The sequence below is a fragment of the Styela clava genome, chromosome 5 (genome assembly GCF_964204865.1).
Source record: "Styela clava chromosome 5, kaStyClav1.hap1.2, whole genome shotgun sequence".
Lineage (NCBI taxonomy): Eukaryota > Metazoa > Chordata > Ascidiacea > Stolidobranchia > Styelidae > Styela > Styela clava.
The window spans coordinates 8,789,202-9,077,559 of NC_135254.1; the positions used below are offsets into that span (position 1 = coordinate 8,789,202).

At 35.2% G+C, this 288,358-nt stretch overlaps 11 protein-coding genes and 11 long non-coding RNA genes across 25 annotated transcripts in view; 12 read left to right on the forward strand and 10 right to left on the reverse strand.

The window, feature by feature from the left end:
- Positions 1-678: 678 nt before the first annotated feature.
- On the reverse strand, positions 679-1,875 carry LOC144422690 (uncharacterized). Its single transcript, XR_013475322.1, has 3 exons — positions 1,745-1,875; positions 1,406-1,451; positions 679-870 (listed from the first exon to the last, which is right to left on the reverse strand). It is a non-coding gene; the product is annotated as an uncharacterized LOC144422690 (long non-coding RNA).
- Positions 1,876-15,173: 13,298 nt separating this feature from the next.
- Positions 15,174-17,077, forward strand: LOC120344780 (uncharacterized). Its single transcript, XR_005569788.2, has 3 exons — positions 15,174-16,458; positions 16,773-16,818; positions 16,956-17,077. It is a non-coding gene; the product is annotated as an uncharacterized LOC120344780 (long non-coding RNA).
- A 4,587-nt stretch (positions 17,078-21,664) lies between these two features.
- LOC144422787 (uncharacterized) lies at positions 21,665-22,409 on the forward strand. Its single transcript, XR_013475390.1, has 3 exons — positions 21,665-21,793; positions 22,100-22,145; positions 22,291-22,409. It is a non-coding gene; the product is annotated as an uncharacterized LOC144422787 (long non-coding RNA).
- A 35,385-nt stretch (positions 22,410-57,794) lies between these two features.
- Positions 57,795-60,815, forward strand: LOC120344779 (uncharacterized). Its single transcript, XR_005569787.2, has 5 exons — positions 57,795-57,920; positions 58,358-58,481; positions 58,721-58,774; positions 60,398-60,443; positions 60,551-60,815. It is a non-coding gene; the product is annotated as an uncharacterized LOC120344779 (long non-coding RNA).
- Positions 60,816-68,989: 8,174 nt separating this feature from the next.
- LOC120344966 (uncharacterized) lies at positions 68,990-70,010 on the forward strand. Its single transcript, XR_005569800.2, has 3 exons — positions 68,990-69,120; positions 69,478-69,514; positions 69,743-70,010. It is a non-coding gene; the product is annotated as an uncharacterized LOC120344966 (long non-coding RNA).
- A 2,318-nt stretch (positions 70,011-72,328) lies between these two features.
- Positions 72,329-74,050, reverse strand: LOC120344775 (uncharacterized). 2 transcript variants are annotated; one of them, XR_005569783.2, is made up of 4 exons: positions 73,919-74,050; positions 73,438-73,566; positions 73,099-73,144; positions 72,329-72,549 (listed from the first exon to the last, which is right to left on the reverse strand). It is a non-coding gene; the product is annotated as an uncharacterized LOC120344775 (long non-coding RNA). The 2 variants fall into 2 exon arrangements; XR_013475425.1 differs by lacking the exon at positions 73,919-74,050 and adding an exon at positions 73,827-73,846.
- An 11,249-nt stretch (positions 74,051-85,299) lies between these two features.
- LOC144422930 (uncharacterized) lies at positions 85,300-86,525 on the forward strand. Its single transcript, XR_013475454.1, has 3 exons — positions 85,300-85,890; positions 86,200-86,245; positions 86,391-86,525. It is a non-coding gene; the product is annotated as an uncharacterized LOC144422930 (long non-coding RNA).
- LOC144422929 (putative N-acetyltransferase camello) lies at positions 86,253-88,952 on the reverse strand. The gene is made up of 3 exons (XM_078112964.1): positions 88,620-88,952; positions 87,847-88,058; positions 86,253-87,511 (listed from the first exon to the last, which is right to left on the reverse strand). Exons 1-3 carry the CDS (start codon positions 88,690-88,692, stop codon positions 87,263-87,265), a joined length of 534 nt encoding a protein of 177 aa, XP_077969090.1. The 5' UTR covers positions 88,693-88,952; the 3' UTR covers positions 86,253-87,262.
- Positions 88,953-98,507: 9,555 nt separating this feature from the next.
- Positions 98,508-99,609, forward strand: LOC144423043 (uncharacterized). The gene is made up of 3 exons (XR_013475531.1): positions 98,508-98,834; positions 99,144-99,189; positions 99,336-99,609. It is a non-coding gene; the product is annotated as an uncharacterized LOC144423043 (long non-coding RNA).
- Positions 99,610-100,075: 466 nt separating this feature from the next.
- Positions 100,076-101,621, reverse strand: LOC144423042 (N-acetyltransferase 8-like). The gene is made up of 3 exons (XM_078113208.1): positions 101,483-101,621; positions 100,711-100,922; positions 100,076-100,376 (listed from the first exon to the last, which is right to left on the reverse strand). Exons 2-3 carry the CDS (start codon positions 100,897-100,899, stop codon positions 100,131-100,133), a joined length of 435 nt encoding a protein of 144 aa, XP_077969334.1. The 5' UTR covers positions 100,900-100,922; positions 101,483-101,621; the 3' UTR covers positions 100,076-100,130.
- A 4,224-nt stretch (positions 101,622-105,845) lies between these two features.
- On the reverse strand, positions 105,846-106,744 carry LOC144422731 (uncharacterized). Its single transcript, XR_013475349.1, has 3 exons — positions 106,598-106,744; positions 106,350-106,395; positions 105,846-106,111 (listed from the first exon to the last, which is right to left on the reverse strand). It is a non-coding gene; the product is annotated as an uncharacterized LOC144422731 (long non-coding RNA).
- Positions 106,745-112,075: 5,331 nt separating this feature from the next.
- On the reverse strand, positions 112,076-113,451 carry LOC120345201 (uncharacterized). The gene is made up of 4 exons (XR_013475386.1): positions 113,304-113,451; positions 112,633-112,793; positions 112,309-112,354; positions 112,076-112,143 (listed from the first exon to the last, which is right to left on the reverse strand). It is a non-coding gene; the product is annotated as an uncharacterized LOC120345201 (long non-coding RNA).
- A 13,416-nt stretch (positions 113,452-126,867) lies between these two features.
- On the forward strand, positions 126,868-128,515 carry LOC120345103 (dual specificity protein phosphatase 12-like). The gene is made up of 2 exons (XM_039414496.2): positions 126,868-126,933; positions 127,349-128,515. Exon 2 carries the CDS (start codon positions 127,352-127,354, stop codon positions 128,240-128,242), a length of 891 nt encoding a protein of 296 aa, XP_039270430.2. The 5' UTR covers positions 126,868-126,933; positions 127,349-127,351; the 3' UTR covers positions 128,243-128,515.
- Positions 128,516-129,086: 571 nt separating this feature from the next.
- On the reverse strand, positions 129,087-132,965 carry LOC120345104 (DNA damage-regulated autophagy modulator protein 2-like). Its single transcript, XM_039414497.2, has 4 exons — positions 132,636-132,965; positions 131,923-132,077; positions 131,313-131,554; positions 129,087-130,424 (listed from the first exon to the last, which is right to left on the reverse strand). Exons 1-4 carry the CDS (start codon positions 132,835-132,837, stop codon positions 130,220-130,222), a joined length of 804 nt encoding a protein of 267 aa, XP_039270431.2. The 5' UTR covers positions 132,838-132,965; the 3' UTR covers positions 129,087-130,219.
- On the reverse strand, positions 132,896-135,200 carry LOC120345102 (folliculin-like). The gene has a single exon (XM_039414494.2). The coding sequence runs from the start codon at positions 135,103-135,105 to the stop codon at positions 133,627-133,629; it is 1,479 nt and encodes a 492-aa protein (XP_039270428.2). The 5' UTR covers positions 135,106-135,200; the 3' UTR covers positions 132,896-133,626.
- A 1,803-nt stretch (positions 135,201-137,003) lies between these two features.
- On the reverse strand, positions 137,004-140,611 carry LOC120345100 (astacin-like). Its single transcript, XM_039414492.2, has 9 exons — positions 140,468-140,611; positions 140,101-140,271; positions 139,852-140,016; positions 139,364-139,521; positions 138,883-139,018; positions 138,080-138,237; positions 137,880-137,937; positions 137,578-137,754; positions 137,004-137,243 (listed from the first exon to the last, which is right to left on the reverse strand). Exons 1-9 carry the CDS (start codon positions 140,478-140,480, stop codon positions 137,131-137,133), a joined length of 1,149 nt encoding a protein of 382 aa, XP_039270426.2. The 5' UTR covers positions 140,481-140,611; the 3' UTR covers positions 137,004-137,130.
- A 227-nt stretch (positions 140,612-140,838) lies between these two features.
- On the forward strand, positions 140,839-147,097 carry LOC120345101 (hatching enzyme 1.2-like). The gene is made up of 7 exons (XM_078112931.1): positions 140,839-141,184; positions 141,573-141,737; positions 142,107-142,267; positions 142,936-143,071; positions 143,795-143,955; positions 146,263-146,317; positions 146,821-147,097. Exons 1-7 carry the CDS (start codon positions 141,175-141,177, stop codon positions 147,009-147,011), a joined length of 879 nt encoding a protein of 292 aa, XP_077969057.1. The 5' UTR covers positions 140,839-141,174; the 3' UTR covers positions 147,012-147,097.
- Positions 147,098-152,490: 5,393 nt separating this feature from the next.
- Positions 152,491-164,820, forward strand: LOC120344034 (high affinity copper uptake protein 1-like). Its single transcript, XM_039413115.2, has 3 exons — positions 152,491-152,770; positions 159,996-160,252; positions 161,509-164,820. Exons 1-3 carry the CDS (start codon positions 152,642-152,644, stop codon positions 161,708-161,710), a joined length of 588 nt encoding a protein of 195 aa, XP_039269049.2. The 5' UTR covers positions 152,491-152,641; the 3' UTR covers positions 161,711-164,820.
- A 34,502-nt stretch (positions 164,821-199,322) lies between these two features.
- On the reverse strand, positions 199,323-201,316 carry LOC144422848 (uncharacterized). Its single transcript, XM_078112732.1, has 2 exons — positions 199,462-201,316; positions 199,323-199,360 (listed from the first exon to the last, which is right to left on the reverse strand). Exons 1-2 carry the CDS (start codon positions 201,314-201,316, stop codon positions 199,323-199,325), a joined length of 1,893 nt encoding a protein of 630 aa, XP_077968858.1.
- Positions 201,317-219,552: 18,236 nt separating this feature from the next.
- LOC120344249 (centriolin-like) lies at positions 219,553-266,694 on the forward strand. Of its 2 annotated transcripts, XM_078112566.1 has the most exons (50): positions 219,553-219,889; positions 220,233-220,333; positions 221,025-221,158; positions 221,492-221,622; positions 222,075-222,216; positions 222,551-222,737; positions 223,648-223,709; positions 224,122-224,253; positions 225,449-225,553; positions 226,282-226,395; positions 227,042-227,099; positions 228,336-228,511; positions 229,086-229,214; positions 229,612-229,765; positions 230,165-230,268; positions 230,830-230,949; positions 231,923-232,057; positions 234,119-234,252; positions 234,825-234,978; positions 235,770-235,989; positions 236,312-236,400; positions 236,739-236,870; positions 237,494-237,600; positions 238,352-238,496; positions 241,078-241,209; positions 241,626-241,745; positions 242,190-242,275; positions 242,802-242,947; positions 252,279-252,430; positions 252,846-252,968; positions 253,329-253,441; positions 253,712-253,904; positions 254,495-254,591; positions 254,973-255,082; positions 255,685-255,831; positions 256,508-256,630; positions 257,054-257,197; positions 257,831-257,922; positions 258,408-258,606; positions 258,830-258,976; positions 259,444-259,572; positions 260,381-260,482; positions 260,926-261,114; positions 261,458-261,627; positions 262,219-262,420; positions 262,810-262,973; positions 263,541-263,736; positions 264,004-264,168; positions 264,668-264,763; positions 265,077-266,694. In XM_078112566.1, the coding sequence occupies exons 1-50, from the start codon at positions 219,714-219,716 to the stop codon at positions 265,197-265,199; spliced, it is 6,801 nt and encodes a 2,266-aa protein (XP_077968692.1). In that variant the 5' UTR covers positions 219,553-219,713; the 3' UTR covers positions 265,200-266,694. The 2 variants fall into 2 exon arrangements, with proteins under 2 accessions (XP_077968692.1, XP_077968693.1); XM_078112567.1 differs by lacking the exon at positions 231,923-232,057.
- Positions 266,695-268,965: 2,271 nt separating this feature from the next.
- Positions 268,966-273,589, forward strand: LOC120344251 (uncharacterized). 2 transcript variants are annotated; one of them, XR_013475378.1, is made up of 3 exons: positions 268,966-269,069; positions 269,385-269,476; positions 272,788-273,589. It is a non-coding gene; the product is annotated as an uncharacterized LOC120344251 (long non-coding RNA). The 2 variants fall into 2 exon arrangements; XR_013475377.1 differs by having other exon boundaries at positions 268,968-269,073.
- Positions 273,590-280,184: 6,595 nt separating this feature from the next.
- The window catches only part of LOC120344243 (serine/threonine-protein kinase 4-like), a 14,986-nt gene continuing 6,812 nt past the window's right edge, over positions 280,185-288,358 (forward strand). The window contains exons 1-8 of the mRNA XM_039413359.2: positions 280,185-280,357; positions 280,800-280,960; positions 281,375-281,494; positions 282,262-282,417; positions 283,125-283,271; positions 284,752-284,852; positions 285,661-285,782; positions 287,007-287,085. Coding sequence (XP_039269293.1) covers positions 280,217-280,357; positions 280,800-280,960; positions 281,375-281,494; positions 282,262-282,417; positions 283,125-283,271; positions 284,752-284,852; positions 285,661-285,782; positions 287,007-287,085 — 1,027 coding nt within the window. The 5' untranslated portion in view covers positions 280,185-280,216. The remainder of the gene's footprint in view (positions 280,358-280,799; positions 280,961-281,374; positions 281,495-282,261; positions 282,418-283,124; positions 283,272-284,751; positions 284,853-285,660; positions 285,783-287,006; positions 287,086-288,358) is intronic.

A 288,358-nucleotide genomic window follows, 5' to 3' on the forward strand; every position in this document is an offset into this window, starting at 1 on the left:
TATTATGCTTGAGTATATTCTCCGTTCAACAAACAAAAGCGCCAAACAATCTATGGCCAAGTTTGTGGTATAAAATACATATAACTAGATAGCTGACAGCTGAATTACCAGCTGAACGTATTAATGTTTACTTCAACTAGTGTCTGTTTGTTCCTTGTCAGCAAGCACTTTCAAAACTATTTCGCGTTCCACGAGTTCTAAATATCAGGAGATAAATTTATACTATATTGACATCAGGAAACCAAAATTTACTGCAATTTGAATGAGAATCATGAATGATTAATTAAATATTACGAAATTATCAACAATGAGTTTCGTCAAAAGCATTTTTACATTAAATTTCTAAGAATATGGTTTTGTCCAAGTCTTTATCAAATTATTGTTTTTTCTCCAGATTATTAACTACGTTTGTCAGAATAGGTTTAAATTAATTAATTCAACTAAATACAACAAAAGGCGGCTTTAGTGTAGTTAAAAGTATCCCACGTTAAAAATCATATAGTAAACGTTCCCATCGGTACGACTTACATGAATGCCTCATAATTATCCCCTGATAAATTTTCAAGTTTTAATTTTTGACTTTTTAAAATATATGTTGTACTTGATGTTTCCTTAATCAGATGTTTGCAGTATATTTATTTAAATTAAAAAAAGTCCTGGTCACTTTCACGAGGTCCAAATTAGTATTAAGAAAACAACAAACATTCAGATTTTATCATAGTAAATTGTTTTATAAAACGTACACAAAGACTGGCCCAAAGTCTTTTTTCAATTATTCACGATAACAACAATAATAAAACACATCGCTGAATTATTAGTTAGATGGCACAAAATGATGAACGAAGACAAGCGAAGTTATTCGAGGTTTACCTGAATTTAAGAAATAGGTATATTAGTTGTGGCATATAATTGTAATAGATAAAATTTCAACATAATTTTTTTTATGAATACGTTTCTAATTCGATTCTAGACGAATAGATGACTTGGAGATCTTAATTACATTGGCGTTCTTGATTTCCCTTCCCGGGTCTAAAGTCTATGCTCATCAACTCATCTTGAATGTACTATTATTGACGGAAGGAGCGTAGCCATAAATTTTCAAATGGGTAGGGGGTTTTAAAATTTACAAGTTAAACCATAACAGCTAGCGGGTCCAGAAAACGTGGGTTCAAGTGTCATTAGAGTCATTTTCGCATTCCTATCGGGGAAAGGAGGGTCTCTCCTGAGTTCGCCCCTGATGGGCGGGCAGTGCCAGCCCGAACGATTTTTGGGTCGGTTTATCAATAGTATTCCATACTTCGATCAATGACTCCTTTTGAAATGGAAAAAATAAATTAAAAGAAATCGCAAATGTACTTTGAAAATACTTAAATGTAATGAATGAAACAATTTCTTGAATACTTACTCTTCGTCAAAATTGTCAGAGCTGAGCAAAACATCTCTATCGACAACTAAAAGAAAAGATAATGAATTAATTTTGAAAGGATCAGTGTTTGTGTTGTCGCATATTTTAAACAACTCTTATCAGTACTCAATGTTGTCAGTATAATAAATATAAAAACATCCAAATTGCAAGAAACAACGCTTTACCTTGTGAAGTTGAAATTGCTTGTAAACGTTGGTAAAGCATAGGACGCAATTGTGTAAATTATGCAGTTGAAACACACAAATTCCTAATCATTTAAATAAATTTTAATAAAAATAAATTAGCATTCCACAAAGTTTAGTAATATGCATTACTTACAGCTTGGTGGAAGTCTTGCATTGACTTGCAGGAAGGAGAGAAAAATAACAAACAGAAGCCTAATCATGAATTGAAAGAAATTTGTATTTTTCATTGTTGGATATTTGTCTATTTTAAAGTTGTCTTTTTCTGAAAAAAAAAAAAAATGTCTGTCAATTCTGATTGTAGGGATTTCGTCAATTTAATATTAAGTGCTCTATTGGATTGCATGAAATACAGTCTCTTATTTTGCAAAATTGCACAAAATAGAAACAAAGTATTTGAAATAAGTTACGAAAACAACGCAAGCGGTGATATATTTCACACAAAAGAATATTTCGTAAAACCCTCAGTCCACTTTTTCACTGGCGACGTTGTGTAATTTTACTAAAAGTTTAGAATTTTTACCAAATTTAAAATGTGTTATGTTGGCCTAAGTTCACCGAGTTCTAATTCAAATATTTATCAAAAATCCACCCCTTGCGGATTTCAAGCTTGACCTGAATCAACTGCCCCAACACTTTAAGACTTTGAATCGAACGACGATACACTTCCTCATTAAAACTTCCAAACTTAGCGATATATGCACTACAACTCTTTTCAGTTTTACAGCCTTATAAAAGCACTCGACATGTAGTTATCAATTTTATTTTCTGCAGGAAGCCTTTAACGGCTGCAGAAATATTTATACCGAAAAAATTAATGTGTTATGGAAATGGAATGAAGCAATTGCATTCGGACGTTCTTTGCATAATTCTCTTCGCAGGATTGTTTCCTATAACGAGACTTGTGGGCAATCGAATATTAACGCCGAATTGAATACATTATTAATCAACGCGAACACGGATCAGTGATTTCGAAAGATTTATCGCACACTCAAGGTAAATTATACCGTCATAAAGAAAAAGGGCATTATTTTAAAAATAAAATCAACACTTTTTAATCTATATTTTCCTTATAATACACCAATTTTTTTAGAATCGCATATTGTTATATGCTTGGATGCATGTTGTTTTCAGTATACACAGCAGGTGTATGTGCTATGTACAAGTAGCCATTCCTCGGTGAAGAGTTATTATATTCGGGCATGTTTAAATCTGATATTATATAATGTCAGAAAATTTCAATTAACACCACAAGGAATTTGTTCAGAAGCGTCTGAGTTGTGCAATTCACTACCGCTTGGCCCTTCGTAACGCGATGGCCTAATTTTCTGGTTAAGTTAACTCTCACTGCAGTCGATAAATGACACTGACTGAAATTGATTTATTAATACAGGCTACAACCTTATTCTATTGCAGGATGGTATGTCTGTGAAAAGTCGAGGCAAGAAATACAATCTAGTGATCAGACAAAACCGTAACTTAGAAACCAAATTGTTTTTGACATCCATTTGTAGAACATAACTACAGGCACTATTATATCTCTGGCGCATTAATCGCGCCATGATGAACAGTAGCCTTTAAATTTTTCACCTTCCATTTTACAGCTCAAATCAGACTTTGTGATACTTTGTACGATTTGATCTGCATGCAGAAAACAATACAGTATACAATTCATACAGTAAGAAACAATTCCATAATTTGGATTTAGAAGAAGTCGCCTTTTCGAATCTTTTCTTTTGCAACATAGAAAGGGAATTGATGGGAGTTAAATTTAAAATTTAATCATATCCCTTGTTAACTAACATTTGTCTTTTTGTTGGAAATTTTACTATCTGTACTTTAATGCACTGTCTTCCCCCATAATTTAATGTGAACTATCCCATTCATCTTTTGACACTACAACAATCGCACATTCGCATTTTTTTCACTTTTGAATAAGCAATTTTTAACGAACAACATTGAAAATACTTTTGTTGTTATCAGTATAATTGCTTTAATTGATGTTTTCTAATTTTAGGGTTTACGATATATTCATTGACGTAAAAATTTAAGCAGAGTAGAATGATAAAAGTTTTGTTAATATAAGGATGGAATATTTTAAGCATAATTAGCTTGTCTAAGTCTACAATCGCGGTTAGAATTAAGCAAGGGGCCAGCAAATCTCAGACTTTTAAGAGCAGAAAGTTATATGAGAGATCTTCATTATAAAATACGATTTACGATCCGAGCAATATCGCGCGCATGCCTGCCTCGTCTGGTAATCTTGTTGCTTGCGGGTGGATTTATGATAATTCTCGCTGCTTCATGATTTTAACTAGGTTGTTATGATTATTTGTAAAAACTGAAACACATTTAGTTAATTTCCGCGTCAGTTTTCAATATATCCAAAACTATGAAATAGAAAATATAACATCTTATACAGTAACTTGTTTATTGTCCCGTATTTAACAAAACCCTCATTACAAACACCATGGGAGATTTTCGTATTCGTGCATCAGCAACGAAGGACAGACAGTTCGCATACAAACTTATTGCTGATTCTTTGTTTGAACGTGGTTTTACAGCCATTAGGTCTTCGCTATTTAACAGTTGGAAGCTACAGGTTGGTGAAAAATCCAAAATAAATGTATTTGATAGCTCTAAATGCACTATGAAGAATTTTGATTTTTAATTCCCACAAAAGCACAAAATGAAATTATTTTAATGAGTTATTGTTTAAATGAGTGCGATGAGTTGGGTTCGCAAGATCAACTTACTAGAATACTTACCGGTATACACAAACACAATAAATCTTAGGAATTCTTGAGCCAAAATAGCTTTGTAAATGTCCTTCTTCAGTTTGTACCCAAATTATACCCAATATCTTACAATTAAATATTTAACAAATTCATTATACCACAATTTTGGAAGTTCTGGTGAAATTTACTCTGTATTAAACAATGACTAACAATAACATGCATATGCAAATGGCTTTCACCATTTCAGCGATGGGTATTTATTGTCGCATTTCTCACTTTTTGGATGATTGATAAAAATTGTTTATTGACTTTTGTTGTAGTTTGGTTTCTTGAAATATAGGTACTAATAGGTGAGTCAAGGACTGACATATGTGATTATACTATAATATGTTTTTCTTTTATTATTAACACTGATATTTTTCCGTGTTCTCTTCAAATGTAAACTTGAAATATTCAAAAGCCGTTTGCTAAAAGATATGACTCTAAGACAAAATGCTCTCGATGATAATGATATGAAATGCAGCTGCACAACTGCACTGTGCAAGTACGGTTGCAAACGTTTTGATGCCTATTTTGAGAATGCTTTTCGCATTGGCGTTTTCAAACCGTTTTGCGTTTTACCTCCATGTTAATTTGAAATATTCAACTGCTTGCTATTTTAAAATGACCATCAGCCAGTTTTAGCTTAGATTTTTTGGTCCAAGTTTTGATTGTTGCAACCAAACTCCTCGGACAAATGATCTTGGAGATGTTCGATTTGATACCTAAATTCCAAAAACACTAGAAACTGACAATTAGTCAACAAAAGCAGGAAACGAGCTAATATTTATTCAAATGTTTTTAGGAATATATTCGTTTCGGAAATATTTAGGACAATATATACCGAAAGATTTAAAAAAGGAAATGGCGGAGGAAACAAAATATATAGGTTTCTGGATTGCTGAAAGGCGAGAGAAACGAGATTGGAAAATAGTTGGATGTATAACACCTTATCAATTACCTGATTCGGTGTTGTCATACTTTCCGGATTGCAAGTCTCCTGCTGTATCAAGATGGCGCACAACCTGAACATGGTATGTGTAACAGGTTAGGGTTCAGGCTTGGTGCACTTACTTCGGGAGCGCCATATAGTCAATTATCGGTTATCAGCTATTGCATAACTTTTAAAACATTTTAAAACATGGTCTACTATGTTACAATAATAAAATGCGAAAGAGTGTAAGTATAGTGAAACTAAGTCAAATATCAAGAATAAAAACAATAAGCATACAAAATTTATGTTGTACTTGTGCGACTTGGCATTAATTTTCCTGGCTTTCTAATTGCACTTTGAGCAAGTATTTCAGCGATTTTGTTATTAAATTAACTTTACTACACAAAGTGAATTCTAATTTTTCCCTTTCCGGAGAATGTACGTTTCGAATCAAGACGCCGTGGGGTTGTTTATAAACTAATGTTGCATGCAATCAAGCAAGCTTCTAATATTGGATACAAAGAAATATTTATTGCTATCAACGACGTAAGAGTTGAAGCCAATAATCTCTACGAAAAGCAAGGTTTTAAAATTGTAGTTGTAAAGCCGTGGCCTAATTTGTTTAGATTTCCGAAAGTCACTTCTATCATGATGAAAAAGGTTTTTGCTAAAAATCGACACGTTTAATAGCACAAAGTGACCTGAAAAACAGAACCCTGGTCGTTGAAACATTTTCTAACTTTAGTGTAAAGCGTCAATATTGAGAGGTACCTGTTTTGGGCAAATCATATAAGTCCACGAAATCCAACATTCTTGCTGTTGCCGCTGTGCAAACCCGGTATTTCGAAATAAACAACAAACTTGCAAAAATCAATAACCCATGTCCAAGCAGCTTCCGGGGATTTAATTTTGCCAACGACTGGTTAATTGATATTTTAAACGGAAATTCATTTCCTTGAAAACCATAGTCGTAATTTCAGCCGGCGCAAATGGGACGTATGAAACATTTCGGTGGTCGGATAAGGCACGCGGGTCGTTATTTGCCCAACCCTGGGGTAGAGAGTTATTCGATGAGGTTCGAGTATGAAGGCTAAATGCGAGTGTTGAGACAATGGGTTCAGTATATGTATGAAAATATCTTGACTTTGAGTAACAGCAGCCTGAGCAGCTTATACAAAAAGTTATCGGAAACAGATTCAAGACAATCGATTTTTTTTTTTAAATTATTTTCTTATTTTTCATAAAACTTCAATTTGCTTGCTTTCTCCAAAATTCTCGGAGCTTGGTCGTTGATTGGTCTAAAATGAAAATAAAATTTTGAAATTTTTCTGGATCAACGTTCGCTCCACATCATAAGCGTATGTGTATATGTTATCACTCTAAGAAATGTTCGGTAAATTTTACCGTCATTTTGGGGGTGAAAAATTAAAAAATTAGGTCGGTAGACTGATTCACCGACAAATGTCGGTAATAATCACCGACATTGGAGGCGTGGCGTTAGTCAATGTTGCTATATTTCAAACGCGTAATTAATCACGCGCGTTTTTTGTTGCTTTACTCCTTAATTTGTCCGTTTGATTTGACATTTGACGAATTCCAGACTTTTGTACTTCCATATTTGGTCGGCCGACAGTTATATCTTGGTCGCTTTTTTATTACTGCAGTACTGCGTTGGCAGTATTTCTGTAAGGCAAAGCATCTTGGATTCAATAATGTCAGTGTAGGTGTCGTGTTGTTTAATGCTGGTTATCAATGTATTGTTCAGTGTGATTATGGCAGTATGGGGCAGTCGGGAAGTAGGGTAAGATCTACCGTACCAATTACTGAATTAATATATATATATATATATATATGAATACATACTGGCTATAACAGTACAGCAGTGTACGGTACTGGTATAAGGTTGATTGGACTAGCAGCTTACATCAGTACATCCGCAGATCCATGTTACTTAACACAGCCAGTGCTTGATTCGTATTTCCGAATCTGAGTTTTTTTTGTCAGTAGACTGGCAAATGATAGAATGGCAACGCAATATCTGAATATGCCCTCTTTACACAGTTACAGCTCTAGACTTTGAAATGTTAGCATCTAATTACTGAATCAAGATAAACCGTCAAATCATCAACTACAGAAAACACATGAACATGCAGACAGGGGAAGAGGTGACGTTTCTCTACACCCAGAAACCGTGGCTTGAAGAATATGGCATTAAAATAAACAGGTATCAATTGATTATATACTCATATCATTATATACTGATTCAGTGATAGAAAATCATCTACAGACAGACAGATTTGTATTTGATTATGATATTTTAAATTATTGATTCTAGGACTATTTCAGAACAGTTTCATTTGAAAAAGAGCAATTTTAGGCAATTCACATTTAAATGTCATAAAAACACTAGATTTCCTTTTAACTTATGACACTATAAATAGAAAATTTATCAAAACATAATTTATCTATCTTATTCTGCATATTTACCAAAACCAACTCTGTAAATTTGGTTGAATTTCTCTTTTGAATAAGACCGAATTTGAACATAGTCTATTACATATAATAAAGTTTGGGGAATGAATACATTCTTTTTTAACAGTGTTTTCTCTTTAGAAACTGAAGAATCTGATTATGCAGGCGTGAACAAATTGTCTGCCCCAACTCTGAACTGTGAAAAATTCAATGTCTAAGGCTTCATAATATTTGAGATTCTTACTAACATGTTATTTCAAGGGGGAAGTATTTGAGGTTAGTTATAATGGTAATTTCAAATTGTTAAAAGAGAAACTTTGTCATCTGCTCTGACAATAAAGTATTAGGAATGTAATTTTCATTATTTAGGGACTTTTAAATATTTTATTCCATTTGAATACTATTTTAGGTACCTCTTCCATCTGATTTACAAAGTTTGGTAATACTGGAAAAGTCTGTATTGATTGATTGCCCACAGAATTTTTGTCCTTGAACTCCAAGAGGAAAAGAATATATGAAAGTTTATAGGAAGGTTGAATATTGTAATGAATGCTAGTACTTGCAATTAAAGAATTTCAGATATTTCCAACTTGCAAAAGAATTAGATTGATTGATTGAATACTACAAAATGTTAAATCTTATTCGAAAATTAGGTACTATTTTTAAATTTTGGAGTTGTTTGGGTAAAACATTTTGTACATTCCATTTCAGATAACTTGGAGTTATGGAGAAGAAAATACCAAGAGTTCGTAAAAGCAGATGGATAATGCAATACAATCAGCATGGGCAACACTAACCCGGAAAGACTCCCCCTCTGCCATAGACTATTCTCTCACAAAGGCTGTCTATAGAGAATTGTTTAAAGTGATTATGTGAACGGATACCCTGCGAGCATAAATTTCTTCAACGAGAAGTTTCTGTCTACCTCGCATTTCTAACTTTTCACTATACAATTTCTCATTTTTCTAAGTTTTATCATTCATTTCACGTTCACTTTTATTTTTTGAATAAACCTTGTTTCATACGATAGTCTGTGATTTTTACTGATCATATCCTGTAAAATGTAATGCCAGGATATTTACGGTAATTTTTACCGGGTTCTGAATGTAAATTCACCGAATTTGTAATGTAAATTTACAGGCTAGCGTCGGTAAATATTACTACGCATTGCCGGTGAAAATTACCGTAAAGAAATTGTGAGAATTACTAGGGAAATCCTGTAAAATTCACAGGTGATCAACAGCGATTTTACCGAAAATTCTTGTGATATTTACCTTAAAATCGCATCAAAATTTCACAACTACATTCCATAAATATGTAATGCCAGGCGATTGGCGGTAAATATTTCTTAGAGTGTATATATAATAATTAAACAAAATACAAAAAGTGCAATGATATGAATTCTGAAGTTGATATTGTTGAAGTTGGTAATAAAATGAACACAATTATGTAAATTATGCTGTTGAAATATGAAATATTTTTAAAAATAAAAATATAATAAAATTTCACAAGTTCAATACGTACCGCCTGGTGCACCAGGAAGATCAATCGCATTGACTTGCATAAAGAATTTACACATTATGAACAGAAGTCCAATCATATGGAAAAAGAAAGTTGTGTTTTTCATTGTTGAACTTTTATCAATTGTAAAAATTGACTTTTTCTGAAACAAAAAGTTATTTCAAGAAAAAAATACAGAATGAAAAAATTATTAGTACTGACAGTTTGTCACCCCTAATTGTAATGAATCCGTCTCAGTAACATAAATAGCAACGGCTCCATCCATCCAATATTTTGAAGTTTTAATCTCCAATTTATTCTTTTCAAGTTGAAAATTTTTGGAAACCATTGTTATATACATCAGATTTATCAGTAGATAAGAGCGAACTTTCTGTTTTTAAAATTCTGGGTAACAACATGCTCAGTCTGTTTAGGTATTCTGCCAATAAAAGGCTTTAGCATTGGTCTTGAAAAAACATTTGGAACATTTTACAAATTCTCGTCTAGTCAGGACGATTACTTTTATCGTATTATATTTTATTCTGGATAACAAATACTATGTTGATATCTCACCCAAAGGTTTTGGTATTCGTAGAAATGCAGGCGGCAGGTTCCGAAATGCTAGGCGTCTTCTGAATGATAGAAACTATCCTATATTCCAGCATTATATATAGTTTGAAGGTTTAGATAACTTATTCAATGTAGTAAAATCTCCTCGCATTTTTAAGTAGTCAATCCACAAAAAGCTGTTGAAGGGTAGGAAATTGAACAGTATTTCCAGTTATATTTCCAAATCTTTCTTATCGCATTCTAATTTCTTTCGAAATAAAAACATGCTATCGGATCACGCTTTCGTATGAAAATTTGTTTTCGTTTTGTTTCTTCCATCTGTCAATGTCAAATCAAATTGCAGGCGAAGTTAAGTATGGAATGTACATGAATGTATAAAAACTCAACATAAAATCATCTATGAATTTAGTGCGGTTGGGCAAGATACAATAAGACTCACAACTAGGAACTAATTTAAATATGTTATGTCATTTCGTGCATGAGCCATAAATGGTTTAATTTTGAGTTTTCTATATTCGTGTACATCCCACACCTAATTTCGGCTAAAAGTTGATTTGAATTTGACAGGTGGAGAAAACAAAACAAATCTGAATGTCAGATAAAAACGTGATCAACAAGAATGCTATAATATGAGAATACAACCTGAATTACTGCTCAGTATTTTTTCGGTTTCGCAAATGCTATAAAACCGAACAAAAACAGAACGTACAATAAATACAAAATAAAAAATGTGATCTTAGAATTCGTGATTTTGACACTTCTTCCAAAAGTTGATAAATTTTCTTTTCTTTGACCATATAACAGTATTGCAATAAATCAAACCTAAACCAGTCACATCCGCTTCTTGAAAGTACGCATTTACTCATATGCATTAAAAAATGAAACTTTACCGCAATCACAGAGGAAATTATAATTTGTACTTTCCGCTTTCCAATCAATATCGATTGCTAGACTGATAACAACACAATTTTTTTTTAAGATTATTCGTTGAAAATAGCTTATTCAAAAGTGAGAAAAAACTTTGTGATTGTACGAATTTGAAGGCGACTGCCGTATTAATTAATGGGTGAATAGGATATTTCCCGTTAAAGATATGAAAAGACATTGGAAGCAATGCATTACATAAAATACAACAATGTATTACAAATTATGTTATTACACACAAATTTTACAGCATTTCAGTCGTGACATTTCATCACATCAAGACTGTCAAATATAGCTAGCTTGATTCGCGCTGCAAAAAGAAAAATCTAAAATTTATAACATATTGTTCATTATGGTGATTGCTTTAGTTATATTTTACACATGTCAAAATCAATTCGGTTTCTACGTTGCGGTTTCGTCTAACCAAAGGTTCGGAGCTTGTAATAATAAAACAATTTCCAGTCATCGTCATTTATGGACTGCGACGAGACTTGACCGAAAAATTGAGAATGGCCAGCGCGTTACGGAGAGCCAAATGGTAGTGAATTGCACAGCTCTTCTTCGCTTTTGAAGAAATACATTGTGACGTCAATTGAAAATTTTTGACATTATGTCGAAATTAATTAACAAATATCTTGTATCTGTATGACCCTTTAGATTTAGAACGATTCAATGTTTTACTTCAACTAGTGTCTGTCAGATTTTTATACGCAAACACTTCCAAGACTATTTCTAGTTTTACGAGTCATCGATACAACGAGAATTTCTGCTTATACAAATTTTGTAAAGCTTAGAGAAAAATGCCAATCTCAAATCTGCATAGAAATCTTTTTTATCTGTGCTGAATTATTTTAATATCTTGATATAATGTATAGTCAATGTCATTGAAAACATTCCATATACTGGTATTTTTCAGCGACTAAGTTTTTTATTGCTTCTATAGGCAATGTATCATTAATATAAGTTCACTACGGAAAAAAAGATGTCAACTATACGCAATTTATTGCAGTTCATGTTTGGCAAGGAATATTTTATCTAGAAGTTTTTCTCATCACATGAAACATATTTACACCTGAATGAAATCGTCGCGATTTCATTTTGCCTGAACTTTTTATGTTTTACTTTGGTCTATCACAGTCAAAAGCAATTCCGAGTAACGAACTTACGAATTTTTTTTAAATTAATTGACATTCAGGAAGATATCCAATCCAATCCAAAGACATACAATACACTGTCTTGCTGATGCAGATGTATTCCCCCCATTTCTCTCGTTTTTTTATTGCTTGTATATAATATGACGAAATAAATGAATATTTGATTTGCTAAATACTGTAGAATTGTTTATTGTTACATATTGGCCATGATCTTTTAACTCTAAAATGAATTTGTTTGACTGATTTTTTTTTATAAATTGAATGATTCCAATATATTCATTGGAACAAAAAAAACTGGTCAGCCTCTTTTGCTATCTCATTTTTTCAAACACCGTTGGATTATAATTAGAAAAGCAACAGATGTTTGTCTTCATCACACATTTATTGCTATGTATTATGAAAATTTGAATTCTTTACTCAATTATATTTGATAACAACCATTAGATTGTATATAACATATTACAAGTTAGATGAGACAATATAATTCACGAAGACAGTGACGAAAATTGAAGTTTTATCTAAATTTGAAAAAAAGTCATATTAGGAGTGAAGAATAATTGTGTTATAATTAAACCTTCAATTCTGAAAACAATTCGATCTATTAATTTGATTATTAGTTCTAATTACAGGTGAGCAAAGCCACATGTTGAAACGTAGATGTAACCCGTTGACATCACAGTTAGTACATTTTACTTTCCAAATTCATCACCTGCTCACCGGGGTGGTATAATTATGGGCAGGTAGAGCCGAACAAGAACAAAAGTGTACTTTTATAATGACAAAACTTAATGAAGGTCAAAAAGTTTTTATACGCTTACTTTTCACCAAAATCGTCAGAGCTGAGTGAAATTTCTCCATCATCTACTAAAAAAAAAAGTTTTTTTTTGAAAAGGCTCAAAGTTCGCTTCATAATTAGAGCATATGTAAAAAAAATAAATAAAATAAAAAGTGCAGGAAAAAAAACTTTAACTTGTGATTTGGATACTGCTTCTACAAGATTTGACACATTTATGTGATTTATGCAGGTAGTTGAAACACATAGCAATATTATCTTCAGATATATTTAGGAAACAAAAAAAAAGAATATCACGAAATTTCATTCGCATTACGTACCTGGTGGGTCCATGGCGATCGATCGCAATGACTTGTGTAAAGAACTGAAACATGCTGAACAGAATCGTGAGAAGAATGAAATTTGTATTTGCCATTCTTGATATTTGGTTATGGACTGTGAAAATTGGCCTTTTTTTGAACAAAGAATCATTTTTTAGAAAAGAATAAATCTTGTTATAAATATATTGACTGAAGGCTTCTTCGAACCTGAATTACTGCTCAGTATTTTTTCGGTTTCGCAAATGCTATAAAACCGAACAAAAACAGAACGTACAATAAATACAAAATAAAAAATGTGATCTTAGAATTCGTGATTTTGACACTTCTTCCAAAAGTTGATAAATTTTCTTTTCTTTGACCATATAACAGTATTGCAATAAATCAAACCTAAACTAGTCACATCCGCTTCTTGAAAGTACGCATTTACTCATATGCATTAAAAAATGTTATATTTAGGAAACAAAAAAAAAAAAATATCACGAAATTTCATTCGCATTACGTACCTGGTGGGTCCATGGCGATCGATCGCAATGACTTGTGTAAAGAACTGAAACATGCTGAACAGAATCGTGAGAAGAATGAAATTTGTATTTGCCATTCTTGATATTTGATTATGGACTGTGAAAATTGGCCTTTTTTTGAACAAAGAATCATTTTTTACAAAAGAATAAATCTTGTTATAAATATATTGACTGAAGGCTTCTTCAAATATTTGTGAGAATTTCATCTAGATATTATTATGTACCTTAATAGCTTGCATGGAGATCAATACAAGAAATTTATTAAAAAATGTTGGTTAAGGTGCTTAGCATAGGAAACAACTGAAGTGGGTATATATGACACACGGAAATATATCTTGAAAAAATACCTAGTTTACATTTTTAGGTTACTTAAACTTTGTGTGTTTGGATATTCTGCCAATAAAAAGTTTTAGCATTGGTCTTGAAAAAATATTTGAAACGTTTTACAAATTTTCGTCTAGTAAAGACAATTACTTTAATCTTATTATATTTTATTCTGGATAACAAATACTATGTTGACTATGCATTTTGAAGTAGTCAATCATATGAAGCTGATAAAGGATATGAAATTCAACAGTATTTCCAGTTATGGTTCCAAATTTTTCTAATCACATTCTTCATCCTTTCGAAATGGAAGTATGTCCTTGGATCACGCTGATTTGTGCAATTCATCGCCATTAAGCCGTTTCCGTAGCGCGTTGGTTTTCCAGTTTAATTTGGTCGGAAATATCAATCACAAATATAATTGATAACGCTGCTGACGCTTTTGAGTTCTCGGAGGCTCCGAGGAGAATTGAATAGGATCGGAGTAGAGAGTTTTATGAGGTTTAAGTTTGAAAGCTTAAAGGCAGGGACTTGACGATGGATTTGAAAAAATAAATCTTAGAGTGTTGAGACAGTGGGTTCAGGATAGGTTTGTAAATATTTGACTTTAAGTAACAGCAACTCGAGCAGCTTATACAGCAAGTTATCGGAGACAGATTTAGTACAACTGTTTTTTCTTCAAATTAAATTTATATTTTGAGTAAAATCCAATTTACAATAAAAAGAAAACCAAACAATGGCAAATAAAAATCTCTTTCTTCTTATGACTGGGTTTCTGTTCGTTATATTTCTAATCATCATGCAATACGATGCGCAAATGAAACCGCCTGCTGCAGGCTGTACGTAATGCATGTTAAACTTTGTCCAATGCTTTGTGTATATTCGGATGTTTTCCATAGATTTGAATGTTTTCTGTTTAAACAATATCATTCGTAGGTACAATGGATTGATAAAATTTAAAAAAAATCACGAGTATAAATTTTCATCTTTTTATATTTGCTTTACTAGTAACGCAGATTACTGATGAATGTTGTTTAATTTATCCGGCGCTTATTATACAAACAAACATTAACCCCGTTTAAAAAAAATAAAACTCGTTTTATCTAATTTTAGTTGTTGATGGAGACATTTGAAATCTAACGATTTTGGCTAGAAGTAAGTATATGAAAAGTTTGGTATTTTTTACGTTCAAACAATTGATTCTTATCATTTTATTCACAGTACCTTGATGATATAGCTTAAAACGTCATAGTTAAAGGCATTATTCACCCATATTATTACTACATAGGTGATCTAGAGGAAATGGGTTTTGAAACCGAGATGTCTTACCTTCCACGCCAAGATTGCAAAGATAAATGTTTTCACTGATGAGACATCTGTTCAGCTTCTCCCAGAAGAGCTGCTTGTATTTATTGTCATTCATCACCTTTCAACCGTTTCCAGTGCGGACTTTTTCCGGTTCAAGTCTTTAAGTTTCATTGCAGTCGATAAATGCCAACGACTGGAAATATAACTGATAGCTCTCCTGCATATCTTGTGTTTCTCAATCGTTATATATGTAAGGGTAAAGAATTCACCTAAATATAAGTTCGAAAGCTCGAAAGCTGAGTGAGAGATGCGATAATAAATTCGAAAGTATTGAAGTCAAGTCAAATTTGATTTTTTTTAAATCTGAATCTTGATGCTATCGATAATTCGATAATAAGGTTGCCGAGAGTGGTGGTCAGGTTTAAAGGTCAAATAGGAAGAATGCGCTTATTTTTTCAAAGAACTTGTAATCTCAAAAATAGCTAAATAAAATTGTCACGGCTTTTTGATTAGCAAATTATATCGTCATGTCGCTGTATAAATTTTGCGACCTAGCTCAAAATACTTTGATGAAGAGCGTCGCGATGGCCTAGCAGTGAAAGCGCAAGACTTGACCGCGGAATAAATTGTGACGCATTCAGTCAATCAAGCTTTAAATATGGGATTCAAAGAAATATATTTTGTTACCAGCGACGTAAGAGTTGAAACAATTAATTTCACGGTTAATAGCACGGTTTCAAAATTGTAGTTGAAAAGTCGTGGCCTAATTTGTTTAAGTTCTCGAAAATCAGCTATATCCTAAAGAAACAGGTTTTTGCTAAAAATTGACACGTATAATGGCACAAGTGATGACATCACAGATTAAAAATTTCGGGCTCAAATCCCTTCTCCTCCACCTTACCCAGAGTAGAATAAATTGGGTAAGCAATGCAGACCTGGAAAAATTCCGGTTTTTCTAAATAAATAGTAGATTCTTACACATCCTTAGATATTAGTGGATCAACATTTATTGCAACGACATTACTTTGGATATATGTACAGACATTTGTGGAAACTTGCAGTTATAATATTTATTTAATAAACTGATAATTTTGTTATAAATTAAAATTTAAAAGATCTCTACTTAAAATCAATAGTTTGTTCAACAATGGCTAGTACTTATTACTTTTATTCTGTGATTGCACTGATGCTTTTTACATTCATCTTCTTTGTGCAAGTTGAAGCGAAACTTGCAAGACACCCCCCACAAGGCTGTAAGTACCATGTATTATATTGTCCATTAAACATATATATTTATTCTATTCCATATTTTTAGAATTCTTAAATATTTTTTTTTGAACTACGTAAATACATACGCCTGTTCAACCCACGTGCTGTTAATGCTTGTAAATAATTTTTTTGTTTATTCTAAATATTCTGAAGCTTTTATAAAATCTTCAACATCATATATATATATATAACTAACTGGCGTTTAATTTCTCTATTTTGATGATTCACTCCTAACACGGGGAAATTACTGATACAATTTTCTTTGACGATTAAACTTCAAAACATATTTTTATTTTAGTATCTGATGCAGATAATTTGCTCAGCTCCGACTCAATTCACGGATAGTACGTATCTACGATTTTTTGTGTTTACATATTTAGTTAATACAATAAAAATAGCATTAGTATATTCATAATGAAACTGTAAAATTTTGCTTATCACAATTATTTGTCACCAGTAACATAAATATTTTTAATTTCAGGTAAAGCTCAATTTTCCTCATGTTTTATTTTCATTCATTGTGCTATGTCATAGAGCTAATGAATTGGCAGAATATTCTATATGAGATATAACTTTTATTTTCATGATAATTGAAAACATGAACTATATTAAGTGATTCAAGAGTCTTGCTGCACACTAACACAAATATATTTCTGTAACGTTTCGTCTGACCAAGGTCATACTTCTTCAGACATACATAGTTCAACATAGAAGAAGGATGAGTAGTTAGTCTCGCAGAAACCAAAACGAAACGTTACAGAAATATATTTGTGTTAGTGTGCAGCAAGACTCTTGAATCACTTAAGATTGTTATCTCTACTCTTGCTACAGCATCCTTGCAATTTATGCATACGGATCCATCGGCACAAAAACATAGAAGAAGGATAAGTAGTTAGTCTCGCAGAAACCAAATAATGAACTATGTTTATGACAAATTTTTGAAATGCGTTGCCAATAAACCCTGATTCTTACAATATTACAGGGCGGAATAAATCTATTTTGAATATTTAACTTTATTCTGGCTTTAAATTATTGTTGGTTTTCATGTTTGAAAGCAAATATATACAATAAATGTTAACGTTTTTTGCTTTTTTCAATGGTATTCCAGTAGTATGCGGAAAAAAGGCGATATTACCGAATATTTCCTTGATCAGAAATGGCATAATATGACACTGACAAGAAATTTTCTAAATTTAATAAACATAATTTCAATTAACATATTAGTTTCTAAAAATCAGACAACACAAACCTATGTGAGCGTGACAGCTTGTTTCCAATATATTCATTGGAAGAAAAAAAAACTGGTCACTTCTGGTATCTCATCTTTTCCAACACCGTTGGATCATAATCAGAGAAGCAACAGACGTTTCTCTTCATCACACATTTATTGCTATGTATTATGAAAATTTGAATTCTTTATTCAATTATATTTGATAACAACCATTAGATTGTATATAACATATTACTAGTTAGATGAGACAACATAATTCACGAAGACAGTGACGAAAATTGAAGTTTTATCTAAATTTAAAAAGTCACATTAGGAGTGAAAAATAATTGTGACAAGTGAAATTTCAATTCTTTGATCCATTCCATCTATTAATTTGATTCTTAGTTCTAATTACAACTAAGCTAACCCCGATGTTGAAACGTTGATGTAACCCGTTGACATCACAGTTAGTACATTTTACTTTCAAAATTCATCACCTGCTCACCCGGGGTGTTATAATCATGGTCAGGTAGAGCCGAACAAGAACAAAATTGTACTTTAATAATACCAAAACTTTATAAATGTCAAAAAGTTTTTATACGCTTACTTTTCACCAAATCGTCAGAGCTGAGTGAAATTTCTCCATCACCATTTAAAAAAAAAGATTTTTTTTGAAAAGGCTCAAAGTTCGCTCCATAATTAGGGCATATGTAAGAAGAATAAATGAATATAAAAAGTGCAGGAAAAAAAAAGCTTGAACTTGTGAATTAGATACTGCGTCTGCAAGATTTGACACAATGATGTGAATTAAGCAGGTAGTTGAAACACATAGCAATATTATCTTTCAGATATATTTAGAAAACAAGAAAAAGAATATCGCGAAATTTAATTCGCATTACGTAGAGCCTGGTGGTTCATGGCGATCACTCGCAATGACTTGTATAAAGAACTGAAACATGCTGAACAGAAGTCCAATCTTGAAAAGAATAAAATTTGTATTTGCCATTCTTGATATTTGGTTATTGACTGTGAAAGCTTTTTTTTCTGAATAAAGAATCATTTTTTACAAAAAAATAAATCTTGTTATAAATATATTGACAGAACGTTTTTTCGAATATTTGTGAGAATTTCAACTGGGTATTATTATGTACCTTATTATCTTGCATGGAGATCAATACAAGAAATTTATGTATTGATAAATTTTGGTTCGGTTGCTAGACATAGGAAACATCTAAAATTGTTATATATGACACACGGAAATATATCTTGAAAATATTCTTAGTTTACATTTTTAGGTTACATAAGCTTCGCGTGTTTAACCAATACAAGGTTTTAGCTTTAGTCTTGAAAAAATATTTGAAACGTTTTACAAATTTTCGTCTAGTAAAGCCAATTACTTCAATACTAATATATTTTGTTCTGGATAACAAATACTATGCTCACTTATGGTTTCTGGTATTTGTAGAAATGTAGGCTGCAGGTTCCAAAAAAATAGGCGTTCTCTGAATGATAGAAATAATATTATATTCCAGTATTATATATAGTTTTTGGGTTCAGATAACTCAATTATTGTGGTAAAATTCCCTCGCATTTTAAAGTAGTCAATCATATAAAGCTGATAAAGGATATGAAATTCAACAGTATTTCCAGTTATATTTCAAAATTTTTCTAAGCACATGCTTTATCCTTTCGAAATGGAAGTATGTCCTTGGATCACGCTGATTTGTGCAATTCGTCGCCATTAAGCCGTTTCCGTAGCGCGTTGGTTTTCCGGTTTAATTTGGTCGGAAATATCAATCACAAATATAATCGATAACGCTTTTGAGTTCCCGGGGGCTCCGAGGAGAAGTGAATAGGATTGAAGTAGAGAGTTTTATGAGGTTTAAGTTTGAAAGCTTAAAGGCAGAAACTTGACGATGAATTTGAAAAAATAAATCTTAAAGTGTTGAGACAGTGGGTTCAGGATAGGTTTGTAAATATTTGACTTTAAGTAACAACAACTCGAGCAGCTTATACAACAAGTTATCGGAGACAGATTTAGTACAACTGTTTTTTCTTCAAATTAAAGTTATATTTTGAGTGACGTTCAATTTACAATAAAAAGAAAACCTAACAATGGCAAATAAAAATCTCTTTCTTCTCATGACTGGGTTTCTGTTCGTTATATTTCTAATCATCATGCAAGACAATGCGCAAAGGGAATCGCCTGCTGCAGGCTGTACGTAATGGGTGTTACACTTTGTCAAATGCTTTGTGTATATTCGAATGTTTTCTGAAGATTTAAATGTTTTCTGTTTAAAAAATAACAATCCTTGGTAAAATAGGTTGATCAAATTAAAAAAAAATCATGAGTATAACTTTTCATCTTTCTATATTTGCTTTACTAGTAACACAGATTACTGAAGTTTGTTGTTTAATTTATCCAGCGCTTATTATCCAAACAAACATTGACCACTTTTAAAAATATTTAAAACTCGTTTTATCTATGTTTAGTTGTTGATAGAGACATTTGAAACCTGACGATTTTGGCTAGAAGTAAGTATATGGAAAGTTTGTTACTTTTTACGTTCAAAAAATTGATTCTTATCATTTTATTCACAGTGCCTTGATGATATAGCCGAAAACGTCACAGTTAGGCATTATTCACTCATATTATTACTACATAGATGATCTGGAGGAAATGGGTTTTGAAACCGAGATGTCTTACCTTCCACGCCAAGATTGCAAAGATAAATGCTTTGTGATAAATGCTAAACTGATAGGACATCCGTTCAACTTCTCTCAGAAGTGCTGGTTGTATTGATTGTCATCCATCGCCTTTCAACCGTTTCCAGAGCGGACTTTTTCCGGATTAGGTCTTTAGGTTTCATTGCAGTAGATAAATTAAAGGACCGGAAAGATCCCCTGCAGATCTTGTATTTCTCAATTCTTATATATGTAAAGGTAGTGAATTCACTAAGATATAAGTTTGAAAGCTGAATGAAAGATGCGGTAATGAATTCGAAAGTCTTGAAGTCAAGTCATATTTGATTTTTTTAACCTGAACCTTGATGCTATCGATAATTCGATTATAAGGTTGCCGAGAGTGGTAGTCAGGTTTAAAAGGTCAAATAGGAAGAATGCGCTTATATTTTCTAGGAAGTTATAATTTCAAAAATAGATAAATGAAATTGTCACGGCTTTTTGGTGAGCAAATGATATCGTAATGTCGCTGTATAAATTTTGCGACCTTGCTCAAAATACTTTAATGAAGAGCGTTGCGATGGCCTAGCAGTGAAAGCGCAAGACTTAACCGCGGAATAAGTTGTGTTGCATTCAATCAATCAAGCTTCAAATATTAGATTCAAAAAATTATATTTTGATACCAGCGGCGTAGAGTTGAAACAATAAATCTCTACAAAAAAATAGCATGGTTTCAAAATTGTCGTTGAAAAGCCGTGGCCTAATTTGTTTAAGTTCCCGAAAGTTAGCTATATTCTATAATAAAAAAGGTGTTTGCTAAAAATTGACACGTAGAATGGCCCAAGTGATGACATCGCAGATTAAAAATTTTGGGCTCAAATCTCTTTTCCTCCACCTTACCCAGAGTAGAATAAATTGGGTAAGCAATGCCGACCTGAACAAATTCCGGTCCTTGTAATGTAAATAAGTAGTGGATTCTTACACATCCTTAGATATTAGTGGATCCTTGTACAGAGCTTTGTTTGGATCGAAAAGCACGTATGATATGAATGCCTCCATAGCGTCTCTGGAATTCTTTAAAACTTTACTAATGTTCCAGTTTTCTTGCTTATCTAGCAATTTAGGCAAATAATATTATATAATTTTGTAAAATTAACTGAGAACATAAAAATAACAACATTTATTGCAACGACATTACATTAGATATATATACAGACATTTGTGGAAACTTGCAGTTAAATATTTGTTTAATAAACTGAGCTTTTTTGTTATAAATTAAAATTTAAAAGATCTCTACTTAAAATCAATAGTTTGTTAAACAATGGCTAGTACATACTACTTTTATGCTGTGATTGCACTGATGCTTTTTACTTTGATATTCTCTGTGCAAGTTGAAGCGAAACTTGCAAGAAAGCCCCCACAAGGCTGTAAGTACCATGTATTATATTGTCCATTAAACTTATATATTCATTCTATTACATATTTTCAAAATTCTTAAATATTTTTGTTTAAACTACGTAAATACATACGTCTGCTCAAACTAAGTACTGTAAATGCTTGTATATAATTTTATTGTTTGTATTTAATATTCTGGAATTTTGGAAAATTTTCAACATCATAGATGTATAACTAGCTGGCGTTTAATTTCTCTATTTTGCGGATTCGCTCATAACACGGAACAATTACTGATACCATTTTCTTTGACGATTAAACTTTAAAACATATTTTTTTAGTATCTGATGCAGATGATTGGCACAGCTCCGTCTCAATTCACGGATAGTACGTATTTTTTGTTTTGTTTCTTTTAGTGTTTACATATTTAGTTGATACAATAAAAATAGCATTAGTATATACATAATAAAACTTTAAAACTTGTTTTATCACAAATATTTGTCACCAGTAAAATAAATATTTTTAATTGCAGGTAAACCTCGATTTTCGTCATGTTTTATCTTCATTCATCGTGCTATGAGTTAATAAATTAGCAGAATAATCTATATGAGATATAATGGGGGGAGGGGTCTGACAGATGTTTGGTCTAATATGGTACATTTGGAGCCCTTCATACGCTGGAGAAGCAATGAAATGTTGTTGTTTTTCATCTTATAACAGAAACATAGGAGTACAAAATGAGTTGCATGCAGGTGTATAGCATTTATTTTGTTAAAAAATCCTCGGGCTAATCACCTGTTGTAGACTTCCAGTGTGTAAAATAATTTATGAAATTTTGGCTGATCCACTGCGGTCTTTTGTCTCCAGATGTTTCAAAGGGAGTAGATTTCCGTTTTTAAGGTAGGCCCCGTTTGTAGTGCTGCTGCATACGCCAAGAAAGGTATTCTGCAGTTTGCAATACTTGGCAGTTGCCTCAAATTCAGACATTTCCAAAATCAATCTCAGCAACAGATGCAGGAAGAACCTAGAAAGAAAAATTTCCATAGTTTATCTGTTATTAATGACCTGAATAATGTTGGTAATTTTAGAAATAATAATCATGCTCCAAGTATTTAAATGCTCAATAGGAGATAGATCTAATAAAAAATACCATTAAATTAATATCTAAAACAATACTTTGGGCTATACCTGTGCTGAATATTTAACAGACATTTTTGTCAAGCTATGGAGTTAAACATGTTGGTCTGTTAGTTTACATGGCTGTTTCAAATGTTTTTTCAGACATATCTTCATAAATTCTCTCTGGATGTGTTTCCATGCCCAAACCACATCTGGTGATAGCAAATCATTCTTCAAAAGTGAGTTTCGAGCAGTCTGCAAAAATTTATATTTTAGTTACGATATTTTGAAATAAATTACCTACAACAATTGAACCTTGTCTACCATCTAAGCATGTATGTGTCCATATATAAAAGTATTACAGCCACTTTGACAATATATTATTTGAAACAAAAATGTGAATATCCCACAAAACAAATTTGAATTAATAAAATGTAACGGTTCCAGGAGAAATATTAATGCATTCAATAAATGTGGTGGATTTTGCAGTAGCAAAAGAATTATTGCTATTGATCACAAATCAATAATTTAAAAACACTCGACAAAACAATTCAAAATTTCTGGCACATCTAAAATTATAAATATATATGTATATGTTGAAGCCATGTTTAGATAATAGCAATAATAGGTATCCAATTTATGTGAAAAAAGTTATTAGTACCAGCCCGAATCAAGCAAAATGGATTATCATGACAAATGTAAAACACCTCTTATGTTGTAATATGCAGCTGGCGACTTCGTATACAATGACAAAATGAGTGTGGGAAATAATTATCAAGATCAGTAAAACTCCATCATAAAAAACTAATTAAACGAAGTTAAATTATGTGTGTTTAATTTATGTTTATCATACAGACGTCACAATTTCAGGGTGGTATCGCTCACCACATTTCTTTTTTTGCTGACAGTTTTAGTTGCTTCATCAAAAATTTTCATTGATATGGTGTAAGCTAATTCTGATTTTTGAGATAAAGCATCACCCATCAGTCAATTTATATTCTTGCTCACTGCTTTGATCACACAGCATAAATCCTCACACTGCAACTTTTTTATGATCCTTTCTTTCCTGAAAGTATACATATCTCTCATCAAAATTTACATTATTTGACAAATCATTACTGTATTGGGTACCTATATGAACTTTACAACTTACTCTTTTTTATGCTGAACAATCGTAGCAAAAAGCGGCTCTCTATTACATCTACTCATGGGAGCTTTAAAGTGAATTTAAAATCTTACTGTAATTGTGCTTTCGAGTGCTGGACCGGTCCTAGAGCCTTCCCACCCAGTTGATGGTTCTTCTATTTTGTTTTCTGATCTGCATTCTATCAGGGCCAGATAAAAATAACTGAGTAAAACTGCGGGTCGCGCTTCCATTCACACAAACTTTTGGTAATTGATGTTATGACAGGGGTTATCAGTGCCGGAATATAGCCGTGCCGATATCGGATCGGAACCGATATCGGCGATAAAAGCGGTATGGGTATATCTTTATTCTATGTATCTCAATTAAATATGTCCCAAATATGTCGTTTCTAACGTGTTGCCAACATTTTTTTCAAAACCACTAATTCTTTCAAAGAATGTAATTTTATTTAGTAACGAGATTTACCACCATTCGTATTACCTGACTTAACGCAGGTCACAAATAAACAATTAAAAATATACTGACATTTAAGAGATAAAAATCTAAAGGACGAATTTATTAATGAAAAACTACTTATATCGCCTTAATGGTAGTTAATGGCCCCTGTAGGGCGATTGAAAGCTTATCGAAAAATATGCTTTCGGAAGTCAAACTCGCTCACAAACTCTTGGAATTGTGAGAACAATTACCGTCGGTAATTCCTATGCAAGCGAATCCGTGTTTCCACTAATTCATTCAAGGTAACGCATTTTATTTGTTAACGAGAGCAACCACCGTTCGTATTACCTGAATAGGTCACAAAGTGGTCCATCATGTTTTTATCCGATTAATAAACATGTAAAAATATACTGACGTTTAGGAAACAAAAAATCTAAATGACGAATGAAAAACTGCTTATATCGCCTGAATGGTAGTCACTGCAGGGCTATCGGAAATCGATTAAAAAATACTTTTTTTCAAATGAAATTCGCTCGCAAACTCTTGGAATCATGAAAATAATGTCTGTGACATTATAAACGGGAATTTCTATATATGCGAATCCGTGATTTTTCTCGCATGACTTACGTATAAAAAGTTCCAGAAATACTGATACAAGTGCTACATCAGTAACGGTCAAAAGTACGCAACACCAGCCAATGATTATGGGACTTTAAAAGTAGATGCAGACACTCACACTCTTCTTTTCTAATGAAAACATAAATCTTCACTCATTTGTTGATAAATGGGTTCGTCAACCCAGCGGCATGGTTGTACAATGTATGAAAGCAATTGCTTTATAAACGCCGATCATATTGCGTCATCATGTTATCGAACCTGCTGTGTGGCTTCGCATCACAAGGAATATTAGGCGGGTTAAAAGTCTTGGCGAGCATGCATGTTCACTGAAAATGTGATTCAGCCTGAGTAGCTCTATGCGTCTGTTTGAATTTACGGCCAAATAATCAATGCATCAAACGTTTTTAAAATTGTTCTATAAAGTGTCGGCAATGAATGTAGTCGATTAAATCGTGTAATTTTGCAAAATTGCAGACTACCCTTGTATACGTAACTTTTTATGGATAATGATCTAGTTTTTCTAACGAGTTGCCAATGTTTTTTTCAAAACACTTATTTATTCAAATAATCTCGTTTTATTTGCTAACGAGAGAAACCACCGTTCGTATTACCTGACTAGGTCACAAAGTGATTCATCATTTGTTGCCAAAATTTTTTTTAAACACTTATTCATTCTAAGAATCTCATTTTATTTACTAACGATAGCAACCACTGTTCGTATTACCTGACTTAACGTAGGGCACAAAGTGATTGATCATGTATTTTTTACGATCAATAAACAATTAAAAATATACTGACATTTAGGAGACAAAAAATCTGAATGACAAATCTAGTATTGAAAAACTGCTTATATGGCCTGAACGGTAGTCACTGCAGGGCGATTGAAAGCCGATCGATAAATATGCTTTTAGAAGTAAAAATTCGCAAACTCTTGGAATTGTGGGAACAATTACCGTCGGTAATTCCTATGCAAGCGAATCCGTGTTTTCTCAAGTGACTTTCATAAAATTGAAATCCTAAAAAAGCACACAATATCAACCAAGGATCATAAGACTTAGAGGCCTACATAGAATAAATCTTTACGACCCACAATTTTCTTTTCTAATAAAAACATAAATTTTCACTCATTTGTTGAAAGAGGTTCGTCAACCCAGCGCCGTAGTTGCATAATGTATGAAAGCAATTGCTTTATACACGCCATATATTGTAGCATTTTAAAAATGATTTATTGCTCTAATTAGAAATTTATTGTAGTAATAATTTTCGTATGCTCAGAGAATGATTTTTATGCGCTTATGTCGGGCGTTTGGCTCTTGGATAGACATTCTTGTCATAGAAATTCTCTTGTGTACAATATATATGTATATATAAAATCCCATTTAAATGTTTTAATAAACAACAGACTTTCCGTGAAATAATATTTCTTGGTCGTCCAGGTTATCAGAAATAAAATTGATGATTGAATTCCATTATCCAAAAGCTTATCGCTGCGATTCAACCATCAGAGGATATGTTTCACAAATTGTTACTCAACGATATATTAAATTTACCTCGGAAAGTCTGCGCAGATTCTGAGCTGTTGCCTTCAGGTGCCCTGAGAAAAGGACATTTTGAGATTGAAATAGCGTACTGATTCATAAAGTACCGTTATTCAGTAGTTTACTTTTGTAGTGCTTGTACAAAGTAGAATAATAAATGGTAACTGTTATTATGGTAATAAATGAGGAACTTGGGAAATCCTGAGATAAATGATGCAATTATTAAAACCATAAAGACGATCATGCAAACGATTGATAAAATACCGCTCATTTCAAAGAGTGCTCTGAACAATACTAAAAAGAATGTAAACATTTTTAAAACAGATTTTGAAATTACATCCATGCAATTCATTCGAATCATTCGTTGTTTCTACATTATATAGACCAACAATCACAAAAACGCATTAAAGCAAAACTTTGTTGGTTTTGAACTATGAAAAGTGTAAAATCCACGAAAAAATCACCAATTTACGTGTTGAGTGTTTTTAATTGAACTGAATATGTGCTTGCTTAGTTTGATTAGGAGAGTGTGTGAAACAAATGAGCCAGCATGTAAAAAATTAAATATATTACATATATCAATAACGTGATGGAAAATAACAAAAATAGTGAAGTTGGCAGCCACTAGCAAAGTTTTCCTTTGATTCGGGTGATTTAGATCGGATAACTCGCATTACTTTTAGTCTTTGAATGAAAACAAATCAACTTTGCATTGAAATGAGATATGTTGGGTTGCAAACTGTCAAATTTTTATTTACATGGCATCATAAAATAAAACATGGATCAGATCATATGAAGACATATATTCTTGCCGTTCATGTTGCCACCTCACGATTAGACAATCTGCTTTGAGATCAATATACAAAATAAAAGTCGCTGTCAAGTTCAACTATGGGCCACATAACAGCTAAAACCGCACTTTCAATGTGATGGCTGGCCATATTCGACAGCCAATGAGTATGAATAAATCGTTCCTTTTAGTTCATTCCTTGCTTTCTACATTTTGTTGAATCAATATCTAAAATAATTTACTCTTAGATACGTTACCGAGTTCCCCGTAATAATAAAAAAAGGAGTTTTTATGGAATACGCATATATATATATATCAGAACATTAGGAGTGACGTTTACCAGACTTGACGTAATATCATTAGGAAATTTAAGCATATGATATGAGACGAAACTCAACTGCTCATTTCATGCTTCAAGCCAATTGACTTGATAAAGCAAATACGTGATTGGAAAATGTAAATTGATTTCTAGTACAACATCAAACATAGAGATGGTTTACCCAGCACCGAATATCGGCCTTTTCTAATTTTATCCTACAATAGTTTTGGGTGTGAAAACGTCTGAAAGTTACTCAGCTTCCATACTATGAGCATTCACAATATGTACCAGACGCAGTATGTGTTAATATTGCCAGGCTTGTTCATTGCACATATTTTTCTGCCCCATCCCATCTCATCCCATGGGATTTCCATTTGAGTACGATTCAATTTTTATTGAAATTTATGTTTAGCGCCTACTAAATAGGACTGACTACATGTACGAAGAAACATGCAAAACAACAAAATTTACTGACTTAGTTAACTTTTAACTTCTAACTATTATGTGTCCATCTGCCCATTCACGAAGTACATTGTTAATGCTGAATATCTTTTGCTCTTTATACCTAACAAAAGCGCTGTGCTCAAATATATGGACACGAAATACATAACGAGAGGTTTTACCACCATTTCACAAAAATCATACGGTATTTCGTGTCTTACATGTCCCATGGGAAATACAAATGTGTGCTGTCCCATCCCATGAGACTTTTCCCATAGAAAAGCATGATGTATTGCCCATGCTAGCACATGTTGAAATTCACGCAGCCTGTTAACGATATATATGAGCCATTATTAAATAAATATGTTTATGGCTCTTGTTGTGTTATAAAGAAGCATCGAATTACTACTGACGATAGAAAAATTGTGGTCTGATTGCCCTCCTTTGAAAAATGAAAATGCGATGCAGGCAAGGCCTGTGCGCACCCAGTTTGCCAACAACCGACGAAAGCGGTCAGAAAGAAATACGGAATGAAAAGGTGTTTTTTATATTCAAAATATATTCAAAAATTCCTGAGATGTTTACTTACCGAGATGTCCCACTGGTTCGACCTTTAATACCTTATGGTCCGAAAGTATTGTATTTACCGAAAGTATCTATCCTAATACCATATGCACCGTGAGTTTTGGTTACAGAATGTTTTTATAACAAATGGCTAACTCAACAATAAAGGTTTGATGAAGACAGTGCCCCAAAGTCGTAAGGAATAAGATATTATATATATTTGTTTCTTCGAAAAAAAACTAGGATACGAATAACGCATCCAAATCAATATTAATAGACAGACAGTTTATCCTTTCGTAACCAGCAGACTAGTCAGTCGGTCACAACGTTAACTGTATGTTTGTAATTCACAATCGGGCTGATTTAACAATGCATGCATCACGAGTAATGGTTGCCCAGAAATGGTCGAAATGAAATCTTGGCAGAATGCAATATATGTTTCTTATAACGCAGAAACGCTTTTCACACATGCCAGTTAAAATACATTGTTTATTAAATGATTGATTTTAGGAATAATTTAGGGCTGGGTGTTCCAAAATTGCGAGATTGTGAAGGACCGCAAAATTTTTTGAGGAGGTCTCGGGGGCCGCAATCGGAGAAAACCCAAAAGTAATCAAAATATCTTACTTTAAATTTAACAATGAGAATTTACTGTCTTAATCAGCCGTTCTAAATGCTTTTCTCGTGTTTGATTTTGTAATGTCGCTTCAAACTACATTCTTTCGTGATATTACTTGAAAGCACTCCAGGCACTGTGATTTACCGTTGTTGTGTGTAAGGAAATACGTTTCCTACCAGTTTTCCTCTGTCATCTTTCTTTTGATACACATTTTATGATAATTGTTTCATTTGACTATTTGTATAACTTGCAGCGTGAGTAGGCCTAGTGCCATCGTCAAAGAACATCCAAGTCCAACCAAGCAGCATGCAGCCCACGTGCCCTTTTATTTCGGGATTGAGCCATTAAAACAGTTCTGATTATCTTCGTGAACAATAAAACAAAGCTGCTAAACGCGCTGAAGAAGAACAACACCGTGCCATGTCACTGCATTTGTGAGAAAACACTTTGCCTTCGCTTGTTACATATCTGTTTTAAAACGCAGCCCAATTGGCCTAATGAGAACTGTAATCGAATCTTCATGGTTTATATACCGTAAGTTGAGAACGTCATAAATTAATTGGAAATTAATTGAAGATTTAGTATAAAAAATCTATAATTTAAATTATGTTTTCCCTTTTATATAATGAGCATGTGCATTTCATCTTTTTATTTCGTTTAGGAAAATTTGGGATTCAAATTGTTTTGCTGTACACATGTACACCCATACTTAAAATCGTATCAAGAACTTCTCCATTTTACACGGAGGGGCAATTTACTAAGGGCACATCGCTTCCGACGCCGTAGTACAGGGGTTCTGAACCTTTTTTTTGTCAAGTACCCTCGAGTCACCCAACAATCAATGCGAACCCCCGGTAATCAGACACCGAACAAAGTTGTGATATATTGAATAACAATTTGTTGCAACATCAGTTTAATGACCATATGTAACTAAATTAAATCGTCTTGTTGATATTATTGCCCTTGTCGTCTGCCTAACTAATGAATTCTAAATTTCCTCCCCCAAGTTTCAATAAGCATAATCCCTTCTCCAATGCTCGCAGCACGCTTTCTTTAGAGATTTCACCGTTTGTACGCAAAGCCTCGAATTTCACAATGTTGCATCCCAATCACAACAACGCTAGATCATGTAAAATCTACGTTTCAATTGGCGTCTAGTTTTCCTCAGATAATTAAGGACATTAAAAACAGCAACATACAAAAACTCGACTGTCATCCAAATACCCCTGGAAATCTTCTCGTGAACCCCTTGGGGTTCGCGAACCCCAGGTTGAGAACCCCTGCCGTAGTACATCAGATGACAATGAATAAATCTCAGTTTATTTATGTGTATATCGGAGTATCTGGCATAGCATGAAATTATAAATCACAATGATAACTACAAACTCTTGAATGGATGGAGTAATCTGATGGTAGACTGTTATCCTGACTTATCCAAAGCTTTCAAATAAAAGTATGTCAATCATTCGGTGCTGATAAACATCCTCGGGGAGTATTGTCCTAATGAGAGAGAAATCCTATTAAAATTGATCAACTATGGTTCATCAAAAATGTATCAGGAAGCAGGCGGGTATATATATTTTTAAATGCATTGTGAAATCAGAAGCTAGATTTTTCTTTGCGTAAACGAAAACTTGGATAACATATTTGGTTTGAAAGCCGTTAGTCAGCGAGATCTGAAGAATTTATACTGTTTCTGGATAAGTAGTGAATTAGAAAAACTATTTCTTACCACATTCTGACATTTTTATCGACTGCTTTAATTTATAACTTCTTTATATATTACTATTGATAATAAATAGAAAGATTGGGCAATGTGTTTCCACTTTCCTGTGACTCTGTTGGTTTGAAATCGTGTATGAAATGTTGCATACTCTGCTGAACGTTCTGGGTCATTCGAGGTATGCACCTAACTTATTTCCTGATAATTTTATTAAATTTAGAATCGCATTTCTCGTGCAATTGGTAGATCATTGGTCACAAATAACAGCACATATCCTAGATTGGTAACGTATCCAATTTTTGACCAAACAATTGTATAAAATTTTCAATTCCTTCAATGTAATGCATTTTTACAGGTGGAAATCGTGTTGGTTCTAACAACATTAATTCGGATGACGGCGGAAGTAAACTTCAGTTATGTTGTCGATTCATTATCAGCAACACTTGTCGTCTTGCTTCAGTTATACATGGAACCTTCAGGGCGGGCAGTAGAAAGTGGAATCTTTTGCCCAAAATGTTGAATTATTTCATAAATTTATATATTTGGAGCTAAATATATACTTTAAAACTTTTAACTCGAGATTTCGGAAGACACATGTTAGGTCCTATTCGATAGATCAGATAAATATAGTTTTGTGGTGTATACAGAATCACAATTAAACGCAATATATGACATAAGAAAACGAAAATAAATCTCAATTGAGCGATAGTGAATCCATGTCAGTGCTCGTCAACCGGGTGTATAGTACACCCCAGGGTGTATCAAAAATTTCAAGGGGTGTACCGTACCGAATGTTGTAGGTTACATACTAAATGATTATATACGAAATAAATACGCTAAAATACGCTACCTTGTTAACGGTACATTCATCGAGAAACTCTTGTCTTAAAAAAACTAAACTATAAAAGGGTCAGAAAAGTGATTTGCATATTTTTCTCAGTGATATCCTAAAAGTAGTTTATTTTGTTCGGTCTCATTTTAGAAATATTTGTGTTCTGAAATTTGTCGAAATAGAATAAATAACAGATGTAGGCAATCAAATAATGCACCAATTGAGGATTTTCAACAAGTCAGTACATAGGAATCCGCGCACTCCAAATAAAAACAATTAATTTACTGAACACTATCTAGTCAAATGTGGCCACGGAAAAAAGCATGGTGATTATAAATAGTTGGCGTTGGCTGGATCAACATTTAAAAGTTCTCAATTTTTTACTTCTATATTTGTTTGTCAGGTCCTTGTCTAGAATCACTTCCAAGGCTATTTTTAGTATCACGAGTTTGTTATACAATTCGAAGCTGTGTATATACATCACTCAAATGGCTGTAAATGCACATGGCATGAGCTCTATATGTATGACGCATGACGCATTATCTACAATTAAAAGTACTATGTCTTTAATATGTAATCTTTGTTCGATGTGACACAGCATGTGGGTGGCTTTTCTCCGTCTACTTAGTACAAATTATGCGGTTTACGGTGCATTTACAAATTGGTCATGTTTAATAAGTTGATCACATTCTTTAGCCATTTCATCGGAAGAGTTGAAACCAGGTGAGATAGCGTGAATCGGCCTCAATACAAATGTATCTACTATCTACGATTAATACATATACTGGTCATACTAGATGTTTAAGTGAATGGCAGACAGTATTTATTTTCATCGCTTATTTCAAAATTTCGAATGAGCTTTTTTCGCTTTTTCTTTTTGAAATACGTAAAGATACGTATGTGGCATGTGCCAAATGACGTATATATATGTTCGTGTCACGTAAAGTGTTAAAAGTAGTCTAGTAATCTAGTTGATCATGTTTTTTTCTGACAGGCGATACGATAAATTTGGAAATATAACTGGAAATATCAATAAAATTCATATCTCTAATCGGCTTAATTTATCTGATTGAATTACCTTAAAACGATAGGAGACTTTTTTACCACATGAAATATCTTTATCTGAATGTAGAAACTATATATATTGGACGAATATAGGATGATTTCTATCATTTGGTAGATGTCTAGAGCTTTGGAACTTGTCGCCCGCATTTCTACAAATACCAGGAACTTTGGGTGAGTTAGAAACAGCGCATTTGTTATCCAGAATAAAATCTAACAAGATTGAAGTAATTGCCTATATCAGACAATAGTCCGGAAAAATGTTTCAAATATATTTTTACGACCAATGGTAAAACGAACTATTGAGAAAATAACAAAGCAGACTAAAAATAGCGTAACCCGGACGTTGATGGACTACTATATATATATAATATAAATTTGATGTTCATGACAATTGTCATGAAAAATCGGCAATTTGAAAGTATTGCGTAATGATATATATGAATTCGATTGTAAAAATTTTATATATTGAATAGTAAGCACAATGCGCTGTGTCTTAATGCTACGTTGCATGTGAGCTAGTCTCCCATCAAGCCTCGTCTTGATCTAACAATATCCAATATGCAAGCTCAAGTTTCGTATTAATAGTAAATTGAGTGCGGATACATTGTTTCACATCTCATTGAGGTTCGCACAAAACAATACAATAGAAGAGGGTGGCAAATTGAAAAAGGTTGATAAAAAATAGTAAAACTGCATTCTGGATAGTAGAAGGACAAATATCTAGTAAAAATCTGTATTTAAAATCATATTTATTTCAAAATTGAATTTCTGTTTTCCAGGAAATTTCAATTTTACAATCAATAAAAGTTCAACAATGACAAATATAGACCTCTTGCTCTTTATGACTGGACTTCTGTTTATTATGTTTCTCTTCGTCACAGATGTCAATGCGCCACCACCCGCAGGCTGTACGTAATTCAACTTTGTGAAATATTTTGTATATTCAATTCCTTGCCAAAATTTGTAAAATATGAAAAATTATAAGTTGCAACTTCGCATATTTGTATTTTGTTCTTCTTTATAGTATGTATCTTCACTTCACTTCATGGTTTTACTGTTGATAAGTGTTTATTAATTTAGCCAGAAATTTATATATATATAACCAAAATTGTTATTCAAACCGTCAAAAACTTTTTTTATTTCATTTTTGTTGTTCATACAGATATTACGCTTAGCTCTGACGATTTTGACGGAGGGTAAGTATTTTTTTTGGTATATATAACGTTTGGATATTTAAATATTACAATTTTCTTCTTAATTGTAAAAAGAATCGGATTAGTAGTGAATTCAGGTAGAACTTAAAACGACTGAAAAAAATATTATTTGTCATAATGAACACATATATTTTTCCAATTACAGGTGAACCTCGACTTCTTTCATATTTCTTCATCCATCATGTTATGTCATCTAACAAATGAATTAGCATTATATATATATATGGCACTATATATCAGCAATATATTATTTACCAATTGTTGTTAATATATAAAATTGCAAACAAATAATATATTATGCCGATATTTTGAAGTAACGACGTTTAAAAAAAACTATTTCTCATAATAGTAAGCAGATATTTTATCTCATTCAAATTTTTCATTTTATTCAAGTTTCAGACTATTTTTGTTTTCATGTTACAAAGATAATATACAAGATAAAATAATGTTTTGTATTATCAAGTAGAAAGGGTTTTAGGAAGATGCGATTCAATAACACTGACCAGAAAAACATTTCCTAATTCAATAAATAAAATACAAATATTTAAGTTAAAAAATATAAAAAACAAATTTATTTAATCGTAACAGCTCAGAAGTTTGGTATAACTTACAGTTCATACATGATATTAAATGATATTTTTCGCCATGCTAAAATTATGCATTACGTGAGAAAATATAAATGTGGTGCAATGGGCATTATATGCATGGACACTAAGGAAAATATAATATATCAATATATTATACCTACCAATAGAAACAGTTCAATCAAGTTCAACTTATGATTTCTATATTAATTTACACAATGCACGGTTTTCGATGGCTTTGAAAACGTTGTGTGCTACGATGCCAATATATTTAAGATAAACGCTTGAGCCATCCTTTCACATGTGAATACAAACAATGATTTATTTAGTAGTGTACTCATAAAAGAAATGTCTTGAAACTTTATCAATCACAAGTGTTTGTCACAAATAGTATAACTTATAGTCCGGCAGAATCGGGCCTTAACATTGTTTTGGGACATAAAGTTTTTTTTATTGTTTAGATATAATGTATATGACATATATAATGATACCCAGGTGGGTGTGGAGTATATAATGTTGAGCCTTTTTTTTAAGTGGATTTGAAGTATTCGGTCCAAGATGCTGCACATCTTTAACCCTAACCTGGTAAACATACAATGTTCAGGTTGTGCATAATCTTGGTACGAATAATTGTTTCATAACTACATGGTTTAGTTTTGCATACATAGTAACATTGAAACTCCTTACAATGTCAGAAATTCAATTTTAGTAGAATAAATGGTAGTTTTATTTCACTAATACAAGACAAGATCCATCGACAGCATCTAGCCACTTCCTATTGCGCTCTTCAAACTACATTTGCGTTGCCGCGCGCATTTCGTTTTCCTAGTTTAAGCTTAGGGACTTGGGAAATATTTTATTAGTTGAAATGGATTGGAATATTTGACCTCGTCTTTCACTTCGAACAAGGCCATGTAAAACCATCCACCGATATCTGTAGATGTGTAACGTGTTTTATTTTGTAAGAACCGCAACTTTTCAGTGCTGCATTGACTTTAGCAAAATTAATATATCCTTGTGGAGATAGAAGGTATGCGTATGCGAAACCGAGATGTGCACCTGTTATGCCAACATAGTTGAGTCAAACGTTTTGAATACTAGTACATCACACACATTTTCCTGCGTGCTTCGGTTGTACGTAGTAACGCGCACATTTTTGCGCACATGCTTCAAATTCCACTTGATTATTGAGCTATAGGTTTTTGACGAGCTTTTATGTATGATTTCATTCCATAGAATTTGTATGCTGTTCTAAAGAATACTAGTTTCAGCTTTTTCATTCATTCAAACCGCATTTTGAAAGTGAGTTTTGTAATATTGCGTGTTGATTTCCAACATCCTTAAATCGGTGATGCCAGTAAATCTTTAATACAAAAAAGATCAGTAACATCTGCAATAAAAACAGCAGTACCCACTCAAATGACAGATGGGGGATGGATACTCTTAGTATCTGCTCCATCGCGTGCCTCTGACAGTCTTACCAGTTTACATAAGTGCCAATTGGTATCTAAGCTCAGCCAGAGACAAAAAGTTTCGAACTCCAGTTGGCGTGACGAAATGTTTTTAAATATATATTCTACAATAAGCTTATTAGATTGCATACTACTGAAAGTTCCGCATTATATGTCTTTTCTCATTGCCCTATTCCTTTACTGATATTCGATAATATGACGCTCATCTGACATAGTTCTTAAAGTGTGTAGATAGGTATAATCTTTTCCACGCTGTTCAGATGGGAATGCGCGAATATATATAAGTATTGCTAAAATTGGTTTGCAATGCGATGAAATCCCATCTCGGCATTTCTGCCTCTCGCAATTGCTGCGTAGACTTATCGGGGAAGTTCTGTGGCGTGGTTATCAAATGAAAAAAAAAACATGGGAGTATTTTTTCTACTTCTCTACTACTATCAAACCTTAACATTTTGTGAAAACTTTTTTCCATGCAACCTTTTTTTAAAACATCCCCAACAACCACAATTAATTCTGTTATTAAACTTCCGAAACAAACACATAAAATCATCAACAGATGCATATCACCAAGTAGATATTGCTGAATTTAACTTTATTTTACCATTTTTCATGTAGGGGAAAGTGGGGAAGGTTGGGACACTTTTTTTCTTTTTCCTATTTTGAGTCTTTTATTCTGCACATTCATATGACTTTGCGGGATTAATGCAGAGAGGGGTAAATGTAGTTTTTATTCAGCGACTAAGAAATTCCCTTGCGACACACATCTTACCACCAAAATGCTTTGAAAAACGTTTGTCAAGTGTTCCACTGTACCCCACTTGTGGGGCACATTCGGACAGACCCTGGGGCACAATGGGTCATTCTGTTAAAATTCAACGAAGTATGCCCTTAAAAATAAGCAATCAATCAGCATAATCGTCTAAAGAACAGGGAGACCTCAAATTTGAAGATTTAAGATTTTTAAAATCAATGTTCAACCGAAATATTTCAGATATTTTACCAAAAAATTCGCTTACAAATTAAATTATTTTCTGATCCGAATCTAAATCTGGAAATATTTTTGATTCTCGAATATATTTCATATTGGACCATATGTCGAAAGATACCATAATGTTACATAAAAATATAACGCTTCTCTAGGTCTCTAAGCACGTGTTGTATCAAACACTGTCGAATTGTGCCATGTAGGGCATGTCCCACTGAACCCCGGTCCATTGTTCCCCATAAGAACAAATATCTTCAGATCATCCCACGGCGAAATTCGGAAGGCACATCCACTCGACAACGTTATAAATATTTCACAGTGGACTGTAGCTGAAATATATCAGACGGTGGTTTGTCACGTTGAAGAGGCTAAGTTAGAAAAAAGAAAAAACTGGAACGGTGAAATTTTAGTTTCAACCTCTCAAAACCAATTTCACCTCATAGCTTGCGTCGCTCTACCCGTCCGCTGTCCGTTTGCGGGGACGTTGTAACTCACCGAAGGGCTGATCGAAACATCAAACCGCGGACCATATTCCGAATATAGTATTAGTGTGAGAGCTGATTTTTCACTGTGCCCCATGTCCCAACGTGCCCCACCTTCCCCTAATTCTTTTTGGTAAACCTGTTATCTATCGTAAATACAGCACATTTGACAATGTTGTAGTGTGACTTTTTTGGCCTCACATTTTTGATATTTGAGGTTAGAGCTCTTGGGGCTCTGTCAAACAAAGTTACATACAAAATATTGGTTGTAAATTGCAAAACATGATCATGTTGTTGGAATAACTTGGAATTTTACCACCCGTATATCATTCATTGTTGAAAATATTAATAAAATCATAAAATTTAAAAATCCGTTTTCGTAAAATTTTTGTTGTAGCTGATTTCCGACAGCATGACAACAGGCAAGAGAAGCACGGTCACCTCTTTTAGGTTATGACAGGGTTTCTTAAAAGGGGACCCCGTCCTCCTTGGAGACCGCTGATCGGTTATCTGGGAGCACGAACAAACATATGGAAATGCGAATATATAATAACAATGTATTTTTATAGAAGAGAAGAAGCAAAAGTGTTGAGAGTCTTTGGTAGTTTGAAAAGCATTGGCATGGAACAAATATAAGAATGGACTACATTCTTTCCCAGGGATATACTATAAAATGTAGCAATTTTTCATTCTTGTTCTCATGATATCAGTAGTGGATCAGGGTTCGCAGAACAGTATGTGAGCCGGTGGGCCCCGGTGGGTCCTGGTCCGGTGGGTCCTGGTCCGGTGGGTCCTGGTTCGGTGGGCCCTGGTCCGGTGTGTTCTGGTCCGGGGTCTAAATTCGGCACTCTGTAGTGGTCAATTAAGTTTATCGCTGTCTTGACCGATAAGCTTTCAGGGTAATGGAGTTTGAAATGAACGTGAGAGAAAGAATTTGTTTGCTCATCCTTTAATCTTTGAAACCGCTAAAGAGAAGATTTGCGATTGTTTGTACCTTGGTGTCACCGGTAATTAATTGGATGGCTGATAAAGCTTGTAATCATTCGCGTACGAAAGATTTTTGATTTATTGGTTAATAAGGATTAGAGTAAGTGGAAGGATTCAGATTGTTTTTTTATCAGAAGTAATTTGTCGTCAAGATTAACCGTAATTTTTCCGATGTCTGTTATAAGCAAACGAATCGCTTACTTACCTTGGGAGAAAAATTGCAAGTATTTGCGCTGCGCATTTGGGTTTTGAAAAACATAACTCGATAATTAAATCAATAGACATGTTGTCATTTGAATTCGAGAGATTTTACATTTTTGATTTGTAAAATGGATATAGACTTTTAACAAAGGAATAAAAAAATCGTGAGTGGAACTTCTGCGTTTTATGGTAGTATTATATTAACTGAATATGAAAATCTTTATACGGCCGTAATTTGCCAAATGTGAAGGATATACAATGGTCGGCAATGAGAGATTCAAATTATTTAATCGTTCTTACCACATGATCGCTGGAAATCACTGGGTTTCAGACATTTTAGCCATTAGACATTAGAATCGGTGTATTAGATTACTCTAATTTTTTTGATAGTCAATTATGACTGTTGTTTATCTGTATGAAAATCATCGTTTATATTTCAGCTTTTTGTTATCTATGTAGAATCAATACATTACTTTTTGATATTCGGGTATGGAATTTCTTCCAGTGTATATGGTATTTTCGGAGATAAAGATTGCTGATTTTTAAGAAGTTGTTTATGTTGGTATTTACAGAATGTTCGATAGTATGCTTATTATTGTTGCGGAATAGTGCGTCTTTATAATCGGAATGAAGGAATTTTGTCGTTTTAATTTCATCTTAATGGGTACGAGTTATATTGTTGAATTTTTTTTTTCAGGGTTTATAATCGTATGTTTATATCTTAATATATTTGCACAGAGATAATAGGAATTAGTGGATTTTTGACGTTTCTTACCGTGGTGTTTACATGGAGGTATTTTATCGTGTATGGTAAACATGTTGTTGCGTGTAATTCCAATGCGCTCAAAAATAACTTTATAAAATTTACCTGTATGGAGGTATTTCATCGTGTATGTTTAACGTTGTTGCGTAAAGTATACTGTACAGAGTTTTTGATGAATTTTTTAATTCTTTTAATTTTGCGAAGTTCTTTTTGCAAGCTGTGTATTTGAGTTTTACATTATTGCTGGTGCGCAACCGTAATTTTTCTGTAATTCCAATGCGCTTAAAAATACGTTTACAAAATGCACCTAGCGATGATTTGTTACTCTGTTATAGGGTCGAAAAATAGACTGTGATTCAAGTGTGTATGTTGAAAACACTAATTTTTATATTTGTGATATAGATCATAACAAAATTTACCAATTTTGTTTGACACAATAAGTAGATAGAATTATTTGTTTATTATGTTTCATGGTGTTTATACATTGAATGATTCATCAGCATTCAGTAAAATCAGGGTTGGACTTATTTACTTGGTATGTGTTTCATCGCATCGGAACATTATTGTGAAATTTTACTAAGCATCAAACATTGGGGTAAGAGTATTCCACACAATGCGATTGGTGCTAACTACAGATAAACGAAATCAGTTACGTTGTGTTGGTTTGCCGCGGAATTTGAAAAAAGTAGAGTAGAAAAGTAGAATAAGTTATTATAACAACGATTAACTTGAATGTTTTGCAGTGACATTAATTTATGTTTTTCAATGGCCTGATGAAATTTTATATTATTTCTCTTTTACTGCGGTGGGGTGATTTTTTTTTTGCCCGAAAACGTTCATTCAACACGAGAATTTCGTTAAATTGTACCCCGAAAAAGATGGATGCTCATCATGGTTTTAGTATTATGTTGAAGAGATTTAATTTAATGTGAATGTAAAAATCTTAAATTCATATTTTTACCCCCGTAAAGAAAAACTTGGTTCCTCATACAGCGTTCCCTCTTTTTTAGTTTATTATTTGTTCACTTAAAATAAAGGCTTCCACAAGAATTATTACAATTCGTAATATTCTTTAATTGTAAGTTAAAAATGAACATTGCATCTTACTTGAATCGGAGTTTAAAAGGAGAAAATTAATATTTGAATGATGAGACAATCGTAAAGGGAAAAATGTTATGTAGTAAAACGCTTTTTTGGACACGAAATAGACCTATGTATCGTTTTGTTATTAGGTTGTTGTTGTTGTTTGTTCCTCTTGGTGTTTGTATTTCTTCTTCTTGTAAAGAAACAAATCGACTTTCTCGTCAACTACTGTGTCAATAACTTTGTAATTTCCGTGATTGAAGATTGCTTTTGTTTCTTTAAAGCTATGACTTTTATTTATCTCTAAATTTTTTGTGAGATCTGATATTTCATTTAAAATGCGTTGTTTAATTTTCAATTACGGGAATACTTTTTATGACATCGTGGCGGCAGTCGACTGCGGCAGATTGCCTCTATACACGTTCTACGGCGTTTTGCACTTTGTGTCGATATATTTGAGCATTGCTCTCTTGTGTTAATTTATTTTCATGTTAATGACTTGCAAATTTTAAATGAGTATTTCTATTAAATGCATTATATATCAAGTAATTTTATGGTAACAGCTTATATTATTTAGTTGGAAATGTTGTTTTACATAGACCTTCGTGATGTATGTTATATTAGGGACCTGGAATATTAAGGGAATGTGAATTTCTGTATTGTAATGTGAATTATGATTATTTAGGAATCAATAATTTTTGTTTATGATGCTTCAAAAAACTATTGTAGGATTTCAAATTCTCTACTTGCAAATATAAAATATTAAATGTGTCTGATAATGTCTAGTTGAATTTCAGTCCAATTATTCAAATTACACAGCTGAGCGTTTACTGCCAGAATAAAATAATTGTAACAGTAACTGAATGACTGAGGTCATAGCAATGATAAGTGGGTAAAAAAAAATGGGTAAGAAGAATTCTCGTTAATGGATAATATCATTTCAAAGCTGAATTTTTAGATCGATAGATTTTGAAATCACGAGAATGTGAGATCAGTGCCCAACAAATAAAAACAGGAAAATTGGATACGCTTCGTTATTTTTCATGATATTGAGATTTATTAAAATTAGAATAAAAATATATTTTGACAAATAATTCATAATTAAATACGTACGACCGGTTGAATGAGGTCCTCTAGGTTCCGCATTAAGTTGCACAAAGAAGAGAGCTGTAATGATCATCAGTGCAATCACAAAATAAAAGAAATTTGTATTTGCCATTGTTGAACAAATAATTCACTTCACTTCTAACTGTAGAATTTTGCATTGGTAATATTGATATTGTTATATAATCTTTTGAATGACGTGTGAACAGTGGCGTATCTACGTAACATTACGCCTATGGCAAAGTTTAAAAATGCGACCCCCTTGATAGTTGGTTTGAATTTATAAAGACTGTTATTAAAATGAGATACTTGTGCTTTATTGTATGAGTAAAAATACGAGTTTCAGTTATTTTCAATTTGAAAATATTTTATGCAAACAATTTACGATTATAACGGTTCGCCATTTTTTCGCTCTGTTCAAACGGCGCCCATGGAACGAGCCATGGTTGCCACACCCTAGATACGCCACTGCGTGTGAACAATAAACAATCATCCTGTCAATATTTTCCCGAAATACCTGGCTGAGGGAAAAAATATGGATCATCAGGCAGAGCAAGTTTTCCATCTTATTGGAAGGTTACAACATCAAAATACGTTCCGCTTGACAGAGTATTTTCAGAAGTAAAATTTAACTTATCTCGCGATTTTTGAACCACTACTCTAGTCGTGCGTTTGATTGCCAGATATATAATAATCATAAACACAATTTTTAAATGGAACCTTGAAATAGTTGGCAATGTTAACCGCGTAAATAGGTCAGTAAAACTATTAATTGGCAAATTTGAAAAATGCAAGTAAATATTTCGGTACTTCCGAAGTATGTGAACCAAGATGGCGGACACCGGACCGTAGTATGTGTACCAAGTTAGGTTTACGCCATCATTTTATTCCATTTTCCTTAGTCTAGTCCTATTACGAGTTCGGGGACTAGACAAGCGACTCCCGTAGTATTCGTACCTGAAATTAAGGCATTGTATTTGATGTAAATCACGAGTTCACGACACGACAAATTGAAAACGGCCTGAAAGTGCAAACTACAAAGTCGTTGATCAAAACATAAATTACAAGTTAATATGGAAAATTGGTGTTCTATAGAAATATATAACCATATAGAAACGTCTACGATAGCTCTTAAATGCGTCATGATCAACATTGTTATCTGAGAGCAATATCGTTGCTATTGGTATGATTGTTTCGTTAACGAGCCTATAGTTGGGTATATACATGGATATATGATCCCAATCACCATTCGAATAGCTTCCTTTGTGGAAAGCATATTGAGCTGTAATTTGACAGCAGGTATAACAAATAGCTTCAGTTGTGATAGGTCGGTTACAAATTAGTTCTCATTTATCTTTATTCTTGTGTGACCTCAACATAGCATTTACCACGATCTCATTTGTACTCACTATTTTGCAATATTTAGACCGGAAATTCCACACACTGTCTAGAACAATCACGACCTATTGTTTTTCTTTAAATCGAGTTCGAAACCGAATAACACTTGCATTAAAAAAAAAGTATTCAGTGCAATTACTGTCAGCTTGAATCACTTTTTAAAAATTTTTTGCAAAATGTAAGTTTAAGTTACAACCCCATCTATCGGAGTTCACACGCAAAGCCTCCAGAATACGACTCTTGTCTGGCACTGCTTTTGGAGTGAATTACATTTTGCATAATTTGGTCGGCGCAATCAATGAAACTTTTGTTTCTACCCACTGGATTTAAGAGCAGATACGTCATGTCGCCATAACAAACAGATCTGTTATCCATTGAGGGCGTGATCGGAGTTAGCGGTGTTTGTTGTTTGGTTTGTGTTCTCTTGAGGTCGCTTATAGGAATGTGTAAGTTAAAGCCACGGATTGGTTCAAATGAAGTAGGTTTGACTATTAATATCGGGCTCCGAACGCCACTGTTTACGTGACCCTGATTATTATGCTATTCTTTCTCCCTTGGCTACTGTTTAAGGTGTGGCGTGTTCTCAGTGTATATTTTCAATCTGTGCATTTCTGCTGAATAATAATGCTTTTAAATCGCTTCATCATATTATCGAGCCTACTGTGTAACTTTGCAGCACACGGAATATTCGGCGGGTTTACAGTCTTGGCGAGCATACACGTTCACTGCAGATGTGATTCAGCCTGAGTAGCTTTATGCGTCTGTTTGCATTTACGCCCAAATATTCCAAAGCATCAGACGTTTTTTTAAATTGTTGTATAAAGTGTCGGCAATGAATGCAGTAGATTAAATCGTGTAATCGTGCAAAATTGCACACTACCATTTAACCTGTAAACGTGACTTTTTGGGAATAATGATCTAAGTCTGTTGTTTCTAACGAGTTGCCAACGTTTTTTTCAAAACACCTTTTCATTCAAATAATCTAATTTTATTTACTAACGAGAGTAACCACCGTTCGTATTACCTGACTAGGTCACAAAGTGATCCATCATTTGTTGCCAACATTTTTTCAAAACCACTAAATCATTCAAAGAATCTAATTTTATTTAGTAACGAGAGTAACCACAATCGTATTACCTGACTAGGTCACACAGTGATCCATCGTGTTTTTTCCGCTCAATAAACAATTAAAAATATACTGACATATAGGAGATAAATAAATGACAAATTCAGTAATGAAAAACTTATACATATCGCCTGAAAGGTAGTCACTGCAGGGCAATTGAAAGCCGATCGAATAATATATGCTTTTAGAAGTGTAACTCACTCACAAACTCTTGGAATCATGAGAACAATTGCCGTCGGTAATTCCTATGCAAGCGAATCCGTGTTTTCTCACATGTCTTTCATAAAATTGAAAGCATAAAAAAGCACACAATACCCACCAACATAAGATTTTGATGCAGACATAGACTAAATATTTATGACCCACACTCTTCTTTTCTAATGAAAACATAAATTTTCACTCATTTGTTGAAAGAGGTTCGTCAACCCAACGCCATAGTTGCACAATTTATGAAAGCAATTGCTTTATACACGCGATAATAAATTGTAGGATGTTAAAAATGATTTATTACGCATATTCGGCATGATTCGTATGCGAAGATATTGTGTGTAATTATATATATTTGTATAATTCGTTTATAGATTTCAATAAACAACACAGAGACTGGAAACAATTTTTTTTTAAATGATGATGTAGATAAGATCTATTACAAACTGTTAATACACACATTCTTTCTGGACGAGGTTTAGTACGAAGAGCTACTGAAAATATATTTCGACAGATCACCTGCTATTAGGAAATGGTATACATAGTGTGACGGTCCACAGTGTACGTGTGTATGTTGTGTATATATTTTTCATGTTTACGCCAGGTTTTGGTCAAACTTTGACAATAATATGCTCGCAGAGTGGTAAATAAAAGATATCATTTGCTACCTGGTAGGATCGATTGAAATATTTCGCATGAATTCTTGACTTGTCAATTTTAAACAATCTGTGAGGAATTACGTTAATTAAAGGCAACTCCGACGAATGGCTGTGACAGCCGTGTAAAAATTTAAGCCTAAAATTGGCTTCTCCATACTATTGTATGAACAATAAAGTCGGATATTATCAAAATCAAGGATCTAATTAATTTTTAACTAATGAAACAACTTAATCGGACCAAGTCTTAATTTTTGGGTAGCCAGGCAAGGATTTTATAGTTAATCTGGATCTGTAACTGCGAAAACTATTCTACCAATAACACATTCAAATTGGGAACATCAAACAGCGAGATGATTATTCGTTATTTGATTACTAAGGAATTCAACATAATATAAACCTGAAACCAATAATCTTAGTCTCATAATGGCGACATCTTCATCCATCAAATCCAAGCACCAAATACCAACTTCTGTCTTGGATGGCAAACAGGGAAGGCAATCACCATCTCCACCTCAAGATCCTCGCCGCGACACCCACGACCTAAGCTTTGTGTCAAGAATTCTTCCAATTATCCAGGAAGCAGTCATGAAAAGCATGGGTGAAAAGCTGCCAACTCTCATCGACAGTGTCATTACTGATAAATATGAACTCAACAGCAGCCGACAATGAAGAATCAGACATAAGTGAAAACTCCCCTCTCCACAATTTCCTCAATTCACTCTACGCTTCTATGGACTCCATCAAATCCGATCTCAAGCGAATTAGTGAAACTCTAACAAACCTCTCGACTCAATTGAATCATATCTCAAGTAGCCTGAAAGCTGTGGATGTGAGGTCCCAGAGAAACGAAAACAAAATTGCAGATTTGGGATCTGTTATCTCAAACTTAAGAAACGTTCTGTCGAGCACTTACATGCGTATTGAGGACCTGCAAAGAAGATCGAGACTTCTAAATCTTGAAATTCACGGCATACCCTACAAAAAAGAAGAAGATACTGATCAATTAGTAGTAGAGGTGTCGAAGCTTCTCAATTTCGAAATAGATAAAGAGGATATTTCAGCTTCACACCGAAAAACTTACAAGCCAGATAAGGTAAAATCTGCTTCGATAGTTGTTCGATTCCTCAGTCGAAGAATAAGGAATGAAATGCTAAAACATAGATCCAAACTAACTGCCGCTGCTAACACTACATCTATCCCCGACATCTCAAAATTGTTTATTGCTGAGAATCTGACGGATCAAAATCGTGACTTATTTTTCAAGGCTCGTAATCTGAAAAAGAAATATGAATATAATTCTCTATGGACTCATAAAGGACGAACGCTCATCAAGAAAAATGAAAAAGCTAAAACTCTTTCGATCATGGTTGAAGAAGACTTGGAAAAAATCAAGTAAGCGAAAAAACACCCGACAAAAACTCAAACTCGGCTTTTTTCTTTTGAATATTATATGTGTGACCAGACTTTATTTTTTGACTGTACCACCCCTTTCCCTTTGCTAAATGCATCAGATTTCGACTTTAATAATTTAACAACCTCATCCAATCACCTTGACCTATTTGAAGACCTATTTGATGATCCATGCAAAGTTATTGACAATGAAAACCTCGGTCATCTATCCCCGGATAAAGATGAACTATTTATAAGTCATATAAATGCACGCAGTATTCAAAAAAATATAGACAAATTGGTTGAATCTCATTGCTCTAGTTATCCCCATATTATAGGCCTCTCTGAAACATGGTAGCACTGTGAATCACCTATTGTTAATATAGATATTCCGTCATACAATTTCACTCATATTCCATCAACATCAAGGGCTGGTGGTGTTGGGGCGTACATAACATATGATGTGTCATTTAATCTTCGACCTGATTTAAATTTCAATATCCCTGATGCCGAAAACCTATGGCTAGAAATCAATAACGAATCACAGGGCCCACAAAAAATTACCTCATTGATTGTAGGTTTTATTCATCGACACCTCCTCTCTGATACCTCGGTATTCTCTTCAGCTCTTGGAACTATTCTTGACAATCTAACAACAACTAGAAGAACTTTTATAATTGCTGGAGACATCAACATCAACCTGTTAAATGTAAAAGATAAACAAGTTAACTCTAATATAAACATGCTACGCTCAAACTTAGCTATACCTTTGATCACTGTTCCCACCAGAGTGTCTCATTCATCAAGCACACTAATCGACCATATATACTCTAACAAGCTCGATCCGAATCCTTCAACAGTTGTTGTTACTACAGATGTAACTGACCATTATCCTATAATCTGCTTTGTGAAAGCTAAATTCAAAACATTCAAACATGAACCTATATATACTCGTGATACAAGAAATTTCATCCCAGCTAACTTTAGAATGGATGCATAGTTAACGATCAACTATTTTTTAAATTCGATAGATATCACCAAAAACAATTTTAATGCATTATTTAAACGTTTTATCAACATAATAAAACAACTTTCAGACAAGCATTCTCTATTTCGGAAAATGTCACGTAGAGAACTGAAAACAAAATCCAACCCCTGGATCACTAAAGGTATTTTAATATCCGTCCGACAAAAAAGAAGCTTGCGGATATCTCATTTTTGTAGTAGCGACCCCCAGAAAATTGCATTTTTTTAAAAATACAGCAACATTCTAACACGATTGAAAAAAAATCAAAGGTGCTGTACTACAACACACTTTTCACTCAAACCCGTGGTGATGTAAAAACAACTTGAAAGACCATTAGAAGAATTGTAAACACAAAAACTCAGAAACATAATACAACAATCTATGAATTAGAACTTTACAACAACATCTTGATCAAGGACAAATTAAAAATAGTTACTGAATTTAATAGGTACTTTTCTACAATAGGTCAAAACTTATCTTCGAACATTTGCCAGAACACAACTCCTTGCGAAACCTTCTTAATAAATTCTATTCGAGAATCAATTTTCCTCGAACCGGCATCCCTTTCCGAAATAACCAACATTCTGAATAACTTGAAATCTGGGAAAGCTGTTGGACCTGACAACATCCCACCTTTCTTCTTGAAAGTCATATATGATATTACTGCACTAGGTATACGAACCTTTTTCAATGCATCTATCGACTTTGGCAATTTACCTGATGTTCTAAAATGTGCTAAAGTAGTGCCCGTCTTCAAATCTGGAAACAAAAAGCACATATCAAATTATAGGCCTATCTCGGTTCTCCCAATAATTTCATCTGTGTTCGAAAGACTGTTAAATAGCCGGTTACTAAGTTTTATAGATAAACATAATATAATCAACAAATGTCAATTTGGATTTCAAAGTCATCATTCTACCAGTCATGCTATATTAGATTACACAACCAGTCTATATGACGCACTAGAGAACCACCAATACACTTGCTGCATTTTCCTTGATCTCAAAAAGGCCTTCAATACAGTTGATCACAGTCTACTAATAAAGAAACTGCAGCACTATGGTATCCGTGGCAACGCTAAATTGCTCCTAAAAAGCTTTTTAACGAATCGCTTGCAATTTGTCAAAATTGGTACAGCCGAATCATCATATTTACCCATAACATGTGGAGATCCGCAGGGTTCAAATCTAGCCCAATTGCTATTTTTTAACTTTTGTTAATGATTTACCAAATGCCTCTTCTCTTTTCACAAAACTGTTCGCTGACGATACAGCACTCTCAAAATCTTCCAAGTCTTTAGTGCAACTGAAACAAAAAGTTGATAATGAACTAAATAAGGTCGCAAACTGGATGGCCAGCAATAAATTGACCATAAAATAAACAAATCAAAATCTATTCTGATTTGTCCAACCACCACTGAGAACAATGCTCTGTTCAATGTCACCATAAATAGCAACTCACTAGAATTAGTCCGGTCATACAAATATTTGGGCATTACAATAGGCCGGGGGTGGGCACAATTTTTTAGTATAAGAGCCGCATGCTGCAAGTCAGAACTTTAAAAGAGCCGCAGAATTTGTGAATTTATTATTATTATCGAAATACCACGAACAGAAAAGAAATTCACACAAGAGTCTAATAACAATAAATAGATAAACAAGGCAACCCTGACAACTCTGTTTTCATCTCGTACTTTCATTTTTTTTTTTAATTTTGGACACATCGCACATTAACTTAGACCAGTGCTCTTCAACCGGGTATACGGTATACCCAAGTGTATACCAGAACATAGGTTGGGTATACAACTGATAAAGGGTATACGAAAGGTGTACAGCCTATAAAATATTCAATTGGATACAACAATGCAAACGCGGCGCACATGAAATGTAAAATGTAATTAACGCTAAGAACCGACGTGAGCACGTTGTTACATCACAAATTATATAGATAATACGGGCATGTGTCTGGGTTGGTGATTTCGGATGCCATGCACTTTGTTTGATTTACGTCAAACATTATTCCCGTCGACGCTAAGGCAGTCAGTCAAATTTATAACTTGTGGTCACTAGCCTATTAGATTGCATGATGATATTGCAGTACAATATGTGCTTAAAATTTATTGTTTATTTGAGCCAACCCAATAGGATCGGCCCGGTTATAAATGGCTAATCTGTGTCATAATTTGGAATTATGGCTGAATTAAATGTATTTTGGGGGGTCAATAGTATTTCATAGTGGTCTGCATGTGAACAAAACCAATTTCAAAACTCAAAATGTTTGAGTTTAAATTATCCATGTTCCATCCGAGTGTTCTCAATTACGGTGACGTCATCATATTTTTTTTATGTATAATTTTTATTTTGCAACAAGGTCAATTTTATTTGTATAAGTATTTCAAAGCTTAAAAATTAACAAAGAATCGGTTGTTAGTTGAAAACGAAGTATTTTGAACGCGCCAGCAACGTTCTCCGGCTCATAATAAACAAACAAAGATACTAGACAGCACGCGATCAAATGCTCTTCGATAAAACGAATATCACTTCACTTACAAATCCCACTTTTGTTTTATTTTGAAGGTGACGTAAAACTCGTCCAAAGGAAAACTCTTTCTCTCGCATATCAATCACGTGTTGACCACAGCGTTAAAAGTGAGAAACTTTTTCTCGAAAATTTTTGAAATTTCTCTCTTCTTACCGGCATATAGTCGGACGCATTTACGCTACGTAATTTGGGCGCGTTTTAGTGGAAATCAACAAAAATAAGCTTTTTAGGAACACATTAATGATGTCTTTGGTATTTTTGGTTGATGAAATATTAAAAAAATTATAGAGGGGTGTCAAAATGACCCAGGGATCACCCGAGATCATTAGGATTTATAATTATAAACATTGGTATTTGTAAGGTATACAAAGTTCTTGAAAAACTGTAAAAGGTATATATTGCGATAAAAAAGATTGAAGAACACTGACTTAGACTAACTAACCGCAATCAAGCTGCAATATCGCCGACGCATCAATAAACATTGACCATTGTGACGAAAGATTTGCTGACTCGACTGACTTAAATTCAACGCTACAGCGATTTTCATATTAAAACATAATTTGTCCTAATTATTGACGAAAACTTCTTTACGACTTTTAATAAATTAAAAGAGTTTACATTAAAGTTTTTCTCTTAGTTAAAATTTGGATAATAATTTATGTTAGCGAGAAGAGCCGCACAAAAAGTCTGGCGAGCCGCATGCGGCTCGTGAGCCGCGGTGTGCCCACCCCTGCAATAGACAATAAATTAAGATGGGACAAACATATTGACTTTTTTATAGCAAAACTTTCAAGAGCTGTAGGAATATTACTTCGAAATCATCTACCTAGGTGTACCCTAAGGCCTATGGCTGGAATATTTTGCCCTATTCCAATCATATGTCTAATATGGGATAACAGTTTGGGGATCGTGTCTCCAGAAGAGCCACAGCCGCAAAACTAAATCTTTACAAAACAAAGCAATCCAATTTTTGACAAATTCCGTACAGTCCCCGAACCTGGGCAAACTCTATAAACTATCCCATAACCTTAAATTTGATGATATCCACACATTTGAGATAGCCCAATTCACACATGATATGTTGCCTAGAGCTTTTCAGGTTTACTTCACGACTCAGTCATCAGTGCACGATCATAACACCAGATCAGCCAGTAGAGGTAAGTAAAGACCAAATGTGACAAGTAAGAAAGTTAAATGTCAAAAATTTCTTGAACGTTTACTTTTCACACATAAATAATTGTTAATATAAACTGGGATAAAGATTGGAATATATATATGCATCATATAAATAACCGAAAACAAGAATTGCTCAATGCTTAACAAGTCAATACCACCAATAAACCTTTTCAACTTTTAACCTTCAAAACTTCTGCTGGACTTTGGGGTTGTCGCCTTCAGGATGAATACCTCCTTCTAAACAAAAATGTGGAAAAAATATCGAATTTTTGTTAAAAATAAAAACGCAAAATGTAAACTGGAAGAAGTTTTTTAATTACAATAATTGTTTTTTTCAGTAATTAGGAAATACTTGGTAATCCCTCTCTAGACTATCTGTCTCTCCACACAACACTCGGGTCGTTAAGTTGAAATGAGCAAAAGCTTGGCATATAACTTTTAAGTGTCCAAATGCCGGTTCAAAGAGAAATAACGGCCACGCGTGGTCATCTTTAAGTGGAAACGCTATTGCTAGAAGAGGCGTGAACCAATATTTATTCACCGAAAGCTTCTTAACGGATTCACCGTTGCGGAAGCTATGCAAAGATGTGTCAATGCACTCGGTTCAGACGTGATGTACTCGTTTCAGGAAAACAATTTTTAGTGTGAAAATTCAGTAATTTCAAAAAATTTGAAAATTAGTAGCATCGCAGTACCTGTTGTTTCAATATAAATGAGCATATTCACAATTTTTTTTTATGAACACAAGAAGAATTAGACAACAAAATAATTGTTCATATATAGTCATTTTCAAACTGAAGTAAGAAATACCAATGTTGAGGGCGATTTATTTTTTATGCTCTCCATTACATCTTTGTTGTTACGCATTTCTTTTTTAATTACTAAATCAGGACTTTTTTCAGTGCAAGAATCAAAATTTATATTAAGGCTTTTGTAATTAACCTTTTACTTTTATGTCACAAATGTATATAAATAAATATATTAACAAATGAATATTAAGAAAGTTTGAAATGAAGTATAATCTTGCTGATAGTATCTCGTGATCCCGTATGTCTATATAACATAAATTTGATAGTCATCACTTACGCACTACTGATATAGAAGATGTAATTATCGAAATAATGAAAACAAACATCAGGATCTTCTGAAAGATTGATGAAATACGGACCATTTTGAAAAGTGTTTTGAAGAATAGAGAAATCCGAACGCTGTAAATAGAAAATTAGCAAAAAGAAAACAGAAATTATAAAAAATGTCCTGTAACTTAAATAATATTGATAGCGAAATAGTTTGTATTCGGTAATATCGGCAAATTTGTTTGGTATCTTTTTATCAATTCTATTAATGTATGAAAATATTGACAAAACATTTCTTTCAATTCAAAGAAAAAAAGATGTTTTAGAATTAATGTTTAGAAAATGATGAACCGAGGTGGCGTCAAAATTTTACAAAGTAACGCGGTTTCCAACTAGGATAATATGTATAGTGGAATGAAACGAAAATGTAGATTCGAACAACAAAATCAACTTTACCTTGCAATGGTCTTTTCAGGTGTGATAGGTCGGAAAGTGTCACTGATAAATTTCACAATTTCTCCCAGGTCGTATGTCAAATGAAATGTTTCGCTCCAACGTCTGCGTATATTATAGCCATGCTATTTCCGGATAAAAACGATTTCAATGAAACAAGGTTTATAAGTGTTACTGGCATTTTCACGGAACTCAACCGAACTAACGGTTCAAAACTCACACAGTTGTTTTTCATATCCAAATACCAGCTACTCAGGATTCAAGACTAAAAGATAAATATCGAGAAGAACTGCAAAACCAGAATGTTTTTGTCCTTTTAAAAATTTTGGTTTTCATTGTAATTTTGACAATATGTCTGAATTTTTTCACATAGCATCCGGATTCTTGATTTAAATCGCAAGAACACATGCTCCCGCCTAACGTTAAGGCAAATTTTTTTGAGATCAACAGTCTAGGGCTGGGAATTTCAGGGAAAACACTTTAACCGTTAACCGGGTAAAATCAACCGGTTAACCGGTTAACCGCCGCGTGACGTTTGACGTAATAATTTATAATTTCAGCTTGTTACGTCACAATGCTTATAAAGCAATTTTGCGTGTTCTTATCCCGGTATCGCTTATTAAAATTATTCACCAATCAAGATAGTTTAATGATTGCTTTGCTGCAAGAGATAAGCAGCGTGGTTCGGGCGTGTGGAAGTATTTTAGAAAACCTGATTCCGTTGTTAAACGTCATTTATGTGACAAATTATCAGTGTTGGATGTGCAAATTTTACTTCGAGATATATATCATATAAAGAAAAACGGCATCAACTGCTCACTTGTTGTATGACATTGAATATCCGATTTTGCAATGAAATCGTGAACAATATATTTCGAAATCGACCGAAAACAGATTCTGAATTCATCATTGTCAAATTTCCATAATCAGCAATCTTGGTACTTCCATTATTTTTCATATTTATTGAGTCCTTATCCACACAGTTAGTAATATTCTTTTGTATTTAATGCCACAAAAGATAAATTTGCGATGACGTAATCATATTTGAAAAAATTGTACGGTATGAAGATGATTTGTACCTGAGATGCCAGTTAACGGTTAAAATAAATCGTAACCGTTAACCATCTGAAATCGGTTAACCGATTAACCGGTTAACCATTCCCAGCCCTAATCAACACACAAAAGATGAATATTGGCCGCAGAGATCAGCGATGGGCCACGTAGCAAGGCACACTTTATTTTCAATATGTACGATCATTGGACAACTTTAATTTTTGAAACGGTTCGCAATTTTTCGACATTTAATTCAATTATGGCTTCTGCATTTAGTTGAATCGATATCTAAAAATAATTTACGACTAGAAAAATTGACTCGTATTGATTCAATGCATTTATTACGCATATACTCCAGAACAATAGATCTAGGTTTCTACTGCCTGACCTTGAATACAGTGAAAATTCCAAATTTATACGAACTGATATATTTCATGCAATCTATTTCACTGGATGAAGCAGACATGTTATTAAGAAAGGAAATTTAATTCTCACTAGTATGATACCATAGAGGTGATTATCCATTAAATGAATATTTGCTTAGATTAGACTATTTCCAACGATGTTAATGTAAGACATATTAGTAGTTACGTTGTACAATGATTTAAACCGATTGGCAGCAGTGGCTCAGCATTCCGCGCATTTTTTTGTTCCTTGCATTAGGAGCAATTCCTCGATATAGAATATGAACTTGTTTTTTTATTTTGTCTGGAATGCTTCACGTTTATACATTTCTGTTGTCGTCTAAGATTAAGGAGAAATATATGTATCCGATATAAAGTTCAACGATGGTCCAAGTGAAACATCGTACATACATTGATCGTGCTTTCATATGAAATATATTTTAGCTGTGCTGAAACCGCCCATGCCTGCCCCATGTTTAATTTGTCTTTCCACTTCACCATGTGTATAATCCATGATCGAATGAAAATCCTGAAAATAGCATTGAGTCCTCAACAATCGCGTTGCTCTAATGATAAGAGCAAAATTCGATTATTATGGTGATCTATGTACCGCGAGTGTATCCGCCAATACCTTATATTATTGTTTGCTAATCTTGCTTGTTGGCGCTGTGATTCAGTTTATTCAATGGTTTATTATTGCATCGCAATTAATTTTGTACGTGACATCAGTTCTGTTAACTTTGGATTTGTGTACGTTTGCACACATAGACATTTGCACCCATGGACATTTGAACCCGCGGAAATCGGAACCCGCGGAAATTGGAACTCATGTACATTTGCACCCGTTTATATTTACAGCCACAGCCATTGGCAACCACGTATATTTGCACAGATGAACATTTGCACCCTCGCACAATTGCACCCATTAACATTTTCACAGATAGATTTTTTTCAAAAGGTTGGGACAAGAAATTAAACAATCGCCTGAGAGTTTAACATGCCCCACACGGCATATTCGCACCTGCGTACACTTGCACCCGTGATCATTTACACCCATAGACATTGTTCTTCAAAATAAACGAGATTTTATTGCCATTGGCTACCGAGGGATGCGCATCCAAATGGTATTACTTGAATGGATGCGAACGCATTTCAAACCCATTCGCGATTTATTTGAATTTCAATCCATTAACTTAGTTTAAGCAAAATTTTAACAAAGTGAAAGACAGTTGTACACGTTGTAATTGTCAGAATGACAAATAACCAAAGACCACCTTAAACCTGATGATTGATTTATGATGAAACTGCATTTGCGGTATTTCGTTGAAAGAAAATGACCGACAAAGAAAAAGTGGATTAGAATTATAACTTGCAATGACTGTAAAAATCCTTGCAACCGTAATCAGGATTACACTCATAATTTGGAATCTGTTTTATTTCTAATATACCTATTTATAAATAAAAAAGTGAAATTTGTTTAAAAAATAAATATCTGCGAGTATGTGCGACGACATGAGTACAAACTTCTATGAGTTAAAATGCTAAAATATTACGTTGTTAAAAGAGTCTATGGGAGATGGGTGCAAATGTACGCGGGTGCAAATATACTTAAAAATTATATATGGGTGCTGCTAAAATCTGTGTTGAAAATGTGGAATATAGCACGCTCTAGCCATTTTTGAGACAATCGTTTTAGCCTAGAGTCTAGCAGGGAGTTAAACCGTGAATAATTTATATTATTGTTTGCTTATCTTGCTAGCTGGCGCTCAATGCTTCTTTAATTGCACCACAGATAATTTTAAAGTGACGTTAGCTGTTTTTGAGCGCTACATTGATGTACATTTGCCCCATGGACCTTTGCAGGCGCCTACATTCGCACCCATGAACATTTACAGCTACAGCTATTTGCAACCACGTACAATTGCGCCCATAAACCTTTTCAGGCATAGATGTTTGCACAAGGGTGGGACAAAAATAATTCATCTAATATAAGTTTAAAATGCGGAGGTTTTTTGTTTTAAACTGTATATTTGCACCTGCGTACATTTGTACCCGTTAACATTTACACCCATAGACACAATTTTTTAAAGTAAACAACGTTTCATTGGTATTGGTTGCCGAGTGACGGGCATCTTAATGGTATAACAGTGGAATGCATGCGAACGCATTGCAAACACATACGTGATTAACTTGAATTTCCATCCATTAACTCAGTTTACGCAAACTTTTGGACGGGGTGAAATACAGATGTTACAGTAGTACACGATGTAATTGTCAGAGGGCCAACCAAACACCAGACATCAACATAAGCTTGATGTACGATTTATGATGACTACCTTCGCGATACTTCGTTGAAAAAAAATGACCGACAACAACAAAGAGGAATATGATCATGACTGTAAAAACCTTGCAACCGTAACCTTAGACTTAAAATTTGTTATCGTTTTATTTTATTTTATTAGTATTTGCGAGTGGATGCGACGACATGGGTGCAACTTCTATGCGTTAAAATGTCTAAAATTCCACGTTGTTGCAAATGTACGTTCAAATTTTAAATGCGTACTAAAATCTGTGTTGCAAATGTAGCAATTAGCACGCTGCAGCCAGCCATTCTTGAGACAATCGTTCTTGAGTCTAGACAATCGGAAAGATAGTTTTCTACGTGATCTCGGAAGACAACCCAATTGCAAAAACGTGAAGCATTCCAGACGAAACAAAAATAAGATCATGCTTAATATGGCAGATTTGCTTTTTATGCAGTGAACAAAATGAAAAAATGCGCTTTGAAGGCGGAGTAAATTAAATTATTGTAGGATGAAATACGATAGAATTAGAAAAGGGCAAAATTCGGTGCTTGGGAAATCCCCTCTATGTTTGATGTTGCACTAGAGATAAATTTCCATTCCCTAATCATTTGCTTTGTCAAGTCAATGGCTTTATCATGAAATGTTCAGTGGAGTTTCGACTCATATCATATGTATAGATTTCCACATAATTTTACGTCAAGTCTGCTAAAAGCCACTCCTATAATGTTCTGATATATAAATATATTGCAAACTGATGAATTTTATCAGTACCGATGATTGGTGAATAAAATGAAGTAAATGCTTCATTCATATTCATTGGCTGGTGAATATCTCCATCCCTTTCAAATAAATTAAATTGCTCAAGGATATACCGGTATGTCTTCGTGTGATCTAATCCATGGAGGTGCTCTTAGAGTTGCTGTGAAAAAAAAAGACACTGTGTGAGGAGTAAAATGGTGGCCGAAAACTTGATAATCTGGTTTTGAAGTTTATTTATAATCTGGTTTTGAAGTTTATTTATAACCATTGAATATAAATTAAATAATTAATGTTTCTCTTTTGCAAGCATTCCTGAGCGGTAAAATGCCAAAGAAATGAACCATTTTTTCAATTGGATTGTTTTATCCGGAAACAGATTGACTATATTAGACTGGATTGTTGGAGTGAAACATTCCATTTCCAAACAGGCAACCTGGAAGAAGTTCTGAAGTCTAAAGGCGTCAGTTTGCAACCCAACAGATAAGAAAAGTCACTGCAAGGTAAATTTGATTTTTTTGGTTCAAAGACTCAGAGTACGGACAGTTACCCAATCTAAGTGACTTGGCAGAAAGACTTGGCGCTTGGAAATAACTTTGATGGGGGAAAACGGTTTAACGCCGATTAATGTGATAGAAAAATAAGGAATTCAATAGCTTGTTTCAGTGGTTCCGAACACTAAAATATTTTAGATCATGATTAAAATATCCCGATGCACTCCGGCAATCTTGAGGCCTGCAGACATAATTTTTTCATTTTTTATGAAATCATTAATTTAAACATTGGTTATCCCATGAAAATCGAAGAATAAGGCATGAACATATTCTGATTTTAGAAAAAAAACGAATGATTCAGCTAGATACACGTGCAGAAATATTTTTCAAAAATTTGTTGAAATAGTTTACATTTGTTTCATTGAACTCTAATATGTCCATTTTAGGTTTCCAATTTCTTCGTAGTTTCTGGAAAAATTTAAAAAATGAGCATCATTCCATCAATTCTGTGCAGGATCTCTATGATCGTCTTTATGGTTTTAATAACTGCATCGTTTATCTCCGGAGTTTGTAAGTTTTGCCTTTATTGCATACTCCATTACGTATTATAACATAACGTTGTAAAGATTTAGGAAATCCTGCTTCAATTTTTCGTTTCAAGTTTCGTAAATTTTGAATAAAATACAAATCTGAAGTCATCGTACACAGATGACAAGATATTTTACAAGTAGGAGTGAACTACAAAAATAAGAAAGATTATGAAATATTGAACTATTCTAATCTTTCTTGCGTTTATCAAACTTTTTCAGTTGGTCGTTTTAGTTCTGAAGGTGTCAGTCCAGAATCTGCGCAGACATTCCGAGGTAAATTATGAATATATATGACTCAATAGCAATTTTCGAAAACTGTATGAATCTATCCCAAATCAGGTTGCAGATATGCAGATAAATTGCGCCGGGAAAATACCTGCAATAAACCCTGATGCATTAACAACTTGGTATGCATCTGATTTATTTTACTAATTTTCTCTCAGAACATGCAGGCAACGTCAATGATCGAGAAATGTTATTTTATAGAAAATCCTAGTTCATTGGAATTAATTTACGGATTATTCATAAATATATATTATAAACTAGTCAATATGAAAATTTGTGTTATGTCGACTGGTAAACTTGTGGAATATCCATCTTAAAGTCATATACACAAAGTAATCGAACACAAATCGTGAGTATTGAGGCAATTTTGGCACTTAATGAACGAAATTCATGCAAGAAAACACGGTTAAAACATGATTAATGACTTCGCATGATTTTTAAAAGACAATAATTTTTATTCGGCTTTTATTTGCATTTATTCTTTTTTCACATTTCTGTAGCCGTTAATTTGAATGTATATAACTTGGTTTTTCAATGGATATTATATACGGTATTTCGTCATTTAAGTAAGACATATTAGTAGTTACGTCCTAGAAAGATTCTAAATTTGAAAACAGTTAGAAATTACTCCTCTTTTGAGACATTTTTTTTTTTCATTTTGTTCATTGCAATATGAACAATTTCTCAATATTGAACATGAACTTTTTTATTTATTTTGTCTGGAATGCTTCGCGTTTTTACATTTGTGTTGTCTTCCAGGATCGAGTAGGAGAAATATATGCATCCGATATAAAGTTCACAATGGTCCAAGTAAAACATTGTACATAAATTACTTGTGCTTTTACATTATTTATGTATATTTTAGTCGAACTAGATTTGCCCACGTTCCCCCATTTGCCCATGTTCACGTCAAATTTGTCTGTCTACTTCGTAATGTGTATAATCCAACTTCGAAAAAATATCTTGAAAAGAGCATTGCGTCATCAAACAATAAAGTTGCTGCTAATGATGCGAGCAAAATTCGAGTATTTGAGTGATCTATGTATCGGAAGCGTAACGGCCAATAATTACTTATCGATCTTAAGATCGGTAAGTATGTTGAGAGATATTTGTCTGTTTGTTTGTTAGATGAACGCTATATCTCACGAAGGCGATGTTTAATCTGCTCCAAATTTTGCATGTGCATTCATCATATCTCGGACCAGAACCTATGAATTTTGGATAAATTTTGTTGTATATTTAGCGAGTTATTAATTAATTAGTGATGGGACACGGGTGTACCTATAGAATCATGAATAGAAACCGCAGTTTCGATCGATAAGTCTTCGGTCTCCGACCGATATTCTCGTTTATATTATTGTTCGCTTATCTTGGTATTTGGTGATATGCTACAGTTTATTCAATGGCTTATTATTGCACCACAATTGGATTTGGACGTAACGTTAGTTTCATTAACTTTGCATTCGAGTACATTTGCACCCGTGAACATTTACACCGACAGACACTATTCTTTAAAGTAAACGAAGTTATATTGACATCCTAATGGTATAATTTATAAATCTATATGCTATGTTAATCTTGCTTGTGTTTATCAAAATGTCTTTTTCTCAGAGAGAGTACTGCACCCTGGAGGTGGGAGCCCAGAATCTGTGCATAGGTAAATTCTATATAACGTTCAGTAACAATACGTGAAACAAAATCTAATGGTGGCATCACAGCGAGAAGCCTCTGGATGATTGAATTCAATTATAAATTTTATTACAGAAAACTTCAATGATCAAGAAATATTATCTTATGAAAAGACTTAGTTCCAGTGCCGGTTTTAAATATAACATATAGACGGATTCAATATATACATAGAACACAAGATATTTTAAGGATTTATAATATGGCAATGAGTTGAAGAATGCCTATCCAAATGCTTTACACACGACATCAGCGCATACAAATCATCCTGAGCATGCGGAAAATATTACTACAATACATTTGTAATCAAAGCAATAAATTAATTTAAATAATGCTACGATTTATTATTGCGTGTATAAAGCAGTTGCTTTCGTAGATTATGCAGTTAGGTCGCTGGGATGGCAAACCTTTTTCAATGAATGAGTGACAAATTTATATTTTTACTCAAAAGTAGGGTGTGGGTCGTAAATATTTAGTCTATGTATGCATCTATTTTGCAAGTCTAATAATCCTTGGTTGGTATTGTGTGATTTTAATCGTCAATAATGTAGGACTTGTATCAGGACGATTTATAAAAGTCATGCGACAAAACACCAATTAGCATGCATAGTAATTACCGACGGCAATTGTTCTCAATTGTTTCCAAGAGAGTTTCACATATTTTTGATTAGCTTTCAATCGCCAAGCAGTCTCTACCATTCAGGCAATATAAGTAGTTTGTAATTGCTAGATTTGTCATTTATATTTTTCGTCTCCTAAATGTCAGTACATTTTTAATTGTTTATTGATCGAAAAAAAAACATGATGGATCACTTTGTGACCTAGTCAGGTAATACGAATGGTGGTAACTGTCGTCAGTAAATAAAATTAGATTCTTCGAATGAATTAGTGTTTCGGAAAAATGTTGGGAACAAATGATGGATCACTTTGTGGCCTAGTCAGGTAATACGTACGGTAGGTATTCTCAAATGCATGATTGCCTCCAGGTAAATTCATGTTGATAATAAACGAAGCACAACTCTAACACCGGTTGTGCTCCATTTATTATCAACAGGTGGTTATTCTCGTTAGTAAATATAATAAGATTAGTTCAATGAATGAGTGTTTTGAAAAAAATGTTGGCAACAAAGGATGGATCACTTTGTGACCTAGTCAGGTTATACGAACGGTGGTTATTCTCGTTAGTAAATAAAATGAGATAATTTGAATAAATGAGTGTTTTGAAAAAAACGTTGGCAACTCGTTAGAAACAACAGATTTAGATAATTATTCATAAAAAGTCACGTTTACAGGTTAAAGGGTAGTGTGCAATTTTGCACGATTACACGATTTAATCTACTGCATTCATTGCCGACACTTTATAAAACAATTTTAAAAAACGTTTGATGCATTGGAATATTTGAGCGTAATTTCCAACAGACGCATAGAGCTACTCAGGCTGAATCACATCTGCAGTGAACGTGTATGCTCGCCAAGACTGTAAACCCGCCGAATATTCCGTGTGCTGCGAAGTTACACAGTAGGCTCGATAATATGATGACGCGATTTAAAAGCTTTATTATTCAGCAGAAATGCACAGATTGAAAATACAGACTGAGAACACGCCACACCTTAATCCGTAGTCAGACAAAGGATAGAGAATAGCATGATAATCAGGGTCACGTAAACAGTGGCGTTCGGAGCCTGATATTAATAGTCAAACCTACTTCATTTGAACCAATCCGTGGCTTTAACTTACACATTCCTATAAGCGACCTCAAGAGAGCATAAACAAAACAACAAACACCGCTAACTCCGATCAAGTCCTTAATGGATAACAGCTCTGGTTGTTATGGCGACATGACGTATCTGCCCTTAAATCTAGTGGGAATGAACAAAACGTTTTTTTGATTGCGCTGTACCAAATTATGCAAACTGTAATTCATTCTAAGAGCAATGCTAGACAAGAGTCGTATTCGTGAGGCTTTGCTTTTTAACTTCTATAGATGGGGTTGTAACTTAATTTTATATTCGACAAAATGTTATTAAAAAGTGATTCAAGCTGACAGTAATTGCACTGATGTTGTTCTTCTTAATGTAAGTTTATTTCGGTTTCGAACTCGGTTTAAAAAAGAACAATAGGTCGTGATTGTTGCAAATAGTGTGTGGAATTTCCGGTCTAAATATTGCAAAATCGTGAGTACAAATAATGTCGTGGTAAATGCTATGTTGAGGTCACACAAAAAAAAAGATAAATGAGAACTAATTTGTAACCGACCTATCACAACTGAAGCTATTTGATATACCTGCTGTCAAATTACAGCTCAATATGCCTTCCACAAAGGAAGCTATTCGAATGGTGATTGGGATCATATATCCATGTATATACCCAACTATAGGCACGATAACGAAAAAATCATACCAATAGCAACGATATTGCTCTAAGATAACAATGTTGATCATGACGCACTTAAGAGCTATCGTAGACGTTTCTATATGGTTCAAAGAGAACACCAATTCTTCATATTAACTTGTTATTTATGTATTGATCAACGAATTTGTAGGTTGCACTTTCAGGCCGTTTTCAATTTGTTCCTTCAAAACAGCTTTTAGTTAGACCATGCTCCGAACTTGAGATACGGAAATTGCATATTGTTGTAACTTTGTCTCAGACAATGATATACACCCGAAATAGTAATAACATCCTTGTAACATCTGTCACAAACAAAAATTAGAAAAAAGGCTCATCCCGTCGTTCATAGTGTGACGGTGTATGGATACTCATTGACTTACCAATTTACCTTTTCAATTAGATTTATTTTGATTTAATGTATAATAATCATAAGTATACGTATGTTGCAAAAAGTCATTTGGCATTTCACGGCAAATGACGCCGTTTTCCAAAAGTTTTATTCGAGGAACGTCGTGCTTTGTGACATAATTTATGAACTTATGAATTATATTGAAACTTACCTAATAAACACGTGAGCCAATGATTAGGGTCGATTGTTGAATATGTAACATTTGGACTATATAACTAGCTTAATCGTGGATAGATTTTAGTCGTTGCCTCGGAGATACTACTATTGCGCAGAAATCATGAAAGAATTGCCTTGCACTGATGCAACATATTATGTATAATTTCACGCGTAGATAGCGTTAAATAAAACAATTTCAGGCTTTCAGATTATATTACTTATTACGATTTTCGTGTTTTGTAGCCTACATAATTTTTTTGTCTCACGTCTCACGATTTATATAAGTTAGAATTAAATGTTGAAAATTCGCATGAATGGAATTATACTTCCACTTAGATTTTCGAACTTCAAGTTTGGTGGAACCTAAACGTATTGTTTTAGCCTTTGCCCGAGTGGCTTTGTGTGTGTGTGTGGTATGAAAGTATATGGCGCTTTAAACAATTTAAGTCTTTTGCGCCAGACAATTTAAATCAAACTTTGTATATGCCTATAATACTCTCTTGGTAGATTTCACAAAATCAACAAGAGCAGAGAAAATGCTAGGGTCGCGTAAGATAGCTTTGAGTTGAAAATCAATGCCATAATCGCGGCATTTCATCTTTAGTATGCGTCTTTCATTTCTATATGCACGACAGTTCATTAGAAAATGTTCTACTGTCTCTGGAACATTACAGAAAGCGCAAAGTCCATTATTATGGCATCCTATTTTATGGAGGTGCTTATTCAAACGGCAACGTATACCGTCTGCAGTCGAAATAAAATTTTGTTCATCATCGTGGTGATCAAGTGGAATTCTTGATGCTGTCCTCAACTGAGGGAAAAATTGTCTTGTAATGAAGCTCTTGGTCACTGTGTATATAATGTTGATCCCATTTATTAGCGCAGAATTGTTTGAATTTGTGATTTGACTTCGTTTTGTGATTGGGATAATCTTTTGTCCACATCAACTTTCGCCGCTGATACCTTTGCTATTTTGTCGGCGACTTCGTTACCCGGAATGCCAACATGTCCTAGAGCCCATAGTAGTGTGATTTTGCATCCTTGTAGTCCGGCAGATAAGGGGACCTTTTTGGCCCAAGTTTGATTTCAGACATAAAGTTTTTTATATTTGTGATTATTCATATTGGGGTCATTGCCCATCATTTCTACATGGGTGTGGAGTTTGCAGCCTTGAGCACTTTTTTTACGGCTCGATATTTGTATTAGTGTTTTTTGTCAAACCTGTGCATCATGATGACGCACAACCTGAACCATAACCTGTAACAATACTATGTTCAGGTTGTGCGCAATCTTGGTGCACAAACTACGCAAGCACCAAATTTACTAAGAAATAAAATCAATAACTTTTAGGTATTTGTTGAGCCCAGCTATGGAAATACTGTCGAAACATACGCGTAAAATAAAGAGTACTATTTCAAAATACCCGTTTTTTGTTGCAATTAACAATACAAGCCTGCTAATGCAGTCGCCAGTGGTTCAAGAGGATATACACCCGGTAGAGAACAGTCAATTATTTGTTAGCGAGAATTGTCATGCAGCGGGATGATCACGACGACGGAGTGAAAGATAATGATATCACGAGAACAAGAATGAGAAAATTGCTTCATTTTGTAGTATATCCCTGGGAAAGAATGTAGTTCATTCTTATGTTCCATGCCAATGCTTTTCAAACTACCAAAGACTCTCAACACTTTTGCTTCTTCTCTTCTATAAAAATACATTGTTATTATATATTCGCATTTCCATCTGTTTGTTCGTGCTCCCAGATAACCGATCAGCGGCCTCCAAGGAGGACGGGGTCCCCTTCTAAGAAACCCTGTCATAAACTAAAAGAGGCAACCGTGCTTCTCTTGCATGTTGTCATGCTGTCCCTGGAATTCAGCTACAACAAAAATTTCACGAAAACGGATTTTTAAATTTTATGATTTTATTAATATTCTCAACAATGAATGATATACGGGTGGTAAAATGCCAATTTATTCCAACAACATGATCATGTTTTGCAATTTACAACCAATATTTTGTATGTAACTTTGTTTGACAGAGCCCCAAGAGCTCTAACTACAAATATCAAAAATGTGAGGCCAAAATAGTCACACTACAACATTGTCAAATGTGCTGTATTTACGATAGATAACAGGTTTACCAAAACGAATTACATGAAAAAATGTAAAATAAAGATCAATTCAGCAATATCTACTTGGTGATATGCATCTGTTGACGATTTTATGTGTTTGTTTGGGAAGTTTAATAACAGAATTAATTGTGGTTGTTGGGGATGTTTTAAAAAAGGTTGCATGGAAAAAAGTTTTCACAAAATGTCAAGGTTTGATAGTAGTAGAGAAGTAGAAAAAATACTCCCATGATTGTTTTTTTCATTTGATAACCGCGCCACAGAACTTCCCCGATAAGTATACGCAATTGCGAGAGGCAGAAATGCCAAGATGGGATTTCATCGCATTACAAACCAATATTAGCAATTCTTATATATATTCGCGCATTCCCATCTGAACAGCGTGGAAAAGATTATACCCATCTACACACTTTAAGAACTATGTCGGATGAGCGTCATATTATCGAATATCAGTAAAGGAATAGTGCAATGGGAAAAGACATATAAGGCGGAACTCTCAGTAGTATGCAATCAAATAATCTTATTGTAGAATGTATATTTAAATACATTTCGTCACGCCAACTGCAGTCCGAAACTTTTTGTCTCTGGCTGAGCTTAGATACCAATTGGCACTCATGTCAACTGGTAAGACTGTAAGAGGCACGCGAAGGAGCAGATACTAAGAGTATCCATCCCCAGCTGTCATTTGAGTGGGTACTGCTGTTTTTATTGCAGATGGTACTGATCTTTTTGTATTAAAGATTTACTGGCATCTCCGATTTACGGATGTTGGAAACCAACACGCAATATTACAAAACTTACTTTCAACACGCGGTTTGAATGAGTGAAAAAGCTGAAACTAGTATTCTTTAGAACAGCATACAAATTCTATGGAATGAAATCATACACAAAAGCTCGTCAAAAACCTATAGCTCAATAATCAAGTGGAATTTGATGCATGTGCGCAAAAATGTGCGCGTTACTACGTACAACTGAAGCACGCAGGAAAATGTTTGTGATGTACTAGTATTCAAAACGTTTGACGCAACTATGTTGGCATAACAGGTGCACATCTCGGTTTCGCATACGCATACCTTCTATCTTCACAAGGATATATTAATTTTGCCAAAGTCAATGCAGCACTGAAAGGTTGCGGTTCTTCCAAAAGAAAACACGTTACACATCTTTAGATACCAGTGGATGGTTTTACATGGCCTTGTTCAGAGTGAAAGACGAGGTCAAATATTCCAATCCAATTCAACTAATAAAATATTTCCCAAGTCCCTAAGCTTAAACTAGGAAAACGAAATGCGCGCGGCAACGCAAATGTAGTTTGAAGAGCGCAATAGAAAGTGGCTAGATGGTGTCGATGGATCTTGGCTTGTATTAGTGAAATAAACTACCATTTATTCTACTAAAATTGAATTTCTAACATTGTAAGGAAATTCAATGTTACTATGTATGCAAAACTAAACCATGTAGTTATGAAATTATTGTTTTTAACAAAAAGGCGCTCCTGAAGTATTCGTGCCAAGATGGCGCTCAACCTGAACATTGTATGTTTACCAGGTTAGGATTCAGGATGTGCGTCATCATGGACCGAATACTTAAATCCACTTAAAGAAAATTGCTCAACATTATATACTCCACACCCACCTGGGTATCATTATATATGTCATATACATTATATCTAAGCAATAAAAAAAACTTTATGTCCCAAAACAATGTTAAGGCCCGATTCTGCCGGACTATTGATCCTGTAACTCAAAAAGACAAGTCTGAATATTTGAAGATATATTACTAATTTGATCCAAGTCATTATTTATAGCGTGTATGGCAGACATACAATCCGTTATGATAAGTATATTTCCTTTATAGTTATTTTTTGATCATGTAAGGGCACTATATATTGCAAAAACTTCGCAATCAAACGAGGAACAGTCTTTGTCTAGCCTAAAACCTATACGAGAATTATTATATGGAACATAAACCGCAGCATCGCATTTGTCATCAATCTTTGATCCATCCGTATAGACATGCACGTGTGATTGATAAGATTCATTCATATAATCTAAACTTATAGCCTTTGTTCGGTCGGGCGTATACCAAGAAAAAATTATATTCGATAATGCATCGTCAATATTAATTTTGTCAAAATACCATGGAGAATTTCTTCGGGTTTAATAATACTAATATCCAATTTGTCAATATCGAAAGTCCTTGCAATTATACCAAATGTACGAAATGTTGGAGAGTTGGGATATATCTCATGCCATGAGTGTTCGATGGCTTCGTGGCAAGGATGGTCAACAAATGTTAGCAGTTTAGCCTTATATAAAAGGCTACTCATCATGCCACCGGCAGCGATGCGTAGACATTGAGATTGGATAATTTCGATTTTTCTTATGGCATTTATTGCAATTCTGTGTGTGTGTGCTTTGTATATATTGACATTAAACGCGACGCAAAATTTAATGTAAGTTAGGTCACTGGTATCTTTTGCAACATCTGCCAATTTGATCATTCGTAAGAAAATATGAGGTAGAACAGTAACTAGCTTGAATTTTTGTGCGTCAATATATATTAGAGGCAAGTTGATAATTCCATTAGTTGCAGGGAAATATGTGGCAAATCTTGAACTCGTGATTTACACCAAATACAATAAGCGCAAGTTCGGTATTCACATTGCAACAACAGCATGGATATGGCTGCAAATTGAATAATGTCTTTGATGGTATCAAGAAGTGTATTCCCTATTTGGCCTGCGCACAAAAATTTACTTGCGTTTTCCAAATTAGCCAAGTCCTATATTTCCAACAAGTTAATACAGTTTTACTCACCCATTTTTCGTCTTGTTCACAAGGATAAGATTGCCAACTGTTTCAAGGTTCATCAAAAAAAATTGTGTTTATGAATATTACATACCTGACAATCAAACGCACAACTAGACAGTGGCTCAAAAATCATGAAAAAAATTAATTTTCACTTCCGAAAATACTCGGTTAAGAGGAACATATTCTGATGTTTCTAAAGATTTCTAACCTTTCAATATTATATAAACTTGCGCGACCTTATATGCCGGTTTTTCGACGCTCCCGTAGTATGTGCACCAAGATGGCGGACACTGGAACTTAGTATGTGTACCAGGTTTGGATTAGGCCATCATTTTATTCTAATTTTCCGAGTTAGGAGTTTGGAGATTAGCTGAATGACTCACGTAGTATTAGTACCTGAAATTATGGCCTAACCCTAACCTGGTACACATACTACGTTCACGTGTCCGCCATCTTGGTTCACATACTACGGGAGTACCAGTTGTTCTCACTCACTCACTTCGCTCACTCACTCAGTGATTTTAGGAAAATATTTATAGAAAGATTTTTTATTTTTCACACGTCATTCAAAATATTATATTACAATATTAATATTTACAATGCGGCATTCTACAGTGAAGTGAATTATTTGTTCAACAATGGCAAATACAAATTTCTTTTATTTTGTGATTGCACTGATGATCATTACAGCTTTCTTCTTCGTGCAAGTCAATGCGGAACCTAGAGGACCTCATTCAAACGGCCGTACGTATATAATGATGAATTATTTGTTAAAAATATATTTTTATTCTAATATTAATATATCTCCAGTGTGTACGCCTTAAATATTTTTTCTGAATTCCTGCAAATTAAAACATAGTTTGCAAATTTTATTATTTATTTTCAATATCTGACATTTTTACAAAATAATCAACATCATGAAAAATACCGCAGCGTATCCAATTTTCCTGTTTTCAATTTGTTGGACTGATTTCACGTTCTCGTGATTTATGATCTATTGATCTAATAACTCAGCTTTGAAATAATTTTATCCATTAATTAGTAAATAAAATAGATACAGATTCTGTTAAATATTCACCACAAACTTCTGTTTTTATTTAGTTCTCGATGAAGCTAACGGATACAATTTTGATGGAGAGTAAGTTCATAATAAGTTTATATTATATTTTTATTATTTTCAACGTTTGATTACTCCTAAAAATTAAAATATTTGTAAGCAGTTACATAGCATTTTTTTTTAGATCTTTTCAACTTTGATTTTCTTCGGACGTCTTCATGCCTTATAATAAGTCATGTAATCAGTTCTCATAAAATACTGAAGCGAATATATCTCATTTATATTAATCAACCCTTTTTTTCATTTCAGATTGGATTCAAATTAGAATATATTCTCATGTTCTAGAAGGCCTATAAAAGTCAAAGACAACTTTTCTTTATGTAATGCCATTTCTATGTTATTATGGCTTTCTTCATATATATCATCCTGCATATTCACACGCAATCTACGAATGTTAGCAGTATGTTATTGTTTGTGTAATATCGATTGTTATCACACGTCATTCAAAAAATGTTAGTTTTCTTGTCATGTAACAAAAAATATGTATGATAACGGAAAACGCTATTTTCAATACTAATTTTATGGTATTTGGTAGAATACGACCACGTGGAACAATCCAGCTTTTTCCGACAAGGAATATAACGCAAATTCAGGAAATTAATCTATTTGAGCGTGACAGCTATTCAGAAGTATATACAAGATAAGAACTGTATTTGATGTACACATTTGTTTCACCTTATTATAAATAGAAAATAAAAATATCACTGCGAGAACATATAAATGAGGTGCGATGGGCACATTTGCCATCATCTGAAATATCATGAACTATGGCAGCGGTTCCCAAACTTTTGCGGCGCCAAATTACCATGGCGCACTTACACGAGAACAAAATGCTGCTTAAAAATAAAAAAAACTGGATTGTTAATGTGTAATTTATGTCTCTTATAGTGGGTAAACCTGTTGCATAAGGAATAAGAGTAAAAGGTTAATTCTTCTTTCTCATTTCTGCCTGATTTTTCCTCGAAATGCTAAATAAATTACCTATGTTCGCTAAACTAGGTTCACCAGATAAACAGTAGCTAACTGTAAACGGGTAAACTGTAGCTATTGCAGAAAGTCGTGTCTCTATTCTTAGGTAACAATAGACGAACAAGTACAAGTACACCAAAAATATAAAAGTTCAATATTTCATTGATAAAAAATGATAATATATCCGTCCCTAACAGCGACTGGCAACAATGCTTTTGCAGCCTTTACCCCATAGCAACACAATTGATCTTTTCATTTCTGTCAACTTGGGTTAATTCAGCGGTTCTCTTTCGGAGGTGCATCAATTTAAGGGGTCATTTGAATGTTTTTGGGGATACGAGAACTAGATGCTACTATGCATTCCAATTTGCTCCCTCAAATAATGATCTTTGGAAAACAAGATGTTGTAAATTTAAATCACCTACTATATAACATAGAATGACACTCACTGGAGCAAGATGAATTTACTGCGGTCTAAATCATTCGATCATTCTTTCAGAGTGGTATTCCCCTCGCAAAGTTTCCTGAACTCGTGAAATATTTTGCTGTATCGTTGTACACTCTGAAGTATATGTTTGCGAATGCATATTTGCACATACGATTTTTTTTTAATTGCCTCATTTTTTAGACTTGTGGAATTATAAAAATGAAAGAAACAGAAAGCTTCTTTTTAATGCAGATATTTATTGTATATATATGGCCCAGAGGGTTGAGTGTTTATGCACGAGTGCTAACTGTCAAAAAAAAAATTAAACAAGCGAAAATTTGCAGGCGATTACCAAAGCGTCAATAGTTGCTATGAGACACTCAACCACCTGATAAAGAAAGATGACAAAAGCTTTAAAACTATCACCTCTTCGACCCCTTTACTGCAACCCTGTTTACTCTTCTGAGCCTTCGGAAGCTCAAAAGCTGTGGTGGAGTTATCAATTATATTTTCGATCGCTAGCGTCATCGGCTACACTGTGACTTTAGCCGGAAAAATTCAACGCCGTATGGTAATGGTTAGTGGTATTGAATTTCTCGATTCATCCCCTACTAGAAACAACAAAAAAATATCGAATAAATCAGAAACATTGGACACAAAATAACGTCAGGGAATTTTGTATTCTGATAGGAAGAAAAATAACATTATAGTATTTTCTAACAGAACTTTTTTTTATAGTATATATATCCTCTTAAACATTGATTCTCAACATTGCATAGATTTTATTATGCTTGAGTATATTCTCCGTTCAACAAACAAAAGCGCCAAACAATCTATGGCCAAGTTTGTGGTACAAAATACATATAACTAGATAGCTGACAGCTGAATTACCAGCTGAACGTATTAATGTTTACTTCAACTAGTGTCTGTTTGTTCCTTGTCAGCAAGCACTTTCAAAACTATTTCGCGTTCCACGAGTTCTAAATATCAGGAGATCAATTTATACTATATTGACATCAGGAAACCAAAATTTACTGCTTTTTGGATGAGAACCATGAATGATTAATTAAATGTTACGAAATTATCAACAATGAGTTTCGTCAAAAGCATTTTTACATTAAATTTCTAAGAATATGGTTTTGTCCAAGTCTTTATCAAATTATTGTTTTTTCTCCAGATTATTAACTACGTTTGTCAGAATAGGTTTAAATTAATTAATTCAACTAAATACAACAAAAGGCGGCTTTAGTGTAGTTAAAAGTATCCCACGTTAAAATTCATATAGTAAACGTTCCCATCGGTACGACTTACATGAATGCCTCATAATTATCCCCTGATAAATTTTCAAGTTTTAATTTTTGACTCTAAAATATATGTTCTACTTGATGTTTCCTTAATCAGATGTTTGCAGTATATTCATTGAATTAAAAAAGTCCTGGTCACTTTCACGAGGTCCAAATATCATTGCCAATTAGTATTAAGAAAACAACAAACATTCATATTTATCATAGTAAATTGTTTTATAAAACGTACACAAAGACTGGCCCAAAGTCTTTTTTCAATTATACACGATAACAACAATTATAAAACACATCACTGAATTATTAGTTAAATGGCACAAAATGATGAACGAAGACAAGCAAAGTTATTCGAGGTTTACCTGAATTTAAAAAATAAGTATATTAGTTGTGGCATATTTATTGTAATAGATAAAATTTCAACATAATTTTTTTTATGAATACGCTTCTAATTCGATTCTCATTTTAAATTCTAGACGAATAGATGACTTGGAGATCCAAATTACATTGGCGTTCTTGATTTCCCTTCTCGGGTCTAAAGTTTATGCTCATCAACTCATCTTGAATGTACTATTATTGGCGGAAGGAGCTTAGCCACAAATTTTCAAATGGGTAGGGGGTTTTAAAATTTACAAGTTAAACCATAACAGCTAGCGGGTCCAGAAAACGTGGGTTCAAGTGTCATGAGAGTCATTTTCACATTCCTATCGGGGAAAGGAGGATCTCTTCTGGGTTCGCCCCTGATGGGCGGGCAGTGCCAGGCCGAACAATTTTTGGGTCGGTTTATCAATAGTATTCAATACTTCGATCAATGACTCCTTTTGAAATGGAAAAAATAAATTAAAAGAAATCGCAAATGTACTTTGAAAATACTTAAATGTAATAAATGAAACAATTTCTTGAATACTTACTCTTCGTCAAAATTGTCAGAGCTGAGCAAAACATCTCTATCGACAACTAAAAGAAAAGATAATGAATTAATTTTGAAAGAATCAGTGTTCGTGTTGTCGCATATTTTAAACAAACCTTTTCAGTACTCAATGTTGTCAGTATAATAAATATAAAAACATCCAAATTGCAAGAAACAACGCTTTACCTTGTGAAGTTGAAATTGCTTGTAAACGTTGGTAAAGCATAGGACGCAATTGTGTAAATTATGCAGTTGAAACACACAAATTCCTAATCATTTAAATAAATTTTAATAAAAAGAAATTAGCATTCCACAAAGTTTAGTAATATGCATTACTTACAGCCTGGTGGAAGTCTTGCATTGACTTGCAGGAAGGAGAGAAAAATAACAAACAGAAGCCTAATCATGAATTGAAAGAAATTTGTATTTTTCATTGTTGGATATTTGTCTATTTTAAAGTTGTCTTTTTCTGAAAAAAAAAAAAAATTTCTCTGTCAATTCTGATTGTAGGGATTTCGTCAATTTATTATTAAGTGCTCTATTGGATTGCATGAAATACAGGCTCTTATTTTGCAAAATTGCACAAAATAGAAACAAAGTATTTGAAATAAGTTACGAAAACAACGCAAGCGGTGATATATTTCACACAAAAGAATATTTCGTAAAACTTTCAGTCCACTATTTCACTGGCGACGTTGTGTAATTTTACTAAAAGTTTAGAATTTTTACCAAAGGTAAAATGTGTTATGTTGGCCTAAGTTCACCGAGTTCTAATTCAAAAATTTATCAAAAATCCACCCCTTGCGGATTTCAAGCTTGACCTGAATCAACTGCCCCAACACTTTAAGACTTTGAATCAAACGACGATACACTTCCTCATTAAAACTTCCAAACTTAGCGATATATGCACTACAACTCTTTTCAGTTTTCCAGCCTTATAAAAGCACTCGACATGTAGTTATCAATTTTTTTTTCTGCAGGAAGCCTTTAACGGCTGCAGGAAGATTTATTCCGAAAAAATTAATGTGTTATGGAAATGGAATGAAGCAATTGCATTCGGACGTTCTTTGCATAATTCTCTTCGCAGGATTGTTTCCTATAACGAGACTTGTGGGCAATCGAATATTAATGCCGAATTGAATACAGTATTAATCAACGCGAACACGGATCAGTGATTTCGAAAGATTTATCGCACACTCAAGGTAAAGTATACCGTCATGAAGTAAAAGGGCATTATTTAAAAAAAAATCAACACTTTTTATTCTATATTTTCCCTATAATACACCAATTTTTTTAGAATCGCATATTGTTATATGCTTGGATGCATGTTGTTTTCAGTATACACAGCAGCTGTATGTGCTATGTACAAGTAGCCATTCCTCGGTGAAGCGGTGTTATATTCGGGCATGATTAAATCTGATATCATATAATGTCAGAAAATTTCAATTAACATCACAATGGATTTGTTCAGAAGCGTCTGAGTTGTGCAATTCACTACCGCTTGGCCCTTCGTAACGCGATGGCCTAATTTTCTGGTTAAGTTAACTCTCACTGCAGTCGATAAATGACACTGACTGAAATTGATTTATTAATACAGGCTACAACCTTATTCTATTGCTGGATGGTATGTCTGTGAAAAGTCGAGGCAAGAAATACAATCTAGTGATCAGACAAAACCGTAACTTAGAAACCAAATTGTTTTTGACATCCATTTATAGAACATAACTAAAGGCACTATTATATCTCTGGCGCATTATTCGCGCCATGATGAACAGTATAGCCTTTAAATTTTTTATCTTCCATTTTACAGCTCAAATCAGACTTTGTGATACTTTGTACGATTTGATCTGCATGCAGAAAACAATACAGTATACAATTCATACAGTAAGAAACAATTCCATAATTTGGATTTAGAAGAAGTCGCCTTTTCGAATCTTTTCTTTTGCAACATAGAAAGGGAATTGATGGGAGTTAAATTTAAAATTTAATCATATCCCTTGTTAATAACTAACATTTGTCTTTTTGTTGGAAATTTTACTATCTGTACTTTAATGCACTGTCTTCTCCCATAATTTAATGTGAACTATCCCATTCATCTTTTGACACTACAACAATCGCACATTCGCATTTTTTTCACTTTTGAATAAGCAATTTTTAACGAACAACATTGAAAATACTTTTGTTGTTATCAGTATAATTGCTTTAATTGATGTTTTCTAATTTTAGGGTTTACGATATATTCATTGACGTAAAAATTTAAGCAGAGTAGAATGATAAAAGTTTTTTTAATATAAGGATGGAATATTTTAAGCATAATTAGCTTGTCTAAGTCTACAATCGCGGTTAGAATTAAGCAAGGGGCTAGCAAATCTCAGACTTTTAAGAGCAGAAAGTTATATGAGAGATCTTCATTATAAAATACGATTTACGATCCGAGCAATATCGCGCGCATGCCTGCCTCGTCTCGTAATCTTGTTGCTTGCGGGTGGATTTATGATAACTCTCGCTGCTTCATGATTTTAACTAGGTTGTTATGATTATTTGTAAAAACTGAAACACATTTAGTTAATTTCCGCGTCAGTTTTCAATATATCCAAAACTATGAAATAGAAAATATAACATCTTATACAGTAACTTGTTTATTGTCCCGTATTTAACAAAACCCCTATTACAAACACCATGGGAGATTTTCGTATTCGTGCATCAGCAACGAAGGACAGACAGTTCGTATACAAACTTATTGCTGATTCTTTGTTTGAACGTGGTTTTACAGCCATTAGGTCTTCGCTATTCAACAGTTGGAAGCTACAGGTTGGTGAAAAATCCAAAATAAATGTATTTGATGGCTCTAAATGCACTATGAAGAATTTTGATTTTTAATTCCCACAAAAGCACAAAATAAAATTTCTTTAATGAGTTATTGTTTAAATGAGTGCGATGAGTTGGGTTCGCAAGATCAACTTACTAGAATACTTATACACAAACACAATAAATCTTGGGAATTCTTGAGCCAAAATAGCTTTGTAAATGTCCTTCTTCAGTTTGTACCCAATATCTTAAAATTAAATACTTAACAAATTCATTATACCACAATTTTGGAAGTTTTGGTGAAAATTACTCTGTATTAAACAATGACTGATTAAACAAAAACATGCATATGCAAATGGCTTTTACCATTTCAGCGATGGGTATTTATTGTCGCATTTCTCACTTTTTGGATGATTGATAAAAATTGTTTATTGATTTTTGTTGTAGTTTGGTCTCTTGAAACTGCTATATTGATACTGATAGCTGAGTCAAGGACTGACATATGTGATTATACTATAATATGTTTTTCTTTTATAATTAACATTGATATTTTTCCGTGTTCTCTTCAAATGTAAACTTGAAATATTCAAAAGCCGTTTGCTAAAAGATATGACTCTAAGACAAAATGCTCTCGATGATAATGATATGAAACGCAGCTGCACAACTGCACTGTGCAAGTACGGTTGCAAACGTTTTGATGCCTATTTTGAGAATGCTTTTCGCATTAGCGTTTTCAAACCGTTTTACGTTTTACCTCCATGTTTATTTGAAATATTCAACTGCTTGCTATTTGAAAATGGCCATTAGCCAGTTTTAGCTTAGATTTTATGGTCCAAGTTTTGATTGTTGCAACCAATTTGATACCTAAATCCAAAAACACTAGAAACTGACAATTAGTCAACAAAAGCAGGAAACGAGCTAATATTTATTCAAATGTTTTTAGGAATATATTCGTTTCGGAAATATTTAGGACAATATATACCGAAAGATTTAAAAAAGGAAATGGGGGAGGAAACAAAATATATAGGTTTCTGGATTGCTGAAAGGCGAGAGAAACGAGATTGAAAAATAGTTGGATGTATAACACCTTATCAATTACCTGATTCGGTGTTGTCATACTTTCCGGATTGCAAGTCTCCTTCTGTATCAAAATGGCGCACAACCTGAACATGGTATGTGTAACAGGTTAGGGTTCAGGCTTGGTGCACTTACTTCGGGAGCGCCATATAGTCAATTATCGGTTATCAGCTATTGCATAACTTTTAAAACATTTTAAAACATGGTCTACTATGTTACAAATAATAAAATGCGAAAGAGTGTAAGTATAGTGAAACTAAGTCAAATATCCCAAGCATACAAAATTTATGTTGTACTTGTGCGACTTGGCATTAATTTTCCTGACTTTCTAATTGCACTTTGAGCAAGTATTTCAGCGATTTTGTTATTAAATTAACTTCACTACACAAAGTGAATTCTAATTTTTCCCTTTTCGGAAATGTACGTTTCGAATCAAGACGCCGTGGGATTGGTTATAAACTAATGTTGCATGCAATCAATCAAGCTTCTGATATTGGATACAAAGAAATATTTATTGCTATCAACGACGTAAGAGTTGAAGCCAATAATCTCTACGAAAAGCAACGTTTTAAAATTGTAGTTGGAAAGCCGTGGCCTAATTTGTTTAGAATTCCAAAATTCACTTCTATCATGATGAAAAAGGTTTTTGCTAAAAATCGACACGTTTAATAGCACAAATTGACCTGAAAAACAGAACCCTGGTCGTTGAAACATTTTCTAACTTTGGTGTAAAGCGTCAATTGTGAGAGGTACCTGTTTTGGGCAAATCATATAAGTCCACGAAATCCAACATTCTTGCTGTTGCTGCTGTGCAAACCCGGTATTTCGAAATAAACAACAAACTAGCAAAAATCAATAACCCATGTCCAAGCAGCTTACGGGGATTTAATTTTGCCAACGACTGGTTAATCCATTGATATTTTAAACGGAAATTTATATCCTTGAAAACCATAGTCGTAATTTCAGCCGGCTCAAATGGGACGTATGGAACATTTCGGTGGTCGGATCAGGCACGCGGGTCGTTATTTGCCCAACCCTGGGGTAGAGAGTTATTCGATGAGGTTCGAGTATGAAAGCCTAATGGGAGTGTTGAGACAATGGGTTCAGTATATGTTTGAAAATATCTTGACTTTGAGTAACAGCAGCCTGAGCAGCTTATACAACAAGTTATCGGAAACAGATTCAAGACAATCGTTTTTTTTTAATTATTTTTTATTTTTCATAAAACTTCAATTTACTTGCTTTTCTCCAAAATTCTCGGAGCTTGGTCGTTGATTGTCTAAAATAAAATAAAAAGTTTTGAAATTTTTCTGGATCAACGTTCGTTCCACATCATAAGCGTATGTGTATATGTTATATATAATAATTAAACAAAATACAAAAAGTGCAATGCTATAAATTCTGAAGTTGATATTGTTGAAGTTGGTAATAAAATGAACACAATTATGTAAATTAAGAAATATAAAATATTTTCAAATATATTTAAAAAAACAAAAATTTCACAAGTCCAATACGTACCGCCTGGTGCACCAGGTAGATCAATCGCATTGACTTGCATAAAGAATTTACACATAATGAACAGAAGTCCAATCATATGAAAAAAGAAAGTTGTGTTTTTCACTGTTGAACTTTTATCAATTGTAAAAATTGACTTTTTCTGAAAAAAAAAAGTTATTTCAAGAAAAAAATACAGAATGAAGAAATCATTAGTACTGACAGTTTGTCACCCCTAATTGTAATAAATCCGTCTCAGTAACATATCTAGCAACGGCTCCATCCATTCAATATTTCGAAGTTTCACTCTCCAATTCATTCTATTCATTACTCAATTACGCAGTATTTTCAAGTTGAAAATTATTGGAAACTATTGTTATATACATCAGATTTATCAGTATAGATAAGAGCAAACTTTCTGTTTTTCAAAATTCTGAGTAACAGCATGCTCAGTCTGTTTAGGTATTTTGCCAATAAAAGGTTTTAGCATTGGTCTTGAAAAAACATTTCGAACATTTTACAAATTTTGGTCTAGTAAAGACAAGACTTTTATCGTAATATATTTTATTCTGGATAACAAATACAATGTTGATATCTCACCTAAAGTTTCTGGTATTCGTAGAAATGCAGGCGGCAAGTTCCGAAAATCTAGGCGAATGATAGAAATAATCCTATATTCCAGCATTATATATAGTTTGAAGGTTTAGATAACTTATTTAATGTAGTAAAATCTCCTCGCATTTTGAAGTAGTCAATCACATAAAGCTGTTGAAGGGTAGGAAATTGAACAGTATTTCCAGTTATAATTTCAAATTTTTCTTATCGCATACTAATTTCTTTCGAAATAAAAACATGCTATCGGATCACGCTTTCGTATGAAATTTTGTTTTCGTTTTGTTTCTTCCATCTGTCAATGTCAAATCAAATTGCAGGCGAAATTAAGTATGGAATGTACATGAATGTTAAAAATTCAACATAAAATCATCTATGAATTTAGTGCGGTTGGGCAAGATACAATAAGACTCACAACTAGGACCTAATTTAAATATGTTATGTCATTTCGTGCATGAGCCATAAATGGCTTAATTTTGAGTTTTCTATATTCGTGTTCATCCCACACTTAATTTCGGCTAAACGTTGATTTGAATTTGACAGGTGGAGAAAACAAAACAAATCTGAATGTCAGTTAAAAACGTGATCAACAAGACTGCTTTAAAACGAAAATATTATCGAATGCAAAGGAAAAATATGAGAATACAACCTGAATTACTGCTCAGTATTTTTTCGGTTTCGCAAATGCTATAAAACCGAACAAAAACAGAACGTACAATAAATATAAAGTAAAACATGTGATCTTAGAATTCGTAATTTTGACACTTCTTCCAAAAGTTGATGAATTTTCTTTTCTTTGACTATATAACAGTATTGCAATTAATCAAACCTAAACTATTCACATCCGCTTCTTGAAAGTACGCATATACTTATATGCATAAAAAAATGAAACTAACCTTACCGCAATCACAGAGGAAATTATAATTTGTACTTTCCGTTTTCCAATCAATATCGATTGCCAGACTGATAACAACACAATTTTTTTTAAGATTATTCGTTGAAAATAGCTTATCTAAAAGTGAGAAAAAAATTTGTGATTGTACGAATTTGAAGACGACTGCCGTATTAATGGGTGAATATGATATTTCCCGTTAAAGATGAGAAAAGACATTGGAAGCAATGCATTACATACAATACAACAATATATTACAAATTATGCAAACATCACACACAAATTTTACAGCATTTCAGTCGTGACATTTCATCACATCACGACTGCCAAATATAGCTATCTTGATTCGTGCTGCAAAAAAAAATCTAAAATTTATAAGATATTGTTCATTATGGTGATTGCTTTAGTTATATTTTACACATGTCAAAATCAATTCGGTTTCTACGTTGCGGTTTTGTCTAACCAAAGGTTCGGAGCTTGTAATGATAAAACAATTTCCAGTCATCGTCATTTATCGACTGCGATGAGACTTAACAGAAAAATTAACAATGGCCAGCGCGTTACGGAGGGTCAACTGGTAGTGAATTGCACAGCTCTTCTTCGCTTTTGAAGAAATACATTGTGACGTCAATTGAAAAATTATGACATTATGTCAAAATTAATTAACAAATATCTTGTATCTGTATGACCCTCTAGAACGATTCAATGTTTTACTTCAACTAGTGTCTGTCAGATTCTTGTACGTAATCACATCCAAGTCTATTTCTAGTTTCACGATTCATCGACACAACGAGAAGATCTGCTTATACAAGTTTTGTAAAGTGTAGAGAAAAAGCCCAATCTCAAATGTGCATAGAAATCTTTTTTATCTGGGCTGAATTGTTTTAATATCTTAATATAACGTACAGTCAATGCTATTGAAAACATTCAATATACTGGTATTTCTCAGCAACTAAGTTTTTTATTGCTTCTATAGGCAATGCATTATGAATATAGGTTCATTACGGAAAAAAATGTCAATTATACGCATTTTATTGCAGTTCATGTTTGGCAAGGCATATTGTATTAACAAGTTTTTCTCATCACATGAAACATAATTAAACCTGAATGAAATCCTCGCGATTTCACTTTGCCTGAACTTTTTATGTTTTACTTTGGTCTATCAGAGTCAAAAGCAACTCCAAGTTACGAACTTACGAATTTTATTTAAATAGGATCGGCCTGGTTATAAATGGCTAATCTGTGTCATAATTTGGAATTATGGCCAAATTAAATGTATTTTGGCGGGTCAATAGTATTTCATAGTGGTCTGCATGTGAACAAAACCAATTTCAAAACTCAAAATGTTTGAGTTTGAATTATCCATGCTTGATTCGAGTGTTCTTAATTACGATGAAGTCATCATATTTTTTTATGTATAATTTTTATTTTGCAACAAGGTCAATTTTATTGGTATGAGTATTTTAAACCCTAAAAATTAACAAATAATCTGTTGTTAGTTGAAAACGAAGTATTTTGAACGCGCGAGCAACGTCCTCCGGCTCATAATAAACAAACGAAGATACCAGACAGCGCGCGATCAAATGCTCTTCGATAAAACGAATATCACTTCACTTACAAATCCCACTATTGTTTTATTTTGAAGGTGACGTAAAGCTCTTCTGAAAGAGAACTTTTTCTCTCGCATATCAATCACGTGTCGATCACAGCGTTAAAAGTGAGGAACTTTTTCTCGAAATTTTTTGAAATTTCTCTCTTCTTACCGGCGTACGGCCGTACACATTTGCGCTACGTCATTCGGGCGCGTTTTTGTGGAAAGCGACGATAATAAGCTTTTTAAGGACACATTAATGATGTTTTTGGCATTTTTGGCATTTGGTGAAATATTAAAAAAATTATGGAGGGGTGTCAAAATGACCCAGGAACACCCGGGGTTAATTTACATTCAAAAAGATATCCAATCCAATCCAAAGACATACGATCCAATGACTTGCTGATGTAGATGTATTTCCCCCATTTTTTTCGTTGGGTTTGTTTATTGCTTGTATGTAATATGCCGAAAGAAATGAATATTTGATTTGCTAAATACTGAAGAATTGTTTATTGTTACATATTGGCGATGCTTTTTTTTATAAATTCAATGGTTCCAATATATTAATTGGAATATAAGAAAAATGGTCAGCCTCTACTAGTATCTCATCTTTTTCAACACCGTTGAATTATAATTAGAAAAGCAACAGTCATATTAGGAGTGAAGAATAATTGTGTAATACGTAAAACTTCAATTCTGCAAACAATTCGATCTATTAATTCGATTCTTAGTTCTAATTACAGGTGAGCGAACCCAGATGTTGAAACGTTGATTTAACCCGTTGACATCACAGTTAGTACATTTTACTTCCCAAATTCATCACCTGCTCACCCGGGGTGGTATAATTATGAGCAGGTAGAGCCGAAAAAGAACAAAAGTGTACTAAAGTCAACTAAAAAAAAAGATTTTTTTTGAAAAGACTCAAAGTTCGCTTCATAATTAAAGCATATGTAAGAAGAATAAATGAATATAAAAAGTTCAAGAAAAAAAACTTTAACTTGTGAATTGGATACTGCTTCTACAAGATTTGACACATTGATGTGATTTATGCAGGTAGTTAAAACACATAGCATTATTATCTTCAAATATATTTTAAGAAACAAAAAAAAAGAATATCACGAAATTTCATTCGCATTACGTACAGCCTGTTGGTCCATGGCGATCGATCGCAATGACTTGTGTAAAAAACTGAAACATGCTGAACAGAATCGTGAGAAGAATGAAATTTGTATTTGCCAATCTTGATATTTGGTTATTGACTGTGAAAATTGGCCTTTTCCTGAACAAAGAATCATTTTTTACGAAAAAATAAATCTTGTTAGAAATATATTGACTGAAGGTTTCTTCGAATATTTGTGAGAACTTCAAGTGGATATTATCATGTACCCTATTAGCTTGCATGGAGATCAATACAAGAAATTTATTTATTGAAAAATTTTGGTTCAGTTGCTAGCATTAGGAAACAACTAAAGTGGTTATATATGGAATATTCTTAGTTTTTAGGTTTTTAAACTTCGTGTGTGTTAAACAATAAAAGGTTTTAGCATTGGTCTTGAAAAAACATTTGAAACATTTTACAAATTTTCGTCTAGTAAAGACAATTACTTCAATCCTGATATATTTTATCCTGGATAACAAATACTATGTTCATATCTCACTTAAAGTTTCTGGTATTTGTAGAAATGCAGGCTGCAGATTCCGAAAATCTAGGCGACTTATGAATGATAGAAATAATATTATATTCCAGCATTATATATAGCTTTGAGATTCAGATAACTCAATTAATGAGGTAAAATACCCTCGCATTTTGAGGTAGTCAATCTCATAAAGCTGATAAAGGATATGAAATTTAACAGTATTTCCAGTTATAGTTTCAAATTTTTCTAATCGCATTCTTTATCCTTTCGAAATGAAGGTATGTGCTTGGATTACACTGATTTGTGCAATTCGTCGCCATTAAGCTGTTTCCGTAACGCGTTGGTTTTCCGGTTTAATTTAGTCGTAAATATCAATCACAAATATAATTGATAACGCTGTTGACGCTTTTGAGTTCCTGGAGGCTCCGAGGAGAAGTGAATAGGGTCGAAGTAGAGAGTTTTTTGAGGTTTAAGTTTGAAAGATTAAAAGCAGGGACTTGACGATGGATTTGAAAAAATAAATCTTAAAGTGTTGAGACAGTGGGTTCAGGATAAGTTTGTAAATATTTGACTTTAAGTAACAACTCGAGCAGCTTATACAACACGTTATCAGAGACAGATTTAGTACAATCGTTTTTTCTTCAAATTAAATTATATTTTTCAGTAAAATTCAATTTACAAGAAAAAGAAAAACTAACAATGGCAAATAAAAATCTCTTTCTTCTTATGACTGGATTTCTGTTTGTTATATTTCTAATCATCATGCAAGACAATGCGCAAAGAAAAACCGCCTGCTGCAGGCAGTACGTAGTGGATGTTGGACTTTGTCAAATGCTGTGTGTATATTCGAATGTTTTCTCTAGATTTAAATGTTTTCTGTTTAAACAATATCATTCGTAAGCGCAATATCTTGATAACATTTTGAAAAAATCATACCTTTTCATCTCTTTATACTTTTTTCACTAGTAACACAGGTGCTGGATGTTGTTTAATTTATCCAGCGCTTATTATTCAAACAAACGTTGATCACTTTGAAAAAAAATTAAAACTCGTTTTATCTAATTTTAGTTGTTGATAGAGACATTTGAAATCTACCGATTTTGGCTAGAAGTAAGTATATGAAAAGTTTGTTATTTATTACGTTCAAACAATTGATTCTTATCATTTTATTCACAGTACCTTGATGATATAGCCTGAAACGTCATAGTTAGGCATTATTCACCCATATTATTACTACATAGGTGATCTGGAGAAAATGGGTTTTGAAACCGAGATGTCTTACCTTCCACGCCAAGATTGCAAAGATAAATGCTTTAATTGATATGACATCCGTTCAGCTTCTCTCAGAGGTGCTGCTTGTATTGATTGTCATCCATTACCTTTCAACCGTTTCCAGAGCGGACTTTTTCCGGTTTAAATCTTCAAGTTTCATTGCAGTCGATAAATCAAACGACCGGAAAGATCTCCTGCAGATCTTGTATTTTTCAATCCTTATATATGTAAAGGTAGTGAATTCACTGAGATATAGGTTCGAAAGCTGAATGAGAGATGCGGTAATGAATTCGAAAGTCTGGAAGACAAGTCAAATTTTATTTTTCCAACCTGAACCTCGATGCTATCGATAATAAGGTTGCCGAGAGTGGAAGTCAGGTTTAAAGGTCAAATAGGAAGAATGCGCTTGTTTTTTCAGAAGAAGTTGTAATCTCAAAAAACAGATAAATAAAATTGTTAGAGCCTTTTGATGAGCAAATCATATCGTAATGTCGCTGTATAAATTTGGCGATCTAGTTCAAAATACTTTGATGAAGAGCGTCTATGGCCTAGCGGTGAAAGGGCGAGACTTATTCGCAGATTGAATTGATGTTGCATGCAATCAATCAAGCTTCAAATATGGGATTCAAAAAAATATATTTTGATACCAGCGACGTAAGAGTTGAAAAAATTATTCTCTACAAATAGCACGGTTTCAAAATTGTTGTTGAAAAGCCGTAGCCTAATTTGTTTAAGATCTCAAAGGTCAGCTATATCCTAATGAAAAGGTTTTTGCTAAAAATCGACACGTATAATGGCACAAGTGATGACATCGCAGATTAAAAATTTCGGGCTCAAATCCCTCCTCCTCCACCCCACCCAGAGTATAATAAATTGGGTAAGTAATGCCGACCTGGAAAAATTCCGGTTCTTGTGAATAAATAGTAGATTCCTTACACATCCTTAGATATTAGTGGATCCTTGTACAGGGCTTTGTTTGGATCGAAAATCACATATGGTATACAATGCCTCCATGGCGACTCTGACTGACTTTGGGACTTTACTAATGTTTCAGATTCCCTGCTATCCACTGGATAGTATCCAGCCATTTGGGCAAAAAATAATTGTATAATTTTGTAAAATTAACTTCGCCTATTACTTGAGAACATGCAAATAACATCATTTATTGCAACGAAAATTTTATAGATAGATACACAGACATTTGTGGTAACTTGCAGTTATAATATTTGTTTAATAAACTGATGTTTTTGTTATAAATTTAAATTTAAGAGAAACTTTACATAAAATCAATAGTTTGTTCAACAATGGCTAGTACTTATCACCTGTATGCTGTGATTGCACTGATGCTTTTTACATTTATCTTCTTTGTGCAAGTTGACGCGAAACTTACAAGACTACCCAAACAAAGCTGTAAGGAACCATGTATTATATTGTCTGTTGAACATATATATTTATTCTAATACATACTTTTAGAATTCCTAAAAAAATTGTTTAATTACGTAAATACATATGTCTGTTCAAACTACGTGCTGTAAATGCTTGTGAATAATTTTATTGTTTATTCCTAATATTCTGAAGCTTTTATAAAATCTCCAACATCATATATATACGACTGACTAGCGTTTAATTTCTCTATTTTGCGGATTCACTCATAACACGGAAAAATTACTGATACCATTTTCATTGACGATTAAACTTTAACACATGTTTTTATTTTAGTATCTGATTCAGATAATTGGCTCAGCTCCGACTCAATTCACGGATAGTACGTATTTTTTGTTTTGTATTTTTCAGTGTTTACATATTTAGTTGATACAATAAAAATAGCATTAGTATATACATAATGAAACTATAAAACTTTTTTTATCACAATTATTTGTCACCAGTAACATAAAGATTTTTAATTTCAGGTAAACCTCGATTTTCTTCATGTTTTATCTTCATTCATCGTGCTAATAAAATTAAGTTAATAAATTAGCAGAATATTCTATATGAGATATAATTTGCATTGTCATTATAATTGCAAACATGAACTATATTTAGACAATTTTGTAAAATGCGTTGCAAATAAACTTTCATTCTTACAATATTACAGGGCGGAATAAATCTATTTTGAATATTTAACTTCATCCTGGCTTCAGATTATTGTTTGAAAGCAAATATATACAATTAATGTGAACGTTTCTTGCTTTTTTATTGTTATTCTAGTAGTATGCGGACAAAAAACGCGATAATACTGAATATTTCCTCCATTACCGGAAATCCCATAATATGACGCTGACAAAAAATTTTCAAAATTTAATAAACATATTTTCAATTAACATACTAGTTTCAAAAAATCAGATAACACAAACCTATTTGAGCGTGACAGCTGCTTAAAAGTTGTCATACCAAAAATAAGCAATACATAATATCAATATGAAAAAGAAAAGATTTAGTTACAATGGGCACTACATGCATTGACACTCATAACATATAAATTGTCTACATACTATATTGGTCAACTACAACAGTTTAATTAATAAGATTACAGTTTTGATTTCACTAATATGATTTCATATCCTACTCGCAAATTGAAATTTGATATAGAACATTTCGGTATTGTTAAATTCGTTTTCACCAATTATACAACAAAAAACAGAAAGCAATAATTTTTTAATTACTTTGACAAAAATAAATAAGATTTATTCAATGCTTGCATTTCTGTTTGTAAATGATTTTACCCCAATTTAATTTAGGACGCTTTGCTTGTTTTTTGGGTCACCTTGTACTATTAAACCTGTCAATTTTCAGAAAGGATCTTTTTCATTAGTATATAGTTGACTTTTGGAAACCTAAACAAATTAGGCCACGGCTTTTCAACCACAATTTTAAAACCGTTCTTTTTATACAGATTTATTGCTTCAACTCTAACGTCGCTGGTATCAAGAAATATTTCTTTGAATCCCATATTTAAAGCTTGATTGATTGCATGCAACATCAGTTCACTACCAATTCCACGACGTCTTGCATGATTCGCAACGTACATTCTCTGAAAATGAAAAAATTAGAATTCACATTGTGTAGTAAAGTTAAGTTAATAACGAAGTAGCTGACTTACTTGCGCAAAGTGCGAATGGAAGGTCAGGAAAATTTATACCGAGTCGCACAAGCATGAATAAGTACAACATAAATTTCGTATGCTTGGGATATTTGACTCATTTTTGCTAGGCTTGAACCTCCCCCTTTTTCATCTTAACATAGAAGGCAGTGTTTTAAAATTGCAAAATATGGATGATATCCAAAATTGACTAAAACTAAGACTGATTATGGAATGAGTTGTTTATACCAAGTTCTTTATCTTTTTTTGTCTAAATTCACACTCACTTCCAAAGATACTGCAGAAGACTTGCAATCCGGAAAGTATGACAAGATTGAATCAGGTAAATGATAAAGTGCGATACATCCAGCTATTTTCCAATCTCGTTTTTCTTGCATTTCAGCAACCCAGAATCCTATATAGTCTGCTTTGCATCCAATTTCCTTTTTTAAATCTTCTGGTAAATATCGCCTCATATATTTCCGAAACGAATATATTCCTGAAAGCATAACGGTATATATTAGATAGTTTCTTCCTTTGTTGACTATTTGACAGTTTTCAGTTGTGTTTCTGATTTGGATTTAGGTACAAATCTGAATTTAGGTACCATTTAAACATCTCAATGGTAATTTGTCTTGCGAGGATTTTCAGGAGTTTCAGTTTAGTTGCAACAATCAAAACTTGACTGGAACTAGCTAATAGCGAGCTTAAAAAACAAGCAGTTAAATATTTTAAATTAAATGAAGGTAAGGGATAAACCAGTTTGAAAGCGCTATCACGAAAGAGCACTCTTAAAATAATAATAAACCTAAAATTGTTGCAACTGTAGTACAAGAAGATGTTTCCTGCGGCCAAGGGTCTGGGAAACATCTTTCAATTCCACAGTTTTGCAGCTGGGTTAAGCTAATTTTTATCATCCAGAGCAATTTATATTTGAGTCATATCTTTTAGCAAACGGCTTTTGACTATTTCAAGTTTACATTTGGAGAGAACAGCGAGAAAAATAAATGTTACTAAAATAGAAACATATCAAAGTATAATCACATAGTCCTCGACTCACCTATTAGTATCAATATAGCAGTTTCAAAAGACCAAACTACAACAAAAGTCAATAAACTGTTTTTATCAATCATCCAAGAAGTGAGAAATGCAACAATAGATATCCATCCCTGAAGTTAAAACATTTTAAGTGCGTATGCATGTGTTTTTTAGTAATTGCTTATTACAGATTTTTTTTTGTGGCACTGTACATTCATTCATAAAGCTATTTTTGATGCTGTTTGCTCAAGAATACGGTCAGGATTATACCAACCATACAAGAATATTTGAAAAATATTTTGTCCATGTATAAGTATTCCAGTAAGTTGATCTTGCCATCGGACCTGTTTATTGCAATTGTAGTTCTCTCTAAAATAAATTCACTTGGCGATTTTGTAGGAATGATAGTCTAAATTCTTGATAGTGTATTTAAAAATATCAGATACATTTAACTATATTTTCCACCAACTTGTAGCTTCCAACTGCCAAAAAGCGAAGACCTACTGGCTGTACATCCACGATTAAACATAGAATCAACAATAAGTTTGTATATGAATTGTCTGTCCTCCGTCAGTAATGCACGAATACGGAAATCTACCATGACGTTACAGGTGTTTTGTTAGATTTGGTTACTTAATTAAGTGACTGAAAGAATACCACGTATTTATATATAGTGTAGGGACCAACTGGTTGGATGAATTATGTAAATAGACGGAAATTTTTGAAGTAAGTGGTCCGTTCTATGCTTGGTAGATACTTCTTGCAATATAGCCTATATTAGTATTCCTAATTAACACATTCAGGCGATGTTAAAATCGTGAATCGTATTCTATCGTGAAAATCTCTGTTATAACTTTCCACTCTTAGAAGTTTGTTAGCGTCCTGCACAGTTGTAACCCTGCTCGTAGACAAGCTGCTTATAATGCTTCAAATACTCTCTCTAAATATATATTGACAAATCCTTGCCATTTTACCATGCTTACATAGCGACATGTAAAATGCAGTTTGACATAAAGAACGGGCGTTAATCATTAACCAATACAAAGTCAAACACAAATGTAGTATAGAGCTCAAAATGATCAAATGGGGATTACTATTTTTGAGAATTTCGTTCATATTTGATGGTGAATCAAATCGTAGTTAGACTGTGACAATTTGATAATATATTAACTGAGAAATAAATAAAATATGAATTAAGGAATAAAATATAAATTAAGGAATAAAAAAGAGTAGGCATCGGTAGTATATGACAACAAATATATAAGTCAGAAGATATCCATCCATCATAGTATACAAACTAAGTAAGTCCAGCGGTTCGTTGAAAACGGTGAACGTCATGAATCGATCTCAGATTTGGCAGAAGCTACACGAAATATTTGTTATGAAATAACTTCCTTGTGACTAATTTAAGATGTTCCCAACTTCGCCAAACCACCAGATCGTCACCGCGCAACCCCAACGAGGGGCACATTTTTTAAAATTTAGATGACTTCATCGCACACAAATAAAAATCCTTTATAACCCTCAGAAATCATTGAAATAGAGAAAAATACAATCTTTAATTACTAAAAATTTCAAAGCAATTGGTCCAGTGTTTAATGAAAGAGGCGATTTTTTATGTCAACGATAATGACATTGAGAAGAATTTCACTTGAAAGTGAAAACTTATTCCATAGAGCCCACGGATGTTTTTAAAACAATCTTTAACCACTGAAAGTAAATCCATAGGTAAAGAGAAAACGATTTCACAATAATACCTCAACTGCAAAACACGCAAAATTTCGTGTCCAATAAATAAATAGGACAAATAAAAACAGGTCATAATATGTCGCGAGTCATGTACAAACGACACGGTGGTATCTGTAAATAAGATCAACTGAACATGGTAAACAATTTCAAAAAAATCAAATAAAAACGGAATCTCATATAACTTTCCATGTTAAAATATATTACATGCTTTTTGTATTTAATAACAATAAATATGTATATATATATATATCGATATTCCCTAATCCGGGGTACTAATCAGAAATACAAATTATAAGAAGATATATTCTTTAATAAAACTTTGGTCCCGAACCTGCATATTAAGACCCGGCAATATTTGACGGGATATTTTCTCCCGTAATGAACTCATGCAAGTACAACTTAAATGAACTTCCACTAATATTTAAAGTTATAATAATACAAAACATTTCTGACATCCGCAAAAGTCGAATCACAATATTTATAGTTATCTAAATGTATTGAAAATCAATTGTTATCTTAATGGAGATTTCAGATTTACGTGAACGTTTATAAATAATACGCAAATATGCAGTGTAAGTAGAATGTGCTTGATAATTTTTGGCCAATATCTCTTAAGCCTTCCCACATTGATAAACGTTTCATATACAATCTGACAAAACTTTAATCCCATCGTAATTCGTAAGTTAATAATATCTACTTGGAATAATCTTGGAAGCCACTATAAAAAATAAAAATAAATTCAGAATTTTGATAAATGGACCTTCTATAGATACAGCCATTGTACATATACATCCATCCTTGCGATACAGTCATTCAGTAGATAGACCCATACTGCAAGTACATCCATTCTGCAGATACAGCTATTCTAAAGATACTGCCATTTTGCAGATATAGTCATTCTGCCTATAAAGCTTTTCTACAGATACATCCATCTGCATGTACAGTGAATTTGCAGTTGCATCCATTCTGCAGATACAGTCACTCTTCAGATACTGTCAATATGCAGATACAATCGTTATGCAGAAACAACCCTTCTGCAGAGACAGCCACTCTGCAGGTAGAGCCATTTTACAAATATAGCCATTTTACAGATACAGACATTCTATCAACACAGCCATTCCGTATGTAGAGCCACTGTGCAAATACAGCCATTTTGTAGATACAGCTATTGTGCAGATATAGCCATTCTGCAGATACAGCCAATTCTTCAAATACCGCAATCTTCAGGTACACCAATCTGCAAATACAGCCATCCTGCAGTTAAGGACATTTGCAGGTGTAGCCATTCTGCAGATATAGGTATTTATACAGCTGCAGTCATTTTGCAGGTACATCGATTCTTCAGATTCATTCATTCTGTCTGTACAAACCTATGTCTTACGTTTAATATCAACGCGTAGACGTTTGTTCTCTCGTTCTCTCGTATGACGCTTCTACGTTGTAAGTTTGTACTTTATTTTCTCGTAGTTTCAATCGTTACTTTATTCATTATATTCAATTCGTATGTATTGCTTCACTTGCACAGTACATAAACCTGAGTTGACTTGTATGGTGGCCCATCGTTGTCACGCTTAAAATTGAAAAAAATAAAATAAAAAACTTAAAATAAAAAAATAATTGTGAAAAAGCATTTAAATAAAATAAAAATAAAATGCAAAAAAAAAATTAAAAATAAAAACGAAAATAAAATAAAATTATAAAAAAATTATGAAAAAAAAACGTGAATAAAAAAAAAATACGAATGTTGACAACGATGGGCCGCCTCGTGGCCCATCGTTGTCACGCGTTTTTATTTTGAGAAAATTTGCTACGGCTTGGGACCAACGTTGTCATGCATAATTCTACTCGCACAAACGGTGTTCCCTGGGTTTGTCATTGACATGGTGGTCGATATAATATATTTTGAAATATCGCAGACATCGATCCAAAGTACTCAAGCCCTAACCATATCGCGCATTGTCTCTTCTTAGGAAATTAAGCATTCCTTGTCTTTTTAATCCGTCTTGAACGTATCTCTTCACCGCAGCTTCCAACTGCTCATCATGTTTCTACTCGTCAGACATTTTTAGATATGATCTCAAATGTATCGATATATCTGTAAGTCTTTTAAATAAACAATCAACATGTTATTAAAGTAGTATATTCACTCTTGATATGAAACCATTGGGCCTTGGACGTTGCCATAATATTCAAGCCTGTTTGTTGTCTACTAAAGATTATCACATCAGACATGCAGACATTTAACACAAGAGTGAGTTTGTTGGGTAATTTGAATATTGATGTTCGAACATTCAACTATTACGGTACTTGAATTTATTTAGTCTCGCGCACGGTAGGTAGTCTATCTGTCTATAACAACATCTAACTTATAATTTATATATCCACAAAAATTTATTTTGAAGTTAGGTTTAAGGAGCATCATTATCAGCAAAAAAGTTTGACGCGCCATTGGCTGTACCCTCATGACAATTACAATAACCGGTACCATGCTGGTAATTAATATTACGCACAACCTGTAACTGGCTGCGATCAATCCATCCCTCGATTCACTATATTCTACTAGCTAGACTATCCGTATCTCCCATTCGTTTCTTGATTGATTGCATGGGTACAGGTACTGTCAGACGGTACCGGTATCGCGAGAGTGCCCGGCCAGCTGAGCAGCATTCTCCAATTCAATTACCTTCTACACGTGAAAACAAATTTCCCGTATTTTCGTACTCAATTCTATATTCTCTTATCATTATTATAAATATATTACTTCTAGTTGAACTTGTAGCATGGACAATTTATGAATTTATAGAACATTTTCGTTTTGAATTTATTGAATATTGCTCAATAAAATCAGTAGTGAGTTAGAAAACCAGGAAACACCGTTTGTGCGCGTAGGATTATGCATGACAACGTTGGTCCCAAGCCGAAGCAAATTTTCTCAAAAATAAAACCGCGTGACAATGATGGGCCACGAGGCGGCCCATCGTTGTCAACCTTTGTATATTTTTTTAAACACGTTTTTTTTTTTTTTTTTTATAATTTAGTTTTTATTTTATTTTCGTTTTTATTTTAAATTTTTTTTTTCTCATGTTTTTTTCACAACTATTTTTTTTATTTTACTTTTATTTTAATTTTTCATTTTTTTTTTTCAATTTTAAGCGTGACAACGATGGGCCACCATAGACTTGTATCTGAACACTTGTAATACACAATTGCACCGTTAAAGCGTTGTTGATATTTCCGACGGTTCTATTACATTTGTACATTTACAACATACGTACATTTGAACCCGTAATTTCAACCCAAGACAATTGCACCTGCATATTATTGAACCTATGGACATTTGTACCTACGTATATTTGAACTATACTAACACTAACCCGTGAATTTTAGCACCCGCATATAGATTGAACCCGCGGAGGTACGGATGCAAATGTATGGGTTCAAATGTACGTGGGTTCAAATGTGCTGTCACCATTTTCGACTGTTTTATGTTGTATATTGGGACAACAGAAAAGCTGAGTATTTTGCCAGTATTTTAAAGACAGTTCAATAGTTGTTTAGCGAGGAAGACGGTCATTACTATTACTCTCGATCGCCGTCGCCTTTAAACCCCGCTACGTTACAAAATGTATTGACCAATGGGAACAGTGCAATCAAATATGATTGCAGTGTCCAATTGAGTAATATGAAACCTCATATTTTCGGGTTTATACTTGATATAGGAAAAGAAAAATTAAAATATACTTGAATAAAGATGTATAATGCGCCATTAATTCTCATGGCGATTACAAGAATCTTGTTTGTTTTGTCAACCGCATCACCTAGTGGCGGTTTACTACTTCAGACATTCGACGGAGAGCGCTTACATTGTCGCCGCGATGTTCGCTTACTCCTGAATGAGGGAAGAGAAATTTTGAATTTATCTTGTTAGCTACTTATCGCTGAATGATTTTGAAATTCATTTTTTTAGGGTTTTGTTTTTTATTGTTATCGGCTTTAAACAATTTTCAATTTTACGACGTAATCGAAATGAATGTGTAAATTAGAATCCTTGCGAGGAAATGGCGGCGATGTCCACCACGCAACCGTGCAAAAGGTGTCGCAGCAATAAGTGACCCATGCATAAGATAAACCATGTCATAGAGCTAATGAATGGGCAGAATATTCTATATGAGATATAATTTTTATTTTCATTATAATTGAAAACATGAACTATATTTATGACAAATTTTTGAAATGCGTTGCCAATAAACCCTTATTCTTACAATATTAAAGGGCGGAATAAATCTATTTTGAATAGTTAACTTTATTCTGGCTTTAGATTATTGTTCGTTTTCATGTTTGAAATCAAATGTATACAATAAATGTTAATGTTTCTTGCTTGTTTTTCAATGGTATTCCAGTAGTATGCGGAAAAAGGGCGATAATACCGAATATTTCCTTCACAAGAAATGCCATAATATGACACTGACAAGAAATTTTCTAAATTTAATAAACATATTTTCAATTAACATATTAGTTTCGAAAAATCAGATAACACAAACTTATGTGAGCGTGACAGCTTGTTTCCAATATATTCATTGGAAGAAAAAAAAACTGGTCACTTCTGGATATCTCATCTTTTCGAACACCTTTGGATCATAATCAGAGAAGCAACAGACGTTTCTCTTCATCACACATTTATTGCTATGTATTATGAAAATTTGAATTCGTTATTCAATTATATTTGATAACAACTATTAGATTGTATATAACATATTACTAGTTAGATGAGACAATGACAATATAATTCACAAAGACAGTGACGAAAATTGAAGTTTTATCTAAATTTAAAAAGTCATATTAGGAGTGAAAAATAATTGTGACAAGTGAAATTTCAATTCTTTGATCAATTCGATCTATTAATTTGATTCTTAGTTCTAATTACAACTGAGCTAACCCAGATGTTGAAACGTTGATGTAACCCGTTGACATCACAGTTAGTACATTTTACTTTTAAAATTCATCACCTACTCACCTGGGGTGTTATAATCATGGTCAGGTAGAGCCGAACAAGAAAGAAATTGTACTTTTTAAAAAGAATTTTTTTTGAAAAGGCTCAAAGTTCGCTCCATAATTAGGGCATATGTAAGAAGAATAAATGAATATAATAAGTGCAAGAAAAAAACTTTAACTTGTGAATTGGATACTGCTTCTACAAGATTTTACTCAATGATGTGATTCAAGCAAGTAGTTGAAACACATAGCAATATTATCTTTCAGATATATTTAGGAAACAAAATAAAAAATATCACGAAATTTCATTCGCATTACGTACAGCCTGGTGGTCCATGGCGATCGATCGCAATGACTTGTGTAAAGAACTGAAACATGCTGAACAGAATCGTGAGAAGAATGAAATTTGTATTTGCCAATCTTGATATTTGGTTATTGACTGTGAAAATTGGCCTTTTCCTGAACAAAGAATCATTTTTTACGAAAAAATAAATCTTGTTAGAAATATATTGACTGAAGGTTTCTTCGAATATTTGTGAGAACTTCAAGTGGATATTATCATGTACCCTATTAGCTTGCATGGAGATCAATACAAGAAATTTATTTATTGAAAAATTTTGGTTCAGTTGCTAGCATTAGGAAACAACTAAAGTGGTTATATATGGAATATTCTTAGTTTTTAGGTTTTTAAACCTCGTGTGTGTTAAACAATAAAAGGTTTTAGCATTGGTCTTGAAAAAACATTTGAAACATTTTACAAATTTTCGTCTAGTAAAGACAATTACTTCAATCCTGATATATTTTATCCTGGATAACAAATACTATGTTCATATCTCACTTAAAGTTTCTGGTATTTGTAGAAATGCAGGCTGCAGATTCCGAAAATCTAGGCGACTTATGAATGATAGAAATAATATTATATTCCAGCATTATATATAGCTTTGAGATTCAGATAACTCAATTAATGGGGTAAAATACCCTCGCATTTCGAAGTAGTCAATCTCATAAAGCTGATAAAGGATATGAAATTCAACAGTATTTCCAGTTATAGTTTCAAATTTTTCTCATCGCATTCTTTATCCTTTCGAAATGAAGGTATGTGCTTGGATTACACTGATTTGTGCAATTCGTCGCCATTAAGCTGTTTCCGTAACGCGTTGGTTTTCCGGTTTAATTTAGTCGTAAATATCAATCACAAATATAATTGATAACGCTGTTGACGCTTTTGAGTTCCTGGAGGCTCCGAGGAGAAGTGAATAGGGTCGAAGTAGAGAGTTTTTTGAGGTTTAAGTTTGAAAGATTAAAAGCAGGAACTTGACGATGGATTTGAAAAAATAAATCTTAAAGTGTTGAGACAGTGGGTTCAGGATAAGTTTGTAAATATTTGACTTTAAGTAACAACTCGAGCAGCTTATACAACACGTTATCAGAGACAGATTTAGTACAATCGTTTTTTCTTCAAATTAAATTATATTTTTCAGTAAAATTCAATTTACAAGAAAAAGAAAAACTAACAATGGCAAATAAAAATCTCTTTCTTCTTATGACTGGATTTCTGTTTGTTATATTTCTAATCATCATGCAAGACAATGCGCAAAGAAAAACCGCCTGCTGCAGGCAGTACGTAGTGGATGTTAAACTTTGTCAAATGCTGTGTGTATATTCGAATGTTTTCTCTCGATTTAAATGTTTTCTGTTTAAACAATATCATTCGTAAGCGCAATATCTTGATAACATTTTGAAAAAATCATACCTTTTCATCTCTTTATACTTTTTTCACTAGTAACACAGGTGCTGGATGTTGTTTAATTTATCCAGCGCTTATTATTCAAACAAACATTGATCACTTTGAAAAAAATTTAAAACTCGTTTTATCTAATTTTAGTTGTTGATAGAGACATTTGAAATCTACCGATTTTGGCTAGAAGTAAGTATATGAAAAGTTTGTTATTTATTACGTTCAAACAATTGATTCTTATCATTTTATTCACAGTACCTTGATGATATAGCCTGAAACGTCATAGTTAGGCATTATTCACCCATATTATTACTACATAGGTGATCTGGAGAAAATGGGTTTTGAAACCGAGATGTCTTACCTTCCACGCCAAGATTGCAAAGATAAATGCTTTAATTGATATGACATCCGTTCAGCTTCTCTCAGAGGTGCTGCTTGTATTGATTGTCATCCATTACCTTTCAACCGTTTCCAGAGCGGACTTTTTCCGGTTTCAATCTTCAAGTTTCATTGCAGTCGATAAATCAAACGACTGGAAAGATCTCCTGCAGATCTTGTATTTTTCAATCCTTATATATGTAAAGGTAGTGAATTCACTGAGATATAGGTTCGAAAGCTGAATGAGAGATGCGGTAATGAATTCGAAAGTCTGGAAGACAAGTCAAATTTTATTTTTCTAACCTGAACCTCGATGCTATCGATAAGGTTGCCGAGAGTGGAAGTCAGGTTTAAAGGTCAAATAGGAAGAATGCGCTTGTTTTTTCAGAAGAAGTTGTAATCTCAAAAAACAGATAAATAAAATTGTTAGAGCCTTTTGATGAGCAAATCATATCGTAATGTCGCTGTATAAATTTGGCGATCTAGTTCAAAATACTTTGATGAAGAGCGTCTATGGCCTAGCGGTGAAAGGGCGAGACTTACTCGCAGATTGAATTGATGTTGCATGCAATCAATCAAGCTTCAAATATGGGATTCAAAAAAATATATTTTGATACCAGCGACGTAAGAGTTGAAACAATTAATCTCTACAACTAGCACGGTTTCAAAATTGTTGTTGAAAAGCCGTAGCCTAATTTGTTTAAGATCTCAAAGGTCAGCTATATCCTAATGAAAAGGTTTTTGCTAAAAATCGACACGTATAATGGCACAAGTGATGACATCGCAGATTAAAAATTTCGGGCTCAAATCCCTCCTCCTCCACCCCACCCAGAGTATAATAAATTGGGTAAGTAATGCCGACCTGGAAAAATTCCGGTTCTTGTTAATAAATAGTAGATTCCTTACACATCCTTAGATATTAGTGGATCCTTGTACAGGGCTTTGTTTGGATCGAAAATCACATATGGTATACAATGCCTCCATGGCGACTCTGACTGACTTTGGGACTTTACTAATGTTTCAGATTCCCTGCTATCCACTGGATAGTATCCAGCCATTTGGGCAAAAAATAATTGTATAATTTTGTAAAATTAACTTCGCCTATTACTTGAGAACATGCAAATAACATCATTTATTGCAACGAAAATTTTATAGATAGATACACAGACATTTGTGGTAACTTGCAGTTATAATATTTGTTTAATAAACTGATGTTTTTGTTATAAATTTAAATTTACGAGAAACTTTACATAAAATCAATAGTTTGTTCAACAATGGCTAGTACTTATCACCTGTATGCTGTGATTGCACTGATGCTTTTTACATTTATCTTCTTTGTGCAAGTTGACGCGAAACTTACAAGACTACCCCAACAAGGCTGTAAGGAACCATGTATTATATTGTCTGTTGAACATATATATTTATTCTAATACATACTTTTAGAATTCCTAAAAAATTTGTTTAATTACGTAAATACATACGTCTGTTCAAACTACGTGCTGTAAATGCTTGTGAATAATTTTATTGTTTATTCTTAATATTCTGAAGCTTTTATAAAATCTCCAACATCATATATATACGACTGACTAGCGTTTAATTTCTCTATTTTGCGGATTCACTCATAACACGGAAAAATTACTGATACCATTTTCATTGACGATTAAACTTTAACACATGTTTTTATTTTAGTATCTGATTCAGATAATTGGCTCAGCTCCGACTCAATTCACGGATAGTACGTATTTTTTGTTTTGTTTATTTTAGTGTTTACATATTTAGTTGATACAATAAAAATAGCATTAGTATATACATAATAAAACTATAAAACTTTGCTTGTCACAATTATTTGTCACCAGTAACATAAATATTTCTTAATTTCAGGTAAACCTCGATTTTCTTCATGTTTTATCTTCATTCATCGTGCTATGAGCTAATAAATCAGCAGAATATTCTATATGAGATATAATTTGCATTGTCATTATAATTGCAAACATGAACTATATTTAAGACAATTTTTTAAAATGCGTTGCAAATAAACTTTCATTCTTACAATATGACAGGGCGGAATAAATCCATTTTGAATATTTAACTTCATTCTGGCTTCAGATTATTGTTTGTTTCATGTTTGAAAGCAAATATATACAATTAATGTGAACATTTCTTGCTTTTTTATTGTTATTCCAGTGATATGCGGACAAAATTTTCCAAATTTAATAAACATATTTTCAATTAACATACTATTTTCGAAAAATCAGATAACACGAACCTATTTGAGCGTGACAGCTGCTTAAAAGTTTTAACATAATCATACCAAAAATAGGCAATACATAATATCAATATGAAAAAAAAAATTAGTTACAATGGGCACTACATGCATTGACACTCATAACATATAAATGTCTACATACTATATTGGTCAACTACAACAGTTTAATTAATAAGATTACAGTTTTGATTTCACTAATATGATTTCATATCCTACTCGCAAATTGAAATTTGATATAGAACATTTCAGTATTGTTAAATTCGTTTTCACCAATTATACAACAAAAAACAGAATGCAATAATTTTTTAATTACTTTGACAAAAATAAATAAGATTTATTCAATGCTTGCATTTCTGTTTGTAAATGATTTTACCCCAATTTAATTTAGGACGCTTTGCTTGTTGTTTGGGTCACTGTGTAAGGACCTTTTTCATTAGTATATAGTTGACTTTCGGAAACCTAAACAAATTAGGCCACGGCTTTTCAACCACAATTTCAAAACCGTTCTTTTTATATAGATTTATTGCTTCAACTTTTACGTCGCTGGTATCAAGAAATATTTCTTTGAATCCCATATTTGAAGCTTGATTGATTGCATGCAACATTAGTTCACTACCAATGCCACGGCGTCTTGCATGATTCGCAACATACATTCTCTGAAAATGAAAAAATTAGAATCCACATTGTGTAGTAAAGTTAATTTAATAACGAAGTAGCTGACTTACTTGCGCAAAGTGCGAATGGAAAGTCAGGAAAATTTTTACCGAGTCGCACAAGCATGAATAAGTACAACATAAATTTCGTATTCTCGGGATATTTGAATCCGTTTTGCTAGGCTTGAACCCTCCCCCTTTTTCATCTTAACATAGTAGACAGTGTTTTAAAATTGCAAAATGTAGATAATATCCAAAATTGACTAAAACTAAGACTGATGATGGAATGTGCTGTTTACAAGTTCTTTATCTTTTTTTTGTCTAAATTCACACTCACTTCCAAAGATACAGCATAAGACTTGCAATCCGGAAAGTATGACAAGATTGAATCAGGTAAATGATAAAGAGCGATACATCCAACTATTTTCCAATCTCGTTTTTCTTGCCTTTCAGCAACCCAGAATCCTATATAGTCTGATTTGCATCCAATTTCCTTTTTTAAATCTTCTGGTAAATATCGCCTCATATATTTCCGAAACGAATATATTCCTAAAAACATAACGGTATATATTAGGTAGTTTCTTCCTTTGTTGACTGTTTGACAGTTTTTAGTTGTGTTTCTGATTTTGGATTTAGATGCAAATCGGAATTCAGTTACCATTCAAACACCTCAATGGTCATTTGTCTTGCGAGGATTTTCAGGAGTTTTCAGTTTAGTTGCAATAATCCAAACTTGATCCAAAAAATCTAGGCTGGAACTAGCTAATAGCGAGTTTAAATAGCAAGCAGTTAAATGTTTTAAATTAAATGAAGGTAAGGGATAAACCAGTTTGAAAGCGGTAACGCGAAAGAGCACTCTTAAAATAGTAAAAAACTAAAATTGTTGCAACTGTAGTACAAGAAGATGTCTGAGAAACATTTTTCAATTCCACAGTTTTGCAGCTGGGTTCAGCTAATCTTTATCATCAGGAGCAATTTATATTTGAGTCATATTTTTTAGCAAACGGCTTTTGACTATTTCAAGTTTACATTTGGAGAAAACACCCAGAAATATAAATGTTACTAAAACAGAAACATATCAAAGTATAATCACATGGTCCTCGACTCACCTATTAGTATCAATATAGCAGTTTCAAAAGACCAAACTACAACAAAAGTCAATAAACTGTTTTTATCAATCGTCCAAGAATTGAGAAATGCGACAATAAATATCCATCCCTGAAGTTAAGACATTGTAAGTGCGTATGCATGTGTTTGTTAGTCATTGCGTATTACAGATTTTTTTGTGACACTGTACATTCATTCATAAGGCTATTTTTTATGCTGTTTGCTCAAGAATACGTTCAGGATTATACCAACCATATAAGAATATTTGAAAAATATTTTGTTCATGTATAAGTATTCCAGTAAGTTGATCTTGCCATTGAACCTGTTCATTGCAATTATAGTTCTCTCTAAAATAAATTCACTTGGTGATTTTGTAGGAATAAAAGTCTAAATACTTGATGATAATTATATTTTTCACCAACTTGTAGCTTCCAACTGCCAAAAAGCGAAGACCTACTGGCTGTACATCCACGTTTAAACATAGAATCAACAATAAGTTTGTATATGAATTGTCTGTCCTCCGTCAGTAATGCACGAATACGGAAATCTACCATGACGTTACAGGTGTTTTGTTAGATACGGTTACATAAGTGACTGAAAGAATACCACGTATTTATATATAGTGTAGGGACCAACTTGTTGGATGGGTTATGTAAATAGACGGAAATTTTTAAAGTAAGTAGTCCGTTCTATGCTTGGTAGATACTTCTTGCAATAAAGCCTATATTCGTATCGCTAATTAACATATTCGGGCAATGTTAGAATCGTGAATCGTTTTCTATCGTGAAGATCTCTGTTATTACTTCCCACTGTTAGAAGTTTGTTAGCGTCCTGCAAAGTTGTAACCCTGCTTGCAGACAAGCTGCTAATAATGCTCCAAATACTCCATCCCTATTTTAACAAACTCTTACCATTTTATCATGCTTCTCTTCTCGGCTACTCTACAATGCGGCAAGTAAAATGCAGTTTGACATAGGGAACGGGGCGTTAATCATTAAACAATACCACAAGTCAAACACAGATCTAGTGTAGAGCTCAAATTGATCAAATGGTGATTACTATTATTAAGAATTTCGTTCATATTCGATGGTGAATCAAATCGAATTTAGACAATGACAACTTAATGATATTAACAAATAAATAAATAAAAAGAGTAATTATCGGTAGTATATGACAAAACTTCGTGTCCAATAAATAAATAGGACAAATAAAAACAGGTCATATTATGTCGCGAGTCATGTACAAACGACACGGTGGTATCTGTAAATAAGATCAACTGAACATGGTAAACGATTTCAAACAAAATCAAATAAAAACGGATTTTCAAATAACTTTCCAAGTTAAATATATATTGCATGTTTTGTATGTAACAAGAGAGCTACGTTCAAATATATGGACACGTCTGTTCGCAGTACAGTACGGTTTACCGTACCGTCAGATCACAGTCTACAAATATATTCACACCAAGCGAAGCAGTACAGTAGGACACAAAATGGCGTCCGATGTCCGTAGAACGTTCAGTGACGTCATAGCAAACAAAAACAAATCTCACAGAGCTAACAGATATATTCGAAATAAATAAAAGTGATATCCTTCTGGAGAAAAATTTCGTCTTTAACCACTAAAAATTTCAAAGCAATTGGTCCAGTGATCAAAGAGAAAAGCAGTTTTTTTATATTTCCACTAGGTGTCCAAAAAGTGTCAAAGATCAACAAGTACAACATAACAACAAAACAATCGTTATGTCCACTAAACGTGTCAAATACCAATATATATATATATCGATATTCACTAATCCGGGGTTCTAGTCAGAGGTACAAATTATAAGAAGATATAATCTTTAATAAAACCTTGGTCGCAAACCTGCATATTATGACCCGACAATATTTGAAGGGATAATATCTCCCGTAATGAACTCATGCAAGTACAACTTAAATGAACGTCCACTAATATTTAAAGTTACAATAGTACAAAATGTTTCTGACATCCGGAAAAGTCGAATCACAATATTAATAGTTATCTAAATTTATTAAAAACCAATTATTATATGAATGGAGGTTTCAAATTTACGGAACAATTATAAACAATACGCAAATATGCAGTGTAAGTAGAATGTGCTTGATAATCTTTGTCCAATATCTCTCAAGCTTTCCCACATTGATGCACGTTTCATATACAATCTGACAAAACTTTAATCCCACCATAGTTCGTAAGTTAATAATATCAACTTGGAAGAATCTTAGAAACCACTATAGAAAAAAATCTTTTCAGAATATTGATAAATGGACCTTCTATAGATACAGCCATTCTGCAGGTACAGTAATTCGGCAGATACAGCCATTGTACATATACAGCCATGCTTGCGATACAGTCATTCTGTCGATAGACCCATTCTGTAGATACAGCCATTCTGCAGATACTGCCATTCTGCAGATATAGCCATTTTGCCTATAAAGCTATTCTACAGATACATCCGGGCCATCTGTATGTACATATGTGAATTTGCAGTTGCATCCATTCTTCAGATACAGTCACTCTTCAGATACTGTCAATATGCAGATACAATCATTATGCAGAAACAACCCTTCTGCAGAGACAGCCACTCTGCAGGTAGAGCCATTTTACAAATATAGCCATTTTACAGATACAGCCATTCTATCGACACAGCCATTCCGTATGTAGAGCCACTATACAAATACAGCCATTTTGCAGATATAGCCATTCTGCAGATACAGCCAATTCTTCAAATACAGCAATTTACACGCTATCTTCAGGTACACCAATCTGCCAATACAGCCATCCTGCAGTTAAGGACATTTGCAGGTGTAGCCATTCTGCAGATAAAGGTATTTATTTCTATTTACAGATTTATACAGCTGCAGTCATTTTGCAGGTACATCCATTCTGCAGATTCATCCATTCTGTCTGTATAAACCTATGTCTTACGTTTAATATCAACGCGTATACGTTTGTTCTCTGGTTCTCTCGTATGACGCTTGTACGTTTGTACTTTATTATCTCGTAGTTTCAATCATTACTTTATTCATTATATTCAAATCGTATATTATATTGCTTCACTTGCACTGCACATAAACTTGAGTTGACTTGTATCTGAACACTTGTAATACACAATTGCACCGTTTGAGCGTTGTTGATATTTACGGTTCCATTACATTTGTACATTTACAACCCACGTACATTTGAACCCCTAATTTGGATCCACGACAACTGCACCTGCATAATATTGCACCTATGGAAATTTTAACCTATGGATATTTGAACCATACTAACTCTAACCCATGGATTTTAGCATCCGCATATAGATTGAACCCGCGGATATACGGATGCAAATGTATGGGTTCAAATGTACGTGGGTTCAAATGTGCTGTCACCATTTTCGACCGTTTTACGTTGTATATTGGGACAACAGAAAAGCTGAGTATTTTGCCAGTATTCTAAACAAGTCAATAGTCGTTTAGCGAGGAAGACGGTCATTTCTATTACTCTCGATCGCCGTCGCCTTTAAACCCCGCTACGTTACACAATATATTGACCAATGGGAACAGTGCAATCAAATATGAGTATCCAATGTCCAAGTGTCCAATTCAATAATATGACTCATATTCTCGGGTTGAAATTTGATATGGGATAAGAAAAATTAAAAATATACTCGGATGAAGATGTATAATGCGCCAGTAATTCTCATAGCGATGACAAGAATCTTGTTTGTTTTGTCAACCGCACCACCTAGTGGCGGTTTACTACTTCAGACATTCGACGGAGAGCGCTTACATTGTCGCCGCGATGTTCGCTTACTCCTGAATGAGGTAAGAGAAATTTTGCATTTATCTTGGTAGCTACTTTCGCTGAATGATTTTAAAATTCATTTGTTTAGGGTTTTGTTTTTTATTGTTTTCGGCTTTAAACAATTTTCAATTTTCCGACGTATTCGAAATGAATGTGTAAATTAGAATCCTTGCGAGGAAATGGCGGCAATGTCCACCACGCAACCGTGCAAAGGTGTCGCAGCAATAAGTGACGCACGCACAAGATAAACCATCAAAGTGCCGATTTAATTTCATCGTCACAATACGCGCAGACAAAGCGCAAAAATTCGCTTGAAGATTATCCTCGAAAACGAAACACCGTGCTAACGACGGAAATTGTTGAAAATTATTTTATTCGGAAATATTCGAAAAGGTATTCGAATGTATTTAATTCGTTTTGGACAACTCTGCTTTCGAGCAAAATAATAAAATATCTCATTGTCTGATTTAAAAGTTAGAGTTTAACATGTAGTTTGAGGGCATATTGTAATCTTACTCCAGCGTACATGATCCATACGCAAAACAAAACATGTCGTTCTATCCATTTATTTTGTAACTTTGTAGAACTTGACAAAAATATTGACCATAAATCAAAAATAAGAAAAAGATTTTCTTGCGACAAAATTAGTCATATTAAGTATGCGAAAATGATTTTTTTTTTTAGTATTTAGTTTTCAATGTGATGATTTATTTAAAGTCAGTAATAACAATATCCACACAAATACATTTTTCGTAGATACTACCAGTTATACGATTCAGAATAATACAAGAACATTGAAAACGATGATGATAATCGATATTTACCTGAATTATAAAAAAATATTTATGTTAGCTTCAATAAATAAATATTGCATCCGATAATAAAGAACTGTTTGAGGTAATGTGGCTGATGATTCCAGATCACAAAATGTTTTCACAAATGTTGAAAATTTCAAAGATATTAATGAAGAAATAAAATTCAATTAATGTTACAAAAAAGAACGCTAATGCATTTTTTAATATTCTAATGTAAGAGAAGAATTAAAAGTTTTGATATACGTACTTTCCTTCAGAATTGACGAAGCTGAGCAGTGTATCTATATCAGAAACTGAAATAAAATATTTTTTGCTAAGTATCTTAATTAGAATCAGTGCTTGGTTTTATAAGAAAATCGTTATCATCTATTATATCAGTAAGTACATCCGTTATCAGTAAGCAGTGAGCTTATCACAATTAGTGATGACGATGACGTATTTGAATTTTAAATTGAACATAAACAACTAAACCTAAATAGAATCAAAAATACGTACATCCCAGGGGAAGGTGAGGTGGCCCCCGTATGGTTCTCGCAGTCACTTCCAAAGAAAAGAGAATTGTAAGGAACATCAATGCAATAACAAAATGAAGAAATACACTTATATTCGCCATTGTCAAAATATAATTAAATGCAAATAGAGATTTCCTGAAAGAAATAATAAAGTTCCATGCCCCTCTCGCGCTTAGTTAAATTTGAAACCATTGATGTAATATTTGATAAATCTGTTATGCTTTAAATATGTATATAGCGTTATTTCATTTAAATTTCAACGGTATCTACCGTATTTATTGTATATCATCAACATGGATAGAAAGTATAAAAACCCTATAATCATGGTATGGAAGTTTTTCTTATTCCTATCTAATTTATTGAAAACTTTTATTTTTCCATGCAAATTGATTACTGATGGTAGTATAATTATAAATTAATAAAATGACACGGATCAACTATACTGAACTTCAAATGGACATAGATGTAATATGTATATATATGTGATTGATAAACTGGTATTGTATGATTTTATAATTCGTATATACAATATGACTTTTTGAAATGGTGGTAATTAAAACCATGATATTCAAAATTCTAAAAAAATGATTAATAATCTTGATCTAGTTCGGAAACTAATAATAATAATAATAAAAAAGACCTAGTTAGTCAATACTTTATTTACTGAATCTTCCGTTCTCACGTACTTTTTAGTTCCCAAATTGTTTTATTTATTTTTGCTGATTTACTTCTGTTTTGTTTGACTTATCTGCTTCCATAATGGTGTCGCTGACATGATGACTTTTGATAGTCTTTTCGCGACCCCTCGTCCATTGCAGTTCAAACATTGTACTTTTTTCTTTTAATGAATTTATTTCATTTTTACCATTTGTTTAAATGTACAATGTTTTTGCACGACGAAAAATAACTGTCTGAATCTGTATCTACCGGTCATCCTGAACAACGCTTTATCATAAGATATTAGAATTAATGTCGGGCTGCCCACAAAAGACAATACCTACTGCCGGTCCCGTTAGTTTGATTAGAATATTTGTAAACATAATCATGACTGATCGTGTGGCAGTTTACAGCGATTTAGCAAATTCGACAAATTTTATCAGTTTTCGCAACACCGACTCCGCCCCAGCGCAGGTTTGCTACTCAGATTCTCTTTAAACAAGATATCATCCTTTGAAAAATCCCAGGATCTGGACAATATAGGAAAAATTGAAATTTATTTTATTGCAATAAAAAATTTATTGGTATACTTACTTACTACATAAATTATTATCTTATATATATATATATCGTCACATAACGAATATATATATATATATATATCGTCACATAACGAAAAAAGGCGCATGCGGTAGTTTCAGAATGGATAAAATGGTACACTACGCTATAATTTCAAAAGAAAACCTGACATAACAGTAACACTAAGCTTTGTGATTTCCAATGTCTAAAAAGCGTTTTTAATCTGTCTCCAAGTCTTCTATAGCAAAACTTATAGTGTTATCTTCCGTTTTAAGTTTTAGTTTAAATATTTTATGATGCCGCATTACAATCAAGAAATGAGGGTTGCGAATTCACCTCCTCGTCAATTAATTTTAGCATCTCGTCGCCGATGGTTATAATATAGCCTACTAACTTGTTTTTTCACACTAAACTTACAATTCCGTAATTATAATCGTCCTCGAGTAACAATACATAAATATGACGAGAAAAAATTGTGATCCAGGGAAAATATATGCCGACGTGAAAATATATTCACGGTCTAAAAACACTTCACGCTGACGAAAATAAACGGCGATTTCAACAAAATGCAATCACGTTCTTAGCGACTTTTATCTAAAGGGAGCGGGTTCGACACCAAATTAATTAATACGTTTGTCAAGTGTCAAACTTACAGCCTTAATGTATATAATTTATCTGTAAAAGTTGGGTCTATTTATGGATTGTATTAACTCTATTAAAAGAGGTTTGACATTCAAATTAAGTATTGTTTTCAACTTACTCGGGAACAATAATCGGTGAGCAACAATGTGTTTTTTGTTGCTCCTTTTTGTAAATTTATTGTGGGTCTCCGTGTATAATAGTCAACTTCTTCACGGGCTTCGTGACACCAAAAGTTTGAGAACCCCCTGGTCTAGGTCCATAAACCTCGTCTTCCCCTGATCTGATGTGTCAAACGCCGAACAGTCCACCAAACTTATATCTGCGCGAAACTAAACACACATATTAGCTAATTTATTAGTTGTAGAACGTTTATGTTTGAATATCTGCGATGAATCATAGTTTTTGCATATTTAGTAGGCTAGGTAATAGAAAAGTCCCGTATATACAACTGTTTAAGAGGTTTCTCGTCGAACTCCTGGAACGGCTCCACCGAACCATAAAGTTTCGATCGAACCCAGGTTAAGAACCACTAATTTAAAATAAGCGTGCGACCTAAAAAACATAACTTGGTTGACATAATAAGTATATATAATTCCAGATTACCTGGAAGCTAAGAAATAATCTCAAGAGGAAGTGTCTCGATAGGTGGCGAAATATCCTTAAAAGGATATCCTGGAAATGTGGGTCATGCGAAGAAGATTTCGGAAGTTTGGGTTTTGTTTTCAGTCGGAACAAATTTCATTTGCATATGAGCATCGCGACAAATAGTCGTATCTACGTTACATGGCGCCCATGGCGAAGTTAAATAATGCGCCCCTCGATAATTGGTTAACGATTTATAATGACTGTTATTGAAATGCTATACCTGTACGATATTATTTCAGTAAATATGCGAGTTTCAGTTGTCTCAGATTTGAAATTATTCTATTGAAACATATTGCGATTAAAACTTTTCGCCGTTTTTGCGCCCCTGTCTAAACAGCGCCCATGGCACGAGCCATGGCTGCCACACCCTCGATACGCCACTGATACAAACGTAAAAACAAATCAACACAAAAATACAATAAATAAATAATCATACACAACTCGGCTTTTAGAAAGCCTACTCAAATCCAGGAAAACGTTTATCATAGTTAATTAACAAGTCCAACCAAATTACTATTAAATAACTTGCAGCCCTAAAAATCAGAAAAAGTTACAAATTATAACATACCGAATTTGTCTGCTATTCCAGGCTTAAACTATGATAAGTTGAACATAAAATTATTCGTCAATGAAATCCGAACAAATCAATTAAATAAACTATAACTGTAAAACTAATGACGAAGGCAATTCAATGCTCATAAAATGTGAAGCAGCTCTAATATACAATATTTAATCGTCTTAATGTAAAAACAGAAAGTCAAAGTCGCTAAACAAATTTCAACTCATTTACAAATTACAACGAAACAAACACCACTCTCTGCAAAAGTAAAGCGCCATTCAAGGCAAAATACCGAAACTGTCCCTGTCTAGGCGAGACGTGTCTTGGCAAGCAATTGCCACGAAGACTCTCTCAATTGTTTCGTAACAAAGTGTGTGTAAGCACACTGTCAATCAAGGGAAATTACGGTGTCAACAATAACAAATAAATTACTACTACACAAGGTGGACGCAATGTTTAAGTCAATACAAAAATCAAGTGAATGCGAATGCGACTACAATTGAGTGCTGATTGACCGCCTAATGTTGTTTTCTTATTTTCAATTTGTCAATATCAAATTATTGCTAACCATTATTACGTATCGGCAGAATATGAATGTGTATGAGGCTTTATGAAATGAAACACGTATGGATCATGTACGCTGGAGTAAGATTTTAGGGAACATTGACGTCTAATTGTTACGTATTTTATGACTGAGAGATTGCTTCTAATTTTAAGATTAGTATGACTTTAAGTCTAAACACGTACCTTAACCAAAAGCAGCAAAATTACCCAATATCCTATAAGATTACTATATGCCCTTAAACTACATGTCGCCCTTTAACTTTTAAATCAGACAATGAGGTATTTTATTATTTTATCTGATCAAAAGTGTTTTAATTTTATTCAACGAGTGTGCACCGTTGTAGAAATAACCCCAGAAGACGGTACATAATGTGAAAGCTAAATTTGCAGGAACTTGGAGGACAAATATGGTTGATAATATTTGTAAGTATTATGTTAGCTGGTAGGGGTTAATAGCTTTAAATAAAGATAGGTATATACACTTTAGAGTGAGTGTGGGACATACAGAAATGGATTTGTATTTAATTACGTTCAAATGCTTGAAGTGCTTAAAATTCAATCCTTTATCCAACTGAACACCACCTTCAAAATTTTACGTTTTCAAGTTCATTTCGTTTTTTTTTCAACTATTTGTAGTAGGTGTGAAGATACTCTCACGTATACTCGTTTGGGCAACCAAGCAGGAAAAGGATTTATTTCAAATCTCAGGCCAATTGTTAATCCGTTGGTCTACAGCTTGCAAAAGGCAAACTTTCTATGTATAATGAAATAAGTAACATGAAGGTACCAGTTATGCATTCTCATTACTGTATTGTCAGACTAATGAGCCATTCGTCGAAAAAGCCAAAGATAATTTTTAACTCTGAAATGACGACTTTTTCATATTACTACCCAATAAGCCGAGGCAGAAAATTGCATTACTTTTTTTCTTTTCTCATTTTTTTAATTAGGCGCCAATAAGACTTCTGTTTTGGATAATATCAATTTTATTTTGTCTTCTCATTCATTTATTTTGTATCTTGGTATTACTTGACAAAAATACTGACCAGATATCAAAAGCCAGAGAGCTATGCTCAAATATATGGAAACGTTTACCGATTCCAAGAAAAGCAGCAACATTTAAAGGCATCAGTTATAACAGTGACTGCAAGCCCAGCTTTTACGAGACAGCTACGAGTTAGTGCAGTGTCACCGCGCTGTGTTACGGTACCGGAACTGCCCTATCTTCAGAAGTTCCTGTCTTGTGACAGCGTGTATTGAAATTGCAAGATGGTCCGACTCACAACTGTAGTAACACGAACGATCCGAGTTACTACTGTAATATAACACCAAGTACGGCACTATTCGCCATTCACCATTCCTCAAATCTTAGCAAAGCCAGGATTTCGTTCGATGAACTATCGACGTTCGATGGCACGTGATCAAAAGAACATGAAGAGGAGTGCCAGCATACACGTCACAAGGTGTCGCTAATTTTTATTCTGACACATAAAAAACGAATCTCTTGAGTCCACAGAACTTTTTGAAATGGGTTAAAGTAATAGCCTTCTGGCGAAAAAATCAATCTTCAGCCACTGAAAATTTCAAAGCAATTGGTCCAGTATTCGAAGAAAAAAAGCGATTTTTTAATGATAGTGACGAAGAATAATAAGAATAACAACAACATAATATTCAAACGATCGTTATGTCCACTACGTGTCCAAAAAGATTATCTTGCGACAAAATCAGTCATATTGAGTGTTCGAGTATATTTTTTTTTGTATATAGTTTTTATGCCATGCTTTATTTCATGCCAATAATCACAATATTCATAAATGCTACCAGTTATAAAATTAGGAATAATACAAGAACATTGAGGACGTATGATGATAATCGATGTTTACCTGAATTATGAAAAAATACTTATGTTAGGTTCAATAAATAAATATTGCATCCAATAGTAAAGAACTGTTTGTGGGAATGTGGTTGATGTTTCCTGATCACAAAATGTTTTCACAAATGAATATTTTAATGTAAGAGAAGAAATAATTAAGTTTTGATATACGTACTTTCCTTCAGAATTGACAAAGCTGAGAAGTGTATCTATATCAGAAACTGAAATAAAATATTTTTTTGCTAAGTGTATTCATTAGAATCAATGCTTGGTTTTCTATAAAAATCGTTTTCGACTATTATCAGTAAGTACATCCTTTATCAGTAAGCAATGAGCTTATCACAATTGGTGATATTAATTCAGAATGCTAGTAAACCATGAATTATGCATATTTAGAATAAACTAATTGTTTGTATGCATGTGAAGTTTTTAGACGATGAATTGAATTTTCAAAATTGAACATAAACAACTAAACCTAAATATAATCAAAATTACGTACATCCCGGGGGAAGGGGGGGAGGAGGAGGTGGCCCCCCTATGGTTCTCGCTGTCACTTCCAAAGAGAAGAGAATTGTAAAGAACATCAACGCAATAACAAAATGATAAAATACACTTATATTCGCCATTGTCAAAATATAATTGAATGCAAATAGAGATTTTCTGGAAAAAACAATAAAGTTTAATTAAAGAAACAAATCATCCTAATGTCTGTTCACATCTGATTAAAAAAAAATTTTAGTTGTGACAACTGAAGTGAAAAGTTAATAGTTATTAATGAAAGACCCAAAAGCTGCTATTTCGATCAGAAATAAAGCGGCGCCATGGATATCGATCAATGGGAGACTTATTGAATATTAAATTAATATACCCAATAACATGAGCTCGACATATTCTTGGTATAATAATTTTAGCACAAATAACCGTAATATTTACGATTACATGTGCATAATATGCTGCTTAATCATGGGATCACACGACCAAATACAATAAAACTTTGTGTCAATCGTTTGGTTATTTTAAGTGTTGAGCAGATGGATGAGTATCCATCGGAAACAATACATTTAACATTTCTTAGGCTATTTATCTAATTGTTTCTCATATATATATATATATATATATCTTATGCCTAGGTCTAAAAAAAGAAAGAAAACAGCTTATTTCAAATCTCACCGTCAATTCGTTTATTCTTGTTATTCGCGAAGACCCAAAGCTTCTGACGAGACGCCTTTTCCTGAATGATGAAAATCTTCAACATGCTCCTGTATTATACAGCATTACTACATTCAGATCAAACCATTCAATGCGGTAAAAATAACCTTATATCTTCAAGTAACTCTTATATACAACACTGAAAATGGATCAGAATTTATGTCGTATTTCCAGTTAAATACTCTAATTTTCCTTAATATCGTAAAAAGCCATCTGTCTGGAATTGTTTCCTTCTTCGTCACGCTTTTGTCTGGATCTTAGTATTGTTTTTGTTTTTTTCTTTTCTACATGTCGAAGTCTTGTCAGTCAATATTACGTATGGGGAATATATGAATGTAGGAAAATCTAAAATAAAATAATGTATTGATCATGTACGCTGGGGTAAGAAAATATGACCTTAAATTCATGCCGTACTTTGAGGTATTGATATTGAGGTATTTTAAATTTTATCTCACTTGTTCAAATTTTTAGAACTTAGAGGACAAGTATGGTTGATTATATTTATAAGTATTTTGTTATTTGACCCTGGACCATGGATAATACGGTTAGGTGGTATATTTGTATAAACCAATCCTATAAATTTGATACCAGCACGTGTTTTTCTTTACAGTTTTTAGGCTTTGACAAAATCATGAAAATTGATGAATTTTAAAAAACATTCAGCGATAAGAAGCTATCAAGATGAATGTAAAAAGTGTATCCCCTTATTCAGGAGACAGCGAAAATCCCGGCGACAACGTAAGCGCTCCCCGTCGAATGTCTGAAATAGTATTCCACCACTAGATGGTGTATTGGGCGGAAGGACAACTTGCTTGTCATCGCTATAAGACGGGGAGATCTAAACTACGGCCCGCGGGCCAGACCCGGCCCGTGGCGTCCTTTCATCTGGACCGCAACAACACAAAAAAATATCGAAATTTTATACCAAGGGATGTTTCCCCGAGCATCGACTTTCTCATTCATCGACAAATAAGTCAATCATCATTTTGCCTTCTTAGAAGTTGTAGTTAAATTGCACTAATCGAAAATTAGTCTAGAAATACCTGCGATAAAATAGGCTAAAATTCTCTACCGGTACCGGTGGAGTACTCGAGTTCTGTGCCGGACCTTTTGCTGCAATATATTTTCTAGTGAAAAAGCGCATACCAGCCACTTTTTGTCTCAAATGATCTAGATTTTATAATTGATGTGTGTTTACTCTGCTTATCTGATTCCATGAATAGTCTTTTTGGTATGTTTTCGGTATATAAAGACTATCTGACTATACCGGTATATGCGCAAACACTACTGTAATGTATGGAATGTGTAGTTGGTGGTTACAGCAGATTTCATAGTGATGGATCTGTCTCGAAGGAGGAAACAAAGAGAAAACTATGAATACAATTTTCGCAAGTAACTTTTTCGGATTTCTCTCCATGGAACTAAAATAAGACCTCTAAGTTGAAGGATCGTTTCACCCATAAAATTATGTTGGAATCCATGCAAACCTCCTACCCACATCCCAAAACAACAATACCTCACGCAGTTATTCAAATCAGTTTTTATTCATTTTTAACATTTGATTACAAGTTTGCATCTCATATAATTCATTCATGCCAATAAATGTGTTGTCGCGAATCTCCATTAGTTGATCGATAACAGCTGGACTGTGTTGTTAATAGCAGTGTGCACTGGAAAACAAAGTATACAAATTAAATTGATAGAACTGACATAAAAAAAGATCAGGATAATATCACCAGACAGTTTAGTAAAGTTCAACATATAACAGTGTTTTGTTGCATGATAATGTGAAATGAATATAAAAAAAAAACTGAATCATTATTGGGATTCTACGTTTATCTGGTAGTAGACTATCACTCTTTTGGTAAATGTACAAATTGGCAATTTGTATTTGGTTCATACAAAAGTGTGACTGGGACACTGGGTATCATCATGCTTTGACTAGATATTTTATCAAACAGTCGATAAACGAAATAAAGTGGTAAATACTTACTTCAGGATCAGCTCTTCAAAGCCTTCTTACGGGCGGTCAGTACCGGTAGGCCTACTATCATTACATAAAACGCCGTGGCTTGATCCCCTCACATTCAGAACTTTTTATGCAATAGCATTTATGTTTGACAATACATTATTATTTCAATCTATATTGAACTACGCAATGAGAAACTGGATTTGAACGCCAAAAACAGAGGTTGAACACCTTACTCGCCAATGGCGAGGGAGCTAATTTCTGAAATGAGTTCTCACTACTAGCCTACATCAGCACAGGCCGTTTCCGAACCTGGATCGATTTTCGTTAATACGGGTTTCAAAAATTCATAAGTAGAAAACTAAGTTCACTTTATGCAAGCGGTAAACGTTAAAAATCTTAAAAAAATAAATAGAATCAAATTTTCCCACAAAAATGTTCGCGTGATAACCCACCTTTAAGTTTTGCAATGCCTCTAGATCAGTGGTTCCCAAACTGTGGGTCGCGTGAAGATTTTCCGGGGTCGCCTAATTTGTGTCAAACATTCGTACACAAGTGAATATAGGATTTGAATGGTCGGCTTGCGGCAGGTATCGTGAAAAAACTAATGTATTTTTCAGCAATAACTCGACATTCATTGTCCAATCGGCACCAAAATTGTTCAGTGAAACTTAACCTCTCTAGCTGGTCGGCAGGTACCGGTATTAGTAAATGTAATTGAGTGACAGTGTTACGAGCGTCAAAAATATTTTCCGTTTTGTAGCTTTTTTGATCATGTTACATCCGAATGACTAGTTGACCTTCTGGTACGCGAATCGGATTTTTTGCCAGGCTGCGATAAATTATGTCGGTTTGTTATTGTGTACCAGTGTAGACACTTGGTTATCGAATATACGAAGCAAAGTTGCTTTATTTGGTGAATGGCCTTTAATTATGTGTTTGACAAGTATGCTATTGATTGCCTGACGGTGTCTTGGCCGGGTAATTACACTTTAGGTTTCGATCAGTTGCGAAAGTAGTTTGTTAATTCGCGCACCTGTCTAAAATCTACGAGTAGGATAAAAGTGAATTTTCGTATTGCAATATCACGTATTTAGACGTTTTTTACATAATTTCAAAGCGTTCCGAGCAGTCAAAAACGAAACCACAAATTTTAGCATAATATAAGGCACTCAAAAAATGTGATTCCGTAGACGTTTTTTCCTATTTTACTTTCAAATAAAAAATGGAGCAATCTGCAATATAGAATTAAAAATAATGAAGACACTGTTGGTATATACTAAATAATATTTTAGCTTTATGTATATTTAGAAGCATCTCACTATTTCCGAAGTATCGTACGCTTTCTTACAATCTACAACATTTTATTGATGCTTTTATGTATTGCCGGACTCGTTCATTATTTTTTTGGCTAATGTTCGCCGTAAACGTCCACTTGCTCTAGAATCTAGATGACACACTTACAGCCCTTGCCTCGCGATCAGCAGCTTACGATGGGCAATTCGGGATCTGACGAACCTGCTTCAACTGAGGTAATGACAGAGTGATACGACCATATGGTTTCAAAGTCCACTCCCACCTTAACCTGTTTTATGTGTAGCGTACCGACAGTCTTTGAAATAAATATCCATGTTCAAAATATCTTCTAATATGATCTGACGTCAAGTTTCTTCTCAATTTTCACTCTACTTCGTGCCAGTGGCGGCGCGTCAATAGTGCCAACCGGGGCCATGCCCCGGTTGTTTTTTTGGTATAATAAAAATTATTCGAAAAGTACCTCAATATCGGTTGCACAGACTGTCTACACTAGCCATATTCTCCCGACATGGTTGATTTTTCGCTCACAAAGCCTTCGCCGAACGTCGACGGGGCGACGCCGATTTTGCCCCGGTTGCTCATTGTATATCGTATTCTCTCTTTTATCTTCCACTCGCCGCGTTTGTCTTCTGTTTCTTTTACTAAATCATCGGGGCTAGCCCCGAAATTATGACGACACAATGCCGACGTTTCTTACAACAACGTGTTGACATATTCACGCATTCCTTCTCGTTCGTTGGTTGCTTGAAGAGTTGATAGTTTCCTCGCCTTCGTTTTTGTCGCTTGTTTCGCTATTTGAATCAGTTAGAGACCTTTAGTCCATTTGCTTTCGATTTTCCACATTCCTTTTGAGCTCCTCACTTCTTTCCGGCTTCGCATTTCTTAGCCTTAGACCTCATAATGAATAAGGTTGATGCACTACTTCGCACTCCGTTTTCGCAGCTGCCGCTGGAACAAACTTACAACATAGATAATAGCAGTGTGCACTGGAAAACAAAGTATACAAATTAAATTGATAGAACTGACATAAAAAAAGATCAGGATAATATCACCAGACAGTTTAGTAAAGTTCAACATATAACAGTGTTTTGTTGCATGATAATGTGAAATGAATATAAAAAAAAAACTGAATCATTATTGGGATTCTACGTTTATCTGGTAGTAGACTATCACTCTTTTGGTAAATGTACAAATTGGCAATTTGTATTTGGTTCATACAAAAGTGTGACTGGGACACTGGGTATCATCATGCTTTGACTAGATATTTTATCAAACAGTCGATAAACGAAATAAAGTGGTAAATACTTACTTCAGGATCAGCTCTTCAAAGCCTTCTTACGGGCGGTCAGTACCGGTAGGCCTACGATCATTACATAAAACGCCGTGGCTTGATCCCCTCACATTCAGAACTTTTTATGCAATAGCATTTATGTTTGACAATACATTATTATTTCAATCTATATTGAACTACGCAATGAGAAACTGGATTTGAACGCCAAAAACAGAGGTTGAACACCTTACTCGCCAATGGCGAGGGAGCTAATTTCTGAAATGAGTTCTCACTACTAGCCTACATCAGCACAGGCCGTTTCCGAACCTGGATCGATTTTCGTTAATACGGGTTTCAAAAATTCATAAGTAGAAAACTAAGTTCACTTTATGCAAGCGGTAAACGTTAAAAATCTTAAAAAAATAAATAGAATCAAATTTTCCCACAAAAATGTTCGCGTGATAACCCACCTTTAAGTTTTGCAATGCCTCTAGATCAGTGGTTCCCAAACTGTGGGTCGCGTGAAGATTTTCCGGGGTCGCCTAATTTGTGTCAAACATTCGTACACAAGTGAATATAGGATTTGAATGGTCGGCTTGCGGCAGGTATCGTGAAAAAACTAATGTATTTTTCAGCAATAACTCGACATTCATTGTCCAATCGGCACCAAAATTGTTCAGTGAAACTTAACCTCTCTAGCTGGTCGGCAGGTACCGGTATTAGTAAATGTAATTGAGTGACAGTGTTACGAGCGTCAAAAATATTTTCCGTTTTGTAGCTTTTTTGATCATGTTACATCCGAATGACTAGTTGACCTTCTGGTACGCGAATCGGATTTTTTGCCAGGCTGCGATAAATTATGTCGGTTTGTTATTGTGTACCAGTGTAGACACTTGGTTATCGAATATACGAAGCAAAGTTGCTTTATTTGGTGAATGGCCTTTAATTATGTGTTTGACAAGTATGCTATTGATTGCCTGACGGTGTCTTGGCCGGGTAATTACACTTTAGGTTTCGATCAGTTGCGAAAGTAGTTTGTTAATTCGCGCACCTGTCTAAAATCTACGAGTAGGATAAAAGTGAATTTTCGTATTGCAATATCACGTATTTAGACGTTTTTTACATAATTTCAAAGCGTTCCGAGCAGTCAAAAACGAAACCACAAATTTTAGCATAATATAAGGCACTCAAAAAATGTGATTCCGTAGACGTTTTTTCCTATTTTACTTTCAAATAAAAAATGGAGCAATCTGCAATATAGAATTAAAAATAATGAAGACACTGTTGGTATATACTAAATAATATTTTAGCTTTATGTATATTTAGAAGCATCTCACTATTTCCGAAGTATCGTACGCTTTCTTACAATCTACAACATTTTATTGATGCTTTTATGTATTGCCGGACTCGTTCATTATTTTTTTGGCTAATGTTCGCCGTAAACGTCCACTTGCTCTAGAATCTAGATGACACACTTACAGCCCTTGCCTCGCGATCAGCAGCTTACGATGGGCAATTCGGGATCTGACGAACCTGCTTCAACTGAGGTAATGACAGAGTGATACGACCATATGGTTTCAAAGTCCACTCCCACCTTAACCTGTTTTATGTGTAGCGTACCGACAGTCTTTGAAATAAATATCCATGTTCAAAATATCTTCTAATATGATCTGACGTCAAGTTTCTTCTCAATTTTCACTCTACTTCGTGCCAGTGGCGGCGCGTCAATAGTGCCAACCGGGGCTATGCCCCGGTTGTTTTTTTGGTATAATAAAAATTATTCGAAAAGTACCTCAATATCGGTTGCACAGACTGTCTACACTAGCCATATTCTCCCGACATGGTTGATTTTTCGCTCACAAAGCCTTCGCCGAACGTCGACGGGGCGACGCCGATTTTGCCCCGGTTGCTCATTGTATATCGTATTCTCTCTTTTATCTTCCACTCGCCGCGTTTGTCTTCTGTTTCTTTTACTAAATCATCGGGGCTAGCCCCGAAATTATGACGACACAATGCCGACGTTTCTTACAACAACGTGTTGACATATTCACGCATTCCTTCTCGTTCGTTGGTTGCTTGAAGAGTTGATAGTTTCCTCGCCTTCGTTTTTGTCGCTTGTTTCGCTATTTGAATCAGTTAGAGACCTTTAGTCCATTTGCTTTCGATTTTCCACATTCCTTTTGAGCTCCTCACTTCTTTCCGGCTTCGCATTTCTTAGCCTTAGACCTCATAATGAATAAGGTTGATGCACTACTTCGCACTCCGTTTTCGCAGCTGCCGCTGGAACAAACTTACAACATAGATAATAGCAGTGTGCACTGGAAAACAAAGTATACAAATTAAATTGATAGAACTGACATAAAAAAAGATCAGGATAATATCACCAGACAGTTTAGTAAAGTTCAACATATAACAGTGTTTTGTTGCATGATAATGTGAAATGAATATAAAAAAAAAACTGAATCATTATTGGGATTCTACGTTTATCTGGTAGTAGACTATCACTCTTTTGGTAAATGTACAAATTGGCAATTTGTATTTGGTTCATACAAAAGTGTGACTGGGACACTGGGTATCATCATGCTTTGACTAGATATTTTATCAAACAGTCGATAAACGAAATAAAGTGGTAAATACTTACTTCAGGATCAGCTCTTCAAAGCCTTCTTACGGGCGGTCAGTACCGGTAGGCCTACGATCATTACATAAAACGCCGTGGCTTGATCCCCTCACATTCAGAACTTTTTATGCAATAGCATTTATGTTTGACAATACATTATTATTTCAATCTATATTGAACTACGCAATGAGAAACTGGATTTGAACGCCAAAAACAGAGGTTGAACACCTTACTCGCCAATGGCGAGGGAGCTAATTTCTGAAATGAGTTCTCACTACTAGCCTACATCAGCACAGGCCGTTTCCGAACCTGGATCGATTTTCGTTAATACGGGTTTCAAAAATTCATAAGTAGAAAACTAAGTTCACTTTATGCAAGCGGTAAACGTTAAAAATCTTAAAAAAATAAATAGAATCAAATTTTCCCACAAAAATGTTCGCGTGATAACCCACCTTTAAGTTTTGCAATGCCTCTAGATCAGTGGTTCCCAAACTGTGGGTCGCGTGAAGATTTTCCGGGGTCGCCTAATTTGTGTCAAACATTCGTACACAAGTGAATATAGGATTTGAATGGTCGGCTTGCGGCAGGTATCGTGAAAAAACTAATGTATTTTTCAGCAATAACTCGACATTCATTGTCCAATCGGCACCAAAATTGTTCAGTGAAACTTAACCTCTCTAGCTGGTCGGCAGGTACCGGTATTAGTAAATGTAATTGAGTGACAGTGTTACGAGCGTCAAAAATATTTTCCGTTTTGTAGCTTTTTTGATCATGTTACATCCGAATGACTAGTTGACCTTCTGGTACGCGAATCGGATTTTTTGCCAGGCTGCGATAAATTATGTCGGTTTGTTATTGTGTACCAGTGTAGACACTTGGTTATCGAATATACGAAGCAAAGTTGCTTTATTTGGTGAATGGCCTTTAATTATGTGTTTGACAAGTATGCTATTGATTGCCTGACGGTGTCTTGGCCGGGTAATTACACTTTAGGTTTCGATCAGTTGCGAAAGTAGTTTGTTAATTCGCGCACCTGTCTAAAATCTACGAGTAGGATAAAAGTGAATTTTCGTATTGCAATATCACGTATTTAGACGTTTTTTACATAATTTCAAAGCGTTCCGAGCAGTCAAAAACGAAACCACAAATTTTAGCATAATATAAGGCACTCAAAAAATGTGATTCCGTAGACGTTTTTTCCTATTTTACTTTCAAATAAAAAATGGAGCAATCTGCAATATAGAATTAAAAATAATGAAGACACTGTTGGTATATACTAAATAATATTTTAGCTTTATGTATATTTAGAAGCATCTCACTATTTCCAAAGTTTCGTACCCTTTCTTACAATCTACAACATTTTATTGATGCTTTTATGTATTGCCGGACTCGTTCATTATTTTTTTTGGCTAATGTTCGCCGTAAACGTCCACTTGCTCTAGAATCTAGATGACACACTTACAGCCCTTGCCTCGCGATCAGCAGCTTACGATGGGCAATTCGGGATCTGACGAACCTGCTTCAACTGAGGTAATGACAGAGTGATACGACCATATGGTTTCAAAGTCCACTCCCACCTTAACCTGTTTTATGTGTAGCGTACCGACAGTCTTTGAAATAAATATCCATGTTCAAAATATCTTCTAATATGATCTGACGTCAAGTTTCTTCTCAATTTTCACTCTACTTCGTGCCAGTGGCGGCGCGTCAATAGTGCCAACCGGGGCCATGACCCGGTTGTTTTTTTGGTATAATAAAAATTATTCGAAAAGTACCTCAATATCGGTTGCACAGACTGTCTACACTAGCCATATTCTCCCGACATGGTTCATTTTTCGCTCACAAAGCCTTCGCCGAACGTCGACGGGGCGACGCCGATTTTGCCCCGGTTGCTCATTGTATATCGTATTCTCTCTTTTATCTTCCACTCGCCGCGTTTGTCTTCTGTTTCTTTTACTAAATCATCGGGGCTAGCCCCGAAATTATGACGACACAATGCCGACGTTTCTTACAACAACGTGTTGACATATTCACGCATTCCTTCTCGTTCGTTGGTTGCTTGAAGAGTTGATAGTTTCCTCGCCTTCGTTTTTGTCGCTTGTTTCGCTATTTGAATCAGTTAGAGACCTTTAGTCCATTTGCTTTCGATTTTCCACATTCCTTTTGAGCTCCTCACTTCTTTCCGGCTTCGCATTTCTTAGCCTTAGACCTCATAATGAATAAGGTTGATGCACTACTTCGCACTCCGTTTTCGCAGCTGCCGCTGGAACAAAAATTAGAGGTACAACGTCTTGGGCCTTATCAACCAAAAAATTGTTCACTGGAACAATTCCATGACGGAGGAAAGCGTCGGCGTACATTCTGCGCAGAAACTTGGTATAAAAAACACGAATGGTTGTGTTACAGCGAGGACAAAAATGCACTTTTTTGTTTTTATTGCCTACTTTTTGCTACCGCCCGTGACTCACGTTGGTGTAAATTTGGTTTTAGAGATCTTAAACATCTTTCCGAGCGTGCCAGGGATCATCAATCTTCTATGGAGCATCTGAACAATGCAGTAAAATATCGAACATTCGGAAATGTTAATATTGCAGCACAGTTGGATGAAGGACGCGCGGTTTCTATTCGTCGGCACAACCAAAACGTCGAGAAAAACCGCCATGTTCTCGGTCGATTGATAGATGTTTTGAAGTTCATTGGTTGTCACGTCACGAGCTGTCCCTCCGTGGGCACGATGAACGGGCTGGCTCTTCTAATAGAGGGGTATTTTTGGATATGGTGGAATACACCGCGTCCCTATTTACAGTATTGAGAGATCATCTTGATGCCGCAACTGTTTCGAAAGGGACATCTAAGGATATCCAAAATGATTTGCTCGACTCAATGTATAAAATTTATTTACAACATTTGGCTCTGGAAATTGACGGCTCAAAGGCTCTTGGCTCAAACTTATGACGGCGCGGCAGTCGTGAGTGGGTCGAAACATGGTGTTCAAGTTTATATAAAAGAAGATTTTCCTCATGCGCATTTTTACATTGTTATGCACACCAATTTAACCTCGTTATTAAAAATATGTGTCTTGATACCCCTCTCGTCCGTATATTTTTTGCAAATGTTTCGGGGTTTTCTACAATTTTTTCCGTTTCGCCGAAGCACTCTGACCTCCTTCGCCAGATATGTAGCCGCCGTCTCCCAGCTTGTGCACCAACACGTTGGAACTTCCAATCACGCGTGGTGCAGGGCGTGTCCGAAATTAGGTCTGAGCTCATTGAGTGTTTCAATGGCATTCAGAGCTCTCCGGTTTGGGACGAACGCTCTGTGAGGGAGGCGGCAGGTCTAAAGCGTCTGCTAGAAGATGGTGAGTTTTCATTTTTTCTCGCTTTTTTCTCCACAATATTCTATCACGTGGATGTATTATATGGCGCATTGCAGTCAAGGCTAATGGATGGAGCGTCTGTGCAGTCGTGTATTTCAGACTTCTGCGATGCTGTATCTCGTTTTCGGGAAACAATAAAATACGACGACACATGGGGTGCTTCGTTTACGCCGCGGGCAAACAACGCAGCGTTTGATTTTGTCTGCAAAGGAATGCTGTGACATTCTGGTGAAGCAAATAGGCGATCGTCTGCGCACTGAACACCTTGCCGCGTTCTCTTTGATGAACCCCAAAAATTTTTCAAAATTTGCACGTCAATTTCCCATCCATTTGTTGGCTACTGTCTCCAAATTTTACCCCATGATAAACGTGGGTAAATTGGAAAATGAATTGCGATGTATATACACCAATCAAACTTTTTTGAACATCACATCAACTTGCGCGCTCTATGGGTTCCTCATAGATACCACTCTAGTAACTACCTTTGCGGCGTCTGCAAAATTTCTGGACATCATTTTGACGACGCCTACTTCTTCCGCCGACGCAGAGCGAACATTCAGCACGCTGAAGCGTATTAAAACGTATCTCAGAAACACAATGAAGCAAGATAGATTAAATTCCTTGGCTGTTTTATCCATTCACAGAGACGTTATTTCTGGGATGCATGACTTTAATCAGCGCGTTATTGTGCATTTTGCTTCCAAGAAACCGCGGCGTGTTGCATATATGCTCAAGCAGTAGAAGTATAGCAGCATATATATCTATGAGTGAGCGACGCATGTCCTTATCTTTGCATTACCGTTCCTTTCTTCATAGTAACGTTTTAAACCTTATTTTAGGTTTTGTCTGCTTTCCCGAAGTTTCTGTTAATATGTCATTGTATTTATCTGGGTAAATATTGCCTTTCCTTTTGAAAGAGGTTTCAAAATAAACTATGTCTATATTTATTAATCCCTTGACTTGGACCGGTTTTAAAGACACTTTCTTATCGTTAAAAATTGTCGCTTTTGCCGAGTGGTTGTTACCGATGGAATGGTTTTTATACTCATAAAATGATGGGAGAACTTACAGCGCTCATCCTGTCCCCGTAGATGGGGGTGACTTGGTCCCGCAGTAGCTTGCCCCGGTTGTCAAAATGACCACGCGCCGCCACTGCTTCGTGCTATTTTACGTCATTTATTTACAACTCGAACAGTGAACGATCCAAAACAACCAAACACTCCCAAAGGAACGAAAAGCATAAAATAACAGATACCAGGCAGTAAAATACAAGAAAGACCATATACACAATGAAAACACTGACGAACCCCGAAATGTAAAACAACTCTCAATAAAAGCCAAATGACCCCCAGAATCTGGTACAATAAATTAGCTACTACAATTTGCAAAACAGGCCGAAAATAACTTATGACAGGCATTTTAAAAGACGATAAACAATTTTATATGTGGACAACATTTGAACAGTACTGAAAAGGGCTAATTCCCTGACAACAACCAAAAATGCAACGGTAAATGAACTGCAATTGTACTGCACTCAAACAATAATATCATCCTACTGTGTAGCATGAAAATATCTAAAAAAATCCCCATCCCGCAATCACACAACCACAAACAACATCTCTGATAACCCAACGGAGACCAGAGGCACTCACGACCAGAATCCAACTGTAAAACACACACGATTGCAACCTGCCCAAAGTGACTATAACACTTATGCATCTTTTCCGTAAAACGTGCAGCTATTGGAAGTGGGACAACTAAGGAACATTTTAAAATCATTTTCATGTAGTTACCTTATGTGCGCTACGAAACTGAAAGATAAACAGCCTCGTCTTGCGGCCTAATTGCTTTTGTCCCAATCCTGGCGTGTTCGCCATTGTCACAGTTTAGGTTTTGCTGCTGTGTTTAAATAAATCAGAAGACTAAACATTCCGGATTGGTTGTTTATTGTACGGCACACTTATAACAGCAAACACAACTCAAAAGCAGCCGACGACCAGCCTTTCTCGACGAGAAGAGACCGGAAAAATACTATTCTATCTCGCACCTTGTGCGTGCATGTAGTCCAGACCTGACTAAAACTGCCTAAATCATGGGCCTGGAAAATAGTCAAATGGTTCAGAGAAATATAAAAAGATATTAACACAAACACGGACATATTCAACTTCGAATGAAATATTCAATTGTTTATTATTAGTTTATATCTTGATATTCTAGAGGGCGTTATTAACATAAGTAAAAAATCATATTGATCGCGAGATGTCGCAAAATATTCGAGAACAATTGAAAATTGAAACCGGAACGTCGATTACTATTCGCTCGCCTTGCGCCGCACATTTAGATATGATAATACGAATATATTTTGTTTGATTGAATTAATATCGGTTAAATATACACACTGTTCTAGAACAGTTTTCTCTAAATCTCAAATTAAAGGCGTCGAATGTTGGAAATGTCATTCCAATAAATTTATTACAAATCAGATACAGTAAAGTGTCGTTATAAATTCCAAAGCAAATTTGCGCTAAGAAGTTTCATATACCGGTAGTGTTGAACCAACGCTGCCGGAAGACACAATTTGGTAAAATACTTAAATTCCAGAAATGATCCATATTTCAAATAACTGCAGTCATATGCATGAGAAAATTTGACCGAATAGCCTGCTCATTAATGGCGTGTGATATTTGAATTTTTCAATATTATTCGAAACTTGGTACCGTATCAATCAATATTGGCTGTTAGCGGTAACATCAATTGGTGACTTTTTATCGAAAATTGAAACATATTAGTGACAGCGATTTATAAGGACTCGTTAGGTATCCCGTCAGTTAGTTCAATCAACAGCACAAATCATATCTGAAAGTTTGAGCGTCTATGCTTGTTGATAATCCATTTGACAATGCATATGCAATGAAACCATTTATCAATTTTAAGCTCAGTGAAGAGGGCTCAAAATTTTAATATTAATGCAAAAAGGCTGAACTGAAAAAAGGCTTTTGTCCAAACGACTAAAGAATTGCAAATAAAATTTATATACAGGTACCGTAGTTAGCTGAAATAATGCGGATTTTATTTGGTTCTACAATTTATAAAATTTTGTGTAATGCAGCCAGCTCTATTAGTATGATAAAACTATTACTGTATTAGAGTGCAGTATATTTTTGAATTCCTCATGTGGTTGGGTTTTCCTTAAATGAAGTCTTAATGTGAAAGTAATTTGTTTTGAGCTCAGCCATGGCAGCATGGTACAAGACAAAACACATTAGATGGAAATTCAGAGAAGTGCCGGCAAATAGAATTACAAAACACCTAATTATAAATCAATTCCTAAACTTGTTTCCAGTCTACAACCTTCTTTTGGTCCTAGCCTACTTCGGTATAGACTCCTTCACCCTTCCCTTTAATATTTAACCGTGATTGATGTCGTTTCACTTATCATATTATTGTTTCACAGGAAATGCATGTGATAGAAGATAATCTTTGTTTAGGGAGCATAAAGGATACAAATGAAGTTGACAACTTACAAAAGGAGGGAATTGGGTACATTTTGACATTGGATATTAAACCTCTGGCCTCCAACTTGACTGGTCATTTTTGCACAAAATTTGTGCCTTTGGAAGACATTGAAGCTGCCGATATTTTGGGAAAACTTCCAGAGTGCTTAAGCTTTTGTGATAATGCAGTCAAAAATGGCAAACTTTTGGTACATTGCCATGCGGGCGTGTCAAGAAGTGTATGTATTGTTACTGCCTATTTAATGAAAAAGTATTCAATAACTTTAATGGAAGCTGAAGAAAGAGTACGGGCAGTGAAAGGGGATATACAAATGAATGCTGGATTTGTTCACCAACTACTCCTTTTTGAAACTATGAAATGGAAGGTGGATGAGGATCACCCAGTTTATAAAAAGCACAAGTTCAAAATGTTAAAACATGAAATTGAGAACGAGGGTCACCAACAGTTATCTTCTTCTTTCATAGCTGACAACCCTATGATGTCTAGCAACAAGAGCGGATCAAATAGCTGTGTCTACAAGTGCAAAAAATGCCGAAAACCGGTATTTGAACAAAGAAATATATATCCTCATGAAATTGATAGCTCAAAAGCATTTCATGCCAAACTTTCTGAAATAAACACTGTCATGAAATGCAGCTCATATTTTCTTGAACCCATCAAATGGATGGAAAAAAATATAACTTCAAATTTAAATGGCAGACTTGATTGTCCCTATTGCTCTTTTCGAATTGGAAGATTTAACTGGGCAGGAACTCAATGTTCATGTGGACGTTGGGTTACCCCAGCTTTACAAATACATGCTAGCAATGTGGATAAAACTGCAATAAATTAAAAACAAAATTTACCTGGATTGTTCAGTTTGATAATAAGGAGCTACATTCATTTGGAGGAGCCTTTATGGTTCAAAATGTACTAGAACCCATCAAATAGATGGAAAAAACTATCACTTCAAATTTAGGTGGAAGAATTGATTGCCCATATTGCTCTTTTCGAATTGGAAGATTATCTGGGCAGGAACTCAATGTTCATGCGGACATTGGGTTACCTCAGCTTTACACATACATGCTAAAAAATTCATCAAGATTGTACAGTTTCGTAATAAGGTGCTGCGTTCATTTGGAAGAGCCTTTTTTGGTTCAAATGTTCTACACTCTGGTTGGCATTTGAGCCAAAGGCACAGCTGAATCTACCTCCGTCTTGCCATTACTTCGAAGCAATGACAGAATTCAGTTGGGTATAGGCAAGCTTGACTGCTCAGAATAGCAAAATGCAAACCATCTTGAACCAGAGATGGACTTTCTTTGGTTCAAAGTTCCCCTTTAATGTATTTCCCTTTAAAATAAAGTACAAACTTGCGGTCAAATTAGACCCGACTCTACTAACTGTCTAAAGCTATGGCCTATTCTTTAATTTCATATCATGGAATAATTATAAGGTATCTAAATCATATTTATTTGAAATAACTCAATTGCAAATACATATGTTGTTCATTTTATATATAGAGTCCCACAGACAAAGCCTGAAAATAGAATGAGTTTGAGTCGATAGAATTCTCAGAACTTACAGTTAAGTGATGACACACTGCCCTCTTCACCCACGTTTACCTTACGCTGGGGGAATGAAAGAATGATATTGTTTGTCCTGCGAGAAGATGCCCATATTGTACAATACAACTCTCAAGTGATTCAACAATTTATATTCATGGATATTGCAGTCAGTGAAATCAAGTCAAAGGCACTTTAGTATATAATTTATATATAAACAAACAGTAAAGCCATGTAAGTTTGGAAAAATATAAACTGGGAAGATGAATTAAAATTACATGCAAATACCTGAAACTCACAAACAATACTTTCTTAGTTAAGACTCGAAATAGCATGTGTATCTAATACAGAAAAAATTAGTGCCATGGAGTAAGTAATATTCTAATTGAAGCTGTAGTTGTATCATGATCTCACAGAAGGTTCTGTGACAGTCTACTAAAACGAAATGGAATCTACTTAACCATGGTATAAGTGCGAATTTTGCACATGACAGATTTCTTGTTATATGCGAAATATGTCATCATTTTGCTAAAATACTGTAAGTAGAAAAATTATAAAAACTTAGCTGGACTAATGATATGAGCACAACGACATGGTAGCAAACTTGAACCATTGCTGTATATTCTTCCTAATAATACTGGTATGTTTCGAAAATACATATTTTTGATAAATGCGTGTCTGCGAGTCATGGCTTAGTTTGGCATTGAAGTGAAAGCAGCAAATTTTTGACAAGATATTCAGAAAATAAGTTATTTAACAAAAATCGAATGCTGAATCGGTTCAGTGGAGTTCCAAATATACAGAGGCAAGTTTGGTTATCTCCTTCACACAATTCAACATATTGCATAATATATAATAAACTGAATATACCAGGGTTCCAGAACCCACAGGTCTTGATTGTCTTTGATTTTGGAATGTGCATCTAATAAGAGGGTATACTGTAATTTAATTGCTGAGGAAAGATAATTTTATATGTATGATTTTTAGTGCCTCTTCAGAAGCATCTTCCTTACGGCTCTTAGTACCAAATGAGAAAATGTACAGACATGTATGCTACTATTTTGCTTCTGATAAAGATTGTTTCACTTGGGCTTCAGCTAAGCCGGAAAATATTTTAAAAATTATAGGATATTGCTTCATTGCCCCAAACATGTATATTCGGACATATCGATTGCGACTGGTCTACAGTAACAATCATTAGGTAAATCTCAATGGTTAATTAAAATTAGGGGATATGCTTTCCCTGAATAAAATCATGCTGCACTTCACGCAATCAGCGGTGTTCTTTCCTCTTGGTGTGATTGTACGGGTATTGCACCATTTATTGAGTGATGTAGATTGTCACACCGATTGTTTGGCTCCACATCCATTGTTATGACTTGAAAATCTCTTATAAAAGTGTAAAAATATGATAGGAAAGTCGCTGCCAGAAGCCACTCTGCTATTGTGCTTGCTAGATGAGCAGCATACCTGCAAATTTAATAAAGATATTCAACTCAAACACAGGAAAAGATGGTTTAAATATGCTGACTACAGTTGATGACGACGCTTTAGCAGTAACATTTTTGTATAAATTTCAAATGATGTCACCTATAATTCAGTCTATTGATGGAATCATAGTCATGTGTTCGAGAACTGACTCAGATCAGGTGCAAAATGCAAATTTTGGATTGTGGAAGATTTCTGAATCATCTTAGACCAAGTGCGATATCAGTATATTCATGACAGAATATACAGTTCTTTGTTGCAAAAAAAAGAGTAGACAAAATTGTTTTCGTTGGTGGTAAAATGTTCATCTTTGAAAAATCACTTTCATTTCATAAGGAATTTTATGTCTGCGAATGCACAATTGATACCAATATATCATAAGAAACCATCATTTGACAAGACTGTTCATGAATAGCAAAGATAATGCTGTAACTGAATTACCCACCAGATCATAAATCAAAATCTGATGAAACGGATTGATCCTTATTTTATAACAAAAAAAAAAAATTAAATATTGTTTTCACAACTTGACATATAAATGTCATTTGATATAAATCAAGGTCAAGTGCCCTACTTTGCGATGGATTATTGATTGATAACAGTATTGCAGGCCCAATAAAGATTCTTTTCATTACTACACCCATGTGTAAAACATAGATTTTGGCGGTGAGTGCAACGAGTTGAGATCAGACTTGCCATCCAAGGTGCTAATTATGTGACCTTGTCTGCTTACAAGACTTAACAATGTAGCTGGCCATTTTACAGGCTTCTATATTTTCAGAATAAATACAAAAAAAATGCTTTTTACCGATATAATTTGGAAGAGAGAAATGCATTTAAAACAATATTCAAAACGATAACTAATCATACCCATGATCTTCAGGTGCCCAATGGAATTTGACAGGTACTTGGGCAATACTTGACGCAATGAAAGTAGTTGTAATAAAGACAACACTCAGTATTGAAATTCCAAGACGAACATGTGCAACGACCAATCCATTAACTTCAGGATGCATTTTATAAGTTATATAGGTTTGCATAAACTCATATACAGTGCCACCTCCAAATGTAAGCAAAGCCCCGAATAGATGGACTCCTAAGACACTCGTTTCCTGAATAGTAAGAATAGATTAGCATGAAAGCAAATGTTCACAGATTTTTTAAAAGTCAACAAAGATTTTCCTATCCTGATAGATATGCTTTCTAGGTGTCGCTGACACAATGACTTTGGTAGTCTTTCGTGGCCCCTTGTCAATTGGGTGTTCCTGAAGTATGCGCACCAAGATGTCGCATAACCTGAACCCTAATCTGGTACACATTAACACATACTATGTTCAGGCTGTGCGCCATCTTGGTGTGCATACTTGAGGTCCGTCAATTGCAGCTGTTTAATTGTGTCATTACAATATTTCATGCACGACGAAACAAACATCTGAATCTAAATAATCAAATAAGAAGAGTTGAACTCTTATGTCGTTACCTGAAAATTCGCTACAAGAGACATTCCAAGACTTATTGCAATCCCGAAATACCAAGATATTTTATTCACCCGATAAACTTTCCGTACATCATGGTCTGAGAGTTTAATGAGGAAGGATTCAACCTGCTTGTAACGAACATACAGACAAGCCAGAGCTGTGATAAAAATAGAAAAGTCGTTTATTTAAATACTAATCAACTGGCAACATTGAAATAAAAATACTAAACATCATGACGACATTAAAAAGTCCTTGCAAAATCTTGCTGATATAATTTTTGGAAAACCCTGCGCCTTCCCCATGTCAGACATGATTGAAACAGATAGAATTCCTCAGCTTAATCACATGGTGAACCACGGCCAGGTTACTAGTCCATGTCAGGTAAGGGAATACCAAATCACCTACTCATTTCAGATGCATGGACTTGATTTCGGAGCATTTTTTCAATTTGTACTCATTTGTAACAACACATGTTTTACAGGCGCTCCCGTAGTATGTGAACCAAAATGGCAGACACCGGAACATAGCATGTGTACCAAGTTAGGCCATAATTTTATTCCAATTTTTCCTATTAGGAGTTTGTGGACTAGCCAAGTTACTCCCGTAGTATTTGTACCTGAAATTATGGCCTAACCGGGTACACATACTACCTTCCGGTGTCCGCCATCTTAGTTCACATACTAAGGAAGTACCCTTTTACCATTAGTAAACTCACCAAATGCAGCTGTAATATTCAACATCTGTCCAAATATTGAACTTTCTGGTCTTCTTGCACCAGTGTCGGATATGTATGGAAACCCTGGATCAACATCCCCACGAGAAACAGAGATTATATACGAAATGGTGAAGGTCAGGTATGTCCAGACAATAACGAATATTGGAAGAAAAGAAAGCCCACGTGTAAACCAGAAATCCATTATGTACGTGGTTCAGTAGAACAGTGAATAAAAATATTTTAATACTACATTGGAAGACCTAATAGGAGAATTTACAGAAACAAGAATATGATCACCAATATAATTTCAATACAACATTAACAAAACATATCAAAAAACAAGAAGTTGAACAGCACATTATTTTTCAATTTCAACGTCTGCATCAACAGAAATTGCAGAAAGTACAAATATTGGAAGTAAGGTTGTAACATGATATAACTCAATTTTCCACCTGACAAATTACATGAGATAAATTCTCGACAATATTATATTGGTAGAAATGTTATTGCATCCAATTATAATACTGTAAAAATCAAAATAGTATAACACAAATAGAGCAATAATGAAATGTATAAAGTATTAAAACAAAACAATTTTTAAAACATCCCTAGAATGATATTTTGAGACTAGCTCAACACAATTCAATTGATACTGAAAAAATCACAGATATCAGTAACTGAGGGCATGCCAGTTTTACACTTGACAACTTATAATAATGTTTAACATCGTACCCAGTGGTGGGAATCAGCCGGTTTGCACCGGTTCTATAGAACCGTCTCACGGAAATTTATGAGATCAGCAAACCGGTTAGCATTACTGGTTACTGTCAATGTTCTGTTTGTAACAGAATCGGCTGAAAAATATGATTTTTGTGAAGGAACCAGCTGACAAAAATTTGAATTACACCACTGACCGTACCTCAATGTATATGAATTTACATGATAGAAAGAGAAATACAGTTCATTTTATCTCTCATTCAGCCTGACACCACTAAGAACTGGTCAACCAAAACTTCATCATTTTTACATCATCATCGTTACAGAATAAACAGTTCTGTAATAAATCTGTTGTGTCATCTTTATTTCTTTTATCCGTCACAAATTTGCGAAGAATTTCAGTTTTATTGATCCATTCTTGTTTTAAACAAAGTAAACATTGCAAAACAACCTCATTGGAAAGATTCTCATTCGCTAGAGCAACCTCCAGTTTTTCAAGAAGGCTTGGACCCTTTTCTGGAATAACACAACTGCTGTTCCATTTAAATTCTATTCCATTCTTCCACAAGACTTCTACAATAACATAGTCTTTCGTTCTGACATTTTTGAAACTCAAAAGACAAGGCATTCCAATTAAATTTTTGTCCGTTGGTATTGTAGTTGTCCACTCTGCAATATTAGCACAGCCTTTTGGTAGGATATTTTTGAGGGTATGAATGGCTGATATAACAGCAGATTGCAATCCATGCCAGATTACTTGATTACCAATAAGCAAATGCCAAACTATAGCTCTGAATCGTGGAGGTTGTAAAACTTCCCTCATGTGGCGTAGCGAAAGAAATTTGAAACCCGACTCAATTGAAGAAGCAATAGTTTGGTCGTTCTCATCTAAAGATAATTTCTCTAAAGTGGGTGGATTATAAATGACATTTTCTTTCCAGCGTAGTTTACAAGCTCGTATTAACCATGTGAAAGATGAATGAAGATATGAATATAGTTTTTCATCGCCTGTTAGTTCAACAAGCGCTCTTGCATTAGAATGACTGCTCCGATTTGATCGAAAATTTTGCGGAGTTACGGTCTTCGATAGAGATGACTTTAGTCTCGTATTTCTCTGGGGACATTCAGCATGTTCATTGTTATACACTGATACAGCACATTTTTGAAAATATGCTATTATCTTACTGATGCATTCTACAAGAAAAGGCCAGGACTGGATCAAATATATACGATCCATCATAACAACGATTATGCTATATTGACGTTTAAAACCTCTTGCAAGACTGTCTTTGATTGGAAAAGTATAACTTAAGACGTAGCCTTCATTTTCATCACCATAAAAAATAGGTCCTTCCCTTCCAGGGCATACTTCGCTGCTGACACTCCTCACACAAGCTTGTCGAACTTTACCAAAAACATTTGGATTCTGCGGATGTTGAGAACTAACAAAAACTTCTTCAGTTTTTCCATCATAGCTTATGAATCCTTTATGTCCATCTGGTAAAGATCGACACGCCTGACAAAGCGAACTTTTATTAACAGAGTTTTGTCTCGAACAAGGTCTTGAAAAATCCGCAGACATCACTGAATCTGGATAACTGGTTCCAAGTGGAATTTCTTGCGAAGAGCTCACTTCTGGCAACGCATCCAGATTAGTTTCTTTTTGGGGGGGTAAGCCTCCTTTCTCTGTGCAGAACATCACGCTTGGACCATGTTGCTCACAGAAATGACAAAGGGCTATCACAGCGTTCATTGCAAGGAATATATATTTAAGCGAAACTCTTATTAGAAAATAGTATATCGATTTAGTCCTGTAAAAAATTCCAAATGTTTAAAGATTTAAATATAACAAATAAAACACTACTCATTGCACCATTTCATAGTATCAAAACTAGGATGGTGTAGCCAGTCTGCGGACGATTTCATTCAAACCGCTATAAAACAAAAACCAATATTTCTAACCCGTTAATTTTTCCACCGTAGGTGCATTGGCATTTATTCTACACGCTGAACTTCGAATTAACTTTCTACGACCAGGGGTTAAAGCTATACAAACCACCAAAGTACGACACTCTGAAGACGTATTTGCGACCGAACGACCAGTGTGCGATCACGGATTTCAAGCCTTGAACATTGTTTCTGCTGCGTCGAGACTAGGGCATACGCAGCCATGCGTGAAAAAATGGGCTTCTAATTGCATTTCTGACCGTCATATATTTTAAGAACACGGTTATTTCAAACAAAATTCTTCAAATTATAAACAAAGCACCGCATCACAGCAATCAAACAGACAAAAACACGGTGGTCGCAAATTAGTTGACAAAGATTTTATTGACGTATTGGAAATGCGCACCCCCCTACTCCCCCTCCTTTAAAGGTAGAAACGCGAAACTTTAAAGATGGTTAAAAGAAACACAACTCTACCCACCTGCCAAGTTTCATCTCTTTATCTTTTATATTTGTATGGATTTTCAAGCTTCTTTGAGGGAACAATGGGTAGTTGGCGACATGGTAAAATGGTCCGTTTTTTTTCTTCGGTCAGGTTTTCGGTCGTAACTTTTTTATTTGTGGCCGCATTTTAGTGTAATTTCGCAGAGCTACGAGGGATAAGTGGACGATAACGTGTGAGAAATATCGTCGCGGTTCGTTAATTTTTTCGGCATTAATTTAATCGATGAAGTTGATGGTCGCAGATAGGTCATGGCCGCAAAGTGGGTAAGCCACCCTATATGTTTTTTTCCAGAGGAATCTGATGGTGACGTTTTTTAGATTGCACTTCCATTTAGTATATTGCTCATTACGGTACCGATTTGTGCCAATATTGAGGCCCAGACTCGTAGAGGAGGGGTACCGGTATATTCTAGTTGTTATAATTCAGTAATTGATGTCTGTGAATGTGAGGGTTATTCTTGGAATCAAAAAACTGTGCCGTACCAAAATACTGGTATGGCTGTATGATGCTTAATTGGTTACCGGAATTGCGACCACTACACTCTACAGTCATTAACTTGCCACCCACCTTTCTACATAATCTCAAAAAACTGGCATATAACAGTATATATTAATGATAATACTGCTAGATGACATGCAATAATATGACAAATATTACGAATCGCCGGCATCGTGCTAAGCAATAGATATACGCTCCCCTCCGCACCTATGATTACTCTGCGTGATTACTCTCCACTCAGGACTCAGACACTGACACTGCTCCACCACCAAGTCCATGCTGCCGAAAAATAATTACCTAATCCCATACAGGTACCCGATACAGTGATATGGAATGGTAACCGGACGAGAGGCCGGGTAATCGACTTTCCTCTCCCCCGGGATAAATATGTAAATCCTATCCTGAACGTTAGCGAACACCGAGATAAACCAAGCGCTTTCACAGACTGCTGGACACAAGAAAATGATCGACAAAAGGGATTCCCCTAAATTGTCACAAGACTAGTCACGTGAAGTGGACTGACACAAAAACGCCATTGACCTGTTTTTCCGATTATAACACGAAACGCTTAACTTGAATCGAGGTCACACGATCACATGATTTTGAAGAGGATCATTTGATCTTTTTATGAGAGAGCTTTGTGATAGTTATGTATTTTATATACTGCTCTTCCGACGTAAAATAACAACATATCAAACGTCTCAGTATATCAAACTTCCATTTATTAAGCTGGCAGTTATAAAAGCGGGAGTGATATATACAAGAAGGTGACATTGACTATTTTGCAAGATATCCTTCCCATCACGTGATATACACCGATATCTATCTTCATGTACACTGGCCACAAGTTCTTTTGCAGATATTGCGGACAACGACAGTGGCTTTACAAAGTCGCTTGAGAGTTGCGCATGCATTTCCACTCAGATCGAAACACGCGAGTGCTGGAAAACAAGAAATAATATTTAGCAAATATCTTCGACTGATTTGAAGAAATATTCGAATTCGCGGTAGTTCCATTTTTTATATAACCGCATTTAGGGACTATTATGCGCAGAGTCTTATAAGGCGCACTGTCAATGAATGGCTTACAATCGGTTTCTATCCATACACAATATGCATCGGGCAACAAGGTACATCGATTTTTAAAACGGTACTTATTTTGAAAGTGGGCAGTAAATCACTACCGGCTTATAAAGCACATGATCGATTTTGAAGGGAAAAAAGTGCGCCTTATGATTAGTAATATACAATTTCACCAATATGAAGCCAACTTACTTCCTGACGCAGTGCAATATCCGCAACTTTTTTGACACTTCTTTCTCATCATTCTTATATATCCCGCAGAACTGCATCTTCCTGTTGCTGCCCAGTACTGGCATTCCGTCAGCTTATCCGCACATGTCGGGTTTGGGACTGTTGTTGGACTGACAGTAGTGGTAGTTGTGGTAATAGCTGTAGGTAAGAAACGTAAAATTTGTTAACACAATGGCGTAAAATGAATTCCAGTGTATTTTCGTAAGAAAAGAGTTCGTATAGTCAAATCCTATATTTTCTATTTTATCCTAGAAGTAGCCTACCTGAACACTTGTAAAGCAAGTTGATCTGATCAATGTCCGTCTGCACTAGTCCAGCTTCCTGAAAACGAAATAAAATAGTGTTATATATGTAGGCTACATTTAAGCATCGTTCTTTTCGAAATAAGACAGTTAGGGCGCAAGCAATTAGAATGGCATCACTATTAACTTCAAAGATGAATCGAAAGATATATAAAGTATACCTGGTATCCAACGAGATCAGTTCCATCGGGCATCGTGATAGTTTTCGAAGTGTCGTCTTTAGAGAAAGCTGTTCCAAAGTAGTGCATAATCGATGTATAATCGTATGGTGACCCGAGCGAATCAATTGTTGATATTTTTTCAAAGTTGCCCTCCTTACCTGAAAAATATAAAGTTGTTAAGTGAATTTGAATCAAATGTATTCAAATGTATTTGAATTGTATTTGAATTGTATTTGTATTTGAATTTGTATTTGAATTGTATTTGAATTGTATTCAATTGTATTTGAATCATTTGTATTCAAGTCAATATTTTTTTTTTAAAAAATCGCGTTTTGGGAATTTTTGTCAAGGGGGGAATTAGACGATTAATGATGTATTTTTGCGAAGTAAAAAACGTAATTCAACAGGATACCCTCAGAAAATAAATATGCTCCAGCTATAATTTCGTTACCATATCAGATGAAATTATGGATTTTTGCACGTGAGTAGAAACTTGAAGCCGATTGGATCTTTGATAAGTAATTTAGGAATAACAAACTTGCAAAATTTTTGGTATGGCCACTTCCCGAGGTATGTGAACCATGGTGACGGACACCGGAACGTATGTGTACCGGGTTATGGTTAGGCCAGGATTTTTTTCCAATTTTTCTTATTTTATTTCTATTACGAGTTCGGCGACTAGCCAAGTGACTCTCGTAGTATTTGTATCTGAAATTATGGCCTAAACTTAACCTGACACATACTACGTTCCGGTGTCCGCCATCTTTGTTCACATAATAAACTTATAAATAATTTGTAATTACCTGGTTCCACATTTGTTAAGATGATATTGACGTAAGCATCGCGATCCGGTCGTTGATGCTCGTGGAAGAAGCCTAGACTGTGCATTATTTCATGAATCGCAATACCTTTGGTCTGACAGCCGTCACCTAGAGAAATCTGAAAAAAAAAAATTTATATCAGTGGTTCAATTATTTTGTCAGTCAGAAGATGAGGTAGATATATTGATGAATTTCCAATATGATTTGAAAATACCGCAAGGGTTCAATTTCACTTCACACCCTGAAACTGTTGTCAACCAGCAGTAACCAAAGCCGAGTATGCTTTAATACTGAATAGACGGAGGTATTTGAAATTCATGTACGTCTCAGTTTTGAATTATTACCAGAGTGAAGCCGCAACCCGATTTGGGTTGTTTTTTACATTTCAGTGGTCGACTGCGACTTTGCGAAAATTAGTTTAATAAGATTTAAGAGCATATGTATTTTTGCTATTTAGTCGCACCCTATTTATCCCAGTGTTACGTCCGATCGGTGCAAAACAGCCACTATCAGCGTAAAACTGCATGTAGTCTGATTGTGAAGTCCTTGGAATAAATCGTAAGCAAGTTGAGGCTTCCAGGTCGACAATGCTTTGCTGAACGGCGGTTTGTCCTGCGCTGGCTGCAAGGTAAAATTATAAATACTTATTATTCAAATATAAATTGCACGCGTGGTAATTGTTGTTGAGAGAGAAAGTCCTTTTTATTCAGTTAAGCCCTTCGCTTTTAATGTTCAAGAGTGATTACAGATGTAAATCGTTTTATAAGTCTATTACTGGCACCATTTTATGCCATTTATTTGTGCTGCTTTGCTGTTTATCATAGACGAGGTCTGTGTGTAAACTGCTGTGACGATTTGCAGTCGTAAAGAAATGTTGAACTCTCATAGACAATATTGAAGTTTAATATTTGAAAAAAAATACTAAATTTTTAACTCTTGTGCAGTACTCACCGAACCCCGAAGCAAACTCGTAAGGAATGAGATATGTGGTCCCAGATGGAATGTTGTTCCAAAGCGGGAAACTAATGCTGGCGCCCTTCGATGGCCGGCCTGGTCTGAAGCCAGCGTCAATAAATCTGGCAACCGTTGGAGAGAGTATCATGTCATCCATACGAGCTGAAAATATTGAAATGTATTGTTACTTGTACATTCGTAAAACTGATTTATCGGTAAGACGATTTCTCCAAAAGAAGCACTTACTTGGGTTTGGGTTACAGGCGCAAGTGAGACATCCATAGCTATCTAACAGTCTTTCAATGCATTTCGTACCAGGACATTCTACAGCAACATTCTGCACTCCACATGTTTTACTTGGTGTCCGAGGAATCCGCACTGCTGATACGGCACACGCACCGACGATAAGAATAAATGCTGAAAAAGACGAGTAAGAACAACTTGGAAACAATCGATCATATAATATATATATAACAAAAAATACTTCATAAGCTTTTTGCAAGGTGATCATGTTTTTATTTTAAAAATTATAGGAGTAAAACATTAAGTTTCATTTACGAAAAATAGGACACAGGTTAACGATAATAGAAATGAAAGTTTTAAATTGACTTACCGAATTTCAACATTGTGCTCAAATATAACAAACTGTTGGCTCGACTTAAAATACAGTGAATGAAGTTCAGGACCCATCTCTGCACTTTTATACAGTTTTCGATAATTATTTGTAAATTGTTTCCAAAAACGCGTAATAAGATTTAATTGTTTATTAGTTTTTTTGTTATTATAATTTTCAATTCTAATTACGTTGATTATAAAGTAGTGATTGTTATTGCGGCTGTGATATCACACTTGGTCTGGTGCAAAAGTATAATTGTTCTGAAGAAATATAAACAATACCTGGCAAATATATCTTTCTAAAATGGTTGATCCCTCCCATTGTTAAGGAATCTGAATTTTGCTTCGGTAATTACTACCGCCATTTTCCATTAGATTAAATATTTGCCATGCCAAGTCCAAGATGAGTCGCGTCAATCAACAAGTGTCGAAACGTGGTCGTATATCAGACATGAAATTCTGAGAAGATTTGGCCAATATACGGATTTTAATTATTTGTATAACATTTGTTACAATCAAGTAATTTGCTAAAATAAACAGTGTCATGGATTCGTAATAATCCTTCGAATGCAATGAGAAACGATTTTCTTGCTATTTCAAAGAATCGGACTGAACTATTCAATGCAAGTTAGTGATTTTGAGAATAAGTTATAATCTGAATCAGAAATATTTATTTAAATATTTGTTCAAGGAAGGAATTCAACAATGAACAACAGTAAGTAGTTTGTTTTATGTTATCTCAAAGAATAACAAAATTTGCTTTTTTACGACTTATCCTTTTAAATAGTAAACTTAATGTATATATTTTCTATAGATTTAATCGAAGTTTGTTTTACTGTATTTTTGCTGGTATGGCCGTATCCAGTTTGTTTGTTGTTTTTAAAAGCACCTTAACTGTCTGGGGTATTGTACGACTTGAAGCATGGTTCCCAATAAGTAAAACAAAAGGAGAAGCAAGTAATCACTAGGGACTAAATGTTACAATTAAATTCATGATAGGCAGCAAATCATACCTTCCAGAAGAGTCATTCGAAGGACTTAATGCTTTGTTGTTTCAGTGAATAATTAGTTAAAAATCGAAAATGTTTAAAATTGATATTCAGATATACTCGTCACATCATTCCTGATTTGCTTGACGCTACGATATTCTAGCTGCTCAATTATCCGTCGCTCTGTTCAAGGAAGGGCGAGTGCGAGAGATGCAACGAAGTGGATGAATCTTCCTGATGGAGACAATTGGAACATTCCTTATGTGATGGAAGGAGTCAGTAAGTCAATCAATGATTCAGATCCATACTTTTATGGAATAATCCGAAAACTACATTTTTATCACCCATTCGCGTAATTGTGAAATATTTTTTATTTCCGATTTATAGTATTTGTATTGCGAAGTTTGGCCATGCACATCACATCGAAAAGGGTGTTATAAATTTTGCTATGCCGAGCACACTAGCATGAAGTCACGATTGATACCCTATTACCCTACCTCCAGAATATGTCTACTGATCGTAGCGATATTTCGTCAAACATGACCGGTACTCTCTTATGTAACTTGACTTGAACTTAACATTTCTCTGGGTTACTTTCAGGTAGCACTTTGATCATTTTATCATGCACAGCTTGACATTGTTGTTTAGATATAAATGCTCAAGTTGCGATAAGATATGCAATCAATGATTTTCATGAAACCACCTGTCTGAGATTTATTCCAAGAACAACGGAAAAGTATTTCGTGAAGTTTGTTGACGATCGTGGTTGCTACGCACAAATTGGACGACGGGTGGATAAACCGAATACGGTAAATTTTATATAAATAATCAATCTTGACAATGTTCTGTACACACGACCTATATATTTGAGTATTCGTAACATCCAACAAGCTATAATTAATCTGAATCCTTTTTATCGAATTCATAATCAAAATTTATCGAGTGCTTTTCATCCAGCAATATTCATAGAATCTTTTACCATAACAGATTTAACCCTTTGCTCTCAATTATTGTAAATAAAGTACAATTTTGTGCCAAAAATAATTGTAGTCTTGCGCAAGTTATATTCACCAGCTAAGTTGCAACTTTTTGCCTTATTTGATTGGCAATTCTCGAATTTACCACTAGTCAGGAGTGCATTTAGCTTCACTCAACTTTGTTTAAATGCCATAAACTAGATGTCTAATATAGAGAACCGAGTGAATATATTGGCGATGTTGTATACATGTAAGTAGCTCGCGTAAATTTGGCAGAATCAGAACCCATGATTTTTTTTAATATTTTTACGGTCGAAAAAACAGAAAATTTATTTATTACTTGAAATTCTTTTCGTGTATTGTTGCGCCCAATTGTCCCAGTTAACTACGACTCTTTGTATAAAAGTAAAATTCTGAATTCTATTGTTTATATGGATAACAGTAATCACCAACGACACCTTGTTTCTGTTTCATCTTGTTTAAATTTCGATTTCTTTTAGTTATCGGTTAGCGAAGGATGTGAACACAAAGGAATTGTACTACATGAATTGATGCACACAATTGGATTCTACCACGAACAAGCGAGACCGGATAGAGATGATTACATCTCCATCGTGAAAGAAAATATCATGGAATGTGAGTTTGATTGTAAACAGTTCATTGAGTAGGAGAGATATTTCAAGAATATGTAGTTGAATCATTTTTGCTTCACAATCATCACTATTATAGCCTGGAGCATATATTACATCGCCAAAGTATAGGGTGTCCATAAAGTCCTAAAAAAATTCTAAATTAAAATTGCAAAGGGAATTTATCGATACCATATAATATTTTGGCCTTCACAGATGTATTAAATGACGTAAAAATGATTAAACTGATTGAAAAACAACAAACTTGGTTGAGATATATTGAGAATTGACTTCATAACAAAATTTAAACTGTAAAAGGATTTTATGGACACCCTCTGGTGATTTGTTGAAATTTCGGCGCTCCAGAAATATGTGTACCAATATGAGGTTACTTATTTTGTTTGCCTACTTTACATCAAGTTGTGTAAAGGGACTGAAACCTATGGGCAGAGGGTTATATTCACTTGACTAACAAAGACAGTCCCGAACTAGTAATAGAACTAAAATAACGAAAATCGGAATAAAATTATGGCCTAACCCTAATATGGTACACATACTACGGGGGTACCAAAATTTCATATATCTGACTTGCTTGCTTTTACACCATTTGAAACCTATAAACTAACTTCCTAGTCTAGTCCTTCCTACTAGTCCTTCGTTTCACTCGTTTTTCCTAAATTAAAAAAATTATTTAAATAAAAATTAGTCGTATTTTTACTCACTGTTTCAGATCAAGAACATAATTTTAAAAAATTGGATGAATCTAAAGTGGAAAGTTTTGGAATTCCGTATGACGTCTTATCAATTATGCATTATCCGTCAGGAGCGTTCTCGAGCAACGGGAAAGACACGATTCAAGGAGTGAATGGTGAAAAACTAACTGGCATGCAGGTCAAAAGCATTTAGTTTTACTAAAGCATTTAGTGTGTGGAAGTTTAATTTAAGAGAGGGTGTTGCTTAGATCAGTGGTTCCCAACCTTTCTACCCTGGCGGACCGGTAAAATTAGTTAATATTTACTCGCGGACCGGCAAAAATTGAAATGAGTTGAACAGAAAATAATAACATTTATTTGCGTAATGTCGAGCAATCACTATGCTTTTAGAAGAAAAACTATCAAATAATGGGCCGACCAAAAAATTGAAATGGGTGGAATATAAAATAATAACATATATTTGCGTAATAAAATGCAGTGCTGGGCACCCATCATGCGTAAAAAAGCACACATCTCACATAAAAACATGTACATGCCAAATCATGTACAGATATAATTATATATCTCCAGCAATAATTTTGCTTTGTTTCATTTCCAATACAGGATTGCAAGCGGGGCATCAAAAAAAGGTTTTGTAACACTTAGCTCTACAGCGGCTCGCTGTTGATTTATTTGCTTCGTTTTAATTGAAGCTAGAATTAACTGGTTGAAAATTCGGACAACAGTTTGATTGCTCGATAACTTAGCGATGGGTATTCGTTTTCAAGAGAGCTCAAGAATGAGTTGTGACGATGATTTCTTTGTAAATCTGGACTGTAAAATATATGTTTAATCGGGTTCATCATATCCATTCTTCTGCAGTTGATCGGCGCCCCAAATAAATTGATTATCTATTACAATGATAAATTCGTTGCTAACTTGCTCAAAATCCTGCTGTGAATCACTTGGAAAGGATCTCAGCGGCCAGTGCTTTTATTGCGCGTCTTGTGATCATCTGCATGGTCGTAACAAGTTCAGATCTAGCTGGGTGTCAAGGTGAAGCTCTGGAATATTATACTGTTCTTGACAGTTTTCGGGTTTTAACAAATAAATATTCATAACCTTTTATTTGGATGGTAATATTAATCATGAAAAGCATGCAAAACGGAAAAAGCACACATGCTGATTTTCAGGTTTCTGAATTCCGCGAGCTTTGACGGGGCGCTTTCGAATCGCAACCGAAAAAGCGAAAAGTGTGATTACTCGGCGCCAAGACGTCGCCAGGCCATTAATACCGAACTTATCAAACAGCAATATGACGGCGGAAGTGAAATTGCGCAATAAACCAACGTAACTTCGTCTTATTAATCAGGAAAAGCATGCAGAAGGGAAAAAGCACACATGCTGATTTTCAGGTTTCGGATTCTTGCGAGATTTGACGGAGCGCTTTCGCGAATCGCGATGAATCGGAACCGAAAAAACGAAAAGTGTGATTACCCGGCGCCAGGACGTCGCCAGGCCATTAATACCGAACTTATCAAACAGCAATATGACGGCGGAAGTGAAATTGCGCAATAAACCAACGTAACTTCGTCTTATTAATCAGGAAAAGCATGCAGAAGGGAAAAGCACACATGCTGATTTTCAGGTTTCGGATTCTTGCGAGATTTGACGGAGCGCTTTCGCGAATCGCGATGAATCGGGACCGAAAAAACGAAAAGTGTGATTACTCGGCGCCAGGACGTCGCCAGGCCATTAATACCGAACTTATCAAACAGCAATATGGATTCGGATTCTTGCGACATTTGACGGAGCGCTTTCGCGATGAATCGGAACCGGGAAAGCGAAAAGTGTGAATACACGGCGCCAAGACGTCGCCAGGCCGCACTTATCAAACAGAAATATGACGACGGAAGAGTAATTGCGTAATAAAGCAACGCAACTTCATCGTTTCGGTATCGGTAAATCAATTGAGACGGCAGAGAAACGAAATGACGAAATCTCTGGCGGACCGGAAAAAAAGCTTCGCGGATCGCTGCTGCCGGTTGAAACGAAATTACTTGCGAAAATACTCTAATAAATATTTTTATTTTAAAGTAAGAAATGTTGTTGATGATAATTCGGCCAAATTATACGGTGCTCTATGACAATAACAGTAGTTTTGTTAAAAAATTTCCGATTTTTCAATTAGAACTTTGGGTGTTGTTGCTTGATTACCAGCTTTGATTTCTCGCGGTTCGCGTCCCCAGTAAAACTGTGTGATTATCCCTTTTTCTCGACAATTGTACATGACTTATTTTTTTACTGGTTGGCTAAAATAGACTGGACTTGACTTGAGCAAAATGGGTTTCATTAAGCTCATTATGTTAAATGTAGCACTTACAAATTTGTTCAATTAAAATAATTCACCGTACTGGTTTAAAGCTGATCTTATAATGAAGTCATAAAAGTAAATTAAATAACGTTTGTTAGTTTTCCATGCTCATATATTTATTTATTATTACAGCAAGAGAATCTTTCATCTTCTGATATTGAACAAGTGAATAGAATGTATAACTGTCGTAAGTAATATTCCTGTATCATATAATATACAGCTGTCATAACAATTTCACGAAGTTGAGATATCTGAATTCAGAAGTCAAATACAATGAAAAGCAGTGTTGTATTAAAATATTGCAAAAACTGACTATTATTTATGTGTTTATTGCGCCAAATGTAACGTGACTGCACTTTTGATATTTTGAATTAATAAAACTTAGAATCCGCAGTTTCTTGTATGTTACGATTCTTTCGTCTCTTACAAACATTATTTTTGAACTAGGACTTTTTTCGAGAACAAAACAAATATTTTTGCAGTTGATGTTCGTACTGTTTCGTTAAAATTGAATAGCTGGCTATTATAATCAACAAAGAAAAAAGTTCAATTATCAACTAATACATATATATGTTAATTATGTCGTATTGTTCGGCGAAAAATACAGTTCCGATGATTTTAATCAAAAGCTAAACATATACACGAAATTGTACATGGATATATATCAAATGTTCTAATATATATATTCAGAGAACCTCATGACAAATGCGACATGGGAAAGCACTAATTCTTCAAGTACAGATACTTCAGTACTGGGAAACACAGCGGACAATTGCAAAGATAAACACAGTAAATGTGGAGTTTTTGCTCAACGTGGAAGATGTAAGAGAAGGCGGAATTGGATGTCTACGAATTGCCCAAAAGCTTGCGGTACATGCTGAGCCAAATAAACTATTTTTGTAACTTTAAAATATACTTTTCCGCCAATCCAAGCTTTAAAAACATGTTTATCGTTTTAAAATCAGAAGTTTCGAGTTTTTATGCCATCGCCAAACAATGCCGTGTCATATTTTATGTATTAATATAGATATAGGAGAATCTATGTCATTTATGTATATATGTAATAATTGCTGACTGCGTAGGTCATCCGTTGTATACGGCAGTAAACCAAACTATCCCACCTGATTGGTATACAATGTGAACCCACAGAAACGATTTCGCGTTTACCTGTAAACTGCTCTCACTGCGTTTTTTGGTTAATCTTCGTGTATTTGCTATTTTTGTTGTGTCACTTTTTGCGATTTGGTTCGATTTTAAACCTTAGTGCTATTTCAACCCATAAGAATATTATTGGCATTCAAATCACTGAAAAACGCATTTTGAATCATTTAGGTGCAGTATAGCAGGGTTTCCCGAACTGGGACAGCACAGGGGGTACGCAGCAATATTAAAAATCTGAAATATATATATTTCACTGTCACATAGACATTCGTGAACAAGATAAAGACGAACCTTGCCTTTAGCGTCTGTGACTCCGTCACAGAGCATTATTGAGTTATTATTATATCAAACTTGTGCGACTTTGCCAAGGTCATTTGAGCCCCGTTGCGACAAGAAAGAAGCGTGAAACCAAGGTAATTGTGTGAGCCGATCCAAGAATACACAATTAAATTAGTTCCACGTGTTGAATTAGTACCGACAGTCCGGGCATCGAGGTACAAATAGATCATATTTTCATCGCATTGCCCTTAGCCTACTAATATTTAACGTTAGTATGTATGGATTCAAACTTTCATTTCGGCCAAGCATAATATGTAAAACTGTATGAAATCGTTGCCATAGAGTCGGGTCCATGATTTTTCTTGTCACAAATTGATTTTTCACATTAATGTCATTTGTGTTGTTGTGTTCCAAATCCAGATGAAACAATATCTATCCTCGTTGGTTAGGCACATAAATTGATACGCATTGGATGGGGGTCCGTAAAAAAGGGGGTTAAACAAACAGGGGTCCGCGGCCCAAAAAGTTTAGGAAACACTGTAGTATAGTATATAATAATTATGACATAACAATATAGTAGTCCTCTCTCGCCGATGAGTCTCATTGATTTCACCGAACTAGTGAAGTGAGTCGCAAATCAGTGATAAATGGACTGCCCCCATAATAAATAAAAAATATTGTATTGATATTAAATTTAAAAATATATATTAATAATTGCCATACTGCATGACTGGGACATCTAAGTCAACCAGGCGGCAGGACAGCTTGTTCAAATCGGGACAGTCTATTGTTATGCCATGGTATGCCTACTCAAATCCCTTCGGTCTCCCCTACTTTTTCGGTATTTCATTCATCTCTGATATATTAGCGTTTGCCTTATATACCCTGCCACATATCTGATTTGCATACTAATACCTCTTGTTTTCGTCTCGTTTCAAAATTTTTGATGAACCTCTTTGCCCCTTCTATTACTACTAGACTAACCACTTATTACTACCTTCCTACTCCTCCTGTACTCTATCTGCGATTCCCTTGCCTCTTCCCAAACTCTTCTTCTGCACCAACCCTATTCACACTGTACCCTTCTAAATCCCACCTGGTCTTCAGCATTTTAACAGCCTCTAATCTAACCCATTAACATCCACACCCTTCTCGTCCACCTGTAATCAACCCCATATTTACCCGCTTGACATCCCCGGACCATCGCAACTTATAACGCTAACCATCCTTTTTCGAAGAAAAGTTGAGGTTTAATTGCTGGAAAATATGCCAACGAGTTCAATGGTGCAAACGAAGAAAAAACATAATTAGTCGAAACTGGTCACTACCTGCCCATCACGAACTGTTAAGCCATCAATAATCACCATAGCCGTCAGTTTACTTTACAGGATCAATATTGTTTTCATTCATTATTTGAAATCGTCATGTAGGTTACATAAAATACTCAATTTTTGTACGAACCAGGTAGATGTCTGAAGTTAGTTATTTTCCCCATCGACAAAAACTGTTGCATGACCCTGCTTCAATTGATTTGATACCATGTGCGTAGCTTCGATATAAGTTTCATTGAGGTGAAAAATCTTAAAAACTCGAGACTGGAGTGGAAAGTAGTAAGTATTCCATTTTGATCCCGTGTAGCATCAACATTGGGAAATGGTAATGGAGAAGATGAAAAAATGCTAACGTTCAGAAAGAAAAAAAACTTCTTACTCTATTCATTACAAAAACTGGTTGGTATGTTGCTTGTCTAATAATAAAGACACTATTGTTCAAACCTCTTGGATAACGCATATTCATTAGTGCTGATTTAAATGATAATGGTCGTTTTACTGCCAACCCACTTGAGTAGCAACCAAAAAATGGTATCAATAAAAAATTTACCATGATGAACAGAAGGGAATTTGTTCCCAAGTGCCCTTAGGATTTCTGAAGTTTCACTAGGTCTGTGGTAGGTCCCTTGGCTGAAATTTAAATTTTGTTTGCTAATATATCTTTTGAATCATGGCTGTTAGATGTTTTTCACGTTCCGGTATGTCCCCCGTTACTCATAAATAGACACACAAGGATTTGTTTGGTCATTGACACTTTACTGTATTGTTTATATTGAAACTTAAGTTGAGAATCAACCCTATTAGCCTCCAAGCAGACTTAATGTATTCATATGTAAATTGTATTGCTGGTTGTTTAACTATCGATTAGATAGTTTAACTGCCGAAGCCTCGCTCATCAATAATCAGAGTGCTCCAACAATCAAGTTAGCCTACTAAAACTTGCTAATGTTCATTTAGATATTTGAACCTTGGGTCAATATTATTCGTCTTACTATTGCATGTTAATTTTTTTACTGGATGGAAAAATAAACTTGACTATGACTAATCTCAAGCAATCTTGATATTCCGGATATTCAAAATCACTCATTTAACATCTGCTTTTCTTTCATCCTAACCACAAATGCAGCTTCAAACAATTCAAGCACATCTAAATTGAAATAATATTGATCTCGTAATGCAAAATAACGATTGCGGTGGACATTAATAGTCCACCGGGCCATTTACATATTTATCCCAGAGGAGAGGGGAGCCGATCCGTGCCCTCTCGTCCGTATACCAGTCCGTGTCGTGGATGGGATTAGGTAAACCTATAAATTTACGGTTAAACCGTTATTTGTTTCAGATACATGGACTCGATGGCGGGGAAAGCCATAACCTTTCGGTAGGAAGAAATGTTAAGAGGGTGTGGAATAGAGGAGAGGTTTCGCATTTGCCGAAATGTGCGTAGGCAACGTAATATACAGGTAGGCGCAATGCAGGTAGGCGCAAAGAAAGTTTATACAGAGATGTAAGAGAGAAGTGAGTATTTCACAGACGAACTCAACAGAAGGATACGGTAGGAAGAAAGAAGAAGTGGGGCAAGAGAGCAGACATCGATAGAGTTGGGGAGTTAGATGACTTGGCCATGTGGCGTACTGCGGTTCACAAAGCAGCAACTGAAAATTATAGATTTTTTGGAAATAAAATATCCGAATAACGTATTATTATCTTGATCAAATTTGGCATAGAAAAGGAATAGCGAAAGAACCAACAAGTTGTGTTTCGCGTTGGGGAAAGAGCTATAGTACAAAAAAGTTGAAATATATACAACTGATAATTATCTAAGACAGGCTGTAGCTAGAGATGGCAATGGCGTGACATGATTCCACGATAACAAGTCTTCTATTCCGACATGGACTAGGAACACACTGTTTATTCTTCATCGCGGCTTTTCAGTTTTTGACATTTTTTTTTAAATATCTATCCATCATGGTAAGAGTCATTAATATAACGTGCGGTACACGGCATGAATAACAATGGTAAAGTACCACTACTGTTTAATCTTCATAACAATAAATTTATGTTATGATATCATAAAACCTCACAACGAGATCCAGGAATTTTAGAGTTCGCGCTGTTGATTCTTATTATCAAACAACAAACTCATCTCAAAGCAAATACTGCTCAGTGAATTTTGATATCTACTTTGTTGAATTTGTTATCATAAATGTGTCAATCAGAAAAATTGAGAAACTACAATTTGACACGTAACACCTAAATGATGATCACGGAATACTGCGGTAGCCCTTTCGTGACTTCTCTCGTGTTACGGGCTGCAGGCGGTGGATACGGTCAAAGCTTATATATATATATATATATCGTATCCTATATTTGACTGTGAAATTGAAAATACCCAACTGCTCAACTTCGAACTGCGTCAGAAGACCAAACGCCATACGACTGCTGCGCGGACATTGTTCAGCGCCAAGGCGATGTGTCGCAATATGTATCAACTCTTTTGATATGATCAAAAATGCACAGAGTTGCGTTTGTGGCCAAATCTATCGCAGTTGATAGGGTTTACTCAGGGTTTACTTCACTCTACATTTCGTCGTATATATGAATAGCTCGTGAATTGGCGAGAAAAATCCGACTTCGTTCCAGCCGCTATAACCAACAGTCGGTTTATGTTATTGTTGCTGTTAAATTTAATAAATTGCGCTCTGGAAATTTCATTCTTTGAACGTCTGAACGGGGTGAACGAAGTTTAGATTTAGGATTAAATTTGAAATTGTTATAAAATAGTAACGTCTTGGACCGTAGTAGTATATACAGTATTTACGACTGAATGCGTGAAATCGGATATCGTATATTCTTTTGACGCCGGACTACGCATTCAGTTCAGACATTTGAAGTACAGTGAGACCTCTGCGACAGGTACCGTACCGTACCGCTGTACCCAAAGTGACTATAACCACTTATAGTCACTTTGGCTGTACCGTAGTTAACTAACTGGCGTGAGCGTGGGATTTCTTCGGTTCTTTGGTATGCGATATCCCGGTATCAACTTTGATCTATGTGTTATTAGGGTAAGGTTTTTATGGAATATATTTTTTCCACTGTACTGAAGTATGTCTGTATGTAGATGTTCCTTAAAATGTAATCCTATCCTATGTTGTGTTCTGCCAGCTGCCCACGGTCAGACGGTGCCGGAATACAGGAATAATTAATAATAAAAGTTTAAGAAAATATTCTTGCTTTGAAAACCCATACCGGTACCATACCTGACATGGTACCGGTACTGCAATAATTTCCCAGGGAATGCAGTATTTCCGAAGGAAAAAAGTAAATTTGAGGTTTAAAAATATGATACGGTACCTACCGGTACATTTTCTCACTGTCTTATATTTCTAAAACGGTAGAATCAAATATTTTAATGAAGTTTAAACTTCAAGGTTGGTAATACAGTAATAGTATTTTCCTGACATATGAGTAGGCCTATGACCACATACAGAAACTGAGAAATAGACTATACCGTAACTCATTTTCTTCATAATATCTGATTTCTGAATTTAACTTACATATTCCAAGTTTAAGTTAAATCTGCATCCTTAATTTTCTAAAGGTATTAGTTTAATTAGCACTACTAAAATTAAGTATTCCAGTCTTCATAAAATGATTCTTCAACTTACACAATAGAATCTAAGCAAGTGTTTACCTCCTATCCTACATAGTCTTCACTCTATCCAACAAAAATCAATATGGAAATGCCGATGGATCACACAATGCCAATGGCTCATAATTCAACCATGATGCATGATCATGATCATGACATGGGAAACTCAACAATGGATCACAGTGATCATGGCACAGACCATGATTCTCACTCGGTATGATTCTTGATATTTTTTAAAATATATTTTAAAGTAGCTAACTAATTCTCGTATTGTTATTTAGTACAGTATATTGGCTATACAAGAATATCTAACAACCGTAATGTATGAATAGATTCAAGAATATCATTATTTGTCACAATATTTTAATGTGGAACATTTTTTAAATATTTCCATAGAAAAACTGCCCAGTTGAGTTTTGACCAATAAGTCCCGACAGTCAGGGTGGTTCAATTCAACTCCTGTTAACTTTAGAATTTCGAAAATTGATCAAAATGACTATTTCATCACTTTTCATCCAATCTCTTTGATTTTACAATGATATGTTCCTGTTGATCATGTTTAGAATTCCATATTATAAGTAAATCATTATTCATTGAATTGTTTCAAGATGCATTCAGAACATTTAATTACTAAGTATTACGTATTCCTGGATACATACAGGATGTCCACAAAATACTGGTAGCTTGTAGTTATTTATCATACAATAAAATATTTTCAAACTTACGATTGTTATTACTATAAAATAGAGTGAATTTTGAATTGCTATCACTATAAAATCAGGCAAAATTTTCTGTATAAAAGACAGTTTTCATGAGTGGACTACACCACAATTCAGGTTTATTTTATTTTTACCTATCGAAGGCCTCTTGATGCCCCCAATTATTTCAAACCCATTCCACCATCTCAAATTGTGTAGGCAAGGCTGAATCTGAAAAATTCCTGCACTTTTTAAAAATGGTAGCATCTTGCGTATCAGTGAATGCTTATACAGAGCATTGAAAGGGTTGAGAATGCAAGTCTAATCTGCTCTGTACAATAAACAAAGAATGCCAATATTAGGCTTGGGCCAATTGATTGCTAGCTACAGTCAAGGCATGGGCCATCCAATAAAGAATTTTGTGATATATATTGTTTATACTCCTGGTTGCTAATTGTGCCAACTGTCAAGACCAGACCATATCAATGTTCTTTATGGAATTGTGGACTGAATTCAGATATTTAAGTGATTTATGTTATTGCACTGCACTCATTTCATAACATAAGCAATAGATCTTATTTTGTTTCATAAATTTTTTGTTATTGCTGAGATGTTTTTAATGAAAAAGCACTCTGTTTAAAGAGTTAGTGCTTTTCTTATAATTTTGTCCCTTTTATAATATTATGCATAAAATGATCAATATTTGCTCAATAAATTTCAAAGTCTAGCGAATCGTTTGACTCGTAGTTTTATCACATTTTTGTCGTTTTATTGCAACAAGCTTTGTCTAAATTGAATGAGGTAATTTTTCTATCTACCCATTTTCCTGTTATTGACCACTAAACAAATATTCAATATTATGTGACGCTTTTAATTTCTAGTTCCCTCATTGTAGACAAAAGTTAACACAGTAAAATGAACCGACAAAAAACGTCCTTTTGTTTGGGGTGTGTCTGTTGTCTAACTAAAAGTATATTTTGATTTCTACTTTTATTGTTGGAATTGAGACACTTGAAGATGGAAGATTTTATGCTCAATCACTTTTAGAACAGCAATTGTTTGTTGAAAATATTTTCCCGCATTCTATTGTTGCTTCCACTCACAATATCGAGTGGAAGTTGTTTTGCCTCTTGTTTTATAAAAGTTATTTTAAGCGTGAGAATGATTTTTATATCATTTACATTTTGGGGGTTGTCCAGCACTTTGATTTACATTTTGATATATGTAACGTAAATGGTTCTAGATATATAAGAAAAAAACATAATTCAATATTACATAAAACCCGGTTTGTGCCACATTCATGCCTATTTGGATTAGCCAGATTCATACGGATTTTCTTCAATTACACCCTCAGGGTACACTGCGCTTTCCTTTGCGATTGTATGTAATCCTATTGGACATTAGGTGGCCACTATGCTAAATTGTTGATGTTTTCCTTATTTTTCAAGATGCGAGCTGTATCGGAACTTGTGCATGATGTTGGCTTGCATACAGAAAATGTCTGCTGAATGTATATAGCAGGATTGAACTGTTAGTGTATTAATTTTGAATTGAAAGATCGATTATCTATAATGGTATTATTCAATGATATAAGACAAGCTTTTTGAGCTATTTTTAGAGTATTCATTGTCCAGAGAGAACAAAGGGCATTGCAGTAATATATTGCAAAACTAAACTTACCTCCTGCCAATATTTTTGATTTATTGTTTTAGTAAAATGAAAAAATTATTTGCCTATCACCGGTGACAAAACCTCAATTTGGCTTACTAATAGAAATACTTATTTTATGAAAAGATTTATTTGTGGTTGGGTGTGGTGCACTGTGTTAATTCCCAATGATCTTTAGTTTATGTTGTAGGATTACTTCCGATTACCGTAACAATGATGACTGTATAAACGATATGTAAAATCCATATTTCCAAAAAATCCATCTCTTGAATGTTTATGCATAAACCTCACGATTGTTTCAAATCCGTAACTTCCAGACAACTTTGTGAGAATTTCTTTAACCATAATTACACATGGAATGATAAATATATCTCTAATATCGCTTTCAATTTAACCACACATCACGATTTGATGGCATTGTGAATTTATCGGTAGATTCCACAGCGTGGTTGATTTATATTCTAAAATTTTGATTTAATAATAAACATTTAATTAAAGGCGCTCCAGAAGTGTGTTGTGTACCAATATGGAGGTACCGGTAACTAATTTTGATCGCCTATTTTATATAAAGTTGTGTAAAGGGACTGAGACCTATGGGCAGGGGGTATATTCACTTGGCTAACACAGACAGTATTTTAACTCATAATAGAACTAAAATAAGGAAGATTGGAATATAAGTATGGCCTAACCCTAAGCTGGTACACATACTGCAGGAGTACCCATTTGAGTACTTGTTTATTCACTGAAATTTTGTCGTCACACTGTTTTACAATGCACATAGTTTTTTTTTATTGGTAATTGTACATAAGTTTGAACAATTTGTGATTCATTGTCGTTTATTGACTACACAACACACATACCAATTTTGCTGTCATGCGAGCATTTGTTGTTTATGGATAGCGGTTACTGGTTAGAGTAATGCAGTTTATGAGGTAGATTCGCCGTTATTTTTCATGGCTTTTGGATTTCTGTTAACGGGGTATGATTAGGATATTGTGATATTTTTCCTTGTCTTCTTATTTAAAATTCCACAAGGATGTTTCAACGAGTATTTAGCCATAAACAAGATTACCGGTATATACCGGCAATTTTTTGCATTTGATTCATTAATCTATTTATCAAGTTTCTGTTTTATATAACATGTGATGTTTTGAAAACACATATTAACATTATCAGCATTTAGAATCTTTTTTTGTTTAGACATAATAATTCTCCGCCTTTTTTCTTTTTAATCAAATTATAACCTTGGGCTTCGAATTTTTTTTCGCAAATAGTAGCATGACATAGCTCACGTACAATGGATATCTAATTTTCAGTTTCAGTTAGTTTAAATATCAAATGAGATGTAATGATGAGTATCATGTAATTAGATGTAATCTACTGGTGCTTACTTTACAATTGAGAACAAGTTGCGCAATTATAAACGAATGTAAATATATATATACGGTAATCCTAATCAATCAATGCTATACATGTTCACATGTTTTGAAAACGAAAGTAATAAAAATACCTACCTAGGTAATGTTTATGCAGTATCGTTGTATTTATTAATAAGTATCACTGTTTTAGAATTAAGAATTATCTCACTTAATAATAATAAAATATTGATGAATTACACTACTTTTCTTTATAAGCAGTTAGCACCATAAATAACTTTTCTCAAAACTTCCACCTCATAATATTTTATGATGACCACGGTTGACAGTAATTGAAGGTGTTTTGTTATTGTGTCATTTGTGTCAATAATTTTAGATCAAATATGTTCTGATGGCTGTGTTTGTTTCACTAACATACCCGTAGCAATAAAATACCATTATTTCATCTTAGTGGAAAAATACAGATTCTGTTGTATTTTATGTATGGTTTGTACTAAGTATTACAGATTGTAACATGCTTATTCAATTGTGACGGGCTTATGAGATTTCAAAATTTCGTTCCGGTAAGGAAATTCAGTTTGAGGTCATATGTTGCCACGTTATTGATGAAAATAGGTTCAGGAAATCCTGTCAACTATTTTTTGATGACTTTCATATGTGGTTATTGTTGGCTCATATCAAGTTTTCTGTTTCACTTTGTATGACTCGCTTATGATAAAATTCGAAATATAATAATATGATATGACAAAGTTTGTAATCTTATTATAAAAACACATATGAAACTACCTAGCATCCAGTTTATATTTAATTATTCCAATTAAGCATAAAATGAATAAAACAACTATCAATGTAATATCAGCTGTTGCATTTCCCGTTTTGACAAAGTTTGTCATTTGTAGTTGTGTAAATTATAAATGCTCACATTCGTAGTCAACGAACCATGTCATCCTACTAAAGGTCTGAATGAAATAATTCGTTCTAATCCCATCATTTGTGAAAGAGTTACCTTGACTACTAAAATTGGTAGTTAGGGGGGGTCTAATAAAGTCTGGAAAGCTATGAAAAAGAGTTAGAAGAGAGCAAGCAGAAAACATTCCATGCTCAGTGTTATAACAAGGTCTGTGTTTGATGAAATATTTCTCTAATTATAATTTATAAATAAATATTCAATGGGTCCCCTATGAAATAAATAATTTGGGCAAACTTAAAAACAGATAAAAAACTGACAATAATTATCGTTTCAATTATATTCAATTTGTCAGTTATGGTTAGTTATAAGGACCAGTGTTATTTTGATTAGAAAATGGAAAAAAAAATCCAACCACCACTTATGCAGTAAATTTAAACTTCTTGGAAAACTCACAAGAGCATGTCCTTTCATCTGGCACGGATAGTTATAATTAGCTACTTGTGTTGATCTGTGTTTAGATTGACATTGATATGAATCTTCTTACAAAAAAAAACTAAAATGGAATAAGTTCCGATATATGTAAATGCATAGCTACTAATATTTTATTACTTTGACTGATCTCGCTTGATCAATTTATTTCTACACAAAACATATTATTGTAATTAATTCTGACCAGAAAGTAGATACAATAATTGAGCACTTGAACTTTTGGTATGGATTCGTTTACATTACTTCCACTCGACTTTGCACTTAAATACCGCTGAATTATGGAAAAACGTCAACCGATAAGTCGCGCGTTAGTCATTCTCTGTGGTGTGATAAAGCGTTTTATTTTATATGTTTTGTAGGCATGGTGGCTTAGTGGTTGAAGCATTGGACTCAACTATGATGTCATTGCAGCCTTGCAGGTTGAAATATTGAGTTCAAATCGTCTGCTCACGTCAGTGTGTCGACTGATCTTGCTTGATCATTTTATTCCTACACAAAACATATTATTGTAATTAGTTCTGACCAGATGGTAGATACAATAATTGATACATAAATTGTGTAGTCAATGTCGAAACCAGAAAGATTATGGGCCTTCCAAACTAAGTATCTCCTCACCTGCTTGTGCTGATCCTTTACAGAGAGAAATGCGTTCAAATTTGCCATCCATATGAACATACATATTGTGAAGATCTAATTTTTAATCATTTTTCCGAAATGTGTTTTTTCATTCATAGGCATCATCTCCAACTCTTCAGTATTTGGAAATATCCCTTTCTTTTTACATTTCGAATACACAATCATTTGAAAACTATACCGAAATCCATTTGAAATTGCAATATTTTTTAATATTACACGATAACTGAAACAGTTACAGTGATTTCTTTACCAGTGTCGCATCACTATTGTTACATAACACTACCGGTATATCATCAATTCGTGTATGCGGTAATTAAAATCATTCACATATTGAACATATTGTATTATAATACAGGAAATATAGGATTATTGTAATATTTTACTTAATTTATGCAATTTAAGCAGGAAACGAAGTGTAACATTTTAAAAACAAGTTGTTTTCGTATATTGAATGATGAGATAAAAGATAAAAGAGATTGATAACAATTCAACAACAACTGAGAAGCTATAAACATGTTATTCAAATTTTATGGTGATGTCACAATACACAAGAATAAAAGTAATTTTTTTCAGTTAAAAAGTTACTAATATAGTCAATTATTAAATCCGATCTTTTATGTTCCACCAATCTCCATTCTCTATCAATTTTAAAAAATAAATTAAGAAATTGTGTAAGAAAAGAAATTATTTTTGTGTATTATGTGTAACATTTATTAAACTTCATGAAATTTTGTCAACAATTTGTTCTGATATTTGATTTGCGTGTCTATGGATAAGTCCCCATCATATACAAGTCATGTTAGTGGTAAGTAATATAAAAACCCTATATAAACTCGGACATTTTATCACATATATTAATCACTGTACATAATCAACAAATTTTTATGGATATACAATCTTTATACCATGTAAAGCTCATGTTTTCTGCAAGGCATTCAAGTCGACATGCTTTCAATCTAGAGTAGAAAATCTATGATGACTTGCATATTGTGCATAGTTTGTGAAACCCTTATTTGTGATATTGAAACATAGCAAAATTATTGCTGACAGGGCTGTGTAAGGGATATGGTGACGCCCTGTGAAATGCAACATCGACTCTAATTTTCTGAACCTTAATTTGCGTGAAGTTTTAGATATGGCGCTAAGATTAACTCAGAATGAAAACATGATTTGAAAAAACATCTTCGTGATACAAGTCTCCTATCTGTCCATTTATTCTTTGAAGCTCATTCAAATGTATTTGAAGTTTTAAAAAGGGTTACTCAAAAGTACAGTCAAAACAACTATAAATCAACATATAATGTTTTCAGTTGTTATTTATAGATTACCTTTAAAAGTCAGCTTTTCCAGACAGTAATTATCAAGTATTTTGACATCATCGGAATGCTATATATTTTTCAATATGGTTAAGAAAATTACTCATAAGATGTTTTGTATTGTCTGTGCAGTGTGCATATTGTTTTTTTGAAATTTTTTTAACAAATAAAGAAATGAATAAATCAAAAATTGTAGAACTTCAATGCTGTATCCAAGATTTTGTTTATTTTGTTCTGTAGTGAACACAAGATAATTAATCTTAATGATACTTGAATTTAAATTAATATTGTTACTTCTAATTTCTTCATTTTATATAAAAATAATTATTCCATTTTTTCATTTTAGATGATGCATATGTGGTTTTATTTCGGGATAACAAACGTTACAATCTTGTTTGAATCATGGACCATAAACACTGCAGGAGGAATGGTCGGGGCCTGTATCGGGGTTATCATACTAGCAATGATGTATGAAGGACTGAAAGTATTACGAGAAAGTTTACTTAATAAAACTGCCGCTCTAACAAAACGGACGTCGAACAGAACAGATTATCCGAATGGGGATCCCCTGATGGACTCGACTGTCTTAACAAGATCTGGAAGGTTTGTTGTTTAAAAAAAGTAAACTTAGAAAGTATTTTTAAGATACTGACATATGATAGCAATACTTATAGTCATCATAGGAAAGTGAATTTTATTTCAACTTAACTCTCAGCAAGAACAAATACAAAAAAATTACATTACTGTTTAGGTAAAAGAAACTACATCGTCTTAAAATGGTATCTTCTATCTCGGTGGTTCCCAACCTTTGTTGTAAATTCGCTTCTTTGGAACTCATTTTTGAAGTTGTCATAAAGCCTATGAATACCCAAATTCGTGGTTGAAAAGGCGGTGTGCCAAGTAAACACTAAAAATGTATGAGTTCCTTGTGAGAGATTGTGAAAATCACCTATCAATATGATAGAATAAGATCTCATATTTATGCCTGTATTGGAATATATTATAGATATATGGTAGTTTCATCATATGTCAAATCTTAACTTTTTGCCCAGTTACCCATACCGTCTGGAGTTTAAAATGCATTTTGTTCAATGCAATAACAAACATGGCCTTGCATATATTTTGTTTACTAATTGATAAAAAAATCGCCACATTCAATATTTACCAAAAAGAGTACGTGCAGATTGTCATTGATTACTTTACGTCAATTGATTGGCAAACTTTGATTTCATAATTCCCAAATTGTTTGGACTTCTGTCACAGAACAAATATTAACTGATGTCTGTGTTTCATTGATTATTGCTCAAAATGCGGTTTCGCTGAATCATTCCATTTTAGCAACTTCTGTTATAAAACTCTTTTATCTCATGACTTTATTATTACTATTTTATAAGCATGCTAGCATGTGATCTATGATATACCAGACAATCATGTGATGAGGGAAACCAATATTTTGGCATTTGAATGAAGTACCGGTAGTTTACTATAGACCATTTCAACTATAATGCTTATCAAATGTTGCTTTTTCTTTTCATTTTCTTTTTGCAATTAGAATTATTTATGCGATGCGTTTTCACACCCTTCTCTCCGAATAAAGCCTCTTACAAGTAGCCACTGTTGTCTAACAATAATATGTGAGAAGCTACAATTCATTTTGAATCGCCGGAATCTTCACGGTTCAGCATTGCCTACCAAAATTTATTACACTCTGTGTGTATTGGAGGGCGTAAGATTATTCTATTTCCATATTTTTCCTTGTTTTAATTCTGTAAGTCAAGTAAGTGCAACCAATTTGTTTTGATTTTCAACTTCTTTTTTATGATATTCTATTATTCATTCAAATATTCTACTTTTAACAGATCCACAATCTGGTCCTGGTGGCATCTATTACAGACATTTCTCCATTTCCTTCAAGTTATGATCAGTTATGCTTTGATGTTGATATTTATGACCTACAATGGTTATCTTGCGATCTCTATCTTGATTGGAGCAACTTTGGGATATTTCGTTTTTGGTTGGAAGAAAGCTGTCATTGTGGATATTAACGAACACTGTCATTAAAATAGAGTTTTTTTACTCTCGTTTTCAAGAATAATTTTTCCCAGCTTGCGCTTTGTGATACAATATAGATGCAGTATGTTACCATTCAGCATAGTACTAGAAAGACTAAATAATGTTGTTTGTTAATATTTGAGATTAATAAAATTGAATGTTAACTTGTATGGCCTGATTCTCTTTGCCATTGACCTTATTTGCTTTCAAGCAGTGAGCTGTTTGCTATCACTTGGAGATTATTAAAATTGTTAACGTGTATGGCTCTAATTTACTTTGCCTTTATTCACTTGCAAGTAGTGAATGAGTTAGACCAGAACAAGGTTGGAGAAAGATATATTTTTCCAATACAATGTTAACATTGAAAACTTTTTATAGAAATACAGTGCCCGATTTAATATTTGTTTCATGTGGGTCAGCTAGACCCATTGATTGACTGATTGGATTATTCCAAGTCCTTTATTAACCGCTTTCTACTGACATTTTTTAACATAAATATTAACCTATGTATAGCTTTTGATGTGTCAATGATCACATGCGATTCTATTAATATCCTGAGCATCTTTATTAGATGGCTTGCAGCCTTGCTTGCAAACTTGCATTTAACATATAGTAAAGCCAGAAAGTTGAGATAAATTACAGTTGTTTTGTCAATGCTTCTGCCTATCGCTTTCAGAATAGGGCTAGTGCAAAATCGTCTGTTTTCCTCTTTTCAGCTTTTATGACATTCTGTTGGTGCTTTGTTATCCAATGTTTGCTCACTGTTAAACATTGATATTAATGTTAACATGATAGAGTTGTTTTGTGATATCTCCAATAGAGTCACAAAGCCTAAATGTAATATAAAATTTTTTTAAAGTTAGTTACATTTTGCTATACTCTATTTTTATATTTTGAGCAATCGAAAGGGCTAGATTCTATATTTATGCATAATGAAGAGGAATTTTCTCTTAAATTTGATTGAAGCTTTTGAAGGCCATGTGTTTTTAGTCTTCATATTTGATCCCAAGGCTACAGTCAATTGCATTTTAGTATTCGACTGTCTTGCATTAAAAATGAATGCAGGGCCAGATTTTATACAATTAACCATTGTGGAACTGAGTTAGAAATTCTGTTAGAATATCATGATATTATCATAATGGTGCTATTCTTTGCAGCTGACTAAAGTAGCCTGAATAGTTGAGAATCTGTACCTGCATATGCGTAGAGATATTTTCTAAATTGTCTTTTTTGTCTTTTTTTCGTGTGATTATCCTGTATCAAGTGCATATTTATTTTGGTGCTCTTAAAAATACATGTTGTTGTTATATCAAAGTTTCTTGTATATATACCAAAATGAAGCACTTTTTGATCAAAAAATTTTAAATAATATAAATATAAAATTCAAGAAAAACTTCAGATGGAGTTTCCTTTCTCAATAAAATTATATATTAAATGAAACTGATTCTGAACATTCAACTTTCAACATTCCATTGCTTTTGGGAATTAGATAGGCTCTCATTGAATTTAAATGTAACAAATGTTTATTTATGAATTTCCTATTATTTTTACTAGTTCCGGAGATGTCATGTTGTATTGTAGCAATTATTTAAATTTTTCCCAATTTACTATTGTCTGTTTGACGTATAATTCCTGACTTAATAATACAAAGCTTTGTGCTTTCTTAACTGATTAATGCTAATCTATATGAACTCTAATTTAAAAAAATATTTGTGAAGAATTGTTGAATATTATACAGAGTCCTTGGTAAAAATAATGCATCGCCTGCATCACTATGCACTTTCTTTATTGTTTGCTGGATTTTGTTGCAGTGAACATAACTTTGTGCAGTATGAGTTTTATATTATTTTATGGTAAAATCTTCCGTACTGTGGGAACAACAATACAAATTGCTCATCAAAGTCATCCTTTTTTGTAATATTTGTGTATGTGATTTGCTAATCTTTATCTATCATATTTGCTTTACAACTTTTGGGAATGGAGTTATCACGCAGGATAATATTCACCAGTGTGTGGTTTTATTCATAGATATTGTGATGTACTACCAGTACCATGTAGCAAACCCGAACCGTGATATTACTGCAAAAATTTTTATTCGGACTCTTCTTCTTCTTTATGTACTAGGTCTGCCAGACTCTGAATTCTAAAAATGATTTCTACATATCTGACTTGTCAAGTTCTCACCACACGTTTGATGTTTTTTTCCAATAATGTACCCTATTATAAGGAGAGGTTATGTACGAAATATTTAGTGAATGAACAGACGAATAGACTTCGAGAAATTGAACCTCTGTATATCTGATAAAATATTTGGATGTGTATGGCATAAAATGATAAAATTCTGTAACACATTAATTAATGTCGAGCAACCTTTTTTTTACCATAGGACTTATGAATGATAATTTTTAAACTTTTGTGTGAGCTCTTTTGTAGTCATTGCCTTGAACCACTCCAGCTTATTGCATTGTCGCCTTATTTTTATTAATTTTTTGTGATTCATCTGACATAGCTTGCTGAAATCCAAATTATGAAAATCCAATTTGCTTCATCGGGCTCATATGGTACAAGTGCACGACAAATATTGTATTGTTTTGAGTAATTGCAGTTTTTGAATAGCCTTCATGCTGGCTTTTGGCTTGATGATTCTTCAGCTGTAACATTTATGAAAGCACTTTCGTAGCCGTTACCTTGTACCACCTCAGCTTCTTACACTGTCCCTTATTCTAACATAGCTTGCTGAAATCCAAATTTTTAAAGCAAAGAATTGGGGCCATAGTACAAGTGCACGATGAATATTGTATTGTCGTTTTAGTAAATAAGTTTTCGAATTGCCCTTAATGACGAGATAAATTCATGTCGACTGGTATCAAACACACAACAGGTCTGTCTGTTGTCCAGACACCAATCCCGTCCCGAAATTTAGGTATTGCTGTTATACTGATGGACACTATTTGCTGCATTTATTTTTATTATATATATATTTACCAGTGAAATATTATTTGTAGCCTTCCATTTTTCCTATCAAGTACTTGCTATTCTTATGAACCAAACTTTTCAGTTTTTCTTGTAATTTTGTCCTCGTGTATGAAAATTTTAAATAAATATGTCTATCAAGCATATGTTTACTGTAGATCGGATTTTCCCGCATGGCGGTTCCATTAAGAAAGGATTAAGAAATGACAGAAATGAAATTTGTATGAGCGCTGAAGGTCCTAATACTTGGTTGGAAAATACATACAAAAATAGGAGATAATATCAAAATCTTTTTGTGGGCTACAGCTATGAAAACTCGGGTTTCCCGAAACACGCAAACAGATCGCGTGCGAAATTAGTTTCTACGCCAGAGTATCAAGACAAACCGAGTTTTTGTGATATAGAAAGGAAATATTAAGACGGCAAAGCTTGTTGAATGAGTTAATGCAAATTTTCAATAGCGAGCATTTAATTTTTTTTTAAATGGGCTTCCATGCTGCACTAGAAGGGTTTGAAGTTTCATTATTTATCACCATATTTTGATATTTGTGTAATGGTTTATTGGGCCCGTATTTGCTAGCTGGCGAATCTGTTTATTGCATCCAGGGGAAGGTCGCTACGCTACCCGCGAGGGAAATGTAAGGAAAAGATTTGAGTATAAAAAAGCGGATGTTATATAATGAATTTGATGGTTGCACCGGGGTCGTTGCGCCGGACGAATGGCGGAAATTCGTCCGGCGCACTGCCCCCAGCCACTTTAGTCCATTAAGTAGTTTAAATAATACGTCATAAACTGATCACTCTTAATGGAAATCGATTTCTATCAATTTTAGGGTCCGTGTTCACTCAACCGTGACGAAATTTTTTTGTCATTATCTTCACTTTATATACCTTGTATGGCCCAAATATTACATCCCCATCTATTACCATTCTCGAGAAAAGACCTAAAATCACTGGAGCATGACTGACATGTGGGAGAAAAAAAATTCTACCTAAAACTGATTCGAATGATTTTTCCGATCATGCCCATGCCTTCAGATTCTTGATAAGACCTCTCTGAAGCCGGCTAAAGGCCAAAATCACTAGACCGTGACGGAGGCATGGGACGAAAAAAATTCCTCGAAAAAACTATTAAACTAATTTTTCTCAACCTACCTATGTATTTTTTTCTCTCAATATCTCAAATCTTAAGCGCAACATTCCGAACTCACTGGACCGTTACGGGGAAGGGGAATCCCCAAAGTTCGGGTGGTAATATATTCTATTAATTAGTCCCTTCGATATTTATGCATCACTTTGCCCAAAAACCGATTCCAAGTGCTCCTAATCGCCCCAAAACCATATTACCTAAGTGGGCGTGGCTTTTCACACGTTTTCTCACCACTGGGGGGGGTGGTGGCAGTGCCCCCACCCCCAATAGTACTTGTATAAATTCCCAATACTCGGGCAAACGCTTTCTGGCCCCGGAAACGAAGCTAAACGGCCTCTAAACACCAAAATCACTGTAGCGTGACTTGATTGACAGCTGATTGACCAATAAACAGCCTTGAGCCCCTAAAAGCCCGTTTTGGCCCTTTTCTTCTGGCCCGATCGTTCCCAAAAATTTTCTGCGTTATACCGACACTGTCCCCGACCTACATGCCAAATTTTGTCCCAATCGGCCCGCCAGTTTTTCTCGAAATGGTAACCCGTAGGTCCTTAGCAAATATACCTTATACTAGTCACTTTCGTGCAACGAATTCTGATCCATACTGTGCTATAGCACTAAACTGCTATCAACTTGCCTTACCATCCAGGGTCGGTCGCTTCGCTACCCGCGAGGGGAAATGTAAGAAAGAGATTTGAGTATAAAAGAGCGGATGTTTCATTATGAGTTTGTTGGATGCACCAGGGTCGTTGCGCCGGACGAATGGCGGAAATTCGTCCGGCGCGTAGCCCCCAGCCACTTTAGTTCATTAAGTAATTTAAAAAACACGTCATAAACTGATCGCTCTCGATGGATGTCGATTTTTATCAATTTCAAGGTCCGTGATCACTCGACCGTGACGAAATTTTTTAGGCATAAACTTCACTCCAACTACCTTGTACACCCCAAATATGAGACCCCCATCTATTACCGTTCTCGAGATATGGCAGAAAATCACTGGACCGTGACTGAAGGCTACTAGAAAAAAAATTCCGCTGATACGTGATTGGAATAATTTTTCTGATCATCCCCATGCCTTTAGATTATTGATAAGACCTTCCAGAAGCCGGCAAAAGGCCAAAATCACTAGACCGTGACGGAGACATGGGAGCAAAAAAATTTTCTTAAAAAAGTATTAAACTAAATTTTCTCAACCTACCTATGTATTTTTTTTTCTCAATATCTCAAATCTTAAGCGCAACATTCCGAACTCACTGGACCGTTACGGGGAAGGGGAATCCCCAAAGTTCCGGTGGTTATATATTCTATTAATTAGTCCCTTTGATATTTAGGCATCACTTTGCCCGAAAACCGATTCCAAGTGCTCCTAATCGCCCAAAAACCATATTACCTAAGTGGGCGTGGCTTTCCACACGTTTTCTCACCACTGGGGGGGTGGTGGCACTGCCCCCACCCCCAATTATACTTGGAAAAATTCCCAATACTCGGGCAAACGCTTTCTGACCCCGGAAACAGAGCTAAACGGCCTCTAAACCCCAAACTCACTCTTGCGTGACTTGATGGACAGCCGATTGACCAATCAGCAGCCTTGGACCCCTAAAATCCCGTTTTGGCCCACTTCCTTTGGCCCGATCACTCCCAAAAATTTTCTGTGTTTGTTTGGTAACTACCTCCCGCTACATGCCAAGTTTCGTCCCGATTGGCCCGCCAGTTTTCTGGGAAATGGTTTTTACCAGCGACGGCTGTTAATGTACTTCCAGCTTTAGTCTTTCGTGCAACGAATTCTGATCTATACTGTGCATACGCACTTTCAGTGCTCTCAGGTTGCCTGACCATCCAGGGGAAGGTCGCTGTGCTACCCGCGAGGGGAAATGTATGGAAATATTTTTAGTAAATTAAGAAGCATATGTTTGTTTGGAGTTTTTTGGAGGACCCGGGTCGTTGCGCCGGACGAATGACGGAAATTCGTCCGGCGCTGTGCCCCCGACTACTCTAGTCCATTAAGAAGTTCAAATACCCTGTAATAAACTGATCACCCCTAACCGGAGTCGAATTTTTCCAATTTTAAGGTCCGTGATCACTCAACCGTGACGAATTTTTTTTGACATAAACTAGACCTCAACTACCTTGTATGACCCGAATATGGCACCTCTACCTTCTACCATTCTCGAGATATAACGTGAAATCACTGGAGCGTGACTGAGGAGATGAAGAAATAAAATTTCTTTCAAAATAGATTCAAATAATTTTTCTAAACATGCCCATGCCTTTACTTTCTCAACAGGTCCTTTCAGAGGCCTGCAATAAGCCAAAATCACTAGACCATGACTGGGGAGTGAGAGAAAAAAAATTTCTTGAAATAGGCATTAAACTAAATTTTCCCAACATACCTATCTATTTTATTTCTCGATAGCTTCATTTTTAGGTGCGCAACCTTCTTACGCCACTGGAGGGCGATTGGGAGGGGGATTTCCCAAGATTCAGGTGGTGAATTATTCTATATATTAGTCCCTTTGAGATTTAATCATCACTTTGCCCAAAAACCAATTCCAAGTGCTCCTAATAGCCCAAAAACCATATTACCTAAGTGGGCGTGGCTTTCCACACGTTTTCTCACCACTGGGGGGGCGGTGGCAGTGCCCCCACCCCCAATTACACTTGGAAAAAATCCCAATACTCGGGCAAACGCTTTTTGGCCCCGGAAACGCAGCTAAACGGCTTTTAAACCCCAAAATCACTCTTGCGTGACTTGATTGACAGCCTGAAATAATTAATGACACGCAACCTTAAATTTGGGCCACCAAAAGCCCGTTTTGGCCCACTTCCTTTGGCCCGATCGTTCTGAAAATTTTTATTTGTTAGTTCGATAACTGCCCCCTACTACATGCCAAGTTTCGTCCCGATCGGCCCGCCAGTTTTCTGGGAAATGGTAACCCGATGGGTCTTAGCCAAGAGACTTCGTCACATTATTTTTGCCCTACGCGCAAAGTCTTTTGACCATTACTGTGCATACGCACTAAAGTGCTACAAGTTTGCCGGACCATCCAGGGGAGGTCGCTGCGCTACCCGCGAGGGGATATGTATAGAAATATATTTAGTAAATTAAGAAGCAGATGTTTGTTTGAAGTTTGTTGGAGGATCCGGGTCGTTGCGCCGGACGAATGACGGAAATTCGTCCGGCGCTCTGCCCCCGACACCTCTAGTCCATTAAGAAGTACAAATACCACGTAATAAACTGATCACCCCTAACCGGAGTCGCATTTTTCCAATTTTAAGGTCCGTGATCACTCAACCGTGACGAAAATTTTTTGACACAAACTAGACCTCAACTACCTTGTATGACCCAAATATGGCTTCTCTACCCTTTACCGTTCTCGAGATATAGCGTAAAATCACTGGAGCGTGACTGAGGTACTGGAGAAAAAAAATTTCTTCTAAAATGGCTTCAAATAATTTTTCTAAACATGCCCATGCCTTTACTTTCTTAATGAGTCCCTTCAGAAGCCTGCAATAAGTCAAAATCACTAAAGCGTGACTGGGGAGTAGGAGGAAAAAAATTTCTTCAAAAAAATGTTAAACTAATTTTTCCAACCATGCCTATCTATTTTATTTCTCGATAGCTTCAATTTTAAGTACGCAACCTTCTTACGCCACCGGAGGGCGATTGGGAGGGGGAAACACCGATTTTCCGGTAAATAAAATTACAATCAGCTATATTCTTTGAGAATTAGGCAAATCTTTACCCAAAATCCCATTCATATGCCTCTGAATTGCCTAAAAACAATAGAACCTAAGTGGGCGTGGCTTTGCACGAGTTTTCTCACCACAGAGGGCGTGGGGGCAGTGCCCCCACCCCCAATTATACTTGGAAAAATTCCCAATGCTCGGGCAAACGCTTTCCGACCCCGGAAACAAAGCTAAACGGCCTCTAAACCCCAAAATCACTCTAGCGTGAATGACTGACAGCTTGATTGGCCAATGACAGGCCCCAGACCCTTAAAAGCCCATTTTGGCCCACTTCCTATGGCCCGATCGTTCTGAAAAATTTTCTGTGTTAGTTTGGTAAGTGTCCCCCGCTACATGCAAAGTTTCAACCCGATCGGCCCGCCAGTTTTCTGGGAAATGGTAACTCGTAGGGTCTGCCCTAACATACTCTGGACTAGTCACTTTCGTGCAACGAATTCTGATCTATACTGTGCATGACGCACTATAGTGCTTTTCCTTGCCTAACCATCCAGGGGAGGTCGCTACGCTACCCGCGAGGGGATATGTATTGAAATATTTTTAGTAAATTAAGAAGCAGATGTTTGTTTGAAGTTTGTTGAAGGACCCGGGTCGTTGCGCCGGACGAATGACGGAAATTCGTCCGGCGCTCTGCCCCCGACACCTCTAGTCCATTAAGAAGTTCAAATACCACGTAATAAACTGATAACCCCTAACCGGAGTCGAATTTTTCCAATTTTAAGGTCCGTGATCACTCAACCGTGACGAAAATTTTTTGACACAAACTAGACCTCAACTACCTTGTATGACCCAAATATGGCATCTCTACCCTTTACCGTTCTCGAGATATAGCGTAAAATCACTGGAGCGTGACTGAGGTACTGGAGAAAAAAAATTTCTTCTAAAATGGCTTCAAATAATTTTTCTAAACATGCCCATGCCTTTACTTTCTTAATAAGTCCCTTCAGAAGCCTGCAATAAGTCAAAATCACTAAAGCGTGACTGGGGAGTAGGAGGAAAAAAATTTCTTCAAAAAAATGTTAAACTAATTTTTCCAACCATGCCTATCTATTTTATTTCTCGATAGCTTCAATTTTAGGTACGCAACCTTCTTACGCCACCGGAGGGCGATTGGGAGGGGGAAACATCGATTTTCCGGTAACTAAAATTACAATTAGCTATATTCTTTGAGAATTAGGCAAATCTTTACCCAAAATCCCATTCATATGCCTCTGAATTGCCTAAAAACAATATAACCTAAGTGGGCGTGGCTTCGCACGAGTTTTCTCACCACAGAGGGCGTGGGGGCAGTGCCCCCACCCCCAATTATACTTGGAAAAATTCCCAATGCTCGGGCAAACGCTTTCCGACCCAGGAAACAAAGCTAAACGGCCTCTAAACCCCAAAATCACTCTAGCGTGAATGACTGACAGCTTGATTGGCCAATGACAGGCCCCAGACCCTTAAAAGCCCATTTTGGCCCACTTCCTATGGCCCGATCATTCTGAAAAATTTTCTGTGTTCGTTTGGTAAGTGTCCCCCGCTACATGCAAAGTTTCAACCCGATCGGCCCGCCAGTTTTCTGGGAAATGGTAACTCGTAGGGTCTGCCCTAACATACTCTGGACTAGTCTTTCGTGCAACGAATTCTGATCTATACTGTGCATGACGCACTATAGTGCTTTTCCTTGCCTAACCATCCAGGGGAAGGTCGCTGCGCTACCCGCGAGGGGAAATGTATGGAAATATTTTTAGTAAATTAAGAAGCATATGTTTGTTTGAAGTTTGTTGGAGGACCCGGGTCGTTGCGCCGGACGAATGACGGAAATTCGTCCGGCGCTGTGCCCCCGACTACTCTAGTCCATTAAGAAGTTCAAATACCCTGTAATAAACTGATCACTTCTAACCGGAGTCGCATTTTTCCGATTTCAAGGTCCGTGATCACTCAACCGTGACGAAATTTTTTTGACATAAACTAGACCTTAACTACCTTGTATGACCCGAATATGGCACCTCTACCTTCTACCATTCTCGAGATATAACGTGAAATCACTGGAGCGTGACTGAGGAGATGGAGAAATAAAATTTCTTTCAAAATAGATTCAAATAATTTTTCTAAACATGCCCATGCCTTTACTTTCTCAACAGGTCCTTTCAGAGGCCTGCAATAAGCCAAAATCACTAGACCATGACTGGGGAGTGACAGAAAAAAAATTTCTTGAAAAAAGCATTAAACTAAATTTTCCCAACATACCTGTCTATTTTATTTCTCGATAGCTTCATTTTTAGGTGCGCACCCTTCTTACGCCACTGGAGGGCGATTGGGAGGGGGAAGTCCCAAGATTCAGGTGGTAAAATATTCTATATATTAGTCCCTTTGAGATATGGGCATCACTTTGCCCAAAAACCAATTCCAAGTGCTCCTAATAGCCCAAAAACGATATTACCTAAGTGGGCGTGGCTTTCCACACGTTTTCTCACCACTGGGGGGGCGGTGGCAGTGCCCCCACCCCCAATTACACTTGAAAAAAATCCCAATACTCGGGCAAACGCTTTTTGGCCCCGGAAACGCAGCTAAACGGCTTCTGAACCCCAAACTCACTCTTGCGTTACTTGATTGACAGCCTGAAATAATTAATGTCACGCAACCTTAAATTTGGGCCACCAAAAGCCCGTTTTGGCCCACTTCCTTTGGCCCGATCTTTCTGAAAAATTTTATTTGTTAGTTTGGTAACTGCACCCTACTACATGCCAAGTTTCGTCCCGATCGGCCCACCAGTTTCCTGGGAAATGGTAACTCGATGGGTCTCAGCCAAGAGACTTCGTCACATTATTTTTGCCCTACGTGCAAAGTTCCCTGACCATTACTGTGCATACGCACTTTCAGTGCTACAAGTTTGCCTGACCATCCAGGGTAAGGTCGCTGCGCTACCCGCGAGGGGAAATGTATGGAAATATTTTTAGTAAATTTAGAAGCATATGTTTGTTTGAAGTTTGTTGGAGGACCCGGGTCGTTGCGCCGGACGAATGACGGAAATTCGTCCGGCGCTGTGCCCCCGACCACTCTAGTCCATTAAGAAGTTCAAATACCCTGTAATAAACTGATCACCCCTAACCGGAGTCGAATTTTTCCAATTTTAAGGTCCGTGATCACCCAACCGTTACGAAATTTTTTTGACATAAACTAGACCTAAACTACCTTGCATGACCCGGATATGGCGCCTCTACCTTCTACCATTCTCGAGATATAACGTGAAATCACTGGAGCGTGACTGAGGTGATGGAGAAATAAAATTTCTTTCAAAATAGATTCAAATAATTTTTCTAAACATGCCCATGCCTTTACTTTCTCAACAGGTCCTTTCAGAGGCCTGCAATAGGCCAAAATCACTAGACCATGACTGGGGAGTGAGAGAAAAAAAATTTCTTGAAAAAAGCATTAAACTAAATTTTCCCAACATATCTATCTATTTTATTTCTCGATAACTTAATTTTTAGGTGCGCAACCTTCTTACGCCACTGGAGGGCGATTGGGAGGGGGAATTCCCAAGATTCAGGTGGTGAAATATTCTATATATTAGTCCCTTTGAGATTTAAGCATCACTTTGCCCAAAAACCAATTCCAAGTGCTCCTAATAGCCCAAAAACCATATTATCTAAGTGGGCGTGGCTTTCCACACGTTTTCCCACCACTGGGGGGGCGGTGGCAGTGCCCCCACCCCCAATTGCACTTGGAAAAAATCCCAATACTCGGGCAAACGCTTCCTGGCCCCGGAAACGCAGCTAAACGGCTTCTAAACCCCAAAATCACTCTTGCGAGACTTGATTGACAGCCTGAAATAATTAATGTCACGCAACCTTAAATTTGGGCCACCAAAAGCCCGTTTTGGCCCACTTCCTTTGGCCCGATCGTTCTGAAAAATTTTATTTGTTAGTTCGATAACTGCCCCCTACTACATGCCAAGTTTCGTCCCGATCGGCCCGCCAGTTTTCTGGGAAATGGTAACCCGATGGGTCTTAGCCAAGAGACTTCGTCACATTATTTTTGCCCTACGCGCAAAGTCTTTTGACCATTACTGTGCATACGCACTAAAGTGCTACACTGTTGCCTGACCATCCAGGGACGGTCGCTGCGCTACCCGCGAGGGGAAATGTAAGAAAGAGATTTGAGTATAAAGGAGCATTTGTTTCATTATGAGTTTGTTGGATGCATCAGGGTCGTTGCGCCGGACGAATGGCGGAAATTCGTCCGGCGCGTAGCCCCCAGCCACTTTGGTTCATTAAGTAGTTTAAACAACACGTCATAAACTGATCAATCTTGATGAATGTCGATTTTTATCAATTTTAAGGTCCGTGATCACTCGACCGTGACGAAATTTTTTAGGCATAAACTTCACTCCAACTACCTTGTACACCCCAAATATGAGACCCCCAACTATTACCGTTCTCGAGATATGGCGGAAAATCACTGGACCGTGACTGAAGGCTACTAGAAAAAAAATTCCGCTGATACGTGATTGGAATAATTTTTCTGATCATGCCCATGCCTTTAGATTATTGATAAGACCTTCCAGAAGCCGGCAAAAGGCCAAAATCACTAGACCGTGACGGAGGCATGGGAGCAAAAAAATTTTCTTAAAAAAGTATTAAACTAAATTTTCTCAACCTACCTATGTATTTTTTTTTCTCAATATCTCAAATCTTAAGCGCAACATTCCGAACTCACTGGACCGTTACGGGGAAGGGGAATCCCCAAAGTTCGGGTGGTAATATATTCTATTAATTAGTCCCTTTGATATTTAGGCATCACTTTGCCCGAAAACCGATTCCAAGTGCTCCTAATCGCCCAAAAACCATATTACCTAAGTGGGCGTGGCTTTCCACACGTTTTCTCACCACTGAGGGGGCGGTGGCGGTGCCCCCACCCCCAAAAATACTTGAAAAAATTTCCAATACTCGGGCAAACACTTTCTGGCCCCGGAAACAGAGGCAAACGGCCTCTAAACCCCAAACTCACTCTTGCGTGACTTGACTGACAGCCAATTGACCAATAAGCAGCTCCGGGCCACTAAAATCCCGTTTTGGCCCACTTCCTTTGGCCCGATCGCTCCCAAAAATTTTCTGTGTCAGTTTGGTAACAACCCCCCGCTTCATGCCAAATTTCAACAGGATCGGCCCGCCAGTTCTCTGGGAAATGGTAATTCAAGTGCTCTCACCTAAGATACTTCGTACCAATGACTTTCGTGCAACGAATTCTGACTTCAACTTTGCATTCGCACTTTCAGTGCTTTTCCTTGCCTGACCATCCAGAATAAACGTCTGCCTGCGGCACACGACGAGGGGGGCCGCGGGCGCACAAACGGTTGGTTGGGCTCGGGCCGGTTTTGTCTACGACGCTCGAGCCGCCATCCGTTGCGTCGGACGGATCGCGGCATGATCCGACCGACGCCATTGGCCCCCCCTAACATAAAGAGTTTCAACGATACGGACTGGAGTATATTTTTATCAATTTTAAGGTCCGTGATCACTCGACCATGACGAAATTTTATAGGCATAAACTTTACTCCAACTACCTCGTATACCCCAAATACGAGACCCCTATCTATTACCGTTCTCGAGATATGGCCTAAAATCACTGGACCGTGACTGAAGGCTAATAGAAAAAAAATTTCGCTGATACGTGATTGGAATAATTTTTCTGATCACGCCCATGCCTTTAGATTCTTGATATGACCTCTCAGAAGCCGGCAAAAGGCCAAAATCACTAGACCGTGACAGAGGCACGGGAGCAAAAATATTTCTTGAAAAAAGTATTAAACTAAACTTTCTCAACCTACCTATGTATTTTTTTCCCTCAATATCTCAAATCTTAAGCGCAACATTCCGAACTCACTGGACCGTTACGGGGAAGGGGAATCCCCAAAGTTGAGGTGGTAATATATTCCATTAATTAGTCCCTTCCATAAATATGCATCACTTTGCCCCAAAACCGATTCCAAAGACTCCTAATCGTCAGAAAACCATATTACCCAAGTGGGCGTGGCTTTCCACACGTTTTCTCACCACTGGGGGGGCGGGGGCACTTCCCCCACCCCCAAACATGTTTGGAAAAATTCCCAATGCCCGGGCGAACCGTTTCCCGGCCCGGAAACGCAGCCAAACGGCTTCTAAACCCCAAAATCACTCTTGCGTGACTTGACTGACAGCCCATTGACCAATCAGCAGCTTTGGGCCACTAAAAGCCAGTTTTGGCCCACTTGCCCTGGCCCGATCGTTCCGAAAAATTTTCTTTGTTAGTTTCCCCCCGTCCCCCATCTTTTGACACCTCGGGCGTGTCTCTACCATTTGCGGTTCTCCGAAAACACTCACTACTAGAGCCGTCGCCTATATTACCCACATATCATACACTTGGCCGCCGGCTTTCGATTTCTGTTGCAACTATCGTTGCCATATGCACTGACGTGGGCGGAATAGCATCCAGGGGAGGTCGCTGCGCTACCCGCGAGGGGAAATGTATAGAAATATTTTTAGTAAATTAAGAAGCAGATGTTTGTTTGCAGTTTGTTGAAGGACCCGGGTCGTTGCGCCGGACGAATGACGGAAATTCGTCCGGCGCTCTGCCCCCGACACCTCTAGTCCATTGAGAAGTACAAATGCCCTGTAATAAACTGATCACCCCTAACCGGAGTCGAATTTTTCCAATTTTGAGGTCCGTGTTCACTCAACCGTGACGAAATTTTTTTGACACAAACTAGACCTCAACTACCTTGTATGACCCAAATATGACATCTCTACCTTTTACCATCCTCGAGATATAACGTAAAATCACTGGAGCGTGACTGAGGTACTGGAGAAAAAAAATTTCTTCTAAAATGGATTCAAATAATTTTTCTAAACATGCCCATGCCTTTACTTTCTTAATAAGTCCCTTCAGAAACCTGCAATAAGCCAAAATCACTAAAGCGTGACTGGGGAGTAGGAGAAAAAAAATTTCTTGAAAAAAGCGTTAAACTAAATTTTCCCAACATACCTATCTATTTTATTTCTCGATAGCTTCATTTTTAGGTGCGCAACCTTCTTACGCCACTGGAGGGCGATTGGGAGGGGGAATTCCCAAAATTCAGGTGGTGAAATATTCTATATATTAGTCCCTTTGAGATTTAAGCATCACTTTGCCCAAAAACCAATTCCAAGTGCTCCTAATAGCCCAAAAACCTATTACCTAAGTGGGCGTGGCTTTCCACACGTTTTCTCACCACTGGGGGGGTGGTGGCACTGCCCCCACCCCCAATTATACTTGGAAAAATTCCCAATACTCGGGCAAACGCTTCTTGGCCCCGGAAACGGAGCTAAACGGCCTCTAAACCCCAAAATCACATAGCGTGACTTGATTGGCAGCTCGATGTCTTGCAACCTCTGAAGGTGCCACTAAAACCCCCGTTTTGGCCCACTTCTTTTGGCCCGTTCCTTCTGAAAAATTTTCTGGGTTCATTTGACAATAGTCCCCACGTACATGCCAAGTTTCGTCCCGATTGGCCCAACAGTTTCCCGGGAAAGCCAGAATGTTGGGGTCTACTCGAAGTAACTTTGTCCTGGCTACTGGCTTACGCGCAAAGGCTTCTGATCTATACTGTGCATACGCACTTTCAGTGCTCTCAGGTTGCCTAACCATCCAGGGGAGGTCGCTGCGCTACCCGCGAGGGGAAATGTATAGAAATATTTTTGGTAAATTAAGAAGCAGATGTTTGTTTGCAGTTTGTTGAAGGACCCGGGTCGTTGCGCCGGACGAATGACGGAAATTCGTCCGGCGCTCTGCCCCCGACACCTCTAGTCCATTGAGAAGTACAAATACCCTGTAATAAACTGATCACCCCTAACCGGAGTCGAATTTTTCCAATTTTAAGGTCCGTGTTCACTCAACCGTGACGGAATTTTTTTGACACAAACTAGACCTCAACTACCTTGTATGACCCAAATATGACATCTCTACCTTTTACCATTCTCGAGATATAACGTAAAATCACTGGAGCGTGACTGAGGTACTGGAGAAAAGAAATTCCTTCTAAAATGGCTTGAAATAATTTTTCTAAACATGCCCATGCCTTTACTTTCTTAATAAGTCCCTTCAAAAGCCTGCAATAAGCCAAAATCACTAAAGCGTGACTGGGGAGTAGGAGAAAAAAAATTTCTTGAAAAAAGCGTTAAACTAAATTTTCCCAACATACCTATCTATTTTATTTCTCGATAGCTTCATTTTTAGGTGCGCAACCTTCTTACGCCACTGGAGGGCGATTGGGAGGGGGAATTCCCAAAATTCAGGTGGTGAAATATTCTATATATTAGTCCCTTTGAGATTTAAGCATCACTTTGCCCAAAAACCAATTCCAAGTGCTCCTAATAGCCCAAAAACCATATTACCTAAGTGGGCGTGGCTTTCCACACGTTTTCTCACCACTGGGGGGGTGGTGGCACTGCCCCCACCCCCAATTATACTTGGAAAAATTCCCAATGCTCGGGCAAACGCTTTCCGACCCAGGAAACAAAGCTAAACGGCCTCTAAACCCCAAAATCACTCTAGCGTGAATGACTGACAGCTTGATTGGCCAATGACAGGCCCCAGACCCTTAAAAGCCCATTTTGGCCCACTTCCTATGGTCCGATCGTTCTGAAAAATTTTCTGTGTTCGTTTGGTAAGTGTCCCCCGCTACATGCAAAGTTTCAACCCGATCGGCCCGCCAGTTTTCTGGGAAATGGTAACTCGTAGGGTCTGCCCTAACATACTCTGGACTAGTCTTTCGTGCAACGAATTCTGATCTATACTGTGCATGACGCACTATAGTGCTTTTCCTTGCCTAACCATCCAGAAGAGGTCGCTGCGCTACCCGCGAGGGAAAAGGGGATGTCTGTTTGAAATTGTTGTCAACGAAGTAGTGCTGTCGAGGTGGTTATTTCGAGTGGCACGTCGTAACGCCGGACGAATGGCGGGGATTCGTCCGGCGTAGGGCCCCCCGTCCGTGTGCGCCAACTCACATAATTTGGAGGTACCCACTTCCGAGTTGCTCAATGGCAACATTGTTTCTTTTGGTTTATATACTAGCGTTTTATTCTAACCTAACGTTTGTGGTGTGTGAATTGATTGACGGCTTGATTACCTTGCAAACTCTCTCCGTCCCACAAACCCCCGTTTTAATCCCCTTCCTGCGTTCCGATCGATCTGAAAAATTTTATGGTTCGTTTTGGTAAAAGTCCCTACACCAAAGTTTCGGCCCGATCAGCCCGGCAGTTGTCTGGGAAATGCTCGTTTCCTACCCCTCACAGTATATACTTTCATCTACCATCGCCGAAAGGGCGAGGCTTCAAACACGCCTTGACTGACAGCTCGATTGGCCAATAACCGATTCGGGCCACTAATAGCCCGTTTTGACCCCTTTCCACAAACGTGATCGTTCTGAAAAATTTTCTGGGTCGTTTTGGTAAAGGTCCCTGTACCCGTGCAAAGTTTCAGTCCGATCGGCCTTGCAGTTGTCTGGGAAATGCTCGTTTCCTACCCCTCACAGTATATACTTTCATCTACCATCGCCGAAAGGGCGAGGCTTCAAACACGCCTTGACTGACAGCTCGATTGGCCAATAACCGATTCGGGCCACTAAAATCCCGTTTTGACCCCTTTCCACAAACGAGATAGATCTGGAAAATTTTCTGGGTCGTTTTGGTAAAGGTTCCTGCACCCGTGCAAAGTTTCAGCCCGATCGGCTTGGCAGTTGTCTGGGAAATGCTCGTTCTACGCCCGACTCACAGTATACCTCAGAATTGTACCACTAACGCTTGACGAGCAAAATTTCACGAAATAAAAAACCTTGCGCACGAAGTTCTTGCTGTTGCCTAACAACATGCCTCCGTCATCTCGGTCCACGCTCTTCAGACGTACACACCTCCGACTTCTTCATTATGAGTATATTTCTTTTTCGTTTATATAGTAGCAATATACTTTTATCCCACCGTTTGTGGTGTGTGACTTGATTGACGGCCTGATTAACTTGCAACCTCTCTCTGTCCCACAAAACTCCCGTTTTGACCCCTTTCCACAAACGCGATCGTTCTGAAAAATTTTCTGGGTCGTTTTGGTAAAGGTCCCTGTACCCGTGCAAAGTTTCAGTCCGATCGGCCTGGCAGTTGTCTGGGAAATGCTCGTTTCCTACCCCTCACAGTATATACTTTCATCTACCATCGCCGAAAGGGCGAGGCTTCAAACACGCCTTGACTGACAGCTCGATTGGCCAATAACCGATTCGGGCCACTAATAGCCCGTTTTGACCCCTTTCCACAAACGTGATCGTTCTGAAAAATTTTCTGGGTCGTTTTGGTAAAGGTCCCTGTACCCGTGCAAAGTTTCAGTCCGATCGGCTTTGCAGTTGTCTGGGAAATGCTCGTTTCCTACCCCTCACAGTATATACTTTCATCTACCATCGCCGAAAGGGCGAGGCTTCAAACACGCCTTGACTGACAGCTCGATTGGCCAATAACCGATTCGGGCCACTAAAATCCCGTTTTGACCCCTTTCCACAAACGAGATAGATCTGGTAAATTTTCTGGGTCGTTTTGGTAAAGGTTCCTGCACCCGTGCAAAGTTTCAGCCCGATCGGCCTAGCAGTTGTCTGGGAAATGCTCGTTCTACGCCCGACTCACAGTATACCTCAGAATTGTACCACTAACGCTTGACGAGCAAAATTTCACGAAATAAAAAACCTTACGCACGAAGTGCTTGCTGTTGCCTAACAACCTGCCTCCGTCATCTCGGTCCACGCTCTTCAGATGTACACACCTCCGACCTCTTCATTATGAGTATATTTCTTTTTCGTTTATATAGTAGCAATATACTTTTATCCCACCGTTTGTGGTGTGTGACTTGATTGACGGCCTAATTAACTTGCAACCTCTCTCTGTCCCACAAAACTCCCGTTTTGACCCCTTTCCACAAACGCGATTGTTCTGAAAAATTTTCTGGGTCGTTTTGGTAAAGGTCCCTGTACCCGTGCAAAGTTTCAGTCCGATCGGCCTGGCAGTTGTCTGGGAAATGCTCGTTTCCTACCCCTCACAGTATATACTTTCATCTACCATCGCCGAAAGGGCGAGGCTTCAAACACGCCTTGACTGACAGCTCGATTGGCCAATAACTGATTCGGGCCACTAAAAGCCCGTTTTGACCCCTTTCCCAAAACGCGATCTCTCTGAAAAATTTTCTGGGTCGTTTTGGTAAAGGTCCATGCACCCGTGCAAAGTTTCGGCCCGATCGGCCCGGCAGTTGTCTGGGAAATGCTCGTTTCCTCTCCCTCACAGTATATACTTTCATCTACCATCGCCGAATGGGCGAGGCTTCAAACACGCCTTGACTGACAGCTCGATTGGCCAATAACCGATTCGGGCCACTAAAAGCCCGTTTTGACCCCTTTCCACAAACGCGATCGCTCTGAAAAATTTTCTGGGTCGTTTTGGAAAAGGTTCCTGCACCCGTGCAAAGTTTCGGCCCGATCGGCCCGGCAGTTGTCTGGGAAATGCTCGTTCTACGCCCGACTCACAGTATACTTCCAAAATCTCAAAGTGACACAAAATAAAAATGATTACGCGCAAAGCGCTTTTCGTTTATATACCCATCGATCTATTCTATCCTAACGTTTGTGGTGTTTTCATATGCAAAACTTTCGAAGACCCTGGCGTGCGACTGTGAGGAGTAATTCCCTGTTCGACGGCGATAAAACTTTCATTTAATTATCCTCTTCGAGAAATAAGTGACACTTTGATCGAAAACCCGTTCAAAAGTCTGAGAATAGCCGAAAACAAACGAAGCTCGAGTAGGCGGGGTCTGGCACACGTTTAACCACCACAGAGGGCGGGGGGGGCCAGCCCCCGCCGCCCAAAGTACTCGAAAAAATTGCCAGGGATCGGCCAAACGCTCACCCGTCCCGGAAACCCCGTTAAACGGACTCGAATTCAATCGGCGTGACTTGATTGATTGACATATTGACAGGTAACCGCACCCCGATTTTCAACCCCCGTTTTGACCCCCTTCCCCCGACGCGATCGCTCTGTAAAATTTTCTGGGTTGTTTTGGTAACAGTCCGCGTGCTCGTGCAAAGTTTCGGCCCGATCGGCCCGGCAGTTGTCTGGGAAATGCTCGTTACCTACCCTTCGTCACTTCTTATTTCATCTATAACCACCTACGCTAAAAGCGCAAGGATGCACGACATTTCACTTTGACGGAGCAAAAAAACGCTCAAAGGTTGCCAGACCATCCAGGGACGGTCGCTGCGCTACCCGCGAGGGGAAATGTAAGAAAGAGATTTGAGTATAAAGGAGCATATGTTTCATTATGAGTTTGTTGGATGCATCAGGGTCGTTGCGCCGGACGAATGGCGGAAATTCGTCCGGCGCGTAGCCCCCAGCCACTTTGGTTCATTAAGTAGTTTAAACAACACGTCATAAACTGATCACTCTTGATGAATGTCGATTTTTATCAATTTTAAGGTCCGTGATCACTCGACCGTGACGAAATTTTTTAGGCATAAACTTCACTCCAACTACCTTGTACACCCCAAATATGAAACCCCCATCTATTACCGTTCTCGAGATATGGCAGAAAATCACTGGACCGTGACTGAAGGCTACTAGAAAAAAAATTCCGCTGATACGTGATTGGAATAATTTTTCTGATCATGCCCATGCCTTTAGATTATTGATAAGACCTTCCAGAAGCCGGCAAAAGGCCAAAATCACTAGACCGTGACGGAGGCTTGGGAGCAAAAAAAATTTCTTAAAAAAGTATTAAACCAAATTTTCTCAACCTACCTATGTATTTTTTTTTCTCAATATCTCAAATCTTAAGCGCAACATTCCGAACTCACTGGACCGTTACAGGGAAGGGGAATCCCCAAAGTTCGGGTGGTAATATATTCTATTAATTAGTCCCTTTGATATTTAGGCATCACTTTGCCCGAAAACCGATTCCAAGTGCTCCTAATCGCCCAAAAACCATATTACCTAAGTGGGCGTGGCTTTCCACACGTTTTCTCACCACTGAGGGGGCGGTGGCGGTGCCCCCACCCCCAATATTACTTGGATAAATTCCCAATACTCGGGCAAACGCTTTCTGGCCCCGCAAACAGAGCTAAACGGCCTCTAAACCCCAAAATCACTCTTGCGTGACTTGATTGACAGCCGATTGACCAATAAGGAGCTCCGGGCCACGAAAATCCCGTTTTGGCCCACTTCCTTTGGCCCGATCGCTCCCAAAAATTTTCTGTGTCAGTTTGGTAACTACCCCCCGCTTCGTGCCAAATTTCGTCAGGATCGGCCCGCCAGTTCTCTGGGAAATGGTAATTCAAGTGCTCTCACCTAAGATACTTCGTACCAATGACTTTCGTGCAACGAATTCTGACTTAAACTTTGCATTCGCACTTTTAGTGCTCTATGTTGCCTGACCATCCAGGGGAGGTCGCTGCGCTACCCGCGAGGGGATATGTATAGAAATATATTTAGTAAATTAAGAAGCAGATGTTTGTTTGAAGTTTGTTGGAGGATCCGGGTCGTTGCGCCGGACGAATGACGGAAATTCGTCCGGCGCTCTGCCCCCGACACCTCTAGTCCATTAAGAAGTACAAATACCACGTAATAAACTGATCACCCCTAACCGGAGTCGCATTTTTCCAATTTTAAGGTCCGTGATCACTCAACCGTGACGAAAATTTTTTGACACAAACTAGACCTCAACTACCTTGTATGACCCAAATATGGCTTCTCTACCCTTTACCGTTCTCGAGATATAGCGTAAAATCACTGGAGCGTGACTGAGGTACTGGAGAAAAAAAATTTCTTCTAAAATGGCTTCAAATAATTTTTCTAAACATGCCCATGCCTTTACTTTCTTAATGAGTCCCTTCAGAAGCCTGCAATAAGTCAAAATCACTAAAGCGTGACTGGGGAGTAGGAGGAAAAAAATTTCTTCAAAAAAATGTTAAACTAATTTTTCCAACCATGCCTATCTATTTTATTTCTCGATAGCTTCAATTTTAAGTACGCAACCTTCTTACGCCACCGGAGGGCGATTGGGAGGGGGAAACACCGATTTTCCGGTAAATAAAATTACAATCAGCTATATTCTTTGAGAATTAGGCAAATCTTTACCCAAAATCCCATTCATATGCCTCTGAATTGCCTAAAAACAATAGAACCTAAGTGGGCGTGGCTTTGCACGAGTTTTCTCACCACAGAGGGCGTGGGGGCAGTGCCCCCACCCCCAATTATACTTGGAAAAATTCCCAATGCTCGGGCAAACGCTTTCCGACCCCGGAAACAAAGCTAAACGGCCTCTAAACCCCAAAATCACTCTAGCGTGAATGACTGACAGCTTGATTGGCCAATGACAGGCCCCAGACCCTTAAAAGCCCATTTTGGCCCACTTCCTATGGCCCGATCGTTCTGAAAAATTTTCTGTGTTAGTTTGGTAAGTGTCCCCCGCTACATGCAAAGTTTCAACCCGATCGGCCCGCCAGTTTTCTGGGAAATGGTAACTCGTAGGGTCTGCCCTAACATACTCTGGACTAGTCACTTTCGTGCAACGAATTCTGATCTATACTGTGCATGACGCACTATAGTGCTTTTCCTTGCCTAACCATCCAGATGGTTCGAAAAATCTTGATTCATTTAGTTCAGTGGTTCCCAACCTTTCTACCCTGGCGGACCGGTAAATTAAATGTGCTCGCGGACCGAAAAACTGAAAAGTGTGATTACTCGGCGCCAAGATGTCGCAATATGACGGCGGAAGAGAAATTGCGTTATAAACCAGCGCAACCTCGCCTTCGGTAAAGCAGGCAGTTGCGAACCCCTGATTTTGTGGTCGAAGGTATTTCAAAGTTCATCATTCGTTCACTAATGGCTCCTAGACACGACATTTCGCGTGATGTAAGTCGATGGCTCCTAGCGACACTTCACGTGATAAAGGCGTGGAACATTATACTTCAAACAAGGGAAACCACAGTTCATCCGAGGTCTATGTCGGCATGGGATTTTTTGCTCTAACGATCAGTATCCACTGTTTAAACAATGTCAGTGTTCAAAGCGGGAAGAAGTCACTTGGAGGCGTTAATTTAAACTTCCTCTGAGTAATATAGAGCCCGATATTTTGAACAAATTTTTGTTTCATTTTAACTCAAAGGAACACTTTTATTATATATGGAAACACGTTATTTCGACATGCTTGTCTGCCGATCTTCTCAGCAAACTCGGCGCTCGGACTGAAATTATGAGGTTTCTAATTCTTAATATGGGCCTACACTAATAATGTTTTCTACCACAAATAATTCAGGATGATTTTGTTACTCTTCAGAATTAACCTATTGTTAAATCACAATCGTGAAAAGTAAATGGTAGTATTATATATAAATATCTCTGTAAATAAATAAAAAACATATTTGTATATTTTGTTGAGCTGTCCATTGATTTGAAACATCTTTTTATAAATTTCTATCTTTTCGTACAAACAAAATTTTATTCAAACTCGCATCGGCTGATAAAATCGTGTTTGGTTGAACCGAAATCCGTTTTAATTAAATATCAAAATATTAAATATCAAATAATAAATCTTGGTAATCTGGTGGTCGCCTATGACTTGGAAAATGAGTCCCTTCTCCTTCTGAGTCAATGCACGAGTGGCGTTACTTTGAGGAAAATCAATTAGTTCACATTTATACAACAGACAGGGCTTTCCGTAGCCTACGGAATTATACGGATCACAGTCAAACTTATGTGTCAGTGTCTCCAAAGCCAGACATGGCTAGAGCTGGCAATTTCGAAGGCCTGATGATTTCAGAATCGAATCAAATATTTTTTTGAATCAAATCGAGAAATATGTAATTGTATGCGACATTCATTATGTAATCGGTCCTGTCAATGCATGAATTACTGAAAACATTGAATACATCACTCAGACAGATTGTTGAGGTTTCACACATAATAAAAACACGTTTTATCAATAAATTACTACAGAAAATAGTCATATGTCCGAATTGCGTTGGAAAAATATAGATTTACTAAAAACAAATGGGGAAATTTACCTCGACCATTTGTGGAAAAAAAACATGGCGGCGATTCGAAATTTTGCTCTGAACCGATTCCAATAATTTATAATTTGATTCGATTCGAAATGCTTAGCTCTAAACATGGCACAAGATTGAAAGTGAGGAAACGTAATATTAAAACGTCAATTCCAAATATTAGCGTCTAATTCACGAGACGTTACGTTGAATCTTGTTGTAGCATTAATGTTGAATAGGCCAAGTTTCACTGGCCTTCTTTCGTGTCCGTATTTTGGCTGCAATACATTTTTATGTTTTCATAATATGCTATTGAACAGTGAGTTTGTCGGGGTCTAACCACTGTGCCAGCGATCGAATTAAGAGACTCGGCCACTTTCAGGGTGTGGATAAAAATACATTTCGCTCTCTCCTTCGTTCACTAGGACTTGCGTCGCTCAATAGATATTTCTAATGTCGAGTTGCTTTTCACAATAAATAACAAATCTGGAATCTTGTGTCTTTCGATATCCAATATACCATCCCCAGTACACACTACGTCTCATTCTTTTCTTATATAATCACCCATTTTCCATGAATTTTTGTTCTCAAATTGTTTTATTTATTTATGCTAATATACTTGCTTTATCGTTTGACGCCATCTGCTGCTGCTGACTTTGATAGTCTGTTCGCGACTCGTCGTTCATTGTAGTTAAAACATTATACGTGTTTTTTAAAGGATTTATTTAATTTTTTGTTCATATGTACGATGTTTGTTGCACGACAAAAATAAATATCTTAATCTGACACATGTTGATGTCGCAGAAGTGGTTTGTCAATGTATCGTTAAATTTCAGTTTCTTTTCAAGAAAGCGGTGGTAAAAAGCAAAAAAATAAAGTCTTAAAGGAGTGATTGAATTTAACGAGCGTTGACTATTTGTAGATTTACTCGAACACATTTAAACCTCAACGGCCACTTACCCGAATTGAATCTTTATTTGAATCTAGAGGATTGTATCAAATATTATGTGGTAATATTTGATTTTAAAATTTCCATAATCAGCCATGCTAATATTTTAAATTTGACAATAATAAGTTCAGAATCAGTTTCCCGTGAGAATATATTGTTCACGATTTTATAGCAGGAGCGTGTTTTCATTGTCATTCAAAAAGTGCGCATCCTGTCACAGGCATATATTAGGATATATATCGACATTTTCCGAAACTAATGACGAAAACTTTTAAATAATTATATTCCCGGACGTGTTGAATACACTCTCCGATGATACACTCGCATCACATCGTATTGAACTGATAGAGCTAGTATCTCTTGATCGCAGTTGATGCAGTTTTTTATTATATATATCTGAAAGTATAAGTCACACATCAAACACTGAAGTTTTGTCACGCGAAATCACGAACACGCAAAATTGCTTTGGAACCAGTGTGCCATGACCAGCATAAATTACAACTTATTACGTCTAACGTCACGCTGCGTTTAACAGGTTGATCCTATCTGGTTAACGGTTGAAGTGTTTCCACTGAACTTTACAGCCTTGCCAAATATCCATTTTGTACCTGCAAACCACGGTTGAATGAAAGTCGACTGCGAACTCTAGTGGTAGTGTTTGACGCATCATTCTAATATAAACGTTATAGAACCCAAGAGTCAACATGCAATCGAAAACAAAACAATACGACCCACAGAGAACACGAATATAGTTTGAAACGCGAATCTCTTTACGTGTATATACTGTGAAAGTGCCAGATCCTTGTTAGAAGTACATTAGTAAAATCACATGAAAAGAGTCAAATTTGTTGAAACAACCAAAAACAGAAAGCCGAGGAAACAATACAAAAACGTTCGCGTATGCAGATTTGTTTAATTGTCTGTTGTGAATATTTAGTTACCTTAATGCATTTTAAGTTCAAGTCTGGAATGTTGATTTCGATTTTAACAATTAAAAGTCTTACAGTTTCGACTCCACGTCAAAAAATTTAACTTCCTTTTTAGATTGTAAATTATCTCAGACCTTCGTAAAGTATTATTAAATTTTAGTCAATAAAATTCGACTACTTACAGCTTCACATAACTTTTTTTTTCACGAAATTTCTTTATATCATTTGTAAATTTACCGCATCATCAATCGTACCGACTCGTCACTGGTTGCTATGCTACACCCCTCGGTATAACATTTGGGGCTGTTTCGTGCTCTTTAATAAAATTTATAGAATTCAGACCTAGAAGTAATTCGGTTGTATCTTATGATAAAGTGACTGTCAGTTATTGCTTGAAATATGAAGCTAAATTCTAAACATGGAAAAAATACATTTTGCTCTCTTCTTCGTCCACTATGCTCGGGGCTGGCTGCTTTTTAATTGCGTCGCTACATTCGATATTTCTGGTGTCGAGTTGCTTTTTACAATAGATAACAAATCTGGAATTTTGTGTCTTCCGATATCCAATATAACATCCACAGTACACAGTACGTCTTATTCTTTTCTTATATAATCACCCATTTTTTCATGAATTTTTGTTTTCAAATTGTTTTGTTTATTTATGCTAATATACTTGCTTAATTGTTTGACGTCATTTGTTGCTGCTGACTTTGATAGTCTTTTCGCGACTCCTCGTCCATTGCAGTTAAAACATTGTACGTTTTTTTTAAAGGATTCATGTAATTTTTATTTTTTGTTCATATGTACGATGTTTGTTGCACGACGAAATTAAATATCTGAATCTGACACATATTGATGTCGCAGAAGTGGTTTGTCAATGTATCTTTAAATTTCAGTTTCGTTTCAAGATAGCGATGGTATAACGCAAAAAAATAAAGTCTCAAGGAGTGATTGGATTTAACGAGCGTTGACTATTTGTAGATTTACTCGAATACGATTTTGAACCTCAACAGCCACTCACCCGACTTGTATCTTCATTTAACGCTAGAGGGTTGTATTAAATATTATGTGGATACGCTATTCGTTGAGCACTAGCACGTCACCCAACTCGATTGATGAAACTATAATATCAGCAGAAACGCGAATATACGATACATGGGTCAGCTTTGCATCCAACTAATAAACAGTAGAAGTGTACTCGCTCTGAAATGTTTTGCATGTCCCAGTATTATAGGGATGGAAATGATTAATCGATTTTGAATGGTTAACAGTTACGATTTATTTTTACTGTTAACTGACATCTCTGGTACAAACCACCTTTATACTGTACATTTTTTTAAATGATTAGTTCATCGCAAATTTATCTCCCGTGGCGTATGATAAAAGAATATCACCTATTTGGAAAGCACCAAAGAATGTAAAAAATAATTTAAATACTAGCATTTCTGATTATGAAAATTTGACTTGACAATGATAAGTTCAGAATCAGTATATATTGGTAACGAATTTATTGCAATAGCGTCGATTCAATGTCTTTCAAGTACACACACTGTCACAGTGATATATACAGGAATATATTAGCATATATATCACCATTTCCGAGAGTAAAAACGACCGTTTTGAATTGATAATATTTTCGGTCGTGTTGAATACACTCTCTGATGGTACACTTGCATCACATCATACGATACCGATAGAGCTTGTATTTTCTGATCGCAGTTGATGCATTTTTTTATTATATCTCAAAGTATAAGTTACACATCGAACACTGAGGTTTTGTCACTCGAAATCACGAACACGCAAAATTGCTTTGGAACCATTGTGGCATGACAAGCAAAAATGATACCTTATTGCGTCTAACGTCACGCTGCGGTTAACAGGTTGATTCTATCCGCTTAACGTTTGAAATGTTTCCACTGAACTTTACAGTCTTGCCAAATATCCATTTTGTACATGCAAACCACGGTTGAATAAAAGTCGACTGCCACCTCTAGTGGTAGTGTTTGACACATCATTCTAATATAAACGTTATGGAACCCAAGAGTCAACATGCAATCTAAAACAAAACAATACGACCCACAGAGAACATGAATATAGCCTGAAACGCGAATCTCTTCACGTGTATACATTGTGCAAGTGCCAGATCCTTGTTAGAAGTACATTAGTAAAATCAAATGAAAAGAGTCAAATTCGTCGAAACAACCAAAAACAGAATGTCGAGTGAACAACAAAAACATTCGCGTATGCAGATTTGTTTAATTGTATGTTGTGAATATTTAATTATATTAATGCATTTTAAGTTCAAGTCTGAGATGTTGATTTCGATTTTAACAACTAAAAGTCTTACAGTTTCGACTCCAGGCCAAGAAATTTAACTTCCCTTTTTAGATTGTAAATTATCTCAGACCTTCATAAAGTATTATTAAATTTTAGTCAATAAAATTCGACCATTTACAGCTTCACATAACTTTTTTTTTCACATGTTGGAAATTTTTCTATCAATTGTAAATTTACCGCATCATCAATCGTACCGACTTGTCACTGGTTGTTATGCTACACACCTCGGTATAATATTTAGAATTGTTTCGTGCTTTTTAAAAAAATTCATGGCATTCAGACTTGGCGTATTGAGCTCATTATTGTATTTGGTTGTATCGTGGTTGTATAATTAGCTCATCGCAAATTTATCTCCCGTGGCGTATGATAAAAGAATATCACCTACTGTATGGGTACCAAAAAATGTAAAAAATAATTGAAATATCAGCATGGATGATTATGAAAATTTGACAATGATAAGTTAAGAATCAGTTTCCCGTGAGACTATATTGTTCACGATTTTATTGCAGGAGCGTATATTCAATGTCATTAAAAAAGTGCGCATTCTGTCACAGGAATATATTAGCATATATATCGACATTTTCCGAAACTAATGATGAAAGAGCTTTGAATTAAATATATTCCCGGACGTGTTGAATACACTCTCCGACGATACACTCGCATCACATGGTATTGAACTTTTATAGCTAGTAGCTCTTGATCGCAGTTGATGCAGTTTTTTTTATTATATATATCTGAAAGTATAAGTCACAAAACAAACACTGAAGTTTTGTCACGTGGAATCACGAATACGACACGCAAAATTGCCTTGGAACCATTGTGGCGTGACAAGTTAAAATTATAACTTATTGCGACTAACGTCACACTGCGGTTAACAGGTAATTCTATACCGTTAACGGTTAAAGTGTTTTCACTGAACTTTACAGTCTTGCTAAATATCCATTTTTTACATGCAAACCACGGTTGAATGAAAGTAGACTGCGACCTCCAGTGGTAGTGTTTGACGCATCATTCTAGTATAAACGTTATAAAACCCAACAGTCAACATGCAATCGAAAACAAAACAATACGACCCACAGTGAACACGAATATAGTTTGAAACGCAAATCTCTTCACGTGTATATATTGTGCAAGTGCCAGGTCTTTGTTAGAAGTACATTAGTAAAAATCACATGCAAAGAGTCAAATTGGTCGAAACAACCAAAAACAGAATGCCGAGTGAACAACACAAAAAATTTCGCATATGCAGATTTGGTTAATTTTATGCTGTGAATATTTAGTTATGTTAATGCATTTTAGGTTTAAGTCTGAAATGTTGATTTTGATTAACAACTAAAAGTCTTACAGTTTCGACTCCAGGCCAAATATTTAACTTCTTTTTTAAATTGTAAATTATCTCAGACCTTCGTAGCGTATTATTAAGTATTAGTCAATAAAATTCAACTATTTACAGTTTCACATAAATTATTTTTTCACGACATGTTGGAATTGTTTTTTTATCAATTGTAAATTTGCTGCTTCATCAATCGTACCGCCTCGTCACTTGTTGTTATGCTACACACCTCGGTATAATATTTAGAATTGTTTCGTGCTTTTTAAAAAAATTCATGGAATTCAGACTTGGCGTATTGAGCTCATTATTGTATTTGGCTGTATCGTGTGAAAATGTGGCCTCTGTCGGTTATTGCTTGAAATATGTTTTTATCATGTTCTATGGATTTCTCCTTTCGCCAGTTTTGTGATATTTAGTGTTTATCAAATTATGAGGACACCGTGACACATATCCCAAGTTTTGATCAAATTAACCGCAAAAATCAAAGTATAAAGAAAAATCAAAACAAACTTTTTGTTCCGGCTCTTCGTCAACTTGAGCAATTGTCGGTCAAGCATTGTATACGCTGATGTTCATGGGACTGAAAGAGCGAATGAAACTATTTTGAAAATATTTAACACACTTCAATTTTTATCAAACATTTTGTTATTGCTTGAATCAAAAACTATCTAAAGTCGCCAGTTTTGCAAATCACAACGCAATCTATACTGTTACAAGTTGTTCAAAAATTTTCAGAATTTAAGTACGTACAGCCTACTGTTCTACGGCTTTCGTACAATCTCTTCAGCCTTTGCTGAATCTTCCTCATCTTCCCGGTTTTCGAACTACTACCCCACCCCTTTATTCTTCCCTACCTCATTCCCATCTCCTATCCTAGACCCACCTAGCCCTATCTTCTCTCGGACTTCCTGACCCTCGACCCACCGCCCTATGCCCCTCGGCCTTTCTATCCTTGACCCACCCCCTATCCCCCTCATCATTCCTATCCTCGATCCGCTGCCCTATCTTACCCTCGACCAACTGCCCTATCCTCCTCGGCCTTTCTATACTCTATCCGCTGCCCTATCTCCTCTAGGCCTTTCTAACCCTCGACTCACCGCCTTATCTCCTCGGCTTCCCTATCCTCGACCCACTGCCCCATGTTCTATCGGCTTTTCTAACCCTCGACCAACTGCCCTACCCCCTCGACCCACTGCCCTTTCTAACCCTCGATCAACTGCCCTCTCTCCTGTCAGCCTTTCTAACCCTCGACCAAATGGCCTATCCTCCCCGGCCTTTCTATCCTCGACCAACTGCCCTCTTCCCCCTCGGCCTTTCTAACCCTCGGCCAACTACCCTAGCCCCCTCCGCTTTTCTATCCTCGACCCACTGGCCACTCTCCTCTCGGTCTTTCTAACCCTTGACCAACTGCCCTCTCTCCTCTCGGCCTTTCTAACCCTTGACCCACTCCCCTAATCCTCTAGTTGTTCCTATCCTCGACCTACTGCTCTATCCCCCACAGCCTCCCTATCCTCGATCCACTGATCTACCTTCCTCAGCTTTCTCAACATGGACAGCTTCTTCTTGATACCCTGAACACACACAACACACTATAATACTCCCCTTCTCTAGTTACCTCCAACTCCGTCTCAAATCTGATCATTAAATCCAACTTTCTTTGTTCCCGGTTAAGCACACTTTCAGGCTTTATTCGGCTCAAATAAGCCAATGGTATTATTTGAGCGTACGTTGAAGAAAACATACCAATCAGTCTGAATGCATTTGTGAAGTAAGGTAATCAACCACCGTGATTGGTAGCTTGAAAAAGTGATACTTCTACCTTGCTAGGTTACCGGAGCCGTTTCACATTGCATAAGCTCACGCGCAGAATGGTGCTTAATTATGGCTAGCCGAGCCTGGGTTAGGCCCTCGACAGGAAAATGGACTACGCCACAGCGTATGTTGAGAAAACATGTCAATAAGTATGAATGCATTTGTAAGGTAAGGTGATGAGAATATTTAGGTGAAACAAATTTATAGTTCCAATGAGTGTCCAAGGATGACAAAAATGTTTAAAATCTTGGATTGACATATTTTTTACTTCATTTGCTTAGCCAGGCAATGCAGGCTTTTGGTATAGATTTTCAAATGGTAATCAACCACCGTAATTGGTAGATTGAAAATGTGCTACTTGTACTTTGCTAGGTTTCCGGAGCCGTATCAACATTGCATATGCTCAACAAAAGGCCGCAGTGTTCTGAAGTAGTCAGTTGTGCGAGCTACGACCCAATCTATATTTTTAATAAGCGAAGATACATTAAGGCTTAATATATATCTCATGCTCAGTGGCCTCTAGGGTGTGGCAGCCATGTCTCATGCCATGGGCGCCGTTTGAACAGGGGCGCAAAAACGGCGAAATATTTTAATTGTGCAATGTTTCAATAAAATAATTTTAAATTGGAAATAATTGAAACTCGTATTTTAACGTAAATAGTAACGTACAAGTATTTCAATTCAATAACAGTCGTTAAAAATTGTTAGTCAATGATCAAAGGGGCGCATTTTCAAACTTTGTCATGGGCGCCATTTCACCTAGATACGCCACTGCTTATGCTGGTAGGCTTCACCTCTCCGCTGAATTTGCATCATATGTCCAGCCGTCCATCCATCACCCTCAGATCTCCTATCCTCGACCTTCTTCCCCGTCTTTTTCGAATTTCCTATCCTCTAAACACCGCCGTATCACCAAAATTAGGGGGGATGACCCTATCTGCGTGTTCACATTCCCGTGTTATTGAACACACGTTAACAGAGTGTAACTCCAATCTGAACTCCTCAGAAATCAATGAGCACACAATTAAGCAATTAAGCATAATTAAGCACACTTTCAGGCTTTATACGGCTCAAATAAGCCAATGGGATTGAGCGTACGTTGAAGAAAACATACCAATAAGTCTGAATGCATTTGTGAAGTAAGGTAATCAACCACCGTGATTGGTAGCTTGGAAAAGTGATACTTCTACCTTGCTAGGTTACTGGAGCCGTTTCACATTGCATAAGCTCACGCGCAGAATGGTCCTTGATTACGGCAACCCCGTAGCCGAGCCTGGGTTAGGCCCTCTACAGGAAGATGGACTACGCCACAGCGTATGTTGGGAAAACATGTTAATAAGTGTGAATGCATTTGTAAGGTAATGTTATGATAATATTTAGGTGAAACAAATTTATAGTTCTAATGAGTGTCCAAGGATGACAAAAATGTTTAAAATCTTGGATTGACATATTTTTTTACTTCATTTGCTTAGCCATTTAATGCAGGGTTTTGATATAGAATTTCAAATGGTAATCAACCACCGTAATTATTAGATTGAAAATGTGCTACTTGTACTTTGCTAGGTTTCTGGAACCGTATCAACATTGCATATGCTCAAAAGGCCGCAGTGTTCTGAAGTAGTCAGTTATGCGAGCTACGGCTCAATATATATTTATAAAAAGCGGAGGTACATTAAGGCTGAATATATATCTCATGCTATGCTGGATGTTTTATCTTCACCTCTCCGCTGAATTTGCATCATATGTCCAGTCGTCCATCCATCACCCTCAGACCTCCTATCCTCGACCTTCTTCCCCGTCTTTTTCGAATTTCCTATCCTCTAAACACCGCCGTATCACCAAAATATATAGGGCCATGACCCTATCTGCGTGTCCACATTCCCGTGTTATTGAACACACGTTAACAGAGTGTAACTCCAATCTGAACTCCTCAGAAATCAATGAGCACACAGTAGATTGAATGCCAAATGTTTTTATATTGTAAAGATGCACAATTGAATTGATCTCAATGACAGATAACAAATTACACTCAAAATCGTAATGCAGTTATGTGATGAAACCAATTTTCAGACCTTCCGTCCCCTACCCACTATCCTCTCCAACTTCCTAACTTTTGTGAATTTATTATATTGCATTGAGAAAATTTTTGTCAACCCAAGATTTCAAGCGTTTTTGTCGTCATTGTACGCACTAGCTTGTTTCATGCTTAAATATTCTCATAAAATTCTAACAAATGCATTCAGACTTATTGACATGTTTTCTCAACTTACGATTAAATAATCTCATTGGCTTACTTGAATCGTATGGAGCCTGAAAGTTTTGCGGCTCGATTAGGGATAACGAGGTGTAAAGTAGTTGAAGGGACAGATTTTTTTTTTTTTTATAATAAAAAAAAAAAAAAAGAATTGAAGGGGACAGAATATTAGACCATGGGGAGGTTGAGGGGTATAGTGCAGTGAGTAGAGGATGGGAAAAGCTGCAGAAAAGGAGGCATCGTGTTAAAGATGGGAGGTCTGAGCAGAGAGTCGAAGACAGGCCTACCAACGTACGATTGATAAAACGGACTTCAGATCATAGTGGCATCGCATAAATTATCGTGGATCAGCATCATTGTTTACTTCATTTGCAAAGTTATTGCAGGCTTATGGTCTGGAATATCAATGGTAATCAACCACCGTAATTAGTAGCTTGAAAATATGCTATTTTGTACCTTGTTAGGTTACTAAAGCCGTGTCCACATCGCATATACTCAAGTCCACGGGTAGCGGATGCGAGGGACATAGGAACGCTCGAATATGGTGGAACATGGTTGTTACACAATCAACGTGCTTTTGAAGCGCAGTACTTCAATTACAAATGTGTTATTTTTTTTGTCTTACATACATCTATTAATTGCATGACGACCGGCCAAGAGTGACTTACATCCATTACAGATGGCGCTAGAGCTCCGTGACTATACACAAAGAATTCGCAATGTTCCATGGAAACAATCAAACATAATATCTTGTCTCAGTTTGAATAACTGGGCGGGGCTGTAAAAATCCACATTAAAACTTTTTTATCATCGACGTTTGATTATTGAGCGGCAGGCCTGATCTAGAGGATTGTATCAAATATTATGTGGTTACGCGCTTATCTTTGAGCACTAGCCTGCAGCCTAACTCGATTGATGAAACTATAACTGTATAGCATCAGCAGAAACGCGAATATACGATACATGGGTCAGCTTTGCATCCAACTAATAAACAGTAGAAGTGAACTCGCTCTGAAATGTTTTGCATGTCCCAGTATTATAGGGATGGGAATGATTAATCGATTTTGAATGGTTAACAGTTACGATTTATTTTTACTGTTAACTGACATCTCTGGTACAAATCACCTTTATACTGTACAATTTTTTTTTAAAAGATTAATTCATCGCAAATTTATCTCCCGTGGCGTATGATAAAAGAATATCACCTACAGTATTGGTAAGCACCAAAAAATGTAAAAACTACTCCAAATACTAGAATTGCTGATTATGAAAATTTGACTTGACAATGATAAGTTCAAAATCAGTATATATTGTTAACGAATTTATTGCAATAGCGTCGATTCAATGTCTTTCAAGTACACACACTGTCACAGTGATATATACAGGAATATATTAGCATAGTGACCGTACATTTGAACCCAAGTACATTTGAACCCATGTGTATATCCGCGGGTTCAATCTATATGCGGGTGCTAAAACCCATGGGTTAGGTTAGTATGGGTTCAAATATCCGTAAATCAAAAAAATTTTCTGTAGGTGCAATAGTATGCAGATGCAATCGTCGTGGGTTCAAATGTACGTGGGTTCAAATGTAATGGAACCTATTAGCATATATATCACCATTTCCGAGGGTAAGGACGACCGTTTTGAATTGATATTATTTTCGGTCGTGTTGAATACACTCTCTGATGGTACACTCGCATCACATCATACGATACCGATAGAGCTTGTATCTTCTGATCGCAGTTGATGCATTTTTTTATTATATCTCAAAGTATAAGTTACACATCGAACACTGAGGTTTTGTCACTCGAAATCACGAACACGCAAAATTGCTTTGGAACCATTGTGGCATGACAAGCAAAAATGATACCTTATTGCGTCTAACGTCACGCTGCGGTTAACAGGTTGATTCTATCCGCTTAACGGTTGAAATGTTTCCACTGAACTTTACAGTTCTGCGAAATATCAATTTTGTACATGCAAAACAGGGTTGAATGAAAGTCGACTGCGGCCTCTAGTGGTAGTGTTTGACGCATCATTCTAATATTAACGTTATGGAAACCTAGAGTCAACACGCAATAAAAAGCAAAACAATATGACCCACAGAAGACGAGTATAGTTTGAAACGCGAATCTCCCTAGTGAAACCATTCGAGGAAAACTCATTTAGACTGTTTTCTAGGCTTTTATTAACTTAAAGATTACTACTATACTAAAACAAGAAAAAGAACAAGTTACAAGATGTAGCAATCCTGACGCACGCTAACCAAATAAAACCTACGCATAGCCACGAGACTATTAACGATGGTGCCACGTTGGCCACATTAGGTGGCGCTAATTCAATTTCATCACAATCACCCCAACCAGAAAGATCATGTATATATATAACAGAATATAAAGTATGCACGAAAATTACAAAATGAAAATAGCACTTCGTAGAATAAAGCTAAGAGATTCTATCTCCGTACCAATCCGGCTCTTACGTATTCTACCAGAGCGACGAAGTTGAGGGCTTTCAGTATCTTCTACGGGAGTTTCCGAATTTTCATCCGAAGTAGAATTTAATTCATCCTGAGCTTCTGGCAAATCAGCGTCATTCAATTCATTTGGAGTCTCGGTTGGTTTAGCTTTAGATTGGTCGGGACATGGCGCCAAGTCTTTTACAGAAACTGTAGTTTGTCTTCCATCTGAGTGGCGTACCAGTGCATATTTGGAATTGGCATCCAATAGATCCACCACGTCGCAGAGAGGTTCGGTCTTTGTCCGAACGAATTTTCGAAGCAACACACTACCCCTTGAAAGTAGCCAATTGGGGAGCGATTGGCCCAGCATCGATCGTCGTTGAAAACCAAACAACCGTTCATGTGGAGTCGAGTTAGTAGACGTACATAATAAAGATCTTACGTTATGCAAGGCATCAGGTAAGACAATTTCCCAGGCAGCCTCTGGTAATTTTTGAGAAGCCAAAAGTAGCTTTATAGTCTTCCATAACGTTTGATTGATCCTTTCACACTGAGCATTTCCTGTTGGATGGTACGGAGTGGAATTGCTGTTAGCAACGCCCCTTCTTGCAAGAAACTCCGTAACATCTCTTGATAAGAATGACCGGCCTCTATCGCTATGTACGTATTCAGGTAATCCCACCAGTGAAAATAAGGAAGAAAGGCACTGTATCACAGTTGTAGAAGTCATATCTTTACAAGGATAGGCGAATGGAAAACGACTGTATTCGTCAACAATTATCAGAATATACTGCTTTTTACCGCAAACGGGACCCTTGAAATCAATGCTGATTCGTTCCAGCGGACGAGTTGCTCTAATTAATTCATGCTTGTAATTGCCTTTAAAATATCGCGGCTTTAGCTCCGCACATTGCTGACAGTTGGAGCAAATGTGTTTTACATCTTCAGTAGAGAAAGGCAGATTCTTAGATCTGATGAAATGTGACAATCTCCTAACACCCCGGTGACCAAGTTGTTCATGAATACTTTTGAGGTCAAAATCAGGATTGCCAAAAAGGCAACTTATTCGAGACATAGTATCAGGGGCTACATTATCAATCCCGGCTCGATGAACAACAGTATAATTGTAGCAACTAAGTTCCAATTTCCACAATGACAATTTAGTGTTTTTAATTTTGCTTTTATGGTTTTTTTGGAAAATGAAAGACAGGGCCCGTTGATCTGTAATTAAGCAAAACTTTCTTCCATGTAACAAATAACTCCATTTTCTGACTGCTTCTATAATAGAAGCAGCTTCTTTTTCTATTGAAGGGTACTTTATTTCACTTTTAGATAGTGTACGGGAAGTAAAAGCTACCGGACGACCACACTGATTTAAAATAGCAGCTATTGCGTTATTAGACGCTTCACATTCAATGGTGAAAGTCTTGCTTTCGTCTATACTCCCGAGGCAGGCATTTAGTAGATCGCTTTTCAAAATTTCAAAACATCTCATAGCATTGTTTGAAAGTGGAAACCCCGAATTTTTAGTCAAGGGAATTATTTTATCAGAAAATTTAGGAATCCATTTGGAATAGTAAGCAAACATTCCAAGGCAACGCTTTAAACTCTTAGAATCACGAGGAGGCTTCATGTCGAGCAACGGTTTGAAATGCTGAGGATCCGGTTTAATAGTGTTATGTGATACTAGATGACCCAACAGTGATAGTTCAGTAGCAGAATAAAAGGATTTATCTTGGTTTAAAGTTAACTCACAATCTTTGGCAGCAGAGAGAAATGCTTTCAGTCGTTCATCGTGTTCTTCCTTGTTCGTACCATAAATAGTGACATTATCCAAGTAAGCCAAAGTTCCCTTCAAGTCGTATTTGGCAATGATAGAGTCAATATACCGCTGAAATGCAGCTACACCATTAGTAACACCAAATGGAAGCCTGCAAAATTGATAAAGGGAGCCAGAAGCTTCAAATGCAGTTAAAGGTCTATCACTTATTGCTAATGGCACTTGGTGGTAGGCCGATTTCAAATCCATAGTAGAAAATACACGTCCTTTAGCTACCTCATTTACTATCTTGTCAATTTTGGGCAATGGGTAGGCGTCTAAATAGGTGTATCGATTTATCGTTTGAGAATAATCAATAACGAGACGTTTCTTATGCCGGGCATCTTTGGTCACAATAACTTGTGCTCTCCATGGGGATCTTGAAGGCTCTACTATACCTTCCCCAAGAAGACGAGATATCTCGCTTTTAATAAATCGACGATCGTCGGAACAATAATTTCTAGACGGAGCTGCTATCGGTTTGCAGTTGGGTTCAATAAACTGAAAAATCTGAATAGGTTCACTAACCTTTGCAGCAGTTAGGTTACAGGTTTTCTCGACATTTAGATCTTCATAAGCGCCATCAAACCGAAATATAACTCTTCTGTGCTTGCTCATGAAGTTATGCCCCAATATAACATCCACACACAAGTTATTTATTACGCCAAAGTTGACATCTTTGTATGTTCGGGAATTCGCCCTAATATCGGCTGTCACAGATCGCAATATACGAGCTTCGGACTTCTTTGATGCTAGTGAAATTTTAGACATCGGTCCTTTTAGAGTAAGCCCAAGAGAAGACGCGAAATTGCTAGCCATATAATTATCAGAAGAGCCCGAGTCGAGAAGAGCATCAACTTGCCTGCCAGAGATTATTACAGAAACAAGAGCTAGTTTTAGACTGCTAGGTACAACAGCAGCTAAATGTGGGTTTTCAACTTTGTCACGATTTTTATTAGAAGATCTACATACTCTTGCAAAGTGTCCACGTCGACCACACTTGAAGCAATACACATTTCTGGCTGGGCAATTTTGACGTTTTAAGCGATGCACACCTCTACAATAACCACACCTTTTGACAGCAAAATCGAAGTTTGAAGTTCTCGATGTCACAGCTATAGATTTGAAATTGTCATCACGTCTTTCTTCTGTGTCTGATACAGTTTCAGATGCTTCTTTTTCTGACAATGTGGTCATTAATTGGCCATTCGTACATTCTTGATAGGAGTTAGCAAACTTTTCGGCTCTCTCTAATGAATCTGCAATCTGAAGAGCTTTGTCAAGTGTTAATACTTCGTGCTCCAACAACCGTTGACCAATTTTGGCGGATTTCAATCCAGTTATGAAAGCATCTCTTATAGCTTCTTCTCTATACTTATCAGCAGATACGGCTTCGAAGTTGCAGTCTTTAGCTAACGAAGACAATTGTTGGAAAAATTCTGTTACGCATTCGCCACTTCTTTGCTTATTCGTCGCCAATTTATGCCTGGCAAAAACGTCATTTTTCTTCTTCTTGTACAACTTCTCTAATTTGGCCATAGCAGTGTCATATGTTGTTATTTCTTCAATATAAACAAACACATCAGGAGACATGTAGCCCACAATAATTGCCAATTTGTCAATCACAGGCAATGTTGTTGTCGTCGGAGACGAAGCTCTAGCAGTTTCTGCAGAATTCAAAAAGCTCTTGATCATGCGTTCCCAATGACTGAAAACCTTTTGAGCATATGGCGAATTCGGCGGAGTGTCCAAGACTGGTACACGGATAAACTTTTCCAATTGTTGAGCCATCACGCTTTGTAGTGGTAAAACCGAAGCTAATTTTTAAGTTAATAAAATTGTAGTGAAACCATTCGAGGAAAACTCATTTAGACTGTTTTCTAGGCTTTTATTAACTTAAAGATTACTACTATACTAAAACAAGAAAAAGAACAAGTTACAAGATGTAGCAATCCTGACGCACGCTAACCAAATAAAACCTACGCATAGCCACGAGACTATTAACGATGGTGCCACGTTGGCCACATTAGGTGGCGCTAATTCAATTTCATCACAGTGTATATATTGCGCAAGTGCCAGATCCTTGTTAGAAGTACATTAGTAAAATCACATGAAAAGAGTCAAATGTCGAAACAACCAAAAACAGAATGTCGAATGAACAACACAAAAACTTTCGCGTATGCAGATTTGCAACTCCTCGTCCATTGCAGTTAAAACATTGTACGTTTTTTTTGAGGATTCATTTAATTTTTATTTTTTGTTCATACGTACGATCTTTGTTGAACGACGAAAATAAATATTCGAATCTGACGCATGTTGATGTCGCAGAAGTGGTTTGTTAATATACCTTTGAATTTCAGTTTCGTTTCAAGATAGGGATGGTATGACGCAATAAAATAAAGTCTTACGGAGTTATTGGATTTAACGAGCGTTGACTATTTGTAGATTTACTCGAATACGATTTTGAACCTCAACAGCCACTCACCCGACTTGTATCTTTATTTAACGCTAGAGGGTTGTATCAAATATTATGTGGATACGCTATTCGTTGAGCACTAGCACGTCGCCAAACTCGATTATTGAAACTATAATATCAGCAGAAACGCGAATATACGATACATGGGTCGGCTTTGCATCCAACTAACAAACAGTAGAAGTCTACTCGCTCTGAAATGTTTTGCATGTCCCAGTATTATAGGGATGAAAATGATTAATCGATTTTGAATGGTTAACAGTTACGATTTATTTTTACTGTTAACTGACATCTCTGGTACAAATCACCTTTATACTGTACATTTTTTTAAATGATTAGTTCATCGCAAATTTATCTCCCGTGGCGTATGATAAAAGAATATCACCTACTGTATTGGAGAGCACCAAAGAAGGTGAAAAATAATTTAAATACGAGCATTGCTGATTATGAAAATAATAACTCTTTACGTGTATACATTGTGCAAGTGCCAGATCCTTGTTAGAAGTACATTAGTAAAATCACTTGAAAAGAGTCAAATTCGTCGAAACAACCAAAAACAGAATGTCGAGTGAACAACAAAAACATTCGCGTATGCAGATTTGTTTAATTGTATGTTGTGAATATTTAGTTATATTTAATGCATTTTAAGTTCAAGTCTGAGATGTTGATTTCGATTTTAACACCTAAAAGTCTTACAGTTTCGACTCCAGGCCAAGAAATTTAACTTCCTTTTTAGATTGTAAACTATCTCAGACCTTCGTAAAGTATTATTAAATTTTAGTCAATAAAATTCGACTATTTACAGCTTCACATAACTTTTTTTTCACGACATGTTGGAAATTTTTCTATCAATTGTAAGTTTATCGCATCATCAATCGTACCGACTTGTCACTGGTTGTTATGCTACACACCTTGGTATAATATTTAAAATTGTTTCGTGCTTTTTAAAAAAATTCATGGGATTCAGACTTGGCGTATTGAGCTCATTATTGTATTTGGTTGTATCGTGGTTGTATAATTAGCTCATCGCAAATTTATCTCCCGTGGCGTATGATAAAAGAATATCACCTACTGTATGGGCACAGAAACATGTAAAAAATAATTGACATATTAGCATGGCTGATTATGAAAATTTGACAATGATAAGTTCAGAATCAGTTTCCCGTGAGAATATATTGTTCACGGTTTTATTGCAGGAGCGTATATTCAATGTCATTAAAAAAGTGCGCATTCTGTCACAGGAATATATTAGCATATATATCGACATTTTCCGAAACTAATGACGGAAGAGCTTTGAATTAAATATATTCCCGGACGTGTTGAATACACCCTCCGATGATACATACACTCGCATCACATCGTATTGAACTGTTATAGCTAGTAGCTCTTGATCGCAGTTGATGCAGTTTTTTTATTATATATATCTGTCAGTATAAGTCACAAAACAAACACTGGAGTTTTGTCACGCAGAATCACGAACACGACACGCAAAATTGCCTTGGAACCATTGTGGCGTGACAAGTTAAAATTATAACTTATTGCGACTAACGTCACGCTGCGGTTAACAGGTAATTCTATACGGTTAAGGGTTAAAGTGTTTTCACTGAACTTTACAGTCTTGCTAAATATCCATTTTGTACATGCAAACCACGGTTGAATGAAAGTAGACTGCGACCTGTAGTGGTAGTGTTTGACGCATCATTCTAGTATAACCGTTATAAAACCCAACAGTCAACATGCAATCAAAAACAAAACAATACGACCCACAGAGAACACGAATATAGTTTGAAACGCGAATCTCTTCACGTGTATATATTGTGCAAGTGCCAGATCTTTGTTAGAAGTACATTAGTAAAAATCACATGAAAAGAGTCAAATTGGTCGAAACAACCAAAAACAGAATGCCGAGTGAACAACACAAAAACTTTCGCATATGCAGATTTGGTTAATTTTGTGCTGTGAATATTTAGTTATGTTAATGCATTTTAGGTTTAGGTCTGAAATGTTGATTTTGATTAACAACTAAAAGTCTTACAGTTTCGACTCCAGGCCGAATATTTAACTTCTTTTTTAAATTTTAAATTATCTCAGACCTTCGTATTATTAAATTTTAGTCAATAAAATTCAACTATTGACAGTTTCACATAATTTTTTTTTCACGACATGTTGGAATTGTTTTCATCAATTGTAAATTTGCTGCTTCATCAATCGTACCGCTTCGTCACTTGTTGTTATGCTACACACCTCGGTATAATATTTAGAATTGTTTCGTGCTTTTTAATAAAATTCATGGAATTCAGACTTGGCGTATTGAACTCTTCATTGTATCTGGTTGTATCGTGTGAAAATGTGGCCTCTATCGGTTATTGCTTGAAATATGTTTTTATCATGTTTTACCTCGACCCACTTTCCTATCTAACCCTCGACCTACTTCCTTATTCTCCTCGGCTTTTCTATCCTCTACCCACTGCCCTATATTCTCTAGGACTTCCTGACCCTCGACCCTATTCCTTTTCGTCCTTTCTATCCTCGATCCGCTGCCCTATCTCCTCTAGACCTTTCCTTGCTTCGACCAACTGCCTTATTCCCCTCGGCTTTCCACCCTCGTCCTTTCCTGCCTTCTACCCACTGCCCTATCTTCGATCTGCCTTTCTAACCCTCGACCCACCGCCATATCCCCTCGGCCTTTCTATCCTTGTCCCCTATCCCACTCATCTTTACTATCCTCGATCCGCTGCCCTATCCCCCCTCGGCCTTTCTAACCCTCGACCAACTGCCCTATCATCCTCGGCCTTTCTATACTCGATCCGCTGCCCTATCTCCTCTAGGCCTTTCTAATCCTCGACCCACTGCTTTATTCCCCTCGGCTTCCCTATCCTCGACCCACTGCCCCATCTTCTATCGGCTTTTCTAACCCTCGACCAACTGCCCTTTCGGCCTTTCTAACCCTCGACCAATCTAGGCCTTTCTAACCCTCGACCCACTGCCTTATTCCCCTCGGCTCCCCTATCCTCGACCCACTGCCCCATCTTCTATCGGCTTTTCTAACCCTCGACCAACTGCCCTCTCGGCCTTTCTAACCCTCGACCAATCCTCTAGGCCTTTTCTAACCCTCGACCCACTGCCCTCTCGGCCTTTCTAACCCTCCACTGCCTTATTCCCCTCGGCTTCCCTATCCTCGACCCACTTCCCCATCTTCTATCGGCTTTTCTAACCCTTGACCAACTGCCCTCTCGGCCTTTCTAACCCTCGACCAACTGCCCTCTCTCCTGTCGGCCTTTCTAATCCTCGACTAAAACCTTTATATCCCCGGCCTTTCTATCCTCGACCAACTGCCCTCTCTCCCCTCGGCATTTCTAACCCTCGACCAACTGCCCTCCTCGGCTTTTCTATCCTCGACCCACTGCCCCCTCTCCTCTCGGCCTTTCTAACCCTCGACCAACTGCCCTCTCTCCTGTCGGCCTTTCTAATCCTCGACTAAAGGCCTTTCTATCCTCGACCAACTGCCCTCTCTCCCCTCGGCATTTCTAACCCTCGACCAACCACCCTCCTCGGCTTTTCTATCCCCGACCCACTGCCCCTCTCCTCTCGGCCTTTCTAACCCTCGAAGAACTGCCCTCTCCCCTCTCGGCCTTGACCCACACCCTTAACCCTCTCGGTCTTCCTATCCTTGACCTACTGCCCTATCCCCCACAGACTCTCTATCCTCGACCCGCTGGTCTACCTTCCTCACTTCTTCTTAGTACCCTGAACACACACAACACACTATAATACTCCCCTTCTCTCAGTTACCTCCAACTCCCTCTCAAATCTGATCATTAAATCCAACTTTCTTTGTTCCCGGTTAAGCACACTTTCAGGCTTTATACGGCTCAAATAAGCCAATGAGATTATTTGAGCGTAAGTTGAAGAAACATACCAATAAGTCTGAATGCATTTGTGAAGTAAGGTAATCAACCACCGTGATTGGTAGCTTGAAAAAGTGATACTTCTACCTTGCTAGGTTACCGGAGCCGTTTCACATTGCATAAGCTCACGCGCAGAATGGTGCTTGATTACGGCAACCCCATAGCCGAGCCTGGGATAGGCCCTCTACAGGAAGATGGACTACGCCACAGCGTATGTTGAGAAAACATGTCAATAAGTGTGAATGCATTTGTAAGGTAATGTTATGAGAATATTTAGGTGAAACAAATTTATAGTTCTAATGAGTGTCCAAGGATGACAAAAATGTTTAAAATCTTGGATTGACATCTTTTTTATTTCATTTGCTTAGCCATTTAATGCAGGCTTTTGATATGGAATTTCAAATGATAATCAACCACCGTAATTATTAGATTGAAAATGTGCTACTTGTACTTTGCTAGGTTTCTGGAACCGTATCAACATTGCATATGCTCAAGAGGCCGCAGTGTACTGAAGTAGTCAGTTATGCGAGTTACGACCAGGGCTGGGCATTTCGAATCGAATATTCGAATCGAATCGAATAGTAAATTATTCGAATCGGTTTAGAGCAAATTTTCGAATCGCCGCCATCTTGTTTTACTCTTTCCGCCAATGGTCGAGGTAAATTTCTCAATTTTTTTTTCCTTGAAGCCATATTTTTTCAACACAATTCTGACTTATGACTCTTTTCTGTATTGAGGTATTGATGAAAACGTTTTTTTTTATTGTCAGTGATGTATTCTATGTTTTCAGTAATTTATGTGTCTGGAGGACCTAAAATACTAAAAAATTTACATACAATTTTATATCTTCCAAGTATTCGAGATTCGATTCGATTCGAAAAAATTATTCGATTCGATTCTGAAATCATCAGGTATTCGAAAATGCCCAGCCCTAGTTACGACCCAATCTATGTTTTGAATAAGCGAAGGTACATTAAAGCAGAATATATAATTTTATGCTAGTAGGTTTATCTTCACCTCTCCGCTGAATTTGCATCATATGTCCAGTCGTCCATCCATCACCCTCAGACCTCCTATCCTCGACCTTCTTCCCCGTCTTTTTCGAATTTCCTATCCTCTAAACACCGCCGTATCACCAAAATATATAGGGCCATGACCCTATCTGCGTGTCCACATTCCCGTGTTATTGAGCACACGTTAACAGAGTGTAACTCCAATCTGAACTCCTCAGAAATCAATGAGCACACAATAGATTGAGTGCCAAATGTTTTTATATTGTAAAGATGCACAATTGAATTGATCCCAATAACAGATAACAAATTACACTCAAAATTGTAATGCAGTTATGTGATGAAACCAATTTTCAGACCTTCTGTCCCCTACCCACTATCCTCTCCAACTTCCTAACTTTTGTGAATTTATTATATTGCATTGAGAAAATTTTTGCCAACCCAAGATTTCAAGCGTTTTTGTTGTCATTGTACGCACTCCTCGCTGAAGCTATAAGTTTGTTTCATGCTTGAATATTCTCATAATATTCTTACAAATGCATTCAGGCTTATTGACATGTTTTCTCAACTTACGATTAAATAATCTCATTGGCTTACTTGAATCGTATGGAACCTGAAAGTTTTGCGGCTCGATTAGGGATAACGAGGTGTAAAGTAGTTGAAGGGGACAGAATAGTAGACCATAGGGAGGTTGGGGGGGATAGGGCAGTGAGTAGAGAATGGGAAAAGCTGCAGAAAAGGAGGCATCGTGTTAAAGATGGGAGGTCTGAGCAGAGAGTCGAAGACAGGCCTAACAAGGTACGATTGAATGGTTGAATAAAAGTCGACTGCGACCTCTAGTGGTAGTGTTTGACGCATCATTCTAATATAAACGTTATGGACCCCAAGAGTCAACATGCAATCTAAAACAAAACAATACGACCCACGGAGAACACGAATATAGCCTGAAACGCGAATCTCTTTACGTGTATACATTGTGCAAGTGCCAGATCCTTGTTAGAAGTACACTCGTAAAATCACATGAAAAGAGTCAAATTGGTCGAAACAACCAAAAACAGAATGTCGAGTGAACAACAAAAACATTCGCGTATGCAGATTTGTTTAATTGTATGTTGTGAATATTTAGTTATATTAATGCATTTTAAGTTCAAGTCTGATATGCTGATTTCGATTTTAACAACTAAAAGTCTTACAGTTTCGACTCCAGGCCAAAAAATTTAACTTCCCTTTTTAGATTGTAAATTATCTCAGACCTTCGTAAAGTATTATTAAATTTTAGTCAATAAAATTCGACTATTTACAGCTTCACATAACTTTTTTTTTCACGACATGTTGGAAATTTTTCTATCAATTGTAAATTTACCGCATCATCAATCGTACCGCTTCGTCACTTGTTGTTATGCTACACACCTCGGTATAATATTTAGAATTGTTTCGTGCTTTTTAATAAAATTCATGGAATTCAGACTTGGCGTATTGAACTCTTCATTGTATCTGGTTGTATCGTGTGAAAATGTGGCCTCTGTCGGTTATTGCTTGAAATATGTTTTATCATGTTCTACCTCGACCCACTTTCCTATCTCGCCCATTCTTTCTTGTCCTCGATCAGCGGCCCTATCTCCTCTCGGCCTTTCTAACCCTCGACCCACTTCCCTATTCTCCTCGGCTTTTCTATCCTCTACCCACTGCCTATATTCTCTCGGACTTCCTGACCCTCGACCCTATTCCTTTTCGTCCTTTCTATCCTCGATCCGCTGCCCTATCTCCTCTAGACCTTTCCTTGCTTCGACCCACCGCCCTATCCCCCTCATCCTTCCTATCCTCGATCCGCTGTCTTTCTAATCCGCGATTCGATTCCTATCCTCGGCCTTTCTAACCCTCGACCAACTGCCCTATCCTCCTCGGCCTTTCTATACTCGATCCGCTGCCCTATCTCTTCTAGGCCTTTCTAACCCTCGACCCACTGCTTTATTCCCCTCGGCTTCCCTATCCTCGACCCACTGCCCCATCTTCTATTGGCTTTTCTAACCCTCGACCAACTGCCCTACCCCCTCGACCCACTGCCCTCTCGGCATTTTTAACCCTCTACCAACTGCCCTCTCTCCTGTCGGCCTTTCTATCCCTCGACTAAAGGCCCTCTATCCTCCTCGGCCCATCGCCCTCGCTAACCCTCGACCAACTGCCCTCTCTCCCCTCGGCTTTTCTAACCCTCGACCAACTGCCCTATCCTCCTCGACTTTTCTATCCTCGACCCACTGCCCCCTCTCCTCTCGGCCCTTTTAACCCTCGACCAACTGCCCTCTCTCCTCTCGGCCTTTCTAACCCTTGACCCACTACCCCCTCTCCTCTCGGCCTTTCTAACCCTCGACCCACTGCCCCCTCTCCTCTCGGCCTTTCTAACCCTCCATCAACTGCCCTCTCTCCTCTCGGCCTTTCTAACCCTTGAACCAATCCCTTAATCCTCTCGGTCTTCCTATCCCTATCCTCGACCCTACCTTCCTCAGCTTTCTTATCCTGGGCAACTTCTTCCTAGTAGCCTGAACACACACAACACGCTATAATACTCCCCTCCTCTAGTTACCTCCAATTCCGTCTCAAATCTGATCATTAAATTCAACTTTCTTTGTTCCCGGTTAAGCACACTTTCAGGTTTTATACGGCTCAAATAAGCCAATGGGATTATTTGAGCGTACGTTGAAGAAAACATACCAATAAGTCTGAATGCATTTGTGAAGTAAGGTAATCAACCACCGTGATTGGTAGCTTGAAAAAAAAGTGATACTTCTACCTTGGTAGGTTACTGGAGCCGTTTCACATTGCATAAGCTCACGCGCAGAATGGTGCTTAATTACGGCAACCCCGTAGCCGAGCCTCGACAGGAAGATGGACTACGCCACAGCGTATGTTGAGAAAACATGTCAATAAGTGTGAATGCATTTGTAAGGTGATGTTATGAGAATATTTAGGTGAAACAAATTTATAGTTCTAATGAGTGTCCAAGGATGACAAAAATGTTTAAAATCTTGGATTGACATCTTTTTTACTTCATTTGCTCAGCAAGGCAATGCAGGCTTTTGATATGGAATTTCAAATGGTAATCAACCACCGTAATTATTAGATTAAAATGTGCTACTTGTACTTTGCTAGGTTTCTGGAACCGTATCAACATTGCATATGCTCAAGAGGCCGCAGTGTATGTTTTTAATAAGCGAAGGTACATTAAAGCAGAATATATAATTTTATGCTAGTAGGTTTATCTTCACCTCTCCGCTGAATTTGCATCATATGTCCAGTCGTCCATCCATCACCCTCAGATCTCCTATCTTGACCTTCTTCCCCGTCTTTTTCGAATTTCCTATCTTCTAACACCGCCGTATCACCAAAATTAGGGGGTTTGACCCTATCTGCGTTGAGCACACGTTAACAGAGTGTAACTCCAAACTGAACTCCCCAGAAGTCAATGAGCACACAATAGATTGAATGCCAAATGTTTTTATATTGTAAAGATGCACAATTGAATTGATCCCAATAACAGATAACAAATTACGCTCAAAATTGTAATGCAGTTATGTGATGAAACCAATTTTCAGACCTTCTGTCGCCTACCCACTATTCTCTCCAACTTCCTAACTTTTGTGAATTTATTATATTGCATTGAGAAAATTTTTGCCAACCCAAGATTTCGAGCGTTTTCGTCGTCATTGTACGCACTCCTCACTGAAGCTATAAGTTTGTTTTATGCTTAAATATTCTCATAAAATTCTTACAAATGCATTCAGATTTATTGACATGTTTTCTCAACTTACGATTAAATAATCTCATTGGCTTACTTGAATCGTATGGAGCCTGAAAGTTTTGCGGCTCGATTAGGGATAACGAGGTGTAAAGTAGTTGAAGGGGACAGAATAGTAGTCGCTTCTCGGCCTTTTGGCTAAGATCAAGTGTATGGTTCGCTGTTTAATTAGGTCTAGATTTGGGAGAGGCCCTTCCCGTCGTGTTTTTTCTTTACGGGCCTCACCATCAGCTTTATGGAGGAAAGCCGAGTGCTATCGAGATTAGTAAGTCAGCGAAACACTTCGGATACTAAACTACCTGGAATATACTCCAAAATGGACTACTCCGCCGCCGCAGCAGCACAGCCATCGGAATTAACAAACTCACAAGCAAATACGCAACCACTTACAGTTTATTTGAAGACTAATCAGGACCTGGAATTCTCTTCTTTGATGGACATACTAAAGGAAAATGAAGTAACTCAAAACTATTGCGACCAAATTAGAGGGTTATTTGAAAGCCGAAGAGGAACTTGGCTACTCTCTTTTGCCGAAAAAGCTGGGAAAAGCTGCCGGGACGATTTCCTTGAGGCTACCGGTGGATCGATTAAATCAGAGGGAACATCAATAGAAGTTACGTTGCCTAACAAGCCACCAGTGCGTATTTCCATTAGAGGAATCTTCTACGAAACGACCTTCTCTAAGGCCGCAGCAATCGTAAACAATCTTGGGTGTGGTAAAATCCGAAGTGCCGTCAGAAACTACTACAGGGGCAGTGCAATTTACAATGGATATACATCCTTCTTGATGGATGATTTTAAAAAGGAAAGATTGCCAGCTTTTGTCACCATCGACGGTAGAATTTGTAAATCCTTCCTCCCAAGGGAGATGTACACACCAACGTGTGGCAGATGTCTGGTAACGGGTCACATTTTCACTGAATGTGAGAATGAGCCCGTTTGCAGACACTGCAAAAAACCTGGCCACATTCAGAGGAATTGCGATCAGCGAAAAATAGAATACCCCACACTCCAGCGCAACCCTAGTAATGCATGGTCCGCCCCCAGAAGGAGAGAACAACCCCCTACTGTTCAAAACATACCAAGAACTAACCAACAACCTACACAAGGCAATGGTCCTATACAAGACGCGACTCTAAACACACAGTCGCCCGAAATAGACACAAACGTGGAAACCTCTCATATAGATTACGAGTTACCGAACAACCATCGGGTAAACGAACGACAAATCATTGAACCGAAAAATACAGATGACCAAAAACAAAACGTAGAACCAAAAAAAAAAAAAAGTATGACACAATTGGAAGAGAATCAAGAGCCCACACAATTAGACACTTCGGAATTCTCATCCTCGGCAGTAGACTCATCACCAAACCAATTAGGAGAAACATCGAATTGGTCAGAATGTGACAATATATTAAGCCCAATTAGCAAGACACCGTCGAAATCAATTAACACCAGACCGACCCCACGATTGAAGGAAACATCAACAATCGGCAATACGCCCTATAATCCACCATCAAAGGGCGGGGCTTATGTCAAGGTGATGATCAACAACATAGAACGACATGACACAACATCGTCCTTGTTCTCTGCCTCCCCACAAAAAGTGTTGTCAGCCCCAGCAAATTTAGAAGAAAACAGACCCCTACCTCACATACCAAATATGGACTTAAATGAGTCAATTATGGAAAAGAAGGATTATAACAATAAAAGATATAGAAAGGATACAACATCCTCAGAGTCTTCTTGGGACAAGGGAACTACTGGAGCTGGAAAAAAGAAAAAATGATGTGAGTTGACTTTTTTTTTCTGCAAGTTTCTATGAGTATTTACCCGTTCACCACAAGTATTAGCCTAAAATATATCTGTTTATATACCCAATTCTATGAGTCATGGATGAGATAAGCCTAATCTCATTAAACGCAAATGGCGTCCAACACCATCTGAACAGTCTCAAAATTTTCATAGAAAATGAAAAACCTAATGTCTTGTGTCTGCAAGAAGCGCACAGATTAGACAAATTACTTGTAGAACGTTGGGCGAATGACTTAGGGTATAATATCTTTTTTAACACCCTGGACAAACTGGAAAAACATGATACACAATTTAGACAAGGAACGACAATACTAGTCAGAACTGAAAATACAATACCCTCCCCAGCATATACTATACACATACAACACCGGTGTGATAGTACTGAAATTCTGGTAGACAATCAGATAATAAAAATATTTAATGTATATAGCCCTGCCCAAGATGGACCTGTGAAAACAGAATTTTATAAACAGCTGGTGAATATTTTGACTCACTACTGCGTTTTTCATGACTTCCTAATAGTAGGAGATTTCAATCTTATCTTAGACCCAATAGACTGTAGGATTACAAGAAATTTCAAACTTCGGCCCCCCAGTAAAATTTTTCGAAACTTTATTCAAACTAATAATATATCTGACACTTTCCGGAAGAAATACCCCAAAAAACAAACCTTCACGTATATTGCCGGATTACAAGGACGCAGAATTGACAATATTTATAATTCGCCAAACATGGAACACATAATCTCGAATATAGGCTACGCAATAAACACTGTTTCCGACCATGTGCTCTGTCCGTCCATTAAATTGGAGCAAACCAAAAAAGTCCGTTGGGGAAAAGGGACTTGGAGGAATAATTTATCAATATATGATGATAATACGTACATCAACATTATAAAGAATTCCTACGAATCTGCCCTTACCGAGATGGAATGTTTCGACAAAATCCAAGACTGGTGGGATAACCTTAAGCGTAGAATTAAAAAAGATACAGTAGCGTACTCCATATCCGTCGCAAAAGTTAAAAACAACAAAAAAACTCAACTACGAAACATTTTGGACAAACTCATTAATGAAGGAAAAAAGGTAAATACATTAAGAATCGAAAACTTGAGACTACAACTAAAACATCTACAGAATGAGCGAATTAAACTAGATGTATTAATGGCAAACATTAATGATTTTGAGCATGGCGAGAAGCCTACAAAAACCTTCTACGCAAGAATTAAACAACGAGCTAAAAAGACCACAATTGAAAGGCTAAAAACACAAAACAATGATATTGTCAGCAATCAAGATGAAATTATGTCACTAGTGGAAGGCTCCTATCGCAATCTATGGGGAGAAAAACATGAAGTCATCGAACAACACCAACAACATTACTTATCCCTGATGAGCTCCACTCAAATATCGGAAGAGGAAAACGCTATTTTGGAACACCCTATCACCAGCGACGAGATCTATAACGCAATAAAATAACTTCAAAATAACAAGTCTCCTGGGATTGATGGATTCAGCAAAGAATTTTACGTAACTTTTTGGAACATCATCAAAACGCAGTTTACACAACTTGTTAACAATGTCTTCTCGTTTGGCCCATTTCCACAATCCTCAACATTATCTAAAGTCAAGCTCCTATATAAAAAAGACGACGAAACCTATCTAAAGAACTGGCGACCCATTACAACTTTAAATATGGATTATAAAATTATTTCGAAAGTTATAGTTAAACGTCTGGAACCAATCATGTCTAAAATAATCAGTTCATCCCAAAAATGTTCGCTTACCCACAGAAGTATGTCCGACGTACATTATAATACCGACGCTATCATACGGTACTGTAAAAAGAAAAACATCCCCGGTACAATAGTCCTAATTGACAATTTAAAAGCGTTTGATAACGTCGGCCATGACTTTTTATTTAGCATTCTGAAACAAATTGGGCTCGTAAGCAAGTTTCGTAACGTCATTCAAAATATGTATCTTGATATTAAATCCTGTATCGATGTAAACGGTAAGATGACAAATGCAATCACCATAAAGCGGGGCATAAGACAGGGATGTCCCCTGAGTATGTTGCTCTATGCAATAAGCGTCGAGCCCCTGGCAAGATCTGTGCAGATGAATACAAACATCCACGGTATCAAACTGGGTAAGTGCGAACACAAATTAGACCAATACGCTGACGATTTAACTTTTACAGTAGCAAACCATACATCAATAAATGATATTTTCCGGGAACTACGCAATTTTCAGCTCGCATCCGGTCAAAAAATTAACAAACAGAAAACCGAGTTCCTATGTATTACGAAACCTTCTCAAATTTTAATGTGCAACTCTTCATATGGACAATATATTAAAGATGACGTCAAAATATTGGGGGTAAACTTTGGACAAAAGCGACGTAAATTATCTCGGACACTAAACTATATAAAATCTCGGCGGATGACGTGGTATGGAAAATCGGTGGTTATCAACTCGTTAATCATGTCTGTAATACTATTCCACGCGAAGGTGAAAACAATGCCAATGGGAAATATAAAAACATTTCAAAAATTAATTTTCAAATTTTTGTGGTTCCCGGAAAAAATAGAATCAATCAATAGGAAGAAGATGCAATTACCTTGGAATCAGGGTGGAATTAACATGACTAACATGAAAGCAAAAGTAGAAGCCTGTCTTGTAGAAAAAATGAAGACACTCGTGAGCGGTAGTAATCTTGACCAATTTTGGCATTTCGAAGCCCTGTATTCTTTGGGCTCAAAAATAAAGATCGTAAATAAGGAGTTGTACAGTAATTCGATGCCTCACGATATCTCAGTACCTGCATATTGGACATACCTACTAGAAATTTTTCGATCGGTGAATTTTTCGCACAATGAATGAGAAATAGCCAAACACAGAGACATTTATCTAAAACTTAAAGAAAACTGTTTAGACCAGCGACAAGATACCATCAATTGGGAGGAGATTCATCTTTTACAAAGAGATGATCGTTCCTATTATACAAACGCGGAACGAGTCTGCTCCTATCGAATTGCACGGGAAGGCTATTTTTTGGGGGATAGATTAAAAGGAACAACGCTTAGATTTGGACCAACTGGAATCTTAAAAATTATGAACTGCAAGTTCTGTAAAATTGCGTCTGATAGCACCAACCACCTATTTTTCCAATGTAGTATAATAACGGCATATATTGCAGAAATTACCGAGATCCTAAACAGCCTTCTTAGCAATCCCATCACGGTGTCAAAGGAGCACATATACTATAACAGCTACAATGGTTTACACAGAATACTGGTTACAAAATGTTTCGTCATCCTAAAAAACATTGTAATAAAACAGAAGGTCCAGCTAGACATAGGAATCAGGTATTTGGCCCCCACTGATAAAAATATAGTAACAGCGTTAACACTAAAAATTGCAGAATTCCGTTTTATAATGGAATACAAATTCAAAGATATACAATTTCTCGGACTCAGGACAAATTGGAAAGAAATACTAAACGGGTATTCCTCGACGTAACATTTTAAAGAATGATGGCGTTTCTCCAGCCACCACAAATGGTAGACCGGACACAATGGCAAAACCGCCTATTTTTAGCCTTGTTAATACCATACAATATAAGCGGATGTGATGAATCGGGAGCCTCGCGGTGGAAGTCATGCTGCGTCCTGTACGCGGTATGTACGGAAGCCGGGTGGCGGAAGTTGTGCTGTGCCCCGTATGGCATAGGCGGAAGCCTTGGGTGAAAGTTATGCTGTGCTACACATAGCATATACAAAAACCCCGGGGCGAATGTCTGTGCTCTTTTGGTGCATGGCACATACCGAAGCCTCCAGAAGTAGATGAATACTGCATGCAGTAATATGCTTACGAGGCGATATACCTTTATGGTTCGGATATGACGTGTCTCTAAGACACTGATCCGAGTTTGAAAAAATTTCTGATCCGCAAAAAAAAAAAAAAAATAGTAGTCCATGGGGAGGTTGAGGGGGATAGGGCAGTGAGTAGAGGATGGGAAAAGCTGCAGAAAAGGAGGCATCGTGTTAAAGATGGGAGGTCTGAGCAGAGAGTCGAAGACAGGCCTACCAACGTACGATTGATAAAACGGACTTCAGATCATAGTGGCATCGCATAAATAATCGTGGATTAGCATCATTGTTTACTTCATTTGCAAAGTTATTGCAGGCTTATGGTCTGGAATATCAATGGTAATCAACCACCGTAATTAGTAGCTTGAAAATATGCTATTTTGTACTTTGTTAGCTTACTAAAGCCGTGTCCACATCGCATATACTCAAGTCCACGCTCGAATATATGCATGGTTGTTACACATTCAGCGTGCTTTTGAAGCGCAGTACTTTAATTACAAATGTGTTATTTTTTCATCTTACATACATCTATTAATTGCATGACGACCGGCCAAGAGTGACTTACATCCATTACAGATGGCGCTAGAGCTCCGTGACTATACACAAAGAATTCGCAATGTTCCATGGAAACAATCAAACATAATATCTTGTCTCAGTTTGAATAACTGGGCGGGGCTGTGAAAATCCACATTAAAACTTTTTTATCATCGACGTTTGATTAATGAGCGTTAATCGAGTTTGTATTGTATGAATTCTTTTACTGTGGATAGATTAAATATTTGATAACGCTGACGTTTACTTAGATTGCTACGTGGTATCAACCATTTCCAAACAAGTGCCAAAGTATCGAAATTTATGAACGATACGTAAACAAGGAAGGCGTGTTTGAGAATTCGAGTCAAGCACGATCGAAGTAGGCTACTTGTTCATTGGAGATAATGGTATCCCGCCTGGGCGATCTCCAACATTGACTGCGAAGCATCGCTTGTAGAAGTCGAGTGACATCGAGGCACTAAACGAAGTGTAAGATAAACAATAATTCGTTTGTTTTTATCGATGTAATCATCATATCTCACAAGGTCGAGAAATTGTTTCAGGTCGCGCGTATTCATTGCATCGGTTTACTTCGGTGAGTAATTAAAAAATTCAAGCTCCGATAAAAACAGTCTCAAGTAACCAGATATTAGGGTTTCATTGTCTCCGGACAAGCCTCATAATGTTTCTTTATTACCTTCTGATCAAACAAAACGCTTGCGGACTAAGCGAAGTATGGCATGCGCTTTAGGGGATGCACTTTTGGCTTCAGGTGTATGCGAAAGGTGTAAATGTGTGAGAAGGTGAAGATATGCTTGAAATATTATTTTAGGTGTTTCAGAGATAGTCATTTTAGTATTGATTGGTAAATTCATAAATATATTGCTGTAGTTTATTTATATTAGTCTTACATTTTTACCAGCTTGCTATTAAAAATTGACATTTGGTATTTATTTGTCGTCCGAGTGTGAGCAATTTGTATTCATATAACTTGAAGCACCGCTAGTCACAATTCTTGCGTGACGGAAGTTGATCGTTCGAATTGCATTCGTATATATGAAGTTCTCGGAAATGCTATAATAAAAAAACACAGATAGTTTGAATGCCTGCTTTTTGACAAAAAGTTCAATTTAATTTACACTTATTGCTAGACTGGATTTACCCAGTCAGAAATCAGGATAGACAACGAACAAAGATTTAGGTACGCATAGATAGGCTATATACATCAAAATAGAAGTCTCAAAACATCGTTAATTTTCGGGAATCTTGACGACATAACCTCGTATGGCAGGGGTGGGTGAAATTTTTGGTAAGGGCCGCTCGCAAAATCTTTTTTTCGTTAAAAAAGGTATTTAATTTTTCACAAGTACTATATCATAAGTTATCTGTGGTAAAAAATGTACTATATAAAAAAATCCCAGATTGAAGATTTTTTAAACAAATATATCAAAAGTAGAAAGAACATCTGACATTTATAGTTCAGATATATTATATTAAGATTAAAAATAGATTTAAATGTTGTGTGTAGTGAGACATATTTAACAATTTAATCCAAGACTACGATCACTAAAATTGTTATGTTCGTAATTCCAAATTTAGCTGACAAGCATACCGGAAACGAGAGAATTTCCGGTACACGTGTGTTCGCCGAAGTGTGTCCGAAATTGTAGAATCTCTCGTTTTACTTTGTTGTTGTTCTTATCAACGGTGCGTAACATGAACAATAGCGCGGTTGGTTCGAAAGGTTGAATTCATCATTTGAGTTGACTTTTTATTCAAACTTTGGCAAATTTATATAGGAGCAGATCAATATTATATGATAATGACATTTCTGTATTTGCTTTGATTTTAGGACTGCTGAGTGTGTAAATTTGGAGCTGGCAAACTTGCGGTGTTAGAGAGTTTCAGTATTATTCGCAAGCAAATCATTGCTGCATTGATACAGTGATAATACCGTTAAACGAATAGTCAATAACTAATAGCCTATGTGTTTTTATGCCTTCATGTACAGCATGTCAGTTTGGTGATATCCATGTTCGAATAGTTTGGTATTATATATTTCAAGTTTGTAGTTTTTGCAAATTAAAATAGACTATTTTTAGAATTTTGGTGTCTGCGAATTGACAATTTTGGGATCGACAATTTTTGACAATTTAAACGCCATGCTCACCACCTTATCAAATATTGGTAAATGTAAAATCATGTTGCTAAATGTAAATTTCATTCCAAAAAATAGTATCAGCTTATCTCAGTATCTTGTTCACAGTGAGTGTGTAAACATCATATGTAGCACCTTGATTCCAATAACCTGATCATGATTTTTTTTCGAAATCGTTAATTTTGCAATTAAAGTCTCTACTCTAAGTTTCGCCTTATTACACACATTATTCTTATTCCAGTATTTCATCATTAATTATCCATGCATAGAAAATTACCAGCTTAGTATTCGTGTATTATTTAAATAAGCATGACAAAATTATTCAACGTTTTGCGGACTTCGGTACTGGTTTATCTCAAGTTATTCATCGTTTAGTACTCAGCAGTTAATATGCAAATGTATATTCCTAATATTGGTTTTTAAACTTTCAAATGTGTTACATTTATTTCATTCTTTTTTATTTTTTCTTAGAGATAATATTGGTCTATTGTAGACCACTTATATTTGCTTTGTATAAAGAAGTGAAATGGAGACTCCCATGTTTTAATTAACTCGCTTGAATTGTTGCTATGATACAAATGTGAGATAATAATTCAACAAACATTCTCAAAACAAACAATATGAGAAAATCACAATCTTCTCACAGTCGAATTCCTAGCGCTGATGATGCTGCTGTGCCTAAGCTACCTCCGTCAATCACTCCAAGAGCTTCTTCAGTCCCTGGATCTCGTATTCCTTCCCCCACAAGGTCAAAGGTTGCACCTAAACCCAGAAGTAGGGCGTCAACCCCACAAAGGTAATAAAAAATTTTTAGTCACATCATATTTTGTGTTTTTGCATAAAAAATCACTCTCATATGGCGACGAGTTTCATAAAGACTGTGGTGATAATTGCGTAGTATTTGATAAAAATATTCACACTATATTCAGGCACCAACAATTCTGAGATAATTACGCTTTGGTAACACTGTGGTGATTTTTTCTAATCTTTCATATGCACCCCCTCAATGATTGTCCTAAAAATAAGCCTCAAAATAAAAAATAAAAATGTGTGAAACTTCCCTTCTTGTTACTTTCTATGATACTTTTATAGGAACAAAGATATAGGAAATATTCTCAACTATAAAAATTTATATTCAGATCTCGTTCATCTAGTATATCTCCAATTCGAGCAAGTATGACAAGTCCGCAAATAAGTCCAATAAGAACAAGTTATGCAAGTCAAGATTTATCTGCTTCTGGTTTGTCTATTTTTTACTTGTTAGTTAAGAATTTTTTTCAAAATAGACTAAATCATGCTGTTTGGATAAACTAGTAGCTATCGTGTTAGCATTATTTTGGCAACGCTGGTCAGATAGTCCCTTGTTTACTCTTTTCCACCTTTTTATTTTACATATGAAATATCGAAAAAGCTATTTTGAGGATTGTGATTCTTTTCGCTATTGTAATATTGTGACTGTTAGTTTAGAAATTTACATTTTTATCTTTGATGACACCGCAACAAATCTGAGTGGTAGGAGTTTTGGACGCTAGTTTTCTAATAAAATATAGCTAATATATTTTGATGTCTGATTTCGGGGCTCCCGAAGTATGCGAACCAAGATGGCGGACATCGGAATGTAACATGTGTACTAGGTTAGGCCATAATTTTAGGTATGAATACTACGGGAGGCTCTTGGCTAGTCTTCGAACTGATAATAGGACTAAAATAAGGAAAATTGGAAAAAAATTATCGCCTAACCCTAACCTGTTACCCATGTTACGTTCCGATGTCCGCCATCTTGGTTCGCATACTTCGGGAGCACCCTGATTTCTATGTTGACATGTTGTCTATTGCAATTAGCTTTGGAAAACTTAATCTATAATCACTTCTTGTAGTTTTGACTTACCACACATAAAGACTTTTCATTTATGTCTGTCTAATATTCTCAGATGGCCAAGGTTCTGGACGAAATCTTGTTAGATACATCACACACGACATGATTAAGAGATTGTCAAAAAATAATGACCAGCTGGATCAAGTCAGATCATTGAATTTCACTCTCTCAGGAGAGAAAAAAATTAGAGTAAGTCATTTAATATTTATATTATTAGCATGAGATATTTTAAATTCCTGGTATCTTTATTATACATTAATTATGATTTTTGTCCACTTAGAAAATAGTGATCAGAAACCATCGCATATTTAAGAGACAGTGTGTCCTTTATAGAATAAAATGATTTAAGCAGAGCCATAGCAACTAGGACCACGCTGAGAGCTGCCATGTTTGTCGATAAGTTTTTTAATTATTTTTGGGTAATTTATTTTACATTTTGGTGAATTTTTGTGCTGTAAAACAAAATATATTTATAAAAGTATGCACCCTTTGACCTAAACGTTTTTTCTTATTTTTTCTCAGTACATTGAAAACCTTGAAGATTGCAGGAATCTGACATCACTCAACTTCAGCGGAAATGTCATTCAAAGAATTGAGAAGATTGATCATCTTACTAAATTAAGAGAACTTAATCTAGCCAACAATCAAATAAAGTAAAGATAATTTAAACCTAATTTTATATTTCTTGAATATGAATTGAAATTTCTTGTATCAGTATAAAGTTTGCTAATGTATTTCATTTCAATGTCTTTTTTCTACCTCTCTATGGGTCACTGTATATAGCAGGGGTGAGCAAACTATGTACGGCGGGCCAAATCGGGGCTGTTGGGTAATTCAATCTGGCCCGCCTGATGCTGCCACATCCAAATTTTGAATTTTTAGCTGAGAAATAACAAGAAATTTGTTAAGAATTCTGATTAAATTTAGTTTTGGCGCAAGGCTTTCTACTTTTGCTTTTGACACTGTAAATATTGCTCTTGAAATATAACTTTTTGCGTAACAATCACGTTTCCAGCCAGTCTAGATATATATAATACAAGGAGTAAAATGCCTCTTTTTCATTTGCGTTTCTCTATTTAAATTTTTTTTCATTTATATCTTTTAGCAAAATTGAAGGATTAGAAACTTTGACGAGTCTACAATCATTGAATTTGAATGGGAATATGATCGAGACGATTCCTATATGGTTTGTCAAGAAATTGAGAGCAATGAGAATACTCAGAATTGGTCATAACCAGATCTCTTCAGTAAGTACCGTTTAGAAATTTTGTTGTTAATACCATTTTATTTTGTTGCTGCACAATTTTTAGTTATTTATAATAAACCTCTTATCATTAAGAGTAACAATATGTCTACTTTGCCCGATTGCCATCAAGAAATCGGTTAGGTTGTGATGGACACAGCAAGGGTATAAAACTAGGGCTGGGAAGTATGTGAAAATACAAAACCGACTTCAATAATAAGACCATTTAATAATAGAACGGCTTTTTACATTGCCATTCCCAAACCCAAATCTCCGAAATAATGATTGTTACCGTGAATAAAACTTTTTTATATAATAGTTTTCTTCTTTCATTTCAGTTGTCAGAAATTGTGAAACTTCGTAATTTTCATGATCTGCAATCACTTACTATTGCTGGGAATCCATTGTGTGATTTGGCACATCATCGTTCCTACACAGTATTTCATCTTCGAACTGTTGATCAACTTGATGGACAAAATGTCACTGTTAATGAAAGATCTGCTGCTAATACAAGATTCGCTCAGGGTCTGTTTTCCTCTATCTTTTTATGAGTTTAGTCTTCAGAGTTATAGATTGAGAGAAAATGGACGTATTTTAAGCTCTGAATTATTTCCTGCTAATTGTTCAATAGGTTGGAATTTCTTTGATGTTTAGGCTGAATAGTAATTTATTGATTAACTTCCTGCAGATTACAATGAAATTGGTTTATGATTTTTTATACCCTTCAGCTCAATTAAAACAGCCCTTAGATGCAAGAAGCTTCTAGATCAGGGGTGTGCAACATGTTTTGTCGGTGGCCATACCACCAATTTCAGACATCTAGCTGGGCCATACAAAAAGTTTAGTTTATCCATGTACATCACAATATCATGGGGCAAAATGAGCGTTATGGAAGCCTGCAGCAACGACATAGACATTCATATAGAGAAGGCAAGAACAGAGAATGCGGCTATCGCTTAGTCTTACAGTAATAAAGGTGCCAAGAAAATGGCGAAAGATTTAACGCAGCGACAAGAGCAAAAAACATGTATTTTCACCAATGCGGACGCCCTTTCAACATAAACTCTTGGATTAGGATTTTATGCTCGAAGGGCCACACTAAATGGCTTGGCGGGTTGGGTTATAGCCTGCGGACCACCTGTTGCACACCACTATTCTAGATTTTTAAGTTTGGGAAGCCTTGTGATTCAACATAGTCTTTTAAAATTTTGAGGTGTTGGGCTTGAGTTGACTAACCGATTGGCCTTAAATTGAACAACTTTTAAATATATCAACCTCAATTAAATTGAAATAGGAAATGAAATTGAGAACAACTACTTGATGTATCTGCATGATTTTCAGTAATTTTTGAATATAGTCTTGGTCTGTTCAATGCCCCAAATGGTTTTTGTTTGTTTTTGACACTTGGTAAGAATAAATATTTTTCAATGTTTAGATGAAATTGACAGACTGGCACGAGAATTGAACAAGACATCTGAGGAATTTAAGGCATTACAGGTAACTTGACTTATTAGGTCTTGAGCTCAGGGATTTAGTCTGAATGAAATATTGTATCAATGTGAATTTCAAAATTGTGTGAAGTTTGAACTTTTCAATAATATTCTAAGTTTAATATAGTTTTATATACCCTTCAATGCTTTTCATACGATATTATAAAAATTCTAGTTTTTATCTCCGTATTGGTGTAAAGCATTGCGGGGATGTTGGAGGTTTAATTTTGCCCTCGACTCTGAGCTAACTCTCGAATATAGAAATTTCAAAATTTGGGCTTATTGAATTCTTAAAATACTATGGCTAGGGCTCTAACTCAATGACTCTAAAATAATTGTAATCTCACTTTGCGGTGCTGATGTCGATGCATTCCAACGTATCAGGTTTTTTTATTATCCTACTTTTGTGCATAATCCAGGATCAACATAATGAATCATTAGAAAATCTCGATGCATTGAATGCAAGAGAAAGAGAATTGACAGACAGAGATCAAATTAATAACGAGACAAGAGAAGAATTAGAAGTTGAATTAGATGCAAAAGATGAGTTGGTGAGTATTTTTAACTTGATTTCAATAAAATTTGTTTTCAAGTTATGTATTATCAGGGGAAAAAAAAAGTAAATTCAAAACAGTTGACAAATTAAACCGTTGACGGCATTAAAATAAAAATAAAAAACTTTTGCTTTCTGAAAGTAATGAAGATTTTTTAATATTAAATACTAATTTTTTTTATTCATGTTCAACTTTAAAAAATATATAAATTCATTGAGTCTGTTTTTGATAACTTAGTTAATTTGCTTTTTAATTTTCTACAGTTTTTTTAAGGTGAAGAAAGCTTATTGTCTAAAGTTTTTGAATAAATATATTCTAAATCTAAATTATTTCTAAAATCATTCCTTGTCTTGATATTTGTATGCTTTTAACATTCCGTTTTAAAGTTTTGTAACAAAAAATTGTGCTTTATATATTTATATATGGTTGATATGTTACATTCTACCAGTAAGAATGAAGCTTTAAAACAAAAATCTCAGAATGATGACATTTGAGAAAGCTATCACGTCCTTGTATCAGTATACTCGAATACTTGAGCCATCTCTGAATCATTTCTGTTCAATTGTACGATAGTTAACAATGGCTGATATGTAGTGTTTGAACAGCCCATTGTTTGGTGTGTATTCGTAAGGTTTATTTGGAAAACCATTAAGTTTGGTAAATTATTGGCATACTTCAGAAAGTACTTGAGTTTTGTAATCCAATAAGTATTTAAATACACTTGTACACATTACAGTGTAGCCCGAAGTGGATATCCTAGGAAAAGGCATATATTATTGAAATTTGTCAAGATTTTCAAACACACAAAATAAATCTGGTATGATAAATAGCTGAATATTAATAATGAACTTTTATAGAATTCAAATATATATATATATGTATCGAATTGTTAATAATATTATACATTCAATACCCTCCAAACTTTTCTGCCAAGCTACACTGACTGCCAGACAGCACAATATTTCACCTTTTTCTAAAGTAGTACATAAATGTTATTATGGTGCGTACAATTTATTATTAGCAATGATTTTAACCTTAATTAAGCTAAAACTGTTAAAAATGTACTGAGTGATCTTCAACCACTGGCCATAAGATAACAGTGTAAAATTTCTTAAGTGTTGGCATTTTTCATTCAGTTCTTCAGTTTTGTTTCATTCAATTTAACATTATCTTATTCTTCCATATTTTCCAGCTGAAGAAAAAGGCAAAAGAATTACAAAGATCTCAAGCAAAACAATATCAACTGGAACAAGAACTTGCTTTTTATAAATTAGATGCAAAATTTGAACCTTTGAATGTAAGTAATGTGGTGTTATATGCATTTTGCTATAGTGGAATATGGAGTAAGAGTCGGTTAATGTTGTGTCCTCATTTGGTTTGTCAGTGTGGCGTATTGTACTTAGCGCTAGGAATACGCTTGCCCACCTCGATTATCATGCGAGGGTTTGCAGGTTCGAATCCCATGCGAGGAGATTGCTGGACTCCTCGCAGCCGCAGTGGGTTTCACGTAAACACTGGTAGGACTGGTGACCGGACGAGAGGCCGTGGTTCACCATATGGTTAAGCCGTGTTATCGACTTTCCTCTCTTCTAGGATAAATATTTAAATCTTATCCATTTAATCTTGTTTTAAAAATGTTTGATATAGAACTAAACATTATTAAAGTAGACCACTAGTTAGGACGATGAGATAGTTCTTATTCTGCTTGAGAGAATATCTCAAATCTTAAATCCTTATCTTAAATCCCATTGAGGAGATTGAAAGAATGATGGATATCTGGCAATTTATACCCAGTTGAGTTCACTCTGGTTGTGGTTGCGGACCAAGTGATCTAATCCACCTTGTGATGTAGGCTATATATTAATGATATACATGCCACATTTCATCAATTCAAGATAGACTGAAAATATTTATGTTTTTATAAATTATATTACTGTGGTCGTGTTATCTTCACTTCATTTAGAAATTTTGCTGTTAAGCAATAATAATTGTATCGTATATTAGATGGAAAATTTATATTTTCAGTTTCCACGAACACTCTCCGACGAAGAGGAAGATGATGCAGATAGTCCTTACATTGGGAAATCACCTTTCAAGAAAAATCAATTTGCTGTTGAAGGAAGAGTTCCTGGCAGAAAAGTGAGAATTTTGTTTCCTATATTTAATTGAATGTCAGAAGTTGTTTTCTGGGCGTTCCAGAAGTGTGCGTACCAATATGTTGTGTAAATGGACTGAAGCCTATAGGCAGGGGGTATATTCACTCGGCTAACACAGACAGTCCCCGAACTCGTAATAGAACTAAAATAAGGAAAATCGGAATAAAATTATGACCTAACCCTAACCTGGTACACACACTACTGTTTTCTGTGGAGGATTCAATTTTTGAGATGATCAAGATTGTATTGAAATGCCATGGCATTGTTTCAGAGATGGCAGAAATATTCATTGAACTTGTCTTGCGAATTTTGAATCGTAAAATACTATTTTCATTTCTAAACTGTTTCATATATTTGCTCTGAATGAGGGTCATACCAAGCATCTATTAGTGTCAAAATCTTTTTGCTAAATTTAGCATTGCCTTCTACCTAATTTAATACAGTTAGACTGGAAATAGGGTTTGAATCATTGAATAGAATTCTCAACCGGTGACTGTAACGAGCCAATGTAAGGTCAAGGCCTTATGTTGAAAGTGGAAGCCCCATACTGTACAATCTTAAATACAAACATGTTATCTTTCATTGTAGAATTTGGTATTTTGTAAACAACATAATCTGTTAAATTTCAGGGTGGAGCTGCCGCATTGGATGCTTCGTTGCAAGAGAAAGAAAGATTATTGGAAGAAGGTATGTATTAATTATTTGTTGTTAATAACTTATCATGTATGATAGGAACAATAAATCCGAATATACTATTTTAACTACCTCCTGCTAAGGTCTACTTGGATGTTTTGATAATATAGATAATCTTCTCTATATGTGTGAATGATTGTATGAACCAGGGCTGGAAAGACACAGCTAGAGTCGAGGCGCTCCGGAAGTGTATGTACCAATATGGAAGTAACTAAATAACACAGACAGTCCCCGAACTCGTAACAGAACTAAAATAAGGAAAATTGGAATAAAATTATGGTCTAACCCTAACCTGGCACACATACTATGGGAGTACCAAAGTCGAAGCCTAGAGCTGTGACATTTTTGTGGAACTGGAGCCAAGCTTTTCATGTTAAATGGAGCCGGAGCTACCAGGAATTTTAGTGGCTCCAGCTCCTAACATCTAATTATTTTTTTAACATTTATAATTTTGTGATACATCGTACTAATAATAAAATCTATCCTTTTCAGCTCATAAATTTTTTTAAATTTAAATTTGTAGTATTGTATTGAATTAAATGTTCCAAGATGAATTTATAAAAATTTTAAAACTTTGATTTTTGCAATTTGAAGCCCCATTATCATAATTTTGAGTTTCACTTCCACTAAACTGCTTCGGGCAGATATTTCATGGTAGTCGTCACATTTAAAAACCTCAATGGGTATGGGAGCCCAGCCCGAACATAAAAAATGAAGGAGCTGGAGCCACTGTGATTTCCAACCAACTTCCCAGCCCAGGTTTGAACTACTGAAAGGTTTAGTATAAAAACTGAAGAAACATTTTGCCAGTTTCAAACAATAAGATTAATTTAATGTTAGGTGTGCAATATATTGGAGAATTTTTCAAGTTTATCTTACAGGGGAAAAAGTCAATAAGATGGCTTAATTAAGCGGCTGAACCTGACTCCTAGTTCTACAGTTCGGGCTGCATATCTGATTTATTAATCTTTTTTATGCTTGGACTTGGATGAGTGATGAAGAAATTCGTAACCGCTTATATAAATTCGATGCAACGACAAGAAGTCTAGCAATTTTTCAGCACATGATTATACCTCTTAAACATGTTATTCCACGCAGGGTAATCGGCATTGTGATAGTGTTTCCTCAGCTTTGTACAAGATGCCAATTACCAATCCCATTTATTCATGGGTGATTCTTAGTAGAAAAATGTTTGCAAATTAAACTTGAGTTTTCAATGAATATTTTCAGCTGCCAATCGACTCGCCCAACTTCAACGAGAGTTAACAGACACACAGAAACAAATTGAAGATGCCAATCGTGAAATGTCTCGACTCGAGAGAGACAATATGGAAAGATCAATGTCTGAAGATGAGAAACAGAAACTCAGGAAAAGATTGGCTGCAAAAATACAGAAAGTTTGCAAGGTGATAACATCTAATAATTTAAACTAATATTTTTCCTTGTAAATTGTTTCAAATATTTGTTCTGAACAAGGTTAAAAGCAATCAGTAACTGAGACAAAGTGTAAAGTGGGGACACTGGTTGGTATTGACGGCAACTCCTTTTTTCCATGAGGCCGGTGGAAATGGGAATTTTTTTCTTGGAGGGGCAGTTAATAAATAGGTTTCAAATCGAATTTTCCCACATAAATATATATGAGAATTAGTAAATCTGATGAGAACCTTCTGGTTCTATTGCCTTGGAATTTCTCTTAGTTTAAACGGTTTGAAATCACCATTAGTGTACTTAATGGGATTTGGTTAATCATTGATTGAATATTTTTTATGTATTTCGGTGCGAGCAAGAAATAATCATATGGCAAATCACAGCTACCCAAGAATTTAACAGTGCAGATTAAAGACAGATCATAACAGGTTTTCTACATACACTTAAATATAGACTTGAAAACTAAAAAAAATTTTGTTCTTCTTATCAACGATTCTTTCATTTTTTTTGACAAATTTAATTTATCATGGTACCTACTGTTATATATTACAGTTGAAGGAATCAGCAGAAGAATTGGAAGAACAACTACAGAAAGATCGAGCAGAATTAAGAAAAAGTCGACAAGAACTTGATAAAATGAAAGCTAAATTGAAGAAAATGGATCCAAACAGTCCTGAATATGTAAGTCTTGATTGTTGTGAATATTCAGATTCAGATGTTTTAGCTTTTAAAGACCTAGTTGCTAATTATTGCTGGTGAAAAAATTGAATAAATTCTTGTGTTATTCTTCCACTGTATAATATCAAATTATCCAAGTATATATATTTAATGGTGGTATATAATGTTGCTATTTATAACTACTTATATTCCATGTTCTCTCCTATATGTAATATATATATATATATATTGAATATACGAATATATTTATTTACGGTATATCAATATACCAATAATTCCGCATGTTTATATCCGATATCTAACCTGTGATGCCACAAAGTTAGCACATCCACCCAGCCATTATAAAGCTCATTCTAAAAATTTTAAAGTTCTGTCCTTAGTTCATGTTTCATTTTTTCAGGCAAGACTCCGAGCTCAGATGATCGACAAAGAAAAACAAATTGATGATTTGAATCGACGAATAAAAGAAAATGAAACTCAATTGAACAGATTAATCAAAGGAATTGCTGTTGATACAGAAACTATCAAGTTATTGGAAGAGCAGTTAGCAAAAGGTTTCGTTTTGTTTGGTTATTCTATGATTACATCATTGGAAGGTCAATTATATCCTTACGTTAACATTTTGATTATACATAGGCAACATAGCGCATCACACTTGTCAAACAGTTTATGTTTTATACAATCACCAACTCATATTCATTTTTTCAGGCTGAAGTTTGCGCTCAGAATGGATCATTCGCAACTCAGATCTTGCTTTTGTTCCCATTCTATTCTTTTGCGAGATTTTGTAGACTTCAATTTTCCAAATCCTTTCCATTTTATCCAATCCATTTTCCTGTCACTGTATTTAATAATGAGTGAAAATTTTTTAATTATATTACTTGTTCCATTTTGTATTCAGGTCATCGAAAATCAAGAAAAATCTTTAATTATAATTGATATTGATTTTCCAGGTACAATGACAGCAGATGATGGATTGAAAGGAGAATTAGAAGATATAGTTGGTGGACTTCAAGATTATATTCTGAATGTTCGGCAAAAAGCAAATGCTCAACAGGTCAGATGAGTTACATCATGTGATTACCAAGTTATAGTTCATGGAAACTATGCATAGTTTAAGCTAGATGGAATTGTTCATTTTGACTCTTTCAATTTCACTATTTTTTGATTGTTTCATTTGTTTCGAGTTTGTGTCTTTAGAGATGTCCAAACAGGGTAATTAGATATTCTGAGATCAATATATCGGAATAAGTCTCATTGACTGCGTTTAAAATTTGGCTATTTTGCAGAGGGTATATGCATGAAAACTTTTCTTATTTGGGTAAACTAGTGTATTAAAAAGCTTCTTCATTTAAATCTATTTCCTACAATTTGTATTTCATCATTCTCTCTGTCTTCGAGAAGCAAGATCGAAAAAATATTAAAATATGAATTTATTATAACGTTGAAATCATTAAAAATTTGAATTCATCTTGAGAGTTGAAAAGATAACTTAATTTCTTGCTTTGATTTTGTGACTTTCTTCATGTTTAAGTGTGCAGTAAACTTATCAGATTGTTGCATCACCAAAAAGGCTGAATAAAGTGTCCATTTTTCTAACCTGATTTCTTTACAACAGACTGAATTTGACAATCTCCTCCGAGACAGAGATAGATTGGCAAGAAAATTACAAGCAATAGAGAGAGAGAAAAGTCAACTTGAGGAAGATGTCGACGATTATTCACAACTACAACAACAGGTGAGACAAGTAGTTTTTGTTTTTTATCAGCTCAAAAATTGCAAAGGAAGTTTAACGATACCATATATTTTTTTCTGCCCTCACAGATGTATTAAATGAAGTAAAAATACTTGCTGATTAAAAACACACCTGGTTAATATATATTGAGAACTGATTTTATAACAAAATTGAAATTGTAAAGGGATTTTATGGGCACCCTGTATATTGTCTTAGTAACATTCAACTTTGTTTGTTTATTTTAATCAATGATTTTTTGGAAAAAGTGTGTATTACTGCCCTTCACTTGACCTATGGTGTAATAATGAACAGGAATAAAAAATTAACACTTCTAAAACACAGTTCTATTGGTAGTTGAATTTTCCAGAAGCAAAATTATATAACATGGGAGAGGATTTGGGGCCTTTGTGCTCCCAATAGTGTTATGGGTTTGATATTCCTCTGAAGGTATTTTTATTTATTATTTCTATTTTAATGCACAGTGTAAATTTAATCTGATGCTTGTCTCGATAATACCTTGCTTGGATTTCTTATTAATGTTGTAGCTGTGATTACTAATTGTGTGCTGCCAATTCGAAATGGTGTGGCAATGTGCGTGAAATAATCATCAAATAATCATTTTGAAAGCATTTCCTTATTATTAAGATATGATTTTTTGATCTGACCCTGAGTAAAAGGAAAGCTGATACGACTAGTTAGATATATAGTGAACTGCAATCTCTCAGCTAATCACCTGTCTAAATTTGAAATGGGTTTAGCATATCAAGTTAATTGTTTGGCTGGGGTATTTATAGAAAAACCAGTGTGAAATACCGTGTGACATCGAGGAGTCCAGCTATTCTGGGATTTGAACTTCCGAGTTCCGATCTCCTGCAGGGTGATAAGTGTATGGTTCTTAACGCTTAGCATGATGCGATATTTCTGTGGTAATATTTTGCATCAATTTTTAAACTCGTTAATATATACTGACCATCAGGTGTCAGTATTGGGTGAACTGAATGATTTATTACAAGCGACACAAGATTTAACTGAATCAATGATGAGAGGCGGAACCAAACCAAAGACGCCGACGGAGACAGTTGCTCTCGATCCAATATCTGCTCTTAATACTGTAAATATTCACAAACACATTCTCACGGCTGATACTGGACTGAAATATAATTTGTCATCTTTTTATTGCACCCATATACATTCAAGTTTTTTTAGTTGAAACACAATATGCTCCTTTTAAAATCATGATGAAATTCATGTTTGATTTATTATCAATTTTTTATTTTCACATGATTTAATCAACATGACTGTTGAATTGAAAATTTTCTTGGTGTATTATTGGTACTATTCCGTCTAAAAGTGTAAGAAATTTTTGTTCACAGAAAGGGTGAACTAATCAAGGCCGACTTTTGAGCTATTAAGAGTCCCCATGTGAAACATATTGTGTAACCAAGTGTGACCAAGTATAGATAATAATAATAAGGTGCCCCAGAAGATCAAGTTGTGTAAAAGGACTGAAACCTATGGGCAGGGGGTATATTCACTTGACTAACACAGGCAGTCCCCGAACTCGTAATAGAACTAAAATGAGGAAAATCTGAATAAAATTGTGGCCTAAGCTTAACCTGGTGCACACACTACGGTACCAATAATAATAGTCGACAAATTTTGTAATCAAGAACAAATTCATTATTACATTTTGTTCTATTTTAACCAAGTTCAAAATCAGGATTATGTTAACTTTTAGTCTTGCGGATATAGAAAAAACACTCCGACCTTTGTATGAACATAATTTATAATGGTTAAAATTGGGTAACTTGATCTAAAATTAATGGGGCCTCCTATGGAAATGCCAAACAGGGAAGTACCCAAGGGGTGGATTTGCGGGACGGATCCCCACCCTTTGATATGTAATAAAAAATCGCATCTTTGTGTATAATACATAGCAATTTTTTTCGTGACTTGAAATGCATTTTAGACTCCTAAAAACCCATGTTTCTGGCCGGACCCGCTAGCTGGTATGGTTTAACTCGGCAATTGGAAGTTCCATCACCCCCTTTTGAAAATTTCGGTCCACGCCCCTGGTGCAAAGCAAACTGCAGCCACATAAATCACCTTTCTAATAGAAAAAATGATTGCTAATTGAATGCAAATATTCTACATCTGGCTAATCTAGTGTTTACTTGCTCGTTACACTTTGTGTTAGTTAGCATGTTGCCTGTTTTTTATATTTTGATGTTGTTTTTTTGTTCCCAACTTCATTCGTAATTTAAAGTATAATAATTTGTCAAATGGTAATTCATCACAATAAATAATTTCAGATCATATTCAGCAGGTATGCTGTAGAATTATGTGGTTGTGAATGTCTGGTGAATTGAATATTTTTGAAATATTCAAATTGGTATTTGGGTAGAGCTGAGTATTGTAAACATATTGATTGGAAGACTATTTAAAAAAATTCAAATTCCAATTTATATTGGAATGGAAAATGAATTTATTTTTGTGATACGAAATTTCCTTTTTTCCATACCATGTAATAGTTGGTAAATGCACAATAAAAAGGAAAAAAAAGTATCAAAAATTTTTGCAATAATATCAGTTGCTAGTGGCACCCATAACTTACTCAGAGATGAGTCTCGTTTGCCTCTGAGTGAGTGCGCCAGGACTTTCTTCGAGCAAGTCTTTCAGAAAAAGGATCTTCTGCCAATTAATATATATGACTATTGACTACTTGATGATAGATTCTTGCTTCTATTTGCCTATAATAAGCCCAGTAGCAACCATCTGCTACATATATTTGTCATTTTGTATTGTAGTTGGAATATTAGATAGCCAACATCTTAATTCATGGCACATAAAATATATGTTGATATTCGATCACTGTTTTATTCATCATAAAAGGGCAACCCCATTATCATAGATAAAAATGTTTTTTTGGTGAAATAGTTGGTTGAATAAATGTTCAGACCTGCAGCCAATTTAGAAAACTCATTCTGTAGATGCAATTTCTCATTTCTATTTTATGCAAATAATTAATTGTATTATATTATCTATACTCTAATTTGAAACCTGTTTTAATATATTTTAGCTTGTATGCTTGGTAGCATTAATTATAAAATTCAAACACATGCATAAATATATAGATATAGAATTTAACGATTGTTTTATTGTTTTACAACAGTTGAAAACTCTTAATGATTCATTGAATGAAATGCGAGAGATCAACGATGCATTGCAGAGAGAAGCAAGTGAATTGAGTGTCCATGATCAGGCTTTACAATCTCAACTAGAAGATGCTGAAAAACAAGTCGATAAGTAAAATAACTAATTTTGATAACTTACAGTGTTGGAAGAACCCTAATCCTTCACTTGCTTTCAGTTGGATTCAACTCACGTTTTCCCAATGAATCGAATGACTTGACTAGAATATATAAGTCAAGTCAAGTTTATTTTTTCCAACTAGTAAAAAAAAATATCACAACTACAAATTACAAGACAATGATAATTCACACAGTTTTACTGGGGAAGGGAAGTCGCGGGGAACCAATCTGGTTATCCAGCAGCGACACCCAAGTTCTAATGTCTAATTCAAGAAGTTAGAATTCTAGAGTTTTGAAACTACTGATATTGACGGTATCTTATAAAATATCTAACCCTTTCCGCTTAGAAATTCTTTACTAGAAACTCAAAAAAAAACTTGAGCAAGAAATTTTCTAGAAAAGTATATTTTACCATGCCATGTTGTATTGCAAAAATAGTTTACTAGCTTCTTGCCTTTGTTTCAGAGGCAAGTCTTGACAATGTTTCATAAAAAAGAACAAAATATTATTATTATTTACATCTAATATGCAATGATGCTACTCATTCATTTTTCATTTTTTTTTCAGATTATCTCGATCTTTACGAGATGTCCAAGGCCAAGGGAAAACTGATCGTGATCAGTTAGACAAGCAAATGGAAACAACTGCTCGATTACAAAATGTTGTCGGAGATAAAGAAGCCGAAGTCAGTGGATTGAGAAAAGAATTGAAAAAAGCTAGGGTAAGGGGAATATAATGAATAAAGGTTTTTACATTCGGAAAATTTGAAATATTTGCTTCAAGAAAGTTAGGCTAGGAACAAGAATAAGCTATATGCTAATGTGTTGGAGAACTGGATTTTTTCGACTTTATTTTATACAATCGATTTTCTTACACAGGGTGAAAATTTGCACATAATTTTTCAAACTTAAGATCTTTAGCCTGCAACACTAACGTACTTAGGACAACATGCTATCTAATAGGTCTTTGCACCCACAAATGATAATGACCAAAGTGTGCTACATGACTGCACAATGTAATAAAATACTTCAATTCACAGAAACTATCATTAGCTCATCATTAACTGAAATATCATCATGTTCTCTGTAAACGAATTTCGAACTGATACATTTCAATTTCAATTATAGAGAACCTCATAATCTTGAGTAAAGATTTTGGTGCTCCAGCAGTATTCGTACCAAGATGACTCACAACCTGAACATAGTATTGTACCAGGTTAGGGTTAGCAGGTTGTGCGCCATCTTGGTACGAATAGGGGGAGCACCAATATTTTAATTTAAACCAAGACAATTTTAGCCATCTTTCACATAATTAATTACATATTTATTTCTAATTGAGCTTTGGGCTTATGTTATATAATGTTATCTGTAATTAAGTCAATTGCTGCATGAAATCAAGTTCATATTAACTACTTTTCATTTTTAATACAAACCATTCATCACAAAATCAATATTTTGAGTGTTTACTTTAGTTTTCAAAGGACTTGTTGTAATTCTCTTTTTCTATTCACAGGCTGCAAATGAAAAACTTGGCCATGATCTCGCCAACAGAAGCGCACAATATAATGAAGCAATTGGATCTCTGGTGCAACCAGAAGATGTTGCCAGACGTATTGCGCAATTGAAAGATGCATTGAGGCGTGGCGATCGTTCAACTATGACCCCGGATAGTGATATGGATGAAGTAGGAAAAGCATTGGTCGATTTACAGAAAATATTAATGGATATGTTGGGTAAGTTTATGATACATTGGAAATTGAATTTTAGTGCACTGCTTTTGGAATATATCTAGGAATTACTTATTTACGAAATCAATATAAAATTGTCTTTCTCCTTATTACATTGCTTTTCTAATTATTTTCAGTGAGATTTTCACAAAGATTTCAACTTGAGATATGAGTTTAATATTTATTTCGTGAAAATTTGAACTGATAAAATGGATTGATCACACGTGTCTATTATCCGATTAACAGTCCTTCTCCTTGGCAGTTTTTCCTAGAATTTTTGTCAATTCTCATTTATTATGCATTCAAGTGTTTTTATAATCATTAACAGGTCGAGAAGCAGAGGAGCGAGAGGCTGCAGAAAAAAGACTGAATGATCTTGAAAGGCATATGGCCAAATTAAAAGCAAAATTATTAGAGGTAGGTAGAAATTTTGGTATAATATGAATGGAATTATTGAAGGCAAGAATCATCCATCCGACTCAAGTCAGAGTTCCAGAAAATTTTAAATTTGTTTTCCTAAATCTGTTCAAGGCAATGTCCTCTGAAGTGACAAGTGAAGTCGTGTTGCTGTTGGTTTGAGTGACAAGTCCGATCTGAGTCGTTAAAAATTTTATTGGGCAACAGGGAAATTGCTAAATAAAAGTTACATCAGCACTTGCGAAACTTGAAATGTCTTGAAATGTGCATTAAGAAAAATCTGCTCATTGTAGTTTGTTTGAGTATATCTACAATATTATTTTTTCATTTTTGAACAGGCTCAGAAAGAATACAAGGAAACAATGGAAGCCGCTACAAATGCAAAATTAGAAGCCGAAAAAAATAAACATAAACAAAACATGGAGAGACTGGAAGATGAGATTGATCAATTGAAGAATAAATTAAGAATGGTTGGTGCTTTAATGGGGTTTTTGTACCATGGGTATAACCTAACCTTGCATCCTGATTGAATCACCTTGAAAAGCTATTGCTTTTGATTGTTAAAATCCAAACAAATTATATTTCTGCCAAACAGTCAAGTGTCAATGTTGAGTATCGCGTCCTCATTACATTCGTCATTTTTATAAGTTCAGTTATATTAAGTCAGTCTCTGTAAGTCTTACATTACATGGAACGTGGAAAGGTATTTGACCTGGGGACTACGAGATCATTGTCATATTTAGGGTCAGATTACTTTCTATAACTTAAATAAAATTGAGACTTTGGACTCAAATCTTACTCTAGTTGAATAATGGCTCCTTGAAATGACAAATAAAATTCAGTCCATTTTATCACAGTCCTGTTTCACTTTGTCTGTTAACTTGAGTGTTTATATAGTATGACTGCTATATTTCACCTCGACAAAATTCAACTCTAAATTTGATCTCTATTAAGAAGTTTTTCTTCCCTTTGAGTCTGTGCATAATATTGATGATTTGTTTCATAATTTTCATGAGTTTAATCTTCCAAACACCGCTTGAACATTGGATGAGATAACACTCGGAGTAATTTATCTTTCATTTCACTTTTTCAGGCTGAAGATGAAGTGGATAAAGCTCGTGAGAAAGCAGGAGATGAAGTTGAGAGATTGAGAGAAGAATTTGGTGAGAGAAGTGAAAGAGCAAAGTTGCGAGACGCCAGGTACTCAACATTACAACAATGTTGTCCATTTGCTCTTCTGTATTTGGTCTCTCATAGTGTGTGTACCTTGTGTGTGATTAGGGTTAGGCCATAATTTCATTCTGATTTTCCTTATTTTAGTTTCATTACGAGTTCGGGGACTGTCTGTGTTAGCCAAGTGAATACACCCCCTGCCCATAGGTTTCAGCCCCTTCACATAACTTGATGTGAAGTACCCGAACAAAATTAGTTACCTCCATATTGGTACACAACAGTGTTTTCCATTTGCACTTCTGTCTTTTGCTATATATTTGCAAAGTGAACTTCAGAATTTGTTATTAATATTTCAATTTTGAGATTTTATTTTAGAATATCTTTGTATTTTCAGGGACCTATGGATCATTTTACTGAATAGTTGGACTTTTCTAGTTATTATTGCTTGTAAAACTGCATATCTCTGCAACTTATAAATTATTCGATTCCATATTTTCAGTACTTGAAGACATTTGAAACCGCTAGGAGTCTATTACTTTGATTTATTTTTTCGAATTTCCTCATGACACCCAAAATTTTGCTCTTATTTTAATTCATGGGTATTTTCACTTGGCTAACACAGACATTCCTCGAACTCGTAATAGAACCAAAATAGGTAAAATCGGAATAAAATTATGGCTCAACCCTAACTTGGTACTCATACTACGGGAGTACTTGTTACTAATGATCCAGTAATGTAGCTAAAAATCTTCAAAATCAAATATCTTTTTTTTTCCAGGACTCAACAAGATCTCAGGGATTTAGAAAGAGAGCTCGGAAATACGAAACGTTTGTTGAAAGATAAGGATTCGTCAACTATGAAACAATTGAATGACAATGAAGATGAAATTGCAAGATTGCATGCCAAGCTAAAAAAATTACAGGTATTTTTTATTTGAATTTATTTGAAGAAATTTACCCAATAAATCTTGACAAGAAAAGGTTTGTTGCAAATTCAATTGGATGTGTAGTCAGAGAAAATTTACAATGGGTATTACTGTTAATTACTGAAGCACATTTTAAGATATAAATGTCAAGCATAATATTCAAATATATCTCTTTTAGTTAAACACGCTTATGGAATTCAGGAAAATCTTATAACAAAAAAAGTAATAGCTTTACAGGAAACATGTCTATCTTTATATACTGGAAAGTTATGGGCCAACAAATTATCTTCTAACTAAACTTTGTAACTTCATTCTATCGATTGTCGCAATAATAAAACAGCGAATAAATGAAGAATATTATATTTTCAGATAGCTATCAAGAAATATATTAAAGTATTAATTGTTTTCAATTGAAATTTAAAGTACTTTTTTATTCTCTGCTATAATTTAACCAAGTGGCAAATTTTATAAATATTAAACCATTTCAAATCATCTTCCCATACCAGAACCATATTTTGTAATGTTTAATATAATTTATTGATGTTGCTATGTTATATGCCATGAACAAACGCTCATCAGCAAAAAAAAAACTTTTCAAAATTAGGTAGATTTAAGGTAAAAAAAGGCTCAGGAGCCAAGAAAAGTAATACCTTTCTATGAAACACCTCTATTATCTCTGAATATTGAGAAGTTTCAAGGGATTTTTTTTAAATGATTGTAATCACTTATTTAAATAAAAACAAAACTGACACATAAACATAATATTTACATATTCATTCATCATTCCATATAATCACCATCATAAGTACCCACATGTGTACTTTGCTGCCTAAATTGACACTTATTATTCTCTCTCAACATGTTTTATTTGTTTTATCCACCCTCTCTTATCTCTCTCTTATTGTTTGTCTAGCCGTTATGTTTCAAATTTTGATAATGCTTTGTGAAGAGGCATTATTGTTCTATTGTTATGTCATTAACAACAACAATTAGTTAGTGATAAGCAAGGATTATTTGTGAGGCAACAATTACATAGTTGTGAGGTAACAATTGCTCTACATTGTGATGTAACGATCAATTGCCTTTTCTGTTGTAGCTAAAAAGGACAATGCTGTTGTGTTATGACTGTAAATAGCTGTGAGATTTGTCAAATAGCAGTAGCCTACATTGAAATGTATAGTTCAGTATATAAAGCTTCTAAGGTTTCAGATGGATGTAGCTTTTATATACATTGTGTAGTTGTTATATCAACATGAGTTAAGATGGATATGTTATATAAACAGAATTTATTCAGTCATATATGGTTACGTATTTGTATGATAAGCGATGTGTTACATTGTATGGTTTGTGGATAATATTTAGTATCTACCATTTGAGTATTTCAAAGAATTTTTGTATTGAAATGCATTTCTCAAAATGTATATTTATACAGTTTTTGGAATATTAGAATTGAGCCATTTGCAGCAAAAGCCTCAAAATTGTTTATTATCTGATGGAGCTCATTTGCCATTGTAAACTGTGACCTATTTATTATCTCTCTTTATTGATTTATTAACTGCCATTTATCATAATGGAGTTCTTATCAGTTATTAAAACAGATATGATGGTACAAATTGTAATATTATCAGATTAAGTTATTATTGATAAGTTTAGGGTGTTAAAAGATATAGAGGTGAACTGCAATTTAGAGCTGGATGATTAAAGTGGATAAACAAGGATTAAGATGAGATAATAATAAAAATAGTGAAGAGAATGCTATTGGGCAATTTCATTTGATGGTTGTCCTTCTGCCAATGTCTGCATATGTTTGTTCGTCTCAGATTCTATGCCAATCAGTGGCTATTATGTCGGATTTTGTATCCAAATGTAAACGTAGAGAAACTGCTCTACTCTCGCTGTGTAACTCGCTACTATGTGATGGGTAGTACCATGGGCATTAGTGACATAATATTTGATATCTAGAATTTATTCAACAGAATAAATAGTCATTTTTGCAATCATAGTTTGATTAGAATAAATCTATTTAATATTCTTTTGTAAAGCAATGAGTGCAAAACGTACAAGAAAATCTTATGATTATCTGTCATCAGAATCTAACTCATCTCTTGATAATGTTCGACATACGTTAGGTAGAAGATATCCTTCATATGATACAATGGTAATGTGCTATAACTAAATTTTATTTATCACATATGTCATTTGATTCCTGATATTTTGAAACTTAATATAACAACTTGTGGAATTGGAATACTCATTTTCATATCCATAGCAAAAACATATTTTTTCTTCTGAGTGAAACAAAAGTGTTGCTGCACACTAACAAAATTAAATTTTTATAGCATACATAGTCTACTCATGCTATGACATCCTTGCATTATATGCATACGGATTGACTGGCACAAAAGCATGGAAGATGAATAGGTACCGGTAGTTAGTCTCGCAGAAACCCAATCAATATTATATTTTTTCTCCACTTGCATTTCTAATAAATTTTTATGACATTGGCATTCAGGGTCTTTTGATAATGCTAATACCTTGATTCTACTTTAATTAACAAAAGTTTTTATCATTTTGTTAGGATGATCGACTGCGTGATTCCAGAGCTGCTGCAGATGCAGATGCTGCTGCTCTTCGTGCCAAACGTGATTTACAAAATGCTGATGATGAAATAAAGGCTTTGAGGGACTTGCTGAGAGCTCAGGAATTTAAGGTTGCTTATATTTTTTTGACTTTGAATAACTTTATTCATTGCAATTTGGCGTTGGTCACTCCTGGTAAAAGAGTTTATTTTGCAATTTATACTTCCGGTTCAATTTATGCAACTTTGAAGACCAGAATTATTTAAGCTGGAACTGGATGTCGAGATCCACAGGCTTCAATATAACTCTTCCATAAATCCATGTCATGATAAAAAATTTTTATTTTCGTTGTTGAGATTGGCTGTTTAGTGTGCTACATACCCTATAGCTCATTGGTAATTTTTATTATTAGACGATTCGCTTTTTGCTGATATTTATTTAGTGGTAAAAAGTTTTTTTTAATCTATTCATTGCTTTTATCCACTCTTATTTTTACTCTTGAATCAACGATTTTTAGAGCAATCAATAATTTTTTTATCAATTTTAGGATTCTCATCTTGATCGAGACACATTGAGAGGATTACGTGATACGCTCACAACGAAACAAGATGAAGTTGACAGGTTGAGGAGAATGTTGAGTGGTTTGAAGGATGATAGCGCTGAGGAGGTGAGAAGTTTGTTTTAATTCAGTCTTATTGGCAAAGGAGTGAATAAATTTCCTCTAATTGCATCATAATTACAAATAAAATCTAATGGTGGATATGAGGTACAAATTTTGTAAAAAAATAATATAGTGCATTTAAGAAAATTGTTATCCACTTTCATATGACATACACAATACACTTACCCAATACCTTGACAGTTGTTGTCACAACGTCCAAAAAATGTTTGTACAAAATTCTGTATGTATGCATTAATTGATTGTGATGTAAACATTCACAAGACAATTTTTATTAACTTTTTGACAAATTTCCTAGCGTTCATGGTTAATTATGTAAGTTAATAGATAATAGGGTAACTTTTCTATTATTGAAGACGAAGGTTACTGCAATCCATGGTTTTTAGAAATTTTTATTTTGTTAAATCAAGACTGTTTGTATTTCTTGTTCAGATTGCAAACCTATTGAACGAAATAGATGCATTGAGGAGAGCATTAGCTGGACATAATAATCAAATCAGAGGATTAGTGCCTGTTGGGTGAATGTCTTTCTATTTATCTGAATTTTAATCTAGTAATGAAATATTATCAAAGTTCAATTCACAAGTTGGGAGTTAATTTTGTATATTTCCACCTAATGATGAAATTAACCATTTTAATTTACTCAAGTACTCAGTGAACTATATCAGTTTTTTATTATTAAATTCATCAAAACTGGTAGTGAATAAAAATCGCTAACAATATAATATTTCGTGGTTTACCGTACCATGTAACAGAAAGTTCAAAAATTGAATAAAAAAAATTCAATACAAAATATAACCAACATCTGCTATTCATTACCAAATATTTCTATTCAACAATTATTTTTTGTTATTAGGATCCTGTTTTTTTATGTTTATGTTGCACAATTAAAAGTATTGTTTACCAAGGAACAAAATCATTCTCAGTTGATTATATTCATTTAAAATAAAGTAATACCAGAAAAATGTTCATTCCATTATCTTTTTCATATTTCAATCAATCTTTCTTCTGCGAAAAGTTATAAAAGAATATTTTTATTTTCAGTGGATACTATCAATTTGTACCATACTCTGGTGGAGGTGACCCAGGAGGAAAGTGGGTTTATATAACACCTGGATCATCAAGACGTTCTCCATTGAAAAGATCGTATGTTGAACCTCCACCTGGTCCGCCAACTGGATTTATTGTTGGTAAGTGAATTGTTATTGCGTGGTTGTCCAAAACGAATTGAATATTTGAATGTATTCCAATATCAACGTATTTGAATACCTTTTTGGCTGATTTTCGAATAATTCCGAATAGTAACCACCTCTCGCTGCCAGCGAGGTGTTTCGTGTTAGAGAGAAATCTTCAAACCATTCTCCACGCTTTGTCACATGTTGCAATGACGGTGAAATAGTATTAGCACTTCGATTGTTTGTTATCTTCTGTGCGAGCGTGCGCCTCGTATTGTTGCAGCACCTTTGTACGATTGTCTGATTGACACTGTCGTCGTTACCTTTCAAGGCTACTAATTTGCGCATTCACATGAATTAGGGGCACGTGTCTCGCATAGATCCGACCATAGTCAGATATTAAATAAGTTTAATAGTTGTGCCCGCCTTGTGCGCTTTATTACAAATTAAGACACCCAATAAAAACAAGTTGATTTATTAGGAAAAATTTTTTATACTTTTTCCTGTTTTTTGGCAAATAATTTTGTTAATGGTAGTTAAAAGTATCGACCCTTTACCAGGATGATTTTCAGTTGTAAATTTAATTCTGTTTAATGTAACTCAATAATTTTTGATTCCTATTTACGTACATACGAAAAACAAAAACATTACAACTCTAAAATATCATGGCAATCTGTGGACATAAAATGTGTTCTGTGCGGTAAACTGCCTAATTATAATTAAAATATCATGGCAATCTGTGGACATAAAATGTGTTCTGTGCGGTAAACTGCCTAATTATAATTAAATTTTGATTCGTATTTTCGTACTCATGGAAAATACACTTTTGATAATGATAGTTATTAAAAGTATAGATTTTTCACTAGGATGATTTCCGGTTGCGACAAAATTTTCAAACTCATGATTGATACCAGCATTTCAAATGCCTTGCCGAATTAATTTAATTGTTTTACGTAACTCATGGTTGCATCGACTAACGAAAAAATAAAAGTATTACTCTTCTAAAATACCACTGCAATCTGTGGACATGAAATGTGTGGTGAATTGCCCGAAATCGATTTTAATTAATCTTTGATTTGTATTTTCGTACTAACAGGAAAATAATTTATACTTTTTCTCGCATTTTGGCAAATAATTTTGATAATGATAGTTAAAAGTCCATACTTCATATACCATATATCAAAATATTGCGTCAATCTGCGGACTTGAAATGTCTGGTAGCCAGCTTTAAATAACCGTTATTCCATTGTTCATTGTATGCAAATTCCTTCATACACTAAGATAAGCTTTCTTTACTTGAAATTTATTTTACTCCTGGGAGTCCGTGATTACTGCACATGAGACGGTATTGAGAGTCTGATCAATTTTTGATGACTGATTTAAAGCCATTGCATACTTTTGTTGGGACGTTGCAGACAAAATTGTTGTCAGAAAGGACAATTAGAAAAACCTACATGTTTGAGGCAACATTTTTATCTTTTACCAATTCGATGACAAAATACAGGTCGAGACTTGCCGTCGAGTCGGACTTACGAGTTTGCTTGTCACAAATTGCTACGACAATTGATGAATTGTGCAGTCGAAAGCAATCTCATCTAACACATTAATATCATTCCTGTTATTGTGATGTAAATGAAAAATTACCATTCCTCGTTGGTTAGACACAGGAATTGATACGGCATGGAATGGGGGTCCGTAAAAACAGTAAAAATACAACATTAATTATTATAACTGATACATGCTTAATGATAAAAAAATTAATAAAAATAGTTTAAAATTAAAAAAACGAACGTGAAAATATATTGCAACAATAATAAACAACATATCATACTCACTTTAATTCTAAGGATATGCATTTCCAAGTGGCAGTTATATCAAGTCACAGTCAAAATATGTATAATAAGAAGCTTTTACTAAATCTAATCAACAAATTTAGAATAAATATCTCAGTAATAATGTTAGTCTGATTCCTTGATTGAGGATTTACTTATTTATCCCGGGGGAGAGGAAGTCGATACGAGGGCTTAACCATATGGTGAACCACGTCCTCTCATTCGGTTACCAGTCTATGTCGGGCATGGGATTAGTTAGTTAATTGTTTTCGGAAGCATGGACTTGGTAGTGGAAGATGCCGTAACCAACCAGCGGTTACGGAACCATGTGTAGGCCACGCAAATGAAAAGCAGAATTGTCTGGTATTCAACAGTATTTTGTGGTTTTGTGTAGGAAGTCCAGGATGAATTTCCAAATTACGGTATATACTTTTGAAGTATTTCACACGCAGAGGCTCTGTATTTGGAGCCGTGTTCAGAAATATAAAATATATCAATTGGACTTCATTAGCATATCAGTCTGAGATTTGATTTTCTATACGGAATCCCCAGGATTCACACTCTATCTTTGCTCTTGAACAATATTTTTTCGTTTCCTTAGTCAAGATCGCAATCTGTTGTTTATCCAGCTCTTGAGAATAGAACTCGAGCTCTCTCACCCTCTCAACCAATCTAGAAACCATCATTAGTTCATCATCAGTGTAAGATTCTGCAGTTGATCTTTCCAAGTGTAACTCAGATAACTTGACATCTTCATTTTCTAAACTTGAGCAAAAAGCTGATAACTGCTCACTTGTTGGAGTGCAATTTCGTGCCTGCAGATTCTTTCCCTCAGTATATTTTAAAAACTTTGCCAGTTGTTGAAATGCTTCTGCAATCATGTTAGGATTCTGAGCAATAGCCAATGAATGCAACTTCATACCATATTTAATGACTGCTGCATTCATCTTACTTATTTTTTCTGCATTCAGATCACAGCCACGCAGTATAAGCCTTTCCGCACCACCATGATAAACCAAACCAATTAGATAATAATATCCGAGTGGTTCAAGTGCTGGACTTTCCCCTGTTAAGAGGCACCCAATCCTAAGGTTTCCCTTTATTATGGCTTTCTTCAGTATTCGTAGATTCTTGGCATCAGGGTCACAATTGATAAGATAGAAGATTTCCACATAAATATCCTGCACAGAACCAAGAAGATGTTGTAGGTAATAATAATTTTCAGGATGTATTACTAAATTGCCTTGTTCCAAAGTACGTAGTGAAGGACTATGCTTAGCAACAGACATCACTGCATGCTGATCTCCAGAGTGGATTTTTTGATAGCCTAAGTTCATCTCTTTTATTCGTGAGCAAACTTTCTTGATAACATCAGGACCACATTCGTGTAATAAGGTCACAACTAGTTGATCTGAAATGACTTTACCTTTTAATAAATCTTCCAAGTAACCCATCAGGTATTCAAACTTGATATACAAACTTGATAAGTTATCAGAAAGATATTTTGCTGCTTTTTCTGAAGTTGATTTGTTGAGAATAATTCCAAAAATATGTTTCATAACAACTTCCATTCCTGGTTTCTCATATTTATCCTCGATGAACTTCTTGAATTCATTCAAATCAAGAGTGCAGACGTACAGAGCACCAAGTACTTCTTGTATACTTTGATGGGAAAATCTGATTCTTATGTCATCGTCGTCCGCAACATACTCAACAAATCGAGTGTCAGCATCCATCTCAACGAGACCATACATGTCATTTATATCCAAATTAAGTGATCTAATATAGCTTGCAGTGAAAACAAATAGATTTTCTCTCATTCCATGAAAAGCCAACTTCATGAGTTTTGATACAAGACGTTTGACAGATCCTCCGTGACGAGACCCGGAAAAACATTTCAGAACAGAAACCATCAGATTCGTTAAAGTGTCAACATCACTTTTTTGGGAATCTTCCAACACTCGAACCAAGTAGAAAAAAAACATTGGGTTTGAAACAAGTTCTGGTGCTTTACGTCTCATATCAACAAGAAGTTTTCTAGCTTCAGGACTAAATAACTTTCCAGCAAGAACTTTCAGTGTTTCATCATCCCATCCCCCTAGGGTGAGATTTAAGGTGGCTTTGAGATTTGGAGGCAACTTCCAATAAACATTCCAACGAGTCGTTGACAAAATCTTCATTCCTGGGTAGATGTGGTCGGATAAAATATTGGCGAGAATAGTGTTGGTTTCCGCTAGAGTGTCCACTCCAATTCTTCGATATTCACTTGCAAAAGGCTTTTGACTTTGGTCCAACCCATCAACTACAAGTAGAATATGCTTTGAATTCTGTTTCAACCACTTTTGTCCAACATGATGAAGGTGCTCAGGTAGTTTTGAGCCAAGTTGTTGGACGAATAGAAGATCAAATGCAGTTGATTGAGAATCACCTTGTAAATTAGAAACTTCGACAAAATAGACCATCTTAATTTTATTGGAAAAATTTAGTTTATTTTCCAATGCTGACAATGCATATCTCATTGAAAATGTTGTTTTCCCAGAACCTGTGTCGCCTAGCAACATTACACGGTTGACTGAGTTATCAGAATGAATCTTTGTAATATCCACTGATTGCAAACTAGTCTGTTTGTTGGGTTCCGATTCTTCAAACTCAGTCACCTTCGGAAGTATAAAATCATCCGTTTTTGTTTTTTCTTTAGCAGTCCTCAATCTGGATTCCAACATCTGTTTTGAGTAATCCTCCACAATGGTCAGAAACTCTCGAATATTCTTTGTATCTCCCATTACTCCAGTAGATGTTTGCGGCATTTGCTTTCTTCTAACTGAACTTGAACTTTGAGTAGACGAGGTAGACTCGCTCAAACTTTTAGATATTTCCGAAATAGATACCACAGGCATCCTTGATTGACAGAGTTGTTCGTTTTCTGCCTGATTGTTATCATCGATGATTTGTTCCTCCTCTGCTTGATTCTCCCCATGAATATATTCATCAACTACTTGTCTTATTCTTTCTATCACTGCTGCATCATCAGTATTCGGACACTTAGAATGTCTCCATTTCCACAGTAATTTGAGGTTGCGCTCTCTTGTATATTTATAATCTTCCATGACCTCGTCTATTTCATGCTCTCTAAGCGATAATCCCTGCCCTGATCTTGCAAACTGCTTGAATTCTTTGGATGTAAATCGTTTAACAACATCTTGAAAGACATCTTCAAGCCTGTCAATAGGAGCGGCAGCGCCTTGTTGTTCAGCTGCATAATATTGCGTTACAAGATTCCTTATCCCTTGTACAGTTGCATTCGGTCCATTTCTTTCAACCCAAAGCCAGAACAATTTTTTCTTCTGTTCTTCAACCGAAAATCTATGGTTTTCAATGATCGTAGTGACATCTTGCATACTGAGTGAGAGTCCGTTCACCGATTGGGCAAAGGTTGTGAAATCTGAAGTTGAAGCAAACTGTCTCACACATCCTCTGATTACATCTTCTAGTCGGTCACTCATGTCTCCGATACTTGAGATACTACTGTACTATTTTTGTATTGTAAACTACACTATAATTGGGGGAACAAAGAAAAACAAGCAAAAATGGGATTCAGAAATAATCTCTACAGGTATTAAAATTGACCATTAATTAAAGCGTTGAAACATTTATTGAAGATATTGAAACATGTGTTCATTTTTTATTTAAGGAAATTCACTATAAGCAAGGTCACACGCACTCAGAAATGAAAGATATTGATCTCTGAGTGAAGCTACTTGCGACACGCTACTGAGACTATAAAGCAGTGGTCCTCAACCATGGTACATATAAGCATCATGTAAAATATTCACTTAAGCTATCTTGTCAGCTTTCTTCTAACAACAATATATATTCAAACTCCTATATAAATATGAATTCTTATTTTATTTGACTTCACTGAAGTGCACAAATTCTCCCACCAAGTAATGATAGAGCATAAGTAAGCTAAGTAACATTTTTTGGCATTGTAAAAGTCATTTTATGTTTTTAAGAAAGAATAAACTTGCTATGGTGTGACTGAACACCATAAAACGAGATTTAGCTCTGTGCAGAATATTCCAGTACGGTTTGGTTTGGTATCATTTGAAGCTACAGAGCAGAATCAATAAAATCTGACAATATATACCGGTATATGATTTTGCTTATCTTTGAACCCCGTGGGAGGTAATTATGTGCGGTCATCGCTGTTGTATGGTTATTATTAATGCAACATGTCGATTATGACTTCCTCCATCCCGACAAATAATGAAAACCGATTGAGAATGAAAACCGATTTTGGGTTTTGAGCCATGCTCTACAAGATGGTGGTCTTGAAATCATGATTTTCTCAATTATAAAAGTTTGTACTGGACCTAGGGACCATAATATTTTGTAAAAGTTAAGAACAGAATAGGCCTAAGTTCCAATATGGTGGACATAGGCCTTTTCAACCTCATATGTTCACTGTCAAAATGGACATAGGCCCATATTACGCTTAAGTTCAGGTTCAAATAATCTTAATAAACTGAAGAAAAAATACCTGTTATTGCCCAGATTGACTAAATAATCAATTGTTATGCAGACAATCGATAAGGAGTCATACTGCAATCATACTTATAAGCAAAGATTAGATATGAATTAGAAACACTAGATTAGAAAAGACAGTGACCATTAATCTATTTGAGAGATGAGTTAATCATCTATGTTAAAAAAAATCCATTATTTTAATGTTATGTTTTTCGTTTGATGACTTTGCCAGAATTGGTCAAATTTAAATATTAATTTTTCATTCTGTTTCATTGATTAAATACGCAGTAGCCAAAACACAATAAGGCAAAACTGAGTTAGGTTAGTAATAATAAGTAGCAAAGAGTTAGGTGAAAAGCACCCAGGTCATAAATATCCATGTAAGTTTTAGAATTTCTAAAGTAAAAGATTCGAATCAATATAAATTCAAAATGATTTGAAGCATTTCAGAAAATATGTCTTGGTTATATTTGAAGAAAATTGTTACAATATCGAATAGCAAAATACAAATAAGCTGCTTTCGTACCACTTGAAAAGCTCCCGCGTTTCACTAGTGGTGCGTGTAACTCAGGTTGAGAACAACTGCCAAAAGGCATAGATTTATTACTTGTTGGGTCAAAATTTCAGATGATACCATACGTGCTTCGTGCAGTCAAGTTTTTAGTCAGATTGAGGCGTGTAGTCAATGCAAAAGGAGGATATATCGAAAAATACTAATGAATTTTATTATCTTTATACTGCTCTGTAAAATAAGTTTTTCCCTCTTCCACATTTATATTGTAGATATTTTAATAAACATTTGTCTACACTTGGTCTGATCATCCTGTATATATTATCAAATCCTTCATTAAAAATATATCCAGAAAGAATGGCGCAATTGAATATCTTTTGATCACCTATTACAATGTTGCCACTGCCCAAACTCGAATACTCACCAAACTCATTAAATATTCAAATAATCTATCCTTGGTGTAAGTATGTGTTGGGTAATGTATTCAGTTTTTGGTTGATTAAGTTAATTAAGTACAGTAAATATACTATTTGACATTTATCTGCTGCTGAAATCAACATCTATGGTGTCCATTACATCAGGGGTGTGCAAAGTGCGGCCCGGGGGCCAAATGCGGCCCGCAATGGAAAATTGTGCGGACCGCGGAGAAGTGCCAATTTTGAATGATGCGCGGCCATCTAAACTAGTTTTGAAATTTAGTTGGATCTGGTTTCCTTTGCGTTGCAAATCTTATATCCGAGTTCAATTTATTATCTATGCCTATGACTTACAGCGTCCTAACAGCGAGGCGAACAACGCGATTCAAAAAGCTGTCCCTTGCTGAGCAGTAAACAATTTAAGGAAAATGCGGAGAATACGCTGATGAATTTGTAAGAACGGGCAATTGAAGATTAGGCTCCTGGAAAGCAGTTTAAAAAAATTTAATATTATATAGATACAAAAGCTAAATGAGTTTTGGTTCCAGCCTATCAATTGATTTGGTCTAAATCTAATCTAGAATAAGATTTGACAGAAAATTATTTGGAAATGAATCTTACCGAAAACACCAAGATAACTTTCCACATGTTAAAAAAGTCATGGCCTCAAATATGGCACTTTCCGATAACATATTTATTTCTAAAATGAGCCATTTTGTGCCTGCAACTAATAGAAAGCCTATGTTAAATGACGGTGCGGCCCGCGGTTTCACTCGATTATTGATATTTGGCCAGCCCGCGAAAAAGGTTGCACACCCCTGCATTGCATGATGACTTATAGTCTTTCGCTGACATGATGACTTACGGTAAGTCTTTCCTGGATTCTCAAAAAGTTGTGCTCTCTTACTTTTTTCCTTTTGCATTGATTTATTATTGTTTGTGTTTACAATGTTTCTTGCAGGACTAAAATAAATTATCTGAATCTGAATTTGAAAATATCCACTCATGCCTGATAAACACCGTACCACAGTGATTCCCAAACTTTTTAGAGTTGGGACCCACTATTTATTTCCACAGCTTATGGCGACCCATTTAACTTTTTATGACATAACACAGAACACAGCAATGGCTAATCGTCACAAAACTACCGTGTTTCCTCGAAAATAGGACCTGGCATGGAAATAGGACCTAACTTAAATTTTTGAAAAGGTTTTAATTAAACCCTACCCTTGAAAAATAAAATCAAAATGTGTGGGAGAGGAAAGGTTCAATAACCTGAGGTAAGGTGAAGATCACACCACTATTCAAGATGTCATAATCACAATTATGATATTTGTCACTTGATTTTTGTATAGGAAATACAAATAAAAACAATGGATGTCGGTTTTTATATAATGTTTATTAAAAATCTCGTGATTTTCTTTTTATTTTTAATAAATAAACACAAAAGACCACTTTCAAAAAAATAAATTAAAAAATTATAGTGTTATTCTTCAAAAGAAAATAAATCTAAATCCTGTCTAAATTTCAGGGAAACACGGTAAGAAGTGCTATATAGTGTACAAAACTGCTATGCGTAAAAAGCCACATGGTCATTCTTCGTGTAGCAAATTTTTGTTCCGTTGAGATGATCGTAAAAAGGAAACTTTCACAGATTAGAATTTTAATTCAATTTTTTCTTTTGTTTTTTTGGAAGATTTACGTATTCGAGTTCCCACCGATCCTAATAACCAGTATAATTGATCAAAGCTTTCTACATCTTTTCATGACCCACTAAGATTCCTTTTGCAACCCACCAGTGGGTCGCGACTCGCGACCCATAGTTTCGAAACCACTGCCATACCACATTCAATTATTATAACATGGAATATAATAGGAGTTCAATCGACGGGGGTGATTTCATCTTACTAGTCGAGTTTATTATGTGTGTTCACTCACTGGAAATGAAAAAAAGAAATTTTTGTTAAAAACTACAAAACTTTATTTATAGCAAAGTTTTTTGTTTTAAATATCTTCAAAATTTATACAACACAAAAACTATCAAAAATATTTTGTTACAGAGGGAGCAACTCAAGCACCAGTGCTCACTCCTGGAACACCTGGTATGATTACAATGGGGGAAGATGGTATTCCTATGCTTGTACCATTAGAAGGATACTTCTGTAATGTCCCTGAACATCATCATTTGGAAGATGATATTGCTGAACTACAGGTTTGGATTAACTTAATGAATTAAGTTGATTTTCTGAATCACCAATAATAACATCTATCTTATCCTATTAAAGTCAAAGCCGACCTTGTATTTATATATTTCTAGATGTTGACATTGTTTTAAAGTCAAAAATATTTTTTTAGAACTTATTTTGGAGTCAAAGCTGACTTTTTGGCATTCTAGCAACTGCATTACTTTTAACCTATTTTTCAACTCCACAGCAGTGCTTGAATGTTTTCAATGAGTTATGAAAACTTTTGATGCACATGTCTGGTCATACTGCTAAAGGGGTAGTGATTTGTTGTGTCTTTGGCCTGGAAGAATCTCAATATTAAACTTCAATATATTGATTTAGGCCAAACTCCTGTTCATCTGTTCTTGTACATAAACATTTTTTGTAATTCCTAATTGATAGGACGCTCTTGCAAAATGTCGAAAGAAGAAGAAAGCCTGTAAAAAAGAATTAGAAGAAAGTTTTCAAATTCAAGATTTAGAAGAAAAAAAAATACAACTCGATGCTGAAATATCTGAACAAGAAGTAAGAGTGGTTTTTTGTAATTTGTATTTTTTTAACTATGTAAAACATATTTCAGTGTTTATGCTGCAATTTTTTTTTGTTTATAATCATCGTACAATTATTTGTTCAATTAATACACATACTCATTAAAATTGATCAAGAACTTTGAAACGTTTAATCAAGAATCTGAAAACTAACCTCTATTTAAATTTCTTATATGTTACTTATTTTATAAAGAAGAATGCATATAAACATAGGAGACACCTTTGCGTCTACATTTCATCAGGGGAAGTTAGCCTATGCAGGGGATAGAATCTGTGACTGACACCATATGGCAATACTGTATTATAGAATATCTTATGTTCAAATATGTTTCACCAGGCAACTCTCACAAAATTACGAGATGATGAAGAACGAATATCGAAAGAAAAAATTGAAGTTTCAAATGAACTTGCTGGTTTGAAATCAGAATTAGCAAGAAGATTGAAGAGAAAGTTAGTAGATTTGCATTCCTAGCCGGGTGGTTAAATCGTTGAATTTAACTGTTTTGGTATTACTGGTTGGCCTTGAATACCCAGAGGGTAATAACTTTGGTAGGCAATTCCGAAACAGAATATTTCTGAGTTTCTTCATGAAATTTAGACGTTTTTCACCATTGAATGGCGGAAATTTTGAAAGTTGGAAATTCGGAAGTTTGAAAAAACGACTTCCACTCCAGTAAAAATATGCTTCAATGCATTGATATAATTATTTTTTTTTTCCAGAAATTTATTAGAAGGTGAAGTGAATACATTACTTGGAGAAATGCAGATGGAACATTCTCTTGCGCAACATGATGATCTGTCAGAAGAATTAGAAGAAATGGAAAGAGATTTGCAAAGGAAACGAACTGAATTAAAAGAAGCCGAGAAAAGACTTCATATTGCTAAGCATGAAGAAAAAGAAGCTACTAAGAAGGTTAGTTTTGTTCATTGCAATGTCACAAGTAGTGCAGGCATCAATATTATATTATTTCTATTTTATTTGGTATGGAATATATTTTTTAATTTTGAGACCACCGACCTACATGTGATTAAAGTCTGTGAATGCATTCCGGTTCGTTCAAGCTTGCCACCTAGCGTATGAAATGAATGCTGATTTTGATTAGAGTCATTGAATGACGGAATTATTACGTATGCAGGATAGATTGTAAAGCATGCTACAAATGTAACTGTTGAATGAGTGACAATTTTATAAAAATTCAATACAATAACATTGTTATATTTTGGTTTACCATAAATACCATAATTTCTCTATTATCTCAATTTAACGCTATTTCATAAACATATTATGTATATATATATTATGTGTTCCTATGTTGCAAAATTTTGACTTTGTTTGTAAATTGTTCATGTTTTCATAATACCTTTTGGGTTTCATGGACAAGTTCTCATAGTGATATCTTCAGTGGAAATCTTCAAATAAACTGACAATTCAACATGCTGGCTGTACCAGATGTTCGGATGCTCATCAAACTGTCAAAATTTAATAACTATTCATTTTCCCAGGCTGAGATAATGCAGAAAAGATTTGAAGATTCCCAAGTAAAATTAAATGATTCTGAACAAGATAGTATTGAATTAGAAAGAAGAGCGAGAGATATCGGTATGAGTGTTTTCTGCTTATGATGTCGTTCAATGGCTATGATTCAATTATAGCCGGAATAGATTGGTAATTTGGTGCTCTTCCATAAGATTACTTTCAATTTCAAAGATCTGTAATCAATCTATATTTTTAAAATCATGATGTTTTAAATTTTACCTAAATCCAGACTCTACCATAAAAGTAGAAATAAAATGTTTTGGATATTTCCATACATAATGTGATAGTTTCGGTTTATTTTCAAAAAACTATACTGTGTTCGATAATGTCATAGCATATATTAGGTTTCAATCACATTTTGTGGTAAAGTTGCTTTTAAGCATTATTCTACTTTTCTTTCGATATAAATTTTTAACATTTATGGAACGACTTTATTTCTCACAGGTGTACAATTGGTTCGTGCTCACAAAGAACTCCGCCAATTACAAATGCAAACTAAGAATGCAGAATCACAGAGAATACAACTGGAAGATGATTGTCAACAATTAACAAGGGTGAGAAACATCAGATTACATTTTTACATTGTTTGAATATATATCCCTTGGCATGAGCTTTTGTTTATTAATTTAGGAATCGAATTTTCTTCTTGGAAGGCTGATATTATGTTGGCGGCCTAACTATTATGTTACGTATGGCCCCAATATGTTAAAAATTGGAATAAAATAGTGGTGGACGTGTGGTAGGCTGACTAGATTGGTGCCTTGGTTCTAATCTCATTCCCTCCCTCTTACCTATCATGTTATTCGTTTTCGATCGAGTGTTGACCAGAACAAAGTTGTGAAGCAATTGCCTCAATTATAAATCTGCTGTAAAGAGAACGTTAAAATCAAACAATACAATTCAAGGGTCCTGTTACACAATAACACGTTTCCTCTGACCAAAATCAGACCTTCCCAGACACAACAAAACACATTGTGTTCGTGTGCAGCAGTACTCTTGATTTGCATAGTATGGTCATGTTTATTCCTGCATTATACGCATCCACTGCCGCAAACGCATTGAGGAAAGATTGAGAGTCATTAAAATAAATTGTCATTTCTGCACATTTTTAAACTCAAAAACTTGTCGAAATTTTTATATTAAATCTTAATTCCAGTTGATCACAAACAAAGAAGCAGAATTCACAGCTTTGGAACAAAAAACTGAAAACATGACGATGAATCTTGAAAGACTGCAATCAGAATTGCTTCTTGCAGAAGAAAAACAAACAGAGCGACTTTCTACTCTGAGAGAAAGTGAAAAAGTAAAAATAACTTATTGTTTCGTTTTTTTTAGGTTATTGTTTTCTGATACATTTAAGGTCTAACCTGTCAAAGAAATCTTAATATTTTGGGACTATATGACAACTGTAAATAAAGATAACAATTATTCTAAAAACTTACAAAGCTTTAACTGCTTAACTAGAGTTTTTTTTAAGTAAAAAATGGGATATGTATGATGTATGTCAAAATGTATTAGTAAAATTAATGCACAAATATATATTTACTATCATTTACCCCAAAATCCAATGAAGCTCATCTTTTCTACTCAACGCCAAATGGACAAAATTGAAGATTAATCTTTCCTTATCAATTGGACATGTCTCGCGTCAATTAGTGTTTACTCACATATTATTTTAGGTTAAAAAATTTTATATTCTCAGCACCGCCTGGGACTTTAGTAGTTGCCTGTAAATTCACTCAGAGATCTGTGATTGTTATCTATGAGCGAGTGCATGTGACTTTGCTTTGAGAAAATTTTTAAAAATATGAAAATATTCTGACCAGTTTTACAGCTTCATTCTCTTCCCTGGTATTCCTCTCCTAACAAGATTGTAGCCAAGGCAACTTCCAGGCAACCTAATTGATAATATCTTTCGTGAAGTATATGTAAGTCTTTTAGTAAGAGTTTCTAATCCTTGAAAACAAATTCTGTCACAGATTTTGGTTGAACGTCGAGATGAATTAAATAAAATCAAAGAACAAATCTCAATACAAAGAGAAGAAATTGAAGCACTTGATAGATTGATCGGTAAAAGAGGAACAGAAGCCCAGTTGTTGCAGGTAAAGTTTGTTTTTTGACATGGTTTATCCACATCTTTCGCTCCGAACAAGTACACGTACAAGCAGCCACTTCCTACTGATATCTAATGTAATACGTTCAAAGGTATAATTTTTGGAAGAACCAAAATCTTTCCTCTTTGACTACTTAAAAATTAGTTTGTTTGGATTGCATTATATGGTGGTAGGCCTATTATGTTACAGACTAATTCATTTTTTGATTGAGTCATATGTACAATATTTTCAATTACAAATGGTAATTTTCCAAGTTATCTGCTTTAAAAACGGTAACAAATGAATATATATGGATGCTGCTAAACAAAATGATTTTTACCAGTAGAACACATCTTAATTTGGTTCAGTGAATAAATAATATTTGACAAAATTAAAACAGTTTTATTTATGGAATGACTACTTTGATTGCAGGAAAACATAGAACAACAACAAAATGAACTGGCAACAGTATTACGAGAAGGCCAGACAGATGTTCAAGAAAAACAAAAATTAATTAAACAACTTAAACAACAATGTGAAGAATTTTCAAACCAAAGAGCTGAACTTGAAATCCAGGTAATTGATTGTTTATGCCTCCATGTGTCAGAAATGGTTTTAATCTGCTCTAAAACTCTGTGACATGAGGGTCAGGTTCGTGGAGTCAGCGTTTGGCAATTTTTTATCCATACTGGAGTTAAAACCAAAGTCAAAATTTTGAATTCTATACATGTTAGTCTTGAGTCATAATTTCAGACTTTTTTTATTGAGTCAAAGTCACAATTTATTTCAAATACTCAAAGAGCATTAAGTTGGCTGATGGTTATCAACAGCAAATTGAAAATCTTGTATACTCAATGTTATGAAAATTTGGTTTTTTATAGCAGGAGTTTGATTGAGTTGAAGGTTTTTCAACGCAAAGGCGAGCCGCAATTAATATCCTATTAAATCCGAGTTGAGAGTCCAGAATCCAATATATCTGATTCAATATTTGGCAGGTTTTGCTAAGTTTTGAGAACACTCTTGCCATCTGTCGTATAACTCATTATCATGTGACTGCCGATCGCACTGGAACTAATTTACATTAAGTCCGATTGTTGTAAAAAGATCGTACAAAATAGACACAGCTTTGTTATATTCATGCAAAAGTTTCTTACATTGACTTTTCACTTATGTAGCTTTCATATTAATTTTCCTCATTTTTTTCTACAGGTTTCAAGCAGAAAAGAAGAAATTACGAAACTCAGGGAAATGAATGATAAATCAACCGAGGAATTACAGAATAAAATATCAGAAATAAGCAAGTAAGTTATGTTATGGTGTATCATATGTGAGTGTTGCAATAGGCGAATAAGGAATAAATTTATAATGGGATTTACAGTGTGACAAATTCTTTTTCAACGGGCTTGGTACAAGACTTTATGTTAAGTCGAATTTGTCCACCGACTGTGTTAGTTTTGACATGGATGTTCAGTTCAATTTGATTGCAATAGCATACTATTTAAAGTTATATATTGTCATTTCAACTTCAAACTCCATGGTGTAATTTAATCGTGCAAGATCGTCGAGTTGGAAAGATTTTGGGCACTCTAAAAATATTGTTATCAGAGAGAAACTTGTTGGATGACAGTGTGAAAATCTCTGTTACAAGTTTTGTAGAACTACTTTTGTTTAACTAAAAAAGTGCTTTTCCCATTTTGAAGTCTTAGTAAATGCTCACATTCTACCATTGCTACCAAATGAATTAATAATTCTTCAATTAATGTAATCTTGTCATTTCGTTTGAAAGGCACAAAAGTGAGTTGAAACATGTTCTTGAGATGTTGAAGTTGGAACATCAGGATTTAGAAAGTTTACGTCAACAACATGAAACAAAACTCACAGAACTCGATAAAACACAGCGACATCTACTGGACGAAAGATCAGAACTTGATCGACTTCAGATGGAAACGCAAAGACGAACTGCGGAAGTGGAGAGAAATAAACAAGTAAGGATATGGTCTTAAGTTAATATATTTAGAAATTACTGGCAAGTAAGATTAAACATCAGATCCAACTTCAGAAATTGGCGCTGGTATAAAAGGTTTTCTTTTAAAAGTCATCAGTCCTACACAGTAAATCATTTAGAAAGTCTCGAATGACTCAAATTCGGTTCAATTCTCAACTTTATATTTTGTATTTCATAAATTCAATTTCTGATTTCAATTACAGATGGTGGATAAATACAGATCAGATGTTGATCATTTAACAACAGAGAGAAGTACATTAGAAGATACCGTTAATTCATTGACCAAAGAAAAAGAATATTTATCTGAGCAATGTGGTCATCTTGAGGAAAAATTCCAAACTACAAAGCAGGTGAGCTGAATTATCTAACTTTCATTTTAATATTCATTTTTTTATTTTAAAGGGAGATCAAAGGAACTAATATTTTTATTTAAATTTAAGCAGTGTAATTAAATATCTCTGTTCAGGAAATTGTGAACGCATTTTTTTAGAAAATTCTTTTTATTTGGTTAACTTTAAATGTAGTGAAGATAACAGTCTCCATATAGGGTGACCAAAAAAACGAAACCCAGTCCATTTGGAACATATTAGTATGGGTTGCGTTTTTTTTCGGTCACCCTGTAGTTGCTTATCATCTTCAAAGTTTTGCTTGCCTAGAGATTGTCTGTTCAGATATTGAAAAGATGCATATATTTTCAATTCAGGAATATTTTTTTGGACACACTGAACTGTGATGTCTTTTTTTGCTATCATTTCCACAATTCTGTTACTTTTCCTATCCAATTTTGTTTATTTAAAGCTTTCATATTTTTTTTCAGGCTGTATTAGAAGCTCGACTTGGAATTGATAAATCTAAAGCAACACTAGATCAACTAGAACGTGATGTTGTTCAAGAAAGGAAAGAAGTAAAAGAAGCAAATAAAGAGAAAACTATGCTGACTAAAGAGGTAAGTAGACACAAAATGGTTTCATGGATTGTTTTGCTGAATACTCACTTTTTTGCGCTCCCTCAATATGTTTACCAGGTTAGGGTTAGGCCATAATTTTTTTCCGATTTTCCTTGTTTCAGTTTCATTCTGAGTTCAGGGAATAGCAAAGTGACTCCCATAGTATTTGTACCTGAAATTATGGCCTAACCTGGTACACATACTATGTTCTGGTGTCTGCCATCTTGATCACATACTTCGGGACTCGGGAGCGGGAGTACCCACTTTTCTTCACAACCAATGGACCGACTGAATTCATGTTTTTATGGATTGTCATCAAGATGGTTGAAGTTGTTAGGAGGCTATTACTTTTATTTTATTCTAATTTTCATTTCTATGGTACTGATATTTCATCCCTAATTCTGTTTAGCAGGGTTAGCAGGTTTGAATTCTGCGTAGGATGTTTATACATGAAAGGATTTGGTGGACTCTTGGTGGTTCAGCTGCCAAAGCCTCACTCACCAGAGATAACAGTGTTCTAAAAACTTAATTTTCTACTTTACAAACTTAATTAGATATCGAACCTTGGGTGTCGCTGCTTGTAAACCAGTTTTGCTTCCCCGCGGCTTTCCTTCCACAGTAAAAACGTGTGTTGAGATTTATTTTTTTTCTCACTTTTGTATGTTCTTTTTTACTAAATAGAAAAAATAAACTTGACTATGACTATGTACTATCATCACGCAGATAGTCCACATAACCTCTGGCCAGTTACAGGTTATTTATTTTTTTATTTTGTTTTCAACTCCTGTTTTGTATTTCTTATTCTTAGGTAGCTCATCTACGTAACACAGCACGAGATATTAAATCGGAACTTGTCTCAAGTCAAACAGAACTTGATGAATTGCAACAACATATGCAAACATTAGAAGAGGTTTGTTACTCATTCTCCCAAACTATTCATTTACATGATTATTCTACACCTTTTCAGGTGCAGTGTGGCCACATGCTTTATTTTGGTGAATTGTTGTTTTGTGGACCAAAAATTGCGTTTTTCTTCAACTACTAACCAATTGCTTTCATATTTTCAAGAAAAAAAGATGTTTGATTTGATTCTAATCTGGATCAATAGATTTTCGAAGGGATTGGTTTCGAGTTAGTGAGTACAGTCAGTCAGTACAGTGGACTTTTACAAATTTTTTCAAAATAATTTAGTCATTTGAACTACTGGCCATGAAATTATGTACTAACCATGTATAAGATTTTGATTTGTTTGTTTGCTTCATTCTTCATGTGTTTCTGTATCTAGGCACACACTACTCAATCATATAAATAAATGAAGTTTACAGAAATTGTTACACTGTGTTTAATTTTAAGGAACTTCGTGCTTCCACTAAAAAGAGGGATGAAATATTATTGGAAGTTACTGGATTACGAGAAGATGCAAAACATAGATCTCATCAGGTTGAATCTCTGTCACATGATGTCGCTAGAAAGCAAGATGAAATTGAAAAATTAACAAGAGAATCGAACGAAAAACAAATGAAACTTGAAGAAAGGGAAAGAGTAAGTAGAGAAATCGGTAATAAAGAACTAAAGTACTGGCTTTTTTTAAAATTTGTAATTTGATTACCTAAATAAAATAAATGCCTTTGAAAATTAGGAAAACTAAATAGTTTTGAAGCGATAATATTTTACAAAATTATACAAAAAAGTATCGAATCTGAAATCTATTGTCTTCATAATAAGTTACACACCTACTCTGGTACATATAATCTTCTTGTTGTTATGTTAACTGCATATTAAACTTGACTTTTGATACAATATCCACGGATCATTTAAAGTGAATAATTTGGAATAAAATGGCATGTTTGTGATAATTTGACTGTGAATTTTAACTTATATTCAGGAGTTGTCAAATTTAATTCGTGAGGTTGAGAGAGAAGAAGAGCGACTGTCTCGTATTATTACTCAGCTCAACAATGAAATCGAGAGAATGAAAAAAGATCTTGCGGAGAAGAAAGATCAATTAGAGAGTGCTGTCATGCAGAGAGATGCAGTCAAGCGTGACATGGACAGGTGTGTGCTTCAATAAATAATTTCGTTTCATGTTTCCCTGTTCTATCTCGGTTCTTTAATCTCTCTCGACATTCGTTGTATTTTTGAGTCGCTATAGGGTCGGATAGACGATAATTATGTTGAATATGGTTCTTCTTGGTAGCTCTTTCCTATTATTGACTGCTTTCACAGGGCCATGTTGAGAGCAAAATATGGTCAATTATGTTACAATTTTATGTCGTGTATGAGATTATTTACCCTGTTCCATATTTGTAATGCAAAAGTATTGTTAGGTGGATGAATCGGTAACGAACAGGGATAATACGACCCGCCCTGTAATGACGAGGGGTTCAAAAAACAGATTCTGAAATGATATGCCTCACAAGATTTGAACTTGAAATATCACAGATGCTCATGATTTAATTTGTTCATCTTTAGTCCCATTTAAAAACGTTTTTTGTCACCTCTCAAGCATTTAGTCCAATTTTGAATCTGTAACTTGAGGTAGTTACTACTTTAAAAATTTATATATACATTTATTCTAACCAAATTCTAGTTTCATCAGCAATATTTCATAAACTGATTTTGACATTGTAATTATGTTTGTTCCAGACTTGGACATGTCGATCAAAACTTCAAAGAAGTTGAGAGCAAAGTGGCGGAATGTCAGTCACAGATCAGTACACTTGAAGATGAACTTGCTGAAGTGGAACGTGACAGAGCTGAGGTGAAAGGTCAACTCTCGGCAGCTCGAGGAGAAATTGAAGCTTTGAATATTGAGAATGAACATGAGAGGAATAAATTAGCACAAAAGGTAAATTTAAATAATTGCTCATTCATATGCGAAAGCATTTCATCATATTTCTATGGCTCGCGAGTGGTGATGATTTCTGTTGGTATTATTTAAGACACAGAATTCACTCGATATGCTACTGGTAGTTTGGTCAATTGTAACTTTGGCTGTAACATTGTAAATCTTTTTTTTTTTTGTTCAGTGCACTTGCAGATAGTTTTTCACATTTGTATTGCTTTTGGCAGTGTTGGGTGAAAATCTTTCTTTTTGGGGCCAATTATGTTGTCCAATTGCCCAATTTGGTATTTATAAGAAAAATTACCACGATGAGCATATATTGTTATGTTGTTGTTATATATTGTTGTTATTGACATATTTCTGTTATATAATTGAACATTCCTTTTGTTCAGATTGATGATCTTCAACAAGAACTCGGTCGAACAAAAACACGAGACGCAGCTGAGATTGCATCGTTAGAACAAACTGCACAAGATCATTGTAACAGAGCAACTAGACTTGCTAATGAACTAAATAACTTGAGAGAAGAATTCATCAATGCAAAGAAGATCTTTAGGTAGTTCTTCATTTAAAACCTTTGTGAAGTTTTTTTATTTTGTTTCGTGATATTCCTTACTGTGCATCTGAAAATTGTTTCATGTTATGTAATATTTAAACAGAAATAGGTCTTGTTTGTCCTAGAAATTAGAGATCTCGAGTGCAAAAACCTTATACCAAGGTAATGTTGAAAATGGTATAATTTTGTCCTTTCAATACGATGTAGCTTCATATAAAACAATGGTTGCTTGCATATAGCCTTGTTCAAAGCAAATGTGTGATAAATTAGATTCATTTCTCATATTTATGTAATAAATTCTTTGTACGTAGGGAATAGTCACATTGAACGGTTTTAGATTTAAAAGCACTGAGAAATAGTACATTGACATGATCAGACAATATAGCATTGTCCTAACCATCGGATGATACTTGCTATCACAATGTGTGGGCTATAATCTCTGGACCTTCCATAACCAGACTTTGCATATATCGTTTTCTATCATTCCTAAATCAGTTTTTTTTTTGGTAATTCCACGATGCAAATTTGTTCTCCATCACTGAACTAAACGATCTAATTCCATTTTAGATCACAAGAAGAAGAAACAGAGAAACAGCAATTAGCTCTTGAACGTACTTTAAGTAATTTGAAATCAGAATTGAGGTCAGAGGTCATTCAAGATGAGACTGGAGATATTGAGAATTCTCGATCTCATGCCGATGAAATGAATAAATTATACGATGAAAGAGAAACTAACCAAAGAAAAATGCATACATTACGAGAGGTGGGTACTACTAATGTCTGGATAATAGGAGAAGATATTTTTTCAAGACCTTATGCTCAGATTTGAGTATAAGGCTTTGTCTTTGTGCCATCGTCAGTCTTCTTTTTTGGAATAAAAACTTTTTCAATATTGAAAATGCTTGAAAAAATATCACCTATCTGTATGTTTCTTCATATTGTATTGTTGCAATAGTTAGAATAGTAACAGAATCAAAATTTTAACTACTTTTTTTTTAAAAATGACATTCTTGGCTTTTTAATTTGTCAGATCCAAAGATCGTGTTCACCTCCAGCAAAAGCTCCTGTATCGATCCTTCGAAAAACATCTGCACCTCGAGTGAGACACGTAGATAATAATACATCATCAATGCAATCGTTGCGTGAACAACTTGCTGCTCAACAAGAGGAAATTGCTTCACAAATTAGACGACAGGTTAGTAAAATGGTGACCTCGAGAGAACTTGTTATAAACCAACATTTTAGTACCTTATATCTTGAAACAATAGAACATTTCCCCAAATTTGTAGTAATGAATTGTGGAAAACCATATTTTTAAATTGTTGTGTATGTGTTTCAACTGTAAATCTATTATTTGATGCAAAGTCTCCCATCCTATGGAGCATTTTCTTTTTTCAAACTTTCTGAAAGCACTGGTACTTTTTGCACGACGTCAGTCTCACCTGTACTTATGTAAACTTCTGTAACAGTTAGTTATTACATTACATGGAAAACACTTATGTTATGATGTATTGATTTAGTATTTTAAAATGTAGCTCCCAGTTCTCGGGCTTGCTAATGAAAAAGATTCCTTAAAGATATACAAATCATTTATGGTTTTTTTATACTGTAATGTTGCAGTTCAACATTCATGAAACAAAATATTGGATGCACATAAAATATGAATAAAATATTAACTCTTACTTTTTTACCAGATGTCTCGCCATCGTGAAGCATGGGAGGAAAGGAAAAAACAATCTGAAGGAAAACTTGAATCATTGAGAAGAAAAGTTGATAATTTGGATGAATTGGTGAGTGATTACGTATTCCTATTTATATCTGGATGTTAGGGTATTTAGTAAAACTGAAGAAAAGCATGAAAAAATTTATTGTACTATCATCATAACTAACATTGTTTAGTGCCTTAGTGTTTTATTGTAGACTTTGGTGGTGAAACATGACATATATACTGTTTTTATCATAATACTTGTTAACTGGGTCATAGGGTAATCTGACTTTAATTAGACAGAGAAACTCTATTGTTCTAATCTGTAGAAGTGATTCGTGTATTTAGTATTCAACTTTAATTTCAATTTGACAAAGAAATTTAATTACAAATTTCAGGTCAGCAACACATCAATGAATTCATTATCACGAACCAGAGATCAACCATTAGATGAATCATTACCTGGTAGACGAACTCCAACATTCAGAGACAATAATATTTTACCTGAAAGAGACTTTTAAAAGTTGAGAAAATTACCATAATGAAAAGTTTGTTGAGACTATTTGAGATAGTAATCATGCTTCTATAAGATCTCAATTTAAAATCCAGCGTATGAGTGCTTGTGATTTAGCAGCTTTATATTGAATCAGTGAAAGAAGAAACCTCTTTGCAATGATTCTTCAAAAATTGACGCTGTTCTTCTTAAAATGAAAAAGTCCTAAATATATCTGACCACTTTTTAAAAGCAAAAATCTGTGATTATTTAGGGCTCAATATAATATTTTTCATGATTTAATATTTTGTTTGTTTATAATCCCCGTTGTCTATGGTTACTGATATAAGTCGATCTTCAACCTCAATTTTCTGTGATTATTTGTAATTTTCATCTGAATGAAGCAGAAATTTTATGTGATTTTTTTTTATAAATAGTTATCGAAAAATATCTCCATCGAATAAATCCAAGTTCCGAGTGGTTCTTGTGTATTCAGCAGCTTTCTACTGTGACATTGATTTTCCATTTCATTTTCCTCACCATGTCAATATTATGACAATTTACACATTTTGTATATAATTTTATATATAACTACTAAAATATTGCTACTCTAGTATATTCCTCATTTCACCACACTACATAAATGTATAATACACATCAATGATTGAAAAACGATTATGTTTTTATGCACCTGTGTCTTCAATTTTTGCTGAATTCTCACTGTTATATATCTTTCACACCGTCCAATTATTTATTCAATATTTGTAAAAAAATAATAAGAATTGTGCCTTAGGATTTTAGCACTTACCTCACTTTGTATGTTTGAGATTTTTTAGAGCACTAAATTATATATATTGTGCCATATTTGCCTTGTAGATGTTTCATGTTTAGTTTTGTGACAATTTTTTTTATAAATTAGATTAGTACACGTACTAAATTATTGTTGTTGAACTCAAATTTCTTGTTACCTACTAGACTCGCTTCGAATGTTCAATAGGTAAAGAGGTAGGTAAATACTTTTATTTGTTTTGTGTGGGCGACGTTAAGGCTACTTTTACCCATATTTTGCCTACAATCAATTGAGATGTTTAACAAGATAAGTGTGGTACTGCTCAGCAAATAATGTACCAAGGAAAGGACTCCATGTTTACATATTAAGCATTCTCTGTTGTTACTCTGTACTTCAGACTGTTCAGTTGTTGTATCCTACTCGTCTTTGATTTCAGTCTAAATATATTTGAATAGTTCTTCCAACAGGCATCTGGTCTTCCAAGAATACAGTTTTTTTACTTACACTGAGTGGTTTGGGTAAATAAATGTCAGTATCTCTTTAGAATCGATTAACGATTTATATTTGTGTCTACCGTCTGTATATCTAACGTCTCGTCTTCTTGCCTTCTGATATTTGTTTGTATTTCATGTTAGTGTATGTATGTTTGTGCATTGTGTACTGATGAACATTTCACAAAATAAGTTTTATTTTTTTAATTGTTTGTAGGAAATATATTCTTGACAAAATAAAATCGATGTACTCGTTGTTACATTATAAAGGACTTAACATTGTTGTCTAGTTAAGGTTGACACTATGGTCTGGGCTTTGGTGGTTTTTCACACTATTCTGATTTAATATGCGAGTTCTTACAAAATCCGGGTGATAATAAAGAACTAAAGTTGAAGCTATCCTACACGACAATCTCTGGTGGCCTAAAGATACCAACAGTATCAATACCTAACTAATCTGCGAGATGGATTTGAGAAATTGTATAAATTCAATTGCGATTATAGGTTTAGGTAATTATTCATTACTCAAGCATTCAAACGAAACTCTATCAGTGGTTCACAAACTTTTTGATCCACCCCTTTTTTTATAATTTGTCTCGCGCCCCACCTCAACATAACTATAACAAATAGTAAGGCGAAATAATATCGCATGGTCCTGTTATTGCTAATAACCAAGGAAAAAGTATCTTCATTTTGCGCCCTCTTCCGCCCTCGTTGTTTTATTATTACACCTACACTTTTTTCTTGCCACGTCAAAATTTGTCTGCGTTCCGCCGGTCTTTTCAAATTTGACGCCGTCAGGTGAGCACTGATTTTATTTTTGTGAATTTTTTAAGTTTTATGGTTTATGTGCATCTTTGTGTCGCTAATCCTCTCATAATCCAACTTTGTATTATTTTACAGTCATTTTCTAAGATTTTTCCAGCTATATTAATGCAGTTACACTAAACTTAGGCCTGCAATTATTCATTCAAATATCTACAAAATAGAATTGAGATTAAAAGTTCTGAAATTTGCGCGGTGAATCAGAATCGGAAGATGCAATGAATATTGGAAATCAATCTATTTCTTCAGTCAGGCTCATAGCATAGTGCTAAATGAAAATGTTTGGACCATAATTAAGATCTACATCGTTGTTGAAATAAAAACTCGACAAAGATGCGGTTGTGCAGCAGAGATGTTCCGGAAATAGTACATGTGATATTTTCCGAATTTTTTAGTCATTCTAACGGTTTTCATTTCGTTTTTGTTTTTAGTCGTGTGTCATGTCCATTTCATCATATTCTAGCGTTTTTCTTCGTTAAAACCGCTTTTCTTCTTAACAACCTCATTTCTGAGTCTTTACAGCTATACTAATGCAGTTAAGACTAGGTTTTGGCTTACAATTGTTGATTCAAATGTCTGCGGAGTGAAAAGAACGAGGTGAAACAAAAACGAAAGATACACCAGCTAAAGATAAACTAAACAATATTTCAGTTAGGCCATAAAGGACGGTAGTATTAATGGTTTAGTCTACTGTGTAGTTAAAGGAAGACGATCAAGGATTAATGAGGTAACTGTTAAATTATTTACATTCATAATTGCACAAGCGCAGGGCAATACAGTGTAAACTCTTATTCAAACCAAGCGTTAGGATTCCGCCAGTGTCATTGTATTGTCTTTTTATATTACCCGTAACATAAATCTGATTAGTGATTACCTATGGAGGTTTCATACTACTGGGCTCTTGCATCGAAAAACGTACATTTGTTCTAAGTGCATTCAAATGTACATTTTGAATAGATTTCCAAAGTATCCTTCGTTTGTGGTGTTCCACAAATTTATTTATTCTAACGGCAGTTAATAAATGACGTGGCTTCATTTGCAGGCTTCTCGTTTCCTTTCAGGCAATTTTATGTTTTTACAGTTATGTTTACTAATCCAGGTGGAATTGGATCACAAATTCTGGAATTGTTGGCATCTGCTGGAAGGAATGCGTCTGAATGAACATTTATCCAGTTGAGTATAAACTAGATTGATATTGATGACTGCGCATCTGCAGTCCGGGTTGAAGTCGTTTCATTCATTGTAACTTTCGTATTTTGTAAAATCAATACCCTTGTAAGAGTTTCTATCAACACAATCATTAAACATACTTAGCCCATGCGACGGCTGATGGGTAATTACTGATTATTTGGTTCAATATTATTGAACACGAAATGTAGCCTACATAAGAATTCGTTATGTATTATATTTTTTTTCGTGTTTATTTCCTTTTTAGTATCTTATTGTTATAAAAAAACTAATACTCTAAAAACTACTTTTCATTAACTGCTGGATCAATTCTTTCATACCCGGACTACTTCCGTTTTTGGCTTTAGTATCCACATATTTGAGCATCGCTCTCTTGTTATAAGTTATTCGGGGAATATAAAGTAATTTGCAATACTGCTGCTCCGTCCGTACGTCTTCCTTATAAAACTTTATTTGCCGTTTTACACCATCATATTATAACCAGCTTTTTGTTTATATTTCAGAAATTTGAAATCGGTGATTGAATTTCTTCAAACGAAAAAGGAAACGTTTTCCTTTGGGAAGCAAGAGGAGTGACTTTCCGATACGTCTCAAATATAAGAAAGTATGTAGGTAATTATATTTTTTTGCAATTCGAATCATGATTTATTTTAAAAACAAACTTCAAAATTCATTATTTTTCTAATACTTAACGCGCATAATCAGAATCTGATGTTTGTGTTACCGAAATCGTAGTGTGCAATTAGTCCCTAAATGTATTTGATGGAAGCTGAAAACTGTTTATGAAATGTATGTAGTATTTCCCCTGCGTCTGAGAGAAATACAAGTATGCATTAAACAATTTAATTAAAGAAAATTGAAATTAACCTTCAGAAATTTTCAACGTAGTGTTTTCTACAGTGGTTTTATTTTGCTTCAGAAATTGTCAATCAGTGCTTGAAAGTATCCAATGTAAGTGAGAAACATGTGTCGCAAGGTACGGCATTCAGGCGTGTCTCAAATATAAGCAAGGTAGGTTAACTTTTTATCATAGACTCTTTCAAATTTATATCCTTAAACGTTCCGAAACGAGGATAATTTTGCTTAGTATTTGCTGAAATACAGCCACTAAAATTCTGTATTTTTCATTATTGATCTTACTATATTGAATAATTATAACACACTTAAATTGTACAAAAGTGTGAGTGCGCATGATCTATCAAGTCAAAAAATAATAAAAAGTTCCAAAACGTTTCAACGATAAAGGTTGGAACACTGCTCTAAAATTACTTTTACTCTTTGCAAGAGGCCGTGTTTCATAAATTGAATTCAATTCACACTGAAATTGAATGCTATCATTTATTTCAAGCCGAAACATTCTATATGTACCGGCATAGGCATCTATGTGTTAAGTGAAATAAAAATGAATGCCAAATAACATTGGCGGAGGTCATTTCGCTTTTGCTTAAATCATAAAGGCGTTTTTAATTGAGCTGGAATATTTCGGATTCGATGGTCTTTAACTTGTATTTTATCATACAGGTTATGTCCTGATTACGAGGTAAGCGAATAAGGTTAAGGCGAATCTCACGAATCGAGAGTTTGTTGAAGTAAGTGTCGATATATTTGTCTTTCCATATTTATCACAGTGTCAATCAAGAGGAAATCCGTAAGACGGATTGATTACGTGGACACCACGGCTTCTCGTTCACGGTTATCAGTCCATATCGCCTATCGGGATTAGTTGGCTAGTTATTATTAGTCTTGGATGCATGAACTTAATGGCGGAGATATGATGGAACAGTTTCACGTAAATCACCTCCAGGAGTCCAAGAGGGAAAACAGGAGTCCAACAATCGTCTTTTACATAATTTAACCCCACATGATTCAAACCTATACCAAAGTATTTAAAGATTCCCATGTCTTACTCGTTATCATGTTGAAACCCTGCTGGAGATGCGCGCGTGCTTCAGCTTGAGATCCACAATCTTCAAATACTTCATTCCTTTCCAATTCTTTCTTGATATGCGTAAACAAACTCTTGGTTTCAGTTTTCATCAGGTTTGTCAGATAGTTGCGCACAACTCGCTCTTTAGCGTTCATGGTTTAAATAGTTGTGTGCTTTAATACCAAGTACAATAACTCTAAATAAGTAAATTTCAAGTAAGTAAGTACTGTCCACATATAGAAGTTTCCTTCTCTAAAACAATAAAATAATGAAAAATATTTATATTGCTAATCAGTTACCAGCACGTTCTTAGTCAAATGCGTTCTTCATTTTGAGTATTATCGTTTGCCAGTCCCGTGACGAAATTCGGTTAGTGGTCCATATTATTGTGTAAATTTGAATATATATGCTTTATTTCAAGGGTTGTCAAACTTTGTGTTCTATTTCAGACTTATTTTTTCCAATTCTGTAAACTTGCTACAAGAACTTCAAGGGCAGAATGTATTAAATGTAGGAATGTGCAATGTTTACATTAAAGCTCTTAGCTATAGTTTGTAACCAACAAACATGGTCTACCTCCGTACTCCGTAGTGAGAGCATGATAACTCTTATTACACAAATCCTAAAACTCGGAAATGCCCGTGGTGACAGATTTCACCACCAAATACTTGATGATAGCGCGTATAAAACTCAAATATATACGATTGTCAAAATAAGTTCTTTGCCAGCGCTGCTTCCTCTCGCTACTCGTTTTGTTTTTCTTCGTGGGTTGAATTAAATTTTTGACTTTAAAATTATTTGATTGCTAATTTACCCTGTTCACCCCCTGGGGCTAATTTTATCCTATAGACTGAGAACCCCAGTTTTTATTCCATAACTAATCTACAAGATGAATTAGAGATATTGAATTGCAAATCAGTAGTTTACTCATTAGTCTCGGCCCCCACTTGTGCGCGATCGCCACTGCTCTTTACGATCAGCAACTATTCCTATTGAAAATTGATATCTAACTTTATTTCATCATGCAAGTTCTGTCCGGATTGCGGAACAAGTGGATTGAGGCGAAACGGATCTCACAAATCATCTGTCTGTTCAACGTATCAATGTTCAATGTATTTTTATAATTGCGAATTGTTTCAGCTAGAATATTTGATAATATTGTTAATAGTCTTTTATAGCTGTGAAGTCGGGATGTCGTTCTATTTAATTAGCAGTCTTGTGTACTTGAAAGTGTTAAGGCACATTTGTCATTGTTGGGCGAAGTCTTAAAATTTGATAGTTCATGACGAGTTCACAAGTTATTCCATTGCTGAGCTAATATTCCAGTTGCAAAAACACACTTTTTGCATCATTATTTGCTGCTTTTCCCCTAATACACTCACGGAAAGAACGATAAATTCTGTTGGACATACAATCGTTTTGTATTATGTTATTAATACGCCATAATCATCGTGGCATCTCGTGGTTTATTTCGAATTTCCTGTTCTTGCTTTGCATGACTGACTTAAATTAGGTAAATGTCTGATACCCCATAGCTATCCTGGAATCCTGTATTCTATTTTGAACTTTGTTGTTATTTTTTGTATGATGAGTCTGATTGAGAGAATGTATAGGTAATATTCCATAGTCATTGTTGCATTTGCCGTTTATTTGGTGTTATTTTTGTTGTCCTATTTTATATGAATATGTCAAATTTAGTAAATGTTTAATATCGAAATTCTTTTTCTTGTTCCTTTGATGAAAAAAATCGCTTTTCTCTATTAACTAAAACAATCAAAATTAAAAATTGCGCACCTTTTAGTCTACTGAGACAATAGACAATAAGTTTATTTCGTCGTGCAAGAAATCACAACACAAATTCAAAATAGGAAAAAGTAATTATGCGTTACAGTAACGGATTTCATTGCAATTGACTGGAGGTCGCGAAGGACCAGAGATGGTCATCATAAGTCTGCGACACCAAGAAAAAAAACGAGTTAATAAAAATTGAAATAAATTAAAGCAATAAGCACAAAGAGAAACTTATTCATTCAATAATTAACCAACAAGATTGATTTGAATCATCGTATATGATTTGGAAGAGAATGTAGAAATAAAAGTCGGGGAAATTCAATTGATATACAGTAATTATAAAAATAATTCACCATATCATTCAGCTGTACTTCTGTACAATTGAGATAGATTCCATACTCTCCTACATTTTTTGGCTTCCGTGTCTTTATATTTGAGCATCGCTATCGTGATGTATCAAGCTGTTTCGTTTACTTCCGAATCTTACGGATTTTTGAGTTTAGTTGTGCAAGTCGATATTTAAATATTCAAGTCTGCTTCTCATCGGTAGTGTATTTCGTAATTTTCTTACCTGTGTTATGTTGAATCTGTTTTAATATTTCAGCTGCGTTCTGGTTGGAAAGATCAAAGGACAGTCGACAATTGGATATGTACGTTGAAGAACATTGGAATAATTTGCCGTACCCTCTCAATTATATAAACAGTGTATTTTAATTTTTGATATAACCATCTTTCTACCCGAGTTTGCCGGATATCGAAGCTCGCCTCAGTAGTGGCGTATCCGTGTGAAATGGCGCCTATGGAAATATTCAAAATAAGAAATGGGAGTTGGAGCATAGGTGTAAGAAGTGTTTCAAAACGTCATTTTGACTGGTTTCTGAGGATTTTACACAAGGACGTCACAAGGTTATGACGTCACACTGGCTAGCCGTGATTTTGTGGGGCGCAATGTTAAATATTGCAATGTTATATTAACTATGTATATATACTTGTATATACAAGCACATTCTCCCAAAAACAATAGTCCTTGATAAGTGGCAAGCTATGAAGCCACTCTATGAAGCCGCGAACAACCTCAGTGACTTATTGGATGTCATTTACGCAATGCAAATAATTGGTTGAAAATAGACAAATTTTTCCAAAAAAACTTGCTCAGATTGACAGATATTTAGTTATGTAATACAAACCTATGTATGCTCCGACTAAATGAAAAAGCAAGGGACGATACAAAACTCATTATCTATTGCAAATCGGTACAACTCGGCCTGCTACAAAATTTTGGTGTAGCAGGTTTTGGTCTCGCGTTCCACTTTCACATGACGAAATTCGTTGCGGCCGCAAACGTTTATACCAAACATTTTTACCAGCTAATTTCTAACTTCGGTGTAGGTAATTTACATAATACATAAAAGGCAAGTTCATTAACATGAAATCAATCAAGTTAATAATTGCTCTCTGGTTACTGGGTAAGGTTGGCAAATTATTCAAATATCAAGTCGAATATTAGAATCGCAGTTTACTATTCGAATATCTGGTACCACGGGGCTCGGACATGACACTCGCTGGCCACCGAATCAAAGAATCAATCATTACACAATTGTGTTGTATAACACAACACAATTGCGTTTTTTGACGACCACACGAGAACACATACATCGCGTCAAAATTGAGTGTTATATTTGGGTTGTAATGTTTTCATCCATTTACTTGATAGTAGCTATGATACTATCTCAAGGTTTAAATTAGCATAATGTGCCCCAATGTTGCGGGAATATCAAGTTTAAGTGGGCCGTTTCGAAACATTGGAAACACCAATACAAGTATTTAATAAGTACTAATATTTATTTAGCAATGCCATTAGGTCAATTTCATCAGAATCATTGACGGATACGCAGTTACGACATTTCCGAAATCTAAACACAAACATCACATAAACATAAATAATAAAAATAAATATAAAATTAAAAAAAAAAGGACAACGAGTCCCGGGATCAAAGATCAACTAAAGATATTGTTGACTTTTTTTGACACGTTGGCGACAAGTCGACACGAAAGAAAACAATCGGAATGAAATTAATTTGCAAATTTAGGCTCCAAATTCATTCCTATAATTGCGCTCAGCGTTTGTCCCCAATGATCGCACAATATCCAAAAATTAATCCAGAAATAAAATAAAAACTGACGTCGATGTCCACCAGGGTGCAAGACTTGACACATACGTAATAATAAGAACCGGCAATTGAATGTGGATAGATGGCAGGAATAATCACACCAAAATCACCAAACATACTTAAGCCTATAAATTGATATATAACATAGTGAACATTTAAATAGTCTTCTTACACACTTTGTAGGGCGGGCCGCAAAAAACAGTTCGGCGGGCCGCGGGTTGGGCAGCCTTGTCTTACGGTATACAGACAAGGTAATTATCAGGACACTCATGGTGTGAGATTAGCTAGTTAGGCAATTAATTCAAATGATTGAACGTAAATGGTGAAGTAATGTCAAGAGAGCTACACAAACTTATCAGAGAAACTGAGTAAGTTGGACATTCAGACATTTATTACGAAAAAGTGAAAGCACAATCAAATGAAGGCACACGTGCTAACGTCTTCTCCTGTGTGTGTTCTGGATATAATGTAGTATCTTACTGATTAAAAATTCTCGGTTCTGGGGCCTGGTGCAAAGCTACAGTTTAACAGTTTTATATTATATTGCCCGGTCAGGGGTTTCAAGCGGGTGGAAGGCCGTGTTTCGCGAATACGAATTATAAATTAATTATTATCGGGCAGTTCACCACACATTTTATGTCCGTAGATTGCCGCCATATATCAGAGCAGGGCTACTCAACTGGCGGACCGCGGTCCGAATCCGGATCTTTCGAGTATTCGACTCGGACCGCACCTGATTCTATATTTTGAAGCACCCACGAGAAAAGAACTGTGACGCCGTAACTTTTGAAATAGCGTTTTCTTGATTATCGAACAATCAAAAACCGGGAACTACGTTATGAATGTTTAAGTTTTTGCAATCACCCAGTTTTCCATGAATCGGTTTTCTGTTTACTCTCCAACCTCAAATTTGAAACACTATTTAGGCGCACTGTATAATATATTTTCTGAAAAGGCCGACCGCAATAAGTTTTGTATACGGATCTTCGGCGAAAATAGTGGGGTAGCTCTGTTTTACAAATATAATGCTTTTATTTTTTCAAGTACAAAAATACGAATCAAAATTGAATTAGAATTGGGCAGTTTGCTACGCATTTTATGCTCCATTTGAAGGTACATAATATTTTATAAATTTTGATTTCACTTTCGTTCGCGAAGTACAGGACTGATAGTGGGACTCGCGGGCGAATGGAGAAAACGTTTTGCGGGCGGCTGAATTCGAGTGTGCTTGATTATCAATTACGGATTTACCTAATTTACAATTTTTCGACGTAATAGGAATGAATGCGTAAATAAAGAGCCTTGACAAGGAATTGCAGCAATGCCCACCACGAACCCTGCAAAGGTGTCGCAACAAAGATCTCCTTCGAAAAACATCGCTCACGGGGAAAATTGGCTGCTATTCGGAATTATTTTTAAATTAGCTGAAAAAGTATTCGAATACTTTGATATTGGAATATTCGATTTGTTATGGACAACCCTGTGCCGGTGTGATTAAGCTGTTTTGCTGGGCAGAAAATCCAAATATCTAGGCGGTTCATATGGTCTTCCTTACGTTCACTCACGTGAAGCGATCACCCGGCTAGTTATTCTCAAGCCATGAATGAACTGATAAATATCTTACTGGTAGACTCTCATAACTCTAGCTAGGTATAAATATCAATTTCTCTCGTATTTAAAACAAAGTTTTGCCTATACCTGTATTATCGAAAGTTAGGAAATATATATACACCAACTGACCTTTGCCATGCTACCCGACATGCAAAACGTTATCTGACCAAAACTACAAATATACAAGATTCTTTCTGGTAGCCACATTCTTTAGAGCCCAATGCTAAATTTGTATGTTTATTATCTGTGTAATGTGTTTAATTATGAGACATTCACTTTGCTGTGATCATTTGTGCGGCGTCACTATTGCTGTTTGAATGGAAATGCCATCTTTTCAGTTTGATGTAACGTGACGGATTTAAAACAATAAATCACTCAACGAGATTTCCTGTTCCTTCTTCCATTATTGAATCCGCGGCAATTTGGTATTAAATCCAATACTGAGAAAAATTATTAGTGAATAAGACTTCTGCCCAGCTGAAGGGCATCCCAATAACCAATTATAAAACCTTATTACATCTGAATACCACAAGCACAATTAAAAAATAAATACCGAGAAACATAGAGCATTAATAGTGACTGTCATTACAGTTACCAAGCAATCAATTAAGAAATTCAGGCAGCACACGGGCTGAAAAGCAAAGTGACGGCTTCACGAAAACAAGCGAGGAATGGGCTTGAGGAGACTGCTGTAAAAAAAAACTGGCTGGCAAATGTATGCCTGTAAACTGAGTGTATATAGCACAATCTAAGAATGAAAACTTACCAAGTGGAAATAATAAATTGTATGTTCGAAGCTCTAGTTTAGATCAGGGTTCATTCTTCTTTGAAATCTAATCGAACAAGGCAGATCCGCAATATGACTCTATGCAACTAGACGTGCAGTGCACCAGTACTCACTAATGGGTTCACTTTAGCTCGTTGTGACTATCAGTGGTTGTAGGCAAGTAGACAACCACTTTGAATCGCGTTCACAGTGAGACAAGATAGACTGAAAAGATACGGTGCGATGCGACAGTTAGGGTACCTCATTCAACTGATAGGCGTAATTGAATTTGAGCTAACGAAGGCGACCATAGGTAGGATAAGTAATGGTATCGGTACCGAAAGTGCTGGACGAGGGCAACCTGTCTGTACCGGTAAGCGATATTCCCATGGTTTCTTCTAATTTGAAATTATGAGCTGCCGTTAATTATGGTAAGGCTGGGAAAACTGATTAGACGCTTTTTTTTTATAAGTTTCCGTCAGGTTTTATTATAGTATTAAAGTATAAAGGTTTTTGATTTGCAATGCAAATAAAATCCTAGAATACTGTCGAAGATTTTTTTCAACTTTGACTGTGTGAAGCAAGAAAAAGAGAATAGGCCTACAGCAATTTTCATAATTTTACGAACATCAGCATTAAGCGTAGATTAATAAATCTGATAGAATCCACTGTACATACATTGAAAACTTCATATTAATTCTTTCTATTAAAATAGTAAATCTCCCGATCCTCGCCCGCTAACTGCCGACAATTTACCGCTCTTTGAAAACCGCTACATATATTTATATATAAATATATGCGCCGCGTCCAATGCCATCATTCCAAAGGCCAAAATTAAAATAGTAACTTGATTAAATTATAATTTTGTGTAAAAATTCAATCAATTTCCTCTAAAAATCTTATAAAATTTTCTTTCGAAATAAATATTCAAATTCCTGGCTTGACCATGCTGCTGTGCTCTGAAAATCATCAAAATGTAATAAACAAATCAACTAAACTATAAAATTTCGTTGAACTTGCCTTGCAAAGCTTATAGCGATATCTTTCATTTGAAACACATTTGAAGTCGTAGTGTTTATATCAAAATTTCACGGCACAATCACCTGCCGCTTACATGCGATAGCCTAATAGCTCATTTTAGCCTAGGCTATCGCATTCTTTGGAACTAATTCTTGATTACGGCAACTAAACTAATGCTCATCAGAACACATAACGACAACTAAAATACTTCATTCTCAACTAATTTTTGAAAACACAACTAACAACTGACAAATAACACGCAAAACCGCAGGGCAATGTGTACAACCATACTTGAATATGTGTATGAAAGAACAAAGTGTCTCAGGGATGCAATAATTACAATTGTTACGTCACCGTTGACATTTTGCTATATAGTCATTGTACGGAAATAAACAAGAAAATCGGTGCTCTTTGCAGCGTTGCCAACTTAGATTATTTCAAACTAGATTTAGATTATTTTCGTATAATCTAGATGTAATAAATGCCCAATTAGATGTTAGATTATTTTCTAGATTATTTTAGCATTCATTTAGATATATCTAGATTATTTCGACAAATGTAATTTTGCATTGTTCTCTCGTGGCAAAGAAGTGAAGTTCACCAGCACCAACAGTAACAACATTTGAAGAGATAGCAATGTCTATGGAGATAAGATAATTTACAGAATAGTTTTCCGATCGGGGTTAATAGTGCTCAAAACAACGAGGGAGGCTCGCCAAAATATTGTCGAATGTCCAGTATTGCCATACTCTGAAAGTAGCGTGAACTGAATGCTGAACCGAACGTCTATTCTGCGTCTTCGAGATTGTTGCTGGCATGAAATCCAATATTTAGGTTGAATCCAATTTTCTGGTTTACTCGTATCTTTTACGACATCTCGAGACCAGTTCTCTCTCCACCTATTCCTTTACTTACGCCATCTATCGAATGTGGATAGGTTGATGGAATTGACAATGAGTACCGGTACCGTTACCGGTACCATACCTTGTAAGTTATGTGGAAGGCCGACATTATTTGAATGGATTGGATTATACTGATGCTGAATTAATGGAATATACAATGACAGAATGATGATGGGAATTATATTGGATGGTGAAATTTAATGTAATGTGATGAATATTGTTTCCTTGTTTTAACACATAATAAAAAAAATTCGGAAATCTCAGAAAAGTTGCAGAAACTCCATCAGCGGTTTAAAACATGCCACCCAAATAACCAAAGACTGTTAGAGTTATGATTTTGTTTCACATCCGCTTCGCTGCACAAATAATACCGCCTTCCAGGTCGTCTGCATTTTGTTTGTCCGTTTTTTTTGTCTCGTTTTATACCAGAGCGACCAAAATAAAATTGCTGAATTGATTGAAAAAATATTCCTAAATGAATATATAGTCTAAATATTATAGTGTTTACAGATTATTATTTTTAAACAATCACCCAGGCGACTGAAAGTCATAACTTAAATTGTTACCGTCTGACCGTTATATGCCACCTACAGAACTACTGCCCTAGTAGGCTAATCAAAATTGTATGAGGACTGGAGGATGCCCGATAAAGCCCTTCAAAAATATGTCGCTTTTTCTGGCTGAAAATTTCATGATTTAAAATTAAACAACCAATTTTTTGTCTTTGTCTGCTTTCAGGCTGTTCGCTGTTCGTACATTCCATTTTAAAACAAGCTACTGAGGCCATTATTTCTGTATTTTGTAGCATTGCGAAAACCTAGTTATAAATGTGTTAAAAAATATTCCGCTTATTATTATAATGTTTAGATGGAACTAACAGATTAATATTGCAATACTTCATAATCCACTTGTATTCAATGACACAATTTGTATATGTATACTGGTACAGGTTGGGTATAGGTTGCTTTTGTGATAAATATGCCCATTATTTTATAAATCCTCAACTATTTGTATATTATTATTTTTAAACAACTCCTAGGGCACCTGGAAATCAAAGTTATAATTCAAACCTCCTTTTGCCATCTTGTTGTCTGTACTGTATCCATCATATATTGTTCAATTTTACTTTAAAAACTTGAAATTCGCCAAATTGGCAAGCCAGCACTGCGCAATAAACTATAAATAAGTGCAATCTAAAAACGCTACCATAGAATTTCTCGGTAGAAAATGGTCCGATTGACAGATGGAAAAAAATTTTACTGTGACGACTGACATTGTTCCAGACGCCCTCGTTTCAGTGACAAATAGAGTGATTGTTTCATATTATAACCAAACGTCAAGACATCTTGGAATCGGAGAACTGTGTTCTACTGATCAATCGTACTTCTGTATTCACCTTGTTGTAGCTTGATAGTAGAAACAACTTGTAAACAAAGCTATGTAAAGATGTGACTTTTATACAATTAACTGTAAAAAATGTAAATTCTGGAATTGGACCAGAGTTAATCAGAATTGTTTTTATTCAATTCAGTTTCGTGAAATTTTAATAAAAAAAATAAAAAAATGGATAATAAAAAACCACTGAAAAAATTGAGTGAAGAAAGCTTGACAAAACAACCAGATGAAGTATTTGATCTTCTTGAAAAGTTGGGAGAGGGATCGTATGGATGTGTTTTTAAAGCTATTTATAAAGAAGCTGGACAGGTAAGATGATTTGATTCCAAAACTCAATGTTTGATTCAATATTCAATCAAAATTAAAATATTTGTTAATAATCCATGTAATGGTTAGATCTTTAAAGATTGTCTTAAACTCAAGCTTCATTGATATATACATATATATTTGCACAATTTATAGTTCGGATGTCATATAATGTATTATCTGTATGTTGTTAACTTGTTATGCTGTTATACCTAGGGCAAGTTATTTTCATATTTTCTTCCTCTATCACAAGTTGTAAAAAAAATTCGATCTTTGATGCTATTTGTTCAAAATTTCGAATCAGGTCTCCAAGGTAGCAAATTGAGAAATATGATTTTTATTCTGTAGGACACAGAGTTTTAAATAAAACTCCCAACTTAAAAATGAAAACAGTCGTGAAACAGAATCTTTGTATATCTGACTCTTTCATCTATTATTTAATCAGGTTGTTGCAATCAAGCAAGTTCCTGTTGAATCAGATCTTCAAGAAATTATAAAAGAAATAGCAATAATGCAACAATGCGATTCTCCTTATGTTGTGAAATATTTTGGAAGTTATTTCAAGAATACAGATCTATGGATTGTCATGGAATATTGTGGTGCTGGGTATGTAATATGATTTTAAGTTATGCAAATATTTTATTTCAGTTTAATTTGTTGATTAATTATATTTTTGTATCAGCTCAGGCTTCAGTTACGTGGTATTCACTGTTTGATAGCTTATCATTGTATTGGCCTGATATAATTATTCAAGTACTCATAAGGTATTTACCACTATAGTTCTTTGTAGTCTCATCAGCTCTTGGCACTCCAGTGCTTGCCCGTAACTTTGCTCAGAACTCATTCTCCTCCTCATAATCTCTTGGTACCTCAGTGGTGGCCAGTAGCTTTACTCGGAGCTCAGTCTTCTTCTCAGCAGCCCTTTTGTACCTCTGTGGTTGCCTGTAGCCTTGCTCAGATCTCAGTTTTCTTTACTTACGAGTTCCGAGTGTGTGACTGTAGCATTCTTCCTTCCATTAGATCTGTATCGGACATCATCAGACTCCGACGCAAAACTTTGATTGAAGAACAAATAGGGACTATATTGCGAGATACTTTGAAAGGACTTGAATATTTGCACTTCATGAGAAAGATTCATAGGTAAGTTGAAAAAAATTTGCGTTATTTACTTGTTTGAAATCACAATGGCTTTGGCTCCAGCTTTTTCTTAGTTCGACTGCTCCTGGGTTACTGGTACTACAAAACCATAGCTTCAAACTTTTACAAATTGAAACTTTCAAATTAATAGACTCACTCCAACTTTAACTGCCAGTACTGGTTGATTTACTACTCAACAAGCTCGTTTGGTTTCGAAGCCATGAATGTACGTGATTTATTGATAATCTAATCTTCAAAATGAAAATAAAATTTGGAAAATTAGGATTTAGTTAGAATTTGTTCTTCAGATAAAATCTGTTAGTTCTACTATTAACAAATAATAGTGGAAAATTTTTTTGTTTCGTTACAATAGGACAAATTGTCATTCTCAAATTAGAAAGTCAGAAACTCAAGTATGCTATGTATTGAAATGCTGGGATATGGTACTAATACTAATAAGGACATTTTTAATGAGATAATATTTTTTCCATCTCAGATATAGACTATGTCCAGCATCAGATTAGGCTATTAGGCGAATGGCTCAATTCATGGATGTATTTTTGCACAAATATCAAATGTTGGGAATGTGACAGAATCTTGTTTTAATGATTCTTATAATTATATAACCTCTAAAACGTTGACGACCATGTTTTTTTCAGACCGTCCCATAGCAACTTTCCTATTCTTAATTCATAGTCTTCAAATGGAGATATTTTCGAACAGTTTCAAACCTCAAATTTTTTTTATTTTAAATATCACTATAATTTCAGAGATATCAAAGCAGGCAACATATTACTGAACACTGATGGAAACAGCAAACTCGCAGATTTTGGAGTTGCAGGTCAGTTGACTGATACCATGGCAAAACGTAACACAGTGATCGGAACACCATTCTGGATGGCACCAGAGGTTATTCAAGAAATAGGGTAAGTTGATAATAACGGATCATTTTGTTGAAATGGTGAATCATAGCTGTTCAATACTTGCATTGCTTTGTGATGCTATATATGGTTTATTTGCATTGCATGACATTATTGTCATTCCATTATAAATAAAAATAAATTAATTGTGAATATATTTGTGAACTTTTGTTGTATCGTAGTCTTATTTCTTCATACAAAACAAGATATAACTCAATCAAACACACTGAATACTATTTTGGGGAATTATATATTATTCTTAAGGCAGTTAATATCATTCATCATTTGGAAGCTATCTTGTTCAAGCATTCTTGTGGCAACCGCAACATACGGATATGAAGTAGGAAATAGACAGGAGAAAGGAATTGTAATTCAATACATAATATTACAATAGTACCCGCCTTATTAATTTGAGCTAAATATCTCGGCCCATCATGTATGAAACTAATACTAAATATGAATGCTTTAGTTGTGAGTATTCTTTATTGCACAGTCTTGTCATTCAACTAGATATTAACTTCTTGGTAGAAGCTGAACAGTAGATTATTGAATTAGTGTCTATTTTTCTTGTCCTAAATTCTGCTGCATTTTCTACAACACGGCTTTTGATTAATCAAAGAAATTTTAAATAATTGTTTCGGTATCTTATTGATCATTATTAAAATAAGTGAACAAATACTTTATATACTAAATGCTGTACATATTTTGTTTAGTTATGACTGCGTAGCAGATGTCTGGTCATTGGGAATCACAGCTATTGAAATTGCGGAAGGAAAACCACCGTATTCAGATATTCATCCCATGAGAGCAATATTTATGATACCAACCAACCCTCCACCTACATTCAGAAACCCAGAAAAGTAAGCAGCATTTTTTTTCATGTAAATGGACATTGATACTACATGAATTTACTATATAGTAGCGTTCATTTTTTTTATGAAAACCACTTTTAGTGATAAAAGAAGCAGGCATGTTGTTGCTGTGTCTTGCATTGAATTCCTTTGTAAACATTTGGTCTTCGTCTAGCCTTGTTAATTAACTGACATAATACAGTGTAAATGTCAAAACTTGGTATTGTTGTATTCCTAATCCATGTTACCAGTTACCAGCAATAAAATCATTGTAACAACTGTTCAACAGCATGATAAGAAATATAATATGGAATAGACTTCCGACTTTTAATTAACACTTATGATAAAACAATTTTTTTTTTTTGAAAGCAATGGCTTGACTACATTGTTAGTGAGCAAGCTAATTTACCATATAAGATGAACTTTGTAAGTTTTTTTCTATCTTCGCCCACACGTCATGAGTTGATCATGCTGCTTTTTAATCTGTTGAGTGTTGAATATTACTTAATATTCGATTTCAAGGAAATAATCGCTCTAATATTAATCATTATTTCACATGATTTAGACTGCTTACTTTGCCCTCTTTAATTTAGGTCACAGAGCTGATTTTTTACATTTGTTTCAATTGTTATTATGAATACTGTGTTAAAAAAATGTTCGACTAAAATTTAGGTAGTTTTTTCCGGCCGTTTCAGGCATTCTGTATGCTTGCCTTTTGTTAACTATTTATATCTGATAATATGTTTTATGTCTTTGCCTGTGAAACATCTGCCAATCATGAATTGATGTTATTTGACATTAAAGTATCTTGTAAAGTTATTTCCTCCCCTTTAAAAGCTGACAAGGCCCCGATATCAGAACACTCGGAATCCCTAGGTCACTCATATAGTGATTTATTATGATAAAATTTTGCCGATAAGGCAAAACGAGAGAAACAGACCAGACAATGACAGCAGTTAACAAATGTACAGCGTATTTTTTCTGCGCCTTTATCAACACTAAATTGTTTGTTGTTTAACTGGGTATGCTTCTATCGAATCAAGCATGATTTGATTTTAACAGACTTTGCCACATAAAATTAAGAACGTAAGATTAATAAATGTGACAATTATTAGCCGGTTAAAGCATAAAATGAGAATTAATATTTTTTATATTTTCTAAACCAATGTATAATACGCACCCCCGTATTTGTGGGACTAAATTTGACCATGAAAGTGCGTATTATACGCGGAGAAATACGGTAAATTGGGCAGTAGAAATAAATTATAAACGTTTTATCTTTACATTCATCTTATCTTTATCACTTATCAGTCAGCTTTAGTTACCGTAGGTATTTTTTCTTGACGTTGATAGTAAATTGTGAAAGATTGAACATGTTTTTTTTTTTGATATATCTCTGTTTTCGAATGTCACATACAGTCAATTCTCTTAGAACTGAATTATTTCTCCTTTTTCCCTTGTCATAGAATCACTGTCATATCTTTTTCAGATGGTCAATGGAGTTTATAGATTTTGTCAGCAAATGTTTGGTAAAAAGTCCGGAGCAAAGAGCAACAGCAACTCAGTTACTACAACATCCTTTCATCAAAAGTATCTAATAATTTTTTTGCTAGCATTAATAAAAGCAGTATTTTCATCATTATAAACTTATTTGAAAGTTTGTGGCAGTTTAATATCAAATTCTCAACTATGAATTAAAATAGGAACTAGATAGCGATCGGAGACCGCCGACTATTCGATCTTCCGCATGTTCAATATTGAACTTGACAATTTGGGACAATACACCGGTCATCGCCAGCCCCACAAATCGAAGCGGCGTGTAACCTAAATACCTAAACGCTCCACATCGCAGACAGGGCATTGTTACGCAGACGATCGTACGCAGCGGCGAAAGTTAGGGGAACCCACAAAACAGAAACTGTGGTTTCGATGCTTTCGCTCCGACTCAATAGAGACACCGCGTGTCCCATCACTAACTAATCAATAACTCGCTAATTATACGACATAATTAATCCAAAGTCAATAGGCTTCTGGTCCGAGATATGATGAATGCACTTGCAAAATTTGGAGCAGATTCAACATCGCTTTCATGAGATATCGCGTGCATCTAACACACAGACATACAGACAGACAAATACCTATCAACATATTACATACTTACCGATCGAGATCGATAAGTAATTAAGCAGCAGTAGAAGTCTTTAAGCATCTGTTTTGCTATATCAATAAGAAAAATTAGTAGTTACTTTGTTTTATTGAATTCAGACATCTGAGTAATTTTTGGATATTGATGTTTATCGAGTAAATGAAATATAGGCAAAAATAAAGAGCCCAAAATAAGGATCACTCTGCTAATCATACTTTGGAATATTCAAATGTCTATGAATCTATATTTCAGGTGCGAAACCAGTCGCTATATTGAAAGATATGATTCAAGAAGCGATGGAAATAAAAAAGAGAAAAGAAAATGAAGAGGGAGAAGATAGTGGGAGTGAGAGTGATGAAGAGGACGAGGATGAGGTATTATTTGAATTCAAACCCTTTGCACCTTACTCAGGGCGTATTTATTAACTAAAGAGAGACTTTGGGGGATTTACGCAGACCCAGAAAAATTCAAACTTTCCACAAACATAGTAGCATCATGCATATTAATATCTGCTTGTCCACATCCCTTCTGTTCCGCCAGCTCATTCGCGGGGTTCGCTGAGAGTCTATGTTATTATGTGTACCGGCGGTATATTGTTTGAAAGTAATCAAATACTCGAATTAATATAATTATACAGGGTGGTCGTTAGAAAAAAAGAAAATTTGTCAAACAGCTATTTTATCTTCACAAAGAATTACTCTTACAGAGTTTTTTAAAGGCATAGGGGATATATAACGGAAATCTAATAGCACCCAAAAGGTATCAACTTATCTGAATTCAAATATTCTGCTTTCCTAGCGACCATTCTTATAATAGGTGTGTTTCAATAGTCTTCCGCTTCATATTATTGTTTCACATTTTTATTAGCTAATTTTATGATAACATGTATATTCAAATATACATATTAATCATTGCACAATGCACAGGTTTCCTCTGAGCCCCTGGAATGTTTCATCGGGGTTCTGCTCTACAAAAAGATTAAAAGCGACTTGTATAGATCGTTGTTTGATTTTCTAACATTACCTTTAAACAAGACTTTGGCAGGGTGTAGAGCGTTAACAAGATCCAGTGGTTCACAAACTTTTCGTTCATGCACCGCCAAATTATCAGGGAAAAAACTCCAGGCAGCAGGCGTAATTACACTAAAAAAATGCTGCTTTCAAATAAAACTCAAATTTTGTGATCGTTAATGTGTACTTTATGCCTTTTAAAGTTGGTAAACAGGCAATAGCAACTCTTCCTCATCATCTCTGCCTTCTGTAACTCGCAAGATTGCAATAAGTAGTGTCTACCTGTATTGTTATGAAACAATAGAAGCAGACACTACGTAACAGACAGTAAACAACATAGGAAGGGAAAATGAATTTATTGATTTATTACACTGCATTTAAAATTAAAAAAAAAATGTTTATGATAAATACATTATGTAAAATATTCAATCATATTTTAGTTAGTTCGCAGCTCACTTAGCAACGCACCATGGCACACCCTTTGGTAACCGCTGCTGTAATCTATATTTTATAACTTGTGGCAACTTTGAATTACAATGAACAAACCATCAGATACTTATAGTTTATATACCTTGTATTATTGTTTAGATTGATGCAAGTACGATGGTTACACCAGGTTCAGGTGTGGATGTTGATTACAGTACCATGGTCACTAATTCTAGCACAGGTATGTTGGTTATTGTCAATACTTTCAAAATGTCAAACAGAACTTTTTTGTGTTGAACATTATGACAAATAATCAAGTCTTGTGCCATGCCTGGAGAAGTTAATTTTTCAAGTTATAGCAACTCAATATATTTTTACATTCTATTTCATCTTGTTTCACCATGGGCACGGCCCCCAATCTATTCTGTTTGTCATTGTTGAAAATTTAAATCATTTTTTATTGATTACTCTTTAGCATTTTGTTGTATACATTTTGCTTTATGTACTCATTCAATAGTTAAAATTCCCTATAAGTACTACATTCTTATTCTACTCTACATATCAACATTTAAACTAATCTCCACTTGAAATTGGAGTTGCTGTTGCTGATGCGGAGTCTTGAGCAGTGTTCACTACTAGCGCACTTTTTTGCGAAAATTGCGAAGCACTTTCGCAACTTTTTTTAGGGACTGCGAAATAGCACTTTTTTCCGATTTTGAAGAGAAATAGCGCTTTTTTCCGAATGGAATAAAAATTCAAAGTTAACAAATATTTTCGAGTATTAAGTTGACAAATAAGTAACATACTAGTACTTTTGTAACTCAATTCTGCATATCATAAGGATATTTACGGGAACTTTAACCTATGAGATGCAGACATAGGAGATAAAGCTTTTGCATTAACCGCAAAATTCTTGTTTATAATATGATTATTATACAAGCACACCGATTCCGCTTCTCCCGCAAAAAACGCTCCCAGGTGTTTGAAACCAGATGTTGGAATACTAGCAGTGCGTTTCTTTAAACGAGAGTGGTCATGTGACTATCATTGATATCGATGAATTCAAAATGACTATAAAAGTGTTAGTAACGTGTTATAGTCACTTTGGATAAATTGTGACCAAACTGCACGATTTTCAAATCAGACTAAACTTTTAGCAGCATGTCACAGATTTGTAAAATCACCAAATTCACAAAATACCATTAAGTGCCATTTTATTGTAATCAAATGTTGAATGGACGTGGCATTTTCCGGGATTTTGCGATATTTACACAAATATTTCTCATTGATATGCGAGTACGGGTGGGCAAAATTCAATATTTTTTTTGAATCGAATATTTTCAAGGAGTACCGAATAAACGTGGTGGAAACATTAAAAAATCGGCAACAAAGCCTTTTTACTGGTTAATTCCGTTGTAATCGCTAATTGTTCTTGTCACCGAGGCGATGGTCCAGGTTTTGGGTAATCTATATTCCCGCCCTCTCTTTTTCACAAATATGAATTCTTGTGGGTC

What these genes read in the sequence shown, in the direction of transcription:
- LOC144422929 (XM_078112964.1), bottom strand. Translation starts at nt 88,692, where the DNA reads ATGATTGATAAAAACAGTTTATTGACTTTTGTTGTAGTTTGGTCTTTT. An exon ending in TGCTATATTGATACTAATAG is followed by an intron (nt 88,059 to 88,619) that starts GTGAGTCGAGGA and finishes TTATGCTTTCAG; the next exon opens with GAATATATTCGTTTCGGAAA. An exon ending in CTTCTGCAGTATCTTTGGAA is followed by an intron (nt 87,512 to 87,846) that starts GTGAGTGTGAAT and finishes TTTCATTTTCAG; the next exon opens with AGAATGTACGTTGCGAATCA.
- LOC144423042 (XM_078113208.1), bottom strand. Translation starts at nt 100,899, where the DNA reads ATGAGGCGATATTTACCAGAAGATTTAAAAAAGGAAATTGGATGCAAA. An exon ending in CTTATGCTGTATCTTTGGAA is followed by an intron (nt 100,377 to 100,710) that starts GTGAGTGTGAAT and finishes TTTCATTTTCAG; the next exon opens with AGAATGTATGTTGCGAATCA.
- LOC120345103 (XM_039414496.2), top strand. Translation starts at nt 127,352, where the DNA reads ATGCATGTGATAGAAGATAATCTTTGTTTAGGGAGCATAAAGGATACA.
- LOC120345104 (XM_039414497.2), bottom strand. Translation starts at nt 132,837, where the DNA reads ATGGATTTCTGGTTTACACGTGGGCTTTCTTTTCTTCCAATATTCGTT. An exon ending in GAATATTACAGCTGCATTTG is followed by an intron (nt 132,078 to 132,635) that starts GTGAGTTTACTA and finishes TTTTTATCACAG; the next exon opens with CTCTGGCTTGTCTGTATGTT. An exon ending in TGGGCACCTGAAGATCATGG is followed by an intron (nt 130,425 to 131,312) that starts GTATGATTAGTT and finishes TTAAATTTGCAG; the next exon opens with GTATGCTGCTCATCTAGCAA.
- LOC120345102 (XM_039414494.2), bottom strand. Translation starts at nt 135,105, where the DNA reads ATGAACGCTGTGATAGCCCTTTGTCATTTCTGTGAGCAACATGGTCCA.
- LOC120345100 (XM_039414492.2), bottom strand. An exon ending in GTAACACTGGGATAAATAGG is followed by an intron (nt 139,019 to 139,363) that starts GTGCGACTAAAT and finishes TTTTTTTTTCAG; the next exon opens with ATTTCTCTAGGTGACGGCTG. An exon ending in CTGATCTCGTTGGATACCAG is followed by an intron (nt 137,938 to 138,079) that starts GTATACTTTATA and finishes TTTCGTTTTCAG; the next exon opens with GAAGCTGGACTAGTGCAGAC.
- LOC120345101 (XM_078112931.1), top strand. An exon ending in GGGTGGATAAACCGAATACG is followed by an intron (nt 142,268 to 142,935) that starts GTAAATTTTATA and finishes GATTTCTTTTAG; the next exon opens with TTATCGGTTAGCGAAGGATG. An exon ending in AAAAACTAACTGGCATGCAG is followed by an intron (nt 143,956 to 146,262) that starts GTCAAAAGCATT and finishes TTATTATTACAG; the next exon opens with CAAGAGAATCTTTCATCTTC.
- LOC120344034 (XM_039413115.2), top strand. Translation starts at nt 152,642, where the DNA reads ATGGAAATGCCGATGGATCACACAATGCCAATGGCTCATAATTCAACC. An exon ending in CAGACCATGATTCTCACTCG is followed by an intron (nt 152,771 to 159,995) that starts GTATGATTCTTG and finishes TTTTCATTTTAG; the next exon opens with ATGATGCATATGTGGTTTTA. An exon ending in GTCTTAACAAGATCTGGAAG is followed by an intron (nt 160,253 to 161,508) that starts GTTTGTTGTTTA and finishes TACTTTTAACAG; the next exon opens with ATCCACAATCTGGTCCTGGT.
- LOC144422848 (XM_078112732.1), bottom strand. Translation starts at nt 201,316, where the DNA reads ATGGCTCAACAATTGGAAAAGTTTATCCGTGTACCAGTCTTGGACACT. An exon ending in TCTCTCTGCTGCCAAAGATT is followed by an intron (nt 199,361 to 199,461) that starts GTGAGTTAACTT and finishes CCGGATCCTCAG; the next exon opens with CATTTCAAACCGTTGCTCGA.
- LOC120344249 (XM_078112566.1), top strand. Translation starts at nt 219,714, where the DNA reads ATGAGAAAATCACAATCTTCTCACAGTCGAATTCCTAGCGCTGATGAT. An exon ending in AATATTAATGGATATGTTGG is followed by an intron (nt 235,990 to 236,311) that starts GTAAGTTTATGA and finishes AATCATTAACAG; the next exon opens with GTCGAGAAGCAGAGGAGCGA. An exon ending in ATTGTCAACAATTAACAAGG is followed by an intron (nt 255,083 to 255,684) that starts GTGAGAAACATC and finishes TCTTAATTCCAG; the next exon opens with TTGATCACAAACAAAGAAGC.